The sequence below is a fragment of the Hyperolius riggenbachi genome, chromosome 10 (assembly GCF_040937935.1).
Source record: "Hyperolius riggenbachi isolate aHypRig1 chromosome 10, aHypRig1.pri, whole genome shotgun sequence".
NCBI classification, from domain to species: Eukaryota; Metazoa; Chordata; class Amphibia; order Anura; family Hyperoliidae; genus Hyperolius; species Hyperolius riggenbachi.
This window is the reverse complement of record NC_090655.1, coordinates 9,137,204-9,425,561: the sequence shown is the minus strand read 5'-3', so window position 1 is coordinate 9,425,561 and position 288,358 is coordinate 9,137,204. Positions and strand designations below refer to the sequence as shown.

Sequence of the window (288,358 nt, the reverse complement as noted above, 5' to 3'; positions counted from 1 at the left end):
GTATGTGTAGAAAGCAAAAGTTAAAGTAGTCCAGATTTTGGGTCCAGAAGCACGGTCACGAAAACTGTTCCAAATCGTGCAAGTGCTCTATATAGTACTGAAGGTCCCAACCTGGTTTTATGTACTATGAGAAAATAAAAATGAACAAAAATTTTAAATAATAAAAGTTATATTTTAATATACTTCTGTAAGGTTCAATTGTGTGTATAACATCGTGTGCATTTCTCAGTCCCACACCTGTCTGCAGGACCTCTTTAGAACTGCCCCCACTCTCTGGAACTCCCTTCTACCACCCTTCAACACCTTCAAGCAAGTCCTTTAAAGGCACTTCTTCAAGACGCCCATCCACCCCCCCCCCCCCCCCCCCAAACCAATGTCCTAATTCACCTTCCCCCTTCAGATTGTAAGCCTCCCTCCTTCCCTGCGGACTGACTTGAACTTGACATATTTGGTTTAAAGAAACACTGAAGTCTCCTTAAAAATCACATTTTTATTTTAAAAACCTCTTAAGTATGTTTGCCCTAACGAAAACGCTGCATCCTCGTGGCTGAAATCTAACTAAATCCCCCCAAACTCCCCTCGCAAATTCCACTATGCTGCCCTGTGCTCTTCCGTGAGAGGCAGAGCTTTCAGCTGCAGTTCTGCCTCTACATGCGTCTGTCTGCGTGTATCTCCGCCTCTCCCCCGCCCCTCTCAGTGAAAGAAGAGTGAGAGAGGCGGGGAGAGGCGGAGATCCGCTGCTGACAGACGCGTGTAGAGGCAGAGCTGCAACTGAAAGCTCTGCCTCTCACGGAAGCGCTCCCCGCAATGTGCCCCGGGGAGTTTGGGGATGCTGCGTTTTAGTTACGGCAATCATACTTATTAGGTTTTTAAAATAAAAACCTGATTTTAAGGGGACTTTAGAGTCTCTTTAAGACCATAAGGCCTGGAACCCACTGCAAAACTTTATCGCTAATCGCAAGCGCTAGCATTTTGTATGAGCAGTTTGTCAGCGGTTTCATGAGCGTTTTAGAAAGTGATTGTACAAAGTGTATCAATTTGCCAGTGATTGTGTAGCGATTAGCGATTAGTGTTTTAAAGTCTGATTGGTCCTTTCAATTAATTTTAATTTTGTTACAGAGTGTGGTAAGGTTAAAACGCTAGCGAAATCGCTCCATGCAGGTTTTGATGAGCGATTACGCCAGAATTTATATACTTTACATTGAAACGCTAACACTCCCAAAATGCTGCATGTCCTGCATTTGCAATTTGAGGAATCGCAAACGCTCCAGTGGAAGTTGCCCCATCCATTTACATTAGCTGAGCGTTTTGGCAAAACGGCAAAAATGCTCTCAAAATCGCCCTTGTGGGTTCCAGCCCTTAAAGAGACACTGATGCGAGTAAAAAACTCGCTTCTTCTCTTATATTCAGCAGGGACATGTGTGCCCCTGCTAAACTGCCGATATCCCGCGGCAGAACGGGGGTCCCTTACCCCCCCAAATCCCCCCTGCAAAATCTACGACCAACTTGGTCGTAGATTTTGCTGCTCCTAGAGGCAGGGCTAATAGACGCAGCTCTGCCTCTCAGCGCGTCTATCAGCGGCGGATCTCCGCCTCTCCCCGCCCCTCTCAGTGAAGGAAGACTGAGAGGGGCAGGGGAGAGGCGGAGATACGCACTGACAGACGCGTGAGAGGCAGGGCTGCGGCCATTAGCCCTGCCTCATCAGGAAGCGATCCCCGGCGAGGACGGAGGGGATTTGGGGGGTAAGGGACCCCCGTTGTGCGGCGGCATAGCGGCGGTTTAGCAGGGGCACACATGCCCCTGCTGAATATAAGAGAAGAAGCGAGTTTTATACTCGCTTCAGATTCTCTTTAACTACCTGCGGACCGAGCGAGTACGAATCTACGTCGGGCAGGGGGCGCTGCGGTCCTGACCGGACATAAACTCTACGTCCCATTGACCGCGCGCCCCAGCCCGTCCGCGTCGCTCGGTCCGCTCTGCTCCCGCCACAATGTGCTGCCCTGCCGCCTCTATGACGGCAGAGCACTGTGAGCTGGGCAGGAGCCGTTCCCATTGGCTTACATGGAATGAAAGGGTCCTGACTGCCGCACAGCGCTCTGCCATCATAGCGACGGCAGAGAAAGCAGCCTGCGGCGGGGACAGAGCGGCGTGTATGGCGGGAGCGACGGTAACTTGCGGCGATTCGTTGGGAAGCGGCGGTTTGCTGGACCAGCACCCTCTGGTCCTTAAGGGGGCAGAGGGTGCTGGTCCAGAAAGGGTTAAGCAGTGTTTCCCAACCCTGTCCTTAAAGGGAATCTAAACTGAGAAGGATATGGCTTTTTCCTTTTAAAAAAATAGTCACAGCCCCTTAACAAGTATGCAGATCAGGTGATCTGACTGAAGTCAGACTGGATTAGCTGCATGCTTGTTTCAGGTGTGTAATTCAGCCACTACTGCAGCCAAAGAGATCAGCAGGACTGCCAGGTAACCGGTATTGTTTAAAAGGAAACAACCATATCCCTCTCAGTTTGGGTTCCCTTTAAGGCCCATCAACAGTGCATGTTTTGTGGAAATCCACACAGGGGCCTAGTGCACACCAGAGCGTTTCGGCTGCGGTTTGCGATCTGCTTGCGGGTGCGGATCCGCTAGGATAATGTATTTCAATGAGCTGGTGCACACCAGAGCGGGAGGCGTTTTGCAGAAACGCATACTCCTGGGCTGCTGCAGATTTTGAATTGCGGATGCGTTTATGCCTCAATGTTAAGTATAGGAAAAACGCAAACAGCTCTGAAAAACGGCACTTCAGAGCGGTTTGCCAGGCGGTTTTTGTTACAGTAGCTGTTCAGTAACAGCTTTACTGTAACAATACATGAAATCTACTATACCAAAACCGCTACACAAAACCGCAAAATGCTAGCTGAAACGCTGCAGAAAAAGAAAAAGCGTTTCCAAATCTGCTAGCATTTTGCGGATCTGCTAGCGTTTTTTGGTGTGCACCAGGCCTCATAGTTAATCAGCTCTGTTGAAATGCTAACTAACCCACCTGTTCATGTTTTTGGTTTCCTGCAAGACATGTACTGTTGGTGGGACTTAAAGGGGAACTGAAGAGAGAGGTATATGGAGGCTGCCATGTTTATTTCTATCTAAGCAATACCAGTTGCCTGGCAGCCCTGCTAATCCTCTGCCTCTAATACTATTAGCCATAACCCCTGAACAAGCATGCAGCAGATCAGGTGTTTCAGACTTTAAAGTCAGATCTGACAAGACTAGCTGCATGCTTGTTTCTGGTGTTATTCAGATACTACTGCAGAGAAATAGATCAGCAGGGCTGCCAGGCTCTGTTATTGATTAAAAGGAAATAAATATGGCAGCCTCCGTATACGAGTACATTTGAAATCGGCGCCGGTAGATTTGGGCGCAGGATACAGCCGGTATATAGCTGATCCTGCTTCTGCACAAGTCCGGGCCGTATTAATTACTATTCCCCCTCCAGGCCGACATGGATAGTGGGGGAATGAAATAATTCGGCTTCCAGTGATTGCTGGAGGCTGAATTATTGTGTTTTTTAAGCAACTTCGGCTCCGTCTTCTGACAGCACCGACGTTACTCACTGAGCACTTCAATAGGAGTGATTCCCATTGTAGTCTATGGTGGGGCCGGCTGCGCCCAAATCTAGCAGCGCTGAAAAGCACTGCTCCGATCCCTATACCTCTTACTTCAGTTCCAGGACAGGGTTGGGGAACTATGCCTTAATGGACAATTATAAGATACACATAATGACATTTTTAGCTATCCCAGTTTTATTTAATATTTAAATCTAATTTTTAAGTTATTACTGCTTCATGGCCTCTTTTCAAGGACACATTCATTGAAGTATGCCAGAGCTAAACTCTATGAACCATTGCCCCTTTTTAATCTCTTTCCTGGTCCCAGAAACCATTTTCTGCCAGGAAAGTGTTTTTGCATACCTGATTTTTAACTCTTTCAGGCAGAGAAAGAAAAAAAGGAGCACAGCATAGTTATTTGTGTGCTAGGCACTGTACATACACATGTCTATCTCATCATGTCACATGTCACTTCGGGTATCCTTTACAATGATCCTGAAGTGAGAGTTACATGGAGGCTGCTATATGTATTTCCTGTTAAACAATACCAGTTGCCTGTCAGCCCTGCTGGTCTATTTGGGTGCAGTAGTGTCTGAATCACACAAGAAACAAGCATGCAGCTAGTCTTGTCAGATCTGACATTAAAGTCAGAAACACCTGATCTGCTGCATGCTTGTTTAGGGGCTATGGCTGAAAGTATTAGAGGCAGAGGATCAGCAGGGCTGCCAGGAAACTGGTATTGCTTAAAAGGAGATAAACATGGCAGCCTCCTCTCTTCAGTTCCCCTTTAAAAGGAAATAAAGATGGCAGGCACCATTTCCCTGTCGCTTCAGTTGTCCTGTAACTCCATTATGTGATCTTGTGGCGTGTGTCCTTGTGTGATATCGTGCTATCTGTCATCCATATTTATTTCTTGTGCAGCGCTGCATACTATGTTGGAGCTTTATAAATACAATAAAAAATATTAATTCTAAACTACAACAAACTGTGAAACGTCACATTTCTGGAAACAATGTAACAAGTTACAGCAACAAATAAACATCATATTGCCCTATACTGTATATGCTGTATTGTACAGCACCACGGAGGATGCTGGCGTTATATCAGGCCTTGTTCACATCTAAAATCGCAATTGCTGACGCCAGCGTTTTGCGAGTGTTTTTTTTTTTTTTTTTGTAGCGCTTACCTGCGCATTGGGTTTTTTTAAACATCGCTTTTCTAAGCACTTTTGCAGAGCGCATAGTTTTTTTCACTTCGAGAAGTGAACGCTTTGACCCGAAAGATAATAAATACAATGTATTTATTAATGAAAGCGCTGGGGACATCGCTATACCAAGCATTTTTCAAGCGCTTAGCGTTTCCCTATACCTTCCATTGTGGCAAATCGCCCCAAAAATAGTCCAGGCAGCGATTTGGTGAGCGGATCGGAATCGAACCTCAGATGTGAGCACTCTGATAGGGAATAATTGCACAAGCACTTTTAGAGCGATTTACAAAATCGCCCGCTCTTAAAAAAACACAAAGTGCACTCAGGGTGAACAATCTCTAAATCCACAATGATAATAATATGTGACTGTAACAAGTCAGCAACGCTTCTCCAAATCTCCAGTCCGGATAACACCGGATTACACACAAAACAATTTATAAAGTTCCCAAAAATTCCCCCCCCTCCCCCAACTTTACACACACACAATTCTAACATGCTTCAATCATTCATTGTATGTCACACATTCCTAATGCTGGAGGAAGCTCTGATGCTGTGTGACTCAATACAGCTCATTATTCAATACATGAGACATTCCTAGCAGTGCTGGGCAGCCACAGCCCCGCCCTCTCCCCTCCCAGCCCCGCCCCTCTAAGCCCTCCCCTCCCCTCCCTTCTACCTCCTGATGCTGGTCACATGTCACACCAGGAAGTCTGCAGATCAGCATTGTGTCCTGAGACCAGATCCAACGCAGGTAGGAGATCACAGACAGTCCACACTGCAGGGATATATATATGGGGGTCACAGACAGTCCACACTGCAGGCTTATATATATGGGGGTCATAGACAGTCCACACTGCAGGGATATATGTATGGGGGTCACAGACAGTCCACACTGCAGGGATATATATATGGGGGTCACAGACAGTCCACACTGCAGGGATATATATATGGGGGTCACAGACAGTCCACACTGCAGGGATATATGTATGGGGGTCACAGACAGTCCACACTGCAGGGATATATATATGGGGGTCACAGACAGTCCACACTGCAGGCTTATATATATGGGGGTCATAGACAGTCCACACTGCAGGGATATATATATGGGGGATCACAGACAGTCCACACTGCAGGGATATATGTATGGGGGTCACAGACAGTCCACACTGCAGGGAAATATGTATGGGGGATCACAGACAGTCCACACTGCAGGGATATATATATGGGGATCACAGACAGTCCACACTGCAGGGATATATGTATGGGGGATCACAGACAGTCCACACTGCAGGGATATATATATGGGGATCACAGACAGTCCACACTGCAGGGATATATGTATGGGGGATCACAGACAGTCCACACTGCAGGGATATATATATGGGGGATCACAGACAGTCCACACTGCAGGGATATATGTATGAGGGTCACAGACAGTCCACACTGCAGGGATATATGTATGGGGGTCACAGACAGTCCACACTGCAGGCTTATATATATGGGGGTCATAGACAGTCCACACTGCAGGGATATATATATGGGGGTCACAGACAGTCCACACTGCAGGGATATATATATGGGGGTCACAGACAGTCCACACTGCAGGGATATATGTATGGGGGTCACAGACAGTCCACACTGCAGGGAAATATGTATGGGGGATCACAGACAGTCCACACTGCAGGGATATATATATGGGGATCACAGACAGTCCACACTGCAGGGATATATATATGGGGGATCACAGACAGTCCACACTGCAGGGAAATATATATGGGGATCACAGACAGTCCACACTGCAGGGATATATATATGGGGGTCACAGACAGTCCACACTGCAGGGATATATATATGGGGGTCACAGACAGTCCACACTGCAGGGATATATGTATGGGGGTCACAGACAGTCCACACTGCAGGCTTATATATATGGGGGTCATAGACAGTCCACACTGCAGGGATATATATATGGGGGTCACAGACAGTCCACACTGCAGGGATATATGTATGGGGGTCACAGACAGTCCACACTGCAGGCTTATATATATGGGGGTCATAGACAGTCCACACTGCGGGCTTATATATATGGGGGTCACAGACAGTCCACACTGCAGGGATATATGTATGGGGGTCACAGACAGTCCACACTGCAGGGAAATATGTATGGGGGATCACAGACAGTCCACACTGCAGGGATATATATATGGGGGGTCACAGACAGTCCACACTGCAGGCTTATATATATGGAGATCACAGACAGTCCACACTGCAGGGATATATATATGGGGGTCACAGACAGTCCACACTGCAGGGATATATGTATGGGGGTCACAGACAGTCCACACTGCAGGGAAATATGTATGGGGGATCACAGACAGTCCACACTGCAGGGATATATATATGGGGGATCACAGACAGTCCACACTGCAGGGATATATGTATGGGGGTCACAGACAGTCCACACTGCAGGGAAATATGTATGGGGATCACAGACAGTCCACACTGCAGGGATATATATATGGGGGTCATAGACAGTCCACACTGCAGGGATATATATATGGGGGTCACAGACAGTCCACACTGCAGGGATATATATATGGGGGTCACAGACAGTCCACACTGCAGGGATATATGTATGGGGGTCACAGACAGTCCACACTGCAGGGAAATATGTATGGGGGATCACAGACAGTCCACACTGCAGGGATATATATATGGGGATCACAGACAGTCCACACTGCAGGGATATATATATGGGGGATCACAGACAGTCCACACTGCAGGGAAATATATATGGGGATCACAGACAGTCCACACTGCAGGGATATATATATGGGGGTCACAGACAGTCCACACTGCAGGGATATATATATGGGGGTCACAGACAGTCCACACTGCAGGGATATATGTATGGGGGTCACAGACAGTCCACACTGCAGGGAAATATGTATGGGGGATCACAGACAGTCCACACTGCAGGGATATATATATGGGGATCACAGACAGTCCACACTGCAGGGATATATGTATGGGGGATCACAGACAGTCCACACTGCAGGGATATATATATGGGGGATCACAGACAGTCCACACTGCAGGGATATATGTATGAGGGTCACAGACAGTCCACACTGCAGGGATATATGTATGGGGGTCACAGACAGTCCACACTGCAGGCTTATATATATGGGGGTCATAGACAGTCCACACTGCAGGGATATATATATGGGGGTCACAGACAGTCCACACTGCAGGGATATATATATGGGGGTCACAGACAGTCCACACTGCAGGGATATATGTATGGGGGTCACAGACAGTCCACACTGCAGGGAAATATGTATGGGGGATCACAGACAGTCCACACTGCAGGGATATATATATGGGGATCACAGACAGTCCACACTGCAGGGATATATATATGGGGGATCACAGACAGTCCACACTGCAGGGAAATATATATGGGGATCACAGACAGTCCACACTGCAGGGATATATATATGGGGGTCACAGACAGTCCACACTGCAGGGATATATATATGGGGGTCACAGACAGTCCACACTGCAGGGATATATGTATGGGGGTCACAGACAGTCCACACTGCAGGCTTATATATATGGGGGTCATAGACAGTCCACACTGCAGGGATATATATATGGGGGTCACAGACAGTCCACACTGCAGGGATATATGTATGGGGGTCACAGACAGTCCACACTGCAGGCTTATATATATGGGGGTCATAGACAGTCCACACTGCGGGCTTATATATATGGGGGTCACAGACAGTCCACACTGCAGGGATATATGTATGGGGGTCACAGACAGTCCACACTGCAGGGAAATATGTATGGGGGATCACAGACAGTCCACACTGCAGGGATATATATATGGGGGGTCACAGACAGTCCACACTGCAGGCTTATATATATGGAGATCACAGACAGTCCACACTGCAGGGATATATATATGGGGGTCACAGACAGTCCACACTGCAGGGATATATGTATGGGGGTCACAGACAGTCCACACTGCAGGGAAATATGTATGGGGGATCACAGACAGTCCACACTGCAGGGATATATATATGGGGGATCACAGACAGTCCACACTGCAGGGATATATGTATGGGGGTCACAGACAGTCCACACTGCAGGGAAATATGTATGGGGATCACAGACAGTCCACACTGCAGGGATATATATATGGGGGTCATAGACAGTCCACACTGCAGGGATATATATATGGGGGTCACAGACAGTCCACACTGCAGGGATATATATATGGGGGTCACAGACAGTCCACACTGCAGGGATATATGTATGGGGGTCACAGACAGTCCACACTGCAGGGAAATATGTATGGGGGATCACAGACAGTCCACACTGCAGGGATATATATATGGGGATCACAGACAGTCCACACTGCAGGGATATATATATGGGGGATCACAGACAGTCCACACTGCAGGGAAATATATATGGGGATCACAGACAGTCCACACTGCAGGGATATATATATGGGGGTCACAGACAGTCCACACTGCAGGGATATATATATGGGGGTCACAGACAGTCCACACTGCAGGGATATATGTATGGGGGTCACAGACAGTCCACACTGCAGGCTTATATATATGGGGGTCATAGACAGTCCACACTGCAGGGATATATATATGGGGGTCACAGACAGTCCACACTGCAGGGATATATGTATGGGGGTCACAGACAGTCCACACTGCAGGCTTATATATATGGGGGTCATAGACAGTCCACACTGCGGGCTTATATATATGGGGGTCACAGACAGTCCACACTGCAGGGATATATGTATGGGGGTCACAGACAGTCCACACTGCAGGGAAATATGTATGGGGGATCACAGACAGTCCACACTGCAGGGATATATATATGGGGGGTCACAGACAGTCCACACTGCAGGCTTATATATATGGAGATCACAGACAGTCCACACTGCAGGGATATATATATGGGGGTCACAGACAGTCCACACTGCAGGGATATATGTATGGGGGTCACAGACAGTCCACACTGCAGGGAAATATGTATGGGGGATCACAGACAGTCCACACTGCAGGGATATATATATGGGGGATCACAGACAGTCCACACTGCAGGGATATATGTATGGGGGTCACAGACAGTCCACACTGCAGGGAAATATGTATGGGGATCACAGACAGTCCACACTGCAGGGATATATATATGGGGGTCATAGACAGTCCACACTGCAGGGATATATATATGGGGGTCACAGACAGTCCACACTGCAGGGATATATATATGGGGGTCACAGACAGTCCACACTGCAGGGATATATGTATGGGGGTCACAGACAGTCCACACTGCAGGGAAATATGTATGGGGGATCACAGACAGTCCACACTGCAGGGATATATATATGGGGATCACAGACAGTCCACACTGCAGGGATATATATATGGGGGATCACAGACAGTCCACACTGCAGGGAAATATATATGGGGATCACAGACAGTCCACACTGCAGGGATATATATATGGGGGTCACAGACAGTCCACACTGCAGGGATATATATATGGGGGTCACAGACAGTCCACACTGCAGGGATATATGTATGGGGGTCACAGACAGTCCACACTGCAGGCTTATATATATGGGGGTCATAGACAGTCCACACTGCAGGGATATATATATGGGGGTCACAGACAGTCCACACTGCAGGGATATATGTATGGGGGTCACAGACAGTCCACACTGCAGGCTTATATATATGGGGGTCATAGACAGTCCACACTGCGGGCTTATATATATGGGGGTCACAGACAGTCCACACTGCAGGGATATATGTATGGGGGTCACAGACAGTCCACACTGCAGGGAAATATGTATGGGGGATCACAGACAGTCCACACTGCAGGGATATATATATGGGGGGTCACAGACAGTCCACACTGCAGGCTTATATATATGGAGATCACAGACAGTCCACACTGCAGGGATATATATATGGGGGTCACAGACAGTCCACACTGCAGGGATATATGTATGGGGGTCACAGACAGTCCACACTGCAGGGAAATATGTATGGGGGATCACAGACAGTCCACACTGCAGGGATATATATATGGGGGATCACAGACAGTCCACACTGCAGGGATATATGTATGGGGGTCACAGACAGTCCACACTGCAGGGAAATATGTATGGGGATCACAGACAGTCCACACTGCAGGGATATATATATGGGGGTCACAGACAGTCCACACTGCAGGGATATATATATGGGGGTCACAGACAGTCCACACTGCAGGGATATATGTATGGGGGTCACAGACAGTCCACACTGCAGGGAAATATGTATGGGGGATCACAGACAGTCCACACTGCAGGGATATATATATGGGGGATCACAGACAGTCCACACTGCAGGGATATATGTATGGGGGTCACAGACAGTCCACACTGCAGGGAAATATGTATGGGGATCACAGACAGTCCACACTGCAGGGATATATATATGGGGGTCATAGACAGTCCACACTGCAGGGATATATATATGGGGGTCACAGACAGTCCACACTGCAGGGATATATGTATGGGGGTCACAGACAGTCCACACTGCAGGCTTATATATATGGGGGTCATAGACAGTCCACACTGCGGGCTTATATATATGGGGGTCACAGACAGTCCACACTGCAGGGATATATGTATGGGGGTCACAGACAGTCCACACTGCAGGGAAATATGTATGGGGGATCACAGACAGTCCACACTGCAGGGATATATATATGGGGGGTCACAGACAGTCCACACTGCAGGCTTATATATATGGAGATCACAGACAGTCCACACTGCAGGGATATATATATGGGGGTCACAGACAGTCCACACTGCAGGGATATATGTATGGGGGTCACAGACAGTCCACACTGCAGGGAAATATGTATGGGGGATCACAGACAGTCCACACTGCAGGGATATATATATGGGGGATCACAGACAGTCCACACTGCAGGGATATATGTATGGGGGTCACAGACAGTCCACACTGCAGGGAAATATGTATGGGGATCACAGACAGTCCACACTGCAGGGATATATATATGGGGGTCACAGACAGTCCACACTGCAGGGATATATATATGGGGGTCACAGACAGTCCACACTGCAGGGATATATGTATGGGGGTCACAGACAGTCCACACTGCAGGGAAATATGTATGGGGGATCACAGACAGTCCACACTGCAGGGATATATATATGGGGGATCACAGACAGTCCACACTGCAGGGATATATGTATGGGGGTCACAGACAGTCCACACTGCAGGGAAATATGTATGGGGATCACAGACAGTCCACACTGCAGGGATATATATATGGGGGTCATAGACAGTCCACACTGCAGGGATATATATATGGGGGTCACAGACAGTCCACACTGCAGGGATATATATATGGGGGTCACAGACAGTCCACACTGCAGGGATATATGTATGGGGGTCACAGACAGTCCACACTGCAGGGAAATATGTATGGGGGATCACAGACAGTCCACACTGCAGGGATATATATATGGGGATCACAGACAGTCCACACTGCAGGGATATATATATGGGGGATCACAGACAGTCCACACTGCAGGGAAATATATATGGGGATCACAGACAGTCCACACTGCAGGGATATATATATGGGGGTCACAGACAGTCCACACTGCAGGGATATATATATGGGGGTCACAGACAGTCCACACTGCAGGGATATATGTATGGGGGTCACAGACAGTCCACACTGCAGGCTTATATATATGGGGGTCATAGACAGTCCACACTGCAGGGATATATATATGGGGGTCACAGACAGTCCACACTGCAGGGATATATGTATGGGGGTCACAGACAGTCCACACTGCAGGCTTATATATATGGGGGTCATAGACAGTCCACACTACGGGCTTATATATATGGGGGTCACAGACAGTCCACACTGCAGGGATATATGTATGGGGGTCACAGACAGTCCACACTGCAGGGAAATATGTATGGGGGATCACAGACAGTCCACACTGCAGGGATATATATATGGGGGGTCACAGACAGTCCACACTGCAGGCTTATATATATGGAGATCACAGACAGTCCACACTGCAGGGATATATATATGGGGGTCACAGACAGTCCACACTGCAGGGATATATGTATGGGGGTCACAGACAGTCCACACTGCAGGGAAATATGTATGGGGGATCACAGACAGTCCACACTGCAGGGATATATATATGGGGGATCACAGACAGTCCACACTGCAGGGATATATGTATGGGGGTCACAGACAGTCCACACTGCAGGGAAATATGTATGGGGATCACAGACAGTCCACACTGCAGGGATATATATATGGGGGTCACAGACAGTCCACACTGCAGGGATATATATATATGGGGGATCACAGACAGTCCACACTGCAGGGATATATGTATGGGGGTCACAGACAGTCCACACTGCAGGGAAATATATATGGGGATCACAGACAGTCCACACTGCAGGGATATATATATGGGGGTCACAGACAGTCCACACTGCAGGGATATATGTATGGGGGTCACAGACAGTCCACACTGCAGGGAAATATGTATGGGGGATCACAGACAGTCCACACTGCAGGGATATATATATGGGGAATCACAGACAGTCCACACTGCAGGGATATATATATGGGGGTCACAGACAGTCCACACTGCAGGGATATATATATGGGGGTCACAGACAGTCCACACTGCAGGGATATATATATGGGGGTCACAGACAGTCCACACTGCAGGCTTATATATATGGGAATCACAGACAGTCCACACTACAGGCGTATATGTATGGGGATCACAGACAGTCCACACTGCAGGGATATATATATGGGGGTCACAGACAGTCCACACTGCAGGGATATATATATATGGGGGTCACAGACAGTCCACACTGCAGGCTTATATGTATGGGGAGATCACAGACAGTCCACACTGCAGGGATATATATATGGGGGATCACAGACAGTCCACACTGCAGGGATATATGTATGGGGGTCACAGACAGTCCACACTGCAGGGATATATATGGGGATCACAGACAGTCCACACTGCAGGCGTATATATATGGGGATCACAGACAGTCCACACTGCAGGGATATATATGGGGATCACAGACAGTCCACACTGCAGGCGTATATATATATGGGGGATCACAGACAGTCCACACTGCAGGCGTATATATATATGGGGGATCACAGGCAGTCCACACTGCAGGCGTATATATATATGGGGGATCACAGTCCACACTGCAGGCGTATATATATATATGGGGGATCACAGACAGTCCACACTGCAGGCGTATATATATATGGGGGATCACAGACAGTCCACACTGCAGGCGTATATATATATGGGGGATCACAGACAGTCCACACTGCAGGCGTATATATATATGGGGGATCACAGACAGTCCACACTGCAGGCGTATATATATGGGGGTCACAGACAGTCCACACTGCAGGGATATATATATGGGGGATCACAGACAGTCCACACTGCAGGCGTATATATATATGGGGGATCACAGACAGTCCACACTGCAGGCGTATATATATATGGGGGATCACAGACAGTCCACACTGCAGGGATATATATATGGGGGATCACAGACAGTCCACACTGCAGGCGTATATATATGGGGATCACAGACAGTCCACACTGCAGGCGTATATATATATGGGGGTCACAGACAGTCCACACTGCAGGCGTATATATATATGGGGATCACAGACAGTCCACACTGCAGGCGTATATATATGGGGATCACAGACAGTCCACACTGCAGGGATATATATATATGGGGATCACAGACAGTCCACACTGCAGGCGTATATATTTGGGGATCACAGACAGTCCACACTGCAGGGATATATATATATGGGGATCACAGACAGTCCACACTGCAGGCGTATATATATGGGGGATCACAGACAGTCCACACTACAGGCGTATATATATATGGGGGATCACAGACAGTCCACACTGCAGGGATATATGTATGGGGGATCACAGACAGTCCACACTGCAGGGATATATATATATATGGGGATCACAGACAGTCCACACTGCAGGGATATATATATATGGGGATCACAGACAGTCCACACTGCAGGCGTATATATATGGGGGATCACAGACAGTCCACACTGCAGGGATATATATATGGGGGATCACAGACAGTCCACACTGCAGGGATATATATATGGGGGATCACAGACAGTCCACACTGCAGGGATATATGTATGGGGGTCACAGACAGTCCACACTGCAGGGATATATATATGGGGGATCACAGACAGTCCACACTGCAGGGATATATATATATGGGGATCACAGACAGTCCACACTGCAGGGATATATATATGGGGATCACAGACAGTCCACACTGCAGGGATATATATATGGGGGATCACAGACAGTCCACACTGCAGGGATATATATATGGGGGATCACAGACAGTCCACACTGCAGGGATATATATATGGGGGATCACAGACAGTCCACACTGCAGGGATATATATATGGGGGATCACAGACAGTCCACACTGCAGGGATATATATATGGGGGTCACAGACAGTCCACACTGCAGGCGTATATATATGGGGGTCACAGACAGTCCACACTGCAGGGATATATATATGGGGGATCACAGACAGTCCACACTGCAGGGATATATATATGGGGGATCACAGACAGTCCACACTGCAGGGATATATATATGGGGGTCACAGACAGTCCACACTGCAGGGAAATATGTATGGGGATCACAGACAGTCCACACTGCAGGGATATATATATGGGGGATCACAGACAGTCCACACTGCAGGGATATATATATGGGGGATCACAGACAGTCCACACTGCAGGGATATATATATGGGGGATCACAGACAGTCCACACTGCAGGGATATATATATGGGGGTCACAGACAGTCCACACTGCAGGGATATATGTATGGGGGTCACAGACAGTCCACACTGCAGGGATATATGTATGGGGGTCACAGACAGTCCACACTGCAGGGATATATGTATGGGGGTCACAGACAGTCCACACTGCAGGGAAATATGTATGGGGGTCACAGACAGTCCACACTGCAGGGATATATGTATGGGGGTCACAGACAGTCCACACTGCAGGGATATATGTATGGGGGTCACAGACAGTCCACACTGCAGGCGTATATATATGGGGATCACAGACAGTCCACACTGCAGGCGTATATATATATGGGGGATCACAGACAGTCCACACTGCAGGGATATATATATATATGGATACAGTCACACTGCAGGGATATATGTATGAGGGTCACAGACAGTCCACACTGCAGGCGTATATATATGGGGATCACAGACAGTCCACACTGCAGGGATATATATATGGGGGATCACAGACAGTCCACACTGCAGGGATATATATATGGGGGATCACAGACAGTCCACACTGCAGGGATATATATATGGGGGATCACAGACAGTCCACACTGCAGGGATATATATATGGGGGTCACAGACAGTCCACACTGCAGGGATATATATATGGGGGATCACAGACAGTCCACACTGCAGGGATATATATATGGGGGATCACAGACAGTCCACACTGCAGGGATATATATATGGGGGTCACAGACAGTCCACACTGCAGGCGTATATATATGGGGGTCACAGACAGTCCACACTGCAGGGATATATATATGGGGGATCACAGACAGTCCACACTGCAGGGATATATATATGGGGGATCACAGACAGTCCACACTGCAGGGATATATATATGGGGGTCACAGACAGTCCACACTGCAGGGAAATATGTATGGGGATCACAGACAGTCCACACTGCAGGGATATATATATGGGGGATCACAGACAGTCCACACTGCAGGGATATATATATGGGGGATCACAGACAGTCCACACTGCAGGGATATATATATGGGGGATCACAGACAGTCCACACTGCAGGGATATATATATGGGGGTCACAGACAGTCCACACTGCAGGGATATATGTATGGGGGTCACAGACAGTCCACACTGCAGGGATATATGTATGGGGGTCACAGACAGTCCACACTGCAGGGATATATGTATGGGGGTCACAGACAGTCCACACTGCAGGGAAATATGTATGGGGGTCACAGACAGTCCACACTGCAGGGATATATGTATGGGGGTCACAGACAGTCCACACTGCAGGGATATATGTATGGGGGTCACAGACAGTCCACACTGCAGGCGTATATATATGGGGATCACAGACAGTCCACACTGCAGGCGTATATATATATGGGGGATCACAGACAGTCCACACTGCAGGGATATATATATATATGGATACAGTCACACTGCAGGGATATATGTATGAGGGTCACAGACAGTCCACACTGCAGGCGTATATATATGGGGATCACAGACAGTCCACACTGCAGGGATATATATATGGGGGATCACAGACAGTCCACACTGCAGGGATATATATATGGGGGATCACAGACAGTCCACACTGCAGGGATATATATATGGGGGATCACAGACAGTCCACACTGCAGGGATATATATATGGGGGTCACAGACAGTCCACACTGCAGGGATATATGTATGGGGGTCACAGACAGTCCACACTGCAGGGATATATGTATGGGGGTCACAGACAGTCCACACTGCAGGGATATATATATGGGGGTCACAGACAGTCCACACTGCAGGGATATATATATGGGGGATCACAGACAGTCCACACTGCAGGGATATATATATGGGGGATCACAGACAGTCCACACTGCAGGGATATATATATGGGGGATCACAGACAGTCCACACTGCAGGGATATATATATGGGGGTCACAGACAGTCCACACTGCAGACTTATATGTATGGGGAGATCACAGACAGTCCACACTGCAGGGATATATGTATGGGGGTCACAGACAGTCCACACTGCAGGGATATATATATGGGGGTCACAGACAGTCCACACTGCAGGCTTATATATATGGGGATCACAGACAGTCCACACTGCAGGGATATATATATGGGGGATCACAGACAGTCCACACTGCAGGGATATATATATGGGGGTCACAGACAGTCCACACTGCAGGCTTATATATATGGGGGTCACAGACAGTCCACACTGCAGGGATATATATATGGGGATCACAGACAGTCCACACTGCAGGGATATATATATGGGGGTCACAGACAGTCCACATTGCAGGGATATATATATGGGGATCACAGACAGTCCACACTGCAGGGATATATATATGGGGGTCACAGACAGTCCACACTGCAGGGATATATATATGGGGGATCACAGACAGTCCACACTGCAGGGATATATATATGGGGATCACAGACAGTCCACACTGCAGGCTTATATATATGGGGGTCACAGACAGTCCACACTGCAGGGATATATATATGGGGATCACAGACAGTCCACACTGCAGGCTTATATATATGGGGGTCACAGACAGTCCACACTGCAGGGATATATATATGGGGATCACAGACAGTCCACACTGCAGGCTTATATATATGGGGGTCACAGACAGTCCACACTGCAGGGATATATATATGGGGGTCACAGACAGTCCACACTGCAGGGATATATATATGGGGGATCACAGACAGTCCACACTGCAGGGATATATATATGGGGATCACAGACAGTCCACACTGCAGGGATATATATATGGGGGTCACAGACAGTCCACACTGCAGGCTTATATATATGGGGATCACAGACAGTCCACACTGCAGGGATATATGTATGGGGGTCACAGACAGTCCACACTGCAGGGATATATATATGGGGGTCACAGACAGTCCACACTGCAGGCTTATATATATGGGGATCACAGACAGTCCACACTGCAGGGATATATATATGGGGGATCACAGACAGTCCACACTGCAGGGATATATATATGGGGGTCACAGACAGTCCACACTGCAGGCTTATATATATGGGGGTCACAGACAGTCCACACTGCAGGGATATATATATGGGGATCACAGACAGTCCACACTGCAGGGATATATATATGGGGGTCACAGACAGTCCACACTGCAGGGATATATATATGGGGATCACAGACAGTCCACACTGCAGGGATATATATATGGGGGTCACAGACAGTCCACACTGCAGGGATATATATATGGGGGATCACAGACAGTCCACACTGCAGGGATATATATATGGGGATCACAGACAGTCCACACTGCAGGCTTATATATATGGGGGTCACAGACAGTCCACACTGCAGGGATATATATGGGGATCACAGACAGTCCACACTGCAGGGAAATATGTATGGGGGATCACAGACAGTCCACACTGCAGGGATATATATATGGGGGTCACAGACAGTCCACACTGCAGGGATATATATATGGGGGTCACAGACAGTCCACACTGCAGGGATATATATATGGGGGTCACAGACAGTCCACACTGCAGGGATATATATATGGGGGTCACAGACAGTCCACACTGCAGGGATATATGTATGGGGGTCACAGACAGTCCACACTGCAGGGATATATATATGGGGGTCACAGACAGTCCACACTGCAGGGATATATATATGGGGGTCACAGACAGTCCACACTGCAGGGATATATATATGGGGGTCACAGACAGTCCACACTGCAGGGATATATATATGGGGGTCACAGACAGTCCACACTGCAGGGATATATATATGGGGGTCACAGACAGTCCACACTGCAGGGATATATATATGGGGATCACAGACAGTCCACACTGCAGGCTTATATATATGGGGGTCACAGACAGTCCACACTGCAGGGATATATATATGGGGGATCACAGACAGTCCACACTGCAGGGATATATATATATGGGGATCACAGACAGTCCACACTGCAGGGATATATATATGGGGGATCACAGACAGTACACACTGCAGGGATATATGTATGAGGGTCACAGACAGTCCACACTGCAGGCGTATATATATGGGGGGTCACAGACAGTCCACACTGCAGGGATATATGTATGGGGGTCACAGATAGTCCACACTGCAGGGATATATATATATGGGGGGTCACAGACAGTCCACACTGCAGGGATATATATATGGGGATCACAGACAGTCCACACTGCAGGGATATATGTATGGGGGATCACAGACAGTCCACACTGCAGGGATATATATATGGGGATCACAGACAGTCCACACTGCAGGCTTATATATATGGGGGTCACAGACAGTCCACACTGCAGGGATATATATATATGGGGGTCACAGACAGTCCACACTGCAGGCATATATATATGGGGGTCACAGACAGTCCACACTGCAGGGATATATGTATGGGGATCACAGACAGTCCACACTGCAGGGATATATGTATGAGGGTCACAGACAGTCCACACTGCAGGCGTATATATATGGGGGGTCACAGACAGTCCACACTGCAGGGATATATGTATGGGGGTCACAGACAGTCCACACTGCAGGGATATATGTATGAGGGTCACAGACAGTCCACACTGCAGGCGTATATATATGGGGGGTCACAGACAGTCCACACTGCAGGGATATATGTATGAGGGTCACAGACAGTCCACACTGCAGGGATATATATATGGGGGTCACAGACAGTCCACACTGCAGGGATATATATATATGGGGATCACAGACAGTCCACACTGCAGGGATATATATATGGGGGTCACAGACAGTCCACACTGCAGGGATATATATATGGGGGTCACAGACAGTCCACACTGCAGGGATATATATATGGGGGATCACAGACAGTCCACACTGCAGGGATATATGTATGGGGGTCACAGACAGTCCACACTGCAGGGATATATGTATGGGGGTCACAGACAGTCCACACTGCAGGGATATATATATGGGGGTCACAGACAGTCCACACTGCAGGCGTATATATATGGGGATCACAGACAGTCCACACTGCAGGGATATATGTATGGGGGTCACAGACAGTCCACACTGCAGGGATATATATATATGGGGGTCACAGACAGTCCACACTGCAGGGATATATATATATGGGGGTCACAGACAGTCCACACTGCAGGGATATATATATATGGGGGTCACAGACAGTCCACACTGCAGGGATATATATATGGGGGTCACAGACAGTCCACACTGCAGGGATATATATATATGGGGGATCACAGACAGTCCACACTGCAGGGATATATGTATGGGGATCACAGACAGTCCACACTGCAGGGATATATATATGGGGGTCACAGACAGTCCACACTGCAGGGATATATGTATGGGGATCACAGACAGTCCACACTGCAGGGATATATGTATGGGGGTCACAGACAGTCCACACTGCAGGGATATATATATATGGGGGTCACAGACAGTCCACACTGCAGGGATATATATATATGGGGGTCACAGACAGTCCACACTGCAGGGATATATATATGGGGGTCACAGACAGTCCACACTGCAGGGATATATATATATATGGGGGATCACAGACAGTCCACACTGCAGGGATATATATATGGGGATCACAGACAGTCCACACTGCAGGCTTATATATATGGGGGTCACAGACAGTCCACACTGCAGGGATATATATGGGGATCACAGACAGTCCACACTGCAGGGAAATATGTATGGGGGATCACAGACAGTCCACACTGCAGGGATATATATATGGGGGTCACAGACAGTCCACACTGCAGGGATATATATATGGGGGATCACAGACAGTCCACACTGCAGGGATATATATATGGGGGTCACAGACAGTCCACACTGCAGGGATATATATATGGGGGTCACAGACAGTCCACACTGCAGGGATATATATATGGGGGTCACAGACAGTCCACACTGCAGGGATATATGTATGGGGGTCACAGACAGTCCACACTGCAGGGATATATATATGGGGGTCACAGACAGTCCACACTGCAGGGATATATATATGGGGGTCACAGACAGTCCACACTGCAGGGATATATATATGGGGGTCACAGACAGTCCACACTGCAGGGATATATATATATGGGGGTCACAGACAGTCCACACTGCAGGGATATATATATGGGGGTCACAGACAGTCCACACTGCAGGGATATATATATGGGGATCACAGACAGTCCACACTGCAGGCTTATATATATGGGGGTCACAGACAGTCCACACTGCAGGGATATATATATGGGGGATCACAGACAGTCCACACTGCAGGGATATATATATATGGGGATCACAGACAGTCCACACTGCAGGGATATATATATGGGGGATCACAGACAGTCCACACTGCAGGGATATATGTATGAGGGTCACAGACAGTCCACACTGCAGGCGTATATATATGGGGGGTCACAGACAGTCCACACTGCAGGGATATATGTATGGGGGTCACAGACAGTCCACACTGCAGGGATATATATATATGGGGGGTCACAGACAGTCCACACTGCAGGGATATATATATCGGGATCACAGACAGTCCACACTGCAGGGATATATGTATGGGGGATCACAGACAGTCCACACTGCAGGGATATATATATGGGGATCACAGACAGTCCACACTGCAGGCTTATATATATGGGGGTCACAGACAGTCCACACTGCAGGGATATATATATGGGGGTCACAGACAGTCCACACTGCAGGGATATATATATGGGGGTCACAGACAGTCCACACTGCAGGGATATATGTATGGGGATCACAGACAGTCCACACTGCAGGGATATATATATGGGGGATCACAGACAGTCCACACTGCAGGGATATATGTATGAGGGTCACAGACAGTCCACACTGCAGGCGTATATATATGGGGGGTCACAGACAGTCCACACTGCAGGGATATATGCATGGGGGTCACAGACAGTCCACACTGCAGGGATATATGTATGAGGGTCACAGACAGTCCACACTGCAGGGATATATATATGGGGGTCACAGACAGTCCACACTGCAGGGATATATATATATGGGGATCACAGACAGTCCACACTGCAGGGATATATATATGGGGGTCACAGACAGTCCACACTGCAGGGATATATATATGGGGGTCACAGACAGTCCACACTGCAGGGATATATATATGGGGGATCACAGACAGTCCACACTGCAGGGATATATGTATGGGGGTCACAGACAGTCCACACTGCAGGGATATATGTATGGGGGTCACAGACAGTCCACACTGCAGGGATATATATATGGGGGTCACAGACAGTCCACACTGCAGGCGTATATATATGGGGATCACAGACAGTCCACACTGCAGGGATATATGTATGGGGGTCACAGACAGTCCACACTGCAGGGATATATATATATGGGGGTCACAGACAGTCCACACTGCAGGGATATATATATATGGGGGTCACAGACAGTCCACACTGCAGGGATATATATATATGGGGGTCACAGATAGTCCACACTGCAGGGATATATATATATGGGGGATCACAGACAGTCCACACTGCAGGGATATATATATGGGGATCACAGACAGTCCACACTGCAGGGATATATATATGGGGGTCACAGACAGTCCACACTGCAGGGATATATGTATGGGGATCACAGACAGTCCACACTGCAGGGATATATGTATGGGGGTCACAGACAGTCCACACTGCAGGGATATATATATATGGGGGTCACAGACAGTCCACACTGCAGGGATATATATATATGGGGGTCACAGACAGTCCACACTGCAGGGATATATATATGGGGGTCACAGACAGTCCACACTGCAGGGATATATATATATATATATGGGGGATCACAGACAGTCCACACTGCAGGGATATATGTATGGGGATCACAGACAGTCCACACTGCAGGGATATATGTATGGGGGTCACAGACAGTCCACACTGCAGGGATATATATATGGGGGTCACAGACAGTCCACACTGCAGGCGTATATATATGGGGATCACAGACAGTCCACACTGCAGGGATATATGTATGGGGGTCACAGACAGTCCACACTGCAGGGATATATATATATGGGGGTCACAGACAGTCCACACTGCAGGGATATATATATATGGGGGTCACAGACAGTCCACACTGCAGGGATATATATATGGGGGTCACAGACAGTCCACACTGCAGGGATATATATATATGGGGGATCACAGACAGTCCACACTGCAGGGATATATATATGGGGATCACAGACAGTCCACACTGCAGGGATATATATATGGGGGTCACAGACAGTCCACACTGCAGGGATATATGTATGGGGATCACAGACAGTCCACACTGCAGGGATATATGTATGGGGGTCACAGACAGTCCACACTGCAGGGATATATATATATGGGGGTCACAGACAGTCCACACTGCAGGGATATATATATATGGGGGTCACAGACAGTCCACACTGCAGGGATATATATATGGGGGATCACAGACAGTCCACACTGCAGGGATATATATATATATGGGGGATCACAGACAGTCCACACTGCAGGGATATATATATGGGGATCACAGACAGTCCACACTGCAGGGATATATATATGGGGGTCACAGACAGTCCACACTGCAGGGATATATATATGGGGGTCACAGACAGTCCACACTGCAGGGATATATATATGGGGGTCACAGACAGTCCACACTGCAGGGATATATATATGGGGGTCACAGACAGTCCACACTGCAGGGATATATGTATGGGGGTCACAGACAGTCCACACTGCAGGGATATATATATGGGGGTCACAGACAGTCCACACTGCAGGGATATATATATGGGGGTCACAGACAGTCCACACTGCAGGGATATATATATGGGGGTCACAGACAGTCCACACTGCAGGGATATATATATGGGGGTCACAGACAGTCCACACTGCAGGGATATATATATGGGGGTCACAGACAGTCCACACTGCAGGGATATATATATGGGGGTCACAGACAGTCCACACTGCAGGGATATATATATGGGGATCACAGACAGTCCACACTGCAGGCTTATATATATGGGGGTCACAGACAGTCCACACTGCAGGGATATATATATGGGGGATCACAGACAGTCCACACTGCAGGGATATATATATATGGGGATCACAGACAGTCCACACTGCAGGGATATATATATGGGGGATCACAGACAGTCCACACTGCAGGGATATATGTATGAGGGTCACAGACAGTCCACACTGCAGGCGTATATATATGGGGGGTCACAGACAGTCCACACTGCAGGGATATATGTATGGGGGTCACAGACAGTCCACACTGCAGGGATATATATATATGGGGGGTCACAGACAGTCCACACTGCAGGGATATATATATGGGGATCACAGACAGTCCACACTGCAGGGATATATGTATGGGGGATCACAGACAGTCCACACTGCAGGGATATATATATGGGGATCACAGACAGTCCACACTGCAGGCTTATATATATGGGGGTCACAGACAGTCCACACTGCAGGGATATATATATGGGGGTCACAGACAGTCCACACTGCAGGGATATATGTATGGGGATCACAGACAGTCCACACTGCAGGGATATATGTATGGGGATCACAGACAGTCCACACTGCAGGGATATATATATGGGGGATCACAGACAGTCCACACTGCAGGGATATATGTATGAGGGTCACAGACAGTCCACACTGCAGGCGTATATATATGGGGGGTCACAGACAGTCCACACTGCAGGGATATATGTATGGGGGTCACAGACAGTCCACACTGCAGGGATATATATATGGGGGTCACAGACAGTCCACACTGCAGGGATATATATATGGGGGTCACAGACAGTCCACACTGCAGGGATATATATATATGGGGATCACAGACAGTCCACACTGCAGGGATATATATATGGGGGTCACAGACAGTCCACACTGCAGGGATATATATATGGGGGTCACAGACAGTCCACACTGCAGGGATATATATATATATGGGGGATCACAGACAGTCCACACTGCAGGGATATATGTATGGGGGTCACAGACAGTCCACACTGCAGGGATATATGTATGGGGGTCACAGACAGTCCACACTGCAGGGATATATATATGGGGGTCACAGACAGTCCACACTGCAGGCGTATATATATGGGGATCACAGACAGTCCACACTGCAGGGATATATGTATGGGGGTCACAGACAGTCCACACTGCAGGGATATATATATATGGGGGTCACAGACAGTCCACACTGCAGGGATATATATATATGGGGGTCACAGACAGTCCACACTGCAGGGATATATATATGGGGGTCACAGACAGTCCACACTGCAGGGATATATATATATGGGGGATCACAGACAGTCCACACTGCAGGGATATATATATGGGGATCACAGACAGTCCACACTGCAGGGATATATATATGGGGGTCACAGACAGTCCACACTGCAGGGATATATGTATGGGGATCACAGACAGTCCACACTGCAGGGATATATGTATGGGGGTCACAGACAGTCCACACTGCAGGGATATATATATATGGGGGTCACAGACAGTCCACACTGCAGGGATATATATATATGGGGGTCACAGACAGTCCACACTGCAGGGATATATATATGGGGGTCACAGACAGTCCACACTGCAGGGATATATATATATATGGGGGATCACAGACAGTCCACACTGCAGGGATATATGTATGGGGGTCAAAGACAGTCCACACTGCAGGGATATATGTATGGGGGTCACAGACAGTCCACACTGCAGGGATATATATATGGGGGTCACAGACAGTCCACACTGCAGGCGTATATATATGGGGATCACTGACAGTCCACACTGCAGGGATATATGTATGGGGGTCACAGACAGTCCACACTGCAGGGATATATATATATGGGGGTCACAGACAGTCCACACTGCAGGGATATATATATATGGGGGTCACAGACAGTCCACACTGCAGGGATATATATATGGGGGTCACAGACAGTCCACACTGCAGGGATATATATATATGGGGGATCACAGACAGTCCACACTGCAGGGATATATATATGGGGATCACAGACAGTCCACACTGCAGGGATATATATATGGGGGTCACAGACAGTCCACACTGCAGGGATATATGTATGGGGATCACAGACAGTCCACACTGCAGGGATATATGTATGGGGGTCACAGACAGTCCACACTGCAGGGATATATATATATGGGGGTCACAGACAGTCCACACTGCAGGGATATATATATATGGGGGTCACAGACAGTCCACACTGCAGGGATATATATATGGGGGATCACAGACAGTCCACACTGCAGGGATATATATATATATGGGGGATCACAGACAGTCCACACTGCAGGGATATATATATGGGGGATCACAGACAGTCCACACTGCAGGGATATATATATGGGGGTCACAGACAGTCCACACTGCAGGGATATATGTATGGGGATCACAGACAGTCCACACTGCAGGGATATATGTATGGGGGTCACAGACAGTCCACACTGCAGGGATATATATATATGGGGGTCACAGACAGTCCACACTGCAGGGATATATATATATGGGGGTCACAGACAGTCCACACTGCAGGGATATATATATGGGGGTCACAGACAGTCCACACTGCAGGGATATATATATATATGGGGGATCACAGACAGTCCACACTGCAGGGATATATGTATGGGGGTCACAGACAGTCCACACTGCAGGGATATATGTATGGGGGTCACAGACAGTCCACACTGCAGGGATATATATATGGGGGTCACAGACAGTCCACACTGCAGGCGTATATATATGGGGATCACAGACAGTCCACACTGCAGGGATATATGTATGGGGGTCACAGACAGTCCACACTGCAGGGATATATATATATGGGGGTCACAGACAGTCCACACTGCAGGGATATATATATATGGGGGTCACAGACAGTCCACACTGCAGGGATATATATATGGGGGTCACAGACAGTCCACACTGCAGGGATATATATATATGGGGGATCACAGACAGTCCACACTGCAGGGATATATATATGGGGATCACAGACAGTCCACACTGCAGGGATATATATATGGGGGTCACAGACAGTCCACACTGCAGGGATATATGTATGGGGATCACAGACAGTCCACACTGCAGGGATATATGTATGGGGGTCACAGACAGTCCACACTGCAGGGATATATATATATGGGGGTCACAGACAGTCCACACTGCAGGGATATATATATATGGGGGTCACAGACAGTCCACACTGCAGGGATATATATATGGGGGATCACAGACAGTCCACACTGCAGGGATATATATATGGGGGATCACAGACAGTCCACACTGCAGGGATATATATATATATGGGGGATCACAGACAGTCCACACTGCAGGGATATATATATGGGGATCACAGACAGTCCACACTGCAGGGATATATATATGGGGATCACAGACAGTCCACACTGCAGGGATATATATATGGGGGTCACAGACAGTCCACACTGCAGCAGTTGTAATTTCGATTAATCGCAAACGTGCTGCATGCAGCGTTTTGGGGGTGATTGCGCTGTGGTTCTGGTTCTATTGAATGGGAATCACAAGCGTAAATCGTGCTTAATCGAGGCAAATCGCAATATTTGGGCTGCAGAATCGCGGACACAAACGCAATTGCAGTAAAGCGCCCATTGTGAACCAGCCCTGATAGCTGTTTGTTATTATTATGTATTTATATAGCACTGACATCTCCTGCAGCACATTACAGAGTACATAGTCATGTCACTGACTGTCCTCAGAGGAGCTCACAATCTAATCCTACCATAGTCATAGTCTAATGTCCTACCATATTATTATTATGTATTTATATAGCACTGACATCTTCTGCAGCACATTACAGAGTACATAGTCATGTCACTGACTGTCCTCAGAGGAGCTCACACTCTAATCCTACCATAGTCATAGTCTAATGTCCTACCATATTATTATTATGTATTTATATAGCACTGACATCTCCTGCAGCACATTACAGAGCACATAGTCATGTCACTGACTGTCCTCAGAGGAGCTCACACTCTAATCCTACCATAGTCATAGTCTAATGTCCTACCATATTATTATTATGTATTTATATAGCACTGACATCTTCTGCAGCATATCACAGAGTACATAGTAATGTCACTGACTGTCCTCAGAGGAGCACACACTCTAATCCTACCATAGTCCTAGTCTAATGTCCTACCATATTATTATTATGTATTTATATAGCACTGACATCTTCTGCAGCACTTTACATGGTACATAGTCATGTCACTGACTGTCCTCAGAGGAGCTCACACTCTAATCCTACCATAGTCATAGTGTAATGTTCTACCATATTATTATGTATTTATATAGCACTGACATCTGCAGCACTGTACAGAGTACATAGTCATGTCACTGACTGTCCTCACAGGAGCTCACACTCTAATCCTACCATATTATTATGTATTTATATAGCACTGACATCTTCTGCAGCACATTAGAGTGCATAGTCATGTCACTGACTGTCCTCAGAGGAGCTCACAATCTAATCCTACCACAGTCATAGTCTAATGTCCTACCATATTATTATTATGTATTTATATAGCACTGACATCTTCTGCAGCACATTACAGAGTGCATAGTCATGTCACTGACTGTCCTCAGAGGAGCTCACACTCTAATCCTACCATAGTCATAGTCTAATGTCCTACCATATTATTATTATGTATTTATATAGCACTGACATCTCCTGCAGCACATTACAGAGTACATAGTCATGTCACTGACTTTCCTCAGAGGAGCTCACACTCTAATCCTACCATAGTCATAGCCTAATGTCCTACCATATTATTATCATGTATTTATATAGCACTGACCTCTTCTGCAGCACATTACAGAGTACATAGTCATGTCACTGACTGTCCTCAGAGGAGCTCACACTCTAATCCTACCATAGTCATAGTCTAATGTCCTACCATATTATTATTATGTATTTATATAGCACTGACATCTCCTGCAGCACATTACAGAGTACATAGTCATGTCACTGACTTTCCTCAGAGGAGCTCACACTCTAATCCTACCATAGTCATAGCCTAATGTCCTACCATATTATTATCATGTATTTATATAGCACTGACCTCTTCTGCAGCACATTACAGAGTACATAGTCATGTCACTGACTGTCCTCAGAGGAACTCACAATCTAATCCCACCATAGTAATAGTCTAATGTCCTACCATATTATTATTATGTATTTATATAGCACTGACATCTTCTGCAGCACTTTACAGAGTACATAGTCATGTCACTGACTGTCCTCAGAGGGGCTCACACTCTAATCCTACCATAGTCATAGTCTAATGTCCTACCATATTATTATTATTATGTATTTATATAGCACTGACATCTTCTGCAGCACATTACAGAGTACATAGTCATGTCACTGACTGTCCTCAGAGGAGCTTACACTCTAATCCTACCATAGTCATAGTGTAATGTCCTACCATATTATTATGTATTTATATAGCACTGACATCTGCAGCACTGTACAGAGTACATAGTCATGTCACTGACTGTCCTCACAGGAGCTCACACTCTAATCCTACCATATTATTATGTATTTATATAGCACTGACATCTTCTGCAGCACATTAGAGTGCATAGTCATGTCACTGACTGTCCTCAGAGGAGCTCACACTCTAATCCTACCATAGTCATAGTCTAATGTCCTACCATATTATTATTATGTATTTATATAGCACTGACATCTCCTGCAGCACATTACAGAGTACATAGTCATGTCACTGACTGTCCTCAGAGGAACTCACAATCGAATCCCACCATAGTAATAGTCTAATGTCCTACCATATTATTATTATGTATTTATATAGCACTGACATCTTCTGCAGCATATTACAGAGTACATAGTCATGTCACTGACTGTCCTCAGAGGAGCTCACACTCTAATCCTACCATAGTCATAGTGTAATGTCCTACGATATTATTATGTATTTATATAGCACTGACATCTTCTGCAGCACATTGCAGAGTACATAGTCATCTCACTGACTGTCCTCAGAGGAGCTCACACTCTAATCCTACCATAGTCATAGTGTAATGTCCTACGATATTATTATGTATTTATATAGCACTGACATCTCCTGCAGCACATTACAGAGTACATAGTCATGTCACTGACTGTCCTCACAGGAGCTCACACTCTAATCCTACCATATTATTATGTATTTACAGTGTATAGCACTGACATCTTCTGCAGCACATTAGAGTGCATAGTCATGTCACTGACTGTCCTCAGAGGAGCTCACAATCTAATCCTACCATAGTCATATTCTAATGTCCTACCATATTATTATTATTATGTATTTATATAGCACTGACATCTTCTGCAGCACATTACAGAGTACATAGTCATGTCACTGACTGTCCTCACAGGAGCTCACACTCTAATCCTACCATAGTCATAGTGTAATGTCCTACCATATTATTATGTATTTATATAGCACTGACATCTGCAGCACTGTACAGAGTACATAGTCATGTCACTGACTGTCCTCACAGGAGCTCACACTCTAATCCTACCATATTATTATGTATTTATATAGCACTGACATCTTCTGCAGCACATTAGAGTGCATAGTCATGTCACTGACTGTCCTCAGAGGAGCTCACAATCTAATCCTACCATAGTCATAGTCTAATGTCCTACCATATTATTATTATGTATTTATATAGCACTGACATCTCCTGCAGCACATTACATAGTCATGTCACTGACTGTCCTCAGAGGAGCTCACACTCTAATCCTACCATAGTCATAGCCTAATGTCCTACCATATTATTATTATGTATTTATACAGCACTGACATCTTCTGCAGCACATTACAGAGTACATAGTCATGTCACTGACTGTCCTCAGAGGAGATCACACTCTAATCCTACCATAGTCATAGTCTAATGTCCTACCATATTATTATTATGTATTTATATAGCACTGACATCTCCTGCAGCACATTACAGAGTACAAAGTCATGTCACTGACTGTCCTCAGAGGAGCTCACAATCTAACCCTACCATAGTCATAGTCTAATGTCCTACCATATTATTATTATGTATTTATATAGCACTGACATCTCCTGCAGCACATTACAGAGTACATAGTCATGTCACTGACTGTCCTCAGAGGAGCTCACACTCCAATCCTACCATAGTCATAGTGTAATGTCCTACCATATTATTATTATGTATTTATATAGCACTGACATCTCCTGCAGCACATTACAGAGTACATAGTCATGTCACTGACTGTCCTCAGAGGAGCTCACTCTCTAATCCTACCATAGTCATAGTATAATGTCCTACCATATTATTATTATGTATTTATATAGCACTGACATCTCCTGCAGCACATTACAGAGTACATAGTCATGTCACTGACTGTCCTCAGAGGAGCTCACACTCTAATCCTACCATAGTCATAGTGTAATGTCCTATCATATTATTATTATGTATTTATGTAGCCCTGACATCTTCTGCAGCACTGTACAGAGTACATAGTCATGTCACTGACTGTCCTCAGAGGAGCTCACAATCTAATCCTATCATAGTCATAGTGTAATGTCCTATCATATTATTATTATGTATTTATGTAGCCCTGACATCTTCTGCAGCACTGGACGGAGTACATAGTCTGCCTTCGCCCCCCTCCCCTGCTTCCTGAGGTGGACCCCACATATATTCACTCCGTGATTTGATCCGTTACAGGTGGACGGAGGAGGGATTTGTATGAGAACATCATGCAATGGATTTGAGGATTCGCTGCACAAAGTAAATATTCAACAAGGATAGGAGGATAAAATCTCAGGAACAAAAGGTAGGTGATATGCAGGACCTTCAACTTTACTAACCCTTCCAGGATAAAAGTTTTGGGTAGTTTGAAAAAAAATAGAAAGTAGTTGCTTTTTGGGAATTTTACGGTTGCTTTTGTCCGTTTGAAAGAATTTCCTTTCCTAAGAGGAAGTAGGTACATTTCTCCAGAAAAGGGGGGGGGGGGGGGGGGTCATGGCAGCAAATAAAACCTATTTCCCTGGTCCCTTCTGGTACTGGAGACAGCCAATGTCGAGCTTATGATCTCCAGCTCAATCTAAAGTTATGTTAATGATAGCTGCATGCTTGTTCCAGGGTTTTGACTCAGAAGCTACTTATGCCAGAGGATCAACAAGTGTGCCAGGCAACTGACATTGTTCACAAGGAAATGAATACTATATGGCAGCCTCCATATCACTGTCATCTCAGAGTCCCTTTAATTGTAGGCAAATGTATGCAATTAGGACTTGGTATTTACAATACTAATAACACAGTTTGCATCCACTTAAAATTATTAGTATCTTGCAGACTATGGCTGGTTTCACAGTGGGACGTTACAGGCGCACGTTAGAGCAGCCTGTAACGCACCCCACCGCACAGCAATGAAAAATCAATGGGGCTGTTCACAGTGCTCACGTTGCGTTACTCAGTAACGCTGCGCCATTAGACAACGTACTGCATGCAGTACTTCATAAGCGGCAGAACCGCGTTCGACAGCTTGCACATGCTCAGTAACGTTGGGGAGGAGCGGAGAGCGGCCGGGCACATGGCTAATTAATATTCACTGCACTCAGTGACGTGCAGTGTTTACTTCCTGGAGCGGCCGCTCTGTGCGGCGATTGGCCGGCGGGACCACGTGATGCCGCATGCGTCCAAGAGTACGCATCACGTCATCACGGACGCCAGAGTGAGCTGCACAACGCGGCTCACTCCGACGTCCACACCAGAGAGCACCAGGCGTTGCGTTAGGGGCACGTTATGTGCCCTATAACGTCCCCTAAACGCAACGTCCTGGTGTGTAACTAGCCTAAGGCTACAGTGGGGATAATTGAGGAAATGAAAATAATTAGGGTGGGGTCCAAACAAGTGGAGTTTGTAATGTGTTAATTACGATTATTCGTGTAGTTGCGATTGTTACATACATCATACTACGCATGTAAATCGTAATTGCGCGTCATTCGCGTTGAATGCATAAAAATATACGCATCTATACGCCAATGTACTGCACATGCGTGGCTTTTAGTTAAATACTCATTGTGAAAAATGTGTTCGTATGCGAAAAATAATTTGCGTTCTCACAGCCGGTATACTGCAGACGTGTGGTTATTATTTTAATATTCACTGTGAAAAATTCATTCGTATGCAGAAAAAAAAATTGCGTTTATCAGCTGGTATACTACACACGTGCGTCAATTATTTAAAGTGACACTGAAGAGGAAAAAAACGTATGATGTAATGACTTGTTTGTGTAGTACGGATAATTACTAGAGCATTAGTAGCAAAGAAAAGTCTCCTATTTTTATTTTCAGTTATATAGCTTTTTTTTTTTTTTTTTTTTTTTTACATTGCATCATTGTCTAATATATACAGTTTACACATTTTAAATGAGTTTAGAGAGCAGCTAATGACCTTTTGAACCTTCCTCTGTAGGAAAACTATAAACAAACAAGGAACAATGAGAGACATTTGAGATAAGAGCTTCAAAAGACAGTGCTGTCCGCAACTTTTTTTGGTAATGGAGCTCGGAGAAGCTCTTTTGCATAGATAACAACTGATACACACCATGCAATTCCCCGTCAGATGGATGGGTTGAATAGATCATTTCCGACAGGTCCGATCTGAGTTCTGATCGTTTTTTATCGATTTGCATAGAAGTGATCAGAAAAATGATCTGAAATCCGATCGGATTTGTCGGAAATTATCTATTGACCCATCGATCTGATGGGGAATTGCATGGTGTATACCAGGCATAATATTCTATTTCTTAGCTGCACTACACATACAAATCATTATATCATAAGTTTATTTTCACTTCAGATTCCCTTTAAATATTCAATGCGAAAAATCTGTTTGCATGCGTAAAAAGGATCGCGTCCGAAATTACGTGTAATTGACGCTAATGCATAATTACGGTTAGCGATTATGTGTGCATGCAAAACATGTTGTACGGAATCAAATTTCACATTGCGGTTACGATGTGTAATAACCCATAGGCGTAATTTCTGCCCACCTCTAGTCCACACTTATCACATTTGTGTGCATTTTTTTTTTTTTTTTTGCCTAGTAAAGTGCATATTAAATGACAGCCCTTGTAAACCAATGGGATTATTTATTTTTCTTGTGAATTTTCAGCTGCTAAACAAAATCTGACAACGTGCAGCATTATTCCACAAACAGTTTTATGTATTTTTATCAGGGCTGTGGAGTCGGTACAAAAATCTTCTGACTCCAACTCCGACTCTGGGTACCCAAAATGGCTCTGACTCCTCGACTCCGACTCCTTAGTCTAATACTTACTAGGGCTGTGGATTTTGTTCAGAAATCATCCGACTCCGACTCCTCAGTGTATGAAACCAACGACTCCAACTACGACTCCGGCCGGGTACCTAAAATTGCTCCGACTCCAACTCCGACTCCACAGCCCTGATTTTTATTAACAAGTATTGTTCAGTAACTGCAGATGTGCACATTTTTTTCACGAGTAATAGCCATTTTTTTTCTATGAAACCACATGCACAAAAACACGAGAGCAGAAACGCAAACACAGCTTCCAGTGTGGGCCTTCTATGGAAATATAGATGGAGAATATCTAATCACACGTTTATAGCGCACCAACTCTCCTTCTCTCTGTTTATTTAAGGACAGTTATCGCGAAAATGTAAAAATGTAAAGTGGACCTGAACTCTCGCACAGGACAGAAGGCAAACGCAGAAAGAAATGCACCCTGTATGTATTTAGAGAGTTTAGCCTGTTACCCCTCGTGTGATTAATCACAAGTGTAATTTGATCTCTCCCCGTGTCAGCTGATTGCCTCGGCAGAAAAGCTCATTTATAAACACAGGATGTTAACAATATGTTTGCTTCCATGAAAGCAAAGAAATGTTTTTTCTGTAAAGGTTATTATGCTGTTGCTTATCTTTTAGACCAGAGAGGAAGTTCTGAGTTCAGGTCCGCTTTAAAATACATACATATGAATAAAGTTTTTCCCTTGGTAAATTGCACTATAAGTTACTTTTTTCATATGTTGCTGTCACTTACAATAGGCAATGAAAATATTGCAGATCTGGTCCATCCCTATAGGCCGGATTCACACTATAAGCGTTTTTGGGAGCGCTTGCGTTTGATTAACGCTTGTTAAAAAATCGCTTCCATTCACTTTATTTCAAATCGCAGTGAAAATCGCAGCAATTGCGTTTGTTTTTCCGCATACGTGATCGCAGCAATCATGGCAATTTTTACCGTGATTTGAATAAAAGTGAATTGGAGCGATTTTTTTTTTTATTATTTTTTTTTACAAGCGCTCAGCAAGAGCTAATCAAACACAAGCGCTCCCAAAAGCACTTATAGTGTGGATCCGGCCTTATTGGGGATTCTCTGCAAATCCGTTGTTTACAAAAGCTTGTACTGTACTAAACAGCAGTTGCTCAGCCTAAACGAATAGGGAAGCTGCCTTACAGCTTTGTATACTGTAGATCTTTTCCAGGGGGGTGCTTTTGTAAAGAATAAAGGAAACCCTGAGAATCACCCATGAGGAGATGGACTAGTCCAAAATCTGTCAGATCTGTCAGCTTTTTACTACCTATTGTAGGGGACACTGACATAGGAAAAAGTCATTTATAGCACACTTTACTCCGAGTGAAATGTATATTTTATATCTATGTTTTTAAACTTTTACAATTTTGTCCTTGTTGTGCCACTCTGCATGGGGGAGGTCCTCCCCACTGATGGCCAGCGCCAGGCTTGCCATGTGTCGAGATTTTGTGCGCCGTTTTGTGAACAAGCGGCTAACTTCTGCCCAGTCCGCCTGGGTTTTGGTGGGAATTCACTGTGTAGTAAATATAACTGAAATCATTCTGATATTTACTATCTCGTAAAGGCCCGAAACATATCACCGTGTCTGTGTGCAGATTCAGCAATACGTGCATAGGGTATGATGTATATAGAAATCAGGTACACACAGCACCATTTGGTACACAGACGTACGTTCCCAGAATGCACCGCTGCATACATTTGTGTCCGCAGTGCTGTCCCGTGCGGTGTTACTGATGGAGTCAGGCGGGTGCTGCGCGTTGCTGTAACACCCGCAGCTGCCATACTGTGGCCAGACAGGCCTCTTAGTGCCTATTCACACTTGTGCGTTTTCAGAGCGGTGTGAAAAACGTTTGTACAATGAAAGTGTATGGAAGTGTTCTCATCTAAGCAATTTGCGATTTGCTGAAATGTAAACGTGTTGCCTGCAGCGTTTTCTGAGCGATTCTGGAGCGAATCTGCGGGCTAAATTGAACTAGAAATCACAAAACGCTAATCGCTGGAAAAACGCTTTCTATACAGTGAAAAATCGCTAGGAAAAAACGCCAGAAAATCGCTCAGCCTTTGCGTTAGCGTTTAGTGATTTCTAGTATGAATGGACCCTTACAGACACACAGTGTAACAGTAACGCGTTTTGTTCCGGCAGATGAAATGCGTACTCATTGTCTCCGAGGGGGCCGAGGTTCTCTTCTGTTGGGCTGATGAAGAATTTGAAAAGAATCTTCACAGCAAATACTCCGGATCTGAGGAATGTTTAGAGGTGAAAAGTAACTTTTTATTTTGTTATTTGATTAACTGCCAGTAGTTTAGGCTTATTATTATTTTATTTTTTTTTTACACAAGAAGTATTGAACAAATGAAAGCTTTGTGCATTGGTCTTAACCATTTTTGCATTATTCATTTTTTATTACCTGGTCAGTTGGTATTGCAATGCGGTCTTCCTGTGCTCTGTCAAATGCTGCTTCCCTGAAGTAACAAAATGTTTATAAATCATCCAGACTCCTCCCTCCTTCCAGTCATCACCCCCATAATAGTCAGGGAGGAGCTGAAAGGAAGCCAGAGATAGCCTTTCCCTCTCTGAGCACAATGCTGACCCCTCCCGCTTCCTCACTGTGCTCAGTGGCAGGGTGAGTGGGTGTGGTCAGAGGGTGGGTCTTTGCTGGGATAAACCTCCCACTTTGTTGGCAGCTCTATGCTTCCTACACAGACCTCTGGGTCAGGCGACTGTCTTCTGCAAAGGGAATGTCTCTGGAGCAGCCGCATCAAATTTAAAAGTGTTTAAGTAATGGCGGAGTCCTCTAATTCACCTTCACTTCATCGGAATTACTGATTCACTGTAAAAAAATCAAAAAACCTTTTTTTTGCGGAAACCATTATTTTTTGCAGATGTACACTATAATGCTGAATTCTCATTTATGTTTGGCAACCGCGGTAAACTTCTGCATGGAACAAATATTCGCTATTATGCGGGAACCGCATTTCGAATCGGCAACCGCGGTAAACCTCTGCGTTCTCTGATTGGCCGGATACTTTTAAGTCTTGTGATTGGTCTAAGATTTCTGAGTCTCGGTCATGCAGTATTTCTGAAACTCAGAAGACCGAGTTTCTGCAGAAATCGGAAGCTCATCCCTAGAAAAGAGCTGTGAGATTGATCCTGTATAGGTGCCCATTAAGGGTACAATCTGCCAATCAATCAACCTTGCGATCCATTAAATCAGGTACTTTTTACAGGATCATTTTAGCAATTGTTCCATTGATTCCAATTTCAGAGCGATTCTTTTAGGTCTCTTTCACAGTAGGACGTTGCAGTTTGATGCAACGTTAAAGTCGCAATGCAAATTACAACTCAACGCCCCCAAAAAGTCGCAACGCAACTTAATGCCACGTTATTGTCGCATACAGTAGAACATACAGGCAATGAAAATTATGCTTCCAGGTCATTACTGAGCTTGTGCAAACAGTAGAACGCACAGCATGCAGCACTTTCTAACAATGCTACACGTTACACACAAACGCAACGTGTGCACTGGGAATGTCGTAAAGAATTAGTATTGCTGTGGTTAGTCTGTGTTGAAACATTTGCTAACGTGTGACTTTAACGTCGCACTGTGAAAGAGGCCTACGTCTATTTGGATTTCATATGGTTTTCCCATCCAAGGTGGGCCTGAACGATTTATTGCAACAATCAGCTTGGATCGTTCAGGTTGATCGTTCAGGTCAATTGCAACTGTCAGATCGGTTTATTCAGGAAATTGGACCTTTAAGGTAGCCACAAACGGTACAATTTGCTGTACGATCGACCAGCCAAAAATCATCTGGAAATGATCTATCTAGAACACTAATGGGAAATGAAAACTTGCCAGATCTGATCCAATCACGACAACCGATTTGTTTTTCTTATCGATTCCATTAATCTGATCAGGCAAGTTTTCAATTCCCGTCAGTGTTTCTGATTGTTCGTTACCAGCTGATTGTTCAGCAGTTTGGACCATTAGTGGCCACCTTAAGTCTGATCACTCTAAATTGATAGGATTATACAAACATTACGCTGTGAGAGTTACGCATTGTCTGCCTTCAGCAAGCACAATAAAGCTGTTACATATCTGAATGCTAAATTTAGCTCTTTAGTACCCAATGCTGACATTTTCCACAGAACGTATGCGGGTCACGTATGCCCCATATGTGGCGCTAAGACAGCATGTGCTTCCCGCTCATTCACACATCATAAATATTTGTTTCTGTTACGTAAACGTCCATTTTATTTCCTCCTAGACTCCGACGTTTGGTGACAGCATCAATACTCTGTTTGCCCCGCTAATCATCTCGAGTGTGACCCTGCTGGAGAAGATCGGTGACACCTACACCTGCTTCACCTCCGAGAATGGCCACCTGTGCGTCCTGCACATGGTAATCACTTCTGACGTGTACAGCGGCGCTAGATTGCCAGGGCCCTCCCACACTGAATATTCCAATCGTGGTGCGCTGCAGACACGATATTCAGCACCTGCCGAGTGTAGGGTGAAATCAGAACTTCTTTGCTGCTCTAAAAGATAAGCAACAGCATAATAGCTGTAACCAAGAAATGTTTTTCTGTAAAGGAATAGTGTAGGGGGGTCGGGGGAAAATGAGTTGTACTTACCCGGGGCTTCTAATGGTCCCCCACAGAGGTCCTGTGCCCGCGCAGCCACTCCCCGATGCTCTGGCCCCGCCTCCGGGTCACTTCTGGAATTTCAGACTTTAAAGTCAGAAAACCACTGTGTCTGCGTCGCTCCCGCTGACATCACCAGGCGTGTATTGCGCAGGCCCAGTTTGGTCTGTGCCTGCGCAGTACGCTCCTGGTGACGTCAGCGGGAGCGAGGACACGGCAACGCCGGTGCAGTGGTTTTCAGACTTTAAAGTCTAAAATTCCAGAAGTGAACCGGAGACGGGGCCGGAGTATTGGGGAGCGGCTGCGCCAACACAGGATGTCTGCGGGGGACCGTTAGAAGCCCCGGGTAACTTTCATTCATCATTTTCCCTCGACCCCCCCCCCCCCCCCCCTTACAGTATTCCTTTAAAGATTGATACAAATCCTGCAATAAATGTGCAGTGTGTCTACTTCCTGCTTTCATGGAAGCAGCCATATTAACATCCTGTGTTTACAAATGATCTCTCAGCCGTGGCAGTCAGCTGACACAGCTGAGGGATCAAATTACAGTTGTGATTAGCACTGATGAGGGGGTTAGGTTTAGTGGCAGTAATATTTACAGATATTTTACTATAGTAATTACGGTACTACGGCACAATAGCAGAGTAATGGTAATTTTACTAATAAACTGCTAGCAGCTATCTCCAGCACCCGAATTTCCGTAACGCCCATTCTGCATGTACCCCCAGTTACCATCCTGTGGGGGTGTCACTAATGTTCTGTGTAGAGGTATCTGAATGGATTCTCCCTCTCGTTGTGTCTCCGCAGTTTGGCGAATGTCTCTTCATTGCGGTGAATGGGGACGGATCGGAGAGCGAGGACGATTTGCGGCGGAAGCTCTTTGTCCTGAAGAGACTCACTGAGGTGCACTTTGGCCTCATCACATTAGATGGACAGTTAATTCGCAAGGAGTATGTATATGAATCAGATTTATATGTGCTGTTTATTAACCTGCACTAGCTGATATGTGTCAGATATACACGATTTATTACAGAAATCTGTGTTTTATGTGCATTCAACAAGTCTGCCTCAAAAGCTTTGGAACCAGAGTCTTTTGTTGTGCTGCCCCTATCCTATGGAACTCCAGTCCCTACCTCACTCAGTCAAGCTCCAACCCTGCAGGGGATTAAATCAGGATTGAAAAGCCACTTGTGTAGTCCACCATTTATGGATATACAGCTTTGTCCTCTGAAGCACATTCCAACCCACAACTAGTTACTGATCTGCCACATATCTGTGTGCTTGGAGTTCTATAGGAGAAAAATGCAACCAGATCATCAGAGGGGTCTGTAGGACTGATATTGTGGTGAAACCCCTCCCACAGTGTGATGTCATGACCATGGTCCTGACAGTTTGCTGTCTGTGAACCTCATTGCATTGTGGGAAGTAACAGCTTTTTACCAACTGCCAAGCAAGCAACATCTCTCTCTGTTACAAACATTCTGTACAGATCACCTGGCAGAACTAAAGAATATAAATCAGGGAGAGGAAAGTTTTTACAATGGGAAAACAGGGACTAAATATTCTATCAATGAATATTGTAAAAAACAATAAGCAATTTTTTAAAATGTTATTTTCACTACAGGTCCTCTTTAAGCCTCGTACAGATGCTAAATGAAACTTGGTTGAGAATCTAGCGTGTGTACAGCGGCCCCAATGCCCCACCAACGCCCCATCCATCAATTAGCCTGGCGGATTAACTTGGTTGAGCAAAAACTGAGAGCATTGATCACCCCGCCCACCACGTGACATCACAAATCCGCCACTCTGTTGGCCCTCCGCTACCCCTCCCCCCCCCCATAACAACAGAATGCGCCGCTAGTCTGCCAGCCAGCAACGCGTCTGTACACTCTCAGCTCAGCAATGTCACCCGAGGGACCGACCCCTGCTGGGCAACAGTCTAAAGGTGCCCATTAACTCTTTCCAGTCCTATGTTGGACTAGGTGCGACATTGGCCTTTTTCTGTATAGGTCCCATGTGGGACATTGGGCTTGATTCACTAAGCTGAGCTGCTACAGCAGCGCAGCTTTACTAGAGCAGAGAGTGTTGTAGTGGCCTGTGCACGCTATGCAGCCATAGCGAGCGCTGCTAAATTACGCTGTGCTCATTTAGTGTAACCGGCGTTTCATTACACCTAAGGAACGCTCTACTGTACCTGCCCGGCGGGTCCAGTACTTTCAAAGTACGAGATTCCTGCACTTAGGCCCTGTAGGCTGCCTGTCACTTGACGTGTTCAGTAGAGCGCTCGTTAAAGTGAACCAGAGACGAAGCGCCCTCATGTATTTTACCATATATATCAGTGGGAACATTAGAGAAAACACCTACCCTCCTCTCTGTTTCATCTTTCACTGCTCAGCCTGCTTGTTATCAGCGCTGATAAAATCCCCGACTGAGCATTCAGTCTGGCTTTGCTCAGGAATATTCAAAGCTGAGTCATTATAGCAGAGCCACAAGGGGGCAGGCTTGGGCTTGAAAAGACATCAGAGAAGACAGACTCAGCTATAATGATTCCTGAGCAAAGCCGGACTGAATGCTCAGTGGGGGATTTTATCAGGCATGATAACAAGCAAGCTGAGCAGTGAAGAATGAAACAGAGAGCAGGTAGGTGTTTTCTCTAATGTTCCCACTGATATATATGGTAAAATACATGAGGGTGCTTTGTCTCTGGTTCACTTTAAGTGTAATGAAGCGCCCTTCACACTACATGAGCACAGCATCATTTCACTGCGTACGCTATGGCTGCATAGCATGCACAGGCCATTATATCACTCTCTGCTCTCATTATGCTGCGCTGCTTTAGCAGCACAGCTTAGTGAAACAAGCCCCATAGTGCAACTTAGGAAAAAGTAATTGGCACTAAATGGCGCTGTTGCTGTTAAAATCCAGCGCAGTGTCATTGTACTCAGGTCAAAATCAAAGTCTTGGCCTAAGTCCAACACTCTGATCACCAACGGCCATTTCCCCCGCCGCTGCGGTCGCCATCTCCCCTGCCGCTCCGCTACATTTCTGCCATTCGTAGTGGCGGCGCTGCCGGATCTGGTCTGGCACGGCGTCCCCCTCGCTGGATCAGTGTCAAAGTCCAGCACCTTGATCCAGTCTAGCAGCACGCACTTCAGGTTTCTTGTCTGGATTTTCATCTGTATATGTCTGTATTTGCGTCACTCTTGTGTCTTTATGAGCTGACGGTACATGAGATATTCAGCGTTCAGCAATAACGATCTCCTTGTCTCCCTGATTCAGACTCCGCCCCGCTGACTCCGACCAGAGGAACCTGGTGTGGAAGACGTTTCAGAGTCTGCTGGTCACGTACAGCACTCTGCGCACCGAGGACCAAAGCTTTGCTGTGGAGGTGAATAGTGCGCACTGATGGCCTGACAGTGATCTGTACGATAACGTATTGGAAGGGCGTTGTGGTAACTGGGTGCTGATTCAAACCCATAATTAAAGTGACACTAGAAGTGAAAAAATATAAACAACTTATGCTATAATTAACTGTATGAGTAGTACGGATAATGAATAAAACATTAGTTGCAAAGAAAAGAGGTTCATATTTTTTATTTTCAGTTATATAGCTGCGTTTCTATAACTTTCTCTAATCATCATCCTCTAATATTTCTGTATTTTAAATGAGCAATAAACAGAGCAGAGCTAATGATACTTTGAACTTCCTGGCAGAAAAACTTTAACAAACAAGAAACAGTGAGAGACAGGTTGAGATAAGTGCTTTAGAAAATAGCATTGCTCTCTGACTAAATTAGTCGGAGAGCTCAGAGAAGCTCTTTTGCATAACAAGTGAAGTTTCTTAACTCTTCCTGTACTGGGAACAATATGAGACTCATATCTTTGCTACTGATGTTCTATTTCTTAGCTGTACTACACATACACATCATTATATCATACGTTTATTTTCACTTCAAACAAACAAACCCAGAACATTTACATGCTTTTCTCCTGGCAGACTCAAAGCACCAGAGCTGCAGCAACTAGGACACGCTCTATAGGCAGTAGCAGTGTTTGGGAAACTTGCCCAAGGTCTCCTACTTAATAGGTGCTGGCTTACTGAACAGGCAGAGCACAGAGTCGAACCCAGGTTGCCTGTGTCAGAGGCGCTCCACTCCTTAACCATTACACCATCCAGCCACTTCAGATTCCCTTTAAAATATCGGTAATATAAAATTGCTTACATTTTACTATAGACTTGCCCATCCCCCTATTGAGATGTTTCCGGGTCCATAACTGAGTGGGGTAAAGTTTCCTGCAGCAGCATAAAGCAGGCCATACACTCGTTAGATTAGCAGCAGATAGCTCAGCAGATAGATTTCTGATCTATCTGATGTGTTTAGGAACATTTTTTACTAGGAACAGATTTCCAATAGATTTCAGTATGAAATCTATTGAAAATCGATCTGATGGCATTTTTTGCCATCAGATTTCCATTAGGGCCAATGCAAAATGATAAGCAATCTCAACAGATCGACCTAGATTATCCAGCATGTCAGATCGATTGAAATTGATCGAAAATCGATCGATTGGTCAATCGATTTGCGATCGATATCGATCGGCCGTTAGTCGGCTCAGTGTATGGGCACCATAACTTGCTTACTATAGATGTACCCGGTCCTCTATTCAGATGTTTCCAGGCCTATAACTGGGCGGAGTAAAGTTTCCTGCAGCAGCATAACTTGGCCTACATTTTACTATGGACTTACCCGGTCCTCTATTCAGATGTTTTATAGTCCATAATCGGGTAGGGTAAAGTTTCCTGCAGCATCATAACTTGGCCTACATTTAACTATAGACTTACCCGTCCCCTTATTCAGATGTTTCCAGGTCCACAACCGAGTGGGGTGAAGTTTCCTGCAGCAGCATAACTTGGCCTACATTTTACTATGTTTTTTCCAGATGAAGCAGGCACACCATCCGACATCAAGTTTCGGGGTGCTTGGTGAAGTAGTATAGGCAGTACCACACTTTCAAGTAAATCCACGAATATCACCAGCACACCTGGTGATATTCCCGGGAAGATTGTGGAAACTGGCACAATAAACGGTGTGCTTTAACGTGAGGTGTGCTGGTGATATTCGTGGATTTACATTTTACTATGGACTTACCCGGTCCTCTATTCAGATGTTTCTAGATCCATAACTGAGTGGGGTAAAGTGTCCTGCAGCAGCATGACTTGCCTTACATGCTCTGTGCACTGTGATTTTGTACAGTGATGCGCTCGGCAATAATCAATGATATATTTATAGCTAATGAATTATGAGCCTTTTTAGCAATGCAAAGTCCGCAGAAGGGGGAATAAAGGTTGCCATACATCTCTCGACTTGGTGGCTGATCGACCATCCGATTGGATAATTATTATCAAACCGGATGAAAATCAGTGCTGCCAAGAGCATACCCGATCCATGATGCTACCAAATTTCGGGTCAAAATTAGTCGTTATGTATCGATCGGACATGAAGTAAGATGCCAGGCCGTTGTGGTCGATCGGATACATGGTGGTACGGCAAGCGATATCGGGACAAGCAACGAACGCTGACGGAACCCCAGTGCTGACCCCCCCCCCCCCCCCCCCCCCCGGTGTATAAATGTGTCCCCCATGTGTGCATTTATACATTACCTGTCTAGCGTCTCCCGTCGCGCACTGCCCATCCATCTTCATGTTCTTCCTCTTCCATTTGGGCCTCACACACCGCTGTCATAGAGTGCATGGCGTTTGTGGGACGTCACGTGCTGAACGCCGGGGGCGTGAGGACGCAACTAGAAGAGGAAGAACAGGGCAACAGATGTGCGCTGCGCGGTGGGTGACAACGGACAGGTAATGTATAAATGCTCCCACAGGGGGTACATTTATACATTTTCTGATTCCCAAGAGATTTCCCGCTGAAATCGATTGGAAATCAGTCTGTGGTGTATGGGCAGCTGACAGATCAGATTCAATCAGAGAGAGATTTGTTTCTTGATCAAATTTGCCCATCATCGCTAGATGTATGGGCACCTTAAAGTGAGAGGTATATGGAGGCTGCCATATTTATTTCTGTTTAAGCAATACCAGTTGCCTGGCTGTCCTGCTGATCCTCTTCCTCTAATACTATTAGCCATAGCCCCTGAACAAGCATGCAGCAGATCAGGTGTTTCTGACATTATTGTCAGATCTGGCAAGATTAACTGCATGCTTGTTTCTGATGTGATTTAGACTCTACTGCAGCCAAATATATCAGCTGGACTGCCAGGCAACTGGTATTGTTTAAAGGGAAACTGATATGGCAGCCTCCATATCCCTCTCACCTCGGGTTCACCTTAACACCCTGTATAGTGGTCTTGGGCTGACCAGGTCACTGATCTGTATGGGTAGCCGGAGTTCCCCTGTAACGTCACACAGTGCCGCAGGAAGTGATGATAGATGGGATATAAATCATTAGCTGAATATTAATCTATGTGCTGTGTCTGCTTATTACCGCGACAGGCTGTGGAGCGTCTGATCCACCCCAAGCTGTGCGAGCAATGTATCGAGTTCCTGGAGAAACAGATCGTTCATTATATAAACAGCAGCAACGAGCGGGGAGGAGAGGAAGTGCTGCATGCCTTTGTGCTGGTGAACACCAAACTGCTGGCTCTCTTCTCCAGGTAACAAGCCAGGAATAGATTAACGATGATATATCTGGCATGTGCAGAATCTGTTGTGTGAACGATGATATAATCCTGACACTTAAAAAATAAATTACGTCTTTACCGTAAATGAGTACTGAATATACTATATATACTCGGAGAATGAAACTGAGAAAGCAGAAATAAGGAGAGAATAGTTCTCAGCGTATGGCAGAACTACAGCAGAGACATTGCTTAAAGGGGAACTGAAGTGAGAGGTTTATGGAGGCTGCCATATTTATTTGCTTTTAAGCAATAACAGTTGCCTGGCTATCCTGCTGATCCTCTGCCTCTAATACTTTTAGCCATAGCCCCTGAACAAGCATGCAGCAGATCAGATGTTTCTGACATTGTCCGATCTGCCAAAATTATCTGCATGCTTGTTCCTGGTGTGATTCAGACACTACTGCAGCCAAATAGACCAGCAGGGCTGCCAGGCAACTGGTATTGTTTAATTGCAAATAAATATGGCAGCCTCCATATACCTCTCACTACAGTTGTCCTGTAAAGCAAACCTGTAGCGAAAAAAAAACAAAAACCTCATAATATAATAAATTGTATGTGTAGTACGGATAATGATTAGAACATTAGTAGCAAATAAGTCTCATATTTTTATTTTCAGTTATATTGCTTTTTTTTTTTTATATTCTGTCACATTTGCAGTTTTAAAACCACAATCTGTCCTTTAGGCTACTTACACAACAGGACGTTGCGTTTAGGGGACGTTATAGGGCACATAACGTGCCCCTAACGCAAGGCCTGGTGCTCTCTGATGTGGACGTCAGAGTGAGCCGCGTTGTGCAGCTCACTCTGGCGTCCGTGATGCGTACTCTTGGATGCATGCGGCATCACGTGGTCCCGCCCGGCCAATGGCCGCACAGAGCGGCCGCTCCAGGAAGTAAACACTGTGCCTGGCCGCTCTCCACTCCTACCTAACACCACTGAGCATGTGCGCACAATCTAACGCAGCTTAGCCGCGCATAACACACAGCATGCAGCACTCTCAACGGATGTGCTGCGTTACAATGTAACGCAACGTGGGCACTGTGAACAGCCCATTGATTTATCATTGCTCTGCGTTGGGGAGCGTTACAGGCTGCTGTAACCTGCGCCTGTAACGTCTCACTGTGAAAGCAGCCTTAAACTATAAAACAAAGCAGAAATAATAACCCTTTGAACTTTCCTGCAGTAACACTTTATCTCAAGCTGTCTCTTGCTGTTTCTCGGCTGTTTAAAGAGAGTCTGAAGCGAGAATAAATCTCGCTTCAGACCTCATATATAGCAGGGGCATATGTGCCCCTGCTAAACCGCCGCTATCCCGCGGCTTAACGGGGGTCCCTTCACCCCCAAATCCCCCTCCGTGCAGCGGGGGTGCGCTTCCTGGCTGGGGCAGGGCTAACCGCCGCAGCCCTGCCCCACGCGCGTCTGTCAGCGCGTATCTCCGCCTTTCCCCCGCCCCTCTCAGTCTTCCTTCACTGAAAGGGGCGGGGGAGAGGCGGCGATGCGCCGCTGATAGACGCGACTGGAGGCAGGGCTGCAGCCGTTAGCCCTGCCTCCAGCAGCAGCAAAATCTACGACCAATTTGGTTGTTGATTTTGCGGGGTGGGTTTGGGGGTGAAGGGACCCCCGTTTAGCCGCGGGATAGCGGCGTTTTAGCAGGGGCACACATGCCCATGCTGAATATAAGCACTGAAGCGAGAATTATTCTCGCTTCAGTGTCTCTTTAAGTGTTTCAGACAACAGGACTGTATTCCACCCAGTGGGTCAGAGAGCTCAGAGAAGCTCTTTTGCATAGATAACTCTTCCTGTACTGGAAAACAATATGAGACTCTTTTCTTTGATACTAATGTTCTATTTATTAGCTGTACTACACATGCAATCCATTAACTCATAAGTTTATTTTCGCTTCAGGTTTGCAATTAAGGTGACACAAGTTTGCAAGTGACAGTCTCTGTCTGGGTCGGGACCGTGTTGGACTATATAGCATAACCCTCACTGATAAGTAATTATAGCCATAAAACACTTTCCTGTCAATAAATGGCTTCTAAGAGCAGGAAAGAGATAAAAAGGGTCAATAATTCAAAGATTTGAGCTCTGACATACCTCAATGAATGTGTCATTGAGCAGAGATAATACAACAGTAAAAACTTACAAACTAGATTTAAATATAAAACAAGACTGTGGGATATCTAAAAAAAAGTCATTTTTTAGGAGGAGGATAGATACAATTGTTTTTGTTTTTCATCAGTTTATTTTTATCTCGGATGCCCTTTAAAGTAAAACTCCAGGCAAAAACTGAAATATTTCAGCAGAAAGTACAGTTCTCCTCTATATAATGTAAAGTATACATATGCTATTACTTGTAATCCAGAAACAAAAGAGAACTTTTTTTCCACAGAGTTTACCATCTTATCTGAAAGTCTGACGCACAGGATTCGCATTGCTAATGACTCCTTTGTTTGTTTTAGCCGGAATGCCAGTTCCCTGAGACCCGCCGACCTGCTGTCCTTAATTCTCATCGTTCAGGATCTGTACCCCGGATTCAGTGCCCTGCCGGACAATAATGTGCAGGTGAGGGGAGGATACTGCATCCTACACTGTGATTGGTCCAGACGACAAATGATGTCACTACTCGTGCATGAATAGGATCCCTTTAAACCGACTTTACATAGTTTTTCTGTTTAGAACACAGATTCTTACAAATGCCGGTTACAGTAAATTCCTCTGGAATTATAGAAATCTGTATAAATATAACATCCAATTACCTGGAAATCAAATACAACAAGTACAAATCTACAACGCAGCTCAGTTTATATTTGGTCAGAAGAAACAAAAGGTAAACATGCAAAAAACTGGCGTTCCCACCCTGATTTATATTCTGAAATGTATCACAGGTGGTGACATCTCAAGTCCTGTCAGGTGCAGCTCTGCAGAATGTTTGTTTACTGAGAGTTCTGAAACAGTACAAAATATGCCTGGTTTCCCAGAATGCTCTGGGAGGAGAATTGCACGCAGCTAAACAGCCTAGGCTCAGCATCACTGAAGGGTGGCAATGCTTTCAATATATAGATATAGGAAGTGTTTCTGATGCTGGAACCAGGATAATCACTGTAAAAGTTGGTAACTTGAATAATTTACTGTATCCTGCTACCAGGGGCAGATCTAGACTTGCCTGGCAAACTCGTAAGGATTCACCCCCCTCCAGATTAGGAATGATTGCACAACACCCGACAATTTTCTCTGTTTCATTTAATGTTCTCACATGACATGCTGCAGCTCAACACAATAGCACACTGGCTGGCTGTGAGTCTGTGACAAACACACTGCTCACCCTCAGCCACTCCATTCCTCCTCAGTCAGAACACCTCCTCCCTTCTGCTGTGCAAGTCAAATGAAACACTACTGCTCTCCTGCCTCCCCCCTACTCACTCACTGTCAGACTCCTCACACAGCACAACAAGCTGCTTTTCCCCAATGATGCTCTCCTGCCTCCTCCCTCCTCACTCACTGTCAGCCTCCTCACACAGCACAACAAGCTGCTTTTCCCCAATGATGCTCTCCTGCCTCCCCCCTCCTCACTCACTGTCAGACTCATCACGCAGCACAACAAGCTGCTTTTCCCCAATGCTGCTCTCCTGCCTCCCCCCTCCTCACTCACTGTCAGACTCCTCACACAGCACAACAAGCTGCATTTCCCCAATGATGCTCCCCTGCCTCCCCCCTCCTCACTCACTGTCAGCCTCCTCACACAGCACAACAAGCTGATTTTCCCCAATGATGCTCTCCTGCCTCCCTCCTCACTCACTGTCAGCCTCCTCACACAGCACAACAAGCTGCTTTTCCCCAATGATGCTCTCCTGCCACCCCCTCCTCACTCACTGTCAGCCTCCTCACACAGCACAACAAGCTGCTTTTCCCCAATGATGCTCTCCTGCCTCCCTCCTCACTCACTGTCAGCCTCCTCACACAGCACAACAAGTTGCTTTTCCCCAATGCTGCTCTCCTGCCTCCCCCCTCCTCACTCACTGTCAGACTCCTCACACAGCACAACAAGCTGCTTTTCCCCAATGATGCTCCCCTGCCTCCCCCCTCCTCACTCACTGTCAGCCTCCTCACACAGCACAACAAGCTGATTTTCCCCAATGATGCTCTCCTGCCTCCCTCCTCACTCACTGTCAGCCTCCTCACACAGCACAACAAGCTGCTTTTCCCCAATGATGCTCTCCTGCCACCCCCTCCTCACTCACTGTCAGCCTCCTCACAAGGCACAACAAGCTGCTTTTCCCCAATGATGCTCTCCTGCCTCCCTCCTCACTCACTGTCAGCCTCCTCACACAGCACAACAAGCTGCTTTTCCCCAATGCTGCTCTCCTGCCTTCCCCCTCCTCACTCACTGTCAGACTCCTCACACAGCACAACAAGCTGCTTTTCCCCAATGATGCTCTCCTGCCTCCCCCTCCTCACTCACTGCCAGACTCCTCACACAGCACAACAAGCTGCTTTTCCCCAATGCTGCTCTCCTGCCTCCCCCTCCTCACTCACTGCCAGACTCCTCACACAGCACAACAAGCTGCTTTTCCCCAATGCTGCTCTCCTGCCTCCCCCCTCCTTACTCATTGTCAGACTCCTCACACCGCACAACAAGCTGCTTTTCCCCAATGCTGCTCTCCTGCCTCCCCCTCCTCACTCACTGTCAGACTCCTCACACAGCACAACAAGCTGCTTTTCCCCAATGCTGCTCTCCTGCCTCCCCCTCTCCTCACTCACTGTCAGTCTCCTCACACAGCACAACAAGCTGCTTTTCCCCAATGATGCTCCCCTGCCTCCCCCCTCCTCACTCACTGTCAGACTCCTCACACAGCACAACAAGCTGCTTTTCCCCAATGCTGCTCTCCTGCCTCACCCCTCCTCACTCATTGTCATACTCCTCACACAGCACAACAAGCTGCTTTTCCCCAATGCTGCTCTCCTGCCTCCCCCCTCCTCACTCACTCTCAGACTCCTCACACAGCACAACAAGCTGATTTTCCCCAATGATGACCTCTTCACCTCACTCTCCTCTCACTGCTCCTCCTACTCTGACTGCATGCTATTAGTGTAAACACACAGTACACACATGCTGCCCCTGTAATCTCTGCGCCTGATTCAAGTGTTTCACCTTGCTTCATGAAAGAACCGGCCCTGCCTACTACATGTCACTACAGGGTCTCTTTATGTTACAGGCTTCATGTTAATAGCCCCGCCCCCTTCCCCCTGCATACTGTTTAGGTGGCCATTAACAAAATTCTCTGGACGATCGATTGTCCGATTCGATTGAAACAATCGTTCGGGCCCACACCCAACGGAAGGAAAGCTGCTTATAGATTCCATTAAGTTGATGGAATTGGATAGAAGCTTTCCTTCCGTTAGTAGGTCCAAATGATCATTTCCGGTCCATATTACAACCGAATTGGACGATTGACTGTCTAGAGAATTGTATCATTATGGACAGTGGGAGTATAATGGGGAATATTGTGGCTGGATAGTGTACTGGGTAAGGGCTCTGCCGCTGACACAGGAGACCAGGGTTTGAATCTCGGCTCTGCCTGTTCAGTAAGCCAGCACCTAATTAGTAGGAGACCTTGGGCAAGTCTCCCTAACACTGCTACTGCCTATAGAGCATGCCCTAGTGGCTGCAGCTCTGGTGCTTTGAGCCCGCCAGGAGAAAAGTGTGATATAAATGTTATTTGTCTTATTGTGGATTTGTTTATAGGAGAAAGAAGTCACGCAACACCATATATCTAAAACATCCATATTTTATTGATACAAATTATAGCATTATTCTGATAAAAACAAATAAATTAATGAAGTGACCCTGCTTTTAATTTACCTCACCAGACTGTTATTTACCTCACTAGTCGGCAGCGGCGTCTCTGGGGCTGGTGTCACCCGGTGCAGACGCTCCTGGTGTCACCCCTCTCTTACCCCTGACCCTCCTACCTCACCAGGCTAAACAAAACCAATAATACTTTTTTGGTAGTATTGTTACTTTGTTGCATTTGTTGAGAATGGGGTTGGGGAGGAGCTATACTGGAACCATTTGTTGTAGTAGAGAGAGGAGCTGGGCAATAGCCTGGTCTATAACGACATATCCCTACTTTACTGTCCCTTAGCCTAGATCTTGGTGTCACCCCCTCTGCTGGTGACACCTGGTGCGGCCTGCACCCCCCTAGAGACACCACTGTTCTGGTCCAAGCCCTATCCCATACAGGCATATCAATCCTTGCCATGCACCTTGGCCCTGTAACATGTATAAGCTGTGGGCTGGCTATACACCGGCGGTTCTGGATGTAAGCCTGGCATCAGGGGCATAAAGAGATAATTTGCATATTCAGTAGTGGTGCATTGTGGGTAACCACAGATGTTCACTAAGGGCTTGTTCATACTATCAGCATTTGCTGATTTTTTTTTTTTTATTTTTTTTAAAGCGCTGGCGATTTTACAGATTGCCCTAAAATCGCTTGTGTAATGATTTCCTATGACAGTGTTCACAGGTAAGCGTTTCGGTTTCATTGAACTAGCAAACACGCTACCTGTACCATTTTCTGAGCACTTTGGCTCAATGGAAGGTATAGGGAAATTGCAAAGCGCTTGAAAAAAAGTACTTTATATAGCAGTTTCCCGAGTGCTTTTATAAATAAATACATCGCATTTATTCATTTCCGGGTTAAAGAGTTCACTTCCTGAGTGACGTCAGGAAGTGAAAAAAATCATCGCTGAGCAAAAGCGCTTAGAAAAGAGCAAATCGCAGGGAAAAGCTCTTCAAAAATCGCAGTATAATCACGCTCAGCGATTGCGATAGTGCTGGCGATTTATAATATGAACAAAGCCTTAAAGCTGAATTATCGCAAGTACCTTCTGTTTTAGGAAGGCAAACCACAATAAGCACTCCTAGTCGGTACTTCAGTTTTCCATCCGGTAACAGCCTTAGTGAATTTCACAAAATGTTTGGTAGAATCGGTTGTTTTCTGCTTTGCCGAATGCCGTAATGCGTTGTGAATTGAGGAATAAAAGTATTATGTTTGTGTTGCAGGACGCAGAAGACAACGTGGCCTCGGAGGAGTTTTTCACGCCAGATCCATCGCCCAGCGCCACAAGTTTAGGTTTGTTTGGGTAGCCAATATAACTACATAGAATATAGAAAGACTGAGAGCAGGGTGGTTCTCTCATGAAGCAAGGTGAAACATTTGCATCAGGGGCAGAGATTACGGGGCAGCATGTTTGTGTACTCTGTTTACACTTACAGCATGCAGTCAGAGTAGGAGGAGAAGCGAGAGGAGAGCGAGGTAAAGAGGTCATCATTGGGGAAAGCAGCTTGTTGTGCAGTGTGAGGAGTCTGACAGTGAGTGAGGAGGGGGGAGGCAGGAGAGCATCATTGGGGAAAGCAGCTTGTTGTGCTGTGTGAGGAGTCTGACAGTGAGAAGGGGGGAGGCAGGAGAGCAGCATTGGGGAAAAGCAGCTTGTTGTGCCTTGTGAGGAGTCTGGCAGTGAGTGAGGAGGGGGGAGACAGGAGAGCAGCATTTGGGAAAAGCAGCTTGTTGTGTGTGAGGAGTCTGACAGTGAGTGAGGAGGGGGGAGGCAGGGGAGCATCATTGAGGAAAAGCAGCTTGTTGTGCTGTGGGAGGAGTGTAACAGTGAGTGAGGAGGGGGAGGCAGGAGAGCATCATTGGGGAAAAAGCTGCTTGTTGTGCTGTGTGAGGAGTCTGGCAGTGAGTGAGAAGGGGGGAGACAGGAGAGCATCATTGGGGAAAAGCAGCTTGTTGTGCTGTGTGAGAAGTGTGACAGTGAGTGAGGAGGGGGGGAGGCAGGAGAGCATCATTGGGGAAAAGCAGCTTGTTGTGCTGTGTGAGGGGTCTGACAGTGAGTGAGGAGGGGGGAGGCAGGAGAGCATCGTTGGGGAAAAGCAGCTTGTTGTGCTGTGTGAGGAGTCTGACAGTGAGTGGGGAGGCAGGAGAGCATCATTGGGGTAAAGCAACTTGTTGTGCTGTGTGAGGAGTCTGAAAGCGAGTGAGGAGGGGGGAGGCAGGAGAGCAGCATTGGGGAAAAGCAGCTTGTTGTGCTATGTGAGGAGTCTGACAGTGAGTGAGGAGGGGGAGGCAGGAGAGCATCATTGGGGAAAAGGCAGCTTGCTGTGCTTTGTGAAGAGTCTGACAGTGAGTGAGGAGGGGGGAGGCAGGAGAGCAGCATTGGGGAAAAGCAGCTTGTTGTGCTGTGTGAGGAGTCTGACAGTGAGTGATAAGGTGGAGGCAGGAGAGCAGCATTGGGGAAAAGCAGCTTGTTGTGCTGTGTGAGGAGTCTGGCAGTGAGTGAGGAGGGGGAGGCAGGAGAGCATCATTGGGGAAAAGCAGCTTGTTGTGCTGTGTGAGGAGTCTGACAGTGAGTGAGGAGGAGGGAGGCAGGAGAGCAGCATTGGGGAAAAGCAGCTTGTTGTGCTGTGTGAGGAGTCTGACAGTTAGTGAGGAGAGGGGAGGCAGGAGAGCATCATTTGGGAAAAGCAGCTTGTGCTGTGAGGAGTCTGACAGTGAGTGAGGAGGGGGGAGGAGAGCAGCATTGGGGAAAGCAGCTTGTTGTGCTGTGTGAGGAGTCTGATAGTGAGTGAGGAGGGGGGAGGCAGGAGAGCATCATTGGGTAAAGCAGCTTGTTGTGCTGTGTGAGGAGTCTGACAGTGAATGAGGAGGGGGGAGACAGGAGAGCATCATTGGGTAAAGCAGCTTGTGCTGTGAGGAGTCTGACAGTGAGTGAGGAGGGGGGAGGCAGGAGAACATCATTGGGAAAAGACAGCTTGTTGTGCTGTGTGAGGAGTCTGACAGTGAGTGAGGAGGGGGAGGCAGAAGAGCAGCATTGGGGAAAAGCAGCTTGTTGTGCTGTGTGAGGAGTGTGACAGTGAGTGAGGAGGAGGGAGGCAGGAAAGCATCATTGGGAAAAGACAGCTTGTTGTGCTGTGTGAGGAGTCTGACAGTCAGTGAGGAGGGGGGAGGCAGGAGAGCATCATTGGGGAAACGCAGCTTGTTGTGCTGTGTGAGGAGTCTGACAGTAGGGGTCCTTTTCCACTACAAAACCCAATTTGACCAATTTTGATGTACGTTTTTATGCGTTTGCTTTCTGTTTTTCTGATTGTCTTGATTTTTAAAAATAGATACTAGTGGCTAAATCAATGCAAAATGCATTTCTATGCGTTTTTCATGCGTTCCTATATTTTACATTGAAACGCAAAATGCATCATAATCGCACAGACATGCATTTCCATGTTTTTTTTTTATCGGAACGCAGCAGTGGAAAAGACCATTCAAGGTTCTTATTATAAGCAGGCTGCACTTAAGATACACCAAACGCATTTGTTTTGCGTTTTTGGCAAAACCGCAGCTAGTAGAAAAGGGCCCTGAAGAGGGGGTAGGCAATTGTCAGGTGCTGTGCGATCATTCCAAATCGGTGAGGGGGGGCTTTCTCACAAGTTTGCCTCAGGCAGCAAAAAATCTAGAACCAGCCCTGACTGAGAGAACTGACAAGGGGGCCTTTTGACCTTCTTAGCAGTTCTAGAATAGTCAGGGCTACAAAGAACAGCAGAAGCTACAAAATCCTCTTCATAATGCCTTATTGTTGCTCATTTGCCATCTCATCCTGAACCTGAAGCAGTTTTTGCCAAAAGCAGCCCGTGATTTTCATGTGATGCTGCGGAATTCATTTCATTTCTGTCATTTTCATTTCATATTTGCCATTTCCATTATGTCACATTGCTATCTCAAATACGTTTCTCATGATTGTATAAATATAACCAAAAACAAAAACCTTCTTCTAAAGCTGCGTTGATAAATACTTCAACAGATGTCGGTAAAATGCATCCTGAAAACATTTAGTTGACTAACTTTTTTTTTTTTTTTTGTCAAATAAAATTTGGCTGTTTTTTTTTTTCACATGAAGTGATTTTCAAAACTCGTTGAAATTATCATTTTGCAAAACATTCATCCATTATCTTCAATTCACAAGCCTTACCTCATTCTGTACAGCAGAAAACAGCTAATTTTACAGAACATTTTGTGAAATATCCATTCACTAAAGTTGCTTCTGAAACAAAGATTACTGACTTGTGAGGTAAACACCTCAATAAATGTGAATTTGCAGGGATTAGAGCGTGCGGTAACACAAGTGAGATGTTCGGTGTCTCCAGCCTGGAGCTGTCGGCAGGGCCGGATTTACCATAGGGCTGGGTAGGCACGTGCCTACAAGCGCCTGATTATGGAAAGGCGGCTCCCTCCCCTCTCAAAGCATCTCCCTCCCTCTTTCCTTGTGCAGAATCCTGATGATTGTAAATAATAGGTTACTCACCCGGCTCTCAGCATTCCACTGATGAGATCTTGCTTCAGTCGGGGGCTCCTCCAGCTACTTAATACTGAAGTTCCTCTGCCTGCCTAATACTCTAGCTACCTATGACAGGTAAGGGAGAAATGACAGCGGGTTTGGAGGGTTTATGTGATCATGGAGGGCGGGGTCTAAGGTGCCAGGACATCTGTGCCTATAGGCTCCTGTGAGGTAAATCTGGGCTTGGAGCTGTCGGTCACATTCAGCCATTCGGGAGGTTATAGAAGGGAATAAACAGAGCAGAGAAAAGGGGAAATCTAATTACTCTATTCAGGAAAATAAGAAAGTTACTATTAAAACCTATTTTCCCAATGTTTACAATATTATTATGTAGTGGTTTTGAGATGATACAAATTGTATGATAATTTTTTGCAGCTTGGACTTGCCCTTTACATGACAGTGTAATAATAAATGCTATCTGTAGCACCTTTCATCCATTTTCCCTGCTCTGTAACTATCCATCAAATATCGCATGAAATTACGCAGGATTCCACTATTATCGCATGTGTGAAAAACTTAAATACTGCATTCACATCTAAAATACTGCATTAAGTAAATTAACAAACATGACGTTTTTGCCGGACGTGTCTTAGTAAATTGCAGCCAATGTAGGCTCATAGCTTTAGCAGTTGCAGTTTTGGCATGGATGGGGCCATCAGTTGAACCTGAAATGAAAAAAAGTATGATATACCGCAATTAATTGTATGTGTAGTACGAGTAATTAATAGAACATTAGTAGCAAAGAAATGAGTCTCCCATTTTTATTTTCAGTTATGTAACTTTATAACATTGCATTATATTTGCAGTTTACAGCAGAGCTAATGGCCCTCTGAACTTTCCTGCAGTAAAACCTTATCTCAAGCTGACTCTTTCTTTACTATATAAGTGCATTAAAAAAAAAAGGACCGTATTCCACACAGATGAGTATATGAGACTCCTATCTCTGCTGCTGATGTCCTATTTCATAGCTGTACTACACATACAATTCATCTCTCATATCATAAGTTAATTTTTGTCTCCGGTTTGCTTTAACCACTTAATGACAAGCTGACTTAAAAAAACGTCCTGCTAGAGCCTCTTAATGGCTCCAGGGCGTTTTTATAAGTCAGACAGTGCTGCTGCCGCTGTGCACGTGCGCGCTCCCGCGAGTGCACGTGCATTCCTGCGAGCATGCACGTAAAATTAGTGGGAAAAAAATCCTTAAAAAAAATACACCTTTATTTCCCCAAAATATATTGTCACCATACTTTGTACTAGGGACATAATTAAAATCTTGTGATAACCAGAACAAATAGGTAGATAAACTGTGTGGGTTTTATGTACAGTAGCCGTGTTTATATTAAAACTATAGGGGATGAAATTGGAGAAATAGTATATTTTTTCATTTTTTCCTTATTTTTCCCTTCAAAATGCATAGAAATTAAAGTAATTACTGAAAACAAAAATCAACCCCAAAAAGCCTAATTGGTGGTGAAAAAAACAAGATATAGATCATTTCATTGTAATTAGTAATGATTAAGCTATTGGCAAATGAAAGGGATGAGCAGTGAAAGGTGAAAATCGCTCGTCCATTAGGGTGAAAACCGCTTTGGGGTGAAGTGGTTAAAAAGAGCCCGAGGTGGGCTCATAGATTTAAAAAGAAAAAACGCAGGCTACCTGATCCGGTGGGGTGAGCCACAAAAACCGCCTCTCCCCGCTGCTCCTGTGGACCGCACTGGAAGGAGAGATTGATTTCCTCCACCTCCCAGCATGCAGGGAGGCGGGGGAGCAGCAGGGGGCGTGGTCAGGTAGAGAGTGTTCCAATGGCAGCTCTGGAAACCCTGCAGGAACACCCCTGGCGGGCGTTTTGAACAGGGAATTCTTCTCCCCCATGTTGACCCTCCGAGATGGCGACAAATAATGTTGCTAATCTCGTGGGGCTATAGCGTGGCAGTGGGGGGGGGCAGAGATCGGTGGTGGGGGGCACAGAGGCATATCATGAGGCAGAGAACATGTTTCTGTGTCCCATCTGCCCACCAGGAACCGCCTCGGGTAGGGTACGAGAGTAAGCTGTCTCACGCGTGTTTATATCTATTTTTACTTCTTATTTTCCCCCTGCCCTCCTGATGCTGCGTTTGATCCCTGAAGCTGGAGGCAGCTGGATGGATGATAATTCCTCCACATCGAGTTTTGGTGATCCTGAGATCCAGGTAGATTTCCTCCTACGTGTTGTTCCCGATCTGTCGCTCGCACAGTAGACATGAGATATGATCCCGTTCTGTTATTGTCCTGCAGATTGCAGAGGACAGTCTGAAGAGTCTATCCGGCCCTTTACCGGAATCCACCAACACCCGGCGGGTCTTCCTGGACGCCAACCTACGGGAGGGATACTGTCCCATGATGCCTCACTCCATGTACTGCCTACCACTGTGGCACGGCATGTCCCTGGTGCTCCTGACAAAGGTGAACGGCCAATCAGATGGCTTTATGGGGAGGCTAACCTCTCACTAGCTAAGTAGAGGGGGGATTAACTTACCTATGCCGCCTATAGCTGATGCATTCCACTTGCGGTCCACGTAACGCCACTACTTCCTCTTTCATACCTGGAAGGAGGAATTAGTAGTAGTATTCGTAGCTACTCGTAGCGACTATCACTCCACAGCACTGTGAGACAAAATGGGAAAGAGGGCTAAGGGATAGGCCAATAGGTGAAGGTAAGCTGTGCGTGAGATGGGTAGTCCATGTTTTTTTTAGGTTCCTTGGGCCCATGTTAAATTAAGAGAGTATGCTTGCCTGCAGAGGTGAGTTTTCAGATTGCGCCTAAAAAGAGTAAGTGTAGGTGAGTGGCAGATGTGTTGGGTGGGGAGTTCCAGAAGATGGGAGAGGATCGTGAGAAGTCTTGTAAGCGGGAGTGAGAAGAGGTGACCAGAGAGGAAGACATGAGAATATTGTTACCAGAGCGGAGTCTGTAGGGTGGTATATGGAAATATTTATTTTCATAAAGAGCTAAGTTGTTGGGGGGGGAGGAGGGGCTGGGGCAGGACAACGGTGGAATGAGGGGCATATAGAGGATCAGGAGGGCTCTATGGCTGGGCTGTCCAACTAAAGACCTCGAGGGCCGAGGTCTTCTCACACAGTTGTGGCACAGATGAAATTGATCGAAGGGTCTGAATCAGGAAAGGCATGGTCCATCAGGTAGAACACATTCCTCTCTTTCTCAGTCCATCCTAAACACTGGCATGGATCTGGCCCTCCAGGCCTGGAGTTGGATATCCCAGATCTATGGCATCTAGAGCTTTTCCTCTAAATAGGTATGTAACTTTTTGTTCAAATCTCGCTTTAGGTTCACTTTACGGTGAGAATATGTATCCAATTTTGATTTGGCTGAAAATTGGATGCCCGTGCGCACCCTTAGAAGTGCATATCGCTGCTATATGTGATGTTAAGGGGTGTGTCAGAGTGATGATTGGAGTATCGGCATTCGTGAATGGGCAAAGCCTGAAGCCGAGAGCCCCTGCTGCAAACACCATGTTTTGCTTCTTATTGGCCGACCCGGCCCAATCCTTAGTTTAACTGCTCAATAACCACGCCACGCCGATGGGTGTGCATGCAGCGGCAGCCCCAGGACTAGCCAATTGGCGTCAAGTCCTGGGGCGGGTTTTGCAGGAGATCGTGCGCGCCGGTGCACGTGCATCTCCACTTGAATGATGGAGCGCCGCTCCGTCATTAGTCTTTCAGGGGCGATAGCCGCTATGAGACTGTTAAACGGCGAAACCACCGTCTAATAACACTGTACAGTGCTGCGATCTAAGGCAGCGCTGTACTGGGGACCCGCCGTGTGATACGGCTCTCCCCTCTGGAGTCACAGAAAGCGATAGGCTCACATATGCTGATGTCTATGAGAGACGATCGCTGGGATTGGCTGGCGGAGGGAGGGATAGAGGATGGGAATTACATTTAAACAAAAATAGCAATATTTATTTAAAATATATATATATATATATATATATATATATATATATATATATATATATATATATATATATATATATATATATTTGTAAAAAAATAAACAAAAGATCCCAGCAGCGAGGCCTTTAAAGAGAGTCTGAAGCGAGAATAAAACTCACTTCAGCTCTTATATTCAGACACACATGCCCCTGCTAAACCGCCGCTATTCCGACGCACAACGGGGGTCCCTTACCCCCCAAATCCCCTCCGCCTTTGCCAGGGATCTCTTCCTGGTGAGGCAGGGCTAATGGCCGCAGCCCTGCCTCTCACGCCTCTGTCAGCGCGTATCTCCGCCTCTCCCCCGCCCCTCTGTCTTCCTTCGCTGAGAGTGGCGGGGGAGAGGCGGCGATGCGCGTCTGATAGACGCGCTGAGAGGCAGGGCTGCAGCCGTTAGCCCTGCCTCTAGGAGCAGCAAAATCTACGACCAAGTTGGTCATAGATTTTACAAGGGGGGATTTGGGGGGTAAGGGACCCCCGTTCAGCCGCGGGATAGCGGCGTTTTAGCAAGCTCTGAAGCGAGTTTTATTCACGCTTCAGAGTCTCTTTAAGCTGCAGTGGCCTAATTGGTAAAAAAATAGCCTGGTCACTAGGGGGGTGTAGGCCTACGGTCCTCAAGAGGTTAAAGGTCAAGCAGGGCATGCTGGGCAATAGATTCACCACTGTTGACGGAAAGTTAATGTTTGTAAACCGCCAACACCATGGTGACTATTGGCAAGCTGTAGGGACAAGTTACAGCATAAAATCACCCAGTAGCCCAACTCTTAGGGGTTCCTAGATTTGTTGTCCATGTTAATCTGAGTGATTGGCATCAGTGTAACCCCTTCCTTCCTGTCTATACCGGCAGTTCTCTGGAAGCCACTTTGCACTGTCCTTGTACCAGCTCATGGATGGATTCAGTATGATGGAGAAGAAGTTGGTGGAAGGTCAGGACCTTCAGCAGATCATACGGTCGCACCCCATCATGGCGGACCTCAAGCAAAGAACGGACAGGTTCGTTAAGAGCCTCGGCGGCCGTGATACTCCGGTAAGACATCGTTTTGTGGTCTGGCGTTTATCGGTGCCGTTTCTGGGGTTGTGCTCACAAATCACAAGTGCTTCGCTCTCGCAGTGTGAACCAGGTCTTGATTGAGGATACCTGCAGCAGACAGTATGATTGTGCCTAGGTAAAAATCACATCATCCAAAATCACTGCAATGTAAAGGTGGCCACAAACGGTCCAATTTCTAGCGAAAAATTGTTCAGTCGATCAGAAATTCTGATCGGATTGGTTGTAAATAATCTCTGTTGATGGGCACACACGATTACAAATGATTATAAAAAATAGTCATCCGATTGGCTTTTCGTCAAACCAAAATTTGGATTTTCTTGTTGGTTGTGATAAGAAGCAAAGATTGGTTCGTTGATGGTGTAGTGATGATTTTTCATCTGATCACTTGAACGATTTTTCGCTAGAAATTGGATAGTTAGTGGCCACCTTTACGCAATTACAATGCCCTTGCGATTTCTGGAATACCGCGCCCAATTTTGGATGAAAGGACTCTATCTGTCTACATTTCTCAGTTTCATCAGCTGAAATGACATATTGGAGGGAACAGAGAGACCGATATTTTTCGGGTAATTTTATGGTGTAAGGATCCAAACATTCCTAAAATGAATATCTATTTATCCCCGCATTTTTTTCCCATGACATCAGAATCCATCTTTTCTTATATGGCCTGTAAAGCTAGCATCATAAACCTTCATAAAGCCGTTTAGCACCCGGTGTGCGATTCGCGGCCTTTTTGGAGCTGCCGGTATAATTGTATTCCTTTGTTTAGTTGCAGAATATGTGGCATGAATTCAAGACAAAAGCGTTTTCTCGGAATGACGCGGCCACGCAAGCAGAGTAAGTACCGTCTGTGCAGACATCTTTATACACAGCTTTCTATTATTTCCAGGTAGCAGCAGACGAGGTTCATATATTGTCCACTTATAGCATTTACCGCTGCTGTATAGAAAGAGCACTTATTTCAGCATTCTCCATCTGAACTCTAACATGTCCCTGACGTTATTTACAGACCGCAGAGATAGCAGAAACATTCTTTATCCTTTTCTTTAAAATGCTATCCTGCGCATAGCTCCCAACTGTCCCTCTTTTGGAGGGACAGTCCCTCTTTGGGAGCCCTGTCCCTCTGTCCCTCTTTCCTCCCTATTCTTCCTCTTTCAGGACTTTGTCCCTCTTTCGTTGTAAATATATATATTTCTCTACTAAATAATGTGTTTGACTCTAAACTTTATTCCCATCCTTTAAATTGATATATTACTCATTTTAAAATCTTACTATGAAGGAAAATGAACCAGGATAGAAAGGACCAGTGTGGTTTGAATTATAAAACAACATATTTTTCTAATGAAGTCTTTATAGTGTCCATAACTAGGGGTGTGGCAGGGGCGTGGCTTAAGTGTCCCTCTTTCACATCTCAAAGTTGGGAGGTACTATTATAATACTCTTTCTTGCACTGCCCTTTATTGTACTGAATGATAATCCATCTTTGCACATAATCTGGCTTTAGTGATTGCACGCACTTGTATAGTCTGCCCTGTGATACTTTGTAATAATTTGGGTGATATTCCACTAACCGTATAGGTTACAGTTTATCAGCAAACGGACTGCACATTCGGCAGAAAAGAGAGCTTGATTCCTATTATTTTTATTACTATTTATTGTATTTATAAAGTGCCAACATATTACGCAGCGCTGCACAATAGATAATTGGGTTAACAAACATGGTAGGTCATGCAAGGAGCTCACAACAAAACAAGATCATGCAAATGGTTTGATAACAGTAGTTCAGTGTCATAGGTCAAAATAGAGACTGTTCTAGTCCACAAGGGGGGTGTCAGACAGTGAGATTGCATAATCAAGCTGGAAACACTAGGAGGGAGGGCCCTGCCAGAGGCTTACAATCTAAAGCAGTGATCCTCAAACTAAGGCCCGCGGGCCGAATGTGGCCCCTTTTTACCGGCCCCCGCACACACAAAATGTATTATAGATGTGGTCAGCTACATCTTTAAATATTGGTTGTCCGCTTATAGAATGAAGCCAGAAAGTTGTAACTCGCTGGTTTCAAATAACATTCCTCATCAGGTGACACTGCTGTCCAATTGGACTGCAGGTTGTCACATAGGTATTCTTCACTGTCTGGCCCGCAAAGACATCATTTTATGTATACTCCGCCCCCGAGCAGTCTGAAGTATGTTGACCCGGCCCTCCACCCAAAACATTTGGGGAACCCTGATATAAAGGGTGGGGGTAGAGACAATAGGCGCATCTGTTGAGAGGCAATGTATTATGGTGCTGATGTGGGGGGGTAGGTGAGCATGAAAAGGTGAGTCTTGAGGGTTTGTTTGAAGATATTTAAGGTGGGGGCTAGTCCGATGGCTGGTGGGAGCAGGTTCCAGAAAGTTGGGGCAGCCCTAGTAAAGTCCTGCAATCGGACATTGGAGTGAGATATGCGCAGTGCGAACAGTTGCAGTCCGTTAAAGGATCGGAGGGGGCAGGCCGGTATGGTTCTGTGGACAAAATCGGAGATGAAGGTCGGGCAGGTCCTGTGCCCCGATTTGACGTTGATCCTGAAGCTGATGGGGAGCCAGTGGAGGGCTTTACAGAGGAGGGTTGTGGAGGCGGACCGATGGGAGGAGTTGATCAGTCTGGCTGCTGGACTGTGTAAAAACAGCGGCCCCTAATGGTGGGAGGGGGCAGGCGCACATTAACAAAGCTTCTTGCTATTGCTTGGTTTGGGGGTTGCAATAAATACCCTACTTTCTCTAAACCGGTACCACAGCTTAGGAAGGGCCCAGTCGGCTACTGAACCTGTTTGTCTCTTTCATATAGTACTGTCTCCTGTTGTATTTGGGGTACCTGTTCATTGTACACGTGGGGGTTCACTAGATACCTCCATGTCCATGTGAGAAGGGTTGAACATATGTGTCTCTCTCTAGTTTAAGACATTCTGAAATGTGCTGTAATATCTGTGGCCTCTTTTTGTGGCTTCTGTAACTCTTGTCTTGGGTTCCCAGGCTTGTTAAGGCCTGCAGGAGTGTAAAGCATCAGCTGTGTTCTGTGTACCGGCAGCTGTTCCTGAGTTTCTCCATTAGCGGGGTGCACGCCTTGTCTCTGAACGTACAGACCCGGGTCAGGAAACGAGTCCAGTAAGTAGCGCTGCTTTGTAAGGAAACGTGAGAAGCTGAGTGCTGGGGAGACGCTGGGAAAGATAATGCTTGTTTTTATTTTCCAGGGAAAAGCTGATGGACTGGAAGGAATTTTTGCTGGTGAAGAGCAAAAGAAATATAACGATGGTGACATATCCTTTTTCCCCAGCGAAAGCGTTCTGTATAGTTCTCCAGTGAAAGCCTAAAGAGGCCCTGTAGTGACATATAGTAACATGTAGTAAATTATTCAGAATACCCACTTTTATGGCAATTTTCCTGGATACAGCATCGGAAAAAAATCCTATATTTATATATTGCTGTGTAGAGGTATGTACCCCCCCCCCCCCCCCAGCGAGGCTTAGCCTAGCCTATTTATTATGCAAAATCTCCTCCCAGACCACTCTGGAAGACCTGTTATATTTTCTACTGGCTTTAGAACTATCAGTAAATGAGCATTCCACCTGCCAGTGCAAAAGATGTCGCCTTGTGTGATAATTTGATTTACATTCTGACATTTTCACATGGTGACATTGTTACTGCATTGTCTACAGATACTGTATAAAATGACGGCCCGACTAGAATAACAGAATTGTCAATTTCATTTTTGTTTTGAAGCTAAAATGCCTTGCCTTTATTTTGCGTGGGCAGTGGTCATGTGATTATGCCTACAGGAAACTGTTGACTCAGATGCATGGCGGGAGAAAATGTCACTGCCATGCGCAAATTCTGACCAAATATTTTTATGACTTTAATAGGCCATAGTTTTAAATAAGTTGTCTACAGATTTTTTTATTTTTTTTTACATATACCTACTGTATATGTAAACATATACAAATAAGAAGTACATTTCTTCCAGAGTAAAATGAGCCATAAATTTATTTTCTCCTATGTTGCTGTCACTTACAGTAGGTAGTAGAAATCTGACAGAAGCGAGTAGTCCATCTCTTCATAGGGGATTCTCAGAGATTTATTTATTTTCAAAAGCACTTAGTGAATGGCAGTTGCTCTGTCCAACTGCCAAACAACTGTGTAGGGAGCAGGGAAGCTGGCCAGCATCATTGTTTAAATCCTTTTTAGGGAATGTCTTTATAAAGAATAAAGGCCTTGCTGAGAATCCCCTATGGAGAGATGGACTAGTCCAAAACCTGCCACTTCTGTCAGATTTCTACTACCTACTGTAAGTGACAGCAACATAGGAGAAAAGTAATTTATGGCTCATTTCACTTTGGAAAAAACGTACTTCTTATTTGTCTATGTTTGCACATATTTAGAATTTTGCAATTTTTCGCCATAGTGCCCCTTTAAGATTTTCCAGCATGCTGCCTGATTGATCCTCTCAACTGATTTCTGGCCAAATCTTCTGGTCAAATTTCTGGTCTCTAAAGGAGGGATCGGCCATGCTGGAAAACGATTAATCAGATACCTATGTTGTGTCTAAGATCTCTGCTAGATTCAATCATTCTGATCAAATCACTTGGATATCGATGACCAAAATGGATTAATGTATGGGCACCCTTATAGAGTTGAGCAGAATTATATAAGACTAGACACAGAACATCTATATCGGGCTTTTCCCCTGGTGGACTCAAAGCACCAGAGTTGCAGCCACTAGGATGCACTCTATAGGCAGTAGCAGTGTTAGGGCAGTGCTGCAGCCACTAGGGGGCGCTCTATAGGCAGTAGACGTGTTAGGCCAGAGCTGCAGCCACTAGGGGGCGCTCTATAGGCAGTAGCAGTGTTATGCCAGAGCTGCAGCCACTAGGGCATGTTCTATATACTCAGGAGCAGTGTTACGGAGTCTTGCCCGAGGACTCCTTACTGAACAGGAAGAGATGTTATTTGAACCCAGGTCTCCTGTGTCAGAAGCAGAGGATCAGTTATATATCAGTGTACTGGTTAAGGGTTCTGACTTATTCCTTAGATCGCACACAGCAGGATAAATTAACAATGGTCTCAGCGGTACTGAGCGTGCCTGGCTTGCCCCGGGCATAGGAAGACCCCCAGCATGCTGCAGGCTATGGGGTACACCCAGGGGAAGGCAGCTGGGATGAATCAGCTGTGGACAGAACTGACATCAGCAGAGATTCAGCAAACATAAATGAAGGCTGTTCTGACGTCAGTGGAGCCCCCTCTGGCCAATCGTGAGACAGCGGCGCGCTGAGTCACTGCATGAAGGGGTTTGACGTCAGATTCTGAGATCAATAAATATTTGATACAAAAAGAATCCCTCCTGGCTGCTGCAGACACATTACAATCCAGCAGGCCAATATTTAGTATTTAGGTAGCAGCTGAATGCGGTTTCCTGTGTGTGACTCTAGGTGGCGATATTTCCACATGGTTCTTCGTATATTAATCTACCGGTATATACAATGCTGCAGAATGAAAATACAGTATATGATGGGAAGTACAGCATGAGGAATGAGGACCTGTCCCTTACAGGGCTACAGTATTCTCCCAGAGGATGCTGGAGGCTGCCTTTATCTATACCAGTTCCCTGGCCCTCAGATGTGTGGCTGAGAAGACCTGATCAGCATCACTAGGGGTCATTGATTATTATTATTTAGTATTTATATAGCGCCGACAACTTCCGCAGCGCTGTACAGAGTATATATTGTCTTGTCACTAACTGTCCCTCAGAGGAGCTTACAATCTAATCCTACCACAGTCCTATGTCTATGTATGTATCATGTAGTGTAAATATTGTAGTCTAGGGCCAATTTAGGCGGAAGCCAATTACCTTATCTGTATGTTTATGGGATGTGGGAGGAAACTGGAGTGCCCGGAGGAAACCCACACAGACACGGGGAGAACATACAAACTCTGTGCAGATAGTGCAATGCACATTGCCCTGCTGAGCCATAGACCCTGAACAAGCATGCAGATCAGATGTGTCTGACTGAAGTCTGAATGTATCTGCCGCATGCTTGTTTCAGACACTTCTGATGCCAGAAAGGTCAGCAGGACAGCCAGGCAACTGGTATTGTTTAAAAGGAAATAAATATGGCAGCCTCCATATCCCTCTTACTTCAGGTTTCCTTTAAAGAGAACCCGAGGTGGGTTTGAAGAATGTTATCTGCATACAGAGGCTGGATTTGCCTATACAGCCCAGCCTCTGTTGCTATCCCAAACCCCCCTAAGGTCCCCCTGCACTCTGCAATCCCTCATAAATCACAGCCATGCTGCTGACAAACAGCTTGTCAGAGCTGGCTGTGTTTATCTCTATAGTGTCAGTCTGCTGCTCTCCCCGCCTCCTGCAGAACTCCGGTCCCCGCCTGCATCCCTTCCCTCCCTGCTGATTGGAGGGAAGGGACAGGGGCAGGGACCGGAGCTATGCAGGAGGCGGGGGAGCAGCTGAGACTGACACTACAGATGTAAACACAGCCTCACAGCACGGCTGTGATTTATGAGGGATTGCAGAGTGCAGGGGGACCTTAGGGGGGGTTTGGGATAGCAACAGAGGCTGGACTGTATAGGCAGATCCAGCCTCTGTATGCAGATAACATTCTTTAAACACACCTCGGGTTCTCTTTAAGGGGTGAAAACCTAAGAATTCAAAGTGGTTAACAAAACCCTCTTATATAATCCATCTAATGGTTAACAGACTCACAGCATGTTTTCAGGATTCCTTATGTTCTGCTGCTTGACAGATTCTTCATTGAATGTCAGGCTTGGAGCCAGGGAAGACCCATAATGCTTTGCTGCCAGAACTGTTTTCCTTAACCGCCTTGTTTCACGTACTTGGAAGACTTCCCGGGACTGGTGCACTTTATATTTGTGGATCGCACTGTGGGACAAATGCTGGCCCCGTCCATAAACATTGAAGATAAGTCCACCAGCGAGCTGGGGAACAGCGTCTTGGCCAACTTCATCAAAAACAAGGTATTGTGGGTGAGAGCAGTCAGCGGGTCTAATATGCTTACTGAGCAGCATTAACCGATGAGTCTGCAGATCCAGCGCGGTGGCGGCTTGATAAAGAGTCACTGAGTACTTTCCGATAGACTCTCAGCGCCAGATACGCCCGAGGTTACAGGGATGTGTAATTTACAAGATGTGCAAAGAAAAGAGACAAATTCAGTGGCATTTTTTTTTTTACAGTTCCATCTGACAGCAACTAAATTACCTGCTGCGTTTAGCAATGTTAGAAGCTGAGGCCTTGGCAAGCTTTAAATACAAAACACATAATGTATTCACTAAAATAACATAAAAATGAGTTTTCATGTGCCGCTAGCGTAAATACATGAGTTTGGCCTTCTCCTGCACAGCAGCACTCGGGACTGGAGAGGGAGGAGCAACCCTGAGCTGCTAATTTTACACTGTGGGCTTCCTTACTGTAGGAGGGGCCATGGCGATGACTCATCAGCGTGCTGCTGTTCCTTCCAGGCCAATCAGCAGGTTCTACCTGTCCTTGCTTGCGGTAGTGCAATGCAGAAATGTCAGCTCGGTCCTCTGGTTGGGCTTCCTAGAGTCGTCTTCAGTACAGGACTGGTTAGACAGAGGGTAGGGATGGTCAAGGAGATGGTAATAATTATGAGTTGAGGCAAATATATGCCAAATTCCACTCATTTTTAACAATGGCCACTTCCCTTCCATCTTCTCATTAAAGAACATAAACAGTAGAAAACTTTTTTGATAAATGGTATTTACCATACCTCTTCCTAGACCAGGCCCCCTTCTATATAGTTCAGCTGTGCAGGAGGGGTGATGACTGTCAGTGTGGGGATAAGGGATATGTTCTTATGCTGCAGTTGTCTCTCTTTAAGAAATAAGTTATTTGTAAACTTTGTTTAAAAGCATTTTTCATTTATGCATTTTGCAAAGAGAAAAATGGTTTGGTCCAAAGTCATAGCTCCCAACTGTCCCTTTTTTGGAGGGACAGTCCCTCTTTGGGAATCTATTTATATATTTGTATTTGTCGACTGAAAAAAAGGGGGTTTTAGCGACTCTAAACTTTATTCCCATCAAGTAAATTGATTTATTTCTTATATTCAAATGTAAAACTGAAGAAAGCCTAGTTATGATAGAAATGATCAGTTTAGTTTGAATTATAAAAAAACATATTTTGCTTCTGAACTCTTTGTGTAATGCACGACGAGGGGTGTGTCAGGGGCGTGGTTAGGGGTGTGTCCTAGTGTCCCTTTTTCTTATGTCAAATTGTTCGGAGGTATGCCAAAGTTATAGATCTACTTTAAAGTAAACTAGAAAAAAGTTTTTAATGTACACTTACCTGGGTGTTAGAGACTCTTCAGACCCCTCCGAGCTACTTCTTTCATCCGACCATCCCTCCGTCTTGCCACTGAACGCTCTGTTTGGAACTCTGGTCTCTCTGTACTCTCACACAGCGATCTGTCAGCGGGAGCGTCCGGGGCATGTGCGGTTTCCGATTACTGCGCATGCCCAGCATTCTCTCAGCCATGGCTGTTCTGCACAGTGAAGCACTGGCTGCTGCCCAAGCTCCTCCCTGAACACCGCATGTGGGTGATGATGTGATTTTAAAAAAGCTGTTCAGTCTAACCAACCTGCATCTGGCACTGACACAGGAAGACAGTTTTGCAAACTCAGGAAGCTAGATGCCTAAAAAAATATATAGAGAGCCAAAATTACAGAACTGTCTGCACTGCAATTCTGATTTATTCCCCACAATATCCATTAAAGTCGGGTGAAACTCCATATTTACTTTAAAAAAAAATATCCAATAAGAAATAACTTTTTGGGCTGACCTTTACTGTTTTTAGTGTTCAATGTCAGATTTAGGATGTGATATGGAAAAAAAATAATAAGAATACTTTTTCTGTTGGTTTCCATCTTCACTGTTTCTCTGTGAGGCCAAAAGTACACTGCTTCTGGCCTCTTTTTTTGTTTTTAAACCCAGCTCAGTGTTAATTTTCCCTCCCTACTGCCACAGCTTACTGCCCCTCCAACAGCACACTTCGCCTAGACAACAGGCTTACATCACTGTGTAAACTCTTCAAGGTGGGGGAGATATCCAATTACCTTCTGGTCATAGTGTCCTTACCTTATCCAAAACAGGAAGCTTTCTGTTATTTGCATGTCAAGTTTGTTACTATAAATAAATTAAAAAAATAAAACCCATAATCCCGCTGGCACTGCACACGTCTTTCAGTTAGGCAAAGGCAACCAGACCACCTAAAAGGAAAAAAAAATGGGGGACATATACAAGATATATGAACCTATTTTAGAAAAATAAAAAGGTTTACATATATTTTATACATCATAACAGTGACAATTTTATTTTTGGAAGTTACAAACCCCTTTTAAACCGCATCACGGCTGTAGGTTTGTATGATTATGTGACAATACACCTGTAAGGATGTGGTTGTATAGAGATGAGCGGACGCCCATGTTATAGTCTGATCTCCCCCCAGGTCTGGTCGCTGATTGGCCTCTCCCGGAGGTACCTGCAGAAAGGATACACCCATGTTATAGTCTGATCTCCCCCCAGGTCTGGTCGCTGATTGGCCTCTCCCGGAGGTACCTGCAGAAAGGATACACCCATGTTATAGTCTGATCTCCCCCCAGGTCTGGTCGCTGATTGGCCTCTCCCGGCGGTACCTGCAGAAAGGATACACCCATGTTATAGTCTGATCTCTCCCCAGGTCTGGTCGCTGATTGGCCTCTCCCGGCGGTACCTGCAGAATGGATACACCCATGTTATAGTCTGATCTCCCCCCAGGTCTGGTCGCTATTTGGCCTCTCCCGGCGGTACCTGCAGAAAGGATACGCCCATGTTATAGTCTGATCTCCCCCCAGGTCTGGTCGCTGATTGGCCTCTCCCGGAGGTACCTGCAGAAAGGATACACCCATGTTATAGTCTGATCTCCCCCCAGGTCTGGTCGCTGATTGGCCTCTCCCGGCGGTACCTGCAGAAAGGATACACCCATGTTATAGTCTGATCTCTCCCCAGGTCTGGTCGCTGATTGGCCTCTCCCGGAGGTACCTGCAGAAAGGATACACCCATGTTATAGTCTGATCTCCCCCCAGGTCTGGTCGCTGATTGGTCTCTCCCGGAGGTACCTGCAGAAAGGATACACCCATGTTATAGTCTGATCTCCCCCCAGGTCTGGTCGCTGATTGGCCTCTCCCGGCGGTACCTGCAGAAAGGATACACCCATGTTATAGTCTGATCTCTCCCCAGGTCTGGTCGCTGATTGGCCTCTCCCGGAGGTACCTGCAGAAAGGATACACCTATATCTGAGATATCCTGTAAGGATGTGCCATTGGTTGTATAGAGATGAGCGGAGGCCCATGTTATAGTCTGATCTCCCCCCAGGTCTGGTCGCTGATTGGCCTCTCCCGGCGGTACCTGCAGAAAGGATACACCCATGTTATAGTCTGATCTCCCCCCAGGTCTGATCGCTGATTGGCCTCTCCCGGAGGTACCTGCAGAAAGGATACGCCCATGTTATAGTCTGATCTCCCCCCAGGTCTGGTCGCTGATTGGCCTCTCCCGGCGGTACCTGCAGAAAGGATACACCCATGTTATAGTCTGATCTCCCCCCAGGTCTGGTCGCTTATTGGCCTCTCCCGGAGGTACCTGCAGAAAGGATACACCCATGTTATAGTCTGATCTCCCCCCAGGTCTGGTCGCTGATTGGCCTCTCCCGGAGGTACCTGCAGAAAGGATACACCACGCTGACGTTCCGTGACGGAGATTACTACTGCTGCTACTTCCTGTGGTTTGAGAATGAAGCTGTGAGTATTTGTGTGGCTTTGTAGCTGAGCTTTCTATAATAATCCGTATTTATAGCCGTCTCATTTCCTCTTTACTGCTATAGAAAGGCTACAAGTCTCATTTTCACTTCTCTGTCTCTAATAAAGGCGACCCGAGACTGTTATTATTAAAGCAGCAGGGGCAGCCATACTATCCAAGGGAAAAATAAACACATATAAGTAGATAAATACAGTGGAGTTTAGTGCATTTTATATAGTAAATAAAGTGAAAACTGTTCCAGGCATTTTCCACTTAACTCTCTCTAACTGAAGCCAATCCTGAGGTCATTTACTCCCTTACTCTTTTTTCTCTCCTAGAAATTGCACTGTCATACCTAACTTGCTTTGTAATCACATTTGAGCACAGCATAGATTATATTTCAACAGCTTCTGCAGAGGGGTGAGGAGAATTTCTCTTCTCAGTCTCCTGTCACACTGACCTGCCCTCAGCCAATCAGTGAGGAGCAAGAATGTGGGAGGGGAGATAACAAGCTTCCCTCTTCCCAACAATGTACCAGAATAGAGCCAGGCTGACTGAGATACGATTTATTACAGCAGAAACATTTATGATTATATTGGAATGTTTGCAATGCAGGGTCAGGTTGCAGGCTACATGGAAAATGGAATTTGATTTTTATGGCTGACAATGGCGCTTTAATACTGAACTGTGGTGCTGCTTATATAAGTGAGAGTTAGGGAAAGGCCACAAGCCGGCGGTTTGACACTGTAGTCAAGAAGATAAATGGATCGGCACCACCAAGATACGTTCAAGGCTCTTTTATTGAGCACAGCAGTAACAGACGCTGTTTCGGGCTAGCAAGCCCTTTCTCAAACTGCTCACCAGTGACACAGTGGTCCCAAGAGACACTGGGACGGGATTGAGGCACACCTCTACATGCCAAGGTGCTTCTCACTTCACCTACTTTGGCGGTTTGACACTGACATTTATTTTTTAATTAGTGCTTGTTTTTGTGCATACATTGGGCCACCCACTGCCGGCACCTGCTAGCAGTCTGTGGAATTCGTACACGTGTTGCGATTTTAGGCATTTGAGCTGACTTTTAATCACACGCGTATTGCAGCCGACGTTGTGGACTTGCGAATAAACGCACACGTCACCACTGAAAAGCATTTACATGCAATCTCACATTGCTTCAAATCACTCGTGCTTTTCAACATATGTGGCCCCAATTTTACCATTAGTTTGAGGCAGTGTTTACACTGGTCAAAATCGCATGCCCTGTTCACATGAGAATATACCACCAATGTAAGGATTGTTCACAGGAAATACGAGGTGAAAATGATCTGAGATAAACAATTGTATCTATCCTCCTACTCCTAAAAATGTAGTTTTCAAAGATATCCTACAGTTTTATATTATATTTAAATCTACTCTTTAAGTTTTTACTTTTTAATTGTGTCTGCTCAATGACACATTCATTGAAGTATGCCAGAGCTAAAATAAATAAAATATTGACCCTTTTTAACTTTCCTCAGAAGCCATTTCCTGCCAGGAAAGTGTTTTAAGGCTGTGATGACTTATCAGCAAGAGTTATGCTATGGTAATATTTGTTGGCAGTTAGCATAAACCAGGCCCCTAGACTCTCTCCAGGCCCTAAGGCACCTGCCTAAGTTGCCTTGTGGATGACCAGGCTCTGTGTTGTATTGCCAAGGCATGAAAGGAAATGAGTAAAAGGGGAGCAGTGGATGGTACCTCAGGAGTCAGAGCTCAGATAGTGAGATGGTAATAATTCTAGCTTGCATGCATATTTCATGTACATTGTATGACGCCTGGAATTCGGCTAATTAAAGAGAAACTGCAACCAAGAATTAAACTTCAACCCAATCAGTAGCGGATACCCCCTTTTCCATGAGAAATCTATTCCTTTTCACAAACAGACCATCAGGGGGCGCTGTATGGCTGATATTGTGGTGAAACTCCTCCCACAGTGTGATGTCAGGACCATGGTTCTGACATCACACTGTGGGAGCCTTGTTGCATTGTGGGAAATAACAGCTGTTTCCAACTGCCAAAAAAGCAAGCAGCATCTCCTTCCACTGACATCACCTGCCAGCAGTAAGAATGTCACCATGTGATAAATGTCAGAATGTAAATCAGGGAGAGGAAAGCTTTTACAATGAGCAAACACTGACTAATTCATTTATACATAATTATTGTAAAAATCAAGCACTTTTTTATTACATTATTTTCACTGGAGTTCCTCTTTAAATGCACTTCTAGCACTATTTGATTGGCGCAATCTCTTGCTGTATACAGTTTACATGACATTTTTATGCAAGCAGGAATTCTCTGCTCAGCAGCTGCACTCAGAGGCCAGTGTTGTTCTAGGTGTTATGCAGCAGCCTGAAAACCCCGCCCCAGCCTTTGGGAGATGCAAGGCTGCCTGCTGACTGCAAACTCAATACCTCCTCCTAGATGGTGTAATTGGAATGCAGAGCGGGAGACCAGTGATCATGTGACTAGATCAGTAATCGATCATTGTAGCTATGTGGCTGTTGTATTGTGACTGCCGTGTGGCTGTAGATTAGGGTACGCGTGTGGTTTGTAGGGTACGTGTGGTTTGTAGGGTACGTGTGGTTTGTAGGGTACGCGTGTGGTTTGTAGGGTACGCGTGTGGTTTGTAGGGTACGCGTGTGGTTTGTAGGGTACGTGTGGTCTGTGGGTGCCGCTGCTGGTGTATCAGGTGGCATCTTCTCATTCATGTTTCTCTTGTCCAGGGGGATAAGCTGGATGTCATCGATGTCCCGGTGCTTGGAGATGACTCTGCTCCTATCGGAATGCTGGCCGGAGAGTATTACAGGTAATAAGGACCGCATTACACGCGGGATACATCCGGTCTGAGAGGCCACAATTACTGATCATTTTCTTCCCCATCACTTGTTCCGGGGTGTCAGACTCAACCACATAAGGGGACAAGTCTATACACAGTCTAAGTTGCGAGTCAATGTGTGTATTAGTGCTGTTTTGTGAAATGCCCGATTAGCTGTATTTTGCTTTCTGTTTCTGGTCGTTTGCCTCTCCCAGAGTGTTGTAGGGCAGGAAACTGCATAACTAAATAGCCTAGGCTAAACATCACTGCAAGGGTGGGGTAACATACCAATATACAGCAATATACAGTATACATATGGGAAGTGTTTCTGATGCTGAAACCAAGATAGTTAATGTAATATTGTTAATAATTTACCACATTCTACTACTAGATGTCCACGCAGTGCCTCTTTCATTTTAAACTGGACCTGAACTCAGAACAGCCCCTCTGTTGCAAAAGATAAGCAACAGTATAATAACTTTTAGAGTAAAACATTTTTGTCACAGCTAATAAAAATCCTGCAATAAAACTGCAGCATGTCTACTTCCTGCTTTCATGGAAGCGGACATAGGATTAACATCTTGTGTTTACAAATTAGCTGTTCTGCTGAGGCAGACACAGTTAAGATATCAAATTACACATGTGATTAGTCACATATGAGGGGGAATTAGACAGGCTAAACTCTCTAAATACATACAGGGTGGATTTATATATGTTTTCCTTCTGTCCTGTACAAGAGTTCAGCTCCACTGTAACATTGCAATTCTAAGTACCTGTGATATATACAGTAGGTAGTCCCCGACTTACGAATGACCCGCTGATACGAGTGGCATGGATTCTGTGTTTCCATGGGAACAAGTAAAAAAAAAAAAATTTCAAATGAGAAAATCGATTTTTAAAAATTCAAAGAAAAATTTGCTTTTAAACTTGTATAAGCAGGCACAGAGGACGGAGGTGACACAGAGGGGGACACTGGAGGCACAGGGGGGTACAGAGGGCAGAGGTGACACAGAGGGGGACACTGGAGGCACAGGGGGGCACAGAGGAGGTACCGGGGACAGAGATAGCACAATGTTCCGATTTAAAGTGAACCTCCAGACTAAAAATCTACTCAGGAGAACTGAAAAGGCTTGGTGTTTCTTTAACAGTTTCACAGCATTAGAACTTTGTTTTTCTTACTAAAGTATCATTGTTAAGGTGGCCACTAATGGTCCAATTTTCTAGCGAAAAATCGTTCGAGCGATCAGAAATTCTGATCGGAAGAAAAATCGTTCACTACACCATCAACGAACCAATCTTTGCTATCTATCGATCACGATCGTCTTTAAAATTCAAAATTTCGTTCGACGAAAATTCAGTCGGACGACTTTTTTTTCACTCGTTCATAATCGATCATAACCATTAATGGAGATTATTTACTAGCAATTCGATCACTGCCGACCTAGAATTTCGGATCGATCGAACGATTTTTCGCTAGAAATTGGTCCATTAGTGGCCAGCTTTAGCTGGATTTTTGGCTAAGCTCCGCCTATCAAAGAAAACTGCCTGAGCTTTTTTTCCCTGATGCTGTGCAAAGCATGATGGGATTTCCTATGTTGTTATTCACATTGCCTAGCATCTGGGAGGGGTGATCAGGACACAGGACAGTTGGAACTGTGTCTCATGCTCCCTGTCCCCTCCTTTCAACCAAACAGATGGCTGCCCTCATGAAATCAAACATTTGCCTGTTCTTTTAAAACAGGGTGGGTAAGAGATTATATTACCTATCTATTTTAATTAACATAACTAATGTAACTTAATGACAGTATGTTTGTTTAGGCTGGAGTTCCTCTTTAAGAACAGATTCAGTTAAGAACGGACCTACAGTCCCTATCTCGTTCGTTAAACGGGGACTACCTGTATACTTATTTTTAAAAGGAACCAGAGACGAAGCACCCTTGTGTATTTTACCATGTATATCAGTAAGAACATTAGAGAAAACACCTACCATGCTCTCTGTTTCATCCTCACTGCTAAAAGTGTCTGTTATCAGCTGTGATAAGAATCCCGGACTGAGCATTCAGTCTGGCTTTGCTGGGAATGATTATAGCTGAGTCATTATAGCAGAGCCACAAGGGGGCAGGCTTGGGCTTGAAAAGACACCAGAGAAGACAGACTCAGCTATAATCTTTCCATAGCAAAGCTAGACTGAGTGCTCAGTCGGGGATTCTTATCAGAGGTGATAACAGTCAGATTAAACAGAGAACAATGAAACAAAGAGCAGATTAGGTGTTTACTGTCATGTTCCCACTGATTTATAAGGTAAAATACAAGAGGGTGCTTCATCTCTGGTTCTCTTTAAACTAAAGTGGGGATCGCACGTTTAGGCCTTGTTTCCACACTCCTGTGCTGTTGTAGCCTATAGATGTGAACGTGTAGATTGTAGAGTGTGACGGTTCTTATTCAGCGCATTCCTGCAGTCACACATTCCTTCGGTTATTATTAAGAGTTGAAGTGCGTCGTTAAAAATAGGCTAAATTCCGAATAGCGCTGACTCCGTGCAGAGCGCACGACTGACACCCGGTTCATTCTGTGATTGCGTTTCTCCTGGGGACCTGTGAGCACAGCTTTCATCTGCAGAACTCTTCCATTCATCTCAGATATCTGCTCTTGCTAAATAAACTGATAATGAAGACAGAAACAAGTGCTACATGGACTCCGAGCACTTTAACAGTTTAAGCCAGTTATCTGTCATTAAGAATCATTAACCACTTCACCTCGAAGGGTTTTTTCCCTTAAAAAAAACAGCAATTTTCACCTGTCAGCGCTCCTTCCATTCATTCACCTATAACTTTATCACTGCTTATCACAACGAAACAATCTATATCTTGTTTTGGTTTTTTTTGCCACCAATTAGGCTTGTTAAAACCCACACATTTTTTTGCCCATTTGTCCCGGTTATTGCAACGTTTAAAATGTTTCCTTAGTACAATGTATGGCGCCAATATTTTATTTGGAAATAAAGGTGCATTTTTTCAGTTTTGCTTTCATTCCTAATTACATACCCATAATTTATAAAGTAACAGTAATATACCCTCTTTACATACATATTAAAAAAAAGTTCAGTCCCTAAGGTAACTTTTTATGTATTTTTTTTATTTGTAAATAAAATATTAATTTTTTTTAAATGTATTTGTAAATAAATAACCAATTATTTTTTTTTTTTAATTTGGTAACTAATGGGGAGGGTCAGGGATTAATTTTAAATGTAAAAATATGTTCTTCATTGAAAAAAAGAAAAGAAAAAAAAAGAGGTGTAATTTTACATTTTGGCCACAAGATGTCCTCGCTGCTCCCCTTGTTATGCATTCTATCAGTACGCATACAGGAAGCACTGCGTCGACAGGTTTTGTGAATGGTGGAGTCGGAGGCTGGGCGAGCGGGAAGGCGCTGCGGGAGGGATGTAGTAGCTGCGTCCCTGCACAGAGTTGTGGCATTTTGCAGTTGGTACTCGTCCCGGGGGAGGGCAAGTGGTTAAAGGCGTTATTAGCCAGAAACTTAAAGAGGAACTCCAGCCTAAACAAACATACTGTCATTAAGTTACATTAGTTATGTTTATTAAAATAGATCGGTAATATAATTTCTTACCCACCCTGTTTTAAAAGAACAGGCAAATGTTTGTGATTCATGGGGGCTGCCATCTTTGTCATGGGGGCAGCCATCCTTTTGGTTGAAAGGAGGTGACAGGGAGCATGAGACACAGTCTCAACTGTCCTGTGTCCTGATCACCCCTCCCAGTTGCTAGGCAACATGAATAACCACATAGGAAATCCCATCATGCTTTGCACAGCATCAGGGAAAAAAAACCTGGGCAGTTTTCTATGATGGGTGGAGCTTAGCTAAAAATGCAGCTAAAAATGAGGCTATTATGGTATAGTGATGAGATGTTGTCAGTGCCCTCATCGGTCCCTCAGTGCGTGATGTTGAGAAAATCTGCTCATTGTATCCTTAATTTCTTTGGCAGATTGTGCCAGGAGTGACTTAAGCTGGCCATACACCCATAGATTTCCACGAAATGTTCCATAACGATTGATTCCTTTCCGAAAAGAATAGATTCAAAAGGAATCGATTCCTACCATACACGGCACATCAATTTTTGGTAGATTCAAGCAGGGAATCTATTGAAAAGCAATCGCACTGCAGAGTTGCACTGTTCGATGCAGTGCGGAGCTATAGGCCAGCGATTTGCCAATTCTCTTACCCCGCCCCCGATTGTTTTAAGTTTTCCATCTTTTCTGATCAATTCTTTCAAAAATCGATCTATCTGGCATTTTGGGGAATCGATTCCCAGCAGATGAATGCAATCTGCAAGGAATAGAATAAGAAAATCAATGTATATGGCCACCTTATAAGACAACCGTAATGAGAGGGATGTGGAGGCTGCCATATTTATTTCCAGTTTAATACCAGTTCCCTGGCTGTCCTGCTGATCCTCTGCCTCTAATACTATTAGCCATAGCCCCTGAACAAGCATGCAGAAGTTCAGTTGTTTGTGACATTATAGTCAGATCTGACAAGATTACAGTAGCAAGGAAAAGTATGTGAACCTTTTGGAATTGAATGGATTTCTACACAAATTGGTCATAAAATGTGATCTGATCTTCATCTAAGTCACAACAATAGACAATCACAGTCTGCTTAAACGAATACTACACAAATAATTAAATGTCTTCATGTTTTTATTGAACGCACCATGTAAACATTCACAGCGCAGGTGGAAAAGGTATGGAACCTCTAGACTACTGATATCTCCAAGAGCTAATTGGAGTCAGGTGTCAGCCAGCTGGAGTCCAATCAATGATATGAGATTGGAGCTGTTGGTTACAGCTGCCCTGACCTATAAAAAACACCAGGTTTTGGGTTTGTTTTTCCTAAGAAGCATTGCCTGATGTGAATGATGCCTCGGCAAAAAGAGGTCTCAGAAAACCTACGATTAAGAATTGTTGACTTGCATAAAGCTGGAAAGCGTTATAAAAAGTATCTCCTAAAGCCTTGCAGGTCATCAGTTCGCAGTGAGACAAACTGTCTATAAATGGAGACAGTTCAGCACTGCTGCTACTCTCCCTAGGAGTGGCCGTCCTGTAAAGATGACTGCAAGAGCACAGCGCAGAATGCTCAATGAGGTGAAGAAGAATGAAGAAGAATCCTAGAGTGTCAGCCTTACAAAAGTCTCTGGCATATGCTAACATCCTTGTTAGAGAACCTACGATCCGTAAAACACTAAACAAGAATGGAGTTCATGGGAGGATACCACAGTGGAAGCCACTGCTGTCCAAAAAACCCCATTGCTGCATGTTTAAGGTTTGCAAAAAGAGCACCGGGATGTTCCACCGCATTACTGGCAAAATATTCTGGGGAAGAAACGCACAACACTATGTGTGGAGAAAAAGCGGCAAAGCACACCAACAACAAAACCGAATCCCAACTGTGAAGTATGGTGGTGGGGGCATCATGGTTTGGGGCTGCTTTGCTGTGTCAGGGCCTGGATGGATTGCGATCATCGAAGGAAAAATGAATTCACAAGTTTATCAAGACATTTTGCAGGAGAACTTAAAGGGGAACTGAAGAGAGAGGTATATGGAGGCTGTCATGTTTATTTCCTTTTAACCACCCTGGCGTTCTATTAAGATCGCCAGGGCGGCTGCGGGAGGGTTTTTTTTAAATAAAAAAAAAACTATTTCATGCAGCCAACTGAAAGTTGGCTGCATGAAAGCCCACTAGAGGGCGCTCCGGAGGCGTTCTTCCGATCGCCTCCGGCGCCCAGAATAAACAAGGAAGGCCGCAATGAGCGGCCTTCCTTGTTTTGCTTACATCATCGCCATAGCGACGAGCGGAGTGACGTCATGGACGTCAGCCGACGTCCTGACGTCAGCCGCCTCCGATCCAGCCCTTAGCGCTGGCCGGAACTTTTTGTTCCGGCTACGCTGGGCTCAGGCGGCTGGGGGGACCCTCTTTCGCCGCTGCTCGCGGCGGATCGCCACAGAGCGGCGGCGATCAGGCAGCACACGCGGCTGGCAAAGTGCCGGCTGCGTGTGCTGCTCTTTATTTGATGAAAATCGGCCCAGCAGGGCCTGAGCGGCAGCCTCCGGCGGTGATGCCGCCCGGCTGGTTAATCAATACCAGTTGCCTGGCAGCCCTGCTGGTCTATTTCTCTGCAGTAGTATCTGATTAAAACCAGAAACAAGCATGCAGCTAGTCTTGTCAGATCAGACTTATAAGTCTGAACCACTTAAACACCTGATCTGCTGCATGCTTGTTTAGGGGCTATGGCTAATAGTATTAGAGGCAGAGGATCAGCAGGGCTGCCAGGCAACTGGTATTGTCTAAAAGGAAATAAACATGACAGCCTCCATATACCTCTCTCTTCAGTTCCCCTTTAAAGCAGACCCAAACCAAACATTTTCTTAATTCAAAATATTTAGTTGCACCACTTTGACACATACAAAGATAAATAAACACTCCTTCAAGCCTATTAGCATTTCAGTGCATGCTTTTCACCCTTCTCTTTTCATTACTAGGGTTATAGAGGTGGCAGCCATTAGCAATTCCTCCATTGCTGGAGACCATCTACTCCACCAGTTTGCCGGATTCGAATCCCCGCCACCATGTCACTAACTGTCCTCAGAGGATTTTACAATCGAATCCCTGCCTCCATGTCACTGAGGACAGTTAGTGACATGGTGGCAGGGATTCGATTGTAAAATCCTCTGAGAACAGTTAGTGACATGGTGGCAGGGATTAGATTGTAAACTCCTCTGAGGAAAGTTAGTGACATGATGGTAGGGATTAGATTGTAAGCTCTTTGGCAAGCAGCACATTTGGTGAGTGACAGCAAGCTCAGAGAGTGCCAGATCCGGCTGTTAGTAGCCTCCCGCCACTATGTGCACACTCTGTGTAGCAGGACGAATGTTCGGCAGGCTAACTGCTACTGTCATCTTCTGCCCACAGCCCGCCCCTTGCTTTCCTGGTGCCCTAGGCCATGGCCTATGTGGCCTTGCCAGAAATCCGGCCATGGGCGTGGCTGGCTGGAGCTCTATAAACGTTCGAAAACTCGCTGGGAATATTCTGTAGTACAAACAAGCTCACTGGCAGGGACCTTGTCTGTATAGTTGCTATCTATGCTATCACGTTACATAGCGGCAAAGGCAAACTTCCCACGTTTCTTGGTCAGCAAAGCACCATAATTACGCCGGGATCAGCTGTCTGCCAGATTTTTATTTTTCTGATCTTTAATATAATCCCGTTTCCTCTGAAAATCTCAGTATAATATTCGGGCTTTCGTAGTTTGTTGACTGCCTATATTTAGTAGCTCAGGTTTCTGTAGATTCATTTTGAAAATTGCGCACCAGCTGGTCTCCTGTATTATTTAGATAATGAGAGTCGCTGAAGTCCGCGATTCAATCAAAGTCAAGAGGAAATCATCTGGATTGGCCAGTAATTTGATTCTATTTCCGTCAGGCTGTAACTCTTTCATCCTCTGTACTATTTACTATTTTTTTTTATCTGACTTTCCTGAAATGACTCTGGGCAGGAGAGTATTATTTGCCTCATTGCAGCTGTCAAACACTCTAGTTCTCTTATGCAGGCTGTTTGGCAAAAAGAAAGGGCCTCTTTCTTTCTGATAAATAATTTTTGAAGCCTGTTGTTCTGCGCCTGTGTGACCATCCTGTCTGTCCTCATCCCCTTCCTGCACTACCCCAGCTTAGTGTGTAAATGCAGAGTATAGTGCAGCAGAAGCTATGCTCACACCTCTCCGCTGGAGTGCTGTGCATGTGTGATCAGTCTGTCCTCATCCCCTTCCTACACTCCCCCAGCTTCGTGTGTAAATGCAGAGTATAGTGCATCAGAAGCTGTGCTCTCACCTCTCCGCTGGAGTCCAGTGCTGTGCGTGTGTGACCATCCTGTCTGTCCTCATCCCCTTCCTGCACTACCCCAGCTTAGTGTGTAAATGCAGAGTATAGTGCAGCAGAAGCTGTGCTCTCACCCCTCTGCTGGAGTCCAGTGCTGTGCCTGTGTGACCATCCCGTCTGTCTTCATCCCCTCCTGTACTACCCCAGCTTAGTGTGTAAATGCAGAGTATAGTGCAGCAAAAGCTGTGCTCTCACCTCTATGCTGGAGTTCAGTGCTGTGCCTGTGTGACCATCCTGTCTGTCCCCATCCCCCTCCTGCACTACCCCAGCTTAGTGTGTAAATGCAGAGTATAGTGCAGCAGAAGCTATGCTCACACCTCTCCGCTGGAGTGCTGTGCATGTGTGATCAGTCTGTCCTCATCCCCTTCCTACACTCCCCCAGCTTCGTGTGTAAATGCAGAGTATAGTGCATCAGAAGCTGTGCTCTCACCTCTCCGCTGGAGTCCAGTGCTGTGCGTGTGTGACCATCCTGTCTGTCCTCATCCCCTTCCTGCACTACCCCAGCTTAGTGTGTAAATGCAGAGTATAGTGCAGCAGAAGCTGTGCTCACACCTCTCCGCTGGAGTGCTGTGCATGTGTGATCAGTCTGTCCTCATCCCCTTCCTACACTCCCCCAGCTTCGTGTGTAAATGCAGAGTATAGTGCATCAGAAGCTGTGCTCTCACCTCTCTGCTGGAGTCCAGTGCTGTGCGTGTGTGACCAGTCTGTCCACATCCCCCTCCTGCACTCCCCCAGCTTAGTGTGTAAATGCAGAGTATAGTGCAGCAGAAGCTGTGCTCCAACCTCTCCGCTGGAGTACTGGTGTGATGCGGTTTTTCTATTCTCATGCAGGCTTTGTGATATAAGAATCGCATGCGATTTTAAAAACAGCGCAAGCGCAGCAATGTGTACAGGCCCTTATTCTCACATTTCCAATAATACTACATAAGGGGAGGCAGCAGCAATGAAATTAATTTATCAATTAACCGTCATTAACAGTTCACTGGACATCTCCACTTCCAATCACCAGTTCAGTGAACATCTCCACTTCCGATCACCAGTTTAGTGGACATCTCCACTTCCGATCACCAGTTCACTGGACATCTCCACTTCCGATCACCAGTTCAGTGGACATCTCCACTTCCAATCACCAGTTCAGTGGACATCTCCACTTCCGATCACCAGTTCACTGGACATCTCCACTTCCGATAACTAGTTCACTCGACATCACCAGTTCAGTGGACATCTCCACTTCCGATCACCAGTTCACTGGACATCTCCACTTCCGATCACCAGTTCACTGGACATCTCCACTTCCGATCACTAGTTCACTGGACATCTCCACTTCCGATCACCAGTTCAGTGGGCATCTCCACTTCCAATCACCAGTTCAGTGGACATCTCCACTTCCAATCACCAGTTCAGTGGACATCTCCACTTCCGATCACCAGTTCACTGGACATCTCCACTTCCGATCACCAGTTCACTGGACATCTCCACTTCCGATCACCAGTTCACTGGACATCTCCACTTCCGATCACCAGTTCAGTGGGCATCTCCACTTCCGATCACCAGTTCAGTGGACATCTCCACTTCCAATCACCAGTTCAGTGGACATCTCCACTTCCGATCACCAGTTCACTGGACATCTCCACTTCCGATCACTAGTTCAGCGGACATCTCCACTTCCGATCACCAGTGCAGTGGACATCTCCACTTCCGATCACCAGTGCAGTGGACATCTCCACTTCCGATCACCAGTTCAGTGGAGATCTCCACTTCCGATCACCAGTTCAGTGGACATCTCCACTTCCGATCACCAGTTTAGTGGACATCTCCACTTCCGATCACCAGTTCACTGGACATCTCCACTTCCGATCACCAGTTCACTGGACATCTCCACTTCCGATCACCAGTTCACTGGACATCTCCACTTCCGATCACCAGTTCACTGGACATCTCCACTTCCGATCACCAGTTCAGTGGACATCTTCACTTCCGATCACCAGTTCAGTGGACATCTCCACTTCCGATCACCAGTTCAGTGGACATCTCCACTTCCGATCACCAATTCAGTGGACATCTCCACTTCCGAAAACCAGTGCAGTGGACATCTCCACTTCCGATCACCAGTTTAGTGGACATCTCCACTTCCGATCACCAGTTTAGTGGACATCTCCACTTCCGATCACCAGTTCAGTGGACATCTCCACTTCCGATCACCAGTTCAGTGGACATCTCCACTTCCGATCACCAGTTCAGTGGACATCTCCACTTCCGATCACCAGTTTAGTGGACATCTCCACTTCCGATCACCAGTTCAGTGGACATCTCCACTTCCGATCACCAGTTCAGTGGACATCTCCACTTCCGATCACCAGTTCAGTGGACATCTCCACTTCCGATCACCAGTTTAGTGGGCATCTCCACTTCCGATCACCAGTGCAGTGGACATCTCCACTTCCGATCACCAGTTCACTGGACATCTCCACTTCCGATCACCAGTGCAGTGGACATCTCCACTTCCGATCACCAGTGCAGTGGACATCTCCACTTCCGATCACCAGTGCAGTGGACATCTCCACTTCCAATCACCAGTTCAGTGGACATCTCCACTTCCGATCACCAGTGCAGTGGACATCTCCACTTCCGATCACCAGTGCAGTGGACATCTCCACTTCCGATCACCAGTGCAGTGGACATCTCCACTTCCGATCACCAGTGCAGTGGACATCTCCACTTCCGATCACCAGTGCAGTGGACATCTCCACTTCCGATCACCAGTGCAGTGGACATCTCCACTTCCGATCACCAGTGCAGTGGACATCTCCACTTCCGATCACCAGTTTAGTGGACATCTCCACTTCCGATCACCAGTTTAGTGGACATCTCCACTTCCGATCACCAGTTTAGTGGACATCTCCACTCCCGATCACCAGTTTAGTGGACATCTCCACTTCCGATCACCAGTTTAGTGGACATCTCCACTCCCGATCACCAGTTTAGTGGACATCTCCACTTCCAATCACCACAAATCCACCATCAAAATAATCTCTCTTTTTTACAAAAAAAAAAAAAAGCAACAAAATCATTTCTTGATAATCGAGACTCTGGATTTAGTTCTGTGTGATTTCACCTGGCGTAGCGCCTATTATGTTATCGTTGACCAGTTTATCATGCTCGGTGTTGCTTGGTGTAAGTTTTTGATTTTTTTTTTACTAAAAGTTAACTTTTGTTTGTTTGGTTGCCGTTTAGGAAACTCATTCGCTATTACAGCAAAAACCACCAGGCGGAGCCGGTGAAGTGTTACGAGCTCCTGACGCTGCACCTGGGCATCATCCCGCCAGACTTTGTGGTGAAGCAGTGCCAGGACCTGGCCCGGAAGCTGTGGGAGCCGTCCCGTATACCACTACTATGAAGACCGTCCAATCGGATCGCCGTACCACTCCGCAGTATTGTTCTGTCCTAAGCAGCCATAAGCTCCCCTGTGCACTGATGACTGGAGATAGTCAATGACATGCTTGCATGCAGATTTCATTCATTTTTATGCAGCTTGGAGCAGCGCCAATCGCGTGCATTTCCTGCCAATTTGGATTGACTCGAGTCTGAGCTGCATGCAATTTGCATACAATCATTAACATCTCACTGACCCTTCCTTCTAGGGTTGATCGGAAACAGCCAAATTCCAATTTTGTCAGAATTCCGTGTTCTGCAGGCAAATTACAAATTTCGAGTTCCGAATTTTCGTGTCCTGAAGGCATTTTACTGCCAGCACAAAAATTGTCTTCCGAAACAACAATTTTTTAGCAAACAGTGACACCAACAAAATGGCCGCCAGGTAATCCCCAGTCCCCGGAGGCCACATTAGGGTGGAAGAACGAGCGGTTTTGTACATGGATTGGGGTCCAGGGGACCAGAGCAGGGCAGGTCCTTGTCCTCTAGACCCCCCATTCATGTGAAAAACCACTCATTCTGCCACTTTATTGTGGTCTTCGGGGACCAGGGAATGCCTGGCGGCTATTTTGTATCAATGTGGGCTGAAAATTCTTGTTTCTGAAGCCAACTTTCGTCATGTTATGCTGTTTGCTGAAAATTCTTGTTTCTGATTGAAGCCAACTTTCGGAACAAAACTCTGTATGAGTTTCGTGATTTTACTCGAAACGGCCAAAATCTGATGCGGAACTTCAGAACTCGGAATTGTTCCGATCCGAAAGCTCAACCCTACTTCCTACTGATATCTACTTGATTCGTATAGTAAAGGAATCGGGGATTTTCCCCTAATACTTTTTCTCCTGTAATCATTCTGGAGAAAATAAGCTTTACATTATGTTTGCACTTTGCGTAAAAAGCAGGCTTGCTCAAATCCGAATTCGGGAGATACCCGGATAGTTCTTACCTGTATGACATCTTCTTCGGTCCATCCCTCAGCGCCTCCCACAATGCGGTCCATGCGCCGGTCATGTGACTCCAAACACTTCCTCCTTCAACCCCGGAAGGAGGAAGTGTTTGGAGTCACGTGACCGGCGCGTGGACCGCATCGTGGGAGGCGCCAGGGATGGACCGAAGAAGACGTCATACAGATAAGATTGTAAGATTGACCCCCCCTGCACAGCTTTACTGGGAGATATCCGGATAGAACTATCCGGGTATCTCCTGAATTCGAATTTGAGCAAGCCTGGTAAAAAGTCTTTACACAGCTCGAAGGCTCCTACGCGTTTGGCACTGATTGTTTAACCCCTTAGCAACCAATTTATTTACAGGCTTGCAAGTGCTCCAGGCCAATTTATTTGAGCATATTTTTGTATTTCTTATTTGTTAGAAATGTATTTGTGCCTTGTCAGTAGGGGGCAGTATGAGACAATAACAGAGGACTTCTGCTTTCAGTTTCTATATTTTCTGCTAGCTGAGAGAGATCAAAGCATTCCAAGAACAGCACGACGAGTTCTGACTACTGAGGTCAAAAGCACTGCACTTATCTCACACCAGATAACTCTATTGACGCTGCTAATGGTTTAATAAATAATAACTCAGTAAGCCTATTGCCAGGAAACTGCATATTACACAGGGTGCTTTCGGTGTTATAGACCGGACCTACAAGTGCCTCATACATGCTGGTGCGCTGGTTGCCCCTCCAAAACTCATACCGTGCAGGAACCTTCATTGCTACCCCCCCCCCCCCAACCACCATAGACCACAATATTGTGAGCCCACCTCAGGGACAGTATGTGATTTGTTTAGCATAGCTTGTGAGCTAGACTTCATAATCTCTCAGCACATATTCACTTTAACCTTTTAGCAGCCAATTTATTTAGAGGCTTGCAACTGCTCCAGACCAATTTATTTTAGTACATTTTTTTAGGTCTCACTTGTTATATTTTCTTGCTCCTAATTAGTACTGCTGTAATGTGTATTTGTGACCACTTGTCACTAGAGGGCAGTGTGAGACAGTAACAGTGATTCTGCTTTCAGTTTCTATATGTTCTGCTAGCAGAGAGACATCAAAGCATTCCAATAATTTACAGCACAACGAGTTCTGCCGACTGAGGTCAAAAGCACTGCACTTACCTCAAATGAGATAACACTACTGAAGCTGCTAATGACTTAATACATGATAATTCAGTAAGCCTATTGCCAGGAGACTGCATATTGCACAGGGTGCTTTCAGTATTAAGAGTCTGAGCTACAAGTGCCTTACCTGTTTCATGTTTGCCTTATCATGTCATACAGAATGTATATCTCGCTGCAATATAGAGCAATAATAAAACTGAAATGATTCAGACTTGGTGGTTTCGTTATTGATTGATTGATTCTTACGTACATTATAAAACAATACATATAAATACGATCCTATCGTCAAACTCCATATACTATCGTAATAGTGCGTCTTTGTGCATAAATACGATCTCCGACCAATCCGATTTTCTTCATGCTGGGACTACACGGGTCGTTTTTTCAGCTCGACTCTCCGCTTGATCAATTTTGCCGCTCGATCCTCTTATCTTCCTCTAGTTTTTCTTATCTTTTTCCATTCACCTCTATCAGGAATCGAGCAGCAAAACGATCGAACGGGAGATCAGACAAGTCGGAAATTATCTATCTAACCATCTATCTGCCGCAAAAACAACTCATGTATTCCCAGCATTAGATTGTTAGGAAGAGAATGATAACCGTATTTATGATCTAAGACCTGTACGATGACAATTGTGTATTCAATGTATTTTCATATATTTATATTGTGGGATTAGGTGTGCAATCCTTGTAAGTTTGTTTCTGGTAGTGCGGCCTTTGTGGGAGGGATTCTGTTTTTTGAGGGGCGGGACTCACTGGGCGCACTTTAGCAGCTGTTGCCGATTGCCGGCGTTCGGCAAAGTGAAACTCTAGCAGATTCCTATGGGAATGGCCCCACTACCAGCGTTGCGATCCGCTGCTTGCAGCAGCTTGGGAGCAATCGTATCAGTGGCTGCAGAGCCCAATCCCGATCGCCCCCGGGAGATTTTGTAGTGGGTCTCTGCCCTTAGTGAGATTTAGCTGTGTACAGATGAAACTCGAAACATTAATTTCATAAATTCAACTTAAAGTGAAAAAAGTTATGATACAATAAATTGGTTGTGTAGTACGGATAATTACTAGAACATAAGTAACAAAGAAAATATTCTTGTGTTTTTATGTTCAGTTTTTTTTTTTATAACATTGCATCATTCTCTAATATTTGCAGTTTACACACTACTCGGCATACTAAATGATTTCACAGAGCAGGCTAGTGAACTTTTGAGCTTACCTCTGCAGAAAAAAACAAAATACAGTGACAGACCCTTGAGATAATATGCTTCAGAAGACAGAGCTCTCTGACTCCTATCTCTGCTGCTAATGATTAGCTGTACTACACTTACAAATCATTATATCATAAGTTTATTTTCACTTCAGATTCCATTTAAAAGGTGGAACTAGTATATGAAATAGATTCATGACATGCAAAGCGAGATATTTCAGGCCTTTATTTGTTATAATGTTGATTATGGCTTACAGCTCATGAGAACCCCAAAATCAAAATCTAAACCCATTAGAATATTGTGAAAATGTTCATTATTTTAGACCAGCAGTTCCAAACCTTTTTGAAGTTGTGACACATCGACCAAGGCTGCCTAGGCCATGGCCTAGGGCACCACAGGAGGAAGGGCACCAAAGCAGTAGGATAAACTGGTGCAGCATTTGCAAGCTTGCAAATGCTGCAATGCAGGGAGATCAGGCGAGCGCCCGACCACAGTACTCTGCTGCTAGCCGCCTGTGCAGCAGCCATGTTGCTCTCTGGGCACGCCTGCATTGTGGCCGGCGGCTATGGACTTGGGCAGCATTGGAGACGGAAAGGAAGAGGAAGCTTCTGCACTGGAGACGAGCTGAGAAATGAGTGACACAGATGGCTGCTGTGGTGTGAAGGCGAGCTGGCTACCTATACTGAAAGGGGGGGGGGATTAAGGGGGTCATTTGGCTACCTATACTGGAGGTAAAGGGGGGAGGGGTCATCTGGCTACCTATACTGGGGGGGGTCATCAGGCTACCTATACGGAAGGGGGGAGGGGTCATCTGGCTACCTATACTGGGGGAGGTCATCGGGGTACCTATACTGGAGGGACAGGAGGGAGGGGTCATCGGGCTACCTATACTGGAGGGAAGGGAGGAGGTGTCATCTGGTTACCTACACTGGAGGGAAAGGGGGAGGGGTCATCTGGCTACCTATTCTGGAGGGGGAGGGGTCATCTGGCTACCTATTCTGGAGGGAAGGGAGGAGGGGTCATCTGGCTACCTATACTGGAGGGAAAGGGGGAGGGGTCATCTTGCTACCTATTCTGGAGGGAAGGGAGGAGGGATCAACTCGCTACCTATACCGAAGGAGGGCAGCTGGTGACAGTGGTCTTGGGCGGTAAAGAGTAAAAATCCGTCCCTGCAAACGCGCAGATCTCTGTGACACATCACATATGTGTAATAGAAAAATACTAATACTGACCATGAAATGGATAGAAATACACTTAAAAATGGAGCCTAGAACCTTATATTAATAAAATAATTAATAAAATTAACAAAACCTTATATTAATAAAAACAAGCAGTGGGACCGTTAGCCCCCAAATTTGGAATGATCACACAGCGCCGACAATTTGCATATTAGCTGTGGTGCAAGTTCCCCGCCCCCCATACCCCCCCCCCCCCCCCCCCCCCCCAAAAAAAAACACCCTCAGACTCGGTATAGGTAGTTAGACAAGTATAGGTGCCCCAGTAAAGGAAGTCAGGTGTAGGTACCCCCAGTATAGGTAGTCAGGCACAGGTGCCCTCAGTATAGGTGCCCCCAGTATAGGTAGCCAGGTATAGGTGCTCCCAGTATAGGAAGTTAGGTGTAGGTGCCCTCAGTATAGATAGCCAGCTATAGGTGCTCCCAGTATAGGAAGTTAGGTGTAGGTGCCCTCAGTATAGATAGCCAGCTATAGGTGCTCCCAGTATAGGAAGTCAGGTGTAGGTGCCCTCAGTATAGATAGACAGCTATAGGTGCTCCCAGTATAGGAAGTAAGGTGTAGGTACCCCCAGTATAGGTAGCCAGGCACAGGTGCCCTCAGTATAGATAGCCAGCTATAGGTGCTCCCAGTATAGGAAGTCAGGTGTAGGTGCCCTCAGTATAGATAGCCAGCTATAGGTGCTCCCAGTATAGGAAGTCAGGTGTAGGTGCCCTCAGTATAGATAGCCAGCTATAGGTGCTCCCAGTATAGGAAGTCAGGTGTAGGTGCCCTCAGTATAGATAGCCAGCTATAGGTGCTCCCAGTATAGGAAGTAAGGTGTAGGTACCCCCAGTATAGGTAGCCAGGCACAGGTGCCCTCAGTATAGATAGCCAGCTATAGGTGCTCCCAGTATAGGGAGTCAGGTGTAGGTGCCCTCAGTATAGATAGCCAGCTATAGGTGCTCCCAGTATAGGAAGTCAGGTGTAGGTGCCCTCAGTATAGATAGCCAGCTATAGGTGCTCCCAGTATAGGAAGTCAGGTGTAGGTGCCCTCAGTATAGATAGCCAGCTATAGGTGCTCCCAGTATAGGAAGTCAGGTGTAGGTGCCCTCAGTATAGATAGCCAGCTATAGGTGCTCCCAGTATAGGAAGTCAGGTGTAGGTGCCCTCAGTATAGATAGCCAGCTATAGGTGCTCCCAGTATAGGAAGTAAGGTGTAGGTACCCCCAGTATAGGTAGCCAGGCACAGGTGCCCTCAGTATAGATAGCCAAGCATAGGTGCTCCCAGTATAGGAAGTAAGGTGTAGGTGCCCTCAGTATAGATAGCCAGGTATAGGTGCCCCCAGTATAGGAAGTCAGGTGTAGGTGCCCTCAGTATAGGTATGTAGGTGCCATCAGTATAGATAGACAAGCATAGGTGCTCCCAGTATAGGAAGTCAGGTGTAGGTGCCCTCAGTATAGATAGCCAGCTATAGGTGCTCCCAGTATAGGAAGTCAGGTGTAGGTGCCCTCAGTATAGATAGCCAGCTATAGGTGCTCCCAGTTTAGGAAGTCAGGTGTAGGTGCCCTCAGTATAGATAGCCAGCTATAGGTGCTCCCAGTATAGGAAGTAAGGTGTAGGTACCCCCAGTATAGGTAGCCAGGCACAGGTGCCCTCAGTATAGATAGCCAGCTATAGGTGCTCCCAGTATAGGGAGTCAGGTGTAGGTGCCCTCAGTATAGATAGCCAGCTATAGGTGCTCCCAGTATAGGAAGTCAGGTGTAGGTGCCCTCAGTATAGATAGCCAGCTATAGGTGCTCCCAGTATAGGAAGTCAGGTGTAGGTGCCCTCAGTATAGATAGCCAGCTATAGGTGCTCCCAGTATAGGAAGTCAGGTGTAGGTGCCCTCAGTATAGATAGCCAGCTATAGGTGCTCCCAGTATAGGAAGTCAGGTGTAGGTGCCCTCAGTATAGATAGCCAGCTATAGGTGCTCCCAGTATAGGAAGTAAGGTGTAGGTACCCCCAGTATAGGTAGCCAGGCACAGGTGCCCTCAGTATAGATAGCCAAGCATAGGTGCTCCCAGTATAGGAAGTAAGGTGTAGGTGCCCTCAGTATAGATAGCCAGGTATAGGTGCCCCCAGTATAGGAAGTCAGGTGTAGGTGCCCTCAGTATAGGTATGTAGGTGCCATCAGTATAGATAGACAAGCATAGGTGCTCCCAGTATAGGAAGTCAGGTGTAGGTGCCCTCAGTATAGGTATGTAGGTGCCATCAGTATAGATAGACAAGCATAGGTGCTCCCAGTATAGGAAGTCAGGTGTAGGTGCCCTCAGTATAGGTATGTAGGTGCCATCAGTATAGATAGACAAGCATAGGTGCTCCCAGTATAGGAAGTCAGGTGTAGGTGCCCTCAGTATAGGTATGTAGGTGCCATCAGTATAGATAGACAAGCATAGGTGCTCCCAGTATAGGAAGTCAGGTGTAGGTGCCCTCAGTATAGGTATGTAGGTGCCATCAGTATAGATAGACAAGCATAAGTGCTCCCAGTATAGGAAGTCAGGTGTAGGTGCCCTCAGTATAGGTATGTAGGTGCCATCAGTATAGATAGACAAGCATAGGTGCTCCCAGTATAGGAAGTCAGGTGTAGGTGCCCTCAGTATAGGTATGTAGGTGCCATCAGTATAGATAGACAAGCATAGGTGCTCCCAGTATAGGAAGTCAGGTGTAGGTGCCCTCAGTATAGGTATGTAGGTGCCATCAGTATAGATAGACAAGCATAGGTGCTCCCAGTATAGAAAGTCAGGTGTAGGTGCCCTCAGTATAGATAGCCAGGTATATGTGCCCCCAGTATAGGAAGTCAGGTGTAGGTGCCCTCAGTATAGGTAGCCAGGCATAGGTGCTCCCAGTATAGAAAGTCAAGTGTAGGTGCCATCAGTATAGATAGACAAGAAAAGTTTCACCTTTTAATAAAGGACGACTGAAGTGAGAGGTATACGGGGGCTGCCATATTTATTTCCTTTTAAACAATACCAGTTGCCTGGCAGCCCTGCTGATCCTCTGCCTCTAACACTTTTAGCCATAGCCCCTGAACAAGCATGCAGCAGATCGGGTGTTTCTGACATTATTATTGGAACTGTCAAGATTAGCTGCATGCTGGTTTCTGGTGTGATTCAGACACTACTGCAGCCAAATAGATCAGCAAGGACGGTCAGGCAACTGGTATCGTTTAACCACCTTACAACCACCCAACGCCGAGCGGTGGCCACAGAGTGGCTCCGCCAGGACCACGTAACGCCGAAAGGCGTCAAGTCCTGGGGGAGGAGATTGCAGGGTTGGTGGAGTTCTGTGGTCAGCCTGCCAAGCCGCGATCTTGCGGCTTGCAGGCTGTTAACAGTAAAACAAAAAATAGCGTTGCGATCTAGCACAGCGCTGTACAGGGGACACTTAGCTGTCCTTCCAAGCGTATTAAGGTGCCCATGGACCTAAAGGTTATGGGCAGATTCTAATCTGATTAGAGATACATTTGTCTCTTGTCAATTCTGCCCATACACTACAGGCCGATTCCCATCAGCATGAAATCTTCAGGGAATTGCCTGAGCCCGCTGCACCCGTACCGCCACTGCCCCCCATGTATAAATGTGCCCTCTGTGTGCATTTATACGTTACCTGTCCTGTTGCAGCCTCTGCGCGGTGTCCTGTAACCTCTGGGCAGTATTCCGTATGCGATACTGGCGCATAGCATCTGACGTCAGACACTATGCGCCCGTGGCATGTACAGAGAGCCGCCCGGAGGTTACAGACACCACGCGGAGGCTGCAACAGGACAGGTAACGTATAAATGCACACGGAGGGCACATTTATACATTGCGACGGCGGTTTCATCGTCTCGTCGCTTGCTAGGAAATTGCCACTGCACACCCGACCAACCAACTTCGGTCCGACATCTTGCAGCATGCGCGATAGACAAAGCGACGAATTTCTGTCCCAATATTATTCACTTGGTCGGTCTGGCATGCACTTGGCGGCAACGATTTTTATCCAATTCGATTGGATGGTCGATCGGCTGCCAAGTCGCCCGATGTATGGTCACCGTAAAGCTGAAATCCCTCACATAGGCTGATGCCTATGAGAGGAGGGAAGTTATCCGCCTAGGGCCAATTTGTATATATAATTTTTTATTTTTTTTTTACGTTCTTTTTTTAAAATAAAAAAACAACTAATGATTGCAGCAGTGATCAGAGACCACCACAAGAAAGGCCTACAAGTGACAAGAAAAGGAGTTTAGACCCACGTGTGTGCTAAGTTGCATGGCTCTGCAGCAAGCTGTTGAAGCTGTAGAGCATTGATTGTATTGTAAGAAATAGCCTGGTCACTAGGGGGGGGGGGGGGGGGGGGTGTAAGAGTGGTCCTGAACTAACTGGTTAAAGCCTAGCACATGTGGTTGTGGCTTTCCTGCTTGTGTGTGAAAAGTGAATAATGAAAGGGGTCTTGGCCAACTGGGCTGCTTGGGAAACTTCATGCCCCGATCATCAATTTAGCTTAAAAGGAAATAAACACAGTAGCAACAAAAAGTATGTGAACCCTTTGGAATTATATGGATTTTTTCACAATTTTTTTATAAAATATGATCTGATCTTCATCTAAGTCACAACAATAGACAATCAGTCTGCTTAACCACCCCGGCGTTCTATTGAGATCGCCAGGGCGGCTGCGGGAGGGTTTTTTTTAAATAAAAAAAAAAACTATTTAGACCATTAGAAGCCCCGGGTAACTTCAACTCATTTTTCCCCGACCCCCCTACAGTATCATTTTAATTATTTGTATTGGTTGTTTGTGGTGTTGCGCCCAATAACAATATTAAGCAGCTCAGTCTGAACTATTGGGTATCCCAACTCCAAAATAGGCAAAACAAATATCACAAAATATCAGACTGCGCTAAAAAATTCTTTAATCATGATGAGATATAAATACTGCTGTAAAGATAGCAGTGCTAGGCACTACTGCTAAAATTAATTAAATTGGATATGGAACTATAATAATTCCTTGTGAATGTGCAGATTGTAAAATAAAATAAATTGAAATATAAATAAAATGAAAGAAATGTTATTAATAATAAAAGACCAAGGATTAGTGTCCTCCAGGAATTAGATGAATACTGGCCTTGTATTGGTGGTACCAGGCTTAATATAGCAGTATAACAGTGAAATATCGATCTTCATAGAAGTTCTATTGATGATAAATTAATCAGTGAATGACCTAGGATGCAAGTCCTATTTGATTTAGGGACATATTGGTCCTCAAGTGTTGATATCAATACTCCTTCGTAGCTCGGTGTTAGCTAAATTCCAGTCCTTAGTGTTGTAATCCTAATTTAATTTGTAATGCTGGACTAGAAATGCTTTTTGTCGCAAGACGTTATATTTATCAAAAATGAATAGGTGGCCTCCGCCCACGTGATGTGTGACGTCACAGGTGTTGAGCCTATCGCTGATGCGTTCCGGGAGGTCCGCCTCCCTTTCTCAAAGCCATTTTATTATTAATAAAATGCCTTTCATTTTATTTATATTTCAATTTATTTTATTTTACAATCTGTACATTCACAAGAAATTATTATAGTTCCATATCCAATTTAATTATTTGTGTGGTATTAGTTTAAGCAGACTGTGATTGTCTATTGTTCTGACTTATGCTGGGTACACACGTTGAGATTTCCTCTCGATCCGCGGGATTGATCATCATCGATTCGATTATTTCAGACATGTTCGATCTGGTTTCGATCGATACAGCCGTCAATTGTGCATACTTAACATACAAAATCGATGGCTGTATCGATCAAAACCTGATCGAACATGTCAGAAATAATCGAATCGATCCTGTCGATCGAGCGTGAAATCGCAACGTGTGTACAAGTCCCACAATGCATTTGCCTTCATGAATCATGTCTGTGGCTATCAGACTCCTGCAATGCATTGTGGGATTTGTTCCGTAACTCCTGGAGAGCCAAGTTTTCAGATGATCAGATCACATTTTATGACCAATTTGTGCAGAAATCCTTATCATTCCGAAGGGTTCACATATTTTTTTATTGCTACTGTATGGCAGCCTCCATAGTCTTCTCCCTATAGTTGTCTGGCACGCAGGAGGTTTTCTCAGGCCCTGCTGGGCCGATTTGCACAATTTTTTTTTTTGCTGAACGCAGCTAGCACTTTGCTAGCTGCGTGAGCACACCGATCGCCCTAGGTTCGCTACATGATTAAAAAAAAAAAATAAAAAAAAAACGGCTGCGCTGCCCCCTGGCAGTTTTTAATAGACCGCCAGGAGCGTCAAAGTTGTCTTACTGAAATAAATGGACTTTTGCACGATATTCTAGTTTTTCAAGTTTTACCTGTATTCATTAATAATTGTGTGTTCCCCTCTGCTGTGGAGTGGTTTGGAATCATGTTTCTATCTGCCTCACATTCTTGGAACTGTAATCTACTTGAGATAATCCCAGTGAGATCAGAGGCGTTTCCTGCGGGGTTGTTCCTTATTCCATGTGAGCTTTCTAGGAACTCGACCAGGAGGGAGCGAGAATTCTCCGGCATTGCTTTACTGGCTGCTATTTCCAGCTAGGCCTGACTAACGATAAACAGCAACTCTCAGCAGAATGAGCAGCAGATAGAGCTGCTGTTGTAAAACTTCGGGCAAAGTCCGTCCCTCAGTCAGTCCGTCCCTCAGTCAGTCCGTCCCTCAGTCAGTCCGTCCCTCAGTCCGTCCGTCCCTCAGTCAGTCCGTCCCTCAGTCAGTGGCCCCCGGGAGGACTGGCAGCTCAACGCGGAACTTTTCACTCCTGAGTAACGATGACTGCTGTGCGATCTGTGCAGCGAGTGGCGAGATTCAGCGGACGACCGTATTCCGTAGTATCGGGGCAGCTGAAGCAGCACTATGACGCTGTGATCATCGGAGGAGGTAATGCCTGTTTGTTCTGCGCTTTCACGAACATTGTCTTTGTAGCTTGGCTGTTTGCGCTGCAAGTGAACAGTGTGGGATGTTTGCTAAGGCTCCTTTTACACTTAAATGGGCACTATGGCGAAAAATTGTAACATTTAAAATATGTGCAAACATAAACAAATAAGAATGTTTTTTCCAAAGTAAAATAAACCATAAATTGCTTTTCTCCTATGTTGCTGTCACTTACAGTAGGCAGTAAAAATCTGACAGAAGCTACAGGTTTTGGACTAGTCCATCTCTTCATAGGGGATTCTCAGGGATTTATTTATTATCAAAAGCACTTAGTGAATGGCAGTTGCTCTGTCCAACTGCCAAAAAACTGTGTAGCGAGCAGCAGGGCCGAGGCAGAGGCGAGAGAGGCTCCAGCCTCAGGGCGCAGTGTAGGAGGGGGCGCACAACTCACTCAGCTATCATTCCACTATTGTGTTTGAAGCGGAGAGAAATAAGAAAACGGGATACATGGCAGTGACTGCAAGCCAGATAACTAGAGATTAAGGTGTTGGGGGCCCTGTGGCGCCTCTTAGTCTAATAGCAATCAGTGTGTGACGGCTGGGGTGGGAGGGATGGAGGGGCGCACTTTGGTGTCTTAGCCTTGGGTGCTGGAGGACCTTGTCCCAGCTCTGGCGAGCAGGGAAGCTGGCCAGCATCATTGTTTAAATGCTTTTTAGGGAATATTTATAAAGAATAAAAGCCTTGCTGAGTATCCCCTATGAAGAGATGGACTAGTCCAAAACCTGTCACTTCTGTCAGATTTCTACTGCCTACTGTAAGTGACAGCAACATAGGAGAAAAGTAATTTATGGCTCATTTTACTCTGGAAAACATGTACTTCTTATTTGTGTATGTTTGCACATATTTTAAATGTTACAATGTTTCGCCATAGTGCCCCTTTAATCAGTTGCTCCCAGATAAAACTGTGAGAGAATTGATTTATTTTTTATAGCAATGCCCATGTTTTTATATGGATTAGTTCCCACTATACGGGTTTTACCTGAAAGCTTTTCCACAATGCACTGCTATGGAAAAAATGTGTACCAACGCATACTAATGCGTACTAACACATATCAATGCATTAAGTGTAAAAGCACCCTTAGTCTGGTGACATGATGAGACAGACATGTGTATGTACAGTGTCAAGCACACAAATAACTATGATGTGTTCCTTTTTTACTTTCTCTGCCTAGAAGAGTTAAACATCAGGTATGTAAGTGACAGTTTCTGTCCGGGTCGGGACTGGGTCAGACTATAGCATAATAAGTAATTACAGCCATAAAACACTTTCCTGTCAGTAAATGGCTTCTGAGAGCAAGAAAGAAAGAAATTCATAGATTTTAACTCATTGAGAAGAGGCAATGAAACAGTAAAAACATAAAAACTAGATTTAAATATAAAATGAAACCGTGGGATATCTAAAAAAAAAAAAAAAAGTCATTTTTAGGAGACTGAGGATAGATACAATTCTTTTTCTTATCAGTTCATTTTCAAGTCGGATGTTCTTTAACCCCTTCCCAACCGCCTAACTCCGAACAGCGTCAAGTCCTGGGAGACGGAGATTAACAGGGATCGCGTGCATGGATGTGCGAGCATCCTCTCTGAGTGAAGGAGCTCCGCTCCAATATCTGCCCGCTAGCCAGCGATCGCGGCTGCCAGGCTGTCGGAGTTTGTTTAGGTTGTACAGCGCTGCTGCGATCTAGTGCAACGCCGTACAGGGGGACAGCTTAGGCACTTGAGTGCCTCACAATGAGATCCCCTCTCATTGGCTGATGCCTATGAAAGGCGATCAGTGATTGGATCTTGGGGGGATACATGAAAAAAAAAGTGAAATTTAATTACAAAAAAATAATTTTAAATTCATTAAAAAAAAATGACAGTGCAGCAGCAATCAGATGCCACCAACAGAAAGCTGAGTAATAAACCGTTAAAGCTGCAGAACACTGAATGGTAAAAAATGGCCTGGTCACTAGGGGGGTGTAAGCCTGCGGTCCTCAAGCAGTTAAAGGAAACTTATAGTAAAAAAAAATAATTTAAAAAATGCCGATTTACTTACCTGGGGCTTCTTCCAGCCCCCTGAAGTCTTCCTGGTCCCTCGCTGTCATCTGGCTCCCCGCTGTCCCCCTCCACCGATGGGTGAGTGACCCCCGTGCTGGGTGCGTCCTCTATAGTGCTCTATCCTTGTGCTGTAAGCAAAGATTGGTACCGCACATGTGCAGAACTCTCCCGGCTATGGAGGATGCGCTTGGCCAGTGCCGTGCATGTGCAATGGTCAGCTGACTTGTCGGATTACGAAGGGGGACATCGGAGAAACTGCTGAGCGCAGGATGACGGGGAGGGACCAGGAAGACTACAAGGGGCTGGGAGAGGCCCCAGGTAAGTAAATAAGGATACTATTTTTTTTTAACTTTAGGTTCTCTTTAAGTCTGGTCCAATCCTTTAATTTTGATTGGCCAATCACTGATCGATTTCACCACCTCCATGCAGTATGAGGCTTTTCTTACAAAATCTGTTCAAATTCTGGGCATTTTGCTGGTCTGACGAGGCCTAGCTAAGGGTGCATACACATCCAATCCTGATTGGCCAATCACTGGCAAATTTTACTAATTTCACGTGTAGAACCAGGGCCAACAGATTCTGAATACAGAACAGATTGTGTAGGAAACTCTCGTTCTACATGGAAGTAGTAAAATTGGCCAATCAAAATTGGATGTGTGTACCAGGCTGTACATAGAGGGCCCTTTCAAGCTGGGGTGGTCTACCGCACTCCAATAAAAACCTATGGAGGAAAACACATTACATGAGTCGCGTTGTGGCGCGCCGGAAGTCCTCAATCTGCCGTGCATACAAAACTACGTTACCACGTAACCTTGCGTTGGGCCAGAAGTCGAGTAAGTCTGTGGCGACACGGGTCAGTGTAAACACTCGCCACAGGTTTTATGCGTCGTGCACGCACGGAAGCATATTTTTCGCAATACACTTCCGCGCACGTGATCACTTGGCCGGCAGGAAGTGAGTGTTACTTCCTGCTTGGCCGGATGCCACAAAGGGAATACGGCTTAGTGACACGGTATTCCCAGAAGGCCTATTTCCTGTGGTTGAGGCTTCCGCACCCCACCGCCAATGTGCAATGTGAAACCGGCCTAACAAATGTATTTAAAATGTCAGGAAAAGCCGAAACAACAAGCCTTTATATGTGTGCGAACGCCTAGGAATTTTCCATGCTTTAACTAAAAAAAGATAGAAGATCCTGATGGCCACACTTGTAAGATGAGCCCCCAGGATGTGAGGGTCACCAGGGGGAGGCGAGGGGGGGGGGGTGACCATTGGGGAGACACTGAAGCGAAAAAACAATTATGATATAATGATTTGTATGTGTAGTACAGCTAACAAATAAAGCATTAGTAGCAGAGACATAAGTCTAATATTGTTTCCAGTACAGGAAGAGTTAAGAAACTCCAGCTGTTATCCGTGCAAAAGAGCTTCTCTGAGCTCCACGACTTTCAAAGTGGCAGAGAGCTCTGTGTTCTGAAGGCTGTTATCTTAACTGCATTTTTTTCTTTTGCAGAGAACAGTTCAGGACAGGTCAAAAGGTCACTGGCCTGCTCTGTAAAATCCCTTAGAATGCTGAGTAGTGTGTAAACTGCAAATATTATAGAGTGATGCAATGTTATAAAAAAAAGCTGTATAACTGAAAATAAAAATATGAGAATATTTTCTTTGCTACTAATGTTCTAGTGATTATCCGTACTACACAACTGATTCATTATATCAATATTTTTTTTCCGCTTCAATGTCTCTTTAAAGTTTTACTGGGGGGGGCACGTAAATTTTAGTTACTCCGCTGCGTTGGGATACTGCACTCTGCACTGCAGAGGCCACACTGTGAACTTTTGCATTGCAGTCTGTCTCTTTAGGCTACAATGCGATTGTTGCGACACACCGCATTGCTCCACTGTGAACATGGCCGAAACATGGCCCTTCTGACATTTGCTTGCCTTTGCATACGGCAGATTCAGTTAAAGGGAACCTAAAGTGAGGCTTCCATATTCATTTAATTTTAAGCAATACCAGTTGCCTGGCAGTCCTGCGGATCTATTTGGCTGCAGTAGTGTCTGAATCACACACCAGAAACAAGCATGCAGTTAATCCACTCACACTTCAGTCAGCATGCTTGTTCAGGGGCTGTGGCTGAAAGAATTAGGCCCCGTTCACACTGCACGCGTTTCCAGCCGCGTTTTGGAAACGCGTGCAGGTGGCCGACACGCACGACATCAGACATTGCATAGAGTGCAATGTCTGATGTTCACACTGCATGCGTTCCGGACCTGTGCGGTCCGGAAACGCATGCTGCACGCATTTTTTGTAAAAACGCATGGCTGTCCCATTCACTTTTCAGTGATGGGATCAGCCACGCAACGCATACGAACGCGGATGGCGTGCGTTCGTACGCGTTGCGGTCCGCATGCGTTGCGGTCTGCGTTCTGCAGTCTGAACGGGGCCTTAGAGGTAGAGGATCAGCAGGACAGCCAGGAAATGTGCATTGTTTAAAAGGAGATAAATATGGCAGCCTCGATATCCCTCTCACCTCAAGTTCCCTTTAAAGTAAATTATTTGATGATATAATCTGAGATCACCTTCCTGGACATAGTACTGAGTTGGAGAAGTTTGGAGGAAGACTATGCTATTGCATAAGTCAATGCGTGGATGTATCCCCAGCATATAGGGTGAGATGTCTCTATCGCTGCAGAGACCCCTCTCCTGGCCCCTCATCTCTGCCGGAGCCCCCGGCATTGTGTGCTTCACTCCTAGCGGGGCCCCTGCTTTCCCCTGAATACTTTCTGCAGCAGCTTTGCTAACTTGTACAATCAGACCTCTGATAGCTGTGAAGTAACGTTACATTCAGTACACTGCAGCCAGTCAGGAAATACCTGGAGATGACTCTGAGGCTAAGTTCACAGTGGGACGTTAAAGTCGCGCGTTAAAACAACATTTAACACAGAATAACTCACTGCAATGAAAAATCTATGCCCTGTTCACAGTGCACACGTTGCGTTGGTGTCTAACGCTGCACGTTAAAGGGATACTGTAGGGGGGTCGGGCGAAAATTAGTTGAAGTTACCCGGGGCTTCTAATGGTCCCCCGCAGACATCCTGGGCCTGCGCAACCACTCACTGATGCTCCGGCCCCGCCTCCGGTTCACTTCTGGAATTTCAGACTTTAAAGTCTGAAAACCACTGCGCCTGCGTTGCCATGTCCTCACTCCCGCTGATGGCACCAGGAGCGTACTGCGCAGGCACAGTATGGTCTGTGCCTCCCCCGTGCGCTCCTAGTGACATCAGGGGAAGCGAGGACACGGCAACGCAGGCGTAGTGGTTTTCAGACTTTAAAGTCTGAAATTCCAGAGGTGACCCAGAGGCGGGGCCGGAGCATCGGTGAGTGGTTGCGCGGGCACAGGATGTCTGCGGGGGACCATTAGAAGCCCCGGGTAACTTCAACTCATTTTCCCCCGACCCCCCTACAGTATCCCTTTAAGTAAAATACTGCATGCAGTGCGTTATACACCTTATTAGCTGCATTGGACTGTTTGCACATGCTCAGTAATGACTTGGAAGCATACTTTTCATTGCCTGTATTTTTTACTGTATCTGCTGTATGCGACGGTAACGCTGCGTTGCCACTTTTTGGGCGCGTTGCGTTGTAAGCTTGTGGTGCGACTTTAACGTGGCATCAAAACGCAATGTCCCACTGTGAATCTAGCCTCTGTGTAGGAGGCACACATGGACAAGTTGTAATGTTACTACTTAAAGGACCGCTGTAGTGAGAAGAATATGGAGGCTGCCATATTTATTTCCTTTTAAACAATGCCAATTGCCTGGCAACCCTGATGGTCTATTTGGCTGCAGTAGTGGCTGAATCACACACCAGAAACAAGCATGCAGCTAATCTTGTCAGATCTGACAGTAAAGTCAGAAACACCAGATCTGCTGCATGCTTGTTCAGAGTCTATGGCTGAAAGTAAAGGCAGAGGATCAGCAGGACAGCCAGGCAACTGGTATTGCTTAAAAGGAAATAAATATGGCAGCCTCCATATACATCTCACTTCAGTTATTCTTTAAAGGGACACTTAAAGAGAATCTGTATTGTTAAAATCACACAAAAGTAAACATACCAGTGCGTTAGGGGACATCTCCTATTACCCTCTGTCACAATTTCGCCGCTCCCCGCCGCATTAAAAGTGGTTAAAAACAGTTTTAAAAAGTTTGTTTATAAACAAACAAAATGGCCACCAAAACAGGAAGTAGGTTGATGTACAGTATGTCCACACATAGAAAATACATCCATACACAAGCAGGCTGTATACAGCCTTCCTTTTGAATCTCAAGAGATCATTTGTGTGTTTCTTTCCCCCCTGAGGGGGGAGTGCATAGCAGAACCACAACACTGAAGAACTTGGCAGCCTTCCAGACACGGGCTGACAAGTCTGACAAGGGAAAGATACATTGATTTATTACAGAGACTGTGATAGTACAAAGTGCTGCAGTAAGCCAGAACACATTAGAATAGCTTTTGGAACTTGTAGGATGGTAAAAAACAGGATGCAATTTTTGTTACGGAGTCTCTTTAAGCCAGGAATAAAAAAATCAGTTTTACTCACCTGGGGCTTCTACCAGCCCCCTGCAGCCGTCCCGTGCCCTCGCAGTCACTCTCGGAGCGTCCGGTCCCCCGCCGCCAGCTAGTTTGGTTTTCGCTGACAGGGAGTCGGCGGGCTTTCTGCGCCTGCGCAGGCCTGGCCACATGTATCCTTCTTTATATTCCCATCCTCAATAGCGTCCTACGCAGGTGCAGGATGCTATTGCGGAAGGGAATGCGAAGAAAAATACGCATGGCCTGGCCTGTCAGCGAAAATGACACTAGCTGTCGGCGAGGGACCGGAGGCTCCGTGAGTGACTGTGAGGGCACGGGACGGCTGCAGTGGGATGGTAGAAGCCCCAGGTGAGTAAAACTTTCCTGGCTTAAAGGGAACCTGAACTGAGTAAAATTATTTAAAATGAACACGACGTAGCTGTAAATGAATATTACATACTAACCTCACCGTCAGTTCCTCTCAGAAGCTCACCATTTTCTTCTTACAGTGATCCCTTCCAGTTCTGACAATATTTTGTCAGAACTGAAATATACCAGTTGCTGTCAGTTATATAGCAACTGCTGTCAGTTACAACTGAATGTGCAAGGTAATGTCCATGTTTCCCTATGGCTCAAGTGGGTGATATTACAGTTGAACAGTGTGCTGACCAGGAAGCTGTTATGGGGTAATGGCCATTTTCAAAATGTAGGATGGGGAATTCTATTGATCACAGTGGACAAATGGGAGGCAGGGGAGGAGAAAGAGATTGATGAGCAGACTACACAGGAGGTGAGTATGAACTGCATAAGTTTATTTTGACTTTTAATTTTCAGTTCAGGTTCTCTTTCAGTGTCAATTTAAAGAGGAACTCCAGTGAAAATAATGTAATGAAAAAAAAAGTGCTTAATTTTTACAATTATTTATAAATGATTTAGTCAGTGTTTGCCCATTGTCAAATATTTTAAATCCCTGATTTACATTCTGACATTTATTACATGGTGACATTTTTACTACTGGCAGGTGATGTAGCTGCTGCATGCTTTTTTAGCAGTTGGAAACATCTGTAAACAGCTATTTACCACAATGCAGCAAGGTTCACAGACAGGAAACTGCCATGAGTACGTACTCTTCTTGTTTCTTGTGGGAGGGGTTTCACCACAATATCAGCCATACAGCGCCCCCTGATGGTCTGTTTGTGAAAAGGAATAGATTTCTCGTGTAAAAGGGGGTATCAGCTACTGATTGGGATAAAGTTCCATTCTTGGTCGGAGTTTCTCTTTAAAGGACAACTGTAGTGAGAAGCATACGGATGCTGTTTGGGATGGATCACACCAGAGCGATGTGATTTTTTTTTCCTCGTCCTGCAGCATTTCTGAGTTGATTTTTTTTTTTTACAAAAGCTGTACACTTCCAGCTCTACTGTACAAAAAATAAAAAAATGCTACACCATAAATTGCTAGGCAAAACTTTTCATTAGGCACATGCTTAGAATCGCTTTAAAAAAATCACTTCTAAAAACGCTGAGCGTTTGTGAGTACGCTAGTGCTTTTAAGTGTGCACCGGCCCTAAGTCAGTAACTGGGAGTCATTTTTTTCTTTTCAATGCTTCAGCAAGCGAGCACAGACAGTGTCTAAGCTAGATCACAGTGCATGGTGCTCAATAATGCAGGGATTTGTATGCAACAATAACACAACAGCTTGCACAGGAAGCATGGGTCTCACCAGCTGATGCAGGTACAATACTGATAGTGTGCTCCGCTGTCCACATGTCTGTGCAGCCTGGGTGATACTGTAGGATTGCAGCCATGCACAAGCAAGTCACAGAGGACAGGCAATTCCCTCAGTAATCTGGAAGCAGCATGCACAGGAAGCATAGGTATCACCAGTTAATGCAGGTACAGTACTGATCGTGTGCTCCTCTGTCCACATGTCTGTGCAGCCTGGATGATACTGTAGCATTGCAGCCATGCACAAGCAAGGGCAGAGGCGAGAGAGGCTGTAGCCTCAGGGAGCAGTGTAGGAGGGGGTGCAGGGCGAGGCAGAGGCGAGAGAGGCCCCAGCCTCAGGGTGCAGTGTAGGAGGGGGTGCAGGGCCCAGGCAGAGGCAAGAGAGGCTCCAGCCTCAGGGCGCAGTGTAGGAGGGGGCGCACAACTCACTCAGGGGATACATGGCAGTGACTGTAAGCCAGATAACTAGAGATTAATGTGTTGGGGAGGGGGGGGGGGTGTGGGCCCTGTGGCACCTCTTAGTCTAATAGCAATCACTGTGTGACGGCTGGGGTGAGAGGGATGGAGGGGCGCACTTTGGTGTCTCCGCCTTGGGTGCTGGAGGACCTTGTCCTGGCTCTGCCCCATATACTTATAATGGTGCTTGGCCAGGACCTGGGCATTTAGCTTACTATTACTGAATGTTTACTATATCAGAATTTACTATAACGAGATCACACTGCGCTGTGCATTGATTTTCAGCATGGTTCCAGTTTTCAGCTCAATAACTTAAGTCAAAATAAATCCAAAGCGCAGTGTAGAAGCAAAGTGGTGGACAGAATATATTATTTTCACGGGCTAAATTGGTGGGCAGGTCAATCAGGGGCAATCGTGTTTACAGAGGAGGTGAGATTTGTGAGACCTCGATCTGCAATATGGGGAAACAGGCATTAGGGATGGTCAATAGGATGCAAATAATTCAGAGGTTATGCAGCTGTATTTGAGCAGCAGTGTCCCCTCACTAGATGTGACATCTGGCAATTTCTGGCAGCCATACAATAACTGCACCGTGTATCATTTGTCGACACGTGTGGTTCTAGTCGCCTCCACACTCGGATTGCGCTCATTTCCCGTCACATTGGGGGTGAACTGTATGGCAAGCATGGACATGGACAGAGTCCTAAGTATTCCGCTTGTTCAAAAGCAACCTATGGAACTAAAAGACCGCTTCTTCAGTCGCTGAGCTATAGAGGAGCAGAGAGTGGGTGGGACTATCTTCATCCTCTGCTGATGTCATTCTCCCAGAATGCATCTTAGTAGGCATAATCACATGATCAGGGGTTCATCCAAAAGGAGTGAAGAGGGGGATCCTGGAGTTTTCATTGAAAATTCCAGTAAAAAAAAAGAGAACTGAAACTTCACTTTTGTACACACTGACCTTTTATTGTAGACGATATGTTAACATGTATGGACTAATGTGGAGAATTTTAGCTATATATATTTATTTAGTATTCCTTAATATTTTTGTCTTTTGCAGGTCACAATGGTCTAGTTGCGGTAAGTTACTATCTAGTTTTTTTGTTCTATATTTATAAATGAGGCTTGATTAAATGTTTAGTGTCTTAAGGCTCATACACACGTCCCAACAATCTACCCAACTATCTTTCAAACTTGGTCTGTTGGGCGATAAGTTGGGCGTGTGTACGGCTGGCAAACAACCAGATGACCAACTGATAACAGGTTGTTTGCCAGATCCAACCGGAGGATCAATCTGCCCAACTATCATGCAGGTTGGAACGTGTGTACAAGTCTGGGGACCAAGCACCACTTTTTTCCTGGTTTCTAATATCTATAGGAGCTGCCATATTCCCCACTCCCTTTCTTTTTTTTTTTTAACAATTAATTTTATTGAGTTTTAAGAAAACACGCACAACAAGTACACGCAGGTACCCAAAAGGACAGTAATTAGATGAGCTACAGTTGTATACAATATGAAATTGCATGGGAAGTAAAACATAAAGGAAGGAAAGCTGTGAGCATCTTATGCAGTATATACATATATTCAATACAGTATGAACAAAACCGGATTACATATTAGGGTCTTTGAGACATATGTAAGGATATCCAGCATTATTACATCTCCTGAGTTGGTCAGAGTTGCTTAAGCTATGCCAACTGTAGAGAAAGTGAGAGGAATTAGGGAGAGAAAGAGGAGAAAAAGAGGGGGGGGGGGGGGGGGGGGAAGAATTAAGACAGAAAGTTTCCAGTGCTTGCCTCTGTAACCAGGACTAGTAGACACTAAGTTCGACCCAGTTCCCTAATTTGAACAAGAAGAATGCTAATTTGCTAGTGAGGTCATTCCTCTGGGCCAGAGGGGAGGGCTTCCACATTATTGTACCAGGGGGCCCAGATTTTGTCAAATCTACCGGAGCAGTTGCGGCTTTTATACGTTAAACGATATAAAGGCAGGGCCTTCATGATAGTACATTTCCAGTAGTTGAAGGAGGGAGGTTTATCAGATTTCCAGGTGCGGAGAATTTCCCTACGACCATAGAAACATAGGATTCTAATTAAGTATTGGGGGTGTTTACCCGGTGGGGTATCGTCTAACAGTCCCAGCAGAAATGCCCGGGGAGAGAGTATTAGTTGTGTTTGCAGAATTTCATTAATTAGGTCATTAATTTTAGACCAAAATGAATATATATGAGGGCAGTCCCAAAACATATGGAAGAAAGTTCCAGGATCGACGTTGCACCTAGGACAATTGGGAGTATTGGAGGTAGAGATTTTGTGCATTTGTACAGGAGTAAGATAAGTACGATGGAGAAATTTAAATTGTATTAATCTGTCTCTAGCAGATATCGGTACTTTGACAAAGTTTTCTAAGATTTCCTCCCAGTCCTTGTCATCCAATCCCGGAACTTCCTCGTTCCATCTGGACTGACATCTTGAAAGACTATGAGTATTATTATTCATAAGACCAAAATATATTACCGAAAGAGGTTTGTCCAGGTCCTCTACCATTAGTGTTTGCTCTATATCGCAGGAGACCAAAAGTGGCCTACTGTCCTTAAATTGAGTATTATAAGCGTGGCGAAGTTGTAGGTATCTGAAGAACATTTTATTAGGTAGATCAAAGGCACTTTTAAGGGAATTAAAAGGTAAAAGTCCATCATTCCCCATTATATGTTGAATGGCTTTTATACCCTGGCGGGCCCCCCCCTCCCTTTCTAACTGCACATTATTTATCCGAGGAAAGATGTGAAAATAGCATCTGTGACTTCTCTAAACTCTTTGAAGCACAGTGTCCTATTTACCCGCCCTCCCTGCCGATTAAAGCTTCTAAGCTTTTGTTTGCTCTTTGCTAATGTGTGCAATAAATGAATTACATTAGTAATTATCTGCCTGAACCTTCTGATGTCAGGCAGCCCTCGGAAGTAGGGTAACAAAACCCTCTACTAAACTTTTAAATGTAAAAAGAACAGGTGTAAAGTTTTTTTTTTATTAACCACTTAACATCTCAGTCGTTTTCAGCTTATGCATCCGAGCAATGTTCACCTCCCATTCATTAGCCTATAACTTTATCACTACTTATCACAATGAACTGATCTATATCTTGTTTTTTCCGCCACCAATTAGGCTTTCTTTGGGGGGGACATTTTGCTAAGAGCCACTTTACTGTAAATGCATTTTAACAGGAAGAATAAGAAAAAAATGAAAAAATTCATTATTTGTCAGTTTTCGGCCATTATAGTTTTAAAATAATACATGCCTCCATAATTAAAACCCACGTATTGTAATTGCCCATTTGTCACGGTTATTTCACCGTTTAAATTATGTCCCTATCACAATGTATGGCGACAATATTTTATTTGGAAATAAAAGAGCATTTTTTCCGTTTTGCATCTATCACTATTTACAAGCTTATAAAAAAAAATAGAGAGAAATATTTCATCTTTACATAGATATTTAAAAAGTTTAGACCCTTAGGTAAATATTTATGTTTTTTGTTTTTTTTATAGTAATGTTTTTTTTTTGTTTTTTTTTATTAAACATTTTATGTGGGCATTTTTGGGAGGGTGGGATATAAAAGTGTTTTATTTGGGGAAATATTGGTGTATTGTAATGTTTTTGGGCATTTACTTGTAGTTTTACTTTTTGGCCACAAGATGGCAATCTCGATTTTTTTTACATGACGTCACTCTAAGCGTACAATGTACGCTTAGAGGGACACAGCTTCAGAAAGAGCGAAGCTTCCGAGAGAAGCTGTCGCTTTTTCAGCGGGGGAGAGGAATCAATGATCGGGCTCCATAGCCCGATAAATTGATTCCGTGGCTACCGACTCCGCGGCCAGGAGTGCACGCGCGCGATCGGCCGCGGGAGCGCGCCTGTCCTCCTTGACGTTTTTATACGTCAAGGAGGACAAAGTGGTTAATGAGCCACATTCTTGGCATGCATATTTCACGTGCTATTGAGATGCCATGCATGCTAAAAAGGGTGCTTGATTCACTTTAAAGGGAACCTGAAGCGAGTAAAATTATTTAAAATAAACACATGATGTAGCTGCAAATGAATATTACACACTTACCTCACCGTCAGTTCCTCTCAGAAGCTCAACATTCACTTCTTACAGTGATCCCTTCCAGTTGTGACAATATTTTGTCAGAACTGAAATATACAAGTTGCTGTCAGTTATATATCAGCAGCTGTCAGTTACAACTGAATGTGCAAGGTAATGTCCATGTTTCCCTATGGCTCAAGTGAGTGATATTACAGTTTAACGGTGTGCTGACCAGAAAGCTGTTATGGGTTAATGGCCATTTTCAAAATGGAGGACGGAGAAATCCATTGATCACAGTGGACAAATTGGACGCAGGAGAGGAGAAAGAGATTGAGTAGTAGACTACACAAGAGGTAAGCATGACCTGGGTATGGTTAATTTGATTTTTTTATTTTCAGTTCAGGTTCTCTTTAAGCCTGGTACACACAGCCAAACTTCATTGGTCAATGGTGGTAAAATTGGCCAAAAGAGATTGGATGTGTGTACGCAACCTCATGCTGGCCACACACTGGCAGATTGATCTTGCAGAGCCGCAGAACTTATTAGCAGTGGAGGTGATCAGTTACAGTGGCTTGCAAAAGTATTCGGCCCACTTGAAGCTTTCCACATTTTGTCACATTACTGCCACAAACATGAATCAATTTTATTGGAATTCCACATGAAAGACCAACACAAAGTGGTGTACACGTGAGAAGTGGAATGAAAATCATACATGATTCCAAACATTTTTTACAAATCAATAACTGCAAAGTGGGGTGTGCGTAATTATTCAGCCCCCTTTGGTCTGAGTGCAGTCAGTTGCCCATTAGAGTTGGGCCGAACCTCCAATTTTAGGTTCGCGAACTGGGTTCGCAAACTTCCGCGGAAGGTTCGGTTCGCGTTAAAGTTCGCAAACCGCAATAGACTTCAATGGGGATGCGAACTTTGAAAAAAAAAATTCTGCTGGCCACAAAAGTGATGGAAAAGATGTTTCAAGGGGTCTAACACCTGGAGGGGGGCATGGCGGAGTGGGATACACACCAAAAGTCCCCGGGAAAAATCTGGATTTGACGCAAAGCAGCGTTTTAAGGGCAGAAATCACATTGAATGCTAAATGACAGGCCTAAAGTGCTTTAAAACATCTTGCATGTGTATACATCAATCAGGTAGTGTAATTAAGGTACTGCTTCACACTGACACACCAAACTCACTGTGTAACGCACCGCAAACAGCTGTTTGTGTAGTGACGGCAGTGGCGGGTTCACTGAACAGGAATACAGTGGTGGGTTCACAGAACAGGTATGCAGTGGCAGGTTCACTGAACAGGTATACAGTGGCGGGTTCACAGAACACAACAGGTATACAGTGGCGGGTTCACTGAACAGAACAGGTATACAGTGGCGGGTTCACAGAACAGGTATGCAGTGGCAGGTTCACTGAACAGGTATACAGTGGCGGGTTCACAGAACACAACAGGTATACAGTGGCGGGTTCACTGAACAGGTATGCAGTGGTGGGTTCACAGAACAGGTATGCAGTGGCGGGTTCACTGAACAGGTATGCAGTGGTGGGTTCTCAGAACAGGTATGCAGTGGTGGGTTCTCAGAACAGGTATGCAGTGGTGGGTTCTCAGAACAGGTATGCAGTGGTGGGTTCACAGAACAGGTATGCAGTGGTGGGTTCACAGAACAGGTATGCAGTGGTGGGTTCACAGAACAGGTATGCAGTGGTGGGTTCACAGAACAGGTATGCAGTGGTGGGTTCACAGTACAGGTATGCAGTGGTGGGTTCACAGAACAGGTATGCAGTGGCAGGTTCACTGAACAGGTATGCAGTGGTGGGTTCACAGAACAGGTATGCAGTGGCAGGTTCACTGAACAGAACAGGTATGCAGCCAGGAACAAGCTAAGCCTAACTAATCTTTCCCTGAGAGACAGTCTGCAGCAGCTCGCCCTACTCTCACTAACGCAGGCACACGAGTGAGCGTAATGGCCGCCGCTGCATGCCTTTTATAAGGGGGGGGAGTGGCTCCAGGGGCTAGTGTAGCCTAATTGGCTACACTGGGCCTGCTGACTGTGATGTAGAGGGTCAAAGTTGACCCTCATGGTGCATTATGGGGCGAACCGAACTTCCGCAAAAGTTCGCCTGCGGGACGCGAACGCGAACCACTGAAGTTCGCATGGAACCGTTCGCAGGCGAACCGTTCGGCCCAACTCTATTGCCCATAGACATTGCCTGATGAGTGCTAATGACTAAATAAAGTGCACCTGTGTGTAATCTAATGTCAGTACAAATACAGCTGCTCTGTGAGGGCCTCGGACGTTGTCTAAGAGAATATTGGGAGCAACAACACCATGAAGTCCAAAGAACACACCAGACAGGTCAGGGATAAAGTTATTGAGAAATTTAAAGCAGGCTTAGGCTACAAAAAGATTTCCAAAGTCTTGAACATCCCACGGAGCAGAGCACTGTTCAAGCGATCATTCAGGAATGGAAGGAGTATGGCACAACTGTAAACCTACCAAGACAAGGCCGTCCACCTAAACTCACAGGCCGAACAAGAAGAGCGCTGATCAGAAATGCAGTCAAGAGGTCCTTGGTGACTCTGGAAGGGCTGCAGAGATCTACAGCTCAGGTGGGGGATCTATCCATAGGACAACTATTAGTCATGCACTGCACAAAATTGGCCTTTATGGAAGAGTGGCAAGAAGAAAGCCATTGTTAACAGAAAAGCATAAGAAGTCCCGTTTGCAGTTTGCCACAAGCCATGTGGGGGACACAGCAACCATGTGGAAGAAGGTGCTCTGGTCAGATGAGACCAAAATGGTAATTTTTGGCCAAAATGCAAAACGCTATGTGTGGCGTAAAACTAACACTGCACATCACTCTGAACACACCATCCCCACTGTCAAATATGGTGGTGGCAGCATCATGCTCTGGGGGTGCTTCTCTTCAGCAGGGACAGGGAAGCTGGTCAGATGGATGGAGCCAAATACAGGGCAATCTTGGAAGAAAACCTCTTGGAGACTGCAAAAGACTTGAGACTGGGGTGGAGGTTCACCTTCCAGCAGGACAATGACCCTAAACATAAAGCCAGGGCAACAATGGAATGGTTTAACACAAAACATATCTATGTGTTAGAATGGCCCAGCCAAAGTCCAGATCTAAATCCAATCGAGAATCTGTGGCAAGATCTGAAAACTGCTGTTCACAAACGCTGTCCATCTAATCTGACTGAGCTGGAGCTGTTTTGCAAAGAAGAATGGGCAAGGACAGTGGCGGCTCCAGGAAATTTTTTTAGGGGGTGCTATGCAGGTGCTGGACCAATTTCCGGGGGAGCTGACGACCTGCGGCGTGCTTCGCGCGCCGCGGCAAAAAATGGGTGTGGCTACAACCTGCGGCGCGCAAAGCGCGCCGCGGCGAAAAAATGGGCGTGGTCATGACCGGATGAGGGCGGGGCTAACTGTAATTTAAAGTGAACCCAGGGTGAGAGTGATATGGTGGCTGCCATATTTATTTCCTTTTAAACAATACTAGTTGCCTGGCAGCCCTGCTGATCTATTTGGCTGTAGTAGTGAACTGAATTACACCAGAAACAAGCCATGCAGCTAATCTTGTCAGTTCTGACAATATTGTCAGAAACCCCTGACCTGCTGCATGCTTGTTCAGGGTCTATGGTTGAAAGAATAAGAGGCAGAGGACCAGCACGGCAGCCAGGCAACTGGTATTGCTTAAAGGGAGATAAATATGGCAGCCTCAATATTATTCTCACCTCGGGTTCCCTTTAAAAGTGCAACGCAAAGACAGAGGGCCCAAGTTTTGGTGACCCTTTTCCCAGAAAATTCACATAATTGTGCAGGTTTTCTCAAGAAAATACACGTAATGTGAGCAGATTTTAACAAAAAACACGTCCAATGACCCCAATATGCACAATCGTTATCAGATATGGCTCCAATATGCACAATCGGTAGCAGATATGACCCCAATATGCACAATCGGTAGCAGATATGACCCCAATATGCACAATCGGTAGCAGATATGACCCCAATATGCACAATCGGTAGCAGATATGACCCCAATATGCACAATCGGTAGCAGATATGGCCCCAATATGCACAATCGGTAGCAGATATGGCCCCAATATGCACAATCGGTAGCAGATATGACCCCAATATGCACAATCGGTAGCAGATATGGCCCCAATATGCACAATCGGTAGCAGATATGGCCCCAATATGCACAATCGGTAGCAGATATGGCCCCAATATGCACAATCGGTAGCAGATATGGTCCCAATATGCACAATCGGTAGCAGATATGACCCCAATATGCACAATCGGTAGCAGATATGACTCCAATATGCACAATCCGTAGCAGATATGACCCCAATATGCACAATCGGTAGCAGATATGACCCCAATATGCACAATCGGTAGCAGATATGACCCCAATATGCACAATCGGTAGCAGATATGACCCCAATATGCACAATCGGTAGCAGATATGACTCCAATATGCACAATCTGTAGCAGATATGACCCCAATATGCACAATCGGTAGCAGAAATGACCCCAATATGCACAATCGGTAGCAGAAATGACCCCAATATGCACAATCGGTAGCAGAAATGACCCCAATATGCACAATCGGTAGCAGAAATGACCCCAATATGCACAATCCGTAGCAGATATGACCCCAATATGCACAATCCGTAGCAGATATGACCCCAATATGCACAATCCGTAGCAGATATGACCCCAATATGCACAATCCGTAGCAGATATGACCCCAATATGCACAATCCGTAGCAGATATGACCCCAATATGCACAATCAGCATCACCTGAAAAAGAAAAGAAAAACCCATTTACTCACCTACAGCCAGAAGACCTTCTTTCCCGACCTCCTATCCCGAGTCCCGACCTCATTGTGGCGCGCAGCGCCCGCGCGCCCACGATCCTCTTCCTTCCCGACGTCACGACGAGACTTCCTGCCTGCATGCAGAGAGCAGGGCTACGGGAAAATGGCCGCCCGAAGCCATGCACTGCAGACTCGAAGTCTGCAAAACAGGGCTCCGGGCGGCCATCTTACCGTAGCCCTGCCTGCTGCTCCGTGCTGCCGCTGTGTGAACTGACTTGGCGTCTTTTAGACGCCTGAAGTCAGTTCACTCCAGGGGGTGCTTTGGGGGTGCTTGGACAATTCTAGGGGGTGCTCGAGCACCCCCTTGCACCCCCCTGGCGCCGCCCCTGGGCAAGGATATCAATCTCTAGATGTGCAAAGCTGGTAGAGACATACCCTAAAAGACTGGCAACTGTAATTGCAGCAAAAGGTGGTTCTACAAAGTATTGACTCAGGGGGCCGAATAATTACGCACACCCAACTTTGCAGTTATTTATTTGTAAAATATGTTTGGAATCATGTATGATTTCCGTTCCACTTGTCACGTGTACACCACTTTGTATTGGTCTTTCACGTGGAATTCCAATAACATTGATTCATGTTTGTGGCAGTAATGTGACAAAATGTGGAAAACTTCAAGGGAGCCGAATTCTTTTGCAAGCCACTGTATATCACCATGATCACTTTGTGCATTTTTTTTCCTCGGCACCTGATTGGATACTCCTACCACCTGCACTGTTGGTATTTTTGTTAGATTCGATAACGTTCTGGAGGGTTAATTGAACAGTGTGTGACCCGGCATTGTGTCATAAAGGTGACACAGAACATCAGTGACATAATATGCTGAGCACTCAGACATCGTACTCAATGCCAAGCCGCTGCAGCTAAAGCTAATAAAATATTGGGATGCATTAAAAGGGAAATAAAAACTTGAGATGCTAGCATAATATTGCCCCTGTTTAACTCTCTAGTAAGGTCACATCTGGAATATGGAATTCAGTTCTGGGCACCACATTACAGGAAAGATATTGCAGTTTTAGAGCAGGTGCAGAGACGAGCAACAAAATTGATACGTGGGATGGAAGGTCTCACTTACCAAGAAAGGTTTATTTAGTCTAGAGAAAAGACGCCTTAGGCTAAGTTCACATTAGGCTGTTTTCAGTCTACGTTCCACTCCGATGAGCGGAACACAGCAGCCGCAGCAATGCTTTCCCTATGGGAAAGTTCACATTGCTTCGTTCCGCTCATCGGAGCGGACGTTCCCAACATGTCGGGACCTTGCGTTTCCGCTTCGTTAGTGGATCAATGATTTACTTTCAGGTCATTCTGAATTTGGATATATAGTGTAAACTTTGTTTTTTGGTTGTTTAGAATGTGCTTTTAAAGTATTTTAAAGGATACATGAGGCTAAAAAAATAATGAAAGCATCTCACTTACCTGGGAGTTCTTAACCACTTCGCTGCCCGGGTACAGTATATCTACGCTCCATTGGACTTGAGTTCCCCGCCCGGAGCGTAGATATGCGTACCCCCCGTCGCTGCCACCACTGTCTGCGCGCGCTCCTGCACGCCGCCGGCCGCTCGCCCGGAGATCAATGAACGGGAAAAACCATTCCCGTTCGTTGATCTCTGCCTCCCAGCAATGATCGTGCTGCTTCTATGAGAAGTAGCACGATCATTGTGAAAAAAAATGTTTCCCAGCCTCCCTGAACAAGCGTACTTCGTACGCTTGCAGGACGCATTCACAAAAATGTACTGTGGCCATCTTGTGGCCAAAAAGTAAAACTACACCCAAAAACATTTTTCATATACAAAAACGTTATTCTACATTATTCACAAATTAACTCATTAACTCCCACACTCCCCAATTGTTACCATTTTTTTTGTGTAATAAAAAAAAAATAAAAAAAAAAACATAGTTACCTTAGGGACTGAACTCTTTAAATATTTATATCAAGAGGGTATAACACTGTTACTTTATAAATTGTGGGCTTGTAAATAGTGATGGAGGCAATTTTTTTTTAAAAATCACCGGTATTTCCAAATAAAATATTGGCGCCAAACATTGTGATAGGGACATAATTTAAACGGTGTAATAACCAAGACCAATGGGCAAATAATTTACATGTATTTTAATTAGAGTAGCATGCATTATTTAAAACTATAATGGCTGAAAACTGAAAAATAATGATTTTTTTTTCCAAATGTTTTCCTATTTTCCCATTAAAACACATTTAGAATAAAATAATTCTTGGCATAATGTCCCACCTAAAGAAATCCTAATTGGTGGTGAAAAAAACAAGATATAGTTCATTTCATTGCGATAAGTAATGATAAAGTTATAGACGAGTGAATGTAAGGAGCGCTGAAAGGTGAAAATTGCTCTGGTGCTGAAGGGGTAAAACCCCTCAGTGGTTTTAAAGTCCCTGGAAGTCTCTTGTGGCCCTTGCTGCAGTCCTGCTCTCACCCGGTCTTCTGCTATCCCCTCTGTAGCGGCCAGCGACTTGGCCAGGTTGGCGGCTTGTGCGCATGCGTGGGTGCGCGCCCATGCTACACAGGGCCAGTCCGCCAATAATGCTGCCTGAAAGCGGCAGCCGGGGGGGGGGGGGGGGGGTGGTTCAGGCTGACCACCTAATAGGGGCACCTACCTTGCTAACCTATACTGGGGGCACCTGTACCTGGCTAACCTATACTGTGGGTAATTGTACCTGACTAACCTATACTAGGGCAACTGTACCCGGTTAACCTATACTATGGGCATCTATACCTGAGGCACCTACCTTGCTAACCTATACTGGGGGTATCTATACCTAGCTAACCTATACTGGGGGCACCTATACCTGGCTAACCTATACTGGGGTAACTATTCCAGGCTAACCTATACTGGGGGCATCTATGCCCGACTACCTATACTGGGGGCACCAATGCCTGACTACCTATACTGGGGTCACCTATGCCTTGCTACCTATACTGGGAGCAGCTATGCCTGGCTAGTTATACTGGGGGCACCCATGCCAGGCTACCTATACTGGGGGCACCTATACCTGGCTAACCTATACAGGGGGCACCAATGCCTGACTACCTATACTGGGGTCACCTATGCCTTGCTACCTATACTGGGAGCAGCTATGCCTGGCTAGCTATACTGGGGGCACCCATGCCAGGCTACCTATACTGGGGGCACCTATACCTGGCTAACCTATACAGGGGGCAACTATGCCTAGCTAACCTATACTGGGGGAACCTATGCCTGACTACCTATACTGGGGGCACCTATGCCTGACTACCTATACTGGGGGGCATCAATGCCTGGCTACCTATACTGGGGTCACCTATGCCTGACTACGTATACTGGGGGCACCTATGCCTGACTACCTATACTGGGGGCACCTATGCCTGACTACCTATACTGGGGGCATCAATGCCTGGCTACCTATACTGGGGGCATCAATGCCTGGCTACCTATACTGGGGTCACCTATGCCTGGCTACCTATACTGGGGGCACCTATGCCTGACTACCTATACTGCGGGCATCAATGCCTGGCTACCTATACTGGGGTCACCTATGCCTGACTACCTATACTGGGGTCACCTATGCCTGACTACCTATACTGGGGGCACCTATGCCTGACTACCTATACTGGGGGCACCGATGCCTGACTACCTATACTGGGGGCATCAATGCCTGTCTACCTATACTGAGGGCACCTATGCCAGGCCACTTATACTGGGAGCACCTATGCCTGGCTAACCTATACTGGGGGCACCTATGCCTGACTACCTATACTGGGGGCACCGATGCCTGACTACCTATACTGGGGGCATCAATGCCTGGCTACCTATACTGAGGGCACCTATGCCAGGCCACTTATACTGGGAGCACCTATGCCTGGCTACCTATACTGAGGGCACCTATGCCAGGCCACTTATACTGGGAGCACCTATGCCTGGCTAACCTATACTGGGGGCACCTATACCTGGCTAACCTATACAGAGGGCAACTATGCCTAGCTAACCTATACTGGGGGCACCTATAAATGACTACCTATACTGGGGGCACCTATGCCTGACTACCTATACTGGGGGCATCAATGCCTGGCTACCTATACTGGAGTCACCTATGCCTGGCTACCTATACTGGGGTCACCTATGCCTGGCTACCTATACTGGGGGCACCTATGCCTGACTACCTATACTGGGGGCATCAATGCCTGGCTACCTATACTGGGGTCACCTATGCCTGACTACCTATACTGGGAGCAGCTATGCCTGTCTAGCTATACTGGGGGCACCTATACCTGGCTAACCTATACTGGGGGCATCAATGCCTGGCTACCTATACTGAGGACACCTATGCCAGGCCACCTATACTGGGAGCACCTATGCCAGGCTACCTATACAGGGGCCACCTATACCTTGCTACCTATACAGGGGCCACCTATACCTGGCTACATATACAGGGGCCACCTATGCCTGGCTAACCTATACTGGGGTCACCTATGCCTTGCTACCTATACTGGGGGCCCATATGCCTGGCTAGCTATACTGAAGGCACCTATATTTGGCTTCCTATACAGGGGCCACCTATACCTGGCCACCTACCTATACTGTGGGTGTAATTTTCTTGGTTGCTACGTGACTATAATGCGCAGTGCAAACTGTCGGGTGCTGTGCGATCATTCCAAATCCGGAGGGGGGAGGGCGCAACCTCACAAATTTGCCTCAGGCAGCAAAAATTCTAGAACCGGCCCTAATGCTACGGACAGCAGGCAAACTATAAAGCTGACCATACATGGTTCATTTTGTAGCCAATCAAGAAATAATTCAATTCCTCTTCTAAATGAAAAATGGTAAGATTGAAAATTGATCAGACCCCCAAGCATAGCTTTTTTTTTTTTTTTTTAATAACATTGCATCATACTGTCACAGTTGCAGTTTTAAAAGCACACTCTGGGGTTGATTCACTATAACATATAGCACACCTTATCAGAGTTAACATGCCTTATCAGAGTTAACATGTCACTTGACAGAAAACTTGACAGGCAGCTTATTGGGCCAATCAAAGTGTGGGGATAATGTCCTTCAAAGTGATTGGACCCCCAGGGGCTCAGGGCAGGACAAGTGGAGCTCTCGTCATTGCCAATTAGCAGTCATAAGTTCGTACCGCTCGCTATGCTACTCTAATAAAGCGTGTTAACTCTGATAAGGCGTGTTCATTCTGATAAGGCACACTATTTGTCGTTTAAACTATAAAACAGAGCAGAAATAATGATCCTTTAAATTTTCCTGCAGTAAAACATTATCTCAAGCTGCTTCTCAGCTCTTTTGCATAGATGACAAATGAAGGTTTTTTTTTTAACTCTTCCTGTACTGGAAAACAATATGAGACTTTTTTCTTTGCTACTACTGTTCTATTTCTTCTACTACACATACAATTCAAAATCTCAAGTTTATTTTCACTACAGGTTTGCTTTAAGATGAGAGGGTCTGTCTATCTGCAGTATCTATCCATCTTTTTCATGCAATTTTTATTTTTTTCATCAGGCAGCTTATCTTCAGAAGTCGGGGATGAAGGCGGCGGTCTTTGAGAGGCGACATGTGATTGGAGGAGCTGCAGTGACTGAGGAAATTATTCCAGGTTTGTTAAAGAGGAACTCCAGTGAACATTTTTACTGTTGGCAGGTGATGTAGCTGCTGCATGGTTTTTGGCAGTTGGAAACAGCTGTAAACAGCTATTTCCCACAAAAGTTCAAACTTTTCTTGTGGGAGGGGTTACTTGTGGGAGGGGTTTCACCACAATATCAGTCATACAGCACCCCCTGATGGTCTGTTTGTGAAAAGGAATAGATTTCTCATGGAAAACAGGGTATCGACTACTGATTGGGATAAAGTTCCATTTTTTGGTCGGAGTTTCTCTTTAAGTTTTATGCTAAGCTATCATTTCCTGACTGACAGAACAGATGATGTATTTGGGTTTTTTTTACATTTTGTGTTGTTGACAACCTGGAATTAAAATGGAGGGGGAAGCACTTTGCTTATAGCTGAGAAGAATAACAACAATATTAAAATGTTCTAAATAAGCTAGTCAAAAGGCTTCCTATAATAAAATAAAATGCAATTCACAAGAGTGCCTGGAGACTTTCTTCGGTAGTTTTTCTCACCACCTTGTCGATTGTTTACTGAAGATGACTGAACAGACAATAAAAATGGAATCTGAACTTACCCGAGGAGTCCAGCCCACCGTAGCCCGCAAGCTCCCTTGGCGTCCTCTGGGTCCCTTTCGTTCTGCCACTGGCGGCTCCGGTAGCGCGCAACTTGGCCAACCCCGCAGTATTGGGGAGTCTTGCCCAGGGACTCCTTGCTGACTGGGTGTTGGCTTCGGACGTGAGTCAAGTACTTTGTCCAGCAGCAAATGTCAATAGTCATCAAATGGCAAAGTAGTAGAAAGAGTCTGCAATACCCTTCAAAGACTATCATTCACTCATCAAAGACCAGTTTACTACTTAGAGTAGTGATGGGTAACCTTGGCACGCCAGCTGTGACAAAACTACAAATCCCATCATGCCTCTGCCTCCCTAAGTTATGCTTAGAGCTGTCAGAGTATTGCAATGCCTCATGGGACTTGTAGTTCCACCACAGCTGGAGTGCCAAGGTTAGCCATAACTGACTTAGAGCAACAGCAACATTTTGAAGTAGCTGAAATGAGCCATCAGGAACAGCTATAGGCTCCAATAATCGCTTTGCAACAAAGGACAGCTCTGAATGAGAACTGTTCTGTTCCCTTATTGGCGACATCCATTCCTCAGTCGTGCCATTTCTGAGGATCCTTCACAGAATAATTCAGGACAGATCCAGGGTAATAATGGCTGTACCTTACAGGCCCCAAAGACTGTGCCTGGCTGTGCTGAAGGATCTATTGTTTCTGATATGCCTGATCTACCAGTACAGGGTGAACTCCTCACTCCAATTCAAGCACAATAATCCAACCTGAATTATTGCAAATACTTTCTGTTTTAAGAAAGCAAACTTTTGTTTTCCATAGCATTTTAGTAAGGGGGCTTTTTGGTTCATTGTAGCCCCTTGCACACTTCTGGGAGTTCTGGTTCACCATGAGATTCCTGGGTAATCTGTAACTCTGGGTTTTTCAAGTCCTACTCCATAGAGTCACATTAATCCATGTCATGCACTGATGAAGACCAAACAGTCTGAAACAGTCTGTATGCATGTTGGATTATTGTGGCTCTGTATATTTAAATAGATACTGAAGCGAAAAAAAATTATGATATCATAAATTGGTTGTGTAGTACGGATAATGACTAGAACATTAGTAGCAAAGAAAATATTATCATATTTTTATTTTCAGTTATATAGTGTCTTTTATAACATTGCATCATTTGCTAATATTTGCAGTTTACACACTACTCAGCATTCTCTCAGCATTCTAAGTGATTTTCTCTGCAGAGGACAGTTCAAAAGTTCACTGGCCTTCCTCTGTAAAAAGAAAATACAATGACTGACAGTTGAGATAACAAGCTTCAGAAGACAGAGCTCTCTGCGACTTTGAAAGTCATGGAGCTCAATGGCTCTTTTGCATAGATAACAACTGGCGTTTCTTAACTCTTCCTGTTCTAGAAACCATATTAGACTTATATCTCTGCTCCTAATGTTTTATTTCTTAGCTGTACTACACATACAAATCATTATATCATAATATTTTTTCCGCTTCAGTGTCTCAACAAGCTGACACATCATTGCATTCCAGCGGATCTGAAGGTGTGGTTAGCTTACAGGGACAACAAAGGATAATTTGCATATATTCTGCAGTGATGCACTGGGAGACATCTCAAGCTCACTCCCACCTGAATTATTGAAAATACCTTCTGTTTTAAGAAAGCAAACTTTTGTTTTCCTCATCTGTGAGACATAATTGCTGTCTGGAAATGACCTGGGAAAGATAGCATAACTTATGGCAGTGGCTGGGTAGTGTACCGGTTTAGGGCTCTGCCTCTGATACAGGAGACTTGGGTTAGCATCTCAGCTCTTCCTGCTCAGAAAGCCAGCACCTATTCAGTAAGGAGTCCTTGGGCTAGACTCCCTAACACTGCTACTGCCTATAGAGCGTGCCCTAGTGGCTGCAGCTCTAGTGCTTTGAGTCCGCCAGGAGAAAAGCGCGATATAAATGTTCTGTGTCTTGACTTAGCGGTAATGTCTTCTCCACAAATCAAAAGGACAACATGCTAACAACCCACCCATCATTGTATTTGTTTTAAAAATGATTTGATATGCTATCCAGAGTGTTATCTTTTCTATCAATGGAGAGTGTGTGGGATTGCAGCGCATGTATACCCCATGGCTAATTTGAATATTGTATACTACTTTCTGTCCAGATTGGAGTGGAGGGGTTACAGTATCTCGCGTTTGTGCTGTCCTTTCAATTCCTGTTAAAGAGACTCTGTAAAAAAAAGTTCTAGCTGCTCTGTCTCTGTAATATACCTAATCTTCTTTTCTTTGTCAAGCTTTGTCGACCCAGAGAGGAAGGTGCTGCCTCTGCTGTGATAGGGAGAAGTTATGCACGCCTCCTCCACGCCCCCTGCAGGCTCTGTGTGTGTGCTTTCTTTATTCCTCACAGACAGGTCTCTGCTCTCTGTTTCAGCTTGTCTGGGGGGGGGGAGGGAGTTGCCCATGCTGAGAAACTGTGAGAATACCGGACTGGAGTTCAGATAATTCCCTATGCAATAAAAACTTGTAGTATACTGTACATGTATATACACACATACATACATCACTTCCTGGTTAGCGGGCATGTTTTTTGTTTGTAAACACTGCCTAAAATTGGCGATTAAAAGCCAGGATCGCGGCAGGGAGTGGCGGAAGCGGCAAAGAGGGACCCAGGAGATCACAGTGACTTGATTGGTATGTTTTTTATTGTACAAATCGGACAGTACAGATTCTCTTTAAAGACGTTACCACTAATGCTGTGTACACACCATATGTTTTCACCCCGATAGATGGGTTCAACAGATACATTTCCGACATGTCCGTTATTCCTTCCGATTGTTTTTTGACTCGATTTCTCATAGAAGTGAATGGAAAAATATAAGAAAAATGAGCGGAAGATAAGACAGTCAACTGCAGAATCGAGCGGAATAAACGATCGGGTTTAAAATCGAGCGTAAAAACGTATCGTGTGTACCCAGCGTTAGTAATGTTGTCTATCGGATACCCATATAAGCAGACAAACCGAGAGCCCAATATAGTGTAGTAGGTATTAGCCCAAATGCAAATATATGAAAGGTAAGTATTATACTCACAAACATGGGTTACTTCTCAGGCAACCACTGTATAGGCAGGTGGGGAGTATAGACCTGTCCCCACTCAGGATTAAGATGTCGCTCTCTGTGATAGAAGAAAGGAGGGTGTGTCACCCTTCCACCAAGGGTGGATCGCTGGATAAGTCGATGTACAGAGGCGCCAGTAGGATAAAAGGTACTAAAAGGTTTAAAACATCTAGGTGGTGGTGGTGGGCCAACCAACCTAAAACAGACACAATGCTGTCAATTAAAGTCAATGAAAATTTATTTACATACTCTTGTTGGAGTATGTAAATAAATTTTCATTGACTTTAATTGACAGCATTGTGTCTGTTTTAGGTTGGTTGGCCCACCACCACCACCTAGATGTTTTAAACCTTTTAGTACCTTTTATCCTACTGGCGCCTCTGTACATCGATTCATCGGATACCCATAGCTCCCAACTGTCCCTCTTTTTTGGAGGGACAGTCCCTCTTTGGGAACCATATCCCTTTGTCCCTCATTCTTCCTCCTTTGTCCCTCTTTCAGGACTGATACACAGATCTATGTAAATATATGTATTTTTCTACTGAAAAATGTGTTTAATTGACTCTAAATTTTATTCCCATCCTTTACATTGATACATTTCTTATTTTCAAATGTGAATAGGAAGGAAAATGAACCAGGATAGAAAGGACCAGTGTGGTTTGAGTTATAAAACAGCATATTTTTCTTATGAAATCTTTATATTATGCGTGAATAGGGGTGTGGTTTGTGGTGTGGCAGGGGTGTGGCTTACGTGTCCCTCTTTCTTATCTCAAAAATTTGGGAGGTGTGCTGATACCAGCTAATCCAGCAGCTTATACGCCTATAAAAACACTCTACCGTCAAGGGCCTTATGTGAACCAGAGACAAAGCACCCTCATGTATTTCACCATATACAGTATATCAGTTGGAACGTTAGAGAAAACACCTACCCTGCTCTCTGTTTCATCCTTCACTGCTCAGCCTGCTTATTATTATCAGCGCTGATAAAATCCCAGACTGAGTATTCAGTCTGGCTTTGCTCAGGAATCATTACAGCTGAGTCAGTCTTCTCTGATGTCTTTTCAAGCCCAAGCCTGCCCCCTTCTGGCTCTGCTTTCCTGCTCTGTATATTTGCAGCATCACAGAGCTGTTATGAGATGGGAGGAGCTGCTAATGTAAGGGTATATTGAAAAACTATTTTTTTTATCTATATTTGTTAGTCATAAGAGGTTTTTAGAAATGGTGATTTCATTTTGCACACAGCCCACTAAATAATATGCCTTTCTGATGAACTGTGTTTGGCATGGAGTTTTAGTAAGAAAAACACAAAAAACGGCACACAGGGCGGCGAAAATACCAGGTATAGCATTTATTTTGTAAAATCTATCAGGAGATATGTTTATTTTGTGCCAAAGCGTTCATTGGTCCGGTTCCTTGGCACAACCTTGTCGTCTGACCTAAAATGGAAGCTGAACACCATCAAAATTCAGAAGAAGGCACAGCAGAGGCTATTTTTCCTGCTCCAACTCAAAAAATTTGGCATGCCTCGGGAGCTGCTCACCAGCTTCTACACCGCCACCACGGAGTCCATACTTTGCTCCTCAGTCATCGTCTGGTATGCCAGCGCATCAGCTACTGACAGACACAAACTGCAAAGAGTCATTGGTGAGGCGGAAAGGATCATTGGTTCGCCCCTGTCACCGCTTGAACTCCTTCACAAGGCAAGGATGAAGAAGAGGGCCACCTGGATCTCCCGCGACTCCTCCCACCCTGGCAGCCGCCTCTTTTGAGCCCCTCCTATCTGGCCGGCGCTTCCGCACCATCCCATACAAGACCACCAGGCGCAGGAATTCCTTCTTCCCACAGGCTGTTCTGTTGCTGAACAACACAGACCCCTGACTTTCCACCTCCTAGCCTGCAACCAGCACGTCTGCCTCTGATGCAGCTATGCCACTTCTCCTCTGCATCCCTACTCACACTGCCTTTCTTCAGCATTACTCTCCGCCTTCTCTTCTGCACTTTCCGCCTCCCTTTGCAACTCTGACACTATACCACTCCGAATGTTATCGTAATGTTATCGTACTGTTTATGCTGCTAGCCTGTTTAAACGTAGTTGTAAATGTACTGTATTGTTAAGTGCTGTCATCATATGTAAATGTAGCCATGTGTGTAACATGCACAACTGTTGCTGTTGTACTTTGCCTAAGCCATGTGTACCACAAGCAATTCCCAGTACGGCTCCACCGTACTTGGCGAATAAATCCTTCTTGTATCTTGTATCTCTGGTTTCCTTTAAACACTTGCATGTTTGGAATTGTAATATTTGAAATAAGGTGTAAATACCATGTGCATAAATTCATAACCCTGAACAAACGGTTGTATTTGTTCCACCAGGTTTTAAATTCTCCCGGGCGTCGTACCTGCTAAGCCTGCTGAGACCTCAGATATATAAAGACCTGGAGCTGAAGGTGAGATTTATCTTCCCGCTGATTGGCCACCTGTGCGACTTCTATTCCCTGCGTACACGGCCCGGCGAGCGCACAAAGCGTACTAATTCAATGACGGCGCACCGGCGGAGTCCTGGGAACCGGCTGTTTTGTCCGTGTTCTCCGAGACGCCGCTGTGAATTGAATCACACTTGTTAGTTAAATCTGAAATGTTGAGAGAGTTCTGACTCCGAAACGCTGAGGTCCCGCAACGCCAGCCAGTAATAAACAATCAAATGGGCTGATTCTGCCTAATTCTCTCTGTAATGTGTGGATTTGTGTGAAAGTCACGCGCTGGGAGGTCTCAGTCAGCTTCCGCGGCCAGGCGATCATTTCATCGAAATATCTTCTACTCATAAATCCGAGAAGAGGGAGCCAAAATTCAGGCATAGGGCAACAAGGCGAGTGAGCAACCCGCACTGTACAGGTGGATCCCAACTCTCGCTGTTATGTACTGTATGTCCTTTTAAAGTATTTACACCTTTATGAAAAAAAAAGCCCTGCAGGCTGCATTCAGTAGTGCCTTACTGCCAGTAGAGTGGGAGTTCCTTCCCCAGTACAGAGCAGATCACCTGGCCACACCCACCTCCTCTCACTGCGGAGAGAGCATAACACCTTGTGGCCAGGGCTACAACTGCAATTCTGGGGGGTTCCACTCCCGCTTCAGGCTGTAGAAAAACGTCTGACTCTTTCTGTACCCACGCCGTTGTGATCATAAAAGTCATGTGTACCTCTCATCACCCTGCCCTATAATAAGTAAGTGTTAGTCAGTAGAAGATGTGAACAAGCAAAGTCAGTCAAACTGCTGTATTTTATTGTTCACCACGAAAGACTGGTTGGTGACCTTTCTCAGCTCCTCCCCCCAGCAGCTCCCGCTCTACTACCGCCTTTTTTTCCAACTCAGCTCAGTGAGTATTTTCCCTCCCTACTGCCACAGCTCACGGTCCCTCCCACTGCAAACATCACCTAGACAACAGGCTTACATCACTGTGTAAACTCTTTAAAGAGGAACTGTCGCGAAAATCTTAATATTTAAAACACGTACAAATAAGAAGTACATTTCTCCCAGAGTAAAATGAGCCATAAATCACTTTTCTCCAACGTTGCTGTCACTTACAGTAAGTAGTAGAAATCTAACATTACCAACAGATTTTGGACTAGCCCATCCTCTCATGGGGGGTTAAAGCACTAAGGGCCCATTTAACACTTGCTGATCGCAAAACGCTAGCGCTTTTGCTAGCCTTTTGCTATGACGATTTTGCGCGATTAACACAAAAAAAAAATCACCATTGACACTTGGAGATTTTTTTGCGATCGCGTTTAGCGCTTCTATAGCACTAAAATGGGATCGTCGGGAAATCGCCTGAAAATGGTGCAGGCTGCGCGTTTGCATTTAGCGTTTTGGGGCGATTTCCAGCAATTAGCGCAAATCGCCCAAGTAAGAATGGGCCCATAGGGTTTCATTACACTAGCGCTTTCAAAAGCGCCAGCGTTTGAGCATTTTGCCAGTGTTTTGTGAATAGGCCCTTAGTGAATGGCAGTTGCTCCGTCCAACTGCCAAAATAGTGTGCAGCGAGCAGGGAGGCTGGCCAGCATCTTTATATAAATCTTTTTCAGGAAATGTCTTTATAAAGAATAAAGACTATGCTGAGAATCCTCCATGAAGAGATGGACTAGCCCAAAACTGCCCCTCTTTAAAGGGGAGGGGGGCGAAATGCCACTCTAGGGCCCATGCTGCCTCATGCAAATGTGTCACTTGGCGTCATGGGCCAGCCGCCCCTGTAAGAGAGAGATCTGTCGGCTGCACAAACACCGCAGGTCGATTCTCGATCGATTTCAGCACAAAATCTCTCAGAAATTGTCCCTGCCCTCCGCAGCCCCCCTAGTGTATAAATGTACCCAATTATGTATAGATGTGTGCATTTATACATTACCTGTTCTGTCTTGCCATGCCTATCTGTCTTCTGAATCCCATTAGCCCCATACACGCCGGCGGCGTGGCGCATGTGTGATGTCATACTATGCGCCGGTGGCGTGTATACAGCTAATGGAAGAGCAGCGGATTCGGAAGACAAATGGGCACCGCGACACAGAACAGGTAATGTATAAATGCACACATTACATGCACATTTATACACAGTGGTAACAGCGCCGGGGGTTTGTCACATTATTCGCTTGTCTCGATATCGCTCGGCGTTAGCGACACGCACCTGGTCGACCACGACTGTCTGACATCTTGCAGCACGTCCGATCTACGCATTGTGGACCTGGCATGCACTTAATGGCACCGATTTTTATCCGATTGTTATATAATCGAGTGGTCGATCGGCCACCAAGTCGCTAGATTTCTCGTTCTTCTCAGTAAGAAAAGATGCATAATTATAGCTGCTATTTATATATCATCACCTTTACGTATATCCTATTTCCCTTCATCAAGAAACATGGGCTGAAGATTTATTTCCGCGATCCTCACTCATTCACTCCCCTGCTGGACGGCGTGGACGGCCGGCCGCCCAAGTCTCTGCTCCTAGGGTCGGACATGGCAAAGAACCAGCAGCAGATCGCTCAGTTTTCCAAGAGAGATGCTGAGGTCAGTAGAACGTCTGTAGATGATGTATCACAGAATATTTGGAGCTGTATCGTTTGTCGGTGGTACAAGCCTGAATGGAGGGACAGGAGATGGACACAGTGTGCAGAGATACAGACACTGAAACAAGGATATATAATGTGCAATAAGGTTTATTGGTAGGCACTATTAGTGCAAGATGTGCATACAAACATAAATGAAAATTAATGAGGAACTCCAGTGAAAATAATGTAATAAAAAGTGCTGATAATCCGTTGGTGAAAATGAATATATTTCTTATGTAAAAGGGGGTATACAGTGTATACATTATATAGACAGGAACAGGAGGGACAGCACAGAGCAATGATCAGAACTGATCTACAAGCCATGTGAGTAGAGCTGTCACACAGGGATGCAGAGTTATTACAGCTGGTGTACAGTGTATACAGTATAGACAGGAATAGGAGGGACAGCACAGAGCAATGATCAGAACTGATCTACAAGCCATGTGAGTAGAGCTGTCACACAGGGATGCAGAGTTATTACAGCTGGTGTACAGTGTATACAGTATAGACAGGAATAGGAGGGACAGCACAGAGCAATGATCAGACCTGATATACAAGCCATGTGAGTAGAGCTGTCACACAGGGATGCAGAGTTATTACAGCGGGTGTACAGTGTATACAGTATAGACAGGGACAGGAGGGACAGCACAGAGCAATGATCAGACCTGATATACAAGCCATGTGAGTAGAGCTGTCACACAGGGATGCAGAGTTATTACAGCGGGTGTACAGTGTATACAGTATAGACAGGAATAGGAGAGACAGCACAGAGCAATGATCAGAACTGATCTACAAGCCATGTGAGTAGAGCTGTCACACAGGGATGCAGAGTTATTACAGCTGGTGTACAGTGTATACAGTATAGACAGGAATAGGAGGGACAGCACAGAGCAATGATCAGACCTGATATACAAGCCATGTGAGTAGAGCTGTCACACAGGGATGCAGAGTTATTACAGCGGGTGTACAGTGTATACAGTATAGACAGGAATAGGAGGGACAGCACAGAGCAATGATCAGACCTGATATACAAGCCATGTGAGTAGAGCTGTCACACAGGGATGCAGAGTTATTACAGCGGGTGTACAGTGTATACAGTATAGACAGGAATAGGAGGGACAGCACAGAGCAATGATCAGACCTGATCTACAAGCCATGTGAGTAGAGCTGTCACACAGGGATGCAGAGATATCACAGCTGCTGTACAGTGTATACAGTATAGACAGGGACAGGGAGGACAGCACAGAGCAATGATCAGACCTGATCTACAAGTCATGTGAGTAGAGCTGTCACACAGGGATGCCGAGTTATTACAGCTGGTGTACAGTGTATACAGTATAGACAGGAATAGGAGGGACAGCACAGAGCAATGATCAGACCTGATCTACAAGCCATGTGAGTAGAGCTGTCACACAGGGATGCAGAGTTATTACAGCGGGTGTACAGTGTATACAGTATAGACAGGAATAGGAGGGACAGCACAGAGCAATGATCAGACCTGATATACAAGCCATGTGAGTAGAGCTGTCACACAGGGATGCAGAGTTATTACAGCGGGTGTACAGTGTATACAGTATAGACAGGGACAGGAGGGACAGCACAGAGCAATGATCAGACCTGATATACAAGCCATGTGAGTAGAGCTGTCACACAGGGATGCAGAGTTATTACAGCGGGTGTACAGTGTATACAGTATAGACAGGAATAGGAGGGACAGCACAGAGCAATGATCAGAACTGATCTACAAGCCATGTGAGTAGAGCTGTCACACAGGGATGCAGAGTTATTACAGCTGGTGTACAGTGTATACAGTATAGACAGGAATAGGAGGGACAGCACAGAGCAATGATCAGACCTGATATACAAGCCATGTGAGTAGAGCTGTCACACAGGGATGCAGAGTTATTACAGCGGGTGTACAGTGTATACAGTATAGACAGGAATAGGAGGGACAGCACAGAGCAATGATCAGACCTGATATACAAGCCATGTGAGTAGAGCTGTCACACAGGGATGCAGAGTTATTACAGCGGGTGTACAGTGTATACAGTATAGACAGGAATAGGAGGGACAGCACAGAGCAATGATCAGACCTGATCTACAAGTCATCATGTGGGTAAAGCTGTCACAGAGGGATACAGAACTATCACAGTACTTGGAGTGGTAGCGTTTAAGAGCAATAGACAGGGGGTCCTCATACTTCCTTCAAAGGGCGCAAAATCAATAATCCACAATAACTGCAGTGTTGATCAAAGATAATTTGTTGTTGATTGAATATGCTATAAGTACACTTACACTTTACCTGAATTTTTGTCAAAAACATTCTCTTTGTCAAAATAACAAAACTATGTTAGTACCGTTCTCATATCCTGCCTAATACTTAATTTTCCAAAGTTTGCAGGAAAACTAGGTACAGTTAGTCACACATTAAGTATAGCAGATTTTTTTTTACCAAAATGTATTTTGACAAAAATATGTTTGGATCTCCTCTTTGACAGGAGCCCCCCTGGCATGAAACGTTGCCTTATTTCTCTTCTTCCCTCCTCCGCAGGCATATCCGAAGTACGAGGAGTTTATGAACCGCCTGGTGTCGGCTATAGACCCCCTTCTCGATGCCCCTCCGGCAGATGCTGCAGCTGTAACTCAGGGGTCAATCATACGGAGACTCCGGTCAATGAAAACTCTGCGGCCTTTGCTAAAAGCAGGTGCGTCTCGTGTGTCAGAGCGTCGCAAGTTTTCACGTTCTGATTGTTTCTCTCAGTTTGGCAGAAAGCGTGGAAATAATTCCTGGAGTAGTTTTTACGCTCCCTGTTGAGTTTTGGGGGGACAGCGCATGTAAATCACATTCTTGGAAAGCTCTCCAGAGATGATATCTTAGGTGAACACGGATTTATAGGCAACCTTGTCATGTCTTCTTGTTCCTTCTTCCCATGCCAGGAATCACGCTGGGCAGTCAGTTCCCGAAATACTATGAAGTTCTCACCGCTCCCATATCCAAGGTGAGGCACTTTTTGTTATGAAGTTAATAAATAGGAATTACAGTGGGATGCGAAAGTTTGGGCAACCTTGTTAATCGTCATGATTTTCCTGTATAAATCGTTTGTTGTTACGATAAGAAATCTCAGATAAATATAAATATATCATATAGGAGACACACACAGTGATATTTGAGAAGTGAAATGAAGTTTATTGGATTTACAGAAAATGCGCAATAATTGTTTTAATAAAATTAGGCAGGTGCATACATTTGGATTTGTCATTTTATTAATTCCAAAACCTTTAGAACTAATTATTGGAACTCACATTGGCTTGGTAAGCTCAGTGACCACTAACCTACATACACGGGTGAATCCAATTATAAGAAAGAGTATTTAAAGGGAACCAGAGAGGAACGGGGGGTGGAAAAAGAAAAAGATTTTATACATACCTGGGGCTTCTTCCAGCCCCATAAGCCTGAATCGCTCCCACGCCGCCGTCCTCAGCTTCCTGGATCCGCCGGTACCGGGCCCGTCACTTCCGGCGGACGCGGCCAATTGTCCGCATCACAGGGGTTCCCTCCATACATGTACGCATGCGGCTGCGCAGTAAGCAGCCACATGCGTATCTGTATGGGGAGAGCACCCTGTGATGCGGAGAATTGGCCGCGTCCGCCGGCCGACTTGCCGACTCGCGGCAATGACGGGACCCGGTGGCGGCTGATGCAGGCAGCGGAGGAGTGCGACGTGGGAGCGATCCATGCGTATGGGGCTGGAGGAAGCCCCAGGTGTGTATATTGCATCCTCTCTGGTTCCCTTTAAGGGGGGTCAATTGTAAGTTTCTCTCCTCTTTTTTAAATTTCTCTAAAGGGTAGCAACATGGGGGTTTCAAAACAACTCTCAAATGACCTGAAGACAAAGATTGTTCACCATCATGGTTTAGGGGAAGCATGCAGAAAGCTGTCTCAGAGATTTCAGCTGTCTGTTTCCACAGTTAGGAAAATATTGAAGAAATGGAAGTCCTCATGCTTAGTTCAAGTTAAGGCTTTAAGTGGCAGACCAAGAAAAATCTTGGATAAACAGAAGCGACGAATGGTGAGTACAGTCAGAGTCAACCCACAGACCAGCACCAAAGACCTACAACATCATCTTGTTACGTGTTCAATGCTGCTGCGCTTAACTCCTCATAGACACATCCAGTGGTGACATATGCAGGGGGGAGATAAAAAAGAGAAAAAACGAACACATAGGGTGTAACGTATGCTTAGTTCACCCTCAGTGACAAACACACTCTTCCCGAAATTGTGAATAAGCACCCAGCTGTAAGGACCACCACCTCTTCCTGTAGAGTGGCCGCTTACCCTCAGCTTTCTTGTAAACAAGCCTAGCTCATGGCAGCCATTGCCTCTGCAAAAAAGATCCTAGAGCCAATACAAGGATAAAACATAGCGTAATTCCGTTTATTTAAAATAAAAATCCCTGCTACAAGATGTGCTTACAATGTAACTACTTGAGTATGAGCATGTCACATAATATACTGCACCGGATCCTCAGCGCGTCCGCCGGTCAAGTGTAGTTAATGGACCTCGCTCCTTCCCCAGTATGCGTGCATGCGTACGTCCAAGCTCCGCCCTACGCGTTTCGTCACTGGGCGTGACTCATCAGGGGCTGGACGCACGCACGCAACCCTCACACATTTATACCTTCTATCGGAGTATGTTGCCAATGAGCCGACAGCCTTCAATAGCGTCATGCGCCTATACATTTTCATTTCGTGGTGCTGCACATCCCCTCCATCGCGCGCACGGGCCACAACCCACTGCTCATAAAACCGCACGCATACTGGGGAAGGAGCGAGGTCCATTAACTACACTTGACCGGCGGACGCGCTGAGGATCCGGTGCAGTATATTATGTGACATGCTCATACTCAAGTAGTTACATTGTAAGCACATCTTGTAGCAGGGATTTTTATTTTAAATAAACGGAATTACGCTATGTTTTATCCTTGTATTGGCTCTAGGATCTTTTTTGCAGAGGCAATGGCTGCCATGAGCTAGGCTTGTTTACAAGAAAGCTGAGGGTAAGCGGCCACTCTATAGGAAGAGGTGGTGGTCCTTACAGCTGGGTGCTTATTCACAATTTCGGGAAGAGTGTGTTTGTCACTGAGGGTGAACTAAGCATACGTTACACCCTATGTGTTCGTTTTTTCTCTTTTTTATCTCCCCCCTGCATATGTCACCACTGGATGTGTCTATGAGGAGTTAAGCGCAGCAGCATTGAACACGTAACACTTGGACTTCCTATACAGAGGACACTGCTTGCGGCTGGGATACTCATCAAGTATTTTTTATCCATTCTGCGCAGCGATATCATTGTTTAATTTACAACATCATCTTGCTGCAGATGGAGTCACTGTGCATCATTCAACCATTCGGTGCACTTTACACACGGAGACGCTGAATGCGAGAGTGATGCAGAGGAAGCCTTTTTTCCGCCCACAGCACAAACAGAGATGCTTGAGGTATGCTAAAGCACATTTACAAGCCAGCTTCATTTTGGAATATGGTGCTGAGGACTGATGAAACTAAAATTGAGTTATTTGGGCATAACAAGGGGCGTTATGCATGGAGGAAAAACAACACAGTATTCCAAGAAAAACAGCTGCTACCTACAGTAAAATATGGTGGTGGTTCCATCATGCTGTGGGGCTGTGTGGCCAGTGCAGGGACTGGGAATCTTGTCAAAGTTGAGGGACGCATGGATTCCACTCAGTATCAGCAGATTCTGGAGACCAATGTCCGGGAATCAGTGACAAAGCTGAAGCTGCGCCGGGGCTGGATCTGTCATCAAGACAAGGACCCTAAACACTGCTCAAAATCCACTAAGGCATTCATGCAGAGGAACAAGTACAACATTCTGGAATGGCCATCTCAGTCCCCAGACCTGAATATGATTGAAAATCTGTGGTGTGAGTTAGAGAGAGCTGTCCATGCTAGGAAGCCATCAAACCTGAATGAACAAAAGATGTTTTATAAAGAGGAATGGTCCAAAATACCTTCTACCAGAATCCAGACTCTCATTGGAACCTACAGGAAGCATTTAGAGTAGGGATGGGACGAATCCACAATTTCTTCGAATCCGAATCCGGATCCGAATCTAAAAAGGTTCTCGAATATCTCGAACCTTTCGAATCCCGAATCTAACGAATCCTGCACATACGAATTGTGCGATCCGTGGTATAGTTGCCCGCAGTATAGGTAGCAAGGTAAAGGTGCCTTCAGTATAGCTAGCTAGGTATGGGTGCCTTCAATATTGGTAGCTTTCAGTATAGGTAGCAAGGTATATGGGCCTTCAGTATAGGTAGCAGGGTATATAGGCCTTCAGTATAGGTAGCAGGGTATATGTGCCTTCAGTATAGGTAGCAGGGTATATGTGCCTTCAGTATAGGTAGCAGGGTATATGTGCCTTCAGTATAGGTAGCAGGGTATATGGGCCTTCAGTATAGGTAGCAGGGTATATGGGTCTTCAGTATAGGTAGCAGGGTATAGGGGCCTTCAGTATAGATAGCAGGGTATATGTGCCTTCAGTATAGGTAGCAGGGTATATAGGCCTTCAGTATAGGTAGCAAGGTATATGTGCCTTCAGTATAGGTAGCAGGGCCGGGCCGAGGCATAGGCTGGAGAGGCTCCAGCCTCAGGGCGCAGTGTAGGAGGGGGCGCACAATTCATTTAGCTGTCATTCCTAATTGTGTTTGAAGCAGAAAGAAATAAGACAAGGGGATACATAGCAGTGACTGCAAGCCAGATAACTAGATATTAAGGTGTTGGGGAGGTTGTGGGCCCTGTGGCACCTCTTAGTCTAATAGCAATCAGTGTGTGATGGCTGGGGGGGAGGGATGGAGGGGCGCACTTTGGTGTCTCAGCCTTGGGTGCTGGAGGACCTTGTCCCGCCTCTGATAGGTAGCAGGGTATATGGGCCTTCAGTATAGGTAGCAGGGTATATGGGCCTTCAGTATAGGTAGCAGGGTATATGGGCCTTCAGTATAGGTAGCAGGGTATATGGGCTTTCAGTATAGGTAGCAGGGTATATAGGCCTTCAGTATAGGTAGCAGGGTATAGGGGCCTTCAGTATAGGTAGCAGGGTATATGGGCCTTCAGTATAGGTAGCAGGGTATATAGAGGCCTTAAGTATAGGTAGGTATGTAGGTAGGTATAGGGGCCTTTAGGTAGGTAAAGGGACCTTCAGTATAGGTAGCAGGGTATAGGGCCTTCAGTATAGTTAACAGGGTATATAGAGGCCTTAAGTATAGGTAGGTATGTAGGTAGGTATAGGGGCCTTTAGGTAGGTAAAGGGACCTTCAGTATAGGTAGCAGGGTATAGGGCCTTAAGTATAGGTAGGTATGTAGGTAGGTAGGTATAGGGGCCTTTAGGTAGGTAGGTATAGGGGCCTTTAGGTAGGTAGGTAGGTAGGTACGTATAGGGGGCCTTTAGGTAGGTATAGTGGCCTGTAGGTAGGTAGGTAAGTATAGTGGCCGGTAGGTAGGTAGGTATAGTGTCCTGTAGGTAGGTAGGTAGTTAAAGGGACCTTCAGTATATGTAGCAGGGTATAGGGCCTTAAGTATAGGTAGGTATGTAGGTAGGTAGGTATAGGGGCCTTTAGGTAGGTAGGTATAGGGGCCTTTAGGTAGGTAGGCACGTATAGGGGGCCTTTAAGTAGGTAGGTAGGTATAGAGGCCTGTAGGTAGGTATAGGGGCCTTTAGGTAGGTAGGTAGGTAAGTATAGGGGCCTTTAGGTAGGAAGGTAGGTATAGGGGCCTTTAGGTAGGTAGGTAGGTAGGTAGGTACGTATAGGGGGCCTTTAGGTAGGTATAGTGGCCTGTAGGTAGGTAGGTAGGTATAGTGGCCGGTAGGTAGGTAGGTATAGTGTCCTGTAGGTAGGTAGGTAGTTAAAGGGACCTTCAGTATAGGTAGCAGGGTATAAGGCCTTAAGTATAGGTAGGTAAATAGGTAGGTAGGTATAGGGGCCTTTAGGTAGGTAGGTATAGGGGCCTTTAGGTAGGTAGGCACGTATAGGGGGCCTTTAGGTAGGTAGGTATAGAGGCCTTTAGGTAGGTATAGGGGCCTTTAGGTAGGTAGGTAGGTACATATAGGGGGCCTTTAGGTAGGTATAGGGGCCTGTAGGTAGGTAGGTATAGTGGTAGGTAGGTAGTATAGGGGGCCTTTAGGTAGGTATAGGGGCCTGTAGGTAGGTAGGTATAGTGCCCGGTAGGTAGGTAGGTACGTATAGGGGGCCTTTAGGTAGGTATAGTGGCAGGTAGGTAGGTAAAGTGGTAGGTAGGTAGGTAGGTAGGTGTCGCTCACCCCCATGGCCTCCTCCGTCCCCTGTGCCTCCTCGCTCACCCCTGCATAAGTATCAACTTACATGTCCAGTGGAGCGCAGACAGAGCGGCAGACCTCGTCCTTCCTTCTCGGTTCCCTCTAGTGGCCGGACCGGCTTTTACTGATGACGTCATTGTAAAAGCCGTCACTAGAGGGAACCAGGAAGTCAGCGAGAGGTCTGCCGCTCTGTCTGCGCTCCACTGGATGGGTGAGTTGATACAAAGTATGCGGGCGGCCGGGCGGAGGAGGCGCGGGGCGGTCGGAGGAGGCGCGGGTCGGAGGAGGACGAGTGCGAGCGGCGGATGCGCGGCGATGCAGCGTCGGGATTCGGCGGATTCGTAAAGTGGAAAATGGCGTCGGGATTCGAATCCACGAATCTCGAATATTTCCCAATATTCGAGGGATTCGTGGATTCGCCGGGTTCGTCGTCCCATCTCTAATTTAGAGGCTGTAATTTCTGCAAAAGGAGGATCTACTAAATATTGATTTCATTTCTTTTTTGTGGTGCCCACATTTATGCAACTCCCTAATTTTGTTTAAACAATTATTGCACACTTTCTGTAAACCCAATAAACTTCATTTCACTTCTCAAATATCACTGTGTGTGTCTCCTATATGATATATTTAACTGACATTTTTTATCGTAACAACCAACGATTTATAGAGGAAAATCATGACGATTAACAAGGTTGCCCAAACTTTTGTATCCCACTGTAAATGGGACTGGTACCGCATGTGGCTTCTGGCTTTGGCACAACTGTGACAGGTGTGGTAGTGCCCACATGGTGGTCTGTAGCAGAGGCATAGCCAGAAAGCATGGGGCCCCATAGCAAAGTTTCGGTTCGGTCCCCCCCCCAAAAAAATTATAAGGCACCTGTGTTCCCCTCCTTTGTTCTCCCACAGCCAGAGGAACCCCCTCTTCCCCATTATTAGACCCCCAGTATAGGCAGCCAGAGGCTTCCCTACCAGTATAGGTAACCAAGTAGTGACCCCTCCCCTTCCCAGTATACTACAACATCCTTTTGTATTTTTGTATCTTTTAATTGAAATCAATAAAAGTGAAGTTCTTAATTCACAAAAACTAATTAGGAAATTGCAAAGACATGCAAATCTATGCAGGCACCAGCACTGGCAATGAGGCACGGACAGGAAGTAGTTTGGGTTTTTTTGTGAAGAAGGGGGGGGGGGCTAATACTACTAACCTGTGGATGGGGAAAGGGGGGTGAGGGGTGGGCAGCAGCTTGAATGCTGCCTAATATTGCTATCTCAAGTGTTGGGGAGAGCCATGATGACCGCCTGATTCTGCTAATTGAAGGGGGTTTGGGTGAAGGAAATAACACACAATTTATCACATTTGAACTTGTGCCCCCCCCCCCCTTCCTTTTTATATTTGAGCAACGTGCCTTTAATTATCTTCTGCACCCCTGTGTAACTACGTTCAAGTTATGGGGGTACAGCCCTGATTTGTCATGCCACCCCCTTGGGTGTACTGACCATAGTATTAGTCTTGGAACTGCCTAAACTTAGTGAAATTCTGTTCCATGGGCCCCGGTGATGGTTTACCAGCCTGCTTGTCACTTCCTCTTCAGATCCTGGATCAGTGGTTCGAGTCTGAACCTTTGAAGTGCACTCTGGCTACAGACGCGGTCATCGGAGCAATGGCGGGACCCTCCACCCCGGGGAGCGGGTATGTCTGTGACCGCATTATTCTCTTATTGGTAAAACTAAAAGCTCCAGATAATATTAACAATGTGGATCATGCAAGAGAGAAAAACACAGAGAGCCCAATGTGGCATAGTAACATGAACAACAAGATCGGCAAAAATAATATGTGTGAGGTGCTGAACTCATAAGTCTGGGGTTCTAATGCAGCTACCACTATCAGTGACCGTGGGGAAACCCCATCCCCACCCGGCCTTGTGAGGGTCTGACTGGTGCTGACTCTGAAAGAGGTCTTGTGAGGGATTCATACAAGAAAAACCTTGATAAAGGGGTAACTCGACTGCAAATAATACAAAAGCCTGAAGGCGCCCAAAAGAATCTAATATACAGTCAATACCTTTGCCTGCAGTACCAAATCTAGCAGGAATTGCATAAATTAGGCAGCATTAAAGGGAACCTTAACTGGTGGGGAAAAAAAAATTCACTTACTGTAATGATCCGCTCAGCTGCCTGCGCAGGCAGGCAGCCTTTTGATCATTATTCAGGTCTGCATGCTGCAGGACTCTGGAAAGAAGACCTTCTGTCAGTTTTGCAGCTTGTGCTTGCTGAGGAATTTGCATACGTTGTCATGCAAATTGCCTGGCCACATTCATTGGAGGCGTGTACTATAAGTACTATGTGTGTCCCACAATGCTTCGCTGCTCATAGAGGTTTGTTCCTGCTGGACTCACCTGGAGTGTCAGCCACTGCTATCTTAGTATAGTTAATTCTTGGGGAGTGCTCCTTGCATTCCTAGTTAGTGCAGTCAGTTTGTGTATAATTTGTACTGCCTATTCTGTCCTGTCTTGTCTGTCGCGATTGCGCTGTCACCAGCGGCGGTTGATAGCGAATCGCTCTGTCTTGTTTGGATCGCACTAGCCTCTAGCGGTAGCGGCTGTGGATCCTTCTGATCTAGTTCCTGGAGTGTAAGCTGGAGCAGCGGTTGCTACCAGCTACCTCATCTGATCTGTCTTGTTTAGATCGCACTAGCCGCTAGCGTTAGCGGCTGTGGATCTTTCTGATCTGTGTTCCTGCTTGGATCACACTTGCTCTGGCGGAAGAGCGGTGGATCCTTTCTGCCTAGTTCCTGTTTCTCGTTTGTCTGTCTTGTCTGATACGGGCGCTTGCTGTAGGCTCGATGAGGTAACCGTTAAGCAAGCGTTCACGTTCTTTGTTTCATGTTTGTCTGTTGATGGTTAGTTAGGCGTGCTTGTCTCTATTGTGCTTATCACGTGGAGACCGCGCATAACCGCGTGCACTGTTGCGAATGAGTGCGGTGTTCGCGGTTAGCTAGCGTTTATTATTTTCCGTATCTCCTCATTGTATTATTTGCTGTGCCTTTGCCAACCTCGTATTCTGTCCTGATCTGCCTTGTGTCTCGTCTGGCGATCGCACCTCTCGCGATCGCGTTCCTATTTCATATCTGCTGTTGTGTGTGTGCGGTTGCGGGGTGGCGACTGGATTTGCGCACACACATACAACCTGTCCCTTTGCTCATTCTCATTCGCAATCGCCTCTCTTGCTATTGCGTTCTGTGCTTCGTACAATTCCTGTCTGGCATTTGTGGAGGTACAGAGGATTGGTTCCTCTGCACTCCCCAGCGCCATCTGCCGACAGGAATTTCCCTCTACTGGTGCTTACACCAAAAGCTGGGTTCTAGTATCTTGACACGCTTGTGGAGGACCTCCGCAGTGTCAGCGCACATCTTTGTGCGCTGAACACGGAGATATCCCACAATCGTTACACTTACCTGGGGGCTTTCCCGAGCCTCCGGTCCTTCGCTGCCCTCCGGTCTCCCTCCGCGGCTAAGTTTCGTTTTCGGACGACTGCCAGTCGTCCTCGGGCAAAGCGTCCTCTTCTTCCGCATCCCCGTCGTAAAGAGCCGTAAAGCGCGTCCGAAAACTAAACTTAGCCGCGGAGGGAGACCGGAGGGCAGCGAAGGACCGGCGCGGGCACAGGACAGCTGCAGGAGGCTCGGGAAAGCCCCCAGGTAAGTGAATTTTTTTCCCCCCACCAGTTAAGGTTCCTTTTAAGTTGGGAGGCCTCACCGGATGTAATCGTAGATTATGCCACTAGCAGGGACACCCCATGAAGGCACTGCTTCCACAAGTGTCTCCTCCCTAACCACTCATTTATCAACTGCAACCTGGAAGCTGCAAAAGTTCCAGGACTCATCTGTACCTCCCTCTGGGTATCGCATGGTAGTTTGTGGGTCCCGGTCTGTGGGAGAATCTGGGGCCCCCGACTGTCGTGTAAACCAGTGTTTGTGGTTTTAATTTTGCTCTCTCTCTCCAATCAGAAAATGTATAACCCGAAAGTCCTCTCTTATTGTCTCACACTGCTCCCTAGTGACAAGTGGTACTATTTAGAACAGGGGTCAGGAACCTTTTTGTCCGAAAGAGCCATAAACTTTACATATTTTAAAATGTAATTCCGTGAGAGCCATATGCTACAGTATGTTTCAAACTGGGACAGTAGGGCTCACGCCGCTGTTGCCATGGTGATGTGTACACAGTTGATCTGCCGGGCAGCAGAAGTGTCAGACACGTCTTCAGCTTCTCTTGGGATTCAGCAACATCAGCAATTTCCCCGAGAGCCAGACAGGAGAAATACCGACTAACAGCTTGTACAATTAGCTAGCTGACTTGGGGGTTGATTCGCTTTGTAGGACGAGATTCCCGCAGGGGATCTCGTTCTACAAAGTCACAGGACCTGACAGGATCCAGAGTGGGACAATTGGAGCAGCTGTTTACGAGTAAGTTAGTAGTGCATGCTACAGCAGTAATGTGCCTACTTTGAAAATGTTACTTGTGCTGCCACATTAAGCTGTGCTGCTTGAGCTGTGTAGCTTAGTGAATCAACCCCTACGGATTTGTATGTGAGCCAGATGTAGCCATCAAATGAGCCACATCTGGCTCCCGAGCCATAGGTTCCCTGCCCCTGATTTAGAAATTAGGAAATAAAGAAGAAATAATAAAAAAATGTGCTTAAATAAACTTGCCTGGAGCACTTGCAAGCCTATAAATAAATTGACTACTAAAGGGTAAAAAAGGTGTGTAACAGCTTTTCTTCATGAAGGCTATTACGAAGTGTGTTTCAAAAACTAACTTTATTCAGCACACAGGACTATGCGTTTCGCAGCCTAAAGCCGCTTCATCGGGTTAATAATGTGCCAAAAAATTGTAGAAGTGAAGCCTGGGGCATCTTTCACCTAGGGGCCCCAGGCTATGCGGCTTTAGGCTGTAAAATGCATTGTCCTGTGTGCTGAATAGTTTTTGAAACAAACTTCCTAATAGTCTTCATGAAGGTAGGTTGTTTTCAGATACTAATGCTTCCCTTTCCTCAGGAGGGTTTTTCTATGAAATTTCACATGATGTTTACGATGCATAATTGTGATGCAAAATTTCGCATAGGCGAAATTGCGGCCCACCACTTGTACAGTGGTGAGCCGAAATTTCGCCTATGCAAAATTTGGCATCAAAATTCGCAATTACGCATTGTAAACATCATGTTAAATTTCATAGAAAATCGTAATTCATTTTGTATGTAATAGTAGTATTTGAAAATTTTGTGTAATTTTCGTGAAATTTCGCATAATTTTGTGCCGACTTTAGAGGTTAATAGCAGAACAGTGGGTATAAGTCACACAAAGTCACACACACAAAAAAAAAAACATTTTTCAAAAAGACCTTGTAGTTTTTGAGAAACTCGATTTTAAAAATGCAAAGAAAAATGGTTTTTAAACTGTAATTTTTCTAAGTTTAAAGACCATTTTTTACTTGTGTTTTTTAAAATCGAGTTTCTCAAAAGTTATAATGTCTTTTTGCAAAGTTCTTGTTTTGACTTATACCCACGATTCTCCTTAACATTTGTTGCAATTTTGTGTCAATAGCCTGTAAGGGGGCTTTGCTATTCACTGCTAAATTCGTCAAGAAATTACACAAAATTTTGCAACATTTTATGCGAAATTACAAATGACTACACGAAATCAATTAAATTTGCAAATCGTAATTACGTATAAGTGTAATTGCGAAAATGTTTGCGAAATCGTAATTTGTTGACTATGATCATATAGCGGAAGAACATAGTTGTAACGAATGGGGAATTATCTCCGAGGTCAGGGCACAAGCTGTGCGCTGACACTGCGGAAATCCTCCACAAGCTTCGGAATAAGAGAACCCAGCCTTGGTGTAAAGCACCAGTAGAGAGGAATTCCCACCGGCAGATGGAGCTGTGGAGTGCAGAGGAATAAACCCTCTGCACTGCCACAGATGCCAGATAGCATTGTACAAAGGGAAGCAATGCAGGGCAAGATAGCCCCTGGTGAGAGAGAGTGAGCACAGAGACAGAATGTATGCGTGTCCACCAATCTAGTCACCACCCGGTGACGGTGAACACACAACAGCAAAGACCAAGTGGGAAAGCAATCGCCAGAATGGCGATTGCTAATAGTGACACGAGACTGAGTAAAGACAGAGCATGAAGTAAGATAGGCACAGCAAACAATCACAATCAGAACGCCAAGGAAAATAACAAACGCACTCGCTAAACGCAGTCGCCGCACGAGAAGCGCAACAGCGACAAGACACGTTAATGGCACGGTCTCCGCACGAAAAGCGCAACAGAGACAAAACGCGCCAACCCCGACTAACCAAAGAACACAGGAAACACAAACAAACAAATAACAGAAACGCTTGCTAATCGGTTGCCTTACCTCAGGCAACAGCAAGCGTTAACTCCAGACCGACAGATAGACGGACAACAGAAACAAGTGAGAAAGGATCCACTGCTCTTCCGCAAGAGCGAGTGCGATCCGTACACAGGAACAGGGCTGAAAAGATCCACTGCTCTTCCACAAGAGCGAGTGAGATCTGCACAACAAGACCAACAGAAGGAGTAACCAGCAGCAACCGCAGCTCTGGCTACACTCCAAGACAGAATACAGAGAGATCCACCGCCTCTAACGCTAGGGCGAGTGCAATCTAAACAGACAGAGCGATTTTCTGTCAGCCGCCGCTGGCGACAGAATAATCGCAACGGAAAGACAAAACGATTCACTACCAACAACCGCTGGCGACAGTGCATCGCAAAGACAAGACAAGACAGAGTAGGCAGTACAAATATAACACAACCTGACTGCACTAAATAGGGATGCAAGGAGCACTCCCAAAGGGAAACTACTCTAAGCTAGCAATAATAGCCAACAATGAGCAGGGGCTGAGACTCCAGGCAAGTTAGCAGGAACAAACCATCATGACCAGCAGGGAATTCTGGGAACAAATGGTATTTATACTGCAAGCCATCAAAGGAAGCAGCTAAGCAATTTGCATGACAAGTGGATGCAAATTCCACACCAGAACAGCAACTCTGCGACTTGTAGAGTGAAGACAGGTCCCTTTTCCAGGGACCTGCAGCACTCAGACCTAAAAAATGGTCAAAAAGCTGTCTGCCTGTGCAGACAGCAGAGCAGATCATTACAATAGTTTTCTATTGGGTTTACTAAAGACAGGTCCTGTTTGACTAACATGCTCAGCTTTTATGAGGTAGTGGATGCTAATATGGATATTGGGAATGCTGTAGATGTGATATACTTGGACTTTGCAAAGGCCTTCGACACTGTTTCCCACAAAAGTCTGGTGCAAAAGTTGAGGATGCAAGGACTGGGGAAGAGTCTGTGTGCATGGATAGGGAACTGGCTAATGGACAGAAAACAAAGAGTTGTGGTCAATGGATCATACTCAAAATGGGAGACTGTTAGCAGTGGGGTCCCACAGGGGTCTGTACTGGGTCCAGTGCTCTTCAATTTATTTATTAATGACCTAGTAGATGCAGTAGTGAGCAATGTTGCTATTTTTGCAGATGATACAAAATTGTGCAGAATCATCAACTTTCAGGAAGATAGTGTCATATTGCAACAGGATCTGGATAAGATGGCTATATGGGCACATACATGGCAGATGAAATTCAATGTTGAAAAATGTAAAGTCATGCATTTTTGTCGTACCAATGGTCTAGCACCATACAAAATAAATGGGATACAGTTGGGGACATCAAACTTGGAGAAGGACTTAGGAGTACTCATCGACAACAAGTTAAATAATCATACTCAATGCCAAGCCGCTGCAGCTAAAGCTAACAAAATTTTGGGATGCATTAAAAGGGAAATAAAAACTCGAGATGCTAGCATAATATTGCCCCTGTTTAACTCTCTAGTAAGGCCACATCTGGAATATGGAATTCAGTTTTGGGCCCCACATTACAAAAAAGATATTGCAGTTTTAGAGCAGGTGCAGAGACGAGCAACAAAATTGATGCGTGGGATGGAAGGTCTCACTTATCGAGAAAGGTTAGATAAACTGGGTTTATTTAGTCTAGAGAAAAGACGCCTTAGAGGAGATCTAATTACCATGTATAAATACATCAGAGGACAATATAATAGCTTGGCAGATGAGCTTTTTGTCCCTAGGCCTTCTCAAAGGACTAGAGGACATGATCTGAGCATGGAGGAAAAACGTTTTAGCCATTTATTTAGGAAAGTGTTCTTTACAGTCAGGGCTGGTGCACACCAAAACCCGCTAGCAGATCCGCAAAATGCTAGCAGATTTTTAAACGCTTTTTTTTATTTTTATGAGGCGTTTTGCTAGCGTTTTGCGGATTGCTGCAGCGGATTTCAGTATAGTAGATTTCATATATTGTTACAGTAAAGTTGTTACTGAACAGCTTCTGTAACAAAAACGCCTGCAAAACCGCTCTGAACAGGCGTTTTTCAGAGCGGTTTGCGTTTTTCCTATACTTAACATTGAGGCAGAAACGCACCCGCAATCCAAAAAATGCCTCACCCAGGCATTTTTCGTTTCTGCAAAACGCCTGCCGCTCTGGTGTGCACCACCCCATTGAGATACATTGACCAAGCAGATCCGCAGCCGCAAGCGGATCTGAAAACGCCCAAAAAGCCGCTCGGTGTGCACCAGCCCTCAGAGTGATTAAGATGTGGAATGCATTGCCACAGGAAGTCGTTATGGCAAACTCTATACTTGCATTTAAAGGGGGCTTAGATGCTTTCCTTGCATTGAAAGACATCCATGGCTACAATTACTAGGTAATGCCTAATGATGTTGATCCAGGGATTTTATCTGATTGCCATCTGGAGTCGGGAAGGAATTTTTCCCTTTTGGGGCTAATTGGACCATGCCTTGTGGGGGTTTTATCGCCTTCCTCTGGATCAGCAGGGATATGTGAGGGAGCAGGCTGGTGTTGTACTTTATACTGGTTGAACTCGATGGACGTATGTCTTTTTTCAAGCAAAATAACTACGTAACTATGTAATGTAACTATGAAATGGATGTCAGTTATGCTACAAATACTTTGTTCATCATGCTAAAAACATGTCATGCTCTACAAGTCTGCCTCACCCACAGATTTCCAACATTCTGTAAGAAGTCTGGTGATAATAATGTATTACAACAGCATCCACCAAAATTGAAAAGTTTATTGTTCTTTTCTTCCCTAGTATTGTGAAACTGTTAACTGCGGCTCATAGAAAGTTGGCCTCCACCTGATGACTTTTTAAAGAGAATCTGAAGCGAGTATAAAACTCGCTTCTTCTCTTATATTTAGCAGGGGCATGTGTGCCCCTGCTAAACCGCCGCTATCGCGCTGCACAATGGGGGTCCCTTACCCCCCAAATCCCCTCCATCCTCGCCGGGGACGTCTTCCTGGTAAGGCAGGGCTAACCGCTGCAGCCCTGCCTCTCACACGTCTGTCAGCGCATATCTCCGCCTCTCGCCCACCCCTCTCCCTCTTTCTTCACTGAGAGGGGCGGGGAGAGGCGGAGATCCGCCGCTGATAGACAGGGCTGCGTCTATTAGCCTGGCCTCTAGGAGCAGCAAAATCTACGACCAAGTTGGTCGTAGATTTTGCAGGGGGGGAATTGGGGGGGGGTAAGGGACCCCCATTGTGCGGCGTGATAGCGGCGGTTTAGCAGGGGCACACATGCCCCTGCTGAATATAAGAGAAGAAGTGAGTTTTTTATTCGCTTCAGTGTCTCTTTAAGTGTGTTCGGGGGAGGGGCTGGTACTCAGAGCAAGTTTCAGTTCAGTGCAGAAAACGGCTTGTGTACAATTATCACTCTATGCCGACGATTCTCGGTTTCATGTTTATTGAAAAAGATATCGATAGTGAAAGTCTCTCTGGTGGTTTATGAGAGTCGTGAAACGGAATTACAGTCTGGAAGCCATAGCATAAAAACTTGTTTCAGCTCTTCAGGGCTCATATACTTATTCTGCTGGCTTTTCTCCTAAAGTAATGTCATCTGTGTAAAAATCCCAATTCCCCCAGATCACAGTGGAGCAGTGTTGGGAGATGTCATTGCAGGGATATGTTTTAACCAGTTCATTATAAAAGCTCTTAGGTGATAAATAGTCTACATATTGTTTCTAATCGCATGCATGTATAAGGACCATTGCCAGGCAGGGATTAGGACCCCTTGGGCAATGGGCAGTAGTTTGGGACTGAGTCTGTACAGACAGGGGCGTAACTAGACATCACTGGGCCCCCCTGCAAAACTTTGGATTGCCCCCACCCCCACCCCCCTCGCTTTCTGCACAGGAAAACTGAGGAGCAATGTGTTTTCCCCATGCAGATAGAAACACTTAGACTTAAAGAGAATCTATATTGTTAAAATCGCACAAAAGTAAACATACCAGTGCGTTATGCAGGAGAACAGAGGCGCCAAAAGGATAAAAGGAAGCTAAATGAGCTTAAAAACCAAATTCTTGGTAAATAGAGGAGGTAGTGGTGGACTTACCTCCTCCAAGTAGACACACAGCGACTGTAGTAAACACAGTCAATATATTTTATTTATGAACTCCAAATATGCAACGCGTTTCGCAGGTTTGATCCCGCTTCATCAGGCAATAACAACGGAACAATAGCATATGTGGCCAGTAGAAGAGCCAGGCACCTCTGAGACCACATATGCTATTGCTCCGTTGTTATTGCCTGATGAAGCGGGATCAAACCTGCGAAACGCGTTGCATATTTGGAGTTCATAAATAAAATATATTGACTGTGTTTACTACAGTCGCTGTGTGTCTACTTGGAGAATGTAAGTCCACCACTACCTCCTCTATTTACCAAGAATTTGGTTTTTAAGCTCATTTAGCTTCCTTTTATCCTTTTGGCGCCTCTGTTCTCCTGCATAATATTGAGTCCACCCTGGGTGGAGGGTTGAACCCCCTTTTTCTCATCTACAGAGAGCGACTTCTTATTCCTGAGTGGGGTCAGGAAAATCTCCCCACCTGCCTTTACAGTGGTTGCCTAATGGTAACCCTGGTTTGTGAGTATTAATATTTACTCTATCTAGTAACCATTTACCAGTACATATTACACTATTGGGGCTCTTGGTGTTCCTTGTTTTTTATACCAGTGCGTTAGGGGACATCTCCTATTCCCCTCTGTCACAATTTCGCCGCTCCCCGCTGCATAAAAATTGGTTAAAAACAGTTTTAAAAAGTTTGTTTATAAACAAACAAAATGGCCACCAAAACAGGAAGTAGGTTGATGTACAGTATGTCCACACATAGAAAATATATCCATACACAAGCAGGCTGTATATAGCCTTCATTTTGAATCTCAAGAGATAATTTGTGTGTTTCTTTCCCCCTGCAGCTCTCATGCTGATCCTTTCTTCCTGCAAACAGCTCTGCCTGTGTCTGTAATTCCTCAGTATGTGAAAGCCCAGCCAGCTCAGAGGACAATTTATCCAGCTTGTAAAAGATAAGAGAGAAGAGAGAAGCTGCCCTAATCTAAATAACACACAGGCAGTGTGCATAGAGGGGCCTGGAGGAGGGCGTGCATAGCAGAACCACAACACTGAAGAACTTGGCAGCCTTCCAGACACAGGGCGACAAGTCCGACAGGGGAAAGATAAGCTGATTTATTACAGAGATGGTGATAGTAGAAAGTGCTGCAGTAAGCCAGAGCACATTAGAATAGGTTTTGGAACTTGTAGGATGGTAGAAAACTATATGCAATTTTTGTTACAGAGTCTCTTTAAAGGAAAAGTCAGGCAATCTATGCTACCCCCAGATTTGCTTACCCGGGGCTTCCTCCAGCCCCTTGCAGCTGACAAGTCCCTCGTTGCAGCTCTGCTCCCAGTACATACATACACACACAGCCATATTATTTTACTACATGAGAGCACATGCTATATGGAGGAACAACAATGACAGGCTGAACATAACATATAGTATTTACTGTAACTTTGGCAAAACATTCAGAATGTCACTGATTGATACTGTTATTACAGGATCTTGTACTCAGTATGAGACAAAAAGCTCTCTATGAGGCAGCGACAGTGAGACATCAATCTCCACTCCACTGTGTTGTAAAAGTAATCAAAGCCATAAGGTCATAGGCATCTGTTTGATAAGAATCAAGGAATCCTTTTAAGAGTGATTGCTGAAAAGGGAAAGTCTACAACTTTTGTTCAAAATGTGACTCCTTTGTTTGTAAGGTTGTATATGAAGTCATCAGAACCTTACTCCTACAAATACTTTCAAATGTCGGAATAAAGGGCCTTGCTCTTACATGGTTATCTTCCTAACTCTCTGGAAGATCCTTCACAGTCTCCTACTCAGATCAGATCTCTTCTCCTCATGCTTTGTCTGCCGGGGTTCCCAAGGCTCTGTACTTGGTCCCCTCCTCTTTTCCATTTACATGCACGGTCTTGGTGATTTAATCAACTCATTCGGGTTTCAATACCACCTCTATGCAGACGATACACCCCTGTACCTTTCTGCCCCAGACCTTAACTCCCTCCTCACACGGGTTCCTGACTGCTTGTCTGCTATATCCTCCTTCATGTCCTCTCGCTTCCTAAAACTTAATATGAGTAAAACAGAACTAATAATTTTTCCACCGTCTCTGTCCACCTCCCTGCCTGAAGTAACAATAAATGTTAATAACACACCCATAACTTCAGTTCCCAAAGCTCGGTGCTTGGGGGTGATATTCGACTCATCTCTCTCTTTTATTCCTCATCTTAACTCCATAACCAGCTCCTGCCATCTCCAGCTCAAAAACATATCTCGCATCCGTCCCTTTCTCACTCAAGACACAACTAAAATGTTACTACATGCTCTCATAATTTCTCGTCTGGACTACTGCAACGTACTACTTTGTGGACTACCGTCTAACAAACTGGCCCCGCTCCAGTCGGTACTGAACTCAGCTGCTCGTCTCATTCATCTTTCTTCTCGCTCTTCCTCTGCTGACCCTCTCTGTCAAACTCTTCACTGGCTGCAAATTAACCAGAGGATTCAGTTCAAACTCTTATCCCTCACCTACAACGCTCTCCACAATCTCTCTCCCCGGTACATATCCTCACTAATCTCCAGATACAAACCCAATCGCAATCTCAGATCAGCACATGATCTTCTGTTGTCCTCCTCTAGAATCAACTCCTCACATTCACATTTACAAGACTTCGCACGCGCTTCACTCCTTCTCTGGAATGCCCTCCCTCAACACATCCGTCACTCGCCAACCTTTGTTACCTGTAAACGCTCTCTAAAAACACACTTGTTCCGAGAAGCATATGCGCTACCTTAGGCCACTTCCCTTTGTACTAAGACCAAATTGCACTCCTACTAGGTATCCTAGAACACACTGCCTTTATATATTTTATCGTATACTACCCCTCCTCTTGTTCCCCCCCCCCCCCCCCCCCCATTCTCTTTAGATTGTAAGTTCGCAAGGGCAGGGCTCTCTTCCTCTTTTGTGTGTTGGTAACCATTATACATTTTATTCATCATGTTAATTTTATCACTGTCATTACCAATTCTATAATTTGTATTTTGTATCATTCTTTGTATTTTGTCACTAATTATGTATCTTGTATTTTGGTGTACACCATTGTCTGTATTATTATGTACCCCATGTTTGTTTCTTATTTTGTACAGCGCCACGGAATATGTTGGCGCTTTAAAAATCAATAATAATAATAATCAGAACTTTGCAGCAGTGAGAGACAGATGTTTTTTACGAACCCTAGGGAGCAGGGACAGAGTACAAATTCCAGAGTGTGTATGAGTCCTTATCTGTGTTGTGGACACATGCAGTCAATATAACAATGGTGTGAGAGCAGAATGTTTTTTCTCTCCATGCCCTTAGCTGTCAAGTCTCTCAAACTTTTCCCCCCACGGGCCCCCTGTGCCCCCCTTGCAAGGTCTATTGTTACGCCCCTGTGTACAGATGCATTGCTGGCCTGCAGGCTAGCAACACATTCTGTTGCTATAGTGTGTGTGTGGGGGGGGGGGGGGGGGGGAGCGTATGACAGAACGGGTATGGTGAGTAGCAGAACAATGCCCTCGGCCAAGGTGATCCGCCAGGCTAATCAATCACCAACACATTTCGGGGGATCTGGGGCCCGCTATACTCATGCTAGATTCTCGGTTGCCTTGTGCAAGTATCATCTATCATGTGTAAAATTATTCACACTCCCTGAATTCTGCACTGAGAAAGTATCTTGTGTATTTGCTTGGTCTTATCTACAACAATTAGTGATCACAGAACAATGTGGAATGCTGCTGGGGCAGCGGCAATGCAATTGATACTGTAAGTAAAACACACAGACTTTTAAAGCACATCTGAACTGAGAGGGATGTGGACGCTGACATATTTATTTCCTTTTAAAGAATGCAGATTACCTGGCTTTCCTGCTGATCCTCTGCCTGCAATACTTTTAGCCACAGCCCCTGAACAAGCATGCAGTAGATCAGATGCTCTGACTGAAATCAGACTGGATTAGCTGCATGCTTGTTCCAGGTGTGTGATTCAGCCACTACTGCCGCCAAAGAGATCAGCAGGACTGACAGGTAACTGGTATTGTTTAAAAGGAGATATATATGACACTTCCATATCCCTCTCACTTCTGGTGTGCTTTAACCCCTTCTGTAACTTTTTATTAAACAGATGTTGTCCCCTTTAGGAGCTCTTATGCTGTGGCTGCTCTGATTTTGACTATAGTTCTTCCGCTGTAAAAGTTTGGTGAGATTTCTGTGGATTCCCTTTCCTTCCAGGTACGTTCTGCTGCACCACGTGATGGGCGAGCTGGAGGGCAGGAAGGGGGCGTGGGGCTACGTGGAAGGTGGGATGGGCATGGTGTCCACCGCCATCGCCAGAGCTGCAGAGGAGGCGGGAGCGGAGATCTACACAGAAACGGTTTGTCTGGCTGATCTCAAAGTATCGGCGTAGTCATAGTTAATTGTTGTGGAAAGTAGGGATGGATGAGATGCAAATAACTTTGAGTTGATGTAGGATTATGCAAATTTCATATGCACATATGTGCAGCTTGAAATGGGCCAATTAAATTCCACCTCAGCGGGATTCAAGTGGCCCATTTTAAGGCTGCATACATTTGCATACACCATTTACACAACTCTGCATCAACTCCAAATTATTTGCATTTGCTTGAGCATTTCTAATCATAAGGCCTTAAAACATGGCCATGTTTATTCATTTAGAATGTACACTACTGATTTTAGCTATATGTTAAAGAGAACCCGAGGCGGGCTCATAAAATAAAATTAAAAAAAGTAGGCTACCTGGTCCGGGGGGCTGAACGGATCAGGTAGCCTCCAAAACCGCCGCTGCTGTGGGCTGCAATGGTCCACTTTTACTTTCGTGACCTCTGGGTCACAACGCTACGAGGATCGATTCATTCTCTCATTCACAGCATACAGGGAGGCGGGGGAGAGGCAGGAGGCTCGGCCAGGGAGAGAGAGCTGCCCAATGGCAGCTCAGGAAACCCTGCAGGAATACCGCTGGTGGGCGTCTTGAACAGGGAATCCCTCTCCCACAAGTTTAACCTCCAAGACAAATATTGTCGCTGATCTCGGGGGGGCTGTAGTGCGGAGGTGGTGGGGCAGAGAGCTGCATTGTGGGGACACAGAGACATGTCATGAGGCAGAGAACATGCCTCTGAGTCCCATCTGCCCCCGCAAAAACCACCTCGGTTCTCTTTAAAGAGGAGCCATACTTTGCCAGGAAAAAAAAAAATACATATCCAAGTAGATAAATACTTGCTCTACTTACGTAACAGATTTATTGCACTGTCCACATTTCGATTTCAGTGAATTTTATAAAATAAAAAAAAGTAAATAAAGAGAATTCTGTTCCCTGGCAGGGGCCATCTTTAGTCCCTCTGGCTGAAGCCAATGCTGACGTCATTTCCTCCCTTACTCCCCCCATTTCCTCCCCACAGCAATAGAAAGCGCCACATCAGTGGCACCCCTGCATCCATGGGAACCCCCCAGCCCTGCTACCATATCCATAGGGATTCCCCCTGCATTTACCCTCAACCCTGCAGCGTCCCTGCTCGTCCCGCAGCATTACAGCGCTTAGCGGGGAAGAGTAAATGCAGCTCCATCGCCTGGAACCATGTTGAGGTGAGTCTGTGTGCGCTGCATATATTCTTCCTCGCTAAGCTCTATAATGTTGCAAGATGAGCGGGGATGCTACAGGGTTGAGGGTAAATGCAGGGGGAATCCCTATGGAAATGGTAGCAGTGCTGGGGGGTTCCCATGGATGCTGAGGTGCCCACTGAAGCGGCGGTAATGCCTATTGATGCGGCTGTAGTGCGTGGAGAATACCTATACCTGTTTATAAACTTTTAAAGGACCACTACTGCGAAAATTGTAAAATTTAAAATACATGAGAACAGATACAAATAAAAAGTACGGCGCTCAGGATCTCCTGCAAAACCCCGCCCCCAAGATTTCATGCCAATTGGCGTGGAGCGGTCGTTTAGTAGTTAATGCCTACAAAACTTTGCCTAAACTTTGGCCTCATTTAAACAATATTTTCCAGTGAAAAGCAGTTCTAATGAAAGCAATGATTCTGTCACCTTCCTCTGTTTCCCGACAGGCAGTGGAGCAGATCCTAGTGGACAGCAGTGGCAGAGCGAGTGGGGTGGTCCTACAAGATGGAACTGAAGTGTACAGCAGGCTGGTCCTGTCCAATGCATCCCCCCATCACACATATCTAACGCTGACTCCGAAGGTAAGAATACACATAACCTGGAACTGGCTATAGAGAGTGATGTCTCCCCATTCTGCGCTGTATACTGTCTGGACAAGGCAAAACAATTAACGCTAAATAAATGCTGTTTCTAAAAAAAAAAAACTGCCCTGCTGTAGCTTCTAGTCCAAAATATATTCCTGTATTTAATCAGAAGTTTGCCTTCTTAAAACAGAAGGTATTTGCGATAATTCAGGCTGGAGTGAGCATCTCATGTCTTCCACAATGCGTCACTGCTGAATAGGCAAATCATCCTTTGTAGTCCCTGTAAGCTAGCCACACCTCCAGATGCGCTGGACTTGCCACCCAATGAAAATTTAATAAAATTGCTATTGCTAGCAACAATCATTCAATAAAGTTAGGCAAGAAAAATAAAGTTGTAAAAAAAAAAAAAATTAAAGTGACATGGGCCTGATTCACAAAGCGGTGCTAACAGTTAGCACGCTGGTGAAAAGCCCTTTATCATGCCTAAACTCAGTTTAGGCATGATAAGTTTAGGTGTGATAAGTTTAGGTGTGATAAGTTTAGGCATGATAAGGTTAGGTGTGATAAGTTTAGGCATGATAAGTTTAGGTGTGATAAGTTTAGGTGTGATAAGTTTAGGTGTGATAAGTTTAGGCGTGATAAGTTTAGGCGTGATAAGTTTAGGCGTGATAAGTTTAGGCGTGATAAGTTTAGGCGTGATAAGTTTAGGCGTGATAAGTTTAGGTGTGATAAGTTTAGGTGTGATAAGTTTAGGTGTGATAAGTTTAGGTGTGATAAGTTTAGGCGTGATAAGTTTAGGTGTGATAAGTTTAGGCGTGATAAGTTTAAGCGCCAACTGCGTTAGCACCGCAGTGCACAGCTGATCAAAAGTTTTGCGCTAGCAAAGTCTGGTGCACTTTGCATAGAGTTTAATGGCGCTGCTTTGTGTGCGGGACTTTGTGCGCGATCTAAACTTATATAAACTTATCACGCCTAAACTTATCACGCCTAAACTTATCATGCCTAAACTTATCACACCTAAACTTATCACGCCTAAACTTATCACGCCTAAACTGGCTTTTCACCAGCGTGGTGCAATGGTTATCACGCCTAAAGTCTCTAACTGGGTTAGCACCGCTTTGTGAATCGAGCCCATGGTCCCAATAAAAAAAAAAAAAAAATTATCCCCACTTAATTTTTAACCCCAGCCTAACCTATTAACCAATTGTTAACCACTGTAATACAATGATGTGTCAGCTTGTTAATTGTACAGAGCCACAAGCTGACACATCATTGCATTCCAGCGGTTCTGGAGGTGTGGCTAGCTTTCAGGGACAGCAAAGAGATGATTTGCATATTCAGCAGTGATGGATTGTGGGAGACATCATCTGCTCACTCCAACCTGAATAGTCGCAAATACCTTCTGTTTTAAGAGAGCAAACTTCTGATTACATACAGGAATATATTTTGGACAATGCACCTCCAAACAGAAGGGAATGGTCTACAGATGATAATTTCTGTCTTTTGCTGTGGTTGAGACACTTTTTCTTAAATGACACCCGAGGCGAAAATAAACTAATAAAATAAACACTTGTATCTATCTTCCTTCTCCTAAAAATGACTTTTTAAAATATTCCACAGTTTTATTTTATGCTTAAATCTACTTTTTAAGTTTTGAATTGTTTTTGCTCAATGACACACTCATTGAAGTATTCCAGAGCCAAAATTTATGAACTATTGACCCTTTTTATCTCTTTCCTGCTCTCAGAAGCTATTTTCTGCTAGGAAAGTGTTTTATAGTTGGAATTTCTTATCAGTGAGGGTCACACTGTAGTCACTTCCTGTCTGAGTCAGGACTGGGTCAGCCACTTACACACCTGATATTAAACTATTTCAGGCAGAGAAAAAAAAAAAAGGAACACAGCCTAGCTATTTGTGTGCTAGGCACTGTACATACCCATGTCTGTCTCATCATGTCACATGTCACTTCGGGTATTCTTTATCGAGTCTCAGCCTGACCTGTTGTTTGTTTCAGGCGATGGCAGTTGAGCGTTTGATCAGAGTGTAATTAATTGTTGTATATCTTCACTAAGCTACGTTCAGCCAATCGATTGAATCTGACGTACGTCTTCAGTTAGGTGCAATATAAAGGCAGACGCCTGCCAAACAGTTCTGCCTGTCACCTGTTGATGACACTGCGCCCCCTGGTGGTCAGAGGGAACAGACAGAGTAACAGAGTTCCCCCTGTTGCCACAGAGAAGACTGGTAGCTGCAGTTCTCTGTTGAACAGATTGTGGATTATAAGTTCCTCTATCCTCTAAGTATCATCACGCAGTGATACAAAGACTGAATCTAGCACATTGCCGATCCCCCTCCAGCTAATCAGATCTGCCGCTCATATTGGTTTCCACATTGCTCCGGGCGTCCAGATAATGATGTTTGTCTCTCATCTATTGAATAATGAGTACGTTATCTGCTGCAGAAACGTTGTACTTATAAATTGGCTTAAGGACAAATTGCAGATCTGGCAGATGAACTTTCAAAACATCTCTGCTAAAAACAAGAAAGCGCAGCGGACGAGTCTGCCTCCCGCCATCGCATATTCAGGGCGGCGATTAGACCCCCTGATCATTAACACTCAGTAACCGTCTAATTGATCTGGTGTTAGCGCCTTTCTTCTCTCTGTTACTTTGTTATGGTGCTGGATGTGAGATGTTGTGATGTGTTTTCCTATTTTTAGGAGCAATTGCCAGAGGATTTTATAACTATGATCTCGCACTTCGATGCCAAGTCTCCGGTTACGAAAATAAATGGTAGGTTTGCCAGAGCTCTGTTACTGCAATTACCGCAGCTAATGAAAGAAAATATATTTACACTTTAGCTAATGATCTGGGGCCCGGGAGATAATGTGGCTGGAAGCTCGGGTACAAGTGACTTCAGTGACAATAAAAAGAAACATTTCGGCAAAATGTGCAGTTCCTCCTCCCCCCATCCAAATAAGGACTCTTTTTAGAATCAAAAAAATAGAGCAGGGTTTGAACATTTCCCTGCGTGACATTTAGCACTTTGTGTTTGTAAACCTATAAAGAACACAAGATTTTATGTCTGCTATTGTGACCGAGGCTGGCGGTAGATGCACAGTTTTTGTTGGTGACGAGATTTGAACGTCCTGTGGCCTCTAGCAAGTGAATAATACAGACATTAGATTAAGTTTGTGCCGCACTTTACAAAGAGGAGAAGATGACCGGTAGACTTGCACTCAAAGTTTTTAAAAAAGTTAAGACATCCGAGGTAAAAATAAATTGATGAGAAAAACAATTGTATCTATTCTCCTCCTCCTAAAAATGACTTTAGGTATCCCACGGTTTTATTTTATATTTGAATCTAGTTTTTAAGTTTTTACTGTTTCATTGTCTCTGCTCAATGACCCCTTCATTGAAGTATGCTAGAGCTCAAAGCTATGATTTATTGACCCTTTTTATCTCTTTCCTACTGCAGGAAGCCATTCACTGACAGGAAAGTGTTTTATGGCTGTAATTACTTATCAGTGAGGATTATGCTATAGTCTGACCTAATCTGACCCGGACAGAAACTGTCAATTGGATACCTGATTTCAAACTCTTTCAGGCAGAGAAAGAAATAAAAGGAACACAGCCTAGTTATTAGTGTGCTAGGCACTGTACATACACATGTCTATCTCATCATGTCACATGTCACCTCGGGTATCCTTTAAGGGAATATTTAGAAAACCACCTTCCACATAAGATAAATAAGATGGATAAATCAAACCTGTGTGGTTTGAATTATAAAACAACAACCTATTCTTATGAAATCTTGATGGTATGCGTGATTAGGGGTGTGGCAGGGGTGTGGTTATGGGTGTGGTGGGGGTGTGGCTTTATTGTCCCTCTTTCTAATCTGTAGAAGTTGGGAGGTATACTGCGGTGACAACCTAGCTATATTGGGGGCACTTCTGGCTATGTTATGCTGGGGCACATATTTTTTTTAAATTCCCTTTTTCCCCATCTGCTGACCATTCAAGTGTGGGGGGGGGGGCTGTTTTCATGCAGATTTTTCACTTTTTGGAAGGAAAAGAGATGATCGACCTATCTGTGGGATGGCGTGTGTGTGTGTGTGTGTGTGTGTGTGTGTGTGTGTGTATGTGTCTGTATGTGTGTCTGTATGTGTGTCTGTGTGTGAGAGAGAGTGTGTGTATGTGTATGTATGTGTGTGTGTCTGTCTGTATGTATGTGTGTGTCTGTGTGTCTGTGTGTCTGTGTGTGTGTGTGTGTGTGTGTGTGTGTCTGTATGTGTCTGTGTGTGAGAGAGAGTGTGTCTGTATGTATGTGTGTGTGTGTGTGTGTGTGTGTGTGTGTGTGTGTGTGTGTGTGTGTGTGTGTGTGTGTGTGTGTGTGTGTGTGTGTGTGTGTGTGTGTGTGTGTGTGTGGAGAGAGAGAGAGTGTCTGTATGTGTGTGTGTGTGTGTGTGTGTGTGTGTGTGTGTGTCTGTGTGGTACAGCAGTCAAAGAAGTCCAAACATTCCCTTCTGATTTTTATCAGCTAAAACTACTTTTTTAGGATTATTTACACAGTAGAGGCCCCGGTATCCGATACCAGTGGGGATTGCCTGATGCCATATACATGTGCTTGCCTATTGCTTGAGAAAATGGCCTAAAAAGCACAGCCCCCACTCCCATACTTACCTAGCCTCCAGTGATGTCTTGCAGCCTTCCTCTTGCTCCTTGCAGTCTTTACGGCTTCCCCTGTGCCTAAAGTCACTAGGAGTAAGAGGAAGGCTGCTAGACATTGCAGGAGACTCGGTAAGTACCGTATATTCTCGCATATAAGCCGGCCCGTGTATAAGCCAAGGTACCCAGTTTTCCCTCAGAAACCAGGAAAAAGTGGTTGACTCGCCTATAAGCCCCCTATCCAGTATAGCCCCCTCCACAGTAGCCAGATGTTCCCCCAGTACAAGTCCCCATAGCCAGATGTGCCTCAAGGATGGTACAGCTGTGTCTTAAGACGCCACTAGATGGCAGCATAGATACGAGACACAGCGATTGCCACACAGGAAGAATCCCCGATCATTTCACCGCTGACATGTTGCTTGCACACTCCGCTCCACAAGCCGGGGGACACAGGTAGCCTTGAGCAGCGCACTCTGCACACCATGTTACAGGGGATGGGGGACACAGCAGGGAGTCAGGGGACACAGCTAGTCCTGAGCAGTGCACTCTGCACACCATGTTACAGAGGATGGGGACACAGCAGGGAGTCAGGGGACACAGGTAGTTTGAGCAGCGCACTCTGCACACCATGCTGCAGGGGATGGGGGGGGGGGGGGGGAACAGACACAGCAGGGAGCCAGCTGGCTAGAGCAGGATCACTAGTGCAAGATTCTTACACTCCTCTGCCAGTAACACAACCTGCTCCACCATCCTATCTGCTTCACTGACTCGCATATAAGCCGAGGGGGTAACTTTTCAGCACATATCTGTGCTGAAAAATTAGGCTTATATGCGAGTATATACAGTAATTCAAAGACAAACACATAAAGTCCCCGTTACCCCGGTTAGTTGAGAGTTACGGATAACGGGGACTTTGCTGCATCGGTTTTATTATTCTTTATAACAACAAAACTTAATATAATAAACTGACTGCACCAACATGAAACACCCCTCTCATTAATGCCCCCTTGGCGCATGTCTGCCATGCGTGAGAGCTGCCCCCCCTGCATATAGTGCTTCGGTGAGCTGTAATGACCTCAAACCTCTGCTGTAAGATCACTTTATTATTATTAAAGTTATCATGTTATTATTAAACTGTAGCAATGGCGGCCGCGCCGGGCCCTTGCTTGCCACATGGGGCTCAGCGGTTCTGTTTTATAGATGAAAGCAAGGAAGGTAGCAATGTTCTCTCTGCTGTGGTCATTTCCGCGCACATCTCATACTCGTCGGTACTCTAGAATACCGCTTTTTAATATCGGTGTTGTTTTCAAGTGGCTCTAACACACAATCCAAGCCAGTGAACATAAATTGCTTTTACAGCGGAGTATCAAGACAAGTGCAAAAAATAAATAAACTTATCAGAACAAAACCTCAGCAGAGCAGCTGCTCAGAGCGACCAATCAGGTTTCTAGGTGTTGAATGAAACCAAAGAACTGATTAAAGAGGGACTGTAGTGAAAATAACATAATGAATACAATTTGCTCACCCTGATTTACATTCTGACATTTATCACTGGTGACATCCTTGGTTCTGCCAGGTGATCTGTACAGAATGTTCGTTACTGAGGGTTCTATGCACAGAGAGAGATATTCCTTGCTTGGCAGTTTGAAAAAGCCTTTATTTTCACAATGCAACGAGGTTCACAGACAGCAAACTTTCAGGACCATGGTCATGACATCACACTGTGGGAGGGGTTTTCACAAAAATATCAGCCATACAGAGCCCCCTAATGATCTATTGGAGAATAGGTAAAGATTTCTCTTGGGGAAGGTGGTATCGGCTACGCATTGGAATAAAGTGTCAGCATGTGTGTCCACATGTGGCGCCGGGGGGGGGGGGGGGGGGCAGAGGCATGTCATGGACCAGGTAACGTGCCCCTGTGTCCCATCTGCCACCCCTGCACCACTTCCGGTACACTTTACGTTTGTTGTTAATGGAAAAGTAAGACACCCCCTGAAAATAAGCCCTAATGCATCTTTTGGAGAAAAAATAATATAACACCCTGTTTAATTTTGGGGGAAACAGGTAGAACCTCTGTCTTATCTGAGCGTAACCTGTTAATTCCAATGCTCACAATTCAGAGCATTGTCACTGTAAGATCCCATTATCTACAGGGCAATAATTACATGTTGTATTTTCCCCTCCTGCTTGTTCTGCAGAGTCTTTTCAGGTGTAAATCTCTGTCTGTGTCACTTTCACCTGATGAGAGCACATTGCCTCCCAACACAGAATCTTATTATAGCCAGTGAAGGCAGAAATATGGTCTGTGTATTGTTATCATTATCCTTTACTTACAAAGCACCAACATATTACCCAGCACTCTAGATTCATCTATCTATCTATCTATCTATCTCTCTCTCTCTCTCTCTCTCTCTCTCTCTCTCTCTCTCTCTCTCTCTCTATCTATCTATCTATCTATCTATCTATCTATCTATCTATATATATATATATATATATATATATATATATATATATATATATAAACACTAGCTGAAGACCCGGCGTTGCCCGGGTATGTATCTGGTTGTCTGCCCTCCAACTTTTTCTAACCTTGACACACAGTCACTTAATGACCAAGTTTTATGAGCTTTGGGTCCTTGGTATCAAGAATTAAAATTTTTCACTGAAATGAAACAAATCTGAATGGCTGTTTGTGGATCCGCCCCTTTTCTGAACATCACTGAACCAGGCTGTACAGACGCGTATCAGCTGTGTAGCGCATTCTATTGCTATGCAGGGGGCGGGGTGAAGCAATCACAGAGCGAAACACTAGACACCAGGGAACTATATGGGGGAAGGAGGGGGGCCACTAGACACCTGGGAGCTGTTTAGGGGAGGGAGTGCCATTTGACACCTGGGAGCTGTATAGAGGAGGGAGGAAGCCACTAGACACCAGGGAACTGTACTGGGGCAGGAAGGGGGACACTAGACCCCAGGGAATTTTATAGAGGAGGGCGACTAGACACCAAGGAACTGTTTAGGGGTGGGAGGGCCACTCTACACCAGGGAACTGTATAGGGGAGGGAGGAGGCTATTAGACACCAGGGAACTGTATAGGGGAGGGAAGGGGCCATTAGACACCTGGAAACTGTTTAGGGGGGGGGGCTATTAGACACCAGGGAACTGTATATCGGAGGGAGGGGGCCATTAGACACCAGGGAACTGTATAGGGGAGGGAAGGGGCCATTAGACACCTGGGAACTGTTTAGGGGAGGGAGGGCTATTAGACACCTGGGAACTGTATAGGGGATGGAGGGGGCCATTAGACACCTGGGAACTGTATAGGGGAGGGAGGGGGCCATTAGACGCCAGGGAACTGTATTTGGGTAGGAAGGGGGACACTAGACACCAGGGAATTTTATAGAGGAGGGCCACTAGACACCAGGGAACTGTATAGGGGAGGGAGGAGGGCCACGAGACACCAGGGAACTGTATAGGGGAGGGAGGAGGGCCACTAGACACCAGGGAACTGTATAGGGGAGGGAGGAGGGCCACTAGACACCAGGGACCTGTTTAGGGAAGTGGGGGGCCACTAGACACCAGGGAACTGTATAGGGGAGGGAGGAGGGCCACTAGACACCAGGGAACTGTTTAGGGGAGGGAGGAGGGCCACTAGACACCAGGGAACTGTTTAGGGAAGTGGGGGGGCCATTAGACACCAGGAAACGTTATAAGACAGTGGACACTAGTAATTGAGGTTGGCCCATGACTTGGTCCCAGTGTTCGATCTCGTCCCACTTTGTTTTTGAGTTTGACACCCCTGCATGGTATACAACACAAATATGTCCCGTAAGAAATGGCCTCTATAGGAACACATAACGTGCTCAGCCTTCTGGAGGCCTGAATAGAACAATCATCTGCCGCAGGTTTATTCTGGTCTGTGTGAAAACAAATAAATATGTAAAACGATGATGAACTCATCTTCAAATATGCTGATTTTTCCTTTCTGTAAATGTATTTCCTCGCGCTGTTAAAAAGTAATTATTCCATTGTTTAGATGGAAGTAGTGAATGAGCTGTGAAAGTGGCAGAGTCAGCGGTTCTGGGTCCCGCCGGTGTCTGGAGCTAAAAAGGAAGCCCGATGAAGTATCTCGCCGCCGTTGGCCATCTTTATGGTGTAGCTTTCGTACATTCCTTTTATAAAAACGTAAAGGGGAAAAAAAAACAAATCCCCATTGTTTACTTCCGCACTTTCTAAAGTGTAAACAAAAGAAAGAGCACTCTCAGCATAGGCAATGAACAGAAGATGTTCCTATCCAGGACAGGTCTCACCTCCTTCATTGTGTCTGTACTGGGAAAACAGCCTGTAGTCACGGTTACTGATAACTGTAGTGGAGGCACCTGGTATGTCTATGGTGGACTTAAAGTTATATACTGTATATGCCCATAATAGGTAAAAAGAGGCAATCGCTAATCTTTTATTAACTTAAAGGGGTTCTGTGGGGGGTTTTGAATAGAAAAAAGACACTTACCTGGGGCTACTACCGGCCCCCTGCAGCTGTCATGTGCCCGCGCCGTCCTCTATGATCCGCCATTCCCTGCCACCGTCACCGGACAATTATTTGTCCAACTAACTGGTGCCATTTATAATATTAGAGGATCACATGGAGTTATAAACTGGCCAATTGGCATGAGTGAGGCGGGGCCACAGATTCTATATATCCAATCGGGGCCAGAGTGTAGAATAGGGAAGGAGAAACACTCCATACCAGTATTGGGAGTGGAGATTAGGGATGGGTCAGCCTCGGAGAACTCGTGGAGAAGCACATGATCAGTTTGATCAGATGATAGATTTGTAAGGCTCTGATTTGCTGGTCATGATCATGTGTTAAACCAGGAAGTCATCACAGCAAATCAGAGGCTTACAAATCTATCAGCTGATCAAACTGATCATGTGCATCTCCATGAGTTCTCCAAGGCTGGGCCATCTCTAGTGGAGATATGTAAATACTTTAGGTGAAATATCTCACCGCCGTTCGCCATCTTCATGCCGTAGCTTTCGTATATTAATTTTATAAAACCGCGGAGGGCAAAATATTTTACCAGGTTGTAGGTCTTGAATAAAATATTGTTGTCGTCTTATTTGGCCTAATAATAAACAAAAATGTGTGTATTTTATACGCAGTGGCTGTAGATCGCTTACCCAACTTCCTGTCTATTCCAAACCGACCGGACGGCAAACCGCTGCCCCATCACCAGTGCTCCATCCACCTGAACAGCGAGAGCATGCAGCAGCTAGACGAGGCCCTCGAGGACGCCTGCAACGGAAGACCTTCTGCAAGGTAGAGTATAGATTATATCCTCAATTCTGTTTCAAAGTGTACTGGAGCCGAAGCTCGGGTACATAATCAGATACTTACCGTATTTTTAGACTATAAGACGCTCCTGACCATAAGATGCACCGAGGTTTAGAGGACAGAAACCAGGGGGGGGGGGGGGGGAATTTATATAATAAACCTGGAGCATCAATGGTGAAGGGGAATCTTGTGGATTATCCCCTCTTTGTACCTCATGCCCCCTTGTACCTCTTGTGTCTCCCTGTGTCCTCCTCTGTCTCCCTTGCATCTTCCTGTGTCCCTCATATGTCCGCCTCTGTCCTCCTTGTGTCCTCTATGCCCCTTTGTGTCCCCCTTGTGTCCTACTCTGTGCTCCTTTGTGTCTCCCTTGTGTCCTACTCTGTGCCCCTTTGTGTCTCCCTTGTGTCCTACTCTGTGCCCCTTTGTGTCTCCCTTGTGTCCTACTCTGTGCCCCTTTGTGTCTCCCTTGTGTCCTACTCTGTGCCCCTTTGTGTCTCCCTTGTGTCCCACTCTGTGCCCCTTTGTGTCTCCCTTGTGTCCCACTCTGTGCCCCTTTGTGTCACCGTTGTTTCCTCCTCTATGCCCCTTTGTGTCCCCGTGTGAGCTCCGTTTGTCCCCCTGTGTCCTCCTCTGCATGGGCACAGTACAGGGAGTCCCCGGCATTGCGGCGGGTTGGAGGTTGGTATTGGCAGCGTTCACATGTCAGGACTCCCGGCATTTGGACTGTAAGATGCAGTGACTCTTTTTTCGCCCACTTTTGCGGGAGATAAAGTGAGTCTTATAGTCCAAAAAATACAGGACATAAAGAGAGAACCTTTAGGATCCTATTGAGGGTACCCTTGCTACTCCATGGTCCCCCATTGCTGAGCGCGGCCCCCTCCCCCACATCGGGGCCGCGCAGCTTCTCTTCCTATGGCGTGGCCAACAATAGTTGACTAAGCTTGCCCGTGCCTGTGCTACTGCTTATGGGCGGGCGGGGTCGCCTACTGCACAGCCACGGTATAGGAAGAGGAGCGGCCCCGATGTGGAGGCGGGCCACACTCAGCAACGAGGCACCATGGAGTAGCAAGGGAAGCCTCAAGAGCACTCGTGGCTCTCAAAGACTTTTGAAGTCCCCCCCCCCCCGGCGGAAGGATTCAAACTGAGGAGCTGCCACTGCAACGAGGGGAGTGAGACTAGGGAGGGGAGTTTTTTTTTAAGTTTCCATTGACTATAAATGGCAAATGTAAAAAAATGTTGTGGTTTTCACAAACGAAGCTTGCGGGGGTGGTGGGGGAGGGATACCAACCACTGAAGACAGGTGGAGATTTATAAACTCGACTCCAATTGGGGGACCAGCTGGAACTGGTTCCAGTCACACTCTTGGCAAAACAACAAAGGACCCATCAGTGGCAGAGCCAATGGGTGCTGGAGTACACCCCTCCAAAGGAAGGGGGTGGGGGGAAGGGTCGCCCAATGGTGGATAAAACTGTGTTAAAACCAGCTAAAATAAAAGTAGAAGTGGCTTACCTCAATCATGCACTGGCAACATGTTTCGTGGGTCTAATGCCCACTTCCTCAATACAAATACGTTGCCAGAGATGTATCAAGAACAGTGGCATCTCTGGCAATGTATTTGGCCCGAGGAAACGGGATTTAGACCCACAAAACGCATTTTAAAAGATGATTGCAGATTTCACCCCCTCATATTTACATAGTTATTTGGGTTGAAAAGCCATAAGTCCATCGAGTTCTTCAGCTATACCATGTGAGTCAATTACGGAAAGTCTGATGTTTGCTCTGAGAGCAGTATAACAGGCGCGGAGTATAACAGGCGCGGAGTATAACAGGCGCGGAGTATAACAGGCGCGGAGTACAACAGGCGCGGAGTACAGAGTACAACAGGCGCGGAGTACAACAGGCGCGGAGTACAACAGGCGCGGAGTACAACAGGCGCGGAGTACAACAGGCGCGGAGTACAACAGGCGCGGAGTACAACAGGCGCGGAGTACAACAGGCGCGGAGTACAACAGGCGCGGCGTACAACAGGAGTACAACAGGCGCGGAGTACAACAGGCGCGGAGTACAACAGGCGCGGAGTACAACAGGCGCGGAGTACAACAGGCATGGAGTATAACAGGCACGGAGTATAACAGGCACGGAGTACAACAGGCACGGAGTACAACAGGCACGGCGTATAACAAGAGTACAACAGGCACGGAGTACAACAGGCAGAATATGAGGAATATTAGCAGAACCAGGTACAATCTAATCCATAAAATTAAGACCTCTCCCTCTAAACATTGCTGAAAGTGTATGAGAAGTTCTGGATTCTCTGAGTACAAACCCCTAAGAATGGAGGACCTGTCTTAGCGAGCACCGCAGAATTACATCACACGATTTAGAATTATGTCCCAGCATTCCAGGAATGACTGAAACATGCGGCGCGGTTAACTGAGTATCATTATCAACAACAACAATGCACATGTCCTGCCTATCCAACACGGGCCTATCAGATTCCCTTTTTCTCCTTATTTTTCTGCTAGGTCATATTTCCACACTTTATCAATATAATCAGGGACGGTTCTCTCATGACGCAAGGTGAAACATTTGCATCAGGTGCAGAGATTACAGACGCAGTATGTCTGTGCTGTGTTTACACTAACAGCAGTCAGAGTAGGAGAAGTGAGAGGAGAGCGAGGTGAAGAGGTCATCATTGGGGAAAAGCAGCTTGTTGTGCTGTGTGAGGAGTCTGACAGTGAGTGAGGAGGGGGGAGGCATAAGAGCAGCATTGGGGAAAAGCAGCTTGTTGTGCTATGTGAGTAGTCTGAGAGTGAGTGAGGAGGGGGAGGCAGGAGAGCATCATTGGGGAAAAGCAGCTTGTTGTGCTGTGTGAGGAGTCTGACTGTGAGTGAGGAGGGGGGAGGCAGGAGAGCCGCATTGGGGAAAAGCAGCTTGTTGTGCTGTGTGAGGAGTCTGACAGTGAGTGAGGAGGGGGGAGGCAGAAGAGCATCATTGGGGAAAAGCAGCTTGTTGTGCTGTGTGAGGAGTCTGACAGTGAGTGAGGAGGGAAGAGGCAGGAGAGCATCATTGGGGAAAAGCAGCTTGTTGTGCTGTGTGAGGAGTCTGACAGTGAGTGAGGAGGGGGGAGGCAGGAGAGCATCATTGGGGAAAAGCAGCTTGTTGTGCTGTGTGAGGAGTCTGACAGTGAGTGAGGAGGGGGGGGGGGCAGGAGAGCAGCATTGGGGAAAAGCAGCTTGTTGTGCTGTGTGAGGAGTCTGACAGTGAGTGAGGAGGGAGGAGGGAGGAGAGCATCATTGGGGAAAAGCAGCTTGTTGTGCTGTGTGAGGAGTCTGACAGTGAGTGAGGAGGGGGGGGGGGGGGCAGGAGAGCATCATTGGGGAAAAGCAGCTTGTTGTGCTGTGTGAGGAGTCTGACAGTGAGTGAGGAGGGGGGAGGCAGGAGAGCATCATTGGGGAAAAGCAGCTTGTTGTGCTGTGTGAGGAGTCTGACAGTGAGTGAGGAGGGGGGGGGGGGCAGGAGAGCAGCATTGGGGAAAAGCAGCTTGTTGTGCTGTGTGAGGAGTCTGGCAGTGAGTGAGGAGGAGGAGGCAGGAGAGCAGCAGTGTGTCATTTGACTTGCACAGCAGACGGGAGGAGGTGGCACTGCTGTCCTGACTGAGGAGGAATGGAGTGGCTGAGGGTGAGCAGTGTGTCTGTCACAGACTCCCAGCCAGTGTGCTATTGTGTTGAGCTGCAGCATGTCATGTGAGAACATTAAATGAAACAGAGTAAATTTTTGGGTGCTGTGCTATCATTCCTAATGGAGAGAGTGGGGGGGGGGGGGGGGGGGGCATCCTTACAAGTTTGCCTCAGGCAGCAAATATCCTTGAACCGGCCCTGCGTAGGATGTGATGCAGCTCAGTGCAGATGCCATGATGAATCGGACAGGAACACTCATTTATTTTCATACAATGATTTTCAATGCTAAATCTAATTTGGGAGATAAGAATTTGGGAAATCCCCAGAATAGTCTCTTTACACAGCAGCAATTCATGTACAGACTATAGAAGAGTTCTCTTATCCTTGATATGTTATGTAGCGGTCTATCGAAAACATAAAAAAAAAAAATAACCAGTTATTAACCACTTCACCACTGAGGGGTTTTACCCCTTGAACACCAGAGCAATTTTCACCTTTCAGCGCTGCTTCCACTCATTCGTCTATAACTTTATTATTACTTATTGCAATGAAATGAACTATATCTTGTTTTTTTCACCACCAATTAGGCTTTCTTTAGGTGGGACATTATGCCAAGAATTATTTTATTCTAAATGTGTTTTAATGGCAAAATAGGAAAAAATGTGGGAAAAAATTATTATTTTTCAGTTTTCGGCCATTATAGTTTTTAAATAATGCATGCTACTGTAATTAAAACCCATGAAATGTATTTGCCCATTTGTCCCGGTTATAAAACCGTTTAAATTATGTCCCTATCACAATGTTTGGCGCCAATATTTTATTTGGAAATAAAGGTGCATTTTTTCAGTTTTGCGTCCATCCCTAATTACAAGCCCGCAGTTTATAAAGTAACAGTGTTATACCCTCTTGACATAAATATTTAAAAAGTTCAGTCCCTAAGTAACGATTCATGTTTTTTTTTTTATTGTATTTTTTTTTTTTATTACAAAAAAAAATAAACAAATTGGGGAGTGTGGGAGCTGGGAGGTAATGAGTTAATTTGTGTAAAACTAATGTATTTGTATATGTAAAATGCTTTAGGGTGTAGTTTTACTATTTGGCCACAAGATGGCAACAGTGTGTTTGTTTACATGCGACCTGTAAGCGTCCGGAAGGACGCTTACAGGAAGCAGTACAAGGCTGGGAAAATCACGATGTTCGCGCTGTTTCTAATAGAAGCAGCAGATCATTGCGGGGGCTTAGATCAACGAACGGGAATGGAGTTTCCCGTTCATTGATCTCCGGGCGAGCGCGTGGCGGCATGCACGAGCGGCGGGAGCGCGCGCACGAGCGGCAGGAGCGCAGACAGCGGCGGTAGCGCGGGAGGTACGGATTTCTCCGTCCCTTGGTTTTTTAGGGGGGGGGGAGGGACGGAGAAATCCGTACCACGGGGGGTAAAGTGGTTGAAGGGCATCCGAGTAGAAAATAAACTGATGAGAAAAGCAATTGTATCTATCCTCCTTCTCCTAAAAATTACTTTTTTAGATATCCCACAGTTTTATTTTATATTTAAATCTAGTTTTTACTGTCTCTGCTCAATGACACCTTCATTGAAGTATGCCAGAGCTAAAAATCTATGAATTATTGATAATTTTCATCTCTTTTCTGCTCTCAGAAGCCATTTACTGACAGGAAAGTATTTTATGGCTGTAATTACTAATCAGTGAGGGTTATGCTATAATCTGACCCAGTCCCGACTCGGATAGAAACCGTCTCTTACATACCTGATATTTAACTCTTTCAGGCAGAGACAGAAAATAGGAACACAGCCTAGTTATATGTGTGCTAGGCACTGTACATACACACGTCTATCTCAACATGTCACATGTCACCTTGGTTGTCCTTTAAAGTAAGCCTGAACTGAGTAAAATTATTTAAAATAAACACATGATGTAGCTGCAAATGAATATTACATACTTACCTCACTGTCAGTTCCTCTCAGAAGCTCACCATTTTCTTCTTAAAACGATTGCTTCCAGTTCTGACAGAATATATCAGTTGCTGTCAGCTATATTTCAGTTGCTATCAGTTTTATATATATTAGTTGCTGTCAGTTATAACTGAAAGGACAGCTGATGCGCATGGTAATGTCCATGTTTCCATATGGCTCAAACGGGCGAAATTACAGATTAACTGACCAGGAAACTGGTATGGAGTAATGACCATTTTTTAAAATGGAGAAGGGAGAATTCCATTGATCACAATGGACAAACAGGACGCAGGAGAGGAGTAAGACCACACGGGAGGTAAGTAGGATGTGTGTATGTTTATTTTTACTCTTAATTTTCAGTTGAGGTTTGCCTTTAACTACTTCCGTACCGCATTAGTTGAAATCTACGTCCTGCTTGTGTCCTCTGACAGGCCGTAGATTTTAACTAGCCCACCGCGCGCTCCCGCTGCTACCACCATTTTGTTCTCAACATTCTGCACCCGCCACAGTTCACTCGCCCTGCTGTCTGTACGACGGCTATTTTATTGGCTCCTGGCCATGTGATCACGGTGAGCCAATCCCATTGGCTTACATTGATGGACAGCATCAGGAGCCAATTAAAGCGGCTCCTGACTGCCGCACAGAGCTCTGCCGCCATAGCAATGACAGAGTTAGGGGCCTGCGGCATTTGGAGAATGGTGAGAGCGGCGAGTATGTGCGGCAATTCGTTGGGAGGCGCCATTTTGTGGTGCCAGAAGTCTCCGGTCCTTTAAGAGGCCAGAGACTGCTGGTACGCAAGGGGTTAAGCAGCGGTGGAGGAAAGAACACCTATTATCTAGAGAGGAAGCAAGGTCACTGAAAGGTAACAACGTTTCGTCTGATATGGAGGACACGTCTCATTTCCAAGAATGGGAGTTATATATAAATACACGAGGCAGAAATGCAGAAAGCTACAGCGGTACATGAGGGTAATCAGATTGTATCCTGAGAAAAGGAAAATGTTCCTGTACCGGATCAGCCCAGAGAATTACGCAGGCAAAAAAACAAGATATTGTAAAAATGATACCATTAACCCTTCCCAATCCCCATCACCATACCTCCCAACTTTTTGAGATGAGAAAGAGGGACACTTAAGCCACGCCCCTGATCACGCCCCCATCACACCCCCTAGTCATGCATTCCACAAAGATATCATAAGAAAAATGTTTTATAACTCAAACCACACTGGTGCTTTCTATCCTGGTTCGTTTTCCTTCATATCAACATTTTAAAATTAGTAATTTATCAATTTAAAGGGTGGGAATAAAGTTTAGACTCAATCAAACACATTTTTTAGTAGAGAAATATATATATATTTACATGGAAAGAGGAACAAAGTCCTGAAAGAAATATATATATATTTACATGGAAAGAGGAACAAAGTCCTGAAAGGGACAAATGAGGAGGAAAGAGGGATAGAGGGGCAAGGCTCCCAAAGAGGGATAGAGGGGCAGGGCTCCCAAAGAGCGACAGAGGAGAAGGGCTCCCAAAGAGGGACAGAGGAGAAGGTCTCCCAAAGAGGGACAGAGGGCAGGGCTCCCAAAGAGGGATAGAGGGGAAGGGCTCCCGAAGAGGGACAGAGGGGCAGGGCTCCCAAAGAGGGATAGAGGGGAAGGGCTCCCGAAGAGGGACAGAGGGGCAGGGATCCCAAAGAGGGACAGAGGGGCAGGGCTCCCAAAGAGGGATAGAGGGGAAGGGCTCCCAAAGAGGGATAGAGGGGAAGGGCTCCCAAAGAGGGATAGAAGGGCAGGGCTCCCAAAGAGGGATAGAGGGGAAGGGCTCCCAAAGAGGGACAGAGGGGAAGGGCTCCCAAAGAGGGACAGAGGAGAAGGGCTCCCAAAGAGGGACAGAGGAGAAGGGCTCCCAAAGAGGGACAGAGGAGAAGGGCTCCCAAAGAGGGATAGAGGGGCAGGGCTCCCAAAGAGGGATAGAGGGGCAGGGCTCCCAAAGAGGGATAGAGGGGCAGGGCTCCCAAAGAGGGATAGAGGGGAAGGGATCCCAAAGAGGGATAGTGGGGCAGGGCTCCCAAAGAGGGACAGAGGGGAAGGGATCCCAAAGAGGGACAGAGGGGAAGGGCTCCCAAAGAGGGATAGAGGGGCAGGGCTCCCAAAGAGGGACAGAGGGGCAGGGCTCCCAAAGAGGGACAGAGGGGAAGGGCTCCCAAAGAGGGACAGAGGGGAAGGGATCCCAAAGAGGGACAGAGGGGCAGGGCTCCCAAAGAGGGATAGATGGGAAGGGCTCCCAAAGAGGGACAGAGGGGCAGGGCTCCCAAAGAGGGATAGAGGGGAAGGGATCCCAAAGAGGGACAGAGGGGAAGGGCTCCCAAAGAGGGACAGAGGGGAAGGGATCCCAAAGAGGGACAGAGGGGAAGGGCTCCCAAAGAGGGACAGAGGGGAAGGGCTCCCAAAGAGGGACAGAGGGGAAGGGATCCCAAAGAGGGATAGAGGGGAAGGGGTCCCAAAGAGGGACAGAGGGGAAGGGGTCCCAAAGAGGGACAGAGGGGAAGGGATCCCAAAGAGGGACAGAGGGGAAGGGATCCCAAAGAGGGACAGAGGGGAAGGGGTCCCAAAGAGGGACAGAGGGGAAGGGATCCCAAAGAGGGACAGAGGGGAAGGGATCCCAAAGAGGGACAGAGGGGAAGGGATCCCAAAGAGGGACAGAGGGGAAGGGGTCCCAAAGAGGGATAGAGGGGAAGGGGTCCCAAAGAGGGACAGAGGGCAGGGCTCCCAAAGAGGGATAGAGGGGAAGGGCTCCCAAAGAGGGACAGAGGGGAAGGGGTCCCAAAGAGGGATAGAGGGGAAGGGGTCCCAAAGAGGGACAGAGGGGAAGGGGTCCCAAAGAGGCACTGTCCCTCCAAAAGAGGAACAGTTGGAAGCTATGCCATCACCCACGTACCCCCTCCACCACTGCATTTTTTCCAGTGTACTTACTTGGGGTGGGGGTGCAGGGCGATCAGGAATTGTGGTGGAGACGGTCCGACACAAAGCGTGAGGCCAAGCCTGACTAGATCCTGCAACAGTGCCCCTAGTGGTCGGCCTAAATGTTCCCATGTCATTTTATATGCCTGGTACTTGTATAAATAGATCGCAGGCAAAGCACCAACTCCATGCTATTAGGGATTTATCGGATCAGCATTAAGGCATACATGCGTAGGGGGTACAAACACCGGCCTACGCACATACGCCTTTATGCTGATTCAATAAATGCCTAATTATAGCATGGAGTTGGTGCTTTGCCTGCAATCTATTTCTACAACCGACAAGTCTACTATGGAAGCATATCCATAAAGGTGGGATCAGCTTTTATCTTTGCTGGCCATTGTGTCTAGTACCAACTCCCACCTCTACATACACATTGTAATATTTACTTTTGTCACCAGGCGGCAGGCGCTAAGAGTATTTCCCTACCTATTGAGCAGCGTGTGAGATTGAGGTATCCCTTAAACACTCAAATTATAAAAATATAAAATTACATCAATTGGGTCCAACACGCGCTATTTAAAATTCTTATTCTTTTTATTTATTTAAAGTGCATAAATATGCAGAATTGCATCCAAACAACAATTAATTAATGAGTCAATTCCACCTTCATTCATACCACATCCAAGCACACACCATAGAAGGGCCCTTCTAAATAAAAAACGGTAAACATTTTTTTTAGGTAAGGTTAAAATTGATTAAGGGTACAAGGATCCTGTTCTAGATAGCTTGTCACAGTAATCTCATGTAGAGAGTCTCACATTGAGGCGGATTCGTCCTATTAGACCTCTTAGGATACGTTCCGTATTTCGGAAAACATAGGGCCAAGTTGCATGCCAGGGAGTTTGTTTACTCACAGTTCACCACAAGTGCCTCCGTGCAGTCCTTAAGTTCCTGTCGGTATTCCTGGCTTCCACCACAGTAGCGGGGTCTTACACTGACAGAACCGCTCACTCGATCAGTCCACGCTGGCTCCCGAGTGCGGCATACGTCACTTCCGTGTACAAGATACAGTGACCCACTCGCCGCACTTCCGCTCAGCCTGCTCAAGTTCGTATTGGTTGATGTAGGTGACGTCACCACTTTAAAGGACCTCTGGAACTTCGTTTGTAGGTGCCCGCTGAGCGCTTCCACGGTGCAACTTTCGTCCACGGCCTTCACCATATACCAATGTTCAAAAAAGACGAGAAACCTCAACGCGTTTCTGCCATTAAATGATGGCCTTCTTCAGGAGGATTTTTTCGCTGATCTGGTGTTGCAATCTGTTCACTTCCTATATATACCAATCCCCGGAACGTCCATCCCCCATTTTAATGAGGTCATAGGTCATAGTCCATATGGCAATGTCTTATTTTAATTCAGAATAGGAATATATCTTCATAATATCCCAGTTTTCCCAATATCCACTCGATCTATCTATTGGGAATCCATATAAGGACAATTAATACAAAAAAGTAGAGGCACAAGTTAAAAATTAAAATAAAAATAAAAAATTACAAATTGAATGTTCGCATTGAGCCCTATCATACCTTCAAACATACACATATCCATACTCCCATTATCCACTCACAAATAGATATTCCCCACAGTATTAGCAGATAATGATTTCAACCCCAATATCCATAACCTTGGGGAGAGGGGCAATCGGTCTCCATAACCCTCATGATGTCACACTACAAGCCACAGGACCCAGATTTTACAGTCCCGTTCTCTATATTAATCTCTAATTTCATTCAGAAAAAAGCGAACATCTCCATTTCGCTATTTAAACCCTTGGGGATGATGGTGTTCAACTGAAAAATCCACTTGGATTCACTACGTGACATTTTCTTTATGTAATCCCCCCCCCCCCCACAATGTTTAATGACTTCAAGATTGAAAAATATCGTCCCCCTTATATTCCCCCCATGCTCCTCCTTATAATGTTTAGACAATGGGTGTCCCACACACTTCTTCTTTATATTATTAAAATGTTCCCCCACCCTGCTTTGGAGAGACCTCTTTGTTCTCCCGATGTATCTCTTCTGACAGGGGCACTGGATGCAGTAGATGACACCCCTTGTAGTACATGTTATGGGGTCCTTAATTCTGTATTTCGCTGCATCCAGTGCTTCAATCTCTATTATTCTGCCCGGATTGCTAGTCCTCCTGCAATTCAGGCATATCCCACACCTGGTGAACCCTGCTATTCCCCTCCCTACCTTGCCATTGGTACCCTTATTCTCATTTGCCGCTGTTGCAATGGAGAGCCCTAAATTAGGTGCCTTTTTAAAGACCACCTTAGGGACACACGGTAATTTGTCACCTATAATCTTATCTTCCTTCAGCACGTCCCAATGTTTACGTATTATATTTGTAAGTTTCTTTGATTGGGACGTATATTGTAGGACAACACTAAAATCATTATGTTCCCATTTTTGTTCCAATCTTGGACCCAGTAAACTATCTCTCTCCTTCTGTCTGATTGCTACCCTAGATTTACCAACATGTTCCTCTGGATATCCCTTTTCTAAGAGACTGTTCACGAGTTGTTCCGCCTCTCGTCATAATCTGCTATATTAGTACAATTCCGGCGGAGTCTCGTAAATTGTCCCTTGGGGATATTGTTTAACCACCGTGGTAGATGGCAACTGGTGTATAGAATATAACTATTAACATCAACCGGTTTGTGGAATGTTCTAGTCTTCAAGGTTCCATTTTCCACATATAATTCCAGGTCCAGGAAGCTTACAGTGAGTACACTAATTTCCACAGTGAATGATATCTTCCTATCATTCCTGTTAATGCTTTCAATTAATCTGTGCAGTGACGGGGCATCACCCTTCCATATCATCAACACATCGTCGATGAAACGGCGCCATAGGACCAAGTCCGCACCCGAGCCATGTTCTCCATAAACATAACTCTCCTCCCATCGTGACATGAATAAATTTGCATAAGCGGGTGCGAACCTGGTCCCCATCGCCGTTCCACCGACCTGCAGATACCAATTCTCATCAAACTGGAAGTAGTTATGTTGTAATATAAATTGAATCAATTTCAAAATATACTCCTTTTGGATTATATCCAAGGTCTCATCCTTATCCAGATAAAAGCTAACCGCCCCCAATCCTCTTTCATGGTCAATTATGGTATATAAGGACGCCACATCTAATGTACACATAATCCATCCCTCCTCCCACTGTAGACCATCCAAGGTGTTAATAACCTGCTTAGTATCTGCAATATAAGCTCATGTGTCCTTCACTGATCTTTGTAAGAACATGTCTACGTATCTGGAGAGGTTCGCTGTCAGCGAGTCCACTCCAGATACTATAGGTCTACCAGGGGGATTATCCAGACCCTTATGAATTTTTGGCAGATGGTAAAACAATGGTCTACGTGGGAATTTTATGCTTAAAAAATCGTATTCCTTCATGGTCAGGATTCCACAACTCAATCCCTCATCCAGTATTACTTTCAGTTGCTTTGCGAAGTCGACCGTTGGATCATGGCCCAAGACGCGGTATGTCTCTGGGTCGTTCAACAGTCTATACGCTTCAGCTTTATATGCTTCTGTGTCCTGTATCACAATCCCCCCACCCTTGTCCGCTGCCCGTATAGTATTGTAATATTTATATGACAAAGCGCAGGGGCAGGGCAGGGCTGGGGCTGGCAGCATTCAGAATGTCAGACATAGTCTAACAATTAAAATGGACCTGAACTCTTGCATATGACAGAAGAAAAACACAGAGAAATGCACCCTGTATGTATTTGGAGTGTTTAGCCTGTCTATTTCCCCCCTTATCTGCATCTAATCACAAGTTAGGTCTCTCAACTGTGCCAGCTGGCTGCCTCGGCAGAGCAGCTAATTTGTAAACACAGGATGTTAGCCCTATGTTGGCTTCCATAAAAGCAGGAAGTAGACACACTGCAGATTTATTGCAGGATTCCTAGCAGTTGTAACTATAAGGAATATACCTGTGGGTGGTCTGGATTACGCCGAGACCCGATTGGAAGCCACCGCTTCCGGGTCTCGGCGCTTGTTCCCCACTGATGACGCAATAGTCAGCTGACTCCAGTCCACATCGATGTCAGGTGATTCTTCAGCTGACACCTAGGCATGGCCTTGTTGTGTGATTGGTTGTGCAGAGTGTGGCCAGCCACTGATTGGAATCTGTATTATATTTAAACCTGCAGAGTGCTCCCAGTCATCGCCCGTGATAAGCATACCTTTGGCTAGTTGCTGGGTGTGCACTCTTTGATTACTGATTGCTGGATTTGACCTTGCCTTGTATTTGACTATTCCTGTCTGCTGTTATTAACCCTTGCTTGCTTCCTGGCTATCCCTTGCCTGCTGCCAGGACTGACCCTTGCCTGTTTACTGGATACTCTCTTGTCTGCTGCCTGGACTGACCCTTGCCTGTTTACTGGATACTCTAATGTCTGCTGCCTGGAATGGCCCTTGCCTGTTTACTGGATACTCTCTTGTCTGCTGCCGGGACTGACCCTTGCCTGTTTACTGGATACTCTCTTGTCTGCTGCCTGGGATGGCCCTTTCCTGTTTACTGGATACTCTCTGCCTGCTGCCGGGACTGACCCTTGCCTGTTTACTGGATACTCTCTTGTCTGCTGCCTGGAATGGCCCTTTCCTGTTTACTGGAGACTCTCTGCCTGCTGCCGGGACTGACCCTTGCCTGTTTACTGGATACTCTCTTGTCTGCTGCCGGGACTGACCCTTGCCTGTTTACTGGATACTCTCTTGTCTGCTGCCGGGACTGACCCTTGCCTGTTTACTGGATACTCTCTTGTCTGCTGCCGGGACTGACCCTTGCCTGTTTACTGGATATTCTTCTGCCTGCTGCCTGGACTGACCCTTGCCTGTTATTGGTCAAGGTCAAGGTCTCTTCCTTAGAACTGGTCCCTACGCTAACCAACGCATGCCGCAGGTACTCAGGCACAAGTGATGTTGTTAGGAGGGGAACATTCTGCCTAAGTTGGTTACTTTGCCAGAATAGCTCATATTATTTACATGTTGCCCAATTAGGTTGATTGGGGGTATATGCTGCTCAGTGCTCAATTATGATGTAAGATTGCAGGAATGGTTGTCGTGGAGAAAGTACCTACAGCATTTTATTACATCTCACATGTTTGTGCAGTAACGGTACGCTTTATCCAGAGTCTTCTTTTATTTTTGGGTGGAGGTAGCAGGCAGCCAGGCACTGCTACAGATTTATTTTATCGCAAATGTTAAAATGCTTATTGCGGATGCTTGTGGTGATTTATACTTTATAAAGTGTGTATTTTAATAACTATAATGACCAATCTTCATGCAGCCTGCTGACCGAGGACTTTCCAATTAAAAGCTTAGTAAAATATCTTTGGTATTTTTTTATTTACGGTTTGTTCCAGCAGTAAAAGCTTGCTTTGTGCAGGTTTCCTCCAGGAGTCCAGGACTAAGTGGTCTAAAATATTCATGTACTTTTACAAAAATTGAGAAAAGTGTCTGTTGTTCTCTCCCCAGCTGTGCCACTCGCTGACATTTTCAGACTATGACATTTTATAACCCAAAACTCTTCATTTGCAGAACATTAACATAGCTGGATGTTTGTTCTCTTTCTACCGAATTTGGATAAAAAAAAAAGTTCCTAAAATACTCGCAAGATCAGCTACAGAGAAACGAGGGGATGGGATAAAGTCAAGGGGCTTAACTCCAAATCAGGGCAGTTTCTAGGCTAAATTGCACCCAGGGCGAGGGTGTAAAAATTGTGCCCCCTTCCCCCCAACCCCTGTGGACTCACGAACCCTTACTCTTTAGGGACAGTAACACAGCCACAGGCCACAAGTAGATCTGCCTACTAACTAGTGACCAGCCGCTGATCCAGGGGGAAGCAGGGACCAGGAAAGCACACAGGCGAAGAGAGCCCGGAAAGCCGACTCCTCCATGGGCGCCGCGCACTGACAGCCTGCAGTACCGCTACATGACATCAGGTGTCATCACGCGGTGGTGACAGCCTGCAGTACCGCTACAGGACATCAGGTCTCCTCACGCGGTGGTGACAGCATGCAGTACCGATACAGGACATCAGGTGTCATCACGCGGTGGTGACAGCCTGCAGTACCGATACAGGACATCAGGTGTCATCACGCGGTGGTGACAGCCTGCAGTACCGCTACAGGACATCAGGTGTCATCACGCGGTGGTGACAGCCTGCAGTACCGCTACAGGACATCAGGTGTCATCACGCAGTGGTGACAGCCTGCAGTACCGCTACAGGACATCAGGTGTCATCACGCTGTGGTGACAACCTGCAGTACCGCTACAGGACATCAGGTGTCCTCACGCGGTGGTGACAGCCTGCAGTACCGATACAGGACATCAGGTGTCGTCACGCGGTGGTGACAGCCTGCAGTACCGCTACAGGACATCAGGTGTCATCACGCGGTGGTGACAGCCTGCAGTACCGCTACAGGACATCAGGTGTCATCACGCGGTGGTGACAGCCTGCAGTACTGCTACAGGACATCAGGTGTCATCACGCAGTGGTGACAGCCTGCAGTACCGCTACAGGACATCAGGTGTCATCACGCAGTGGTGACAGCCTGCAGTACCGATACAGGACATCAGGTGTCGTCACGCGGTGGTGACAGCCTGCAGTACCGTTACAGGACATCAGGTGTCGTCACGCGGTGGTGACAGCCTGCAGTACGGCTACAGGACATCAGGTGTCATCACGCGGTGGTGACAGCCTGCAGTACCGCTACAGGACATCAGGTGTCATCACGCGGCGGTGACAGCCTGCAGTACTGCTACAGGACATCAGGTGTCATCACGCGGTGGTGACAGCCTGCAGTACCGCTACAGGACATCAGGTGTCATCACGCGGTGGTGACAACCTGCAGTACCGCTACAGGACATCAGGTGTCCTCACGCGGTGGTGACAGCCTGCAGTACCGCTACAGGACATCAGGTGTCCTCACGCGGTGGTGACAGCCTGCAGTACCGATACAGGACTTCAGGTGTCATCACGCGGTGGTGACAGCCTGCAGTACCGCTACAGGACATCAGGTGTCATCACGCGGTGGTGACAGCCTGCAGTACCGCTACAGGACATCAGGTGTCATCACGCGGTGGTGACAGCCTGCAGTACTGCTACAGGACATCAGGTGTCATCACGCAGTGGTGACAGCCTGCAGTACCGCTACAGGACATCAGGTGTCATCACGCAGTGGTGACAGCCTGCTGTACCTCTATAGGACATCAGGTGTCATTACGCGGGGGTGACAGCCTGCAGTACCGATACAGGACTTCAGGTGTCATCACGCGGTGGTGACAGCCTGCAGTACCGCTACAGGACATCAGGTGTCATCACGCGGTGGTGACAGCCTGCAGTACCGCTACAGGACATCAGGTGTCATCACGCGGTGGTGACAGCCTGCAGTACTGCTACAGGACATCAGGTGTCATCACGCAGTGGTGACAGCCTGCAGTACCGCTACAGGACATCAGGTGTCATCACGCAGTGGTGACAGCCTGCTGTACCTCTATAGGACATCAGGTGTCATTACGCGGGGGTGACAGTCTGCAGTACCGCTACAGGACATCAGGTGTCCTCACGCAGTGGTGACAGCCTGCAGTACCGATACAGGACATCAGGTGTCATCACACGGTGGTGACAGCCTGCAGTACCTCTATAGGACATCAGGTGTCATCAGGCGGGGGTGACAGTCTGCAGTACCGCTACAGGACATCAGGTGTCATCACACGGTGGTGACAGCCTGCAGTACCTCTATAGGACATCAGGTGTCATCACGCGGGGGTGACAGTCTGCAGTACCGCTACAGGACATCAGGTGTCCTCACGCGGTGGTGACAGCCTGCAGTACCGATACAGGACATCAGGTGTCATCACACGGTGGTGACAGCCTGCAGTACCTCTATAGGACATCAGGTGTCATCACGCGGGGGTGACAGTCTGCAGTACCGCTACAGGACATCAGGTGTCCTCACGCGGTGGTGACAGCCTGCAGTACCGATACAGGACATCAGGTGTCATCACGCGATGGTGACAGCCTGCAGTACCGCTACAGGACATCAGGTGTCATCACACGGTGGTGACAGCCTGCAGTACCGTTACAGGACATCAGGTGTCGTCACGCGGTGGTGACAGCCTGCAGTACTGCTACAGGACATCAGGTGTCATCACGCGGTGGTGACAGCCTGCAGTACCGCTACAGGACATCAGGTGTCATCACACAGTGGTGACAGCCTGCAGTACCGCTACAGGACATCAGGTGTCATCACGCGATGGTGACAGCCTGCAGTACCGCTACAGGACATCAGGTATCATCACGCGGTGGTGACATGATGATGACTTGGTGTCAGATGCAGGCAGCCCAGGAGGAGTCAAGGAAGGTGATTGCACTCACTCTTCTTCCAATTGGCTGCACCGCACGTCACCAGCTCCTTAGCTGTTACATCCTTCTGCCTGCGCAGTCTTCTGCCTGTCTTCTACTTGCCTGTATGAGCCTAGGGCGGTCGCCCTACCCGCACTGCCCAAGAAACAGCCCTGCTCCAAATGATGAGCTGCCCCTCCACCCAGGAAAACTTTTACGGGTCCTGGAATGTTCACACCCAGGGGGTAACTTAAAGAGTAACTCCAGTGAAAATAACGAAATGAACAAAATAAAATAATAATAATTATGTATAAATGATTTAGTCAGTGTTTATCCATTGTAAAAGCTTTCCTCTCCCTGATTTACATTCTGACATTTATCACATGGCGACATTTTACTGCTGGCAGGTGATGTCACTGGAAGGAGATGCTGCTTGCTTTTTTGGCAGTTGGAAACAGCTGTTAATTCCCACAATGCAACAAGGCTCCCACAGTGTGATGTCAGCACCATGGTCCCGACAACACACTGTGGGAGGAGTTTACCACAATATCAGCCATACAGCGCCCCCTGATGATCCGTCTGAGAAAAGGAATAGATTTCTCCTGGGAAAAGGGGTATCAGCTACTGATTGGGATGAAGTTCAATTCTTGGTCATGGTTTTTCTGTAACTATCCCCCCATCCCCCCATCCCCCCCCCCCCCCCCCCCCGAAAACAAAATCAGTTGCAGAGGTCTTGACTGCACTGGGGCCCTTGGCCCTCCCTCAACTGCAGTTCTAGCTCTTTCTTGGTCCTGTGGTGGTAATAATCACTTCTATAGTTACTTTGAATAGTAGCAATTATTACCAAGCTGTTCCCCTACTTGCACCTCTGACAATGTGATTTGTCCTTGGCAGGTTTTAATGCGCCCTATCAATTGTTATGTATAGAGTGCTTGGGGGGCCCCAATGTAAAACTTGCACTGGGGCCCACAGCTCCTTAGCTATGCCACTGGCCACGCCAACCTGGATCTTCTGGGGTCTAAGTGACACCCCTGGCTGAGAGCCCTCCCAGACAGAGGCTTTGCTGATGTCACAGAATAGAGATTTGGGACACACAGAAAAGAGATTTGAACACTTCTTTTTTTATGCAGAAAGTTGAAACATATTTGGGAGACTACACAGACAGAACTGTTAAAATGTTGAATGCAGATGCTCTGGCCATTAATACTTTATGAAGCGACTACATTAATTACTATAATGAAATATACGTATGCTGCATGGCGACCAACCTGCTTCCAATTAAAGGGGCACTACAGCGAAAAACGGTAAAATTTAAAATATGTGCAAACATATACAAATAAAAAGTACATGTTTTCCAGAGTAAAATGAGCCATAAATTACTTTTCTCCTATAATGCTGTCACTTACAATAGGCAGTAGAAATCTGACAGAAGTGACAGATTTTTGACTAGTCCATCTCTTCACAGGGGATTCTCAGAAAGGCTTTTATTCTTTATAAAGATATTCTCGAAAAGCTTCCCTGCTCGCTACACAGTTTTTTGGCAATTGGACAGAGCAACTGCCATTCACTAAGGGCTTTTGAAGATAAATAAATCCCTGAGAATCCCCTATAAAGAGATGGACTAGTCCAAAACCTGTCACTTCTGTCAGATTTCTACAGCCTACTGTAAGTGACAGCAACATAGGAGAAAAGTAATTTATGGCTCATTTTACTCTGGAAAAAATGTACTTCTTATTTGTATATGTTTGCACATGTTTTAAATTTTACAGTTTTCCGCTGTAGTGCCCCTTTAAGGTCAGTACAATATCGTTGGCATTTTTATATTTGCTGCTCTCTGCGGCGGTGAAGCCTGTTCTGCCCCGGAGTCCTCCAGCAGTCCAGGACTAAGTGGCCTCAAATATTGACGTTCTTTTACAAAATGCAGAAAAAGGTGCGTTGTTCTCTCTCTCCAGCTGTGCAATTCGCTGACATTTTCAGGCTATGAAAATCTATAATAGAAACTCCTGATTTGCAAAGCATTAGCATAGCTGGACATTTGTTGCCTTTGTTGGGTTTAAAAATGTTCCCAAAATGTACCAATTATCAGTTGCAGAGCAGTGGACGGGGATAAAGGGCGACCTGACATTGAGGGCTTATTCACGCCCAACACAACTCAAAGCACTTTCCAGTCTGGCTATTACTCCTACCGATCAACTGAAATGGTCTTACTAATGTGCTTAAAGGATACGCGAAGTGACATGATGAGATAGACATGGGTGTGTACAGTGCCTAGCACACAGCACACAGATAACTGGGCTGTGTTCCTTTTTTTCCTTTCTCCGCCTGAAAGAGTTAAATATCAGATATGTAAGTGGCTGACTCAGTCCTGACTCAGACAGGAAGTGACTACAGTGTGACCTTCACTAATAAGAAATTCCAACTATAAAACACTTTTCTAGCAGAAAATGGCTTCTGAGAGCAGGAAAGAGATAAAAGGGTCAATAGTTCATACATTTTGGCTCTGGCATACTTCAATGAATGTGTCATTGTGAAAAAAAACAATAAAACAGTTAAAACTTAAAAAGTAGATTTAAACATCAAATAAAACTGTAGAATACCATACAAAAGTCATTTTTAGGAGAAGGAAGATAGATACAATCGTTTATTTCATTTATTTATTTTCGCCTCGGGTGTCCTTTAAAGAGACTCTGTAACAACAAAAACCTCCCCTGGGGGGTTCTCACCTCGGGTGGGGGAAGCCTCCGGATCCTAATGAGGCTTCCCACGCTGTCCTCTGTCCCACGGGGGTCTCGCTGCAGCCCTCCGAACAGCCGGCGACTGTGCCGACTGTCAGTTCAATATTTACCTTTGCTGGCTCCAGCGGGGGCGCTGTGGCTGCATTCGGCACGGAAATACACGGAAATACCCGATCTCAGTCGGGTCCGCTCTACTGCGCAGGCGCCGGAAACTTGTGCCTGCGCAGTAGAGCAGACCCGACGGCGATCGGGTATTCCCGCCTACTTCGGAGCCGACAGCCGTCAGAGCGCCTGCGCAGGAGCCGGGAAGGTAAATATTACGTCACGGCTGCACGGAGGGCTGCAGCGAGACCCCCGTGGGACAGAGGACGGCGTGGGAAGCCTCATTAGGATCCTGAGGCTTCCCCCACCCGAGGTGAGTACCCCCCAGGGGATGTTTTGTCGTTACAGTTCCTCTTTAAGACTTCCTGGTTGCAAAATGTGAAGGTCAATTTTCCATCAGACCTTCCTCTGCCTCTATTCATCATTCTCTGCTTCTCCCATTCTTGGATATTAGCTTACTCTTCTGGATGCTCTTTCACTGTCTTCTACTCCAGCAATACTAAGTCCTCTCTACATCTGCTGTCTGTTGGTGTACCACAAGGTGGTTCCATTCTTGAACCTTTTTTTTATCCATTAGTACTCATGGCCTGGGATAATTAATATGCTCATTTGGGTTTTCTTTAGTTTTGGATGTTGGAAGCAGGGTTGTGGAGTCGGAGTAATTTTTGGGTACCTGGAGTCAGGCTTGTCCAGCGAGGTTCCGTTTTTTTTTTTTTTTTTTTATTTAAAATTTTTATTGAGAAGTCAAAGCTTGGTACAATTCCAAAGGCACAGTGGTTCATAATAGGAGACAAGCAGATTTACCAAATATAAAAAATAATATAAAACATACGTTAACACCTTAAAGTGATAATCTCACTGGGCCTTAGTCCAGGGCAACACGTATAAGTATAATAACAATTGCTGAGAAATCAGAGATTACAGGGACCCATGGTCGTCACTCCTATAATCTCATCCCAGAGTGTTTACTCTGGATTTGAAAGTCATGGCCAGGGGACTTCCCTGAAAATTTTTATTTTTAGTATCTAAAACTAAAGAGAACTGAAATAGAAGGAGAAATAGATAGAAAGAGAGAAAGAATTGAAGAGAAGAAGGAAAAGAGGGAAAGGGAGGAAAAAAGAGTCTGGGCTAGCCTCTACCTTATTTATAACATAGTGTCTAAAAGACAGTGTCGGTGTATTTCAAGCAATAGGACCATGGTCATCCTATATAGAGAGGGGATCTTTCCCAAATCTTTTTGAATCTTAGGGTATTATCTGATAATTGAGCAGAGAGGTATTCTAATTTGTATACCCTCGCAACCCTGGCCAAAAATTCTTGCTTTGTTGGGCATTTGGGGTCTTTCCAATGAAATGCTATCAGGCACCTTGCAGCGGTCAAATAATGATTCACCAATCCCTGTATATGTGTTCTAGTTTTTGGAATAGGTTTGCCCAAAACACATATCCAGGGATCCTTAGGAATCTCCACTTCTATCTGTGACTGTATGGTATCTCTTATCATATCCCAGAATTTTTGTATCTTAGGACAATCCCAGTACAAATGAAACATTGAGCCAATATGACCACATTCTCGCCAGCATAATGGTGATACTGATTGATAGCATTTATGTAATCGCTCTGGAGTTCTATACCACAGCATTAAGATTTTATATATGTTCTCCTTGGTAGTTACGCAAAGTGAAGTTTTAGCTATGTTCATCCAGATCTTGGACCACTCTTCAAGAGTTGTGGTAGTGTTACACTTAGTGTCCCAGTATTTCATGTAACTCAATTGAAAGTCCGATTTGTCCTTTGTTGGGTTATTAAGCCAAGTATAAAGTTGCGAGATAATTCCTTTAGAAGTGGGGCCCATCTCCCAGATTCGCTCCAGTTCTGATTTGCCAGGGAATATCAAAGAAGGTGAGATTGTGTGGAGAAAACTTCTTATCTGTTGGTATTGTAAAAAGTGTGAATCCCCTATATGAAGACGATCCTTGAGAGACTCGAAAGAGTATAATTGGCTTGTAAACGGATCTAGCAAGTCCTCCACCCAAAGTACCCGATTTTCTTTCCATCTTAAGAAAGAATTTTCTGGCAGACCTGGAAGAAACTGTGGGTTACCAAAAATTGGTTGAAGACTTGTGTTTTTAGGTAGTAGAGTCATGAATCTGCCAAGATAATTCCATAATTTTATGTTGACTGTGATAGAAGTAAAAAATTTTGTGCCAAAAGGTACTGATTTATTCCTGTAAAACAAAACAGAGCTAGGGTGCCAGGGTGCAAATTGCAAGAATTCCATCTGAGCCCAAGGTGCATGGGGTGTTTTTGAACCCCAGGCTAACATTTGCCTGATTTGGCAAGCGATATAATAATTATAAATATTTGGCACAGACAAGCCCCCAAATTGCCTTTGAAGCATAAGGGTGCTACGAGCAATTCTTGGAGGCCTGTGATGCCAAATGAAATGAAATAGTTTCTTTTGCAAAGGTTGGAAAAGAGTGCGTGGTATCCAAATGGGCATTACTGACATTAGGTAAACCAGTTTAGGAAGGGAATTCATTTTGAATGAAGTCATCCTGCCAATCCAGGATATATGGTATGCATCCCATTTAGCTAGATCTCTACCGATTCTCTGGATCATTGGAACAACATTCAGCTGTACCGCCTCGTTCGTTTGTCGGGGGATCAGTACTCCTAAATATTTTAAAGAATTTAACTGTAATTTATATGCAAAATTTTCTTTTAATAATGACTGTTCAGTGGGAGTTAAATGAAAAGACATTACCTCAGATTTTGAGTCGTTAATTTTATAATTTGAATAGATTCCAAATTCCTGTAGTTCTCTTTGCAGAATGGGCAAAGATAACAGGGGTTTAGATAACGATAATAACACATCGTCTGCGAACAATGATAGTTTATAGCTAAATTCTCCATGTAATATTCCAGATATATCCGGGTTGAGGTTCCGTTTTTTGCATGCTCTGTAAACTTATTAAAAGGGCTTTTTGGTTGATTCAAGTACTACTGCATAGAGCTATGTTAATCCGTGCCATGCACTGATGAGGAGTACCGACCAGTTTGAAACAGTCTGTATGCATGTTGGATTATTATGGCTCTGTACAATTAGCAAGCTGACACATCATTGCATTCCAGCAGTTCTGGAGGTGTGGCTAGCTTACAGGGACATCAAAGGATGATTTGCATATTCAGCAGTGATGCATTGTGGAAGACATCTCAGAGCTCACTCCAACCTGAATAATTGTAAATACCTTCTGTTTTCAGAACGCAAACTTCTGTTTTTCATATCTTCTTAGTAAGAGGGCTTTTTGGTCTCTTTTAGCCCCTTACACACTCCTGGGAGTTTTAGTTCACCATGAGCTTGATGGGTGCTCTGTAACGTATAAATCACAAATACAAATATTTTACTCCTTGCAGGCCTATGATTGAGCTCTGCATCCCGTCAACACTAGACCCCACCCTGGCTCCGCCCGGATGTCACGTCATCTCCGCCTTCACGCAGTACACGCCGTACACGCTCGCTGGAGGCCGGCCGTGGAATGACGAGGACAAGAATAAATACGCTGATGATGGTAACTATCTTACTGTACTGATGCAAAGATATTTCATCCTGAACATGGAGGAGAATTTGTATTCTAGGGCATAAATGGAAGGAGGGGGGATAAAAATAGATTAAAGCAGATCTGAACTCAGAACTTCCTCTCTGCTCTAAAAGATGCATAAAAACCTTTAAAGAAAATAATTTCTTTGTTACAGTTGATATAAGTCCTGCAGGGCCGGCCTTAGGTTTCACAGCGCCCTGAGCGTAACCAGATTTTGGTGCCCCCCCCCCCACATTCATCCTCTTCGCGTGTGAGTGCACCACACACATACACTAATGGGGGGGGGGGGATGGCGGGGGGATCTGCTGCCTAAATACACTAAAAGGGGATCTGCGACTGCAAGACTAGTAGCCTAAGCCTATATACACTAAAGGGGGGATCTGCCTACATATACAAGACCAGATCCCCCCCTTAGTGTATATGGGCTTAGGCTACTAGTCTTGCAGTCGCAGATCCCCTTATAGTGTATTTAAGCAGCAGATCCCCCCCTTAGTGTAAGTGTCCAGCTACAGATCCCCCCCAGTATAGGTTAGCCAGATGAGTGCCCACAGTATAGGTAGCCAGTATACTTGTCCCAGCTATAGGTTAGATAGGTAGGTGCCCCCAGTACAGGTTAGATAGGTAGCTGCCCCCAGTGTATAGGTTAGATAGGTAGGTACCTGCAATATTGGTTAGATAGGTAGCTGCCCCAGTATAGATTAGATAGGTAACTGCCCCCAGTATAGATTAGATAGGTAGATGCCCCCAGTATAGATTAGACAGGTAGCTGCCCCCAGTATAGATTAGATAGGTAGCTGCCCCCAGTATAGATTAGTTAGGTAGCTACCCCCAGTATAGGATAGATAGGTAGCTGCCCCCAGTATAGATTAGATAGGTAGGTGCCCCCAGTATAGGTTAGATAGGTAGCTGCCCCCAGTATAAATTAGATAGGTAGGTGCCCCAAGTATAGGTTAGATAGGTAGCTACCCCCAGTATAGGTTAGATAGGTAGCTGCCCCCAGTATAGATTAGATAGGTAGGTGCCCCCAGTATCGGTTAGATAGGTAGCTGCCCCCAGTATAGGTTAGATCGGTAGCTGCCCCCAGTATAGGTTAGATAGGTAGCTGCCCCCAGTATATATTAGATAGGTAGGTGCCCCAAGTATAGGTTAGATAGGTAGCTACCCCCAGTATAGGTTAGATAGGTAGCTGCCCCCAGTATAGATTAGATAGGTAGGTGCCCCCAGTATCGGTTAGATAGGTAGCTGCCCCCAGTATAGGTTAGATCGGTAGCTGCCCCCAGTATAGGTTAGATAGGTAGCTGCCCCCAGTATAGGTTAGATAGGTAGGTGCCCCCAGTATTGGCTAGATAGGTAGGTGCCCCCAGTGTAGATTAGATAGGTAGCTGCCCCCCAGTATAGGTTAGATAGGTAGGTTCCCCCAGTATTGGCTAGACAGGTAGGTGCCTCCAGTATAGATTAGATAGGTAGCTACCCCCAGTATAGGTTAGATAGGTAGGTGCCCCCAGTATTGGCTAGATAGGTAGGTGCCCCCAGTGTAGATTAGATAGGTAGGTGCCCCCAGTATAGATTAGATAGGTAGCTGCCCCCCAGTATAGATTAGGTAGGTAGGTAGGTAGGTAGGTAGGTAACACCCCCCCCCCCCAGGTAGGTAGGTAGCCCCCCCCCCCCCATAGAGGTGGGGGGAGCCGCGGGGAGGGCAGCCCAACCTCTCCCTCCCTTCCTCTCCGGGCACCCTCCGTGCTCCCCCCCTCCGATCCGATGCAGACTGCTAAGGGAACAACTCACCTTCCTGGTTCCGATCGCCGGCTCCTCTCACTTGCTGCTGGTCGCCTCTTCTACATAGCCGCTGATGCACAATAAACTTCCTGGAAGTTTATTGTGCATCAGCGGCTATGTAGAAGAGGCGACCAGCAGCAAGTGAGAGGAGCCGGCGATCGGAACCAGGAAGGTGAGTTGTTCCCTTAGCAGTCTGCATCGGATCGGAGGGGGGGAGCACGAAGGGTGCCCGGAGAGGAAGGGAGGGAGAGGTCGGGCTGCCCTCCCCGCGGCTCCCCCCACCATCACGGCGGCCACACGGGCATGTTTGCCCCATCACCCCCAGCAGCGCACCAGGGGGCGGAGCGAGACGGACCCAGCCGGGGCCCTGCAGTTGCGGCCAGGTCAGGTGGCACGAGCGCCCCCTGGAAGTCGGCGCCCTGAGCGATCGCACCGGTCGCTCAGGTCAAAGGCCGGCCCTGAAGTCCTGCAATAAATCTACAGTCCAGACTGAGCTCCCATAAGCCTTTGCTACTGTCTGAAAATGCCTTGGCTCTCTGAAAACCTGTGGGCGTGGTTTGTTTTGTGTATAGGGAATTAGAGTATTAAAACAAAACGAAAGTATTTGGCTTGAGGAATGCCCTATAAACAATAGGAAAGGAACCCAATTATGCAATGAGTAAAAGTTCATCTCGGATCCACTTTAAGTACGGTAGTTGTTTTCCAGTTAATTCCAGTTTAGGAAGTGAGTGGTTTTATGTGTAATATGAAGTAAAAGGCAGACTAATCTATGCGGGTAAAACTTTCTCCATTACATCAGTAAATTCTAAAGTAATCCAATAAACAGGCCCTGAAGTCTATAAAATTCGCGCTCGTACATCAGGGCCATAACATGTGCTGAGGAATATCACTGCTCTACAAATCATTTCTGTAATCTCTAGATGGGAGAAGATGTGTGTAATAAGTCCCCTCGGATTGCCTGAATCGTGGTAAACGCACATTTCTTGCCTCTCTCATCTCGGCGGTCACACAAAGCAGATGTTTGTTCTGCCGCCGTGTTCATCTTAAAAAATGATGATATAATGAATTGGTTGTGTAGTACGGATAATTACAAGAACATTAGTAGCAAAGAAAATATTCTCTGATTTTTATTTTCAGTTATATCGTGTTTTATATAACAATGCACCATTCTCTAATATTTGCAGTTTACACACTACAATCGGCATTCTAAATGATTTTACAGAGCAGGCCAGTGACCTTTTGAATTGTCCTCCTCTGAAGAAGATACAGCAACTGACAGTTGAGATAACAAGCTTAGTGTGAGGAAACGCGGAAAAAAGCCGCCGCGTGTGCCAAGAGGCAGGCGGCTGACTCCGCGTCCTACGCGGCGGTTTTCTTGCGTCTGGTTGTGTGGTGGAACGCGGAAAAGCCGCCGCATGTCCTGACAGCAAAGCGGCTGTTTGCATGCAGCAGCATGTGCTTGGTGTGGCTGGGTCTGTTAGTGCATCTAGGCAGATGGAGAGCTATGCTCGCGCGGGCCTGAATGCAGGACCTTTATACCTGCAGAGGAAGTGTCAGCTGATCAGGAAGGTCAGCTGATTCCTGCAGGACTCATGATTGGCTGAATGGTTCGGGCGGGGCAGCAGAGTCCAGCAACTATATATTCTGCTGCTTAGTCAGTTGCTGGTTGCCTGTCGTTGCAATCACTTCGTGGTAGCACGCTGACGACCCTTATGCTGGGAATACACGTTTCGTTTTAGCCTTCGTTTCGATTGTGCCTTTTGTCCTTTTCGTTCCCGAAATAATCGAACGTACGGTTAATATCACCACCCACGGTTTCGTTTTTTTTTTTTCGATTCTGATGGTTTTGTTTTTCCAATGATCGAAGGCTGCAAAGAAACGAAACGAAAATCCCTTTTTACAGGGACGGACTAACATAAACGAATATATAATCGATCTGAACAGCCATCAAGCCTACCAATGGCTCGATTAGATGGATAAAGAGAGATAATATCAAACATGTTCGATCACTAGTCGTTCGTTTTTGGGGTCTATTAATCGAAACTATAATGAGATTATGACTATTTTCACATACGTTTTCAACACTCGATTCGTTTACTGAACGAATCGAAGGCTAAAACGAAGGCAAAAATGAAATGTGTATTCCCAGCATTAGTCAGATCCGAAAGTGTGTCGGGACCAGCTGGAGCTGTAATCCTACACTTAGCTAGATTCTGTTGATAGTCTAAAGTACTAGTTTGATTGTGATTATCTGTTATGACTTTCTGCCTGTCTGACTACACTGCTTCTGTCTTCTGATCCTGTACTTTGTTTGTCTGTGAGTTGCCGACTTGGCCTTCCCAACCCTGAGAACTATCTCTATCGCTAGGAGATAGTTCATGTCTGTATGTGCTGGGCACCTGCTTCACAGGGCCAGCTCTGTATGTGCTGGGAACCTGCTCCATAGGGCCAGCTCTGTATCTGCTGGGCACCTGCTCCCCAGGGCCAGCGCTGTATGTGCTGGGCACCTGCTCCACAGGGCCAGCTCTGTATGTGCTGGGCACCTGCTTCACAGGGCCAGCTCTGTATTCGCTGGGCACCTGCTCCACAGGGCCAGCTCTGTATGTGCTGGGCACCTGCTTCACAGGGCCAGCTCTGTATCTGCTGGGCACCTGCTCACAGGGCCAGCTCTGTATGTGCTGGGCACCTGCTCCATAGGGCCAGCTCTGTATCTGCTGGGCACCTGCTCTATAGGGCCAGCTCTGTATCTGCTGGGCACCTGCTCTATAGGGCCAGCTCTGTATCTGCTGGGCACCTGCTCACAGGGCCAGCTCTGTATTTGCTGGGCACCTGCTCCATAGGGCCAGCGCTGTATTTGCTGGGCACCTGCTCCCGAGGGCCAGCGCTGTATTTGCTGGGCACCTGCTCCACAGGGCCAGCTCTGTATGTGCTGGGCACCTGCTCCATAGGGCCAGCTCTGTATCTGCTGGGCACCTGCTCACAGGGCCAGCTCTGTATTTGCTGGGCACCTGCTCCATAGGGCCAGCGCTGTATTTGCTGGGCACCTGCTCCCGAGGGCCAGCGCTGTATTTGCTGGGCACCTGCTCCACAGGGCCAGCTCTGTATGTGCTGGGCACCTGCTCCATAGGGCCAGCTCTGTATCTGCTGGGCACCTGCTCACAGGGCCAGCTCTGTATTTGCTGGGCACCTGCTCCATAGGGCCAGCGCTGTATTTGCTGGGCACCTGCTCCTCAGGGCCAGCGCTGTATTTGCTGGGCACCTGCTCCTCAGGGCCAGTGCTGTATTTGCTGGGCACCTGCTCCTCAGGGCCAGCGCTGTATTTGCTGGGCACCTGCTCCTCAGGGCCAGCGCTGTATTTGCTGGGCACCTGCTCCTCAGGGCCAGCGCTGTATTTGCTGGGCACCTGCTCCTCAGGGCCAGTGCTGTATTTGCTGGGCACCTGCTCCTCAGGGCCAGCGCTGTATTTGCTGGGCACCTGCTCCTCAGGGCCAGCGCTGTATTTGCTGGGCACCTGCTCCTCAGGGCCAGCGCTGTATTTGCTGGGCACCTGCTCCTCAGGGCCAGCGTTGTATTTGCTGGGCACCTGCTCCTCAGGGCCAGCGCTATATGTGCTGGGCACCTGCTCCATAGGGCCAGCTCTGCATTTGCTGGGCACCTGCTCCTCAGGGCCAGCACTGTATGTGCTGGGCACCTGCTCCCCAGGGCCAGCGCTGTATTTGCTGGGCACCTGCTCCCCAGGGCCAGCGCTGTATTTGCTGGGCACCTGCTCCACAGGGCCAGCTCTGTATTTACTGCCCCAGGGCCCATCCTGTATTCATTGGGAACCTGCTCCTCAGGTTCCTCAAGCTTGTTACTATTCTTCTGTATTCTGATCTTGTACCTTGTCATTCTGATACCCTGTTGCCGAACCTCGGCTCGCTCTTAGACTCTGCATCTGACTCCTGATTCTGTACCCCGATATTTCTGATACCCTGTTGCCGAACCCTGCTTGTTTATTAGTCTCCGCCTCTGCTTTCTGAATCTGTACTGTATTTGTCCGTGTGTTATGACCTGGCTTGCCTGACTTCGAGAACTGACCTTACTGCTAGAGGCAGTTCCCAGATCTGTTAGTGACACTCTCTCCTAGGTGTCACTCACGTTCTGTCCTTCCTACGCTCCGCCTGACTCCTCCCCCGGTAGAGTCCAGGCCTTCGGAAGGAATCTGTATTGCTGCAGTACTTCATACTGTACGGCACTTGTTTCTGAAGCTTAGTCCTCGAGGTATTACTGTTGCACACCAAGCACTCACACTACTCAGGTGTTCAGAGGTTAGCGTTATATCGGATTATCGGTGATACTGCAGATCATCGATAATCGGGTATATTCTGCATTCTCGGTGATACTGCAGATCACCGGTAATCAGACCCTCTCTCTGCTCCACCGATCGTAACACTTAGAAGACAGATCTCTCTTCAACTTTAAAGGTGGTGGAGCTCAATGGCTCGTTTGCATTGATAGCAATTGGAGTTTCTTAACTCTTCCTGTACTGGAAACAATATTAGACTCTTGTCTCTGCTCCTACGCATATAAATCATTATATCATATTTTTATTTCTCTTCAGTGTCTCTTTAACCTTTATTAGGAAACAGAAGGTTGATGAAAGAATTTCTTACCAAAAATTACACAGGACGTGTGTGATTGCTGCAATAAAGCTGCTCTATTCTATTGTGGATCAGCTGAAAACGTTGTGCATTTATCCCTGTTTGTGTGATAGCTGTGACTGGGCACTCAGATACACATACATTTATGTGGATTGCCCTGCAATCAGGCACTTTGGGACTTCCTATTCAAGCACATGTCAGCTACAAGTGTCCTGCTCTATTACGATCTAGGAATTGCTTTTTGAATAAGCAAGGAATCCTTTAACCACTTCAGCCTACAGCGTCGAAAATTGTATGCATCCGAGCAACGTTCGCCTCCCATTCATTCGCCAATAACTTTATCACTACTTATAACAATTAATTGAGCTATATCTTGTTTTTTCCGCCACCAATTAGGCTTTCTTTAGGTGGTACATTTTACTAAGAATTATTTTTTTCTAAATTAATTTTAACGGGAATATTAAGAAAAAATTGAAAACATTCCTTATTTCTCAGTTTTCAGCCATTATAGCTTTAAAATACTACATGCTTGATGCTACCATAATTAAAACTCATGTATTTTATTTGCCCATTTGTCCCAGTTATTATACCATTTAAATTATGTCCCTATCACAATGTACGGCGCCAATATTTTGTTTGGAAATAAAGGTGCATTTTTTCAATTTGCATCCTTCACTATTTACAAGCTTATAATTTAAAAAAGTGTAGTAATACACTCGCTTGACTTGCATATTAAAAAAAAGTTCAGAACCTTAGGTAACTATTTATGTTGTTTTTTTTTTTTTTATTGTAATTTTTTTTTTATTAAAACTTTTATGTGGGGTTTTTCAGAGTGGGGATGTAAATAGGGGATTTTAAATGAAATGTATTGTGTATATTTAAAAAAAAAAATACGTAGATGTAGTTTTACAGTGAGTTTTTGATTTTCTGTCTTGCAGGAAGAAGGGGTTCTTGGGACATATAAAAGGGGTGAATGGGACATATAAAAATTGCGGCTTTCCGGAGAAAGCTGTCGGTTTTTCTTAGCGGGACATTGATCAATGAATGGGATCTGTTAGGCCCCGTTCACACTTGCGTTTTGCCATGCAAACGGACCTGATCCTGATCAGAACCGTACGGTTCCGATCCGGATCCGGTCCGTTTGTATCAGGCATGTATCAGGCATGCATCAGGCTGCCATCCGGATCCGTGGGCAAAATATAGCGAAATTTTAAGAAAAAGATGTTGGGGTCAGCAGAAGGTGCACCTGGTGCACCTGTAGAATCAGGTTCCTCCGCTGTAGGCCTCACCGCCACCTCCGACATTCTGCCAAACAGCTCCAGCACGTCTGTCACTGCTGCTCCACTCCAGACATGCTTGGCCCATGTGTCCCCATCCGAAATGGCCGCTTGGATACGCATAGGAAGTGGGGTAGAACATCAGGTTTTTGTAGGCAGTGTGTTCTGTGCCTTCCGTTCCCCATTGGTTTCTGTGTTCCTGATGGTGCTGTCAGGCTCAGGTCCGGCTCCGGTCAGGATGCGTGGGCTGGAGATCCGGACCCAAAAAATAGCGCATGTTGGAAAAGAGTCCGGAGTCCGGATCCGATCTGGCTCCGGTACGTACGGAACGGACGCGTGTGAACCTCCGCATAGACTTTACATTGCTATGCGGAACGTACGTTCCGTTTGTACAGTATACGGTCCGGATCAGATCCGGAAAATCCGGACAGGGAACGCTAATGTGAACCGGGCCTTATTCCCATTCATTGATCTAGGGGGCAGCAAAAGGCAGCGGGAGCGCGCCCGGGATGCCTAGCATCTTCATTACTTGTTTACCAGATAAAAATAAAGAATTGAATTTTGAATTTATGCCCGACAATTACACTTTAAACCAGTGTAACTTTTTCCCGGCAGCAATGTCAGACTTCCTTTTCTTCTGTGATTGGAGTACTGTAGATAAGCCACTTAATTGCCTTCATGGCCGCCTCGCCAATGTTGCATATTCATAAAGCCGATATCGTGTAATTACACGTTTTACAGGTGATCATTCTCGTTTATGGTTCCTTACGAGGACAATCGCGGTGGGAAGTGTGGTGAGGATGTATAAATAGAGCTGTGATTTCATACATCTCCTCCTCGAAGGGAGATTAGGCTCGCCAGCTGATGGTTCATCTAAATGCCAGCGACTCGGAATGCGGACAATTTTCTGCTAAGTGGAGGTATTATTAGAAGAAGAAATGTTGTGCGGCGCGGCGAGGAGGAACCCGGCGAGAGAGATTCTCGTTCCTCTCTCGCTCCATAGCGATAGGTTTGATCTATACTTGTAATTTTACACGGGATGAATAAGCCCTTATGGCGGGAGATGGGTGCTTTGGACCGGTGTGCAGCGGCCTAGCAATTACCTAATGCCATATAATGCCGCTGTCTCTGCTTCCAATAAACTGACTGTCAATATTATCTCTGTTACTTTCTTCTCTGTCTCTAGTGTTCGACTGGATCGAAAAGTACGCCCCGGGTTTCAAGTCGTCAGTGATTGGCCGAGACGTTCTCACACCGCCAGATCTGGAGAGGATATTCGGTCTCAGCGGAGGGGTATGTACCCCTTCTATTTGTTGTGTGTTCACCATCCCTTATTTGTATTTGAAGACCACTATCATGAAAAATTGTAAACATTTAATGAGGAACTCCAGTGAAAATAATGTGATAAAAAGTGCTTCATTTTTACAATAATTATGTATAAATGATTTAGTCAGTGTTTGCCCATTGTAAAATCTTTCCTCTCCCTGATTTACATTCTGACATTTACCACATGGTGACATTTTTACTGCTGGCAGGTGATGTCAGTGGAAGTAGATGCTGCTTGCTTTTTTTGCCAGTTAGATACAGCTGTAAACAGGTAATTCCCACAATGCAACGAGGTTCACAGACATGAAACTCCTGGCATTTTCCATCTTGATTACCTCTGACTGAAGCCAATGTCATTTCCTCCTTTACTTTTTTCTCTCCTAGAAACTGCATTGTCATAGCTTGCTTGCTTTGTAAGCACATGTGGACACAGCATAGATAAGATTTCAGCAGCTCACTGAACTGCCCTCAGCTAATCAGTGAGGAGCAGGTATGTGGGAGGGGCTTCTTTCTCGTTGGCAATGGATAAAACGGAGCCAGGCTGCCTGAGATTAGAATATTCCAGCAGAAATATTTCTGAATAGATTGGAGTGCTTGCAATGCAGGGTTAGGTTGCAGACTGCATAATAAATACAGAGCAGTTGGTAAATGGAATTTTGTGGCTGACAGTCCCACTTTAAAATGCTGTGTATAAATACGGATAGTGGTAAGTAGTGCATTTCTCACAGAGTAAAATGCGCTGTAATTACTTTTCTCATATGTTTGTTGCTTATAGTGGGTAGTAAATAGCTTTTTGGACTTGTCCATCTCCTCCCGGGGGATTCTCAGTCTCGCCTTTATTCTTTACAAAAGCTCTTCCTGGAAAGAATCTAAACAAAGATGCTGGTAGGCCTCCCTACTCTCTTACACACACTAGTTAGGCGGTTGGACTGAGCAACTGATGTTCAGAAAGTGCTTTTGAAAACAAAGAACTAACTGAGAATCTCTCGCGAGGAGTTGGACTAGTCCAAAACCTGTCAGATCTGTATTATCTATTGTAAGTGATAGTGATGAAGGAAACACGTCATTTATAAAGTATTTTACTCTGGAACAAATGTACATTTTATACATATGGATTTAAAATTTTACAATTTTTTGTGATGGTGGTTCTACACATAAAGATACAGGAAGTTTTTCTGTTGCTGAAACCAGGATAATTACCATCAAATTACCGTATATACTGGCGTATAAGACGACTTTTTAACCCTGAAAAAACATCTGAAAAGTCGGGGGTCGTCTTATACGCCAAGTGTCAGAATGTCAGGTCTGGTCAGGGTGCTGTGTGTCAGGCAGAACTGTAATTACCTTATGCTGCAGTCATCCGGTAATAAGAAATATAGATCGCATTCTCCGTTTAAAAAATAACTTGTTGTAACAGCTTCTTGCGAGCAGCCGCTCGCACGGGTAGCAGTGCAGCTTCCTGCATCACCTGACTTGTGACGTGTGCGCTCCACAATACATCCCGGCAATCTCTTCCGGCGTGAGCCTCATCAGTGGAGCGCACACGTCACCAGTCAAGGGACGCAGGAAGCTGCACTGCTACCCGTGCGAGCGGCTGCTCGCAAGAAGCTGTTACAACAAGTTATTTTTTAAAATGAGAACGCGATCTATCTTTCTTATTACCGGATGACTGCAGCATAAGGTAATTACAGCTCTGCCTGATACCCGGCACCCTGACACTCCTACTATGCGAGCATAGTCTTGGGTAGTCTTATACGGCGAGGATACCCCAACCTCTACATTTTAACTGGCAAAGTTGGGGGGTCGTCTTATACGCCCAGTCGCCTAATACGCCAGCATATTATCCTGAATAATTAACTACAGTCTACTATACGCCACTACAGGGCCTCATTACTGCATTCTGCTATATGTCACTACAGGGCCTCATTACTGCATTCTGCTATATGTCACTACAGGGCCTCTTTACTGCATTCTGCTATATGTCACTACAGGGCTTCTTTACTGCATTCTGCTATATGTCACTACAGGGCCTCTTTACTGCATTCTGCTATATGTCACTACAGGGCCTCTTTACTGTATTCTGTTATATGTCACTACAGGGCCTCTTTACTGCATTCTGCTATATGCCACTACAGGGCCTCATTACTGCATTCTGCTATATGTCACTACAGGGCCTCCTTACTGCATTCTGCTATATGCCACTACAGGGCCTCATTACTGCATTCTGCTATATGTCACTACAGGACCTCTTTACTGCATTCTGTTATATGTCACTACAGGGCCTCTTTACTGTATTCTGCTATATGTCACTACAGGGCCTCTTTACTGCATTCTGCTATATGTCACTACAGGGCCTCATTACTGCATTCTGCTATATGTCACTACAGGGCCTCATTACTGCATTCTGCTATATGTCACTACAGGGCCTCTTTACTGCATTCTGCTATATGTCACTACAGGGCTTCTTTACTGCATTCTGCTATATGTCACTACAGGGCCTCTTTACTGCATTCTGCTATATGTCACTACAGGGCCTCATTACTGCATTCTGCTATATGTCACTACAGGGCCTCTTTACTGCATTCTGCTATATGCCACTACAGGGCCTCATTACTGCATTCTGCTATATGTCACTACAGGGCCTCCTTACTGCATTCTGCTATATGCCACTACAGGGCCTCATTACTGCATTCTGCTATATGTCACTACAGGGCCTCTTTACTGCATTCTGCTATATGTCACTACAGGGCCTCTTTACTGCATTCTGCTATATGTCGCTACAGGGCCTCTTTACTGCACTCTGCTATATGTCACTACAGGGCCTCATTACTGCATTCTGCTATATGTCACTACAGGGCCTCTTTACTGCATTCTGCTATATGCCACTACAGGGCCTCATTACTGCATTCTGCTATATGTCACTACAGGGCCTCTTTACTACATTCTCCTATATGTCACTACAGGGCCTCTTTACTGCATTCTCCTATATGTCACTACAGGGCCTCCTTACTGCATTCTGCTATATGTCACTACAGGGCCTCTGTACTGCATTCTGCTATATGTCACTACAGGGCCTCTGTACTGCATTCTGCTATATGTCACTACAGGGCCTCCTTACTGCATTCTGCTATATGCCACTACAGGGCCTCATTACTGCATTCTGCTATATGTCACTACAGGGCCTCTTTACTGCATTCTGCTATATGCCACTACAGGGCCTCTTTCCTGCATTCTGCTATATGTCACTACAGGGCCTCTTTACTGCATTCTGCTATATGTCACTACAGGGCCTCTTTACTGCATTCTGCTATATGTCACTACAGGGCCGCTTTACTGCATTCTGCTATATATCACTACAGGGCCTCATTACTGCATTCTGCTATATGCCACTACAGGGCCTCTTTACTGCATTCTGCTATATGTCACTACAGGGCCTCTTTACTGCATTCTGCTATATGTCACTACAGGGCCTCTTTACTGCATTCTGCTATATGTCACTACAGGGCCTCTTTACTGCATTCTGCTATCTGTCACTACAGGGCCTCTTTACTGCATTTTGCTATATGTCACTACAGGGCCTCTTTACTGCATTCTGCTATATGTCACTACAGGGCCTCTTTACTGCATTCTGCTATATGTCACTACAGGGCCTCTTTACTGCATTCTGCTATATGTCACTACAGGGCCTCTTTACTGCATTCTGCTATATGTCACTACAGGGCCTCTTTACTGCATTCTGCTATATGTCACTACAGGGCCTCTTTACTGCATTCTGCTATCTGTCACTACAGGGCCTCTTTACTGCATTTTGCTATATGTCACTACAGGGCCTCTTTACTGCATTCTGCTATATGTCACTACAGGGCCTCTTTACTGCATTCTGCTATATGCCACTACAGGGCCTCTATACTGCATTCTGCTATATGTCACTACAGGGCCTCTTTACTGCATTCTGCTATATGTCACTACAGGGCCTCTTTACTGCATTCTGCTATATGTCACTACAGGGCCTCTTTACTGCATTCTACTATATGTCACTACAGGGTCTCTTTACTGCATTCTGCTATATGTCACTACAGGGCCTCTTTACTGCATTCTGCTATACGTCACTACAGGGCCTCTTTACTGCATTCTGCTATATGTCACTACAGGGCCTCTTTACTGCATTCTGCTATATATCACTACAGGGCCTCTTTACTGCATTCTGCTATATGTCACTACAGGGCCTCTTTACTGCATTCTGCTATATGTCACTACAGGGCCTCTTTACTGCATTCTGCTATATGTCACTACAGGACCTCTTTACTGCATTCTGCTATATGTCACTACAGGGCCTCTTTACTGCATTCTGCTATATGTCACTACAGGGCCTCTTTACTGCATTCTGCTATATGTCACTACAGGGCCTCTATACTGCATTCTGCTATATGTCACTACAGGGCCTCTTTACTGCATTCTGCTATATGTCACTACAGGGCCTCTTTACTGCATTCTGCTATATGTCACTACAGGGCCTCTTTACTGCATTCTGCTATATGTCACTACAGGGTCTCTTTACTGCATTCTGCTATACGTCACTACAGGGCCTCTTTACTGCATTCTGCTATACGTCACTACAGGGCCTCTTTACTGCATTCTGCTATATGTCACTACAGGGCCTCTTTACTGCATTCTACTATATGTCACTACAGGGTCTCTTTACTGCATTCTGCTATATGTCACTACAGGGCCTCTTTACTGCATTCTGCTATATGTCACTACAGGACCTCTTTACTGCATTCTGCTATATGTCACTACAGGGCCTCTTTACTGCATTCTGCTATATGTCACTACAGGGCCTCTTTACTGCATTCTACTATATGTCACTACAGGGTCTCTTTACTGCATTCTGCTATATGTCACTACAGGGCCTCTTTACTGCATTCTGCTATACGTCACTACAGGGCCTCTTTACTGCATTCTGCTATATATCACTACAGGGCCTCTTTACTGCATTCTGCTATATATCACTACAGGGCCTCTTTACTGCATTCTGCTATATGTCACTACAGGGCCTCTTTACTACATTCTGCTATATGTCACTACAGGGCCTCTTTACTGCATTCTGCTATATGTCACTACAGGACCTCTTTACTGCATTCTGCTATATGTCACTACAGGGCCTCTTTACTGCATTCTGCTATATGTCACTACAGGGCCTCTTTACTGCATTCTGCTATATGTCACTACAGGGCCTCTTTACTGCACTCTGCTATATGTCACTACAGGGCCTCTTTACAGCATTCTGCTATATGTCACTACAGGGCCTCTTTACAGCATTCTGCTATATGTCACTACAGGGCCTCTTTACTGCATTCTGTTATATATCACTACAGGGCCTCTTTACCTCATTCTGCTATATGTCACTACAGGGCCTCTTTACTGCATTCTGCTATATGTCACTACAGGGCCTCTTTACTGCATTCTGCTATATGTCACTACAGGGCCTCTTTACTGCATTCTGCTATATGTCACTACAGGGCCTCTTTACTGCATTCTGCTATATATCACTACAGGGCCTCTTTACTGCATTCTGCTATATGTCACTACAGGGCCTCTTTACTGCATTCTGCTATATGTCACTACAGGGCCTCTTTACTGCATTCTGCTATATGTCACTACAGGACCTCTTTACTGTATTCTGCTATATGTCACTACAGGGCCTCTTTACTGCATTCTGCTATATATCACTACAGGGCCTCTTTACTGCATTCTGCTATATGTCACTACAGGGCCTCTTTACTGCATTCTGCTATATGTCACTACAGGGCCTCTTTACTGCATTCTGCTATATGTCACTACAGGGCCTCTACTGCATTCTGCTATATGTCACTACAGGGCCTCTTTACTGTATTCTGCTATATGTCACTACAGGGCCTCTTTACTGCATTCTGCTATATGTCACTACAGGGCCTCATTACTGCATTCTGCTATATGTCACTACAGGGCCTCTTTACTTCATTCTGCTATATGTCACTACAGGGCATCTTTATGTTCTATTCAGTGAAGCTTCTAGACTATGACTATGCAGGAAATGGATGTAATGCAATATTCTGGATTTATATGCAGGAAGCACAGAGTTAGGACCCACTAGTAGGGAAGAGGTCTCTATCCCACAGCCTGATCATTGGAGGTCCATCACATGGTGGCGCTGTACAGGATTAGGGACGGTGGAGGACATTTTTATTTTGTATTTCATATACATGACTATTAAAGGACGCCTGAAGCTAGAGCTATATGGAGGCTGCCATATTTATTTCCTTAAGCAATACCAGTTGCCTGGCTGTCCTACTGCTCCTCTGCCTTTCATACTTTTAGCCATAGCCCCTGAACAAGCATGCAGCATATCGGGTGTTTCTGACTGAAGTGTGACAGGATTATGCTTGTTTCAGGTGTGATTCAGACACTACTGCAGCCAAATTGGTCAGCAGGGCTGCCAGGCAACTAGGATTGTTTTAAAGGAAATACTGCAAATATGGCAGCCATATCCCTCTCACTGCAGGTGTCCTTTAGGGATTTGCACATTTAGGATAGAGCAATAGTAGTTTTATGAGATGACAACATCTGGAGGACCATCTGGGAGCTGTCTGAGGACATATGGTGTCAGGTGTCCTCCTCGTTAGTAACGCACTGCTGGTGACCGATGATTTCATCTTATTGGTTGGTATCCACTATGAATGTACAGCGACTTTTTATCGTTCCTGTTGTTTTTAAAGTCTTATTTAGGAGGAGAATGTTTCTTGCATTTTACTGATTGTACCAGTCAGAAAAATGTAGGCTGCGTTTTTCTGTAACATGGTACCTTACATTTATAATGAAGGTGAGATTTCCCTTTACCCTCTTCTCTGCCCGCACAATGACCAGCCACACGCTATTCACAAGAGTACTTACTGAACCGCAGTGGCTCAACCCGACTGCCAAAATAGATCTGACAGATTCTGGACTAGTCCATCTCCTCATGGAGGATTCTCATTATTACCTTTATTCTTTACAAAAAGCACCCCCTGGAAAGGTTCAATACATAGTTGTCATGGAGTTGCCTTACTGAAAATGGATAAGGCAACCCCATGACATCTTTGTATAGATCCTTTCCAGGGAGTGCTTTTTTAAAGAATAAAGGTAATACTGAGAATCCCTCATGAGGAGATGGACTAGCCAGAGACGTCACTAGGGTTGGCGTCACCCAGTGCGGAAACTCATGATATCACCACTCTCTTACCCCATAAACAAACTTTCATTAACCAATTAATGATTGTTATGCCTGTCACACTCTGGGGGGAGGGGCTCTGATGGTGGTGGTGGGGGGGGGGGGGGGGGGGGGGTTGAGGGAGTGGTACCATGCTGGACAGCCTTGCTATTGGGAGTGGGTAGTTGGATGAGACGCCTTTGCTAAGGTGTGAATAGTGGGATGTTACGGTAATCACCACATGGCCCTGGGGGGCTCTGAACTCTGTTATCAGCTCAGCACTGAGCAGCTACAGAAGGGAGAAGAGCAGAAAAGAGAAGTATCTACATACAGTAGCTTCAGTCCACTCTAACTTAGCCTGGAACTTAGTGTCACCCTCTGCTGGTGACACCTGGTGCGGCCGGCACCCACCGCACCTCCCCTCCTTAGTGACGCCACTCGGACTAGCCCAGAATCTGTCAGATCTGTCAGCTTTTTATTACCTGCTGTAAGTGACAGCAACATAGGAAAAAGTTATTAATAGCGCATTTTACTTTGGGAGAAATGTATATTTTCTATGTATATATTTAACATTTTTCAACAATAGTGGTCCTTTAGCAAAAAGAGACTTGTTAGTTGTGCAGTTGGTACCTTAACTTGCTGAGTGTGAGTGATTATTACGTGTTTATACACCACTAGCCACCTCTGTAATATATCATTGCTGCACGGCACATCTTACATGTGTGTAACTATAATAACCCGCCCTCCAACCTCCATATTTTACTCAGTGTCTAAGCAACCAATAGTCAGGTGGGGGTGTGGTCTGGTCACATGGGAGGTCAGGGATCTGTATGCAAACACCGATACCCTGTAGTTTCAGTATTTGTAGACCGCGCTCGAAGACCCCAGCTGTGTCTAGCAGCCGTAAATCCAATAATTATTCCAGCTAAAACATTATGATAGCGACACTTTGTATTTTTCTTTTTCTTTTCTTTTTTTAAAGTGATTTTGAGAAAATTGTGTTAAATAAAATGACAGCTCTTTAATTTTCAGTTATGTGAACATTACAATCATTTTGTGGTGTCAGGAGTGGAACAGGAATTAGCGGTCGTTGCCAAGTTCTTTCGTCACAGTCATTAAGCTGAAGTCATCGCCATTACCATTTAACATAAAGTTGTATTGTCATTTTTTTTTAATGTTACACATTAAAATCAATTGAAGGGATGATGCAGTCTATGGTGGAGCCATCAGATTTTATAATCGGAGTAATATGCTGCGTGGCATTTTATTTCTTCGCAGATACACATTAATAATTTACTCAATTGCCGCATAATATATTTCCATTACACTGGAAGAGGTGCCTGTGCTGTTTGCTCGTGCGGTGCATACATGTAAAATGGCTGCTGCTGTGACAAATCGGCAGCGGGAATAGCCACAAGTAGAATATCGGTAAATTAATATTACCGTAAGAAATATTCTAGCAATCAATGGGTTATGCCATAGTTTTTAAAAATATTTTACTATTTTACATAGCCCAAACTAACCTTATTGTCACACAGAGCGCCCTCTTCCGATGCCCAACCCCTCTGCCCCCCCCCTCTCCATGTCTACTCCTAAACCCCCCTCCAATATCTAACCCTAAACCCCCCTGCCCCCCCCCGATGTCTACTTCTAACCCCCCCCCCCAATATCTAACCCTAAACCCCCCTGCCCCCCCACCCCCCGATGTCTACTTCTAAACCCCCCCCTCCAATATCTAACCCTAAACCCCCTGACTCCCCCCCCCCCCCATGCCTACTCTTAAAAAAAAACCTCCAATATCTAACCCTAAAATCCCCATTCTTTTGATGACTACCTCTAAAAATCTTCTTCCAGTGCCTAACCCTAACCAACCTCCCCCCCCCCCCATGCCTCACCCTAAAAAAAAAAAACCTCCATTGCCTAAACCTGAACCCCCTCTGATGCCCAGTCCTATGCCCAAACACTAAAACCCCCTATTATATCTAACTTTAACCCTGACCCCCCTTCTGATGCCTAACACTAAACATCTTCCGGTGCCAAGCCCTTAACTCCACTCCCCATGCCTCAACCTAAAACCCCCCTTTGATGCTTTACCCTGAGCCCCTTCTGATGCCTAATCCTGATTCTTGACCACCCCCCCCCCCCCTCTGATACCTAACGCTAAACCCCAGTCTGATGCCTCACTAATGATATCTAAGCCTAAAACCCACCACTGTTGCCTAAGGCCTCTTTTCCACAGATAGTTGAACTGTGTGCTCAGCAAGCAGTTACCAGGCAGCAGTGAGCAGTTACCAGGCAGCAGCGAGCAGTTACCAGGCAGCAGCAAGCAGTTACCAGGCAGCAGTGAGCAGTTGTGAGAGTTTGAGAGGCATTTCACTGCCTATCAACAGTTCGTGGAAAAGAGGCCTAACACTAAAACCTCCTCTGATGCCTAACCCTAAAACCCCCCATGCAATGCCTAACCCATTTTACCAGGATGCCTTGGCGACCAAATGAATTGCTTCATGTTTCTTACCTCCTCTGCAGTTATAGAGAGAGCCTGTCATGGACTCTCATTGGCTTTCTGTGTGACGGGTACCATGTACTGCAATCAGTCAGGAATATTACCCAGTGATGGATTCCCTGACTAGCTGCACTGAGTTCCATAGCAGGCCTGGAAGTGCCTGCTATGGGAAAGGCCTGGGAAAGAGGGCGCCCACTTTATAATAAAACTACCTTAAAAGCAATAAAAGGAGAAAATGAAGGTGGTTTCCCTCAGGAAAGACAGAATTAATTTAAAAAATGGTCAATTTTTATTTGCAACGTGTTGGCAATGCGTTTCGTGGGGATGTAAACCCCCTTCCTCAGGCCAATTTTCAGTGCCTGCAATATTAATATAAACAATGCTCAATGCTAGAACTCAGCTGACACAGATCAATATTAACAATTGCTAAATAAACAAAAATCAACTCAACAATATCAATAAAATATAAAAACCACACGCTTGTATTTGAAAAAGTAAAACCATGTACAATAAATAATAAATACCTAATTGATGTTAAAATACCATAAGCATCTCATTAAAAAATAATATGCAAAATAAAAATGCCTTCTTCAAACAGAAATGCCGTCATAAAAAATAATGAGATGCATATGGTATTTTTCTCACATACCTAAAATATATGTTAAATTCTTATTTGTTGTTATATTGGTATATGTAATGATCCGTTCAGCTGGCTGCACAGGCAGACAGCTGTTTGACCATTCCTCTAGTCTGTGGGCTGCAGGTCTCTGGAGGAGAGACCTGTCTTTTCTTTGCAAGTTGCTGACCTGCTCTGCTGCTGAGGAATTTGCATACATTTGTTATGCAAATCGCCCAGCTGCCTCCTTTGAAGGCTGGCAGTATAAAAACCAGGTTCTCCCAGAATCCTTTGCTGGTCATCCTTCATGGTTTGTTACTGATGAACTCTCCTAGAGTATCAGCCCTGTTTGTTTGCTAAAGTTTTTTTTCTTAGAGTAATTCTTGGGACTGCACTAGGCAGCTCCTCTAGTGTAGTCAGGTTGCTTTATCTGTTCTGTCTGTGTTGCCCTTGCTGCGATTGTCCTGTCGCCAGCGGTGGTCGACAAGAAATCATTCTGTCTGTCTGGGGGTGGTAACCAGAGCAGCGGTTGCTACTGGTAGCCCCTTCTGTTCATTTGTTTGGATCGCACTAGCCTCTAGCGGTAGCGGCTGTGGATCCTTCCGATCTGTATTCTTGGAGGGTAAGCTGGAGCAGCGGTTGCTACTGGCTACCTCACCTATCTCTCTTGCAGTGGATCCTGCTAAACCTATTCGGTACTTGGTTCACACTCGCTCTGGCGGAAAGAGCAGTGGATCCTGCTAGCCTGTTTCAGTACTTGGTTCGCACTCGCTCTGGCGGAAAGAGCAGTGGATCCTTCCTGTCCTATCCCTGAACCCGGATCTCACTCGCTCTGGCGAGAAGAGCAGTGGATCTTGCTAGCCTGTTTCAGTACTTGGTTCGCACTCGCTCTGGCGGAAAGAGCAGTGGATCCTTCCTGTCCTATCCCTGAACCCGGATCGCACTCGCTCTGGCGTAAGAGCGGTGGATCTTATCTGTCCTATTCCTGTTTTCCGTTCGTCTGTCTGTCTTGTCTGATACGAACGCTTGCTGTAGGCTCGGTGAGGTAACCGTTAAGCAAGCGTTCACGTTCTCTATTTTCGTGTTTGTGTGTCATTGGTTAGTTAGGGTGGCGTGCTTGTCTCTGTTGCGCTTAACGTGCGGAGACCGCGCCGTAAATGCGTTTGCTGTTGCGAATGAGTGCGGTGTTCGTGTTTAGCTAGCGTTTGTTGTTTTCCTTATCTCTCATTGTGGTTTGCTGTGCCTTTGCTCCTCTCGAACTCTGTCTTGATTCGGTCTTCTGTCACTTCTGGCAATCGCCTCTCTGCTGCGATTGCATTCCCGCTTTGTTTCTGCGGATGTGTGTTCACCGTTGCTGGGTGGCGACTAGTTTGGTGGACACACATTTAGTCTGTCTCTGTGCTCTCTCTCTTAGAGGGCTATCGTGCCCTACTTTGCCTTTATCTGTACAATTCCCATCTGGCATCTGTGGCCGTGCGGAGGCTGTGCTCGTCTGCACTCCACAGCTCCATCTGCCGGTGGGAATTGCCATCTACAGGTGCATTGCACCTAACCTGGGTTCTACCTTAATTATACGCTTGTGGAGGATTTCCGCTGTGTCAGTGCGCATCTTGTGCGCTGACCACGGAAACTATTCCGCAATCGTTACAGTATATTATTGGTGTTTTATACATTTTTGTTTAATTAGCAATTTGTATTATTCATCTGTGTCGATTTGTTTCTAGCATTGAGCATTGTTTAAATTAATGTTGCAGGTACTGAAAATTGTCCCGAGGAAGGGGGTTTTACATCCCCACAAAACGCGTTGCCAGTGTGCAATTAAAAATTGCTAATTTCTTAATTAAATCTGTGTCATCCCTGCGTTAAGCCACCTCCCTTTTTTCTTTTATTGCTTTTAACGCAGTTTTATTATAACAGTTTAATTATTTCCTGCTTTTTATGTTCTTCTCCCCCCTCCCCCCCCACCCCTTGGAGGGAGGCTTCCAACTGCAGCACCTGCACTGCGGGCTAATTTTCCACTGAAGAGAGTGCCCACAACTCGAGAGAGTTCATCCAACCCAAGTGGAGACGGGAGTTCTCCACTTACCTTATTGATTGGTGCCCGTTAACGGTACAACTCTGTGGCCGATCAGTCGTACCCATAAAGAGGAACTCCAGTGAAAAGAACAAAGTAAAAAGTGCTTAATTTTTACAATAATTATGTATAAGTGATTTAGTCAGTGTTTGCCCATTGTAAAATCTTTCCTCTCCCTGATTTACATTCTGACATTTATCACATGGTGACATTTTTACTGCTGGCAGGTGATGTCAGTGGAAGGAGATGCTGCTTGCTTTTGTAGCAGTTGTAAACAGCTGTTATTTCCCACAATACAACGAGGCTCCTGACATCACACTGTGGGAGGGGTTTCACCACAATGGACTCTATTCACAAAACTTCTCATAAATGACTTATCACCTAATTGATAAAAATAACCTTTCAGCACATTTACAAGCAAAATAATCACTCCAAGTAAGTACTTCCTGATTAACTTCATTTTAATATTTATTTTCTTACCTTAATTATATTATATTTTTGCTCGTTGGGAAAAATGTAACATAGATAAGGCGAAAACCGAGGAACACAGGTGACAAAGCTTTATGAATCATGTGCGCTATTAGCCACAGCGCCCCCTGATGATCCGTCTGAAAAAAGATAAAGATTTCTCATGGGAAAGGGGGTATTTGGGAAAGAGTGTAGCTCAATCCTTGGTATTGGTTTCTCTTTAATGGCCCTTATTCCCCCTAGCCATAGATGGGATTGATCTGAAAAACTGATCGATTCAAATTGATCTAATCAAATTGGCTAGCGGGAACTCGACAATTAAGGGGCACAACTGACTATTTCTGATCAATCACCGCTTCGACTGGGAACGTCTGATTAGCCACAGAATTGTACTGTTAACTGGGCAAGGTAAAGAGGAACTTTAACCACTTAAGTCCACAGGGTTGACATTTTTTTTACATCCGAGCAACTTTCACCTCCCATTCATTTGCCAATAACTTTATCACTACTCATCACAATGAATTGATCTATATCTTGTTTTTTCCGCCACCAATTAGGCTTTCTGTGGGTGGTACATTTTGCTAAGAGCCACTTTACTGTAAATGCATTTTAACAGGAAGAATAAGAAAAAAACGGAAAAAATTCATTATTTCTCAGTTTTCAGCCATTATAGTTTTAAAATAATACATGCCTCCATAATTAAAACTCACATATTGTATTTGCCCATATGCCCCGGGTATTACACCGTTAAAATTATGTCCCTATCACAATGTATGGCGACAATATTTTATTTGGAAATAAAGGTGCATTTTTTCAATTTGCGTCCATCACTATTTAGAAGCCCATAATTTATTAAATCATATTGATATACTCCTTTGACATGCATATTTAAAAAGTTCAGACCCTTAGGTAACTATTTATGTTTTTGTTTTTTTTGTTTTTAAACTTGTATGTGGGTATTTTTTGGTGTGGGAGGTAAACAGGTTTTTTTTTAAAGAGACTCTGTAACAATTTTTTCAGCCTTAGTTCTTCTATCCTATGAGTTCCTATGCCTGTTCTAATGTGCTGGGGCTTACTGCAGCTCTTCCTAATTACACTGTCTCTGTAATAAATCAATGTATCTTTCCTCTGTCCTGTTTGTCGGGCTAAAGCTTGATTGTGTGGAATGTGCAGGGCTGCTTGTGATTGGTAGAAGCGATACACACCCTCTGCAGGCCCCCTGCATACTCACACACTATGCTTAGCTGAGCCTATTAGAAGCTGGTTAGTTTGTTTGTAAACACTGCCTAAAACTGTTAATTACAAGCCAGGATTGCAGCAGAGAGTGGCAGAAACAGCACAGAGGGGCACAGGAGAAAATAATGAATAGAATGGTATGCTTTTTATTGTAAGAATATTAGAGTACAGATTCTCTTTAATGTATTTAAATGTGTTTATTTAATACTGTGTGTTTTTGGTGTAATTTGCTATTTGGCCACAAGATGGCCACAATCAAAAAGTCCTGGGAGCGATCGATCTCGCTCCCAGGCAGAAGAAAGGAGACCAGAGCTCAGAAAAGCCGCAGCGTCTGAAGAGACGCTGTCGGCTTTTCTCCGGGGGGGAGGGTGCGATCAGCGAAAGGGATTTATAATCCCTTTCACTGATCGGTGGGCTAGCGGCCAGCAGCGGGGGTGCGCACGGGGGGGCCCGCGGGAGCGCGCGCGACCCACGGGAGTGCGCGCAGCCTAACTGGATGAAAATTTTCGTCCAGTTAGGCTTAAGTGGTTAACCAAGGATTGAACTTAACCCCAATCAGTAGCTCATATCCCTTTTTCTTTTCTCAAACAGATCATCAGGGGGGTCTGTATGGCTGATATTGTGGTGAAACCCCTCCCATAGTGTGATGTCATAGCCATGGTCCTGGCAGTTTCCTGTCTGGGAACCTTGCTGCATTGTGGGAAATGGCTGTTTACAGCTGTTTCCAACAGCCAAAACAGCATGCAGCAGCTACATCACCTGCTCACAGTAACAATGTCACCATGTAATACATGTCAGAATATAAATCAGGGAGATGAAAGATTTTTACAATGGGCAAACACTGACTAAATCATTTATACATAATTATTGTAAAAATGAAGCACTTTTTTATTACATTATTTTCACTGGAGTTCCTCTAAGCGTACAGTAAGGGGAGCTATAGTGATAGTGAATCAGCCCCTTTGAGAGTACTATCTAACCTCCTCTTTCTCAATTTTCATTACATACTCCACTATCCGGACTCCTGTAGCTTCTATGCTTATCTTTCAAGCTGTCCAGCAATACGTGTTCCTTCTGTGCTGTGTGCATTTAAGGTTTTTTTTGTTGATATTTATGCATTCATAATGTCGCTGTAGGTTGTTGCAGCGCTGAGGCTGTGGATTGGAATCCCCAGCAGACAGAATTATAAAGTCTTCAGCCCACAGTATTATGAACACATCTTCTGAAATTCAAAATAAAATGTACCCATTCTCCTATTCACCGACAAATTTGTGAAGCTGAAGTCACAGGTCTGTAAGAGTGACTGAATAAATGTCTTTTCTCTTTATATTTGTGTTCACAGAATATTTTCCATGGCAGTATGTCTTTGGATCAGTTATACTTCGCACGTCCGGTGGCCGGCTACGCCAATTACAGGTCACCGATCCCGGGGCTTTACCTGTGCGGCAGCGGCGCTCATCCAGGTAGGACATCACTTGTAGTTTGTGCTAAATTGTGGACAAGGGTCTCCATGCACAAAGCTTCTCATAAATGACTTATTTATCACCTAATTTATCAAAAATAACCTTTCAGCACACTCACAAGCAAAACAATCACTCAAAGTAAGTTGTTCCTGATTAACTTCATTTCAATGTTACTTTACTTACCATAATTATATTATACTAGTGGACCTGAGCCCGGACACGCCCCCCCGATGCTCCGCCCCCCGCAGACATCCTGTGCCCGCGCAGCCACTCCCCGATGCTCCGCCCCCCACAGACATCCTGTGCCCGCGCAGCCACTCATCAATGCTCCGCCCCCCGCAGACATCCTGTGCCCGCGCAGCCACTCATCAATGCTCCGCCCCCCGCAGACGTCCTGTGCCCACGCAGCCAGTCATTGATGCTCCGGCCCCGCCTCCGGTTCACTTCTGGAATTTCAGACTTTAAAGTCTGACAACCACTGCGCCTGCGTTGCCGTGTCCTCGCTCCCACTGATGTCACCAGGAGTGTATAGCACAAGGCCAGTATGGTCTGTGTCTGCGCATTACGCTTCTGGCGACATCAGCGGGAGCGAGGTCACGGCAACGCAGGCGCAGTGGTTTTCAGACTTTAAAGCCTGAAATTCTAGAAGTGAACCGGAGGCGGGGCCGGAGCATTGGGGAGTGGCTGTGCAGGCACAGGATGTCTGTGGGGGACTATTAGAAGCCCCGGGTAAGTTCAACTCATTTTCCCCGTGCCCCTACATTATTCCTTTAAGTTACCTCCTCTGTAGTTATTTTCACACGCAATTAATTAACAGCCTGTCTTTAACTTTAGAATTCTGGAGTTATTTTAAGGATTAAAGAGTTAACTTAAAGACAGAAGAGTTAACTTTAGGTTTTCCTGAGGTAAAAGATTTCCTGAATACTACATGCCTTATTACCATGGTGATAACTCTAGAAACGTTATTAATGACAGGAGATAAGCTTAGTGAATTGAGGCCATTGTTTGATCCACAATCAGGTAGCAGGTCATCATCTTTACTTCTGGCAGACATGAAAAAAAACCAAAACACAGCCAGCACCAACTGCCAATATCTATAACCACACCCCCTAACAATGCGATAACCACACCCCCTAACAATGCGATAACCACACCCCCGCCCCTAACAAAGGCTTCAAAGGTTGTTTTCCTTCTAGATATATATGCACAGAGGGAGATACTGGTGGCTTGGCAGTTGAAAACAGCTGTTATTTCCCACAATGCAACAAGGCTCACAGACAGGAAACTGCCAGGACCATGGTGCTGAGATCACACTGTGGGAGGGGTTTTACCACAATATCAGCCATACAGCGCCCCCTGATGATCTATTAGAGAAAAGGAATAGATTTCTCATGGGAAAGGGGGTATCAGCTACTGATTGGGATGAAGTTCAATCCTGGATTACAGGTCCTCTTTAATATTATGCGGGGGAGTACTTTCGAAGACGGGCACATCTGTATCACGCATGCGTGATCCTGGACCCGGGTGTGCGCAGTATGCATCCACTCCTCTCTGGAAGGACACGAGTACTTCTAAAGACTACCCCCAGGAGGGCCAAAGACGTAGTCAACCAAGCTGGTCCATGAACTTCATTGGAGGGACAGGGGGGAACGAGGGCATGGAGAGAGGACCGGGAGGCCTCTATGTGACCCAGAGCCTTCCCTCTCCATAGGTGAGTATCTGACTTTTTCCCCAGGCTCACATTTATGCATACCTCCCAACTTTTTGAGATGAGAAAGAGGGACGCTTAAGCCACGCCCCTGCCACACCTCTAACCACACCCCTGACACACCCCCTAGTAACGCATACCATAAAGATTTCATATGAAAAATATGTTGTTTTATAATTCAAACCACACTGGTCCTCTCTATCCTGGTTCATTTTCCTTCATATTAACATTTTAAAATCAGTAATATATCAATTTAAAGGATGGGAATAAAGCTTAGAGTCAATCAAACACATTTTTAGTAGAGAAATATATATTTTTACATAGAAAGAGGGACAAAGTTTTGAAAGAGGGAGAAATGAGGACTGAAAGTAATCAGCACAGAACTGTAAATGAACAATTCTCACATTGCTTACTGCCAAAATACTTGCATAATGTCCTTAACTTGTAATATTCACACTGTCTGTCCTTGTATTGTTTTTGTTTGTGTTTGTTAAGCAACTGCCAAGACTAATTCCTTGTAGGTGCAAACTTACTTGGCAAAAATAAATTCTGATTCTGATTCTGATGAGGAGGAAAGAGGGGCTGAGGGACAGGGCTCCCAAAGAGGGACTGTCCCTCCAAAAGAGGGACAGTTGGGAGCTATTTTTATGTTTTGAAGCGTGTAATATTTGTTCTCCTTTAAGAAAAGTTTAGACAGGAAGTGGTGTCATATTTTAAGTAACTCACATCAACTAAAATACCTCCATTTCACGATGTGGTTTTTAAAAGCAAAGTGCGCTGTTGTTTGTGACGAGGCAGCTGATCGCGTTTAAGTGGATTACTTATGCTTCCAGCGCATTGCTAATTGCAGGCTTGCAGTAAATGGAGTTGGATGGTTTCAGAGAAATATCTGTACTTGTCTCGTTTAAGGTGACGTCGTCAGTAAAGAGATTTATAGCAGTGAACCGTCTCTCGTAAATCTCCGCCTCTGCGAATGTTATTATTATTGTTATGTTTTATTTAGAAAGTGCCAGCATGTTACTAAGGGCCGATTGATAGGTGGGGGGTGAGACGTCTCCGTATAGAACAGGTATAAGCTATAGCACAGGAGGATCTGCCCAATAGCTGCTACCCAGGACACTCCAGCATAAACAGAACAATTTTTAGTGAACAATCAGATCCAGTTATTCAGAATCGTATTGTATGATAACAGAGAAGCTGCCAGGACCAATCGATATTGAATGATTGCATTACCGATCGTTTCCTTTGCTCACTACACTGGCTACCCATAAAATGGAGAATCCTTTTCAAAATTGGCACGCTAACATGGGATTTCCTGCACGACCAAGGCCTCGGATACCTGAAGGGTTTGTTGCAACTGCCTGATCAACCTGATCCAATAACTTGACCACCCCCAGAGTTCAACTAAAAACCTTTGGAGCCAGAACCTTCTGTCATGCTGCCCCGACTCTTTGGAATACCTTGCCAAACTTCACCAGGACAGCTCCAACCCTGGACGCGGTTAAATCAAAACTGAAAAGTCACCTGTTTAGTCTGGCATTTATGATCACATAACTTTTCCCCTGTGCACGTCACTATGTACTGATCTGAGACGAGCTTATGGGCTTTGGGTCCTACAGGGGAAAAGCGTTTTACAAATTTATTGTTGTAGTTGTTGTTCAAGTGTACCCGAGGCGAAGAATTTCGTATCGAAATTTGCATTTACGCATCGTAATGGTAATGTGAATTTTCAGAGAAAATTGTAATTCATTTCGTATGTAATCGTAGTATTCCATAATTTTGCGTAATTTTCGCACAATTTCACGAAATTTTGTGCCGACTGACGGTTAACCCATTCGCGTTCCTTCGTTTTCACTTGAGAAATGTTCACCTCCCATTCATTAGCCTATAACTTTATCACTACTTATCACAATGAACTGATCTATATCTTGTTTTTTCCGCCACCACTTAGGCTTTCTTTGGGGGGTACATTTTGCTAAGAGCCACTTTACTGTAAATGCATTTTAACAGGAAGAATAAGAAAAAAATGGAAAAAATTCATTATTTCTCAGGTTTCAGCCATTATAGTTTTAAAATAATACATGCCTCCATAATTAAAACTCACGTATTGTATTTGCCCATATGTCCCGGTTATTACACCGTTAAAATTATGTCCCTATCACAATGTATGGCGACAATATTTTATTTGGAAATAAAGGTGCATTTTTTCCGTTTTGCATCTTTCACTATTTACAAGTTTAAAATTAAAAAAAATATAGAAATATTTTATTTGGGTATTTTTGGGAGGGTGGGATGTAAACTATAGTTTTATAATGTAATTGTGTGTTGTTTTTAATTTTTTTTACTTTTAGTTGTAGTTTTACTTTTTTGCCACAAGATGGCGGCCATGAGTTTGTTTACATGACGTCACTCTAAGCGTAACACACGCTTAGAGTGACGCAGGGGGGAGGCAACGGCCAGAAAAAGCACAGCTTCCAAGAGAAGCTGTCGCTTTTTCAGCGGGGGAGAGGAATCAGTGATCGGGCACCATAGCCCGATACATTGATTCCGTGGCTACCGAATCAGCGGCCGGGAGTGCGCGTGCACGCGCGCGATCGTCCGCGGGAGCGCGTGGTAGCGCGCATGGTTCCTGGACGTAGTTTTTACGTCCAGGAACCAAAATAGGTTAATAGCAACGCCCCCACACATGTTATTTCTACTAAAATTGGTACATATCTTAAGGAGAATATTGGGTACAAGTCAAAAAAAGAATTTTTCAAAAAGACATGGTAGTTTTTGAGAAAATCAATTTTAAAAATGCAAAGAGAAAATGGTTTTTAAAATTGTCAAATTTTTTTAGCTTAAAAACCATTTTCTCTTTGCATTCTTAAAATTGATTTTCTCAAAAACTACAATGTCTTTTTGAAAAATTCTTTTTTTGACTTGTACTCACTATTCTCCTTAACATATGTAACAATTTTGGTGGAACTACCAAGTATGGGGGATTTGCTATTTACTGCCAATGTCGACACGAAATTACTCAAAAATTTTAGGTGAAATTACGAATCACTATATGAAATCAATTGAATTTACAAATCGTAATTACGTATAATTGTAAATGCGAAAATGTACATGAAATTCTGCATAATCGTAATTAGCTCATTGCGATCATCACAGATGCTCACCTAGGTAGAGGGGAAGCCAATGGATAGTCCAGAGTCTTCCCCCCTCTCTCCAAAAGAAGTATTGTGTGACCCCCCCCCCCCCCCAAACACTATGGCCAGACCCCCCTCCCCCATATCATCGCCGGACGGAGATCATCATAGTGGCCAGCTGCCCCCCCACCTTTGTCGTTTGCAGAGTCTGCTGTACATGGGTGATACACATGGAGGAGGGGGCTGCACATGGAAAGGGAGGGGCTGCTGTACTTGAATGATACAAATGGAAGAGGGGGCTGCACATGGAATAGGAGGGGTTGCTGTACATGGAATGGGAGGGGCTGCTGTACATGGATGATACACATGGAAGAGGGGGCTGCACATGGAATGGGAGGGGCTGCTGTACATGGATGATACACATGAAAGAGGGGGCTGCATATGGAATGGGAGGGGCTGCTGTACATGGATGATACACATGGAAGAGGGGGCTGCATATGGAATGGGAGGGGCTGCTGTACATGGATGATACACATGGAAGAGGGGGCTGCACATGGAATGGGAGGGGCTGCTGTACATGGATGTTACACATGGAAGAGGGAGCTGCACATGGAATGGGAGGGGCTGCTGTACATGAATGTTACACATGGAAGATGGGGCTGTACATGGAATGGAGGGGGGGGTGCTGTACATGGATGATGCACATGGAAGAGGGGACTGCACATGGAATGGGAGGGGCTGCAGTACAGGGATGATACACATGGAAGAGGGGCTGCACATGGAATGGGAGGGGGCTGCTGTACATGGATATTACACACAGGAGAGGGGGCTGCACTTGGAATGGGAGGGAGGCTGCTGTACATGGATGATACACATGGAAGAGGGGGCTGCACATGGAATGAGAGGGGGCTACAGTACATGGATGATACACATGGAAGAGGGGGCTGCACATGGAATGGGAGGGGCTGCTGTACATGGATGTTACACATAGAAGAGGGGGCAGCACATGGAATGGGAGGGGCTGCTGTATATGGATGTTACACATGGAAGAGGGGGCTGCACATAGAATGGGAGGGGCTGCTGTATATGAAAGGGTAGCCACAACATTCTTGGCCTAGGGGCACAAAAACGATAAATCTGGCCTTGTCTATATGTGTATGGGCAGCTTAACATTCAGAATTATTCTCGCCTTGCCGATCACATGAAACCTGCAGTGAATTTGTGAGCAGACTTCAGGCTTCTGAAACGGTTAACGTTTCCTGTGTTATTTTTATCTGAGCGGGGAAATATGTGTGTGCATGGCAACAAGACTGCTGATTGCACGAGTGATTTACACCGTTTCTGCGAATGACTTTTTTGGGCTGATTTCAGGGTACCGCGACACAGAGCTGAAAACTTCCTATTTTATGCTTTAAAGGGAACCTGAAGCGAGAAGGATATGGAGACTGACATATTTATTTAATATTAAACAATACAGATTGCCTGGCTGTGTTGCTGATCCTCTGCTTCTTATCCTTTTAGCCATAGCCCCTGAACAAGCATGCAGATCAGATGTTGCTGACAAGAATCTGACGGGATTAGCTGCACGCTGGTTTCAGGTGTGTTATTCCAAAACTACTGACCAGAAAGATCAGTAGGACTGCCATGCAACCAGTATTGATTAAAAGGAAATGAATATGGCAGCCTCTATATACCACTCACTTCAGGTTCCCTTTAGGCCCAGTCAGAGTGCTGGATTTAGGCCTAGGCCACCTAGGCCATGGCCTTGGGCACCACAGGAGCAAGGACACCAAAGTAGCAGACTAAACTGGTGCAGCATTTGCAAGCTTGCAAATGTTGCACAGCCCAGTGCATACCAAAATTGCTAGCAGATCCTCAAAACGCTAGCGGTTTTTGAAGCAGATTTCAGAGCGATGCTAGGCATGTATAGAGAGGTTTTCTAAACATGTCTAGCGATTTTTGGGAGTGTTTTTGTGTAGCAGATTACACATATTGTTACAGTAACAGCTGTTACTGAACAGCTTCTGTAACAAAACCGCCTGGAAAACCGCTCTGATCTAGCGTTTTCCAGATCGGTTTGCGTTTTTCCTATACTTTACATTGAGGCAGAAATGCTTCTACAAACCGCAAACGTGCAGCAGGAGGCACGTTTGCGGTTTGCTAAAAACCTCAAACCGCTGGTGTGCACCATACATTAGCCAAGCGTTTTCACAGGCGGATGGGGTTGGCGGATCACTGCTAAAACCGCTCGGTGTGCACTGGGCCTAACATTGCACCACCTTCTCTTTCTCCAAATCCTCTCATTCATGGGGGGGAATCAGGGTCTTGCCCTCTCTTGCCTTTCCTCTTACCTCACAGATAGGACCTTCAGAGTCACCCACCTCTGCTACCTGACCCCTCACTGTTGGAGTTCCCTAAGGCAGTGTTGCCAACTCATCCCTTTAATTACTGACACATATGAATTATACAGGTTTCGTGGTTAGGTAGATGCAGTTAAAGGGACGCTTAAGTCAAACAAAAAAAATGAGTTTTACTCACCTGGGGCTTCCAATAGCCCCCTGCAGCTGTCCGGTGCCCTCGCCGTCTCCCTCCGATCCTCCTGGCCCCGCCGGCAGCCACTTCCTGTTTCGGTGACAGGAGCTGACAGGCTGGGGACGCGAGTGATTCTTCGCGTTCCCAGACACATTAGCACCCTCTATGCTGCTATATGGTATATGATATATGCTATAGCAGCATAGATGGCGCTATTGTGGCCAGGAACTCGAAGAATCACTCGCGTCCCCAGCCTGTCAGCTCCTGTCACCGAAACAGGAAGTGGCTGCCGGCGGGGCCAGGAGGATCGGAGGGAGACGGCGAGGGCACCGGACAGCTGCAGGGGGCTATTGGAAGCCCCAGGTGAGTAAAACTCATTTTTTTGTTTGACTTAAGTGTCCCTTTAAGGCACTCTATCTACACTTATGGTCTTAGTCAGCTCATCAGTTCATTTGGCTTCTAATATCACATGTACACTGTCAATATCCACATTCTACCTTTCAGCCCTGATACTCCAACAGCTTGTGTCCCTGACTGTCTCCATGCAATCTCCACCTTCATCATGTCCTCCCGCTTTCTAAAACTCAATATGGACAAGACTGAAATGGTAATCTTCCCACCTCACCACTCAATGCCTCTTCAAACAATCTCTGTTGTTGGTACTTCAATCACCCGTCCCCCAGGCTCGCTGCACACGCACCAACGTTACGCCAGCAACAAAGTGGATTGCATGTATGTGGATGAAGGACAGAGCAATCGACAGACACTGAGCGGTAAAGTATACCGCACGGGGCACCAAGGGGCACATTTAACATTAGGGGACAGCAACGGCGTCGGTGGATGTGGCGTCACAAGACCGATTCCCTGCGCTGTATGGGCAGGCATCAGATCTCTCTCCAATCAGAAACGATCATCTGTCTTTTGGTCGATCTTATGTATGAGCAACTTTGGCCTTCCATTAAGCCACATCTACACCATACAATTCTTTCTTCAATTCGATTCAATTCAATCCGACAGGTCAGATCGGGATTCGATTCAATTTGCCATTGTTTTGCGAATTGAATCGAATCCTGATCGGACATGTCGGATGGAATCGGACAAAAAATTGTATGGTGTAGATGGGGCAGTTCAGTGATAGGCTGGTCAGAGGGTCAACAAGCAAAATCCACAGGGGGTCAAATACTTCTTCCCCTCGCTGTACTTGTGACATTGAACAAGGATGCAGTGTAGAAGGACCGATTTCGTAGCAAGTAAAAGCATTTGGCGTTTCCGACGATCTCCAACCGCCGGATAGAATTAGAAAGTATCGCTGATCTGTCTTCGCGCTCTTGTGTTATATTTCCCATTGGCTGAGTTATTTTAAGACAAATAACAAAGACTAGTGGTGCTCAAATACCCCTTTTTAAAATTCGAGTTTGGTCGAATTCGAATAGTAAATTATTCGAGGTCAGTTGAATATTCGAGTCGAATAATTTTTACTATTCGATTCGACCTCGGACTTCGAGCTCACTATTCGAGTCGGTATTCGAGCTCATTATTCGAGCTGACTATTCGAATTGGCCTTAAATAGCTTCCAACACTTGTTTTGAGGGTGAATGATGCAAGAAAAATCTTTTTTTCCAAGTAACAACAGCTAGTGATTATGTGGGGATGTTCCTTTAAAAAAAAAAAAGGTGAAAAGAGAAGTTGTGTCCTTAATTTTGTTCAGTACTGTATATACTTCTTCTTCTTCTTCTTCTTCTTCGTCTTTATCTTCTATCTTCTTCTTCTTCTATATCTTCTTCTTCTATATCTTCTTCTTCTATACCTTCTTCTATATCTTCTTCTTCTTCTATATTGTCTTCTTCTTCTTCTTCTTCTTCTTCATCTTCTTCTTCTTCATCTTCTTCATCATCTTCTTCATCTTCTTCTTCTTCTTCTTCATCTTCTTCTGCATCTTCTTCATCTTCTTCATCTTCTTCTTCTTCATCTTCTTCTTCTTCTTCTTCTTCATCTTCTTCTTCATCTTCTTCTGCATCTTCTTCTGCATCTTCTTCATCTTCTTCATCTTCTTCTTCATCTTCTTCATCTTCTTCATCTTCTTCTTCTTCTTCTTCTTCTTCTTCTTCATCTTCTTCTTCTTCTTCTTCTTCTTCTTCTTCTTCTTCATCTTCTTCTTCTTCATCTTCTTCATCTTCTTCTTCATTTTCTTCTTCTTCATCTTCTTCTTCTTCTCCTTCTTCTTCTTCTTCTTCATCTTCTTCATCTTCTTCTATATCGTCTTCTTCTTCACTTATTTCTCTTTTCAATTTTTTTTTTACAGAAATGCAGCTATTTTTGAGCGTAACAAATAGCTGGTGGCGCACGCATGTTGGAAGCGCCATTGTATGTGCTCCCTGGCAGTGGAAACACACAGACAGCAGGAGGTAAATTCAGCAGCAGGAGGAGAAGGATGAGTGTGTGGCAGCAGGCAGTCAATGAGGCAGGCAGCGTGACATAATAGCCCTGGTACCTAGCGGTGATACCAGGGCTGTAAATAAACACAACAGGAGGTCCCAGACAGCGGTCGTGCAGCCCACATCATGTCCAATACACAACTGGGACAACACAGTTTTCAACCCGGGCACCTCAGAAAAATTAAACCTTTTTTTTTTTTTTTTTTAATGGTTTTTTGGTTTTGTTTGTACAACCAATTACACAGATATATAGCTATTGTTTGACGTAATAGCTGGTGGCAGAGTGGCAGCAGAATGTAATTCTGTGTACCCTGGCAGTGGGAAACACAGACCGACAGCAGCAGCAGCAGGAGGAATGGAGGAGTAATGTGAGCAGCTATTGTTTGACGTAATAGCTGGTGGCAGAGTGGCAGCAGAAGGTAATTCTGTGTACCCTGGCAGTGGGAAACACAGACAGACAGCAGCAGCAGGAGGAATGGAGGAGTAGTGTGAGTGTGGCAGCAGGCAGGCAGGCAGCGTGACATAATAGCCCTGGTACCTAGCGGTGATACCAGGGCTGTAAATAAACACAACAGGAGGTCCCAGACAGCGGTCGTGCAGCCCACATTGTGTCCAATACACAACTGGGACAACACAGTTTTCAACCCGGGCACCTCAGAAAAATTAAACCTTTTTTTTTTTTAATGGTTTTTTGGTTTTGTTTGTACAACCAATTACACAGATATATAGCTATTGTTTGACGTAATAGCTGGTGGCAGAGTGGCAGCAGAATGTAATTCTGTGTACCCTGGCAGTGGGAAACACAGACCGACAGCAGCAGCAGCAGGAGGAATGGAGGAGTAATGTGAGCAGCTATTGTTTGACGTAATAGCTGGTGGCAGAGTGGCAGCAGAAGGTAATTCTGTGTACCCTGGCAGTGGGAAACACAGACAGACAGCAGCAGCAGGAGGAATGGAGGAGTAGTGTGAGTGTGGCAGCAGGCAGGCAGGCAGCGTGACATAATAGCCCTGGTACCTAGCGGTGATACCAGGGCTGTAAATAAACACAACAGGAGGTCCCAGACAGCGGTCGTGCAGCCCACATCGTGTCCAATACACAACTGGGACAACACAGTTTTCAACCCGGGCACCTCAGAAAAATTAAACCTTTTTTTTTTTTAATGGTTTTTTGGTTTTGTTTGTACAACCAATTACACAGATATATAGCTATTGTTTGACGTAATAGCTGGTGGCAGAGTGGCAGCAGAATGTAATTCTGTGTACCCTGGCAGTGGGAAACACAGACCGACAGCAGCAGCAGCAGGAGGAATGGAGGAGTAATGTGAGCAGCTATTGTTTGACGTAATAGCTGGTGGCAGAGTGGCAGCAGAAGGTAATTCTGTGTACCCTGGCAGTGGGAAACACAGACAGACAGCAGCAGCAGGAGGAATGGAGGAGTAGTGTGAGTGTGGCAGCAGGCAGGCAGCGTGACATAATAGCCCTGGTACCTAGCGGTGATACCAGGGCTGTAAATAAACACAACAGGAGGTCCCAGACAGCGGTCGTGCAGCCCACATCGTGTCCAATACACAACTGGGACAACACAGTTTTCAACCCGGGCACCTCAGAAAAATTAAACCCTTTTTTTTTTTTTTTTTTAATGGTTTTTTGGTTTTGTTTGTACAACCAATTACACAGATATATAGCTATTGTTTGACGTAATAGCTGGTGGCAGAGTGGCAGCAGAATGTAATTCTGTGTACCCTGGCAGTGGGAAACACAGACCGACAGCAGCAGCAGCAGGAGGAATGGAGGAGTAATGTGAGCAGCTATTGTTTGACGTAATAGCTGGTGGCAGAGTGGCAGCAGAAGGTAATTCTGTGTACCCTGGCAGTGGGAAACACAGACAGACAGCAGCAGCAGGAGGAATGGAGGAGTAGTGTGAGTGTGGCAGCAGGCAGGCAGCGTGACATAATAGCCCTGGTACCTAGCGGTGATACCAGGGCTGTAAATAAACACAATAGGAGGTCCCAGACAGCGGTCGTGCAGCCCACATCGTGTCCAATACACAACTGGGACAACACAGTTTTCAACCCGGGCACCTCAGAAAAATTAAACCCTTTTTTTTTTTTTTTTAATGGTTTTTTGGTTTTGTTTGTACAACCAATTACACAGATATATAGCTATTGTTTGACGTAATAGCTGGTGGCAGAGTGGCAGCAGAATGTAATTCTGTGTACCCTGGCAGTGGGAAACACAGACCGACAGCAGCAGCAGCAGGAGGAATGGAGGAGTAATGTGAGCAGCTATTGTTTGACGTAATAGCTGGTGGCAGAGTGGCAGCAGAAGGTAATTCTGTGTACCCTGGCAGTGGGAAACACAGACAGACAGCAGCAGCAGGAGGAATGGAGGAGTAGTGTGAGTGTGGCAGCAGGCAGGCAGCGTGACATAATAGCCCTGGTACCTAGCGGTGATACCAGGGCTGTAAATAAACACAACAGGAGGTCCCAGACAGCGGTCGTGCAGCCCACATCGTGTCCAATACACAACTGGGACAACACAGTTTTCAACCCGGGCACCTCAGAAAAATTAAACCTTTTTTTTTTTAATGGTTTTTTGGTTTTGTTTGTACAACCAATTACACAGATATATAGCTATTGTTTGACGTAATAGCTGGTGGCAGAGTGGCAGCAGAATGTAATTCTGTGTACCCTGGCAGTGGGAAACACAGACCGACCGCAGCAGCAGCAGGAGGAATGGAGGAGTAATGTGAGCAGCTATTGTTTGACGTAATAGCTGGTGGCAGAGTGGCAGCAGAAGGTAATTCTGTGTACCCTGGCAGTGGGAAACACAGACAGACAGCAGCAGCAGGAGGAATGGAGGAGTAGTGTGAGTGTGGCAGCAGGCAGGCAGCGTGACATAATAGCCCTGGTACCTAGCGGTGATACCAGGGCTGTAAATAAACACAACAGGAGGTCCCAGACAGCGGTCGTGCAGCCCACATCGTGTCCAATACACAACTGGGACAACACAGTTTTCAACCCGGGCACCTCAGAAAAATTAAACCTTTTTTTTTTTTTTTTATGGTTTTTTGGTTTTGTTTGTACAACCAATTACACAGATATATAGCTATTGTTTGACGTAATAGCTGGTGGCAGAGTGGCAGCAGAATGTAATTCTGTGTACCCTGGCAGTGGGAAACACAGACCGACAGCAGCAGCAGCAGGAGGAATGGAGGAGTAATGTGAGCAGCTATTGTTTGACGTAATAGCTGGTGGCAGAGTGGCAGCAGAAGGTAATTCTGTGTACCCTGGCAGTGGGAAACACAGACAGACAGCAGCAGCAGGAGGAATGGAGGAGTAGTGTGAGTGTGGCAGCAGGCAGGCAGCGTGACATAATAGCCCTGGTACCTAGCGGTGATACCAGGGCTGTAAATAAACACAATAGGAGGTCCCAGACAGCGGTCGTGCAGCCCACATCGTGTCCAATACACAACTGGGACAACACAGTTTTCAACCCGGGCACCTCAGAAAAATTAAACCCTTTTTTTTTTTTTTTAATGGTTTTTTGGTTTTGTTTGTACAACCAATTACACAGATATATAGCTATTGTTTGACGTAATAGCTGGTGGCAGAGTGGCAGCAGAATGTAATTCTGTGTACCCTGGCAGTGGGAAACACAGACCGACAGCAGCAGCAGCAGGAGGAATGGAGGAGTAATGTGAGCAGCTATTGTTTGACGTAATAGCTGGTGGCAGAGTGGCAGCAGAAGGTAATTCTGTGTACCCTGGCAGTGGGAAACACAGACAGACAGCAGCAGCAGGAGGAATGGAGGAGTAGTGTGAGTGTGGCAGCAGGCAGGCAGCGTGACATAATAGCCCTGGTACCTAGCGGTGATACCAGGGCTGTAAATAAACACAACAGGAGGTCCCAGACAGCGGTCGTGCAGCCCACATCGTGTCCAATACACAACTGGGACAACACAGTTTTCAACCCGGGCACCTCAGAAAAATTAAACCTTTTTTTTTTTTAATGGTTTTTTGGTTTTGTTTGTACAACCAATTACACAGATATATAGCTATTGTTTGACGTAATAGCTGGTGGCAGAGTGGCAGCAGAATGTAATTCTGTGTACCCTGGCAGTGGGAAACACAGACCGACCGCAGCAGCAGCAGGAGGAATGGAGGAGTAATGTGAGCAGCTATTGTTTGACGTAATAGCTGGTGGCAGAGTGGCAGCAGAAGGTAATTCTGTGTACCCTGGCAGTGGGAAACACAGACAGACAGCAGCAGCAGGAGGAATGGAGGAGTAGTGTGAGTGTGGCAGCAGGCAGGCAGCGTGACATAATAGCCCTGGTACCTAGCGGTGATACCAGGGCTGTAAATAAACACAACAGGAGGTCCCAGACAGCGGTCGTGCAGCCCACATCGTGTCCAATACACAACTGGGACAACACAGTTTTCAACCCGGGCACCTCAGAAAAATTAAACCTTTTTTTTTTTTTTTTATGGTTTTTTGGTTTTGTTTGTACAACCAATTACACAGATATATAGCTATTGTTTGACGTAATAGCTGGTGGCAGAGTGGCAGCAGAATGTAATTCTGTGTACCCTGGCAGTGGGAAACACAGACCGACAGCAGCAGCAGCAGGAGGAATGGAGGAGTAATGTGAGCAGCTATTGTTTGACGTAATAGCTGGTGGCAGAGTGGCAGCAGAAGGTAATTCTGTGTACCCTGGCAGTGGGAAACACAGACAGACAGCAGCAGCAGGAGGAATGGAGGAGTAGTGTGAGTGTGGCAGCAGGCAGGCAGGCAGCGTGACATAATAGCCCTGGTACCTAGCGGTGATACCAGGGCTGTAAATAAACACAACAGGAGGTCCCAGACAGCGGTCGTGCAGCCCACATCGTGTCCAATACACAACTGGGACAACACAGTTTTCAACCCGGGCACCTCAGAAAAATTAAACCTTTTTTTTTTTTAATGGTTTTTTGGTTTTGTTTGTACAACCAATTACACAGATATATAGCTATTGTTTGACGTAATAGCTGGTGGCAGAGTGGCAGCAGAATGTAATTCTGTGTACCCTGGCAGTGGGAAACACAGACCGACAGCAGCAGCAGCAGGAGGAATGGAGGAGTAATGTGAGCAGCTATTGTTTGACGTAATAGCTGGTGGCAGAGTGGCAGCAGAAGGTAATTCTGTGTACCCTGGCAGTGGGAAACACAGACAGACAGCAGCAGCAGGAGGAATGGAGGAGTAGTGTGAGTGTGGCAGCAGGCAGGCAGCGTGACATAATAGCCCTGGTACCTAGCGGTGATACCAGGGCTGTAAATAAACACAACAGGAGGTCCCAGACAGCGGTCGTGCAGCCCACATCGTGTCCAATACACAACTGGGACAACACAGTTTTCAACCCGGGCACCTCAGAAAAATTAAACCCTTTTTTTTTTTTTTTTTTAATGGTTTTTTGGTTTTGTTTGTACAACCAATTACACAGATATATAGCTATTGTTTGACGTAATAGCTGGTGGCAGAGTGGCAGCAGAATGTAATTCTGTGTACCCTGGCAGTGGGAAACACAGACCGACAGCAGCAGCAGCAGGAGGAATGGAGGAGTAATGTGAGCAGCTATTGTTTGACGTAATAGCTGGTGGCAGAGTGGCAGCAGAAGGTAATTCTGTGTACCCTGGCAGTGGGAAACACAGACAGACAGCAGCAGCAGGAGGAATGGAGGAGTAGTGTGAGTGTGGCAGCAGGCAGGCAGCGTGACATAATAGCCCTGGTACCTAGCGGTGATACCAGGGCTGTAAATAAACACAATAGGAGGTCCCAGACAGCGGTCGTGCAGCCCACATCGTGTCCAATACACAACTGGGACAACACAGTTTTCAACCCGGGCACCTCAGAAAAATTAAACCCTTTTTTTTTTTTTTTTATTGGTTTTTTGGTTTTGTTTGTACAACCAATTACACAGATATATAGCTATTGTTTGACGTAATAGCTGGTGGCAGAGTGGCAGCAGAATGTAATTCTGTGTACCCTGGCAGTGGGAAACACAGACCGACAGCAGCAGCAGCAGGAGGAATGGAGGAGTAATGTGAGCAGCTATTGTTTGACGTAATAGCTGGTGGCAGAGTGGCAGCAGAAGGTAATTCTGTGTACCCTGGCAGTGGGAAACACAGACAGACAGCAGCAGCAGGAGGAATGGAGGAGTAGTGTGAGTGTGGCAGCAGGCAGGCAGCGTGACATAATAGCCCTGGTACCTAGCGGTGATACCAGGGCTGTAAATAAACACAACAGGAGGTCCCAGACAGCGGTCGTGCAGCCCACATCGTGTCCAATACACAACTGGGACAACACAGTTTTCAACCCGGGCACCTCAGAAAAATTAAACCTTTTTTTTTTTTAATGGTTTTTTGGTTTTGTTTGTACAACCAATTACACAGATATATAGCTATTGTTTGACGTAATAGCTGGTGGCAGAGTGGCAGCAGAATGTAATTCTGTGTACCCTGGCAGTGGGAAACACAGACCGACAGCAGCAGCAGCAGGAGGAATGGAGGAGTAATGTGAGCAGCTATTGTTTGACGTAATAGCTGGTGGCAGAGTGGCAGCAGAAGGTAATTCTGTGTACCCTGGCAGTGGGAAACACAGACAGACAGCAGCAGCAGGAGGAATGGAGGAGTAGTGTGAGTGTGGCAGCAGGCAGGCAGCGTGACATAATAGCCCTGGTACCTAGCGGTGATACCAGGGCTGTAAATAAACACAACAGGAGGTCCCAGACAGCGGTCGTGCAGCCCACATCGTGTCCAATACACAACTGGGACAACACAGTTTTCAACCCGGGCACCTCAGAAAAATTAAACCTTTTTTTTTTTTTTTTTATGGTTTTTTGGTTTTGTTTGTACAACCAATTACACAGATATATAGCTATTGTTTGACGTAATAGCTGGTGGCAGAGTGGCAGCAGAATGTAATTCTGTGTACCCTGGCAGTGGGAAACACAGACCGACAGCAGCAGCAGCAGGAGGAATGGAGGAGTAATGTGAGCAGCTATTGTTTGACGTAATAGCTGGTGGCAGAGTGGCAGCAGAAGGTAATTCTGTGTACCCTGGCAGTGGGAAACACAGACAGACAGCAGCAGCAGGAGGAATGGAGGAGTAGTGTGAGTGTGGCAGCAGGCAGGCAGCGTGACATAATAGCCCTGGTACCTAGCGGTGATACCAGGGCTGTAAATAAACACAATAGGAGGTCCCAGACAGCGGTCGTGCAGCCCACATCGTGTCCAATACACAACTGGGACAACACAGTTTTCAACCCGGGCACCTCAGAAAAATTAAACCCTTTTTTTTTTTTTTTAATGGTTTTTTGGTTTTGTTTGTACAACCAATTACACAGATATATAGCTATTGTTTGACGTAATAGCTGGTGGCAGAGTGGCAGCAGAATGTAATTCTGTGTACCCTGGCAGTGGGAAACACAGACCGACAGCAGCAGCAGCAGGAGGAATGGAGGAGTAATGTGAGCAGCTTTTGTTTGACGTAATAGCTGGTGGCAGAGTGGCAGCAGAAGGTAATTCTGTGTACCCTGGCAGTGGGAAACACAGACAGACAGCAGCAGCAGGAGGAATGGAGGAGTAGTGTGAGTGTGGCAGCAGGCAGGCAGCGTGACATAATAGCCCTGGTACCTAGCGGTGATACCAGGGCTGTAAATAAACACAACAGGAGGTCCCAGACAGCGGTCGTGCAGCCCACATCGTGTCCAATACACAACTGGGACAACACAGTTTTCAACCCGGGCACCTCAGAAAAATTAAACCTTTTTTTTTTTTAATGGTTTTTTGGTTTTGTTTGTACAACCAATTACACAGATATATAGCTATTGTTTGACGTAATAGCTGGTGGCAGAGTGGCAGCAGAATGTAATTCTGTGTACCCTGGCAGTGGGAAACACAGACAGACAGCAGAAGGGCAGTACACAGCAGCCCACTGTAGGTGTAAAATGTGTGGCTGCAGGCGACGTAATAGTCAAAGTGAACCAGGCTGGCTTAGTGAGCAGGAGCCAGGAGGTGGTAAAGGGTGGTAAGGCACATTAACGATGGTTCTTAGCCAGTTCATGTCCCCCTCTCGCCGACAACAGGGGCCAGGAACTCGCCTTCCACCCACGCCTGGTTCATCTTGAGAAACGTCAGTCTGTCCACAGACTTGTGAGACAGACGTGAGCGTTTCTCGGTGACCACGCCACCAGCTGCACTGAAGCAGCGCTCGGACAGCACGCTGGAAGGGGGGCAGGACAGCACTTCCAGGGCGTACTGCGCCAGCTCGCTCCAGATCTCCAGGCGCTTGACCCAATACTCCATGGGATCAACAGGGGCATCGCTGTCAAGCCCGCTGTAGGACCCCATGTAGTCAGCCACCATGCGGGTCAGGCGCTGGCTGTGACCGGAGGAGGATGCTGCTGCATCATGCACCTCCTCTCTAGTCACTGCTGCCGGAGCCTCTACAGTCCTGTAGAGCTCGTGGCTGAGAGACAGCAGGTCTGTGGGGCGCTTGCTGCTGGATGCAGGCACCTGCTGCTGCCTCTGTGCTGGCTGCTGGACAGTGGGGGTGGAAGGCTGGGGGAAGGCTTCCTCCAAGCGCTCAACAAGGGCCTGCTGCAAGCTCCTTATTTGTTGCGCTGGGTCTCCTCCTGCAGGCGGCAGGAACTGGCTCAACTTCCCCTTGAGGCGTGGGTCCAACATCATGCTGATCCAGATGTCCTCCCTCTGCTTCATCTGGATCACCCTGGGGTCCTTGCGCAGGCACGCCAGCATGTGCGCTGCCATTGGGAAGAGGCGGGCCACGTGTGCTGGCACATCGACGGCAGTGCTGTCCTCCTCATCCTCCTCCTCCTCCTCTGCCGCCTCATCCTCTCTCCACCCCCGCACCAACTCAGCTGCGCTGTGCTGATCCCCCTCATCAGCAGCAAGGTCAGGGACCTCCACCAAGTCCTCCTCCTCCTCCCCCTCAGAGGTGGACTGTGCAGCTGCTTGCCGCTCCTGCTGGTCCAAGGCTGCCGCTCCCTGTTCCAGCAAAGCATCGAGGGCCCTGTTCAGCAGACAAACCAGGGGCACCCACTCGCAGACCATAGCATGGTCCCTGCTCACCATGTTAGTGGCCTGCAGAAAGGGAGCCAGCACTAAGCACACCTGCTGCATGTGCCTCCAGTCATCATCGGGGACGATGGACGGGATGTTGCTGGTCTTGTCCCTTCTCCGAGCGGCGGAAACAGTGGCCAGGGCAAGGTACTGGTTGACAGCGTGCTTCTGTTCAACCAGACGCTCCAACATCGCCAGGGTGGAGTTCCAGCGAGTCGGAACGTCAAGGATCAGCCGATGGCGTGGCAGCTCCAGCTCCTTTTGCACGTCTTCCAGGCTCGCACAGGCTGCAGCCGAGCGCCGGAAGTGACGCACAACGTTCCTTGCCGTTTCCAGCAGTTCGCCCATCCCCTGGTAGGTGCGCAAGAACTTTTGCACCACCAGGTTCAGCACGTGGGCAAGACAGGGGATGTGGGTCAGGTTTCCCCTGTCTATTGCGGCAACCAGATTGGCCCCATTGTCGGCCACCACCTCTCCGACTCTGAGGCCTCTGGGGGTCAGCCAAATCCTCTCCTGCTCCTGGAGTTTGGCCAACACATGGGTTGCCGTCAGCTTGGTCTTCCCAAGGCTGACCAAGTGCAGCAGCGCTTGGCAGTGGCGGGCCTTCACGCTGCTGCTGAGGCGGGGGGTTTGGCCAGGTGTGCCGGAGGATGGCAGAGGATCGGAGGAACCTGCTGCAGTTCCCCTGACCCTGCGGGGGGGCACCACCCACTGTGTTGCTGCTGCTGTGCCCGCTGCTGCTCTCCCATCCTCACCCCCTTCCACCAAGCTGACCCAGTGGACAGTGAAGGACAGGTAGCGGCCTGTCCCGAAGCGGCTGCTCCAGGAGTCCATGGTGACGTGGACCCTTTCACCAACCGCGTGCTCCAGCCCTCGCTCCACATTGGCCATCACAAAGCGGTGCAGTGCAGGAATGGCCTTGCGGGCGAAGAAGTGTCTGCTGGGGAGCTGCCAGTCTGGGGCTGCGCAAGCAAGCAGCGCACGCATGTCGCTCCCCTCCTGCACAAGCGTGTACGGCAGGAGTTGGGAGCACATGGCCCGTGCCAGCAAGCCGTTCAGCTGCCGCACGCGACGGCTGCTGGGAGGCAGAGCCCTAACCACCCCCTGGAAGGACTCGCTCAAAAGGCTCTGGCGTGGCCTTTTGCTGGCACGGGAATCAGCAGACACAGCAGAGGAGGCCACTGAGGACTGGCTGCCAGAACAGGCCTCAGTGTCGGCGGCAGGAGTTGCAGAGGGGGGAGGAGCAGTGCGTTTCCGCACTCCTGCTGGTGCTGCTGGAGGAGCAGGAGGGTGGGTGGCTGCTGTTGCTGCTGCTGCTGCTGCTGAAGGCTGTGCAGTGATGGGTGTGGTGCCACTGCCAGCACCAGATGCCTTCAGCCTCTGGAACTCCTCATGCTGGTGGAAATGTTTCGCAGCAAGGTGGTTGATGAGCGAGCTGGTGCTGAACTTTAAGGGGTCTGCACCTCTGCTCAACTTCCGCTGACAGTGGTTGCAAGTGGCGTACTTGCTGTACACTGTGGGCATGGTGAAAAAACGCCAGATTGGTGACAAAAACGACCCCCTACGGCATGGAACCGCTGCTGCCTGTCTCCCTGTGGTGGTTGGGGGGGGGGCTTGGGTGCGGCTGGTGGTGGTACTGGCAGATGCTGCTGCTGCTGCTGAGCCTGAGACACCAGCAGGCTGTGGGACCTGCCTACTGCTGCCAATGCTTGCAATGATGCGCCTCCTTGCAAGGCCCACAAGCGCATCCTCCTCCTCCTCCTCAGAGCTGCTGAGGACGACATCCCCTGGAGGTGGTGGCACCCAGTCTCTGTCTGTCACCGTGTCATCATCATCCTCCCCCTCCTGAAACATGTCCTGCTGGGATGATGACCCCCCAAACTCCTCTCCTGATGCATGGATGGGCTGCTTGACTGTCGCCACAGTCTTGCTGTCCAATCCCTCCTCCCCCAAAGTGCCCATCAGCATCTCCTCCTCAAGATCGCCAACAACAGCAGACAATTTACTCATGATGCCTGGGGTCAAAAGACTGCTGAATGACAGGTCGGCGAGTGACGGTGAACTGGCCTCCTCCCCAGACCCTGCTGGGCGGCTGCTGCGAACAGGGGTGGTGGTGGTGGTGGTGGTGAGGGTGGAGGCCTCGGATGCAGAGCTGATGGCGGGCTGCTCATCCTCCGTCATCAGTTGCACCACAGTGTCTGCATCCTTTTCCTCAATGGGACGTTTCCGACCCGGCTGGAGGAAAATCGGAGCAGGTGCTACACGCTGCTGCTGCTGCTGTGTCTCTGCAGCGTGAGTTGCAGATGCTCCTGCTGGGCGGCGCCCAAGGCGTCCACGGCCAGTGGCTATGGGAGGAATGTTAGCCACTGACGCTGCTGCTGCGGAACTGTGCATGGTGGCGCGCCCGCGCCCGCGGCTTGCCACAATGCTGCTCCCTCTCCTCCTGATTCCCTTGCTGCCCTTCCCCTTGCCTAAACCGCGCTGGCTGCCACTTCCAGACATCTTCGATGTTTTGGGCGTAAACACAAAAGTTTTTGAAAAGGGCGGGTGAAAAGTGGGGTACTTTAATGGAGTGGGTTGGTGGGTGAGGTGACTGAGTGAGTGTCCCGACTCCCTAGTACAGTAAGTAAGTAGTAACAGTCAGGAAGTACAACTAGCAGTTACAATAATCAGTAGTAATCACAAGGAAATAGAGTGTGTGTACACTACAGACAGTGAGTGCACGCACGCGCAAACACGCGCAGGAGCTGGCCTATGAACAGAGAGTGAGTGAGTGTCCCTAGTACAGTAAGTAAGTAGTAACAGTCAGGAAGTACAACTAGAAGTTACAATAATCAGTAGTAATCACAAGGAAATAGAGTGTGTGTACACTACAGACAGTGAGTGCACGCACGCGCACACACGTGCAGGAGCTAGCCTATGAACAGTGACTGAGTGAGTGTCCCTACTACAGTAAGTAAGTAGTAACTGTCAGGAAGTAGAATTTACAATAATCAATCAGTAATCAGAAGGAAATAGAGTGTGTGTACAGTACACAGACAGTGAGTGCACACACACACACACGCAGGAGCTAGTAGCCTATGAACAGTGACAGTGAGTGTCCTAGTACAGTTACAGTATATAACTATTTAGAAGGAAATAGAGTGTGTGTACTACACAGACAGTGAGTGCAAGCACACGCAGGAGCTAGCCTATGAACAGTGACAGTCAGTGAGTGTCCTAGTACAGTTACAGTATATAACTATTCAGAAGGAAATAGAGTGTGTGTACTACACAGACAGTGAGTGCAAGCACACGCAGGAGCTAGCCTATGAACAGTGACAGTCAGTGAGTGTCCTAGTACAGTTACAGTATATAACTATTCAGAAGGAAATAGAGTGTGTGTACACAGACAGTGAGTGCAAGCACACGCAGGAGCTAGCCTATGAACAGTGACAGTCAGTGAGTGTCCTAGTACAGTTACAGTATATAACTATTCAGAAGGAAATAGAGTGTGTGTACACAGACAGTGAGTGCAAGCACACGCAGGAGCTAGCCTATGAACAGTGACAGTCAGTGAGTGTCCTAGTACAGTTACAGTATATAACTATTCAGAAGGAAATAGAGTGTGTGTACACAGACAGTGAGTGCAAGCACACGCAGGAGCTAGCCTATGAACAGTGACAGTCAGTGAGTGTCCTAGTACAGTTACAGTATAGAACTACAATACAAAATACAATCACTAAGTAGTAGAGGACAGCAGAAATACTGTCTAATACTATCTAATACTGTCTAAATACTAATGAGAAATAAACTAACAGGGGACAGGAGGACAGCTGCCCACACAGGCAAGGCCCTGAGGCCTAAAGCTGTAAGCCTGCAGCAGCTGTCTGAGTCTCTCTCTATGTAACACAAAAGCTACTAACTAAAATACAATGTCTATCTAACTAACAACAATATAGGTGTGTATAGGAGGTGTATGTGAGCAAAAACGCTAGGTAAATGACCACAATAGAGCTCTTGCTAAGCCAAAGCACAAAGGAGCAACTCTCTCTCTATGCAAGTCTCAGGCAAGGACGGAGAAACGGAACATGGCGGCCACTATTTATAGGGTAGGGGCTGGCCAGGGTCCCCCTCTGTGATTGGCTGCTGTCAGAGGGCCTGGGAGCCCTCTGATTGGCTCTTAGGACATCAATCTGGGCTGTGACGCTATTCGAGCTCGGTATTCGAGCTCGAATAGCGCCGTTTGCTCGAATAGCTCGAATAGTGAATGGGCTATTCGCGTTTACTCGAATAGCCCATTCGAATAGCTGCAGCTATTCGGAGCTCGAATACCGAGCTCGAATAGCTGAAAAAGAGCTCGAATATTCGAGCTACTCGAATATTCGAGCTCTGCTGAGCACCACTGACAAAGACAAGACAATAAGTGTGATCCCGATGTAAGATAATAGAACGAGACACAATAGTCATCGCTGAGAGCTTCTCGCGTTCCTCCTCTTTGTCTTTGTGATGCTCCAAAAGATAAAAGTCAAAACAAAACGCAAACATTGCGTATAATCAGAGGCAAATAAAACAGCTAAATATATTTGCAGAGCGGTATAATTACTCGCACTACAGCGGCGAATACAGCGAGTACAGAGGAAACTGGGCTGCTTTCTGCAGAAGTTTCTCAACAAACCCACATTCAGTTCCCCTTCCCCCCCCCCCCCCCCCCCCCAAACAAAGAATTACAGATCCACCGGCATCTCCTCCCCAGATCTGATCAAGCTTATAAAACAAATGATTTATATTTACAGTGTCTACATTAAAACATAGCTGTTTTTTCCCCCTCCCCTTTTCCACCCACTCAGAACTAAAGCCTCATCTACACGTGTACGGCTCGATTAGCCGCCGGATCGCCTCTTCCGCGTCCCCGCTCGTGCCCGCCGCCTCCCCGCTCGCCGTGCGTGCGCCGGATTCGATTCCCCGCCGGTGCCGCTTATCTTCCGCTAGATTCCCTGCCATTGTCCCCTCGTGGGGAACGAGCATGGAATCGGCGGTGCGGAGATCCGTCCTGTCGGATCTTATCAATCGAGCCGCATCAGCGACTCAATTGATAAGGAACATCGCAGCCGCATCTACGCGTGTAGATGCGGCTTTACACAAACAACGACTACCCCATACTAACCTACAGGAGTCTTTAAAGGGGAACTTCAGCCTAAACAAACATACTGTCATTAAATTAGTTATGGTAATTAGAATAGATAGGTAATATAATCTCTTACCTACTCTGTTTTAAAAGAATAGGCAAAAGTTTGTGATTTCATGGGGGCAGCCATCTATGTTATGGGGGCAGCCATCTTTTTGGTTGAAAGGAGGTGACAGGGATGAGACAGTTCCAACTGTCCTGTGTCCTGATAACCCCTCCCAGCTGCACACACTAGGCTTCAAATTTCAAATTCAAAATTTAAAAAAACAAATTTGCACCAAAACAGCAGAAGGAGAACAACAACATCAGAAATCCCATCATGCTTTGCACAGCATCAGGGGAAATGCCCGGGCAGTTTTATTCTATGCAGGTAAATGAGGCTTGTATAAGAGAAACAAAGTTCTGATGCTGTGAAACTGTTAAAGAAACACCAAGCCTTTCCAGTGCTGCAGAGTCGATTTTTAGTCTGGAGGCTCACTTTAATCCTAGGGAGGTATTGCTCAAGGGGTGGAGCCCCATGTATCAGGAATATATTGGGGTGCTGATGATGTTAGGAATAAAGGAACATATTCTTTCATTTTCTGCCTGTGTTCCGTGTAGGTCTGCCAGAAGGGAGCTGTTGCCTTGAGTTGCTTGGGGCAAGGAAATGGGTATTGTGTTGACCATATGAAGTCCTTTGAGTTTCTGTATGCAGTGCCTATGAGAGTGGTTCCCTGCTAATGGGATTATCTGCCTGGTTTTTAGAACTCAGGAGACGGCCCATTGTCTCAATACACAAAACAAGACTACCCCAGTCTGGAGACTACTAGAAATGGGTGAAGGGGTGAAGTCCTTTTGATACCATTTTCTACCTGTGGAAATTAAATTATTGGTGGAGGTGCAAACTATATCCTTGTCTTTGATCAGCTAGGAAATACTGTCAACAATGGGGTTGTCACCTGTAACTTGGACTAGGGAAATCTTTTCATGTATGTGGATGTTAGATCTCTGGAAATCCAATTATGACTGAGGATGTAATTAAATCTAGGTCCCCCCCCCTCCCCCCCCGTCCACACAGGCGTACAGCCTCGAGGCAAATATTTCATTATAAAAACCAGGGGACAGATACCTCAAATCAGTTCTCTTCTGACAGTAGTGGCAGCTGGACTCCCAGCCCAAGCTAAGGGGCTCCTGGTCAAAGCCAGAACTGTGTCCGTCCACAAAAGTCCAAGATTCTTCTATCTGGATCCCCGTTTATTTTGGTAAGCAAAATCGCTTTGTGTGTATCTTTGTAACCTCCTTTTTTTGTAACTTTTATCTTGTAACTTTTTTACTTTGTTTTTTGTACATCTTTTGTATATATTAAGTTCTGCATTGTTCTATGTTTTTAGGGAATATTAAATCATTATTTAATAAGCTTGACTTCTGCTGTGCTAAACTAACACTCATAGCCTAGAAGAGACTGAAGTGCAACTGTGTATAGTCCATGCCTAATTGTATGCTTGAGCAACACTACCGTATGAAATTGTAATTGCATTGTGTGTGTGGGTGTTTGTCATACGTTGGCCTAAAGCGCGCAGCTGACCCAACGTACGAAAAACGCCAGTGCGAGTAGCGACAGCAGAGTGGCTAACAGTATCGTTCGGAACGACTGTTAGTGGTTTTTTGCTTCACTACAGTGTAAGATTGCAACTGTGTGTGTGTGTGGGTGCGTGGCGTTCCCGTATTCGGCCTAAGCGCAAAGCTGACCCAAATACGAAAACGCGGATTGCGCGCTGAGGACTCGACAGCAGAGTGAAAGTGTCTAGCGAACCGCTAGTGGTGGCAGTGAGAGGTGTTCTGAGGGGTCCCAGCCTTGTTTTAGCTCGAATAAGGCTGCTCCCCGCTTAATCTGGTCAAACCCGCAGTCTGGAACCGTATACGCAGGCGTGCCGCGGGCCGGTTCCTGACACCATGCTTGTGGGCTGTGATTCCCCTGGGGAATACCAGCCTCACTGGGTAAGGGGGGGGGGGATAATTAGTCTTGTGGAGGGGGGTGGTTTTTTTTTGTTTGTTTGTTTTTGTGAAGAATCGCTGGATTTTCTATGCAGGTCAATGGGGAGTGTTTTTTTTTTAAACAAAAAAGGATCGAAAAGTGCTTTGCAGTGTGTCTCTGCCCTCATGCAACTGCCCACTGTGAACCTAGACAGGAGGAAGTCTCTGGGAGGAGAATTCCACATAGCTAAACAGCCTAGGCTAAGCATCACTGGGACGGCGGGGCTAAATACCAATATATAGAAACATATAGATATAGGAAGTGTTTCCAATGCTGAAACCAAAATTACCATAAAAGTGGGGATCCTGAATAATTTACTGCATTCTGCTATACTATATGTCACTACAGGGCCTCTTTACTGCATTCTGCTATATGTCACTACAGGGCCTCTTTACTGCATTCTTCTATCTGTCACTACAGGGTCTCTTTACTGCATTCTGCTATATGTCACTACAGGGCCTCTTTTCTGCATTATGCTATATGTCACTACAGGGCCTCTTTTCTGCATTCTGCTATATGCCACTACAGGGCCTCTTTACTGCATTCTGCTATATGTCCCTACAGGGTCTCTTTACTGCATTCTGCTATATGTCACTACAGGGCCTCTTTACTGCATTCTGCTATATGTCACTACAGAGCCTCTTTACTGCATTCTGCTATGTGTCACTACAGGGCCTCTTTACTGCATTCTGCTATGTGTCACTACAGGGCATCTTTACTGCATTCTGCTATAGGTCACTACAGGGCCTCTTTACTGCATTCTGCTATATGTCACTACAGGGCCTCTTTACTGCATTCTGCTATATGTCACTACAGGGCCTCTTTACTGCATTCTGCTCTATGTCACTACAGGGCCTCTTTACTGCATTCTGCTATATGTCACTACAGGGCCTCTTTACTGCATTCTGCTCTATGTCACTACAGGGCCTCTTTACTGCATTCTGCTATATGTCACTACAGGGCCTCTTTACTGCATTCTGCTATATGTCACTACAGGACCTCTTTACTGCATTCTGCTATGTGTCACTACAGGGCCTCTTTACTGCATTCTGCTATATGTCACTACAGGGCCTCTTTACTGCATTCTGCTATATGTCACTACAGGGCCTCTTTACTGCATTCTGCTATATGTCACTACAGGGCCTCTTTACTGCATTCTGCTCTATGTCACTACAGGGCCTCTTTACTGCATTCTGCTATATGTCACTACAGGACCTCTTTACTGCATTCTGCTATATGTCACTACAGGACCTCTTTACTGCATTCTGCTATATGCCACTACAGGGCCTCTTTACTGTATTCTGCTATATGTCACTACAGGGCCTCTTTACTGCATTCTGCTATATGTCACTACAGGGCCTCTTTACTGCATTCTGCTATATGTCACTACAGGGCCTCTTTACTGCATTCTGCTATATGTCACTACAGGGCCTCTTTACGTGTGTACCCTGTCTAACGGTTTACCTGTTTAGAGATGAAAGTCCATCTCTAATGACCTAATTCATTGAGCTAACAACCAAAAATTCACCCAGACATTTTAATATCCGAATGTTTGCGAGCAGCTTGTAATCATTTAAAGTGAACCCAAGGTGAGCGGTATATGGAGGCTGCCATATTTATTTCCTGTTAAGCAATACTAGTTGCCTGGCTGTCCTGCTGATCCTCTGCCTCTAATACTATTAGCCATAGCCCCTGAACAAGCATGCAGCAGATCAGGTGTTTCTGACATTATTGTCAGATCTGACAAGATTAGCTGCATGCTTGTTTCTGGTATGAGTCAGACACTACTGCAGACAAATAGATCAGCAGGGCTGCCAGGCAACTGGTATTATTTAAAAGGACATAAATATGTCAGCCTCCCTATTCTTGTCACTACAGTTGTCCTTTAAAGGGAACCTGAGGTGAGAGGTATGTAGAGGAGGCTGCAATATTTATGTCCTTGTAAACAATGCCAGTTGCCTGGCAGCCCTGTTGATCTTATGGCTCAGTAGTGTCTGAGTCAAAACCCTGGAACAAGCATATGGCTAATCCAGTAACATGGAGTCAGCTGAGTCAGAGTACCTGATCTGCTGCATACTTGTTCAGGGGCTGTTGCTAAAAGCATTAGAGACGCAGGATCAGCAGGGCTGCCAGGCAACTGGTATAGTTAAAAGTGGACCTGGACTCAGAACTTCCTCTCTGCTCTAAAAGATACTCAACATTATAATAACCTTTAAACAAAAAACATTCCTTTGTTACAGCTGATACAAATCCTAAAATAAATATGCACAGTTTCTACTTCCTTATTCATGGAAGAAGCCATACTGTTTACAGCCTGTGCTTTCAAATGGGCTTATCTGCTATAGGCAGTCATGTGACACAGGGGAGGGTCAAATTACAACTTGTGATTAGACACAAAATGAGCGGGCTAAACTCTCTAAATACACACAGGGTGCATTTCTCTACATTTTTCTTCTGTCCTAAGCAAGAGTTCAGGTCCGCTTCTAAAGGAAATAAATATGGCAGCCTCCATATCCCTCTCACTTCAGTTGTCCTTTAAGTGGACCAGTTGGCCATGCCAGTGGTAGTATTGCTCCCAGCCTGATGCCTCTGGAATCAGCGGCTGCTATTATCAGTCATTTTGCAGTATACGGCAATTTCCTGCAAGCCTCCTGTTACTGCTGCAGTGACATAATAACTGATGCCCGGATTGTAAACACGAACAGCCTGGAATCAGTTTATGTGTCGCCTCCCCGGCTTCCGATGGCAATTTTCATAAAAGGAGAGGAGGTTTTAGTCCTATAATATTTTACACGCTTCTTTTATGTGCCGTCATTTTAAATCTGTGAAAATAAACAGGCTTTTAGCATATGCTTTAATAACTGCCACCGTTCAGTAACTGGAAGATTTAACAGTGTCCGCTTTGAAAGGCTTTAATAAAAGTACCACAGCTACACACGTGTGATGTGTATTGCCCAATCTCTGGGCGAGAATCTCACAGCGATATCAGGAGGACCGCCTCTGCATAGCAGCTCGGCCCAATCAGCCATGATTGTCAGTTTTCTGATTTAGGGCTCTCAGTGGTGTCGTATTTAGTCGATGCTAAATGCTTTTCTGCAGCTGAGCAGAAAAGCTTTTGTAGGTTCCCAATCCCACATTCTGTCGCGTTTTGAGCCCCGTAGGGGGACACAGAAACATATAACTTAGCTGATCCTGGATACTAACTGTAGCATCCAGAACAAGACGAGAAAAATATTGCTTTTCTCAAAAACTACAAGGTCTTTTTGAACAATTCTTTTTGAACTTGTACCCACTAAGTGGGATTGTCACCATAAAAAAACAAATTTCAACAGCAACTGGTCTGAGTGTATTAAGTGATAAAGATGCTAATCCTGCATTCAAAACTTGCAAAACTTTTTCTGCTGTTATGATTTGGAGTTATCACATACTTAAGGAGCACTGGCCCTTTAGTAGTCAGTGCCAAACAGTTGCATGCTGGGGGTTATTTTTATCTATAATATATTCCTCCTCTTCCATTTATTTCTCTGCCTAGCTGCCTATCTGAAACACGATCCCCTGCTCACTTGTGTTTACAAGCAAGGCTGAGGTGACTCAGCAATTGGAGGAGAAAAGAAAAACAAGTAAAGGGTAGAAATGACATCAGGATTTAGCCTCAAACTGTGGGCAAAAGACATGGCCCCCACCAGGAACAGAATTCTCGTCATTTACTATATAACATTCACTGAAATCAAAACGTGGACAGTACAATACACGTGTTATGTAAGTAGATCAAGTATTTATCTACTTATATATGTGTTTTTCCCCTGTAATAGTATGGCTGATCCTCCTGCTTTAACATATGTAGCAATTTTGGTAGCATGGGGACTTTGCTATTCACCGGCAAAATCAGCACGAAATTCCGCGTAATTACGAACGCTTACAATTTACTACATAATAAATTACGCTTTTCCCTGAAATTTCGCATTACGTTTACGATGCGTAATTGCTAATTACATTGCGAATTAATGCATAAGCATAATTTCTGCTCATCACTAATCTGCACCCCCAATCGGATCTCTACAATTTATACCTACAAACCGTTCTCTGCAACCTGTAGGGTTCAGGTTTTCTGGACCTGCTATAAATCATCGTAAAGATTCTCAGTTTATGTCAGTGGAGTTCATGTAAATCAAATTTTAAATAATCATCTATGCAACGTTTCCCCCCTGAAAAGCAAAGCGATTGTGATAGATGGATTTAAAGCAGGGCTGTGGAGTTGGTTCAAAAATCTTCTGACTCCAACTCCATTTATGAAACCACCGACTTCGACTCCAACTCCGACTCCGGGTACCCAAAATGGCTCAGACTCCTCGACTACGACTCCTTAGTCTAATACTTACTAGGGCTGTGGATTTTGTACAAAAATCATCAGACTCCCGACTTCCGACTCCTCAGTTTATGAAATCACCACCTCCGACTCCAACTCCAGGTACCCAAAATTGCTCCAACTCCGACTCCACAGCCCTGATTTAAAGGTGGCCACATAGGATACAATAAAATGATCAGATTTTACGGCAATTTGATAAAAACGATCTGATTTTTATAGAGAGTTTAGCCTGCCTAGTCCCCCCTCATTTGTGTCTAATCAAAAGTTGCAATTTGATCTCTAAGCTGACTGCCACGAAAGAGCAGCTAATTTGTGAACACAGGACCTAACCCTACGTCTGCTTCCATGAAAGCAGGAAGTAGACAGACTGCAAATTTATTGCAGGACTTCTATCAGCTGTAACAAAGAAATGGTCTTCTTTAAAGATTATTATGCTGTTGCTTATCTTTTAGAGCAGAGAGGAAGTTCCGAGTTCAGGTCCGAGCATGGAGTTTTTCCAGTAACAGCGGCGTTTACCTTTAAACACAAGTTGTGTTCTTTAGCTGCTCAGTAGAGAGTACCCAGCAAGATCAGGGTGAACCTAAACTCCTAGTGGCTTTGTGGCTCTGTACAATTAACAAGCTTTCAGTGGTTCGGGAGGTGTGGCTAGCTTACAGGGAACAAGGGATGATTTGCATATCCAGCAGTGATGCATTGTGTGAGATATCTTGGAGCTCACTCCAATCTGAATTATTGCAAATACCTTCTGTTTCAAGAAAGCAAACTTTTGTTTTCCAGAAAGGGAAACACAGAGTGATTGAAACAGGATATGCGTTTCTTGCTTTTTGTCATCATTAAAACTTATGAAACTTTTGTGTCATAGTGTTGAGCAGACAATTCACTTATCTGCCCATCTCGCGCACTCACAATCTGGTGGAGAGTAAACCAAACGCTTAATGCTGGGAATACACAATGGCTACCATTCATAAAGCATTTCCGCATGCGGAAATGCTTAAAACAGCTGACTTTACCGACCACTTAGCAAAGTCAGCATTCATAAAGCCCCTTTCCGCATGGAAAAATGACACTACCGAGCAGAGTGATAAATCACAGCCTTGTGCGGTGATTATCGGAACAAATGTAGCAAAATGTTAATTCATGAAGATCACCGCAAGCGGTATGAGGTCGGGAAGTACCGCTCCCTCTGATGTGGCGATACCAATGTAAGTGAATTGGAGACACACAGAGAAATGTATCAACTCGGCAGCTTCCGTGTCTCCGCCAGCTTACCGCCAGCTTAGTTCAGGGAATCTCCGCACTGCTACCGCACATGGATACTGTTCTATGAATGCCCACCCAGAAGTCTAAAACACCGGCAGCGGTGTTTTCCCACATTGATAGAGGCTGCGGTAAAAAAGGCTAAAAGTCAGCCTTTTGCTTAACGCCAATACATAGCGTTTTCAAAGCGTTTTCAAAGCTTTTTGAAAGAGTTTTACAGCCCATATGAAAACGTCCTTTTTTTTTCTTCTATAAAAATAAGTGAACAAGTTAGCTGTAAAACGCTTTGAAAACGCTTTGAAAACGCTGAAGTTGGCGTTTTCCATTGACTATCATTGAAACGCCAACAGCCAACTTCGGCTGTAAACAGCCCTGAAAAAGCTCCTGGGAGCGTTGAAACGCAACGCTCCAAAACGCTGAGTTAGATGTGAAAGGTAAAATGAAAGTCTATGGACTTTCTTTTACCTAGCAAAACGCCAACTTCGGCCGTGGCGTTAAAACGCCGAAAAATCCCTCTGGTGTGAAAGGGCCCTTACCGACAGCTCCTTTATGAATGATAGCCAAAGAGTTTTTTGGGGGGCAGGTTTACTAGCCGGAGGATTTTCCAATAATTTTTCTGATCAATTTCCATTCACTTCTATGAAAAAAATTGTTAAAAAAAAGCATCGAAATCCGATCAGACCTATGGGAAATTATCTATGGGTCCATCTATCTGCCATGAAAACGTGTGGAGTATTCCCAGCATTAAGTGGTGTACACAAATTGGCCAATGATGCCACTTCCATGTAGTATGAGAGCTTACCTACATCATCTGTTCATAGTGTTCAAAATCCATTGGCCTTCATACTACATTGAGGTGGAGAAATTGGTCACTGATTGACCAATCAATATTGCACGTGCGGTGCGTATGCATCCTTAGGAGCAGTTAGCCAGCAGGTGACCAACTAGTACCACTTAAGTCTTGTGTATACTTCTGAAGTATGATATCCGGCAGGATTCGGAGGACAGTGCAGGGCCGAGGCTGTGCAGACGTGTCGCTAGCCTGGAGTTCTGTTGATTTCTCAGCTGCCAGTTCTGCTTCCTGGCTGACTAGGCATTTGTACAGAATACCGCTTGCAAGTCAATGTAATTGTATGCAATCTGGAATTGGTCCAATAAGAACCAGCGAGAAGTGCATTTAAATTGGCCTGATTTCAAGCAGGGTACAATTTGCATTACATGCATTATTATTTTGTTAGCCACCTCTATCAAGAGATAACTTAATTTGTTTGCCAAAAATGTGAAATACTCCACACCTAAGAGTTTGTCATATATATTCCTGTATGTTATTCGGTCGCAAACGGATCTGGCGTTTCCTCAGGCGAGTTCTTGACGCATTTGTTTGTATAAATTGCTGGTCTTCTGTTGTAAACAAGCCTGTAAATGACTCATAATAACATGCAGCTATTTCCTCTCGGTTGTAGGAGGAGGAGTCATGGGTGCCCCGGGACGCAACGCCGCCCTGGTGGCCGTGCAAGACCTGAAACGGGCAGCATGATCCCTGCACCCGCTGCTGGAAGTACACGGATTTCCCACGCTTACATCTCGAGAACCCAAGACTTTCAGCTGCTTGTTCTTCCTATTTTTATATACAGACAGTCCCTACTAACAAATGACTCGAGTTACACCGTTTCAGAGATGCAAAAAAAGTTGTCTTCATGTGTAAAATACACTGTACTGATTTTTTTTTTTTTTATTACATAATAGCTGAAGGCCGGTCATTGCCAGAATATGTATTGGGTTGTTATTGGGTGCAGACACTTTTTGTAACCTGGACACACAGTCACTCAATGGCCAAGTTTGTGAGATTTGGAGTCCTTGGCATCAATAATGTGAGGATGGAAGCAGTTTAACAATTAAAGAAATCTGATCTGGTTTTCTGAATGTGAATCCCAGTCATCCAAAGACTGACCGTACCAGGTTTTAGGCCTCGGTCATTAGCAGTGTAAAAATGTCAGCAATTAAAATATTCCCCTTGAAAATCAATAGGTGAATTTTGATTGGCTGTTGTAGGCTCCACCCACTTCCCTGAATATTAGTCCCAGTCATCCAGTGACCAAGTGTGCCAAGTTCGAAAACCCTGCGATTAACAGTCTAAGAATGGCTGCAGTTTAAATTTTCCCATTTGAAATGAATGGCTGAAATTTGCTTGGCTGTTTTGTGCTCAGCACACTTTTGCCGAATTTTTAACCTCGGTCACGAAGTAACCAACTGTGCCAAGTTTGGAGACTCTGGCTTGATTACTGTGAGAATTGCAGCCTTTTCCATTGTTTCCATTGACATGAATGGCTGAAATCTGATTTGCTGTTTGTAGCTCCGCCCAGGTGTGCAGGGGGGACCCGAGACCCCCAGAACCTATCATGCCAGGTAGTAAGGGATCTGTTTAATTGAAATCAGTCATTTTCGAATGATGGTCACACACACACTTCCAATTTTATATATGTAGATTTGTTTTTACATGTTACAGTATTGTAGAAACTGTAGTTTAAAGCACTTTAGCACAAAATTACAAAAAAATAATTATGATTAAAAAAAAAATCTACAGTTGTCTGAAAGTAAATCATGTATGCATATTTCATTATGTATAACACGGAACTCAACTTACAAACAAATTCAGCTTGCAAACAACCTCTGTCACACTCACCATCTGGGTCTTCCACGGGGCTCTCTGGTGCGTCCTGTAGTGCGCACGCGTGGGGGCTCTCCGGTCCTTGTAGTCCCTCTCCCAGCACGGCGTTTGGTGCTGCGTGCAGCGCGCGTATGCGCAAGGAGTTACGCGCGCCCTGCGCATGAGCAGAGCGCTAATTTCGGCGCCAATGCACAGTATAAAAGCAGCACTGCCCCTAACTGCAGTGCTGCTCGTTCTAACAGTTTGGCTAGCCTGTTGGTGAACCGTTGTTCCAGTCCTGCTATCATCCTGATTTCATCTCCTGTTGTGACCTTGGCCTGTGACCCCGACTACTGCTGATCTCCGCCTGCCCTGATCTTTGGCTTGTCTTCTGGATTACCGTTGTCTGCTGCCCGCCCTGACCCTTGGCTTGTGACCCCAACTACTGCTGATCTCCGCCTGCCCCGACCTTTGGCTTGTGACCCCGACCTACGCTGATCTCTGTTTACCCTAGACCTCCAGATCTCATCAGACCACGCTTTCTCCACAATTAGTGTCTCTGTTCTCCCAACCACTTGTTGAGGTAATCCCAGTAGTGACCTGGTAGGGCACTAGGCAGATAAGTTCCACATCCCCCTACTGGCGGTGTGGTCCTGCACTCCCCTCAAGGGTGTGTGGGTGAAGACCCGTGGTCACCTAGACTCCACTACTGGGTAAAGCCTCTTACATCGTGGGAAGGTCAACAGGGACTGAAGAGAAGTTCCAGTCAGTCCTTGACAACCTCTCAGAGGTTGTCACAAATGTTTGATTAGCCACCAATTTCCACCAAGGATGATTTCTACCTACAAATAAGGGCTGGTGCACACCAGAGCGGTTCTGGAGCGTTTTTTAAAACGCTTGCAGGGGGAAAACCGCATTGGCTAATGAAAGTGAATGGGATGGTGCACACCAGAGCGGTGAGAGGGCAGACGAACTACAAGGGGTCAGGAGGCAGCCCCGGGTAACTTAAAATCCTTTCTGCTCATTCATCTCAGGTAGTGACGATTGTAGTGCAACTTTGTGTAATTTCGTGCCGACTTTAGCGGTGAATAGCAAAGCCGACATATATGCCATCGTCACCATAATTGCTTCATATGTGAAGGAGAATCGTGGATACAAGTCAAAAAAGACCTTGTTGTTTTTGAGAAAATCAATTTTAACCTCCTTGCCGGTTATCCCGAGCTGAGCTCGGGGTAACTCGCGCAGGAGGATTGCTCTGGCCCTGCTGGGCCGATTTTCACAAATTTTTTTCTCCTACACGTAGCTAGCACTTTGCTAGTTGCGTGTAGTACGCAATCGCCGCCGATTTGCCGCTACCTGCCGCGCTCCTCCCCCCCTCCCAGACCCCTGCGCAGCCTGACCAATCAGTGCCAGGCAGCGCTGAGGGGTGGATCGGGATTCCCTCTGACGTCCCGACGTCCATGACATCAGTGGTCATCTCGCCCCGTCGCCATGGCGGGGGAAGCCTTGCAGGAAATCCCGTTCTGAACGGGATTTCCTGCTTGCGGAGATCGCCGGAGGCGATCGAAGTGGGTGGGGGGATGCCGCTGCTCAGCGGCTATCATGTAGCTAGCGCTAGGCTAGCTACATGATTTTAAAAAAATAAATAAATAAAAAGTGCTGCGCTGCCCCCTTGCCACAATAATTGGAACGGCAAGGGGGTTAAAAATGCAAAGGTAAAATGTTTTTTAAACTCAGAAAAATGACAGACCAAACTATTTTGGAGGCAATAGCATGTATGGGAGCTTTGCTGTTAACCGCTAAAGTCGGCACAAAATTAAGTGAAATTACAAATGATTACAATTACAGATGAAATTTAGATTTTTTTCCCCCGAAATTTCGGATTGTCTAGTCTACCAGCAGGATCGCTCTAGGTAGCCCGGAAGTAGGTGGTCATACAGTGCATTACAGGAAGGGTTCGTTCTAGTGGTGGTTGTGGAAGAACAAGCAAAAGTTTCAGGTAGCGGCCACTAGTGTTGGGCGAACATCTAGATGTTCGGGTTCGGGCCGAACAGGCCGAACATGGCCGCGATGTTCGGGTGTTCGACCCGAACTCCGAACATAATGGAAGTCAATGGGGACCCGAACTTTTGTGGTTTGTAAAGCCTCCTTACATGCTACATACCCCAAATTTACAGGGTATGTGCACCTTGGGAGTGGGTACAAGAGGAAAAAAAATTAGCAAAAAGAGCTTATAGTTTTTGAGAAAATCGATTTTAAAGTTTCAAAGGGAAAACTGTCTTTTAAATGCGGGAAATGTCTGTTTTCTTTGCACAGGTAACATGTTTTTTGTCGGCATGCAGTCATAAATGTAATACATATAAGAGGTTCCAGGAAAAGGGACCGGTAACGCTAACCCAGCAGCAGCACACGTGATGGAACAGGAGGAGGCGCAGGAGGAGAAGGCCACGCTTTGTGAGACACAACAACCCAGGCCTTGCATGAGGGCAAGAAGCGTGCGGATAGCATGCTTTGTACCGCCATGCAGTCATAAATGTAATAAAGATAAGTGGTTCAATAAACAGGGACCACGCGGCAACGCTAACCCAGCAGCAGCACACGTGATGGAACAGGAGGAGGCGCAGGAGGAGAAGGCCACGCTTTGTGAGACACAACAACCCAGGCCTTGCATGAGGGCAAGAAGCGTGCGGATAGCATGCTTTGTACCGCCATGCAGTCATAAATGTAATAAAGATAAGTAGTTCAATAAACAGGGACCACGCGGCAACGCTAACCCAGCAGCAGCAGACGTGATGGAACAGGAGCAGGCGCAGGAGGAGAAGGCCACGGTTTTTGAGACACAACAACCTAGGCCTTGCATGAGGACAAAAAGCGTGCGGATATAGCAGCAATGCTTTTTGCCGCCATGCAGTCATAAATGTAATACAGATGAGAGGTTCAATAAACAGGGACCGGAAATGCTACACCATCCCAGATGTTCATTGGTCATGTTACTTGGTTGGGGTCCTGGAGTGTTGCGTAGTCATTTCCAATCCAGGATTGATTCATTTTAATTTGAGTCAGACGGTCTGCATTTTCTGTGGAGAGGCGGATACGCCGATCTGTGATGATGCCTCCGGCAGCACTGAAACAACGTTCCGACATAACGCTGGCTGCCGGGCAAGCCAGCACCTCTATTGCGTACATTGCCAGTTCGTGCCAGGTGTCTAGCTTCGATACCCAATAGTTGAAGGGTGCAGATGGATTGTTCGACACAGCTACGTCATCTGACATGTAGTCCTTGACCATCTTCTCCAGGCGATCGGTGTTGGAGGTGGATCTGCACGCTTGCTGTTCAGTGGGCTGCTGCTGCATGGGTGTCAGAAAATTTTCCCACTCCAAGGACACTGCCGATACCGTTCCCTTTTGGGCACTAGCTGCGGCTTGCGTTGTTTGCTGCCCTCCTGGTCGTCCTGGGTTTGCGGAAGTCAGTCTGTCTGCGTACAACTGGCTAGAGGAGGGGGAGGATGTCAATCTCCTCTCTAAAGTCTCCACAAGGGCCTGCTGGTATTCTTCCATTTTGACCTGTCTGACTCTTTCTTCAAGCAGTTTTGGAACATTGTGTTTGTACCGTGGATCCAGAAGGGTATAAACCCAGTAATTGGTGTTGTCCAGAATGCGCACAATGCGTGGGTCACGTTCAATGCAGTCTAGCATGAATTGAGCCATGTGTGCCAGAGTCCTACCAGAATCCTCATCATCCTCTTGTGAGCGTTGTGATAGTTGTTGTGATGCATCATAGTCGTCACCTTCCTCCTGGTCTGCTTCTGCTGACCATTCGCGTTGAATTGTGGAAGTCCAACGTGCACCGCTCTGGCCCTCGTCAGTGGTGGCATGAAATTCCTGCTCCAACTCCAGCTGTTCCTCCTCCTCTTCTTCGTCATAGCTGCTGGGGCCAGCGTTCCCTGAGGCGGATGGCCTGATGTTGGTACCATCACGCTGATCGTTTTCTCCTTCAGATTCCCCCAGTTGCATCATGACAGCTGTTTCCTTGATTTTCAACATTGACCTCTTCAGTAAACACAGCAGTGGTATGGTAATGCTGACTGAAGAGTTGTCACTGCTCACAAGCAACGTGGATTGCTCAAAATTTTGGAGGACTTGGCAGAGGTCCAACATGTTGGCCCAATCGGATCCACAGAAGCTTGGCAGCTGTCCGGATGCGCCTCGGTACTGCGCCGTCATGTACTGGACCACTGCACTCTTCTGCTCACAAAAGCGTGCTAGCATGTGCAGCGTAGAATTCCAGCGCGTAGGGACATCACACAGCAAGCGATGGTGGGGGAGATTGAAGCGCTCCTGCATCTTGGCGAGTGCCCCCGAAGCAGTACTGGAATTTCTACAATGTTTGGCCACTCGACGCACCTTCAACAGAAGATCGGCCACGCCTGGGTATGTCCTCAGGAACCGCTGAACTACTAGGTTCATCACGTGCGCCAGGCAAGGGATGTGTGTCAGCTTAGCCAACCTTAAAGCACGAATGAGATTACTCCCATTATCACACACAACCATGCCCGGTTTCAAGTCCAGCGGTGCCAGCCACAAATCCGTCTGTTCCTTTATTCCCTTCCAAATTTCCTCCCCTGTGTGCTGCTTATCCCCAAGGCAGATCAGCTTCAGCAACGCTTGCTGACGCATGCCAACAGCTGTGCTGCACTGCTTCCACGATCCTACTGCTGCTGGGTTAGCGTTTCCGGATGAGGTACAGCTTTGAGATGCGTTGGAGGAGAAGGAGTCAGAGAGGTAGGTGCTGCTGTTGTTATCCAGTGGGAGGGACGGCGGTGCAGCTGTTTGCGGCGTGGGCAACACCCGCGCCGTAGCAGGTGAGGAATCGCTGCCAGGCTCCACAAGGTTCACCCAGTGCGCGGTAAGGGAGATGTATCGACCCTGGCCGAACGCACTCGTCCAAGTGTCAGTGGTGAGGTGAACCTTGCAGGCAACGGCATTCTTCAAGCTTCGGGTTATTTTGCTGACCACGTGCTCATGCAACTCAGGCACTGCAGAGCGGGCAAAGTGGTAGCGGCTGGGAACCACGTAACGTGGGATGGCCACTGACATCATGCCCTTGAAGCTGTTTGTCTCCACCACTCGATATGGCAGCATTTCGCAGGCCAGAAGCTTGGCTATGCTGGCTGTTACTGCCACGGCCCGGGAGTCATTTGCTGGCAATTTCCTCTTGCGCTCAAACATCTCCGACACAGACAACTGAACCGTAGCGCTGCACACGGAAGGGCTGTTGGTTGTTGTGTTTGATGAACACTGGGAGACCTCAAGAGCACTACTCCGGAAAGTGACAGTGTCAGCGTCGTCTGATGTTTGTGAATGTTGTGAACCACGCAATGGCTGGGCTACTGCTGCTGCTGAGGCGGGTCTGGTGGTGAGTCTGGTGAACCCAAGGGAGGCAGTGTTGCTGGTACCCTGTCCTGCCGCGTTTGCCCACAGAGTGGGATGTTTGGATAGCATGTGGCGGCTCATGCTGGTGGTGGAGAGGTTGTTAATACTTTTCCCCCTGCTCAGGCGGGTCTTGCACACCTTGCAAATCGCCATGGTAACATCCTCAGTGCAGTCTTCAAAAAAAGCCCAGATTTTGGAGCACCTGCCTCCTTGCTGGCGATTTCTGTTTCCTCCTCTTTTGCCTCTCACTCTAACTTCCACGCTTGTGGTGCCTGAAATTGCGCGCCGCCTACCTTGTGGCACAAGGCAAACTCGTGCAGCAGTGGGTTCTTCAACAGACTCATCTGTGCTGCTGCTACGACGGCGATGTTCTCGTTCACAAATAAAATCTGGGTCTCTGTCCACATTGTCCATACCCTCCTCTTCCATCTCCTCAAACTCGTCATATGTCATTGTGGGGGGCCGCCGCCGTGGAGTAGAGCTCCCCAGAACAACCTCTGCGCAGCTCACTCCAACGTCGTCTTCCAGATCTTGTCGGCCGACCTCCTGCAATTGCAACCCCTCCTGCCCAACTTGCTCTGGGATTTGGGTTTCCGAGTCCTCCTCGGACTCGCCTTGTATTTCAGTGCGCGGTGCATTTCCCACAGTTAATGGTTGTGAATCCGGGCACAACATTTCTGGCTGTTCCTCCATTGACCTTTCATAGGTGGAAGTTTGTTGGGCTGGGAATAGCTCCTGCGAATACCCCATTGTGTCCTGAGGTAATTCATAGGACTGGTTATCTGGCAGTTGTGTGCGTGGTGTCGCTGCCGGTTGTGTCAGCTTTGTGCCCACTGGCTCCTTGTAACTGGCTGAGGACTCGGACCTCGTGCGTGATGTGCTGGTGCTGCTTAACCCACTGCTGGACGCTTGAGAGGTCATCCAAGTAATTATCTGGTCCTGTTCTTTTGGATTTGTGAGGGTTGTTGTCCTGGACAACATGGGCGGTATTGAGTGGGTTTTCTTGGGTGCTCCCCTGTGGCCTGTACGTGAACCGTCAGGGGAAACACCTCTTCCCTTGCCCCTTCCTCTTTCACCGGATTTCTTCCTCATTTCACTTATCCTTACAGTACACGCTGACTGGCAGCAGTACAGTGGCAGTACAGAAATGCTATACAGTACCACTATTCCCAGCAGCGACACAGAGCACAATGCTATACAGTGGCGGGTGAGCGGTGTACTACTGTTCCCAGGCCCAGCAGACACAGAGTGGAAGTAAACACAATGCTATATAGTCTGGCTGAGCGGTGTACACAGAGTGGCAGTACACACAATGCTATATAGTCTGGCTAAGCCGTGTACACAGAGTGTCAGAAAACACAATGCTATATATAGCGTGGCTGAGCGAGGTGCACAGTGGCAGTACACACAATGCTATATTAGTCAGGCTAAGCCGTGTACACAGAGTGTCAGTAAACAATGGTATATAGTCTGGCTGAGCGGTGTACACAGAGTGTCAGTAAACAACGGTATATAGTCTGGCTGAGCGGTGTACACAGAGTGGCAGTAAACACAATGCTATATATAGCGTGGCTGAGCGAGGTGCACAGTGGCAGTACACACAATGCTATATAGTCAGGCTAAGCCGTGTACACAGAGTGTCAGAAAACACAATGCTATATATAGCGTGGCTGAGCGAGGTGCACAGTGGCAGTACACACAATGCTTTATAGTCAGGCTGAGCCGTGTACACAGAGTGTCAGTAAACAATGGTATATAGTCTGGCTGAGCGGTGTACACAGAGTGTCAGTAAACAACGGTATATAGTCTGGCTGAGCGGTGTACACAGAGTGGCAGTAAACACAATGCTATATATAGCGTGGCTGAGCGAGGTGCACAGTGGCAGTACACACAATGCTATAGAGCCAGGCTAAGCCGTGTACACAGAGTGTCAGAAAACACAATGCTATATATAGCGTGGCTGAGCGAGGTGCACAGTGGCAGTACACACAATGCTATATTAGTCAGGCTAAGCCGTGTACACAGAGTGTCAGAAAACACAATGCTATATATAGCGTGGCTGAGCGAGGTGCACAGTGGCAGTACACACAATGCTATATATAGCGTGGCTGAGCGAGGTGCACAGTGGCAGTACACACAATGCTATATTAGTCAGGCTAAGCCGTGTACACAGAGTGTCAGAAAACACAATGCTATATATATAGCGTGGCTGAGCGAGGTGCACAGTGGCAGTACACACAATGCTATATATAGCGTGGCTGAGCGAGGTGCACAGTGGCAGTACACACAATGCTATATATAGCGTGGCTGAGCGAGGTGCACAGTGGCAGTACACACAATGCTATATATAGCGTGGCTGAGCGAGGTGCACAGTGGCAGTACACACAATGCTATATTAGTCAGGCTAAGCCGTGTACACAGAGTGTCAGAAAACACAATGCTATATATATAGCGTGGCTGAGCGAGGTGCACAGTGGCAGTACACACAATGCTATATATAGCGTGGCTGAGCGAGGTGCACAGTGGCAGTACACACAATGCTATATATAGCGTGGCTGAGCGAGGTGCACAGTGGCAGTACACACAATGCTATATATAGCGTGGCTGAGCGAGGTGCACAGTGGCAGTACACACAATGCTATATTAGTCAGGCTAAGCCGTGTACACAGAGTGTCAGAAAACACAATGCTATATATATAGCGTGGCTGAGCGAGGTGCACAGTGGCAGTACACACAATGCTATATATAGCGTGGCTGAGCGAGGTGCACAGTGGCAGTACACACAATGCTATATATAGCGTGGCTGAGCGAGGTGCACAGTGGCAGTACACACAATGCTATATTAGTCAGGCTAAGCCGTGTACACAGAGTGTCAGAAAACACAATGCTATATATATAGCGTGGCTGAGCGAGGTGCACAGTGGCAGTACACACAATGCTATATATAGCGTGGCTGAGCGAGGTGCACAGTGGCAGTACACACAATGCTATATATAGCGTGGCTGAGCGAGGTGCACAGTGGCAGTACACACAATGCTATATATAGCGTGGCTGAGCGAGGTGCACAGTGGCAGTACACACAATGCTATATTAGTCAGGCTAAGCCGTGTACACAGAGTGTCAGAAAACACAATGCTATATATATATAGCGTGGCTGAGCGAGGTACACAGTGGCAGTAAACAATGCTATATATAGTGTGGCTGAGCGAGCGGTGTACTACTGTTCCCAGCAGCGACACACAATGACTGGGGGGGACCCTGGCTAGCGTGGCTGGAGAGCGAACTACCCTGCCTGCCTACCCAAAGCTAAACCCACAGACAAATGGCGGAGATATGACGTGGTTCGGGTATTTATTTACCCGAACCACGTGACCGTTCGGCCAATCAGAGCGCGTTCGGGCCCGAACCACGTGACCCGTTCGGCCAATCACAGCGCTAGCCGAACGTTCGGGGAACGTTCGGCCATGCGCTCTTAGTTCGGCCATGTGGCCGAATGGTTTGGCCGAGCACCGTCAGGTGTTCGGCCGAACTCGAACATCACCCGAACAGGGTGATGTTCTGCAGAACCCGAACAGTGGCGAACACTGTTCGCCCAACACTAGCGGCCACCGACAGAACTATTGCATCATAGCTGAATACCGTATATACTTGCATATAAGCCGACCCACATATAAACTGAGGGTACCCATTTATCCCTCAGAAACCAGGAAAAAGTGACTGACTCGCGTATAAGGCCCCTCCCCAGTATAGCACCCTCCACAGTAGCCAGATGTGCCCCCCAGTACAAGCCAGCCCCCCCTCCCCATAGCCAGATGTGTCCTAAGGATGATACAGCTGTGTCTCAAGAAGCCACTAGATGGCGTCATAGAGATGAGACACAGCGATTGCCACACAGGAAGAATCCCGGATCATTGCACCGCTGACATGTTGCTTGCACTCTCCACAAGCCAGGGGACACAGGTAGTCCTGAGCAGCGCACTCTGCACCCCATATTGCAGGGGATGGGGGAACAGACACAGCAGGGAGACAGCTGGCTAGAGCAGGATCACTAGTGCACGATCCTTACGCTCCTCTGCCAGTAACACAACCTGCTCCACTATCCGTTCTGCTCCACTGACTCGCAGATAAACCGAGGGGGTAACTTTCCAGCACATTTTTGTGCTGAAAAATTAGGCTTATACACGAGTATATAAGGTAATCTGAGAAAAAATGAGTGAAAGTATGAGTTTATCTTTTAAAGGACAAAAGTTGAAGAGAAATCGAGAGCCCAATATGGTGTAGTATGTCAAAATTGATTGGATAAATGAAACAGTGAGATGGTAATACTCACAAACACGGGTTACCACCTAGGTAACCACTCATTAGGCAGGTGAGGAGATTAGACCTGTCCTCACTCAGGATTAAGAAGTCGCTCTCTGTAGATAGGAAGAAAGGGGGTAGATCACCCCTCCACCTGGGGTGGACTCAAATATATTGGTAGGTGAACAGAGGCGCCAGAAGGATAAAAGTACATAAAAATTTTTAAAAATTGCTGGGAGGAAGTGGTGGACTCGCCTCCGTTAAAGCAGACACCAAGGACTGTAAATGACCAAGGACTGTTTGACAGAGGTGCTCTGCTTGCTATAACTGAATTGCTGTTGTTTATCCCCTGCTTATTGCCTGAAGAAGTGGGCTGTGCCCGCGAAATGCGTTGCATCTTTGGGGTATTTTCAATAAATGTGTATATCTATACATTTACAGTCCTTGGTGTCTGCTTTAACGGAGGCGAGTCCACCACTTCCTCCCAGCAATTTTTTAAAAATTTTATGTACTTTTATCCTTCTGGCGCCTCTGTTCACCTACCAATATATCTTTTAAAGGACATCCGAGGTGAAAATAAACTGATGAGAAAAACAATTGTACCCCTCCTCCTTCTCCTAAAAATGACTTTTTTTTTTTTAGATATCCAGCTGTTTTATTTCATAATTTAAAGCTAGTTTTTAAGTTTTTACTGTTTCATTGTCTCTGCTCAATGACACCTTCATTGAAGTGTGCCAGAGCTAAAATCTATGAATTATTGAGCCTTTTTATCTCTTTCCGACTCTCAGAAGCCATTTACTGTCAGGAAAGTATTTTATGGCTGTAATTACTAATCAGTGTGAGTTAGTCTATAGTCTGACCCAATCCTGACCCGGACAGGAACTGCCACTTACATACCTGATGTTTAACTCTTTCAGGCAGAGAAAGAAAAAAAGGAACACAGCCTAGTTATTTGTGTGCTAGGCACTGTACATACACATGTCTATCTCATCATGTCACATGTCACTTCGGGTGTCCTTTAACAGTGCTAAATAGAAAGTATTGCTTGCCCTGGAAGAAAAGTCCTTTACACGGGCCTCATTACATAATTTCCGGTCTTACGCAAGCGCAGTTCACGGAAAGATCTTTCAGCATCTAACAACATCTATAACGGCTATAGGTCAAGCGTGATTATTGCCTCGAAAAATATGTGATAAGTTGCAATGTGATCAAAAAACGCCGTTTATCAGTATCATTTGAGGTGGTTCGGTGCAAATTTTATACATACTTGTACATCTTATAATTAGTGGCTCATTCATTTTAAACAATTTTTTTTATCTAACATGTATAGGCAGCTTTATCAGCTTTGCCTGTGATATGAAATGGACTCCATTTGGGGTTAGTGACCATGAGCAGAAATAGTACGTCGCTGTGATTGTTTGGAGGGGTTGAGAACACAGCTTCGTATCCGGCTGCCGTGAACGTTTACAACAAGTTTTACAAGTAATAAAATTGACAACCTGGAGATTTATCTGTAGAACAAAATGCTTCTGGCTCGCAGGCACGAGTTGTCATAATTGTCTATAATTAGATACAGAAAGAATTTTGCTGTGAGGTAAAAGTGTCCGTGAGATTCCTGGGAAATTTAAACAGAAACCGGAAGTGAGGCGCTGCCAGATTTCACGCAGAAATATTCGGTGAGAGTGATGGGGTTTGGCTGCATAATAACACACATAGGGCTTGATTCACAAAAGAGTGCTAACTGTTAGCACGGCCGTTTTTGCGCAAATTTTCACAACGATAACGGTTTTCGCGCGCAAACTCAAATTTGTGCGTGAAAACGATATCGATTGCGTGCGAAAATTCGCGTTTGTGCGCGAAAACCGTTATCGTTTCACACGAAAATTCGTGATCGCGCGCAGTGCGAAAATTCGCGCGAAAACGGCCGTGCTAACAGTTAGCACTCTTTTGTGAATCAAGGCCATAGAGAGAGAAGCAGAGATCACCACTCTGATAGACTCCCTCCAGCGAGCCCATCCTCTCACCGCCAAGTGCAGGCTAGCTTTAAGGTGCCCATTAATAGTACAATTTATAGTGAACAATCGTATTGCCAATCAGATTATCCAGATTGCATTGTATGAAAACAGAGAAGGTGGTGGGCCAATCGATGCTTAACGATTGTATTAGCGACAGAGGGATTGTAAGGCCATAACATCAAATTGTGTGTAATTCAGACACTACTGCAGCCAGAAGTATAAGCAGGATGCCAGGAAACTAGCATTGTTTAATAAGAAATAAATATGGCAGCCTCCATATCACTCTCACTTGAGGACCCTTTTAAAGAGGAGCTGTCAGCCATACTATCTCAGGAAAAAAACCCAAATATATAAGTAGATAAATACTTGCTCTACTTACATAACAGATGTATTGCACTGTCCACGTTATGATTCCTGTGAATTTTATAAAGGAAAAGTAGAGAATCCTATTCTAGACAGTTTCCATATTTACTGAGGCTATTTTGAAGCCAGTCATGATTTAATATCCGCCCTTACTCTCCTCTGCCTGATTTGCCCGCCCTTCACTATAGAAAGTGCATTGTCTCAGCCTGAGAAATATTGGCCAATCAGAGAGGAACAGAGGTGTAGGAGGGGAAAACAGGAGGGAAAGAGGCTTCAGCCAATCAGGCTGCATTAGTTAAGTCTGAGGGAGGTAGAGAAGCAAAAAAAAGACAACCCAGCATGCCCTGCAACTTCTCTTTTGTGTACCACATTTTCTGTGTACCAAATAAGAGTCATGTAACCTGGGGAATGATCATTTATCAACAAGAAAAGTAATAGTGATTTTAACGTTTGGATTGCCTGGTTAGCGTCCTTATTACCTGTTTACCAGATAAAAATAAAGAATTGATTTTTGATTTTATGCCCGACAGTTACTCTTAAGGCTTTTGTCAGTAATCTCTGTGATTGGCTCACAGTGATCACATGATCAGGAGCCTATGATAGTGACAATAGCTGTGCCAACGATGTAAGATTATAATCTATGACCTGGCTGCAGAGGCGGGACAAGGTCCTCCAGCACCCAAGGCTGAGACACCAAAGTGCCCCTCTCCATCCCTCCCACCCCAGCCATCATACACATATTGCTATTACACTAAGAGGCACCCCAGGGTCCCAATCCCCTCCCAACACCTTAATCTCTAGTTATCTGGCTTGCAGTCACTGCCATGTATCCCCTTTTCTTATTTCTCTCTGCTTCAAACACAATAGGGGAGAGATAGGTTAGTGAGTTGTGTGCCCCTCCTACACTGCGCCCTGAGGCTGGGGCCTCTCTCGCCTCTGCCTCGGCCCGGCCCTGCCTGGCTGTCAAGGAGAGGAGACAGTAAACAGGGCACAGATTTCAAGCAGTTGTGTCCACAATAGGTTAAAGGGAACCCGAGGTGAGAGGGATATGGAGGCTGACATATTTATTTCCTTTTAAATAATGCACATTGCCTGGCTGTCCTGCTGATCCTCTGCCTCCAATATTTGTAGCTATAGCCCCTGAACAAGCATGCAGATCAGATATCTGTGACAAATCTGACAAGATTAGCTGCATGCTTGTTTCGGGTGTGTGATTTAGAACCCTACTGACCAGAAAGATCAGCAGGGCTGCCAGGCAACTGGTATGGTTAAAAAGGAAATAAATATGGCAGCTTCCATAGCTCTCACACCTCGGGATCCTTTTAAGGAAACGATCAGTAATGCGATTGTTCAAGATCGACTGTGCCAACCAACTTCTTTGTTTTCATATAATACGATCTGAATAACTGATCAAAAATATGATCGTTCTCTAAAAATTGTCCTGTTAATGGGCACCCCTAGACTAGGGATGATCAATGAGATGCAAATACTTCTGAAATATGCAAATTTTTATGCAAATATATGCAGCTTGGAAAAGAGCCAATCAATTTAAACCTGGGTTTAAATTGATTGGTCCATTTTCAAACTGCATACATTTACATCAACCGGGAAGAATTTGCATATCTGTGCTCATCATCCCTACACCCCAGACATGTGACTGGCGCCTGCTTCGTACCACATTCGCCGCCGCCATGCCTGTAGCCGCGTCTAGACACTTTTCCTTTAAATCTCTGTTATTAGCTTGCGAGCGGCAATCATCCCCGCAGAATATTCGTGTTAAGAGGCAGGGAATTAGCATACTGATATAATGAGGCACAGATTCCATGGTATTTATATTCTGGATGATAAGCGAGTCTATCCTCCATTACGCCGCAGTCGCTGCATCTGTAACACATTTAACAACACCACTCCAGAATTGATTTTTAAGTTCATCTGTGTGCGAGTCTATGAATTGCTCAGATATTCAGCTCCAGGCAGAGGCAGCCTCCCCCCCCCCCCCCCCCCCCGTCCTGTATTCCTTCTCCAGATCCCAGAACGCAGGAAAAACGATATGGAATAAACAACCAGTACATTCTACTGGTCTCCTCTGTCTTCTGCTCATACCTACGGAACGTGCTGGGGGGTGGGGCAGACCCGGATCAGCCACAAGGCAATCCTAGGCAGCTGCCTAGGGCACACAGAGAGCCTAGGGGCCTGGTAGAGGCTAGTCCCCCCCCAGTTCACGAACATTGCTCCCCCATTCAGAAATCAGAGTCATTACTGTAGTTGTGTCTTGTAAGAGTGAACAGACTAAGGAACCTCACTGCGTGTACAGAATCAAATCTCAGTGACTGAACAGCACCCAAATCTCAGTGATCTCTCCAGTGCCCATCACTAGTCATTTAGGCCTTATTCACAGTATAAATCTCCAGCGCTATCGCAAGTGCTGAGTGATTTATTCAGCTTTTCTAAGCGCTTTTGATCATCGATGATATTTTTCACTTCCTGATGTCAGTCTGGAAGTGAACTCCCGGAATAAATACAATAATAAATACAATTGGCCTCAATTCACTAAGCTTATCTCCTGTCTTTAATAACGTTTCTAGAGTTGTTACCATGGTGATAAGGCATGTAGTATTCAGGAAACATTTTACCTCAGGCAAACCTAAAGTTAACTCTTCTGTCTTTAAGTTAACTCTTTAAGGTAACTTAATTACAGAGGAGGTAACTTAACTACAGAGGAGGTAACTTAACTACAGAGGAGGTAACTTAACTACAGAGGAGGTAACTTAACTACAGAGGAGGTAACTTAACTACAGAGGAGGTAACTTAACTACAGAGGAGGTAACATAACTACAGAGGAGGTAACAACTACAGAGGAGGTAACTTAACTACAGAGGAGGTAACATAACTACAGAGGAGGTAACAACTACAGAGGAGGTAAGATAAGGAATGAAGAGATAAGATAACTCTCTTACTGTGTGGAGGTAAGTTTTCTCTTGCCTTATTATCTCCAGCATGTTAGTGAATTGAGGCCATTGTATTCTCATGGAAGTGCCTGGGAAAGAGCTATACAAAGTGCTTTTACAAGCCGCCAGCAACAGCTGGAAGCCGAATTACATCTTTTCCCCACTATCCATGGTGACCTAAAGAAGGAATAATCACTAACCTTGCGGGGACTTGTGCAAGAGCAGACTTATGCCTTTTAAAGAGAGTCTGAAGCGAATTTAAAGGGACACCTAAAGAGAACCTGTACTGAGTAAAAATATTTAAAATAAACACATGAGGTAACTTGAAATGAACATTACATAGTAACCTGGCCATCAGTTCCTCTCAGAAGCTCACCATTTTCTTCTGACAATAATCCCTTCCAGTTCTGACAACAATTTGTCAGATCTGAAATATATCAGTTGCTGACAGTTATATATCAGTTGCTGTCAGTTATAGCTGAGAGGAAAACTGATGTGCCAGGTAATGTCCATGTGTCCCTATGGCTCAAGTGGGTGAAGTTACAGTGTAACTGTGTGCTGACCAGAAAGCTGTTATGGGGTAATGGCCATTTTCAAAATGGAGGACGGAAAATTCCCTTGATCACAGTGGACAAACATGACGCGGGACAGGAAAACGACACTGAGAAGTAGACTACATGGAAGGTAAGTATGACTTGTGTATGTTTATTTTGACTTTTAATTTTCAGTTCAGGTTTTCTTTAAGGCTAAAAAAAAAAAAAAAAAAAACCTGGGGCTTCCACCAGCCCCCTGCAGCTGTCCCGTGCCCACGCAGTCTCACTCGGATTCTCAGGGCCCTGCCGGCAGCTACTTCCGGTTTCAGCGAAAGGCCAGGGAGCGCAAGTGATTCTTTGCGTTCCTGGCCGCAATAGCAGTATAGAGGGCGCTATTGCGGCCAGGAGCACAAATAATCACTCGCGTTCCCTGGCCTTTCGCCGAAACCGGAAGTAGCTGGCAGCGGGGACAGGAGGATCCGAGCGAGACTGCGTGGGCCCGGGACAGCTGCAGGGGGCTGCTGGAAGCCCCAGGTGAGTAAAACTCATTTTTTTTTTGTAGCCTTAAGTGACCCTTTAAATACTTGTTTTTACCTTTTATTTATGTTAAGGAATATGGCCAGAGCTAAAACACTGCATCCCCGTGGCAGAACGAAGTTTTATATACCCCCCATATCCCCGGGGCAAAATCGGGGAGAGCTTCCTGATAGAGGCAGAGATTTGCGCTGTAACTCTTGCTTTACTCGCGTCAATCTGTGCTAATCGCCGCCTCTCCCCGCCCCTCTCAGTCTTCTTTCACTGAGAGGGGCGGGGAGAGGCAGGGATCAGCGGTGATTGAATGGACTGGAGGCGGAGCTACAGCTCAAAGCTCTGCCTCCCCAGGCAGCAAAATCCACGATGTGGAAAGTCCATAATCCTTAACCGGAGCTAGTCTACTTTAGGGGACCCACCGCAAATCCCCATAGACAATTTCACCTGGGCTGCAAAACGGAACAAATGTCTTCCGTTTGCTTGTTTAAACCTCCACAAGCCTTATATCCCTGGGTAGCTAAGCAGGTCCTCTAACGAATTTTGCGGTTTCGGTCAAAAAAAAAGTTGGAACTGACTGTACAGGAGCCGCCGAACGGCCGCAATTTCGGGTCCGTCAGCCATCTTTGTTCTGCTCTGCAGGTCGTTTCTTCCTCCTCATTGGAGAATTGTTAGGTGGGGGCGTGCCAGCTTCTGTCGGCAGCTAACGAACCCTCCAATGAGGAGGAAGAAAGGACCTGCACAGCAGAAGGAAGATGGCCGACGGAACCGAGATGAAGGCCGTTCGGCGGCTCCTACACAGCCCATTTCAACTTTTTTTGGACCGAAAACCTCACAGTTCGTTACAGGATATGCTTACCTATCCGTGGGTATAAGGCTTGTGGGGGTTTAAACAAGGTGAAAGCGGACATTTGTTCCGTTTCTGCAGACCAGCTGAAAGTGTCTATGGGGATTTGCGGTGGGTCCCCTAAAGTAGACTAGCTCCCCTTAACCTAAATAAAAGGTAAAAACAAGTATTTAAATTCGCTTCAGACCCTGTGCCCAAATCTCCTGTCAGCAGTTTCATAGGTATGCGTCCAATTCCCCCTCATCTGTAAGTAATCACAAGTGTAATTAGATCTCTCAGCTGTGTCAGCACAGAAATGCGGCAGTCACAGCTAAAATGTAAACACAGGCCCTTAACCCCTTGTCTGCAGATTCACTGCAGGATTTGTATCAGCTGTAACAAAGAAATGTTTTCATTTAAAGGGTTAATATGCTGTTGCTTATCTTTTAGGGCAGAGAGGAAGTTGTGAGTTCAGGTCCGCTTTAGGTAGGACAAAAAAGCGATGTTTATGTCATGGTGGTTGCACTGGCCTGACGGGTTGATATGGCCGCTGCAATGTACACATTACGCCTGGTGTTTGCACAGATCTGCTGTATAAACCACATGAGTCACCAGCGAGTTCCGATCTGCCTGGATTCACTCATAAATAAACCAACTTCAAGTGAATCTGAAGTGAAACTAGCGAAGAGGAAGGAAACCATCTGCAGGTCGCCTACACTGCGGCCAACCATTGTATAATAGCAGCGCAAGACGGCGACTGATTACCCCCTGGCAGCTGATGATCTCAATTAGGTATTATTATTAGTATTTATATAGCGCTGACATCTTCAGCAGCCTTGTACAGAGTATATTGTCTTGTCACTAACTGTCCCTCAGAGGAGCTCACAATCTAATCCTACCATACTCATATGTCTATGTATGTATTGTGTATGTATCGTAGTGTAGGGACAATTTAGGGGGAAGCCAATTAACTTATCTGTATGTCTTTGGGATGTGGGAGGAAACCAGAGAACCCAGAGGAAACCCACACAGACACAGGGAGAACATACAACCTCCATGCCAAATTTTGCCAATAGCGCCCTGGCTGGGATTCAAACTGGGGACACAGTGCTGCAAAAGGAGAGTTCTAACCACCAGGGGAGCCTCTAGCCAATAATAATCAATAATTGATTAAACTCCTGCACCTATACTCCTATCAATATTTATGCTCAGTATTTGGATTCTCTTCTTAAATTGAATCAAGGGTGAATCCATTACACTTGGTGTTCCATTGATGAAAAGGGGTGGATAGCCACCTGACATGACATGCTGCAGCTCAACACAATAACGCACTGGCTGGCTGTGAGACTGTGACAAACGCACTGCTCACCCTCAGCCACTCCATTCCTCCTCAGTCAGGACAGAAGTGCCACCTCCTCCCTTCTGCTGTGCAAGTCAAATGTAACACTGCTGCTCTCCTGCCTCCTCCTCCTCACTCACTGTCAGACTCCTCACACAGCTCAACAAGCTGCTTTTCCCCAATGCTGCTCTCCTGCCTCCCCCCTCCTCACTCACTGTCAGACTCCTCACACAGCACAACAAGCTGCTTTTCTCCAATTCTGCTCTCCTGCCTCCCCCTCCTCACTCACTGTCACACTCCTCACACAGCACAACAAGCTGCTTTTCCCCAATGATGCACTCCTGCCTTCCCCTCATCACTCACTGTCACACTCCTCACACAGCACAACAAGCTGCTTTTCTCCAATTCTGCTCTCCTGCCTCCCCCTCCTCACTCACTGTCACACTCCTCAAACAGCACAACAAGCTGCTTTTCCCCAATGATGCACTCCTGCCTTCCCCCTCCTCACTCACTGTCAGACTCCTCACACAGCACAACAAGCTGCTTTTCCCCAATGCTGCTCTCCTGCCTCCCCCCTCTTCACTCACTGTCAGACTCCTCACACAGCACAACAAGCTGCTTTCCCCAATGCTGCTCTCCTGCCTCCCCCCCCCCCCACCTCACTCACTGTCAGACTCCTCACACAGCACAACAAGCTGCTTTTCCCCAATGATGCTCTCCTGCCTCCCCCCTCCTCACTCACTGTCAGACTCCTCACACAGCACAACAAGCTGCTTTTCCCCAATGATGCTCTCCTGCCTCCCCCCTCCTCACTCACTGTCAGACTCCTCACACAGCACAACAAGCTGCTTTTCCCCAATGATGCTCTCCTGCCTCCCCCCTCCTCACTCACTGTCAGACTCCTCACACAGCACAACAAGCGGCTTTTCCCAAATGATGCTCACCTGCCTCCTCTCTCCTCACTCACTGTCAGACTCCTCACACAGCACAACAAGCTGCTTTTCCCCAATGATGCTCTCCTGCCTCCCCCTCCTCACTCACTGTTAGACTCCTCACACAGCACAACAAGCTGCTTTCCCCCAATGCTGCTCTCCTGCCTCCCCCTTCTCACTCACTGTCAGACTCCTCACACAGCACAACAAGCTGCTTTTCCCCAATGATGCTCTCCTGCCTCCCCCTCCTCACTCACTGTCAGACTCCTCACACAGCACAACAAGCTGCTTTTCCCCAATGATGCTCTCCTGCCTCCCCCTCCTCACTCACTGTCAGACTCCTCACACAGCTCAACAAGCTGCTTTCCCCCAATGCTGCTCTCCTGCCTCCCCTCTCCTCACTCACTGACAGACTCCTCACACAGCACAACAAGCTGCTTTTCCCCAATGATGCTCTCCTGCCTCCCCCTCCTCACTCACTGTTAGACTCCTCACACAGCACAACAAGCTGCTTTACCCCAATGCTGCTCTCCTGCCTCCCCCTTCTCACTCACTGTCAGACTCCTCACACAGCACAACAGGCTGCTTTTCCCCAATGATGCTCTCCTGCCTCCCCCTCCTCACTCACTGTCAGACTCCTCACACAGCACAACAAGCTGCTTTTCCCCAATGATGCTCTCCTGCCTCCCCCTCCTCACTCACTGTCAGACTCCTCACACAGCTCAACAAGCTGCTTTCCCCCAATGCTGCTCTCTTGCCTCCCCTCTCCTCACTCACTGACAGACTCCTCACACAGCTCAACAAGCTGCTTTCCCCCAATGCTGCTCTCCTGCCTCCCCCTCCTCACTCACTGTCAGACTCCTCACACAGCACAACAAGCTGCTTTTCCCCAATGATGCTCTCCTGCCTCCCCCTCCTCACTCACTGACAGACTCCTCACACAGCACAACAAGCTGCTTTCCCCCAATGCTGCTCTCCTGCCTCCCCTCTCCTCACTCACTGTCAGCCTCCTCACACAGCACAACAAGCTGCTTTTCCCCAATGATGCTCTCCTGCCTCCCCCTTCTCACTCACTGTCAGACTCCTCACACACAACAATCTGCTTTTCCCCAATGATGCTCTCCTGCCTCCCCCTCCTCACTCACTGTCAGACTCCTCACACAGGACAACAAGCTGCTTTCCCCCAATGCTGCTCTCCTGCCTCCCCCTCCTCACTCACTGTCAGACTCCTCACACAGCACAACAAGCTGCTTTTCCCCAATGATGCTCTCCTGCCTCCCCCTCCTCACTCACTGACAGACTCCTCACACAGCACAACAAGCTGCTTTCCCCCAATGCTGCTCTCCTGCCTCCCCTCTCCTCACTCACTGTCAGCCTCCTCACACAGCACAACAAGCTGCTTTTCCCCAATGCTGCTCTCCTGCCTCCCCCTTCTCACTCACTGTCAGACTCCTCACACAGCACAACAAGCTGCTTTTCCCCAATGATGCTCTCCTGCCTCCCCCTCCTCACTCACTGTCAGACTCCTCACACAGGACAACAAGCTGCTTTCCCCCAATGCTGCTCTCCTGCTTCCGCCCTCCTCACTCACTGTCACACTCCTCACACAGCACAACAATCTGCTTTTCCCCAATGATGCTCTCCTGTCTCCCCTCCCCCCTCACTCACTGTCAGACTCCTCACACAGCACAACAATCTGCTTTTCCCCAATGATGCTCTCCTGCCTCCCTCCTCCCCACTCACTGTCAGACTCCTCACACAGCACAACAAGCTGCTTTTCCCCAATGATGCTCTCCTGCTTCCCCCATCCTCACTCACAGTCAGACTCCTCACACAGCACAACAAGCTGCTTTTCCCCAATGATGCTCTCCTGCCTCCCCCCTCCTCACTCACTGTCAGACTCCTCACACAGCACAACAAGCTGCTTTCCCCCAATGATGCTATCCTGCCTCTGTCAGACTCCTCACACAGCACAACAAGCTACTTTTCCCCAATGATGCTCTCCTGCCTCCCCCCTCCTCACTCACTGTCAGCCTCCTCACACAGCACAACAAGCTGCTTTTCCCCAATGATGCTCTCCTGCCTCCCTCCTCCTCACTCACTGTCAGACGAGTACATTTGAAATCGGCGCCGGTAGACTTGGGCGCAGGATACAGCGGTATATGGCTGATCCTGCTTCTGCACAAGTCCGGGCCGAGTTAATTACTATTCCCCCTCCAGGCCGACATGGATAGTGGGGGAATGAAATAATTCGGCTTCCAGCGATTGCTGGAGGCCGAATTATTATGTTTTTAAGCAACTTCGGCTCCGTCTTCTGACGGAGCCGACATTACTCACTGAGCTCTGCAATAGGAATGATTCCTATTGTAGTCTATGGAGGCGCCGGCTGCGCCCAAATCTAGCAGCGCTGAAGAGCACTGCTCCGCTGTCAGACTCCTCACACAGCACAACAAGCTGCTTTTCTCCAATGCTGCTCTCCTCCCTCCTCCTCTTCACTCACTGTCAGACTCCTCACACAGCACAACAAGCTGCTTTTCCCCAATGATGATCTCTTCACCTCACTCTCCTCTCACATCTCCTCCTACTCTGTACTGTGTTTACACTAACAGCATGCAGTCAAACATGCTGCCCTTGTAATATCTGCCGCTTGATGCAAATGCTTCATGGGAGAACCGGCCCTATCCGGGCACCACCATGGTCAATCACAGCACTCAATCAGTAGCAGTAACATCTGTTAGGTCACACTTCTCAGTCTGAATGGCTATGGTGATCTCTTGCCGGGGATGGGGTTTATATGGCGGTATATATGACAAGATATATATATATGTGTGTGTATGTCAATGGATCAGGATAAAAATTTTAAGTCAATTGCACAAGAATCACCTGTAAATTCTGTCGCTTTTGATCAACTGTAGATTGATTTATGGGGGTAGGGGGTAGTAATGGGTCGTTCGCGAACGAGCCGACTCTAAGAGCCGGCTGTTTGCTGCGAACGACAAGAGCCGGCTCTCCGTTTTGAAAGAGCCGATGCCTCAGCCGCCCCACACAGCTCTGCTTTGCTGTGTAATAAAGGGCGCTGAGGCATGCTGGGAGATGTAGTCCTCCTCTTGCAGCTTGTAGGAGTGTATGGGGCGGAGCAGAGCAGTAGCAGGAGGGATTGCCCCAGTCAGAGAAGCAGTCTGGAGTTGTCATGGAGACGGGGGCGGGGCTTTTACTCCGATTCTGAGTGGTGTCTAGTGATATTTAAAGAGAATCTGTATTGTTAAAATCACACAAAAGTAAACATACCAGTGCGTTAGGGGACATCTCCTATTCCCCTCTGTCACAATTTTGCCGCTCCCCGCCGCATTAAAAGTGGTTAAAAACAGTTTTTAAAAGTTTGTTTATAAACAAACAAAATGGCCACCAAAACAGGAAGTAGGTTGATGTACAGTATGTCCACACATAGAAAATACATCCATACACAAGCAGGCTGTATACAGCCTTCCTTTTGAATCTCAAGAGATCATTTGTGTGTTTCTTTCCCCCTGCATCTCTCATGCACTGAAGTTTCAGGCTGCTCTTTTCTTCCTGCAAACAGCTTTGCCCTTGTCTGTAATTCCTCACTATGTGAAAGCCCAGCCAGCTCACAGGACGATTTATCCAGCTTGTAAAAGATAAGAGAGAAGAGAGAAGCTGCTCTAATCTAAATAACACACAGGCAGTGTGCAGAGGGGCCTGGAAGGCGGAGTTCATAGCAGAACCACAACACTGAAGAACTTGGCAGCCTTCCAGACACAGGCTGACAAGTCTGACAGGGGAAAGATACATTGATTTATTACAGAGACTGTGATAGCAGAAAGTGCTGCAGTAAGCCAGAACACATTAGAATAGCTTTTGGAACTTGTAGGATGATAAAAAACAGGATGCAATTTTTTTTACGGAGTCTCTTTAATGAAGAGCCGATTGAGAGCCGTAAGAGCCGGTTCTTTAATGGGAGCCGATTCAGAAGAGTCGATTCTCTGAAAAGAGCCGGAATTCCTATCACTAGTAGGGGGGTATTGTGGTAGTCAGAAGTATGAGGGGATTATGGCAGTCAGCAAGGCAGGAGCTTGTGGCAGTATGAGACAGTGTTGCCAAATCATCCCTTTAAAGGGAACCTAAACTGAGAGGGATATGGATGTTTCCTTTTAAACAATACCAGTTGCCTGGCAGTCCTGCTGATCTGTGGCTGAATCACACCCTGAAACAAGCATGCAGCTAATCCAGTCTGACTTCAGTCAGAGCACCTGATCTCCATGCTTGTTCAGGGGCTGTGGCTAAAAGTATTAGAGACACAGGATCAGCAGGAGAGTCAGGCAACTGGTATTATTTTAAAATTAAAAGTCCATATCCTTCTCAGTTTAAGTTTTAAGTCACTTCTCACTCTGAATGGCTATGGTGATCTCTTGCCGGGGATGGGGTTTATATGGTGGTATATATGATAAGATATATATATATATATATATATATATGTGTGTGTATGTCAATGGATCACGATGAGAATTTTAAGTCAATTGCACAAGAATCGCCTGTAAATTCTGTCGCTTTTGATCAACTGTAGATCGATTTATGGGGGTAGGGGAGTATTGTGGTAGTCAATAGTATAATGGGGGGTTATGGCAGTCAGCAAGGCAGGAGCTTGTGGCAGTATGAGGCAGTGTTGCCAAATCATCCCTTTAAATACAGAGACATACTATGAGAGGTCTGGAGACCTTCCACTATCCTTATCAGTTTGTTTCTAACTGTTGTTTTTCCTTCTTTCCTCTCTTCTTCTACATAGAATCTGACTCCCGTGTCTCTAATTACATAAGAAATGAGTGGTATGTAATTACGTGTTTCAATTTCTCATGTTTATATTGCCAAATTCCACTGAATGAAATGCTTTGAAAACAAAGAAATATGGACACATATGAATTATACAGGTATGGTGGCTAGGTAAATGCCTTAAGGCACTGATGGGGGAAGGGGGGGGGGGGGGGTTATGGCAGTATGAGTGGTTATAGCAGTTAGTATTGGGGGGTCTTGGCAGTCAGTATTAGGGGAAGGGGTTATGACATTTGTGGTGGGATGTAGTGTTGTCCGGATCATGAACGATTCGTTCATTTGATCCGGGTCTTTTTTGTGAGTCGAATCATCCGGATCATCAAAATTAACGATTCGGTTCACAGAGGGGGTGGAGCCAGGAGCGGCTGGAAGCAGAGCAGAGATGGATCGCTCTGTTGGAGGGGAGGCAGCCTTGCAGGGAGACAGGTAGATGAGAGAGAGGGGACATGGGTGCCACTGCCAGATATGTGTAGAGCACACATACTGGCTGCAATGTGCTGCTCATTATAGGCTGGCTGTTCTGTAGTGCTGCACAGTGATCACATTGGAAACTTTTGGCTCAGCTCAGCACAGCTCAGTAACTCTGCAGACAGTGTGGTGGGCTATAAGGGCAGGACAGGCACTGTGATTGCTGTGCAATATGATACTCCTGCACTTTGCTCTAAACAGCTGCCCTTTACTTCTCCCTATATTTATGATGAGTGTTGGAGGTGAGAAAGGGACACATTGGGGAATGCTTTCTTTCACTGTGAGATGTTTGCATTCAAAGTATACAGATGAACATATATGTGAAATATATTTAAGGCATATGATTGCAACATGTGGGTAATGTGGGCAAAAAAACATTTCTGCTCTCTGCTCACCCCATTTTGTCCACCTCCTCCCTTCTCTGTCCACTCCTTGCCCTTCTCTGCCCACCTCCTCCCTTCTCTGTCCACTCCTTGCCCTTCTCTGTCCACCTCCTCCCTTCTATGTCCACTCCTTGTCCTTCTCTGTCCACCTCCTCCCTTCTCTGTCCACTCCTTGCCCTTCTCTGTCCACCTCCTCCCTTCTCTGTCCACTCCTTGCCATTCTCTGCCCACCTCCTCCCTTCTCTGTCCACTCCTTGCCCTTCTCTGTCCACCTCCTCCCTTCTATGTCCACTCCTTGTCCTTCTCTGTCCACCTCCTCCCTTCTATGTCCACTCCTTGTCCTTCTCTGTCCACCTCCTCTGTCCACTCCTTGCCCTTCTCTGTCCACCTCCTCCCTTCTCTGTCCACTCCTTGCCATTCTCTGTCCACCTCCTCCCTTCTATGTCCACCCCTTGCCCTTCTCTGTCCACCTCCTCCCTTCTCTGTCCACTCCTTGCCCTTCTCTGTCAACCTCCTCCCTTCTATGTCCACTCCTTGCCCTTCTCTGTCCACCTCCTCCCTTCTCTGTCCACTCCTTGCCCTTCTCTGTCCACCTCCTCCCTTCTCTGTCCACTCCTTGCCATTCTCTGTCCACCTCCTCCCTTCTCTGTCCACTCCTTGCCCTTCTCTGTCCACCTCCTCTGTCCACTCCTTGCCCTTCTCTGTCCACCATCCCCCCTTCTCTGTCCACTGCAGGGAAAGACCTGCCCTGCTAGTCATTTCACCCCCTGAATGCTTCCCTAGTAAAATGATTCGAAGATTCGGTTCAAAGATCCGGATCTTTTCAATGATCCGATTCGATTCATCCGAATCATTGAAAAGATCCTGACTTCCCATCTCTAGTGGGATGACAGGAGGATAATGAGGAGAGGTGGGCGGTACAGGTGTCGGAGCCCCGCCCCTCAGGCAGCAGCACTGGTTACATTGTACATGCTGCGCGGTGCCATAGTTACATTGGGCTCTATTCTCAAAGAGCCAAATTTTCCGCAAAATGTTACCGCTATATTCCCGCCAGCGGTAAACTCCGCATTTTTTCCACATTCACTAATATTTTCCGCATGTTTTCCGCATGCGGGAAAAAAGATGCGGAAACAGGCATTATTCATGCGGGAATCATGCGGTAAAAAGGTCGCATGAAAAAGTGTTTAAAAAAAAAAAGTTAAAGTCCACCAAGCACAGCCCTTAAGCCTCCACACTTCATTAAAGTCAATGGGATGCGGAATATATCACCTACTACTTGTAGGTGATAAAAATTCGGTAATTAACGAAGAAATGATGCGCCTGAACATCTTTGAGAATTGATCTTTTATTGCGGAAAATACCGACTTTTGCGGAAATTTTACCGCATGAATCCCGCACTTTTATCACACTTTTTCCGCATGCGGAAAAAACATGCGGAACATTTTGAGAATCCCAACTTGCCGGTATTTTGGGTGCAAACTTCCCGCATGTACTTTACCGCATGCGGAAACTCATTGAGAATAGAGCCCAATGTTGCAGTAATAGCGGTAGGCGGAGATTCGATGGACGCCGCTACTCCAGAGCTCCTCCCCCTCCTCTGGGATGCGATCACAAATGAGAAAACAATAAAGACCAGGGGCGGAGCTGGCTGCAGGGGGCGGGGTAATTCCCCAACAGATTGCTATGCAAATTGAACGCTGCGGGCGGTGCCGGAGAGGCGTCTCATGGATGGGAGGAGCGTAAGCGGCTGACGAAGAGGTGGGGGTGTCATCACTGTGATCGGGGGCGTAATATAGGAGGTGCAGTTACGCCCTTTGCCGATCATGCACCGCCCACTGCACGCCTCGCGGTGTAACAGGTGGGCGGGGCGAAGGGGGCAGGACAGTCAGCAATGGGAGTGTGTGGTGTAACAGGTGGGCGGAGCCTGAGTAGGGGCGGGATGTAGGCGGTAGAGGATCAGCAGTGGGCGTGCCCCGTGTAACAGGTGGGCGTGTCCCGGGCGGGATGTAGGCAGGGGGGCGGGGGCGACCGAGGCTTGAGAGCGGAAGGCGGAGGGCAGCGCTGCAGAGTCGCTGCAGGCAGAGCGGAGGGCGGCTGCTGGTCGGGAGTGTGCGGCGCAGGAGGGGGCCGCCGGTCACAGGTGAGAGGGGACGCCGGGGGGGGAGGAGTAGGAGTCTAGCGAGCTGCATGAAGTTTTCTGCTCATGGGAGACAAATTGTGATGGAGAAAAGTTTAGAGAAAGTGGGAGGAGCCAGCTGCCAGACTTGTGTCATCCTTTCTATCCCCTCCTGCTGTACAAGGAATGTGACAGCTCCTGTGGCTGAGGGGGGCTTGGTTATTTAGTCTGGGATTGTGGGGGCAGCTGGGGGGCCCTGGCTGGGGGGGAGGGACTCCTGAATGTTTGGGGACAGGTGGTGGGATTCCTGACTTGTGGTGGGATTCCTGTCTTGTGGGGAGTAGGTGGTGGGGCACTAGCTTGTGTGGGGGCCCCTGGCTTGTGTGTGGGCCCCTGGCTTGTGTTAGTGGCAGCTTGTGTGGGGGCCCCTGGCTTGTGTTAGTGGCAGCTTGTGTGTGGGCCCCTGGCTTGTGTTAGTGGCAGCTTGTGTGTGGGCCCCTGGCTTGTGTTAGTGGCAGCTTGTGTGGGGGCCCCTGGCTTGTGTTAGTGGCAGCTTGTGTGGGGGCCCCTGGCTTGTGTTAGTGGCAGCTTGTGTGGGGGCCCCTGGCTTGTGTTAGTGGCAGCTTGTGTGGGGGCCCCTGGCTTGTGTTAGTGGCAGCTTGTGTGGGGGCCCCTGGCTTGTGTTAGTGGCAGCTTGTGTGGCGGCCCCTGGCTTGTGTTAGTGGCAGCTTGTGTGGGGGCCCCTGGCTTGTGTTAATGGCAGCTTGTGTGGGGACCCCTGGCTTGTGTTTGGGCAGGTGATGGGGCTTGTGTGGGTGCAGGTGGTGGGATTCCTGAATGTATGGAGGCAGATGGTGGGTCCTTGACTTGTGGTGGGATTCTTGTCTTGTGTTGGGGGCAGGTGGTGGGACTCTGGCCTGTGTGGGGGTAGGTGGTGGGACTCTGGCCTGTGTGGGGGTAGGTGGTGGGACTCTGGCCTGTGTGGGGGCAAGTGGAGGGACTCTGGCCTGTGTGGGGGCAGGTGGAGGGACTCTGGCCTGTGTGGGGGCAGGTGGAGGGACTCTGGCCTGTGTGGGGGCAGGTGGAGGGACTCTGGCCTGTGTGGGGGCAGGTGGAGGGACTCTGGCCTGTGTGGGGGCAGGTGGAGGGACTCTGGCCTGTGTGGGGGCAGGTGGAGGGACTCTGGCCTGTGTGGGGGCAGGTGGAGGGACTCTGGCCTGTGTGGGGGCAGGTGGAGGGACTCTGGCCTGTGTGGGGGCAGGTGGAGGGACTCTGGCCTGTGTGGGGGCAGGTGGAGGGACTCTGGCCTGTGTGGGGGCAGGTGGAGGGACTCTGGCCTGTGTGGGGGCAGGTGGAGGGACTCTGGCCTGTGTGGGGGCAGGTGGAGGGACTCTGGCCTGTGTGGGGGCAGGTGGAGGGACTCTGGCCTGTGTGGGGGCAGGTGGAGGGACTCTGGCCTGTGTGGGGGCAGGTGGAGGGACTCTGGCCTGTGTGGGGGCAGGTGGAGGGACTCTGGCCTGTGTGGGGGCAGGTGGAGGGACTCTGGCCTGTGTGGGGGCAGGTGGAGGGACTCTGGCCTGTGTGGGGGCAGGTGGAGGGACTCTGGCCTGTGTGGGGGCAGGTGGAGGGACTCTGGCCTGTGTGGGGGCAGGTGGAGGGACTCTGGCCTGTGTGGGGGCAGGTGGAGGGACTCTGGCCTGTGTGGGGGCAGGTGGAGGGACTCTGGCCTGTGTGGGGGCAGGTGGAGGGACTCTGGCCTGTGTGGGGGCAGGTGGAGGGACTCTGGCCTGTGTGGGGGCAGGTGGAGGGACTCTGGCCTGTGTGGGGGCAGGTGGAGGGACTCTGGCCTGTGTGGGGGGCAGGTGGAGGGACTCTGGCCTGTGTGGGGGCAGGTGGAGGGACTCCTGTATGTGGCGGGGCTCTGGCCTGTGTGGGGGCTCTTGTATGTGGCGGGGCTCTGGCCTGTGTGGGGGCAGGTGGAGGGACTCCTGTATGTGGCGGGGCTCTGGCCTGTGTGGGGGCAGGTGGAGGGACTCCTGTATGTGGCGGGACTCTGGCCTGTGTGGGGGCAGGTGGAGGGACTCCTGTATGTGGCGGGACTCTGGCCTGTGTGGGGGCAGGTGGAGGGACTCCTGTATGTGGCGGGACTCTGGCCTGTGTGGGGGCAGGTGGAGGGACTCCTGTATGTGGCGGGGCTCTGGCCTGTGTGGGGGCAGGTGGAGGGACTCCTGTATGTGGCGGGACTCTGGCCTGTGTGGGGGCAGGTGGAGGGACTCCTGTATGTGGCGGGGCTCTGGCCTGTGTGGGGGCAGGTGGAGGGACTCCTGTATGTGGCGGGGCTCTGGCCTGTGTTAGGGGCAGGTGTTTGGGTTAGAGGGGAGGACTCTATGTATAATATGGTAAGCAGTACTTCCTTTCTATGAAGCATCCAGCATGTGTAGAGCGGTTCCTGAGTGTTTTTCATTGCACCTGATGGGATGTCTGACACATCGCTGAGCTATATATCTGCCTGTGTCTCTAGTGAAGACCTGCTGTATATCTGCTAAGGCCTGACTGGCCTGTGTAATGGGCGGTATGATGACTGATGGGCAGCAGACTTTTACTAATTTCACCATATAGTAGGAAACCTACTGATGGACTTGTAATGGAAGGCAGTGAATGGGTTGCTCTTATTTTTGGATTTCTTTTGTGTTGGTCTGCATTCTGGTTTCAAATTTTTTTTTTTTTTTTTTTGGTGGTAAAATAAACGACAGTTTTCTGTTTTTATTTCTGCGTATTGCTCACATTCATACCTATAGTGCATCTTGCCCAAAATGAGCGCAAATGAAAAACCTGTCTCCTGGAAACGTAACACGATTGCAGAGTTCCAGAAAGATGAATGGAGAAGTGTGTTCTCTGCCTTATTTCATCTGCAAGAACTGGAATTGGGGGGCCCGAGCCAGAACTTTACATGAGGCTATTCAGAAAACAATTGATCACTCCGGTTGTTGGTTAGTCTGAATCTTATTAGCTCAGTGTTGCATTTCTGCTAATGTTTAGTATTGTAGAAAGCGTGGCTGGATTTTCCATAAGGCAGTGTAGGCATGTGTCTACAGGCGCCTTATGTGGGAGTAGTTGCTCCTCCTCCTTATGTCACTGACCGCAGGAGCTTAGTCTACCTGGCTCATATGACTGGACCTCAGGCTTTTACACCTGATCCGCTGCATTTGGTACAGGGCTGTGGAGTCGGAGTCGAGGAGTCTGTCGGGGCAATTTTGGGCCCTGGAGTTGGAGTCGTTTATTTCATAAACTGAGGAGTTGGAGTCGGATAATTTTTGTACAAAGTCCACAGCCCTGTTAAAGGATACCCGAAGTGACATGTGACATGATGAGATAGACATGTGTATGTACAGTGCCTAGCGCACAAATAACTATGCTGTGTTCCTTTTTTTCTTTCTCTGCCTGAAAGAGTTAAATATCAGGTATGTAAGTGGCTGACTCAGTCCTGACTCAGACAGGAAGTGACTACAGTGTGACCCTCACTGATAAGAAATTCCCCTTTTTATCTCTTTCCTGCTCTAAGAAGCCATTTTCTGCTAGGAAAGTGTTTTATAGTTGAAATTTCTTATCAGTGAGGGTCACACTGTAGTCACTTCCTGTCTGAGTCAGGACTGAGTCAGCCACTTACATACCTGATATTTAAAGGGAAGGTCCAAGCAAAAAAAAAATGAGATTCACTTACCTGGGGCTTCTACCATCCCCATGCAGCCATCCTGTGCCCTCGTAGTCACTCACTGCTGCTCCAGTCCTCCGCTGGCAGCTTTCTGACCTCGGAGGTCAGGGCCAAATTGCGTACATTTTTACACATTCCCGCTAGTGCAGGAACATTAACACATACATTTTTACGCGTTAGTGGTGAAACGCGTACATTTTTGTTCCTGCACTAGCTGGAATGCGTAAAAATGTATGCAATGTGCCCCTGACCTCCGAGGTCAGAAAGCTGCCAGTGGGGGACTGGAGCAGCAGTGAGTGACTACGAGGGCACAGGATGGCTGCATGGGGCTGGTAGAAGCAGAACTAGCTGGAGGCGGGGGACTGGAGCAGCAGTGAGTGACTACGAGGGCACAGGATGGCTACATGGGGCTGGTAGAAGCCCCAGGTAAGTGAATCTCATTTTTTTTTTTTTTGCTTGAACCTTCCCTTTAACTCTTTCAGGCAGAGAAAGAAAAAAAGGAACACAGCATAGTTATTAGTGTGCCTGGCACTGTACATACACATGTCTATCTCATCATGTCACATGTCAGTTTGGGTATCCTTTATTAGACTAAGGAGTTGAAGTCGTGGTTTCATAAACTGAGGAGTTGGAGTCGGAAGATTTTTGTACCGACTCCACAGCCCTGATTTGGTAGTACGTGTTCCCCCCCCCCCCCCAAATGAAATAGAAAACCTATTTCTTACAGTCCCCACTCACTGGTATCTGGCAAAAAAAAAAGTACAGTACTCAGATTTTTTTTTTTTTTTTTTCCGGATGCAAGAGTGTGGGTATTGTATCAAATGTTTGTTACATTTCAGGAAGAAACGCGCAGTAATGCGTACCAACGCAAACTCATGCCAAACACAACGGATCAGGTGTAAAATGAGTCTAATCCCAGTATCATGTAGTTATTACATGAGTTATTCAATTCTAAAAACCTAAGGACAGTTAGTGACACAAGGCAGGAATTAGAGTTAAAGGGGCCCATACACTGGTCGATTTCAGCAATCAATTCTCTAGATCTCTCTGAGAGCAAATTAAAACTTTTGACTCTAAATACATACAGGGTGCATTTTCCCCCCCCTTTTGTCCTGTGCCAGAGTACAGGTCTACGTTAACACACGACTGTCTGCGCTGCACAGGAATGAGACTGCGCCTGTGCCCTTAGTGCACATTGCGAGCTTAAGCCCAATCTACACGATACGATTCTTTGTATGATTCAATTACAATTCTATTTACAATCTGATTAAATCCAACATGTCCGATAGGGTTTCTATTCGATTTGCCATTGCACAACAATGGCAATTCGAATTGAATGGAATCGAATGCCAATCGGACATGTCGGATTTAATTGAATCATAAATAGAATCGTAATTGAATTGTATCGTGTAGATGGGGCTTAAAGGTAGCCATACACTGGTCGATTTGCCATCAGATTCGACTAACAGATAGATCCCTCTCTGATCGAATCTGATCAGAGAGGGATCATATGGCTGCCTTTACTGCAAACAGATTGTGAATTGATTTCAGCCTGAAACGATTCACCATCTGCTGAGCTGTCGCCTGTACCCCCCATACATTACCTGAAGCCTGGTCCTGGGCATCGGCTCCCTGCGGGCATCTTCTCTGCATCACGACATCTGCATCCACGTATAACTTCCTGTCATTCCAGTGACAGCGGAAGTTCAAATAGAGCGCCCTCTATTTGTACTTCCGCTGTCACTGCAGTGACAGGAAGTTATACACGCATGCCGTGATGCGGAGAAGATGCCGGAAGCCAGCTTCATTTAATGTATACCTGCGTTGATCGTATGCCGCTAGCGACGCGCTCCCTACCCGCGGTTGATCGACGGTAATTTCCCGTACGGAGCGATTGATGGGATCTTTTACGTTTAGCGTGAACGATTTGACAGCAGACTCGATCCCAGTGATCGAATCTGCTGTAGATCGGCAGGTAATCGGCCTAGTGTATGGCCAGCTATAAGGCCCATACACACGTCTGATTTTTGCGAACGACGGGTCGTTTGAACGTACCGTCCAGTTGTTCGCACGCCAAATCGGGTGTGTGTACAGACTGTTGTTCGGGTGATAAGACTGGTCCTGAGCGATCTGCCGGGTGGATCGCTCAAAAACAGTCTCATCACCCGAACGACAGTCTGTACACACGCCCGATTTGGCGTGCGAACGACGGGACGTTCAAACGACCCGTCGTTCGCAAAAATCAGACGTGTGTATGGGCCTTAAGAGCTATTTTTCCCAGAACGTCATTTCGGACAGCACCCCTGGAAGAGACTTGTCTCCCTCCCCACTGTGGACAGGAAACTGTTAAAAGAAGAATTTGCATAAGCAATAGGCAGCCACATATAAGATACTACACCTGCCACAGTACCTCAGTTTAGTTTCCTGTCCCGGACGGGATGCATGGGAGAGGTCTCCAGGAGTGCCATCCATGTCAGGCGGCAGGGGCAGCGTTTTCCAGGGCTCCAAGCAGCACTGTTCAGTGAACAGTCGGAGCCCTGCAGCGTGGAGGAGGCTTCTCCATTGGAGGCAGCAACTTTATGCGCGCAGGTGCGTGCATTGGAGAGAGTTCACTTCCGGTTGAACCGGAGGTAGTCACGCGCTGGCGTCCCGCGTGATCTGAAGTCTGAGCCGGGCGGCAGGGGCCGCGGCGGTGATTAGGAATCGGCATACAGCTGATTCCTTAAGGTAAGAAGCTGATTAAGCATATGCTTAGCCGGCAGGGGCCGCATGCATAATTGGATCAGCTGCATCAAATCAGCAGCACAGGTATAAGTTTGTAGAGTCCATGATGCACTCTGGTTTGTGGCTGGGATCATGGAGGACGCCTCTGGGTCAGCTCCTGCACAATCTGCTGAATCTGCCCAGGATCCCTCTCTGGCAAGTAGATGTGATTATGTTTCTTCTGCTTGGCTGGATGTATGTTATGTATAGAGGGATTTGTCTAATGGCTGGCTATCGTTTATTATGTTTTATACCCCAAAAGACATAAGACTGAGAAGGTTGAAAAGTCTGAAAAATCTTCTACTCAGTCCAGTCAGCATGGATTGGCAACTCTGAATGGAAATTGTGCCAGTATTGTACAGAGAAGGTCCACAGCAATAGGAAATTAAAGATTCTGCTATTGCTTCTACCGCCTCAGCTGCTTCAGATGGGCCTGGGACTTGTACTGCTATGGCTTATCTACCTGTTATAGCTAATCCATCATCTCCTATGTTGTCTGCACCTCTAACTATGCCTCCTGCTTCCAAGAGACATAGGCCTCTATTTATTGAGCATTCCTGCATGCGGTAATGCTCAAAACAGCTGACTTTACCCACCATTTAGTAAAGTGTGCATTCATAAAACCTGTGTCCGCATGAAAATTTATAATTCCTGAGCAGGTGCGGGAAATTAACACCTTGTGCGGAGATTATCACAACACAGGTCACTGAAGGTTAATTCATAAAAATTAAAGCAGGCAAATGTGAGCAGAGAAACCCTGGCTGTTTAGAGAAGGCGATAAGCCAGCCATAACAGGCAAGCTAATGGAGAGACAGACCTCCCAGGCAGCTGCAGTGAGAGCAGAACAAACTGCATCCCAGAATACCCAGGCTGTGTTTTTAACCCCTTGGGTACCTGTTTTCAGATAAATTTCACATCAGAAAGCCTGCATGTGTAACATTCTTGAAGTTCTTCTAAGCTGCAGCAATTAAATAGATTGTTTAAAAGAACTAGACAGATTCAGGGCAAGGAGAGGCAATTTAAACAAAAATGCACATGTAAAGGAATGCTGGGGCTGCCTCCTTTATAGTAACTCTCTCTGCACAGAGAAAATGTATCAAACTAGGAGGAAGATTTGAGTAAAACTGACTAAGGGCCTTTTTTTCATTACTCTGCGAGTTACGATTTGATTCTGATCACGAGGTACGTTAAACTAATGGAAACTGCAGCAGCAATTTCCATTAGTGCAATCTGATTGCGATGCGATTTGGACAAAGCACAATCGTCATCCTCCTGCATTGTATGCAATTGAGCTGTACTATAAGTATAGTAGCGCAATCGCATAGTGGAAATTGAAGTGCGATTGGGATCGCAAATGCGGTTGCGATCGCATTTCATAGTAGAAAAGAGCCCTAACCGCAATGTTTTTTCCTGAATTAATGAAAGACTTACTAATAGGTATTAAGTCTGAGCAGAAATCTTTGACACCTTTGGATCAAATGTATGAGAGTTTGGCGGATCCTCATTCTCGGCTTATTCCAGTCCATTCTACTCTTAAGATTAGGATTAAGGAGTGGGATAATCTAGGAAAAGTTTTTTTTGGCCCAGATCATTATCTAAATGTTGTTTTTCTCCTGAAGATCAGGGTTTTGGGGAACCCCGCCTAAATTAGATCCATATTTTTCAAGGGTATCAAACAAAACTGACCTACTTTTTTGAGGATTTCTGGGAAATTTTGAATGATTTCCCTAAAGTTTGGAATGCTTCCAATTATCTAGTGGACGCTTCAGATGATAGTTAAACTTATGGCCAGAACTACGGCATTAGTTAATTCAGCCAGAAGAGGTGTATGGGTAAAAACTTGGAATGATGACAATTCTTCAAAATCAAGTTATGTGGTGTACCTTGTGAAGGGGGTCTGCTGTTTGAGTCAGTTAGACAACCCTCTAGACAGAACGGCAGACACACATTAAAAAAAAAAAAAAAAAAAAAAAGTATTCCTGTTAAAGGAATTCTATCGATTCACATATTTTCAATTGACACAGGAATTGTTTGGGAAGTGTTGCTAAGTACTGGTGTATACATTTTAGTAGCAACCTCTTTGTTTACTGTTATCAAAATGCTTTCAAACTTTACTGACAAAACTGACTCTGAGCCATGAGGAGAGGGGAAATTCCCCTCACACTTGATCAGATAACTCTGTGTAACTGTGTGTGACAGAGAGAACAGCTGCAGCTTCTGTGTCCTGTTTCGGACTGAAGTGTCTGTAGAGAGCAGAGGAAATGTAACTAATTGTTACAGCTTTTCATACTGTTTTTTGCTTTCAGAGTTTGTTTGATATTTGCTTTCTGTAGTCCGATATGCAACTCTGGCTGTGCATTGAAGTAGACACCCCTTCTGCAATTGATTTGTCCCAATATAGCTAATCCTACCCTCAGTAAATTACAGCTTTTGCCTCTGATATTTAACATGAAAGGTAGGAAAATGTTTACACAGCAACTTAGACATTATTTGTACATTGTCATTTTAGAACACTTGGGTATCGATAGTATTCCTTTAAGAAAGGACCTTTTCAAAGTAAACGGTCCTTTCGTCCCTCCTTCTAAGAATAAGTCAGATCCCTAGTCCTCTAAGGGCAGGAGATGGGCTCTCTACAAGTCACAGAAGCCTAAGGGCCTGTTCAGATTGCACACGTTTCCAGCTGCGTTTTGGAAACGCGTGCAGAAGGCCAACACGCACGACATCAGACAGTGCATAGAGTGCACTGTCTGATGTTCACACTGCATGCGTTCCGGACCTGTGCGGTCCGGGAACGCATGCTGCACGCAGATTTAGCAAAAACGCGCGGCTGTCCCATTCACTTTTCAGTGATGGGATCAGCCACGCAACGCATGCAAACGCGGATGGCGTGCGTTCGTACGCGTTGCGTTCCGCATGCGTGGCCGTCCGCGTTTGTAATGTGAACCGGCCCTAAGTCCAACTTCACTTTTACCAAGAAGTCGGATAAGCAATGACGCTAGTATTCCAGTGAGATGGAGAATTGCAAATTTCAAAACATGGCAACTACAGTGCACAAAATATTGGTTATTTAGGCTTCTTTCACAGTGGGACGTTACAGGCGCAGGTTAGAGCAGCTTGTAACGCAGCCCAGCTCACAGTAATGAAAAATCAATGGGCTGTTCACAGTGCCCACGTTGTGTTACACTCTAACGCTGGACGTTTAAAGAAAGTTCATCATGCTGTGCGTTATACACGGTTTTAGCCGCATTAGACTGTTTGCATATGCTCAATGTGTGTTTTTTTGTTTTTTCTTGCAGGAGGAGAGTCCGCTGTTGTGGCCAGCCACATGACTAATTAATATGCACTGCAGTGTTAACTTCCTGGAGCGGCCGCTTATTGGCTGGCAGGACCACGTGATGCGGAGTTTTCCGATCACGTGCTCTCCACAGTCTTTTGCCGCATGCGCCGTTTTCGTCCGATAGTATGCGTCAAAAAGTACGCATCACAGACCCATCAGGAGACGCATAACGTGGCTCTAAATAGCATCCAACTTCAAAGCTCACATGCGTTGCGTTGGGGGCACGTTATGTGACCTTAGCGTCGCATCTAACGCAACGTCTTAGTGGGAAAGAGCCTTTAAGGTGTTTTTTGTTGGAGGGATACAGAATAGAGTTCAGCCAGCCTCCTTTTAAGAGCTTTTGCATTACTCCCCGTTTGCAGGACCAAATAAAGTTTTCAGCCCTACAATCGAAAGTCCTTTCCTTGTTTAGAAAAAAAGGGTAATTCGAGAAGTACCGAAATGTCAGAGGACAGGCATTCTATTGCCCTGTGTTTTGTCTAGTAAAGGAGCTACAGGGAAATTATCAGTTCATACTAAATTTAAAGAGTCTAAACCAGAAGGTAAAATACAGAAAATTCAGGATGGATTTGATCTATTATTCATCTCTTACAGAAGGACGATTTCCTAGCCTTTCTAGACTGAAAAGATGCGTATCTTCAATTACCGATACATCTGACTTCTCAATAATGCTTAAGGTTTGCCTTCCAGATGGAGGAAGAGGTAAGAATGTATCAGTTTAATGCTTTGCCCTTCGGATTATCCTCAGCTCCAGGGTTGTTTATGAAGGTAATGTCTGGGGTTCTAGCTACACTTAGACAGAGAAAGGTTAACATTTTGGGTTACCTTGATTTTCTGTTTTGGGGGACATCTCCCAATTCGGTAAGAGATCAGATTGTTTCGACAATAGTCTTACTACAAGATCTAGGTTGGATCATTAATTGGGAGAAATCTTCCTTAATTAAATCCTACACAGATTATACATTTGTTTGGGCTATTTCATTAGCATATCAGACACAGGGGGAGCAATTCAATTCTATCATGGCTTATTCCACAAGAGGAATTTCGACTTCTTGGGCAGAGAGGGCAGGGGCCTCTATAGATCAGATTTGCAGAGCTGCGACCTGGTCAAGTCACAATAAGTTTGTAAAGCACTATCGCCTTAATGTATCTGCCTCTGCAGGTTTATCCTTCAGAAGGAAAGTTTTGCAAGCTGTGGTCCCACCCTAAGGTTTTAACTCTTGTATATCGTCTCATCCAGGGGTGCTGTCCGAAATGACGTTCTGGGAAAGACCACTTTACTTACGGTAAAGTCTTTTCCAGTAGTCATGAGGACAGCACCCCTGCAACCCGCCCTTATTTGGGTAGGAAAGAGAAATAAGTTTGTGTAAGCATCATTAAATGTCCGTGTCATCTTTTTATTAACTGAGGTACTGTGGCAGGTGTAGTATCTTATATGTGGCTGCCTATTGCTTATGCAAATTCTTCTTTTAACAGTTTCCTGTCCACAGTGGGGAGGGAGACAAGTCTCTTCCAGGGGTGCTGTCCTCATGACTACTGGAAAAGACTTTACCGTAAGTAAAGTGGTCTTTTTTGGGCTGCTGCATGTGACTGAATGGGACAAATTGGATTTGGAAACTGATGAGCTGCTGAGTGTCATTAACCACCTGAGCCTGATTATCCCAGTGCAACACAGGCTCATTGTAGAGCAAATATCAGAAAGCTGCAGTCTAGATAAGATTACTACATCCTAGCGATAAAACTGTGAGGTCAGGGAGAGTGTTTGCTTTCCATGTCACATCCAGTGTGTATAAAAACTGTATGCACTCCTACTTCTGATAAACTAGCTACTGTGTGCAGGTTCTCTTTGAAAAAAAATTACTAGCACAAATCCCTGCTAGTTTCTCCTCTTGTTTGCGTTGCTTATCATCCCTGTGCAGCTCTTATGCTGGATCCACAGTGCGTTCGCGCACTCGATTTCCCGCTCGATTCGGAGACCAATGATCACCTTACCACTGCCCCCCTCCTCCTGAACGAGACGTCACAGGACGACGCGGCTTTATAGTTCCATAGTTAATTGGGTTAAAAAAAAAAAATGCATGCGTCCATCGAGTTCAGCACTCCGCCAAGCGTTCGTGTGTACCAGCCCTTACTGTCAGATCGACTATTTCAACTAATGTCCGATCTAATTTCAGATTTTTTTTTTTTTCTAAAGTGAAGTCAGATCAGACATGTTGGAAATGGTCGATCTGACAGTAAATCTGTCAGAAAATTGCATCGTGTGTACCTAGTATCATGCCTGGTACACACCATGCAATTTCCCGTCAGAAAGACAGGTTGAATTGAAATGATCGATTTGACCCATCTATCTGACAGGAAATTGCATGGTGTGTACCAGTTATTACTGCACTGCAGCACATGCTTGAGGTGCCCATACATCTAACGCTGTTTGGGCAGATCGACTACGAGACAAATCTCTCTGATCAAATCTGATCAGAGATCTGTTGGCTGCCTATACACCACAGGCTGAATCCTAATCTTTCAGACTCCATCCCAAACGTTATAGAGAATCTGTATTAATAAAAATGCCCGTGGGGTAAGCCTCTGGATCCTACTGAGGCTTCTCATGTTCTCCTCTGTCCCGCAGCGATAGAGCTCCCTGAACAGCGGGGATGTAAATATTAACTTTCCCGGCTCCAGGTCAGGCGCAGTTCTCCTCTGTCCCGCAGCGATAGAGCTCCCTGAACAGCGGGGATGTAAATATTAACCTTCCGGCTCCAGGTCAGGCGCAGTTCTCCTGTTCTCCTCTGTCCCGCAGCGATAGAGCTCCACGAACAGCGGGGATGTAAATATTAACCTTCCCGGCTCCAGGTCCGGCGCAGTTCTCCTGTTCTCCTCTGTCCCGCAGCGATAGAGCTCCCCGAACAGCGGGGATGTAAATATTAACCTTCCGGCTCCAGGTCAGGCGCAGTTCTCCTGTTCTCCTCTGTCCCGCAGCGATGGAGCTCCACAAACAGCGGGGATGTAAATATTTACCTTCCCGGCTCCAGGTCCGGCGCAGT

At 46.3% G+C, this 288,358-nt stretch overlaps 2 protein-coding genes across 5 annotated transcripts; both read left to right on the top strand.

Moving 5' to 3' along the window:
• The first annotated feature begins 5,484 nt into the window (after positions 1–5,484).
• HPS1 (HPS1 biogenesis of lysosomal organelles complex 3 subunit 1) lies at positions 5,485–88,170 on the top strand. 3 transcript variants are annotated; one of them, XM_068255063.1, is made up of 19 exons: positions 5,485–5,542; positions 32,712–32,820; positions 37,489–37,602; positions 39,615–39,749; positions 40,798–40,940; positions 43,270–43,378; positions 46,499–46,659; positions 49,149–49,251; positions 53,753–53,822; positions 59,203–59,264; positions 59,350–59,517; positions 61,910–62,089; positions 62,883–62,950; positions 65,125–65,256; positions 65,343–65,408; positions 68,991–69,135; positions 72,853–72,966; positions 75,724–75,806; positions 86,999–88,170. In XM_068255063.1, the coding sequence occupies exons 3-19, from the start codon at positions 37,489–37,491 to the stop codon at positions 87,159–87,161; spliced, it is 2,016 nt and encodes a 671-aa protein (XP_068111164.1). In that variant the 5' UTR covers positions 5,485–5,542; positions 32,712–32,820; the 3' UTR covers positions 87,162–88,170. The 3 variants fall into 3 exon arrangements, with proteins under 3 accessions (XP_068111164.1, XP_068111166.1, XP_068111165.1); XM_068255064.1 differs by having other exon boundaries at positions 5,499–5,542; positions 32,600–32,820; XM_068255065.1 differs by lacking the exons at positions 72,853–72,966; positions 75,724–75,806; positions 86,999–88,170 and adding an exon at positions 71,640–72,843.
• Positions 88,171–98,337: 10,167 nt separating this feature from the next.
• On the top strand, positions 98,338–248,429 carry PYROXD2 (pyridine nucleotide-disulphide oxidoreductase domain 2). 2 transcript variants are annotated; one of them, XM_068255352.1, is made up of 17 exons: positions 98,338–98,656; positions 108,560–108,579; positions 122,005–122,098; positions 128,172–128,245; positions 130,701–130,853; positions 133,446–133,599; positions 133,832–133,893; positions 140,840–140,937; positions 154,034–154,175; positions 155,880–156,014; positions 158,737–158,809; positions 165,847–166,003; positions 189,313–189,467; positions 198,377–198,483; positions 213,981–214,101; positions 239,326–239,434; positions 247,294–248,429. In XM_068255352.1, the coding sequence occupies exons 1-17, from the start codon at positions 98,548–98,550 to the stop codon at positions 247,571–247,573; spliced, it is 2,043 nt and encodes a 680-aa protein (XP_068111453.1). In that variant the 5' UTR covers positions 98,338–98,547; the 3' UTR covers positions 247,574–248,429. The 2 variants fall into 2 exon arrangements, with proteins under 2 accessions (XP_068111453.1, XP_068111454.1); XM_068255353.1 differs by lacking the exon at positions 239,326–239,434 and having other exon boundaries at positions 98,340–98,656; positions 247,294–247,449.
• Positions 248,430–288,358: the final 39,929 nt, after the last annotated feature.

Bases quoted from the DNA above. Each gene is read 5' to 3' on its own strand.
- PYROXD2 (XM_068255352.1), top strand. From the start codon at position 98,548: ATGACTGCTGTGCGATCTGTGCAGCGAGTGGCGAGATTCAGCGGACGA. The intron at 122,099-128,171 runs GTTTGTTAAAGA...TTGTTCCACCAG, and splicing joins GACTGAGGAAATTATTCCAG to GTTTTAAATTCTCCCGGGCG. The intron at 239,435-247,293 runs GTAAGCAAAATC...TCTCGGTTGTAG, and splicing joins CTGGATCCCCGTTTATTTTG to GAGGAGGAGTCATGGGTGCC.
- HPS1 (XM_068255063.1), top strand. From the start codon at position 37,489: ATGAAATGCGTACTCATTGTCTCCGAGGGGGCCGAGGTTCTCTTCTGT. The intron at 40,941-43,269 runs GTATGTATATGA...TCCCTGATTCAG, and splicing joins GGACAGTTAATTCGCAAGGA to ACTCCGCCCCGCTGACTCCG. The intron at 43,379-46,498 runs GTGAATAGTGCG...TTACCGCGACAG, and splicing joins ACCAAAGCTTTGCTGTGGAG to GCTGTGGAGCGTCTGATCCA.